Source organism: Equus przewalskii, chromosome 29 (genome assembly GCF_037783145.1).
Source record: "Equus przewalskii isolate Varuska chromosome 29, EquPr2, whole genome shotgun sequence".
Lineage (NCBI taxonomy): Eukaryota > Metazoa > Chordata > Mammalia > Perissodactyla > Equidae > Equus > Equus przewalskii.
In genome coordinates this window covers 40,080,114-40,323,203 of record NC_091859.1, presented here as the reverse complement: position 1 = coordinate 40,323,203, position 243,090 = coordinate 40,080,114, and the positions used below count along the sequence as shown (strand labels likewise).

The 243,090-nt window shown below is 55.3% G+C and overlaps 5 protein-coding genes and 1 long non-coding RNA gene across 15 annotated transcripts; 3 read left to right on the top strand and 3 right to left on the bottom strand.

Annotated features, from left to right (window-relative positions):
* The first annotated feature begins 814 nt into the window (after positions 1–814).
* Positions 815–136,430, top strand: SCUBE1 (signal peptide, CUB domain and EGF like domain containing 1). 7 transcript variants are annotated; one of them, XM_070600642.1, is made up of 23 exons: positions 829–1,034; positions 4,714–4,845; positions 22,054–22,182; positions 49,080–49,214; positions 76,051–76,176; positions 80,499–80,615; positions 83,204–83,293; positions 99,927–100,043; positions 106,852–106,974; positions 109,445–109,561; positions 111,069–111,191; positions 119,636–119,755; positions 120,101–120,205; positions 121,160–121,276; positions 122,079–122,216; positions 123,763–123,966; positions 125,852–126,013; positions 127,396–127,563; positions 129,532–129,693; positions 131,425–131,622; positions 133,245–133,397; positions 133,765–133,844; positions 135,551–136,430. In XM_070600642.1, exons 1-23 carry the CDS (start codon positions 947–949, stop codon positions 135,701–135,703), a joined length of 3,057 nt encoding a protein of 1,018 aa, XP_070456743.1. In that variant the 5' UTR covers positions 829–946; the 3' UTR covers positions 135,704–136,430. The 7 variants fall into 7 exon arrangements, with proteins under 7 accessions (XP_070456747.1, XP_070456743.1, XP_070456746.1 ...); XM_070600645.1 differs by lacking the exon at positions 135,551–136,430 and adding an exon at positions 134,622–135,365; XM_070600646.1 differs by lacking the exons at positions 83,204–83,293; positions 135,551–136,430 and adding an exon at positions 134,622–135,377 and having other exon boundaries at positions 815–1,034.
* On the bottom strand, positions 24,349–34,242 carry LOC139080372 (uncharacterized). Its single transcript, XR_011534844.1, has 3 exons — positions 33,908–34,242; positions 29,018–29,957; positions 24,349–26,299 (listed from the first exon to the last, which is right to left on the bottom strand). It is a non-coding gene; the product is annotated as an uncharacterized lncRNA (long non-coding RNA).
* A 17,194-nt stretch (positions 136,431–153,624) lies between the features above and the next one.
* TTLL12 (tubulin tyrosine ligase like 12) lies at positions 153,625–171,646 on the top strand. Its single transcript, XM_070600027.1, has 14 exons — positions 153,625–153,908; positions 157,493–157,668; positions 159,661–159,859; positions 160,715–160,874; positions 160,960–161,093; positions 163,382–163,458; positions 164,703–164,819; positions 164,904–165,098; positions 165,514–165,625; positions 166,452–166,603; positions 167,005–167,086; positions 168,821–168,889; positions 169,495–169,633; positions 170,212–171,646. Exons 1-14 carry the CDS (start codon positions 153,696–153,698, stop codon positions 170,361–170,363), a joined length of 1,977 nt encoding a protein of 658 aa, XP_070456128.1. The 5' UTR covers positions 153,625–153,695; the 3' UTR covers positions 170,364–171,646.
* Positions 171,647–175,558: 3,912 nt separating this feature from the next.
* On the bottom strand, positions 175,559–186,238 carry TSPO (translocator protein). Of its 4 annotated transcripts, none has more exons than XM_070600387.1 (5): positions 186,145–186,211; positions 182,344–182,470; positions 178,270–178,480; positions 176,468–176,606; positions 175,559–175,994 (listed from the first exon to the last, which is right to left on the bottom strand). In XM_070600387.1, exons 3-5 carry the CDS (start codon positions 178,449–178,451, stop codon positions 175,806–175,808), a joined length of 510 nt encoding a protein of 169 aa, XP_070456488.1. In that variant the 5' UTR covers positions 178,452–178,480; positions 182,344–182,470; positions 186,145–186,211; the 3' UTR covers positions 175,559–175,805. The 4 variants fall into 4 exon arrangements, with proteins under 4 accessions (XP_070456488.1, XP_070456489.1, XP_070456487.1 ...); XM_070600388.1 differs by lacking the exon at positions 186,145–186,211 and adding an exon at positions 182,710–182,842; XM_070600386.1 differs by lacking the exon at positions 182,344–182,470 and having other exon boundaries at positions 186,145–186,238.
* A 6,018-nt stretch (positions 186,239–192,256) lies between these two features.
* Positions 192,257–201,020, top strand: MCAT (malonyl-CoA-acyl carrier protein transacylase). The gene is made up of 4 exons (XM_008540546.2): positions 192,257–192,809; positions 193,894–193,981; positions 197,058–197,275; positions 200,394–201,020. The coding sequence occupies exons 1-4, from the start codon at positions 192,414–192,416 to the stop codon at positions 200,817–200,819; spliced, it is 1,128 nt and encodes a 375-aa protein (XP_008538768.1). The 5' UTR covers positions 192,257–192,413; the 3' UTR covers positions 200,820–201,020.
* A 7,086-nt stretch (positions 201,021–208,106) lies between these two features.
* On the bottom strand, positions 208,107–225,089 carry BIK (BCL2 interacting killer). The gene is made up of 5 exons (XM_070600384.1): positions 224,993–225,089; positions 211,989–212,114; positions 210,295–210,402; positions 209,346–209,463; positions 208,107–208,637 (listed from the first exon to the last, which is right to left on the bottom strand). Exons 2-5 carry the CDS (start codon positions 212,105–212,107, stop codon positions 208,548–208,550), a joined length of 435 nt encoding a protein of 144 aa, XP_070456485.1. The 5' UTR covers positions 212,108–212,114; positions 224,993–225,089; the 3' UTR covers positions 208,107–208,547.
* Positions 225,090–243,090: the final 18,001 nt, after the last annotated feature.

Genomic DNA, 243,090 nt, shown 5'->3' with positions numbered 1-243,090 from the left:
AGCCCACGCCCCGGCTGCGTCTGTCACTGGGGAGGCCCCAAGCTTCGCCTCCTGGGGACATCCGACTTCGCTGGCTGAGAGGTCAGCCCCGCAGCGGGCCGCGCCGGCGGGCCTGACAGCAGAGTGGGACTGCCCCACGAGGAGCCTCCCTGGCGCCCCCTCCAGACGCGGATTCTGCGGATGTCCTATGACAAGCACACTTAGGGGCCATTGTCCATTGGGGAGTGCTAAAAAGTTCATTTGTTTTGAACGTAAATTTTAAACCTATCTTTACGATTTTTTTCTCTGTCTGCCTTGTTCGCCGCCGCATTGCCAGCGCTTGGCACACAGTAGGTGCTCAATAAACAGTTCCCGAAGGCTGAATGTACGATGCCGCTTTGCGCATTTACGTTTCCTACCTTACCAATAGATGCCGCCGACCTGTCCCGACCTCGAGGGCCGGGTGGCAGGCCCCCCTTCCCCGGGTGTGTGTGTGCTGGGGGGTGGATGTTGCCCCCGGAGGGGGGCCACCCTAGACGACCGGGCCAGGGGGCCGGAGGGAGGGAGCAGCCTCCGAGCAAGCCCCAGCCTGGCCGAGACCGTGCACCCCGAGGCCGCGCGAGCTGGCCCGGCCCCCACCCCCCACCCCCCACCCCCCACCTGCCGCGGCCGGGAGAGGAGGGGGCGCCCCCGGACGCCCGCGCCCGCCTCTGCCCCTCCCCCCCGCCCCCCCGGACTGGCGGCTGGCGCCCATTGGCCGGCCGCACTCGGCGCCCCGCCCCCGGCGGCCGCGGGCCAATGAACGCGCGGCTGTCAGCTCGTCAGCCCCGCCGGCTCGGTGGCTGCGAGCCCGAGCGGTGGCCGCGGAGCCAGCAGCGAGGAGCGCTCGCCGAGCGGCCGGTCGGTGGGGTCCCCGCGCCCCGCACGCCCGCACGCCCGGCCCGGCCCGGCGCGGCCCGCAGCTAGCATGGGCGCGGCGGCCGTGCGCTGGCACTTGTGCGTGCTGCTCGCCCTGGGCGCGCGCGGGCGGCTGGCGGGGGGCAGCGGGCTCCCAGGTAAGCCCCGACCCGGTGGGCGGCGGGCGCGGGCGGCGGCGCCGGGGTCCTCGGCTGGCTCCCAGCACCGCGCCGTGGGGAGGGCTGCAGCCCGCGCGCCCCGCCTCGCTTCTTTGCAAAGTAACTTCTGGGGCCGGCGCGGGGCGCCCCCTCCCCGCAGCCCGGGCGGCCCGGGGCACCCCTCCCTGCAGCAGGGCGGGATGGGCTGAAGCCCCGGGGGAGGGGCGGTGAGGGCGGGAGGAAGAAAGAAAGCGCGACGGCCTGCCCAGGGGGCCCGGAGCGCCGCCCGAGGGCGGGAGGGAGTGGGGACCCGGGAGCCCGACGGGTGCTCCCCCAGGGAAGAAGGGAGCGCGGGCGGAAGGAGACCCAGAGGGGAGACCGGGAGGAGGTGAGCGGCGAAAAAGGACGGACAGAGAGAAAGGGGGGGAAGGTAGGAGATGGAGGGACAGACGTCCGGACAGAAAAGGAGGCACAGAGGGAACACACAAAAGGACGCAGGAAGAAACCCAGAGAAAGACAGACATGGAAGAGTAGCGAAGAGACCAGAAAGATCGAGGGGGAAAGGAGGAAACCCAAAGGAGGGAGAAGGAGGCAAATGAGCAGCAGGAAGGAAGAAGATGAAAAGAGGGAGACTTGAGGGACGACTAAGGGGTGGGAAGGAAGAGAGAGAGGAGCGATTGAGGCAGATGGACACCAGAGAAAGAGACGGGAGAACTGGGGGTGGGGGCGGGGAGGGAGGAGACAGAGGGAAAGAGAGGAGGATGGAGATGTCTGGGGGGCGGTGGACAGATAGACAGTCAGGCAGGAGGGAGAGGACAGACAGATAGACACAGATGGAAGGGAATGGATGAGAACCAAAGGGAAGGGAGACCAGACGTCGTTGAGGAGGTCCAGGAGGGGGAGGAAGGAGACGCCGGAGGAGGAAATGGGCTTCAGAGGGGGGATAGGGCATGGGGCATCAATGGGTTTGGGCAGGCAGTAGAGGCGAGGTGGGGATGCCCCATGGGTTTCACAGGACCCCTGGCATTCCTGTCCCTTCCCCTCCTGCTCTCTTGGTTGTCTAGAAGGGGCTCTCCCACAGAGCTCCTCCCATGTCCCTTGTCCCTCAGAGGAGCTTCCTCCCAGTCTCTCCTTGATGGGGACCGTGGGGGGAGGGTCCTGCCTGCCCCTTCTCCCCTCTCCTTGGCTTTCTCTGGGCACCCCTGGCTGCAGCGCTGGGCTCCCTGAGGTCTGGGTTGGTCATCAAAGGAGCCTGTTCCTGGGAGTCCACCCCTGAGTGAGGATGTCAGGTCATTTAAACCATTCCACAATTGGAGCCGAGCTGGTTTTCACGTGGCCCCCCCAGGAAGCTGGACTCTGCTGCCCACACCCCCACCTGACTGTGGGTGTCTCTCCCCGGCTTTAGGGTCCTTCACCCCTGCTTGGTTGTTCCTGTGCATGCCTCTCTCCAGCTCTCTGTCTCTTCTCTGTGTCGGTCTGCGTCTGTCTCCACCCCTCACCCCCACCCCATGGAAGCCTTGTGCTGAAATGAACTAAAGTCAAAGCAAGCAGCCTGGATGGGAGGGCTGGGCTGCCCTACGGAGGGAGTCCCAGCCCAGGCCGGGAGCCGTGGGGACACGTGGCCTGTGGCTCCTCTCCCTCTCTCCTCCAGCTCGCCTGCTCTCTCCCCAGCCACCACCCAAAGCCATGCTTAAAATGTGTTGGGAGGTGCCCTCACCACCCCTTGGCTAACATCCACCCATTTCCACGCCGCAAGGACACCTACCTAGGTAGAGGTTTGGGTTCAGGGGCACAAGGGGCTCCAGAGCCCTGGGCAGTTTCCCTCCCCTCATTCCTGTGCACTGACCCTTGGGAAGTGGAAAGAGCCGCATCCTTGGCCTGGTGCCCCTGCTGGTCCTGTCTCAGAAGTGTCCCCAGTCCTCGCCCGTGGAAGAATACAAGTGGCCCTCTCTGGCCCCTGGCTTCCTGCCCTTGAGGCTGTGGCAACCCTGCATGGGGGACCCTCTGTTGTCACCTCCCCAGAAGAGGATGTTCCGGTGGCCCGATGTTCCTACTGGCCCCTGGCCACCTGACGGCTGGTTCTGGTCTCTGACACTGACTGCCTCCAGGCCCCCAGTCCACCTTCCTTTGGGCACCTGTACAGGGCTGTGGATGGACTGCTGACCTGAGCAGATACAGCCACCCTGAAAAGTGACGCTACCTGCTGTGCGCGTGTGCGTGTGTGCATGTGTATGTCTGTGTGCAGGGAGGTGATTCTCTGTGCTTCTTTTTGATGCCTCTCTTCCTTTAGGGGCAGGCTGGACCTTTGGGGACTGGGGCAAAGGAGGAGGAGTCCTCGGGGAGGGTGATTCTCTTAGAGAGCCCCCCCCCCATGCAGATTCAGAGCCCACATGTCAGCCAGGGAGTCATTCAGAGTGGACATTCTTGAGGACCGGACAGTCTAGGGTGAGCCTGGAGGCTTGAAGAGAGGAGGACATTCCAGGACTTCCCCAGGCTGGCCCCTGGGTGACTGCCCTCAGGATGGCTGCTGAGAGTTCCTCGTGGTGCCCTTCTGGGTCCTTCTGTCTGTCTGTGCTCTGTATTTTATGCATAGCTGGCCGGAAGTAACCTGGCATGTAGAAGTGCCTGGACCTGCTTCTCGTATGTCTGAGACCAGTCTCTGCCCCTAATGAGCTCCTGAACTTCACCAAACCTCTCTCGGCCTTGGTTTCCTCAGCTGTAACCTGAGGAATTAACCTGAATTACAGCTAAGGATCTTCCGGCTGTGCTATCCTGTGCCCTGAGGGTCCCCTCCCTGTCTGAGCTGTGTGTGTGCATGTGTGTGTGTGTGTGAGAGAGAGAGAGAGAGGGAGAGAGAGAGTGTGTGTGCGGAGGTGTATGCACGGATATACGGAATCTGTGTTGCGTTGTTTGCCCGACGGCTGTCCAGACTGAAGGTGTGTATGTGTGTGTTGGGGCAGGAGGTGGGGAGTGCCGGGAGCCCTCACAACCTCGACTAAACTGGAGTCTGGAAGTTGGGATATGGGAACCAGGCTCGTACTGAGATTTCCAAGGTGGGGAGGAGAGAGGACAGGAGGTCAGAACCATCCATGAGCCAGGTTAGCCCAACTGAGGATCCCCCCAGTCTGGGGAGGCGAAGGCTAGCCGAAGAACCCTGTATCTCCACAGCACGGAAGCTGGGTGGGGTCCCATGTTCAGACCTGCTTGCTTAGCCTCTGCTCACTGTCCCATGCCAACCTGTGTCCCCATCTGTAATGCAAAGGGGATGGATTTAAATTCCTCCAAGGATGCTTCTGGCTCTAAATTCTAGAATAAAGAAAGTGGAGGAGGGTTGGAGCGATGCTTGTGGGGAGAGCAAGACACACAGAGAGGCTTTTCCTTGCTGTGCTTCTAAGCCTCAGTTTTCGTATTCTTTTAGTGGGAATAGTAGTTCTACTTAATGGGATGGTTGTGAAAATAAAGGAGAGCCAGCATCTTGGTAGCTTTGTACCTAGCACAGAGTAGCTGCCCCAAAGATGCTACCAGTCACTGCTTGTCACACCAGATTATCATGTGCCAGCTGTTACTGCTGATTACCCCAATGATCAGTGGAAAGACGGGAGGCAGAGGGACTCCCTGCCTGCACCGTCACTGCCTGCTGCCCGGGCCACTGCTCACCTGTTGTTCCCTCCCCATACAGGAGCAGTGGATGTGGATGAGTGCTCAGAGGGCACGGACGACTGCCACATCGATGCCATCTGCCAGAACACACCCAAGTCTTACAAATGCCTCTGCAAGCCAGGCTACAAGGGGGAAGGCAGGCAATGTGAAGGTGAGCCCGGCCCAGCCCTCCTGGCCAGACCCCGCAGCTGCCACGGCTGCCGTCGGTGGCCGCTGCCTGCCCCTTGTCATGCCAATGGGGGCTAAATCTCCAGGGCTCGCCCCCCATGACTGCCGCCAGCACAGGTCCCCCTCAGCCTTGGGCTGTGGGCTTCCTGGGAATGCAGGCTACTTCCCAGGGAAGTGGAATTTGGAGTCATGGGGTACCTAACTCTCCCCAGGTTTGGAACTTTTTGTTGTTTTAAAGAGATTGAAAGGAAGCATTGAATGATCTATTTGTCTATCCGTCCCTGACTGGATGTGGGAGGGGTCAAGGCCTTGAGTGATATCCCCCCAAGGTCCCTAACTTCAAATCTGAAACTGACCTGTGTGGCCTGCAGCTTCCCCGCAACGTGCTGCTCAGTAGCTGTCCACCGCTCTCGTGGGGCTGGCTCAGCTCCCTGTGTGGAGTAGGAGAGCTTGGGCAAAGCCTGGTGCATTTGTATCGTCGGCCTGCCTGTCCAGCCTTCCTTCCCTGTACCTGAGGTGCGGGTCTGAGCATCCGGCACTAGAAACTGCAGTGCCTGGCCAGCTCCCTGGCAGGCTGAGAGTCAGAGAGAGAAGAGCAGCCACAGCTGTCTTTGGAGCTAGGACTCTCCTGGCCAGATGGGACCTTTGGGAGCATTTGTCCAGGACGGTCTGATTGCAGGGGCTGGGGCAGGGCCTGGCATCCGGAGGCTGGAAACAGCTCTCTCCACGGCTGATGTGCAGCCCTGGGGAAGGAGCACTGATTCAGATCTTCACTATCTGTCCCCACTTTATAGATGAGGAACAGTGAGGCTCAGAGAGGAGAAGCATCTTCTACAAAGTCCAAAGTGTGGCATGGCCCATACTCAGACCCAGGTCTCTTCATTCCCTCTCCACAGGTCCCGAGCATCTCCTCGTCTTCTCCCTGAGCCCCACCCCAGCTTACTCTTTCAAAGTGTGAGATTTGTGTTAGGACAGTGACATGTGAGAACACAATGGCTGCCTGTTCCTTCGGTATCAGGGTTTACAGCAGCTGGAGTTTTGTAGGAGATGCTGTTGCGCCTCCCTGGGATGCTGACATTGTTTATCCATCTCATTTGTTGGGCATCTACTTAAGACTGAGTGCTGGGCAGGTGACATCGTCCTGGGTCATGTCTGGTTTGGCCACATCCCTGGCCTTGCTGGGGGCCCAGAATCCTGAGTGGGGGGAGCTGGCAGCTACCCACAGACCTCTGGAAGGAGGCCAGGCCGGAGGCAGGTAGACCATGTCGTGGGCAAGAAGCCTGGTGGCACAGGCTGGCCGGGATGCTGGCAGGGCCTGAAGGTTAGTGTGGTGGTTCCAAGTGACACGTGCGAACCTTTTCTGACTCCCTGCTCCCCCCGCCAGGACCAGTGCACTGGCCAATGAGGGCCAAGGGTGACTGCCCCTCTCTGCTGGTTTAAGCCACTGACTGGCCTGTCCTTCCTCCAGCCCAGCTCCTTCGGTCCTCTCCTGCTGTCCCTGCCCAGGAGGCCCATGCTGTGTCTCCCGCCTGTTTCTCTGAAGTCCTTCAGAGTCTGACATTGGCTGTCCACTCTGCCTGGGCCCAGGGTGGGAGTTACATCCCTGTCTCAGGGGGCCTGACATCCTCAGCGTGAGGATGAGAGAGGAGGAGTCTTGTGAATGTGCTTCAGGAACTGCCAGGGGCCTCCCTGTGTCTCCAGCCTGGCTCCAGCTCCTGCTCCTCACCTCCTGATACACTGAAGCACCTGTGTCCTGGCCACACACACACACACACACACCAGGCTGTTCCATGTTTCTGAGACCCAGCTCAGGATTTCCCCCTGCCTGGAGCTCCTTTCCCTCACTTTGCGTCTTGGCTAATTCCTAACCATGCTTTAGATTTTTCCTCCTCCAGGAAGCCTTCTGTGATACCTCCACTTCCACACAATTACATACACACACACACACACACACACACACACACACACATATAGCTGCATTAAGCACCTACTGCTCCCAGAATCCCCTGGCTTCCCTTCATCCCAGCACTTCTGACTCTGGCTTATAATTATGTGTCCTGCTCCCCCACTGAACTGTGAGCTCATTTGTCGAACGTCTGCCATGGGCTTGGTGTTGGGGCCACCACACTGAAGCTGTCAGACTTGGGCTCTGCCCCCAGGGACCTCACAGTGAGCTCCTGGACTGCAGAGAGCCTTTTCCTGTTTGTCCCTGTGTTCCCAGCTCCTGGGGCAAGGCCTGGCGCTGGCCAGGGTGTGTGGAAGATGTTTAGTCTGAGCTGGCCCTCTTTTGCCCAGACTGGAGTTCACATTAGGTGAGCAACCTGTAAGACGCCCCAAGACGGGAGAGGAGGACGGCATGGGAAATGTGGGGTGCTGGGTCCATGGAGGGCTTGTTTTCACCATGGTGTTGTTTTGACCCTGTCTAATGAGAGAGGAAAGCAGGGATGGGCCTGGCCTCTGCTTGGGAGCCCTGGGTTGCAGCCCACCTCAGTGTGAAAATTGGGTGGTCATTTGCCCTCCTGAGCCTCCCTTTCTCCTTTCATTACATGGGCCCAAAATAGCCCGCATCATGGATCATCCTGAAGCTTGAATGGAATGCAGTGTAGCGTACCTGGGGCCTGCCAGCCTCAGTGCTTGGTTCACCGGAGGCACTCAATATGCAGGATGTGCTCAATATACAGATGATGGCACCCACTGTCATCGTCGTCATCATCAGCATCTGTCCTCACTACCTCTCACAGTAGTTTCATGCTCAAATGACATCATAAATGGTGGAGACCTTTGAAAATCACTCAATGCCACATCCCTCAGAGGTGATAGTTATGGTGCAACCTGGTCTCTGCCCTCAAGGAGCTTACAGCCTAGCTGGGCTGCATGAGCTGAAAGGATCTATCAGTGGAAATTCTTACTGAACAGGTGAAGAGCATTCGGGTGGTAAATAAGGACCTGTTGAGTTGCCATATTAACAGTATGGAGAATATCTGTCAGAAACAGAGAGGAGGGTGCATTTGGCCACTTGCTCCCCAGACCCTCTGTGAGTGAGTGCTGGCATGGGTTCTGGGGACCTGAGTGGACACTGTCCCCCTTGCACTGAGGTTTTCTCATCCCTGGAGCCCCACCTGCAGCCATCAGTCAGAATTGATGGAGCCTGCTGGAGTGTTCACCCAAGGGCCACCAGAGCCCCACTGGCTTCCCCAGGAGGACCGTGCAGAGACTTCTGGAAGCTTTGCGATCTAAAGAGGCAGGCAGGCCATATGCAGTGGTGGCCTGATGGAGCTTGGGGATCATCCAGATGTTCACTTCTTGGTTTACAGATGGGGGAATGGAGGCCTGAGAAGGCAAGAGTCTTATCTAAGTTGGGCCTAGAGCCAAGGTTTTCTGGGCCCATTTCTCCGCACTGCATTTCTGCAAGTGGTCTTTGCTCTATGTTCCGAGAAGAGGGATGAACAGTCAGTGTTCCGTTGAGCGCAGTGGTTAAAACAGGGACTTTGGAGCCAGCCTCCTTGTGTTTAGATCCTGCCTGTGTAGCCTGGACAAGTCATTTGACCTCCTTTTGTTTATCTGTAAAATAAAGATAATAACTATCTTCACAGAGACAGTGTGAGAGTTAAATGAATTAATGTATATAAACCATTGGAACGTGGCCTGGCAAATAGGACACACTCTATAAGCATTAGCTGCTGTTACTCTGATGATAATGGTGATGATGATGGTAGTGACCGTGATGGTGATGGTGATGATGGTACTGACGGTGATGGTGATGGTGATGATGGTAGTGGCGGTGATGGTGATGGTGATGATGGTACTGATGGTGATGGTGATGATGGTACTGACGGTGATGGTGATGGTGATGATGGTACTGACGGTGATGGTGATGGTGATGATGGTAGTGACGGTGATGGTGATGATGGTAGTGACGGTGATGGTGATGGTGATGATGGTACTGACGGTGATGGTGATGGTGATGATGGTAGTGACAGTGATGGTGATGGTGATGATGGTACTGACGGTGATGGTGATGGTGATGATGGTACTGACGGTGATGGTGATGGTGATGATGGTAGTGGCGGTGATGGTGATGGTGATGATGGTACTGACGGTGATGGTGGTGGTGATGATGGTAGTGACGGTGATGGTGATGGTGATGATGGTACTGACGGTGATGGTGGTGGTGATGATGGTAGTGACGGTGATGGTGATGGTGATGATGGTACTGACGGTGATGGTGATGATGATGATGGTAGTGACGGTGATGGTGATGATGATGATGGTAGTGACGGTGATGGTGATGGTGATGATGGTAGTGACGGTGATGGTGGTGGTGATGATGGTACTGACGGTGATGGTGATGGTGATGATGGTACTCACGGCGATGGTGATGATGGTACTGACGGTGATGGTGATGGTGATGATGGTACTGACGGTGATGGTGATGGTGATGATGGTACTGACGGTGATAGTGATGTTGATAAAAATCATGATGATGGTGATAGTGATATTGATAAGAATGAGGATGTTGATGATGATCATCATCATGTTGATGTCAGTGATGTTGATGATCATGATAATGTTGATGATCATAATGTTGTTCAATATTTAAAAAGGGATGAAGCTTTGCTTTTTCCAACAATTCCCAAGATCTAAAATGGCTTGGAAATGGGGTATTCTGGCTCATTGATTACTCAGATAAACCATACACATATGACATAGAGACACACAGACATGTGTGCCATTCACAGATGACTTTACCAAGAATGTGCAATAAAAAATACAAGTGACAGAAGGCTTTCCTTTTTTTCCACTAAAACTACTCCAGGGATGGCAAATGTGCTGCCCCTTCTCCCGTAGCAGACGTCAATAATCAATCACTGCACCCTCTGGACAGCTATTTCCACTTTAGATGAAACTGCGCCCCTTTATCTGCAGGTCCTGAGCTGGTGCGGCGTTGTGCAGAGGCTGAGGTTGGCGTTTTGGGGGAAACGAGTCCCCTGTCCTAGAGGTCTGATAGCCTTTGCTGTTTCCCGTGATAAGCAGGGAGGAGAGATCCTCAGCAGAGCGTGCACAGAGAACGTGGCTTCCACAGTCTCCTTAGCGCTTCACGGGAAGCAGACCCAGGTTGTGGGAAGCCCTACGTGGGGCTGACTGAGCCTCTGACAGCCTTCACCATGTCACCTTGAAACTCCTGCTGGAAAACCCCTTTAGCAAACCCAGCACCAGAAGCCACCCCCGCACCCCCTTTCCGGGGACAGTTTCTTACCAGACCTTCAAGGCCATCTTGCCTGCCATGTGGCCAGTGCCCGTGTGCTGATGGCTGGCCTGCCACGTGTGCAGCCACTCTGTGTCCGGGGAGCAGCCTGGGCCCTTGTGGTCAGCTTAATGCCGGCGGGGGCTTGCTGTAGCCAGACTGAGGTGCCTCAGATCGTGGGGAAAGGCTCTGGGCAAGGCTGAGGAGACAGCAGTATTTTCTCGATGATTCACCTCTTGACAGAATCTGAAGTAACTCGAGGTAAACTCATGGGTGTGCAGAGTGTGACGGAACTTTAAAAGCATGAGGGCGGCCCCGTGTTTACAGGTGGCCCGTACGCACCTCCGTTTCGGCCCATGTCACATTGCATTTGTGTTTCCATGTCTCTTGGAATGTAGTGCTCCTCAAGGGCAGGGTCTGTGACCTGTTGAGCTCCAGCCCCTGGACCCCAAGGCCATTCCTGGCAGAGGGCTCAGGACACATCTGTTGGGTGAAGGGTGGATGGCTGGGTCCCAGCAGTCGCCTCCTCCAGGAAGGCTTCCCTGCTTCCCCAGACAGATGAGCTGTCACCTCTGACCATCCCTCCTACAGAGCTCCTGTCACACTGGGTTGCAATGACCTCTGTGACTTCACTCAGGCCTGGGCCCAGAGCTGGTGTCGGTGGACAGTGAGTGACCATTATCAATCTCGAGGATAGCAGGAAAGGCCTCCCAGAGCTTCCCAGACTCTGACGGTTTTGTAGATGAGGCAGCAGAAGCCTGTGAGGGGAAGGGACCAGTCTAAGGATATCTGATGTGGACAGTGGCAGAGTTAGGTTGAGGAAACTGGGCCCAGGGAGGTCTGCCTCTAGCCTGGTCACCCAGCTGAGAAGCAGCAGGGCCTGGATTCCAAGCCCGGTCAGCCATGGGGTCCCAGCAGTGGGCGAGGCCCCCAGCAGCCCGTACAAGTGCAGTGGGAGGAGTTCCTTAGCTTTGGAGTGTTAGAGGGGGCTGCAGAGACCCTTACCGCTCTATGCCCTCTCCCTTGCTGCTGCTAGCTTATCTGGGCCAGGCCCTGTGTGTGCAAGGGGCTCAAAGCACGTCACACACCCCCTTAACTGGGAGATACTCCTTAGCTAACCACTATGAGATGTGTCATTCTCTGTCCTTCCCTCCCTAACCACATCCCAGCATCACTGTCTTTTTTTAGTTCCTCGAACTTGCCAGTTCCTTCCTACCCCAGGACCTTTGCACATTCTGTTTCCCTCTCCATCTTCATTTAGCTAATCCTCTGCATCCCCAGCTTACCAGACCCCTTGTGCGTGGGCCTTTAGAGAACTGCCAAGGCCCGCCCTGTGCTGGCCTTCTGGTCTGAATTAGTTGGATCTGTCTGTGCTCGTTCTGCAGAGGGGGCAGGCTGGGGGTGAGGAGGGGGCATTTCATCCCCTTTAAATGCTTCAACTCATTTAACCTTAATTACTTTGTTTTCATAGACATTTGCTAAGGAAAAGGACCAAATTATAGCTTGAATTGGGTCTTACTAATCTTAATTAAAAGCTCTTGTTTATAATCAGGACCAGGCCCCAAATAAGGAGCAAACCACCCTCAAATGGCTTGTTTAAATAACTAAGACCCTCTTGATAATCACTGTTTAGTCTGAACCAGTGGTGCACATCACCCCTTCTTTGTGTACTTAATTTTTTAGACCATTTATTCAAGTGGTTTATTCCACTTGCAAGTTCCAACTCGGGCCTTTTCCAAAATGCTATAATTAAAACTCTTGGGGGAAATAAATTTTTGTTTTGGCCACAGTATATCAAATATATTACTATTTTCCCTTTTTTTGTGAAAAGGAAAAAAATGACAACCTTATGGGCATCAGAGATCACAAAATTAGCATGTATGTAGTGAATGTAAATAGTCACTTCCTGCATTTTATATCCCCGGGGTCCACTTGTCAGTCACCGAAGTTGGGTAGATTACAGGGCATGCTATTAAGTGTTTTAACAAAACTCCTAATAACACACCCGGTGATCCATTGAGTTTAACATTAGAAAAAAACAACTTAAAACCAATCGTCCTTCTTAGAGAATAATGTCTATGACCTTATTAAATCATTTTCATCATGATTATTGCACATTTTATTGAAACTCCAGATAAAATTCGGCTTTGGGGGAGGCCAGGAAATGCGGTAGGAGGTGGGCTGGGAGGGGGGAGGAGAGGAAATTCCTCCTGAAGTCTTAAAACGTGCAATTATGCATGCTAACGTGTGCCCTGCTGAAGATGAAAGCACTCGAGCCCGGCAGACCAGCGGGCGGGAAGAAATTGGATGTGACTTAAAATTCCGAGTTGCTGTCAGCTAGCAATTAGGCAGTGTGGCTTGCAACTGGCCGCAGCTCTGCTACAGAGTTTAGGCTTCTTGGGGCCCATGTCCGTTTTTAGAAGGAAAAATAAAAAGCTCATACTGTTGGCGTTTAAGCGTTGGAGGCAAGTTCGCCTCCCTGAGCCTCAGTTTGCCCATCTGTAAAATGTGTCAGCTGGACTAGATCCAATTTAGTATCGAGAATGTTCACTGGGCACCTAACTCCCAGCCAAGCTTGGTACAGGGGCCAAGACATGTTTTTCTGACCTCACTGGTTAGCGGGGGAGACAGACTGGGAAAGACGTGCGCGTAACAGGGTGTGGAAAGTGCAGCAGTGGAATGACAGACGAGGGTCAGTGGGGGTGAAGAGCAGGGAGTGTGCGCCTGCCTGCGGAGGGGAGCAGGTAGAGAGGGCTCCCCGGGGAGGCGTGTCTCGGCTGAGTCAGGAAGGCAGAGCCGCAGCGGGTCTCCAGCGTTCTCCCCGGCTCTGAGGGTCCGTGGACCGGCCTGGAGCAGGGATGCAGAGACCTCTGTGGTCTTTGCCAGCTCAGTACGTCCAGCCAGCGACTTTACTTTCCAGAGGCCTGCTCCGTATCCATTGAATGGGAGCCCGGCACCTGCCTCCAGAACCCAGAACGGGCGCCTGAGTGGACGTGGGAGGAGGGAAGCTGCCTCGCTGCCCGCTGGGTGCTGAGGGGGCACCGGCGCCTGTGCGTTGAGCTTTCTTTTTTCTCTAAAGCCCCATTTCTCCTAGGGTTAGAGGGTCTCTGCCCCCACCCCAGCCCCCGGATCTCCGAGCTCCCAGGCAGCAGGCCCCTCTCTGCCCCTTCCTCTGGGCTCTCTCGCCTCCTCTTGGCCGCTTCTTATTACAGTGGCTGTATTTGTTTTTCCATGGGAGGAATGCTAACCAGAAAAAACCATTATTTCTAAGAAAATAAACTGCTGGCCTGTTGGCCTTTGAATGCTACTGGAATGGATGACGGCCTTCCCCCAAGGCCTTGAGACAAAGAGGGCTGGAGGGCTCGTGTGTGCGGGCAAGGTCAGGGGGTCTCGGGGGCGCTCTGCACCGTCCTCCAGATGGGCCATGGCTGCAGCCCCTGGGAGGAGGTGGTTGAAAGCCCCAGCCAGCCTGCTTGGACTTCTGGCCCGGTTGATGACGGCTGCTGGTGCTGATCATTCCCCACTCCCTCCGCGGTCTCCAAGATGCTCTCCTGTCTCCACCAGCCTCCATGCCTTCTATCTGGGCCCCCTGCCCCTTGTGTCGAGGGGAGTAGAGCTGGGGGTAGGTCCATAGAGACCTGGGTGCCAGCTCTGTGTGACCTTGGGCTGGTCTGTGGACCTCTTGGGCCTTAGTGTGCTGACTGCAAAGTGCAGGGCTGGGGCCAGGAGATCCCAGGCCCGCTTGGACCCCTGCAGGAGGCACCTCCTCCCTCAGGGTGCTCTTCACCATGGTGGCACCCAGTGCTGGCTCAGCCTCTGGGGGTGGCAGGTGGGCTCCAGCTGGACCCTTAGCCGCCCGTCCCTTCCCACTGACAGCCTTGCAGGCAGACCTGGGCCTGGGCGGCGCGTTGGCATGCAAGGCTGCCCTCACAGGAGGTATGTTCACCTGTGTCTGGATCATTCTCCCCTGCAGGCTGGCAGCTCCGTGTGGCCAGGGTCTGGGCTGAGGGTGAGAGGCCAGGCTGGGATTGGTGTTGGTGTTGACAGGAGGCAAGAAGGCAGGGCTTTGGCGATCTTCAGCGAGGGCCCTGGGCCCTGGCTCCCCCAGTCACTGACATGTGGGGAATTCTCCAGATAACTGCGTCAAGGTTAGGACAGTGGGGGCTGGAACCAGCTGGCCTGGGTTCCAGTTTTGGCTTTGCCATATACTAGCTGGGTGATCTTGGGCAAGTCACTTAAGCTCTGCTAGCCTCAGTCTCTCTTTCTATGATGAGGGAAGTTAAGCCCTTCCTACCTGGCCTGTAGTAAGGGTTAAACCACCTGCCATTAGACGGGGCCTGGTGGGGAGTTGCCGCTTCTGCTGTTGTCATTACTGTTGGAGAGAAACTCCACCGGGATGTGGACAGAAAGAGAAGGAACTCAAGCTGCACCAGACCAGCTCAGACCCTGGCGCGGTCAAAGCCCAAGAGGTGGCCTGTGAAGCTGGGGGAAGAAGCCTGAGCTGGGATCTTGGGTTCAAGGTACTGTCAGCCTGTGACTTGCTGAGATTAGCTCCTCAGTTCCCTCTTTGGCTCAGTTAGCCCTTTAGAAAGCCCAGGGGGCCTCGGACGAGCCCTTGGATCCCGCTCACCCACTCCACGTGGCGGCTCCAGCTTTCAGTAACTCAGTGTTTCTGGTTATGCCCCTGCTGAGTCCACAGGTGGCTGGGCTGTGGAGCAGCCCCTCGGAGCCTGCAGCTTGGGGGTCTGGGGCTTCTCCCCTGCCTTTCACTAAGAGGACAGGAGCACAACCATGCCTGTAATTGGTGGGGGTGGCGGGGGCCTCGACACTGGGCTGGCAGGCCCCTGGGGCCCCTCCTCCCTTCCGTCTGGAGCACTCCAACTGGTCAGCTTTCCCCTGACCAAGTTGCTTTGGTGTCCAACGGGCCTGATGTTGGAGCCTGGGAACAGCCCCCAGCAAAGGGTTCAGGTGTTTTGGGGGGAGAAAAACAGAAAACTGGTCCTTTGGGTTTGGAAGCAAGTCCTGCCTAGTGCTTTGGAGACACCAGGAGCCCTCACTGGGCAGGTGGCCTTGGAGGTCAGTTCAGAGGGAGCATCCTTGGGGTTTCCTTGCAACCAGGCAGAGCCCAGAGCCCCAGGCAGCAAGCGGATGAGATCGCCGACAGCAGTAACTTTAAACATTTTAAACAGCTTTATTGAGATATAATTCACATACCATACAATTCACCCACTTGAAGTATACAATTCAATGCCTTTTAGTGTATTTACAGAGTTGTGCCTCCATCACCACAATCAATTTTAGAACCTTTCCATTACCCCATAATGCACCCCATAACCTGCACCCCTTAGCCATCACTCTCCACCCCACCCACCCAGCTCAAGAAAATCACCATCCTACTTTCTGTCTCAATGGATTTGACTTTTCTGGAGATTTCATATACATGGAATCCTACAATATGTGCTCCTTTGTGGCTGAGACATCATTAACTCTGAAGTCAGGTGGCCTGGCTCACTTCCTGGCTCCATTTGTGTTAGCTGTGTGATCTTGGGCAAGGCAGGTAACATCTCTGAGCCTCGGTTTCCCTTGCTGTAAAATAAAGATGTGGGTGCCCCCTTCTCAGTGTGGAACGTGAAGGCCCTGCATACTGCCCTACACATTGTAGGGCCCAGTCAACAGAGGCTACCATCGAGATGAGGAGTTCTTCGTTCAACGTTGAGCAGACTTTTATTGAACACACTCCCCTGCTTCTGAGGCTTATGCTGAACAGAACACAGTTCTTGCCCCATGGAATTTACAGCCTCAAAGGACTTATATAGCATGTGAGAGTAATGACAGTGTCTGTTCAGGGGGTCAGGGGGCCCAGAGGGCGGGGGAGTCATGTCTGCCAGGGCTTCAGCAAAAGCTTCAGGCAGGTGGTGATGCTGGGGCTCAGGCTGCAGCAGTGCATACTGTCCGTGAAGGGGAAGGAGCTCCAGGCAGAGGGAACAGCAAGAGCAGAAGTGCGGAGGCCTAAAGCCGCGAGGGCCACGGGGAGAGGTCAGCAAGCAGCTCACGCTCCATGGTTATCTCGGATCATGGGTTGGGCCTGGGGAGGACCTTCCCACCCTCTGGCTGAGCCATGGTCATTGTGTGCAGTTGGGAATGAAAAAGTATATAGATTTGTGTTGGTTTTGTGTGACCTTTGACCTTTCCCATAATTAACTGCTGGGCCCACTTCTGGCATTGTCTCAGCAGCAGGGAAACCTGATCGATGGATGCCAGGGGTCCGCGGAGAGCGGGTCTCATTACTCAGTCATTACAAACCCAGAGCTTAACCCTCTGCCACCGGAGACAGGGGACTTAATCCTTCCTGCTAGGCAGCCCCGAGAAACTACCTTCCCGCAAATGTAATTAGGCAACAAACCGGATTAAGATTTATTCACCAATAAGGACTCAACTTCCTAAGCCATACATCTCTCCCAGGACGGTGGCCTGATCTAAGGAGTGCATGGCTTTTCCTAAAGCCCCCAGACAAAGGGGAGGACGTGCTCGCGCCCACCAGGGAAGGGGTCTTTGTTAGAGCATTTGGTCTCCACTGTCTGCGAGGAATGTCGAGAAAAATGCCAATTTCAAGGGGAATCCAGAAGATATTTTCAGTAGTGACCTCTGAGAGTGGAGAGCGGCGTGCTTTAAGAATCCTCATGTTGACGACCTTTACAGTCAGTGCTAATTTTTAGGAAAATGCCCTAAAATAGTATTGAAATAAAAGGAGAAGGAGCTCTGACTCATTGCCATAGAATCTCGTAGAATCCAGACACCGCAGAATAAATATGTATTTTATGGGGCAGCAAGAATCAATTTTGAATTAAGCGAAAAAAACCCAAACTCGTCTCACTCGGGTTCCAAACCAGTGTTGCTGGCACAGGACCACAGCTGTGGGATCATGCGTGCGTGCTGACGTTTTAATGTAGGAAAAGTGGAACTGGGTGACCTTTTAAAAATCTTATAATGAGCAGCTCCCCGTGCTGTTTTTCTCTGCTCTAATGGGTGTTGGGAGCTGTCTTCTGTTGAGAATTGAGTTTTTATTAAAAATAAAAAATCCAAGCTGGAGAAGAAGCAGGGGTGTCTAGGTCGAGCTGTTGAACTTCTCATCCTCGACAACTGGGTCAGTCTGTTGTCCTGCCCACTTTCTCTACTTGTGTGAACCATCCCTGTCACCACCCCTCCAACTCAAGGGTAGGTACAGACCTTGGAAGTAAAAGTAATGATGCATGTGACATCTCCTCCCCTCCTTTCTCCTTAATAACTTTTTGGAGGATGAAGCCCTTTTAAAAAGTATTCACCTCATGCCCCCCAGGGATGTGGCTCCAGCAGGAATAGAGCCTGCATTTGAGCACAGCCCCTGGCTGGGGGCTGGAGACAGGGTCCTCAGCCATGCTGTACCTCAGCCTCCGCATCAGTAAAATGGGAGCAGCAGCCACCGCTGCTTCACGAGCACAGCTTCATGGCTCCGATCTCTGCGTCTGTGGTCACATGGCATCTTCCCTGTGCATCTGTGTTTTCACCTCTCATGCAAAGATCTTACTTCCAAATCAGGTCGCGTTCATAGGTACTGAGGGTTAGGACATCACTGCATCTTTTAGGGGCACACAATTCAACTCACAGCAGTTTTTTAAGAATAAACATCCAGGGGGCTTGGCTCTGCCTCCCTCTTCCTTCACCCTCTCCCCACGCCGCTGGCCTGTTCTTCCTTCTCTGGCTTTAACAGTCCTTAAAAAGTGGTCCGAGCCTGATGGGTGTCTTGGAGGCCTGTGGGACCTCCTCCAGGGCTGGTGGCTCTTGGATATGTTTCTTACAATAATAAATCTACTTGCTTTAGCAGAGATTTTTTTTTTAGTAGATTTATTGGTGTGTTTATCTCTTATGTATTAAAGGAAGAGGTTCACATGATTTTAAAAAACAAAAATGCAAGGCAAGACACAGAATCCGGGGAGGTCTGGTTTATGCAGACTTTCTCCATCCAGAATGCTGGCAGGTAAAAAGCAGGTTGGCCTCCGAAGCCTGTGGGAGCACTGAAGGCCTGGGGATTGGAGAGGACCTGGTTGTTCTAAGAGATGCTCAGATCTCGGGGAAATCTTTGGGGATGGATTAGGGGAAGAGATGCGAGCAGCAAACATTCCTGTACTCTTTAGCCCACTGGCACCTGCCTACGCTGTAGGGAGTCAAAGGAAGGAAAAGGCTAGAGTTGTTTTGTTGACAATTCGGTGATCTCTTCCTAATGTCTTACATGTATGGTAAACAGTTTACCATTCTGATAATGAAAAGGTTGCTGTTATTAATTACACCCAGACAACAGGCATAAACTGGAACTAAGCCAGGCAAATTGGGGCATATGATTATCCTAATCAGAAGTGACATTTTCCTCAGACCTTACTGCCATTTAAACAGCTGGTTTAACTGAATGTTAAGGATGCAGTGACTCTGTAACTGATTGTGTTTCCTTTATTGCTTTGGCATCTAGGAAGCTCAGAGCCATATTTGTGGGCTACGTTTTGTAATTGTGCTGGGATTACCAAATGTATTTCTGCATACGTTGTTCACCAGCTTTCTCTTATTCTTCAACCCTCATTCTTCATCTTAACATCTTATTCTTTTTGAAAATCGTGTTGTATGTATTTTTTAAGCTATCTGGATGGATAATGGTTGATGGAATTGTTGGGTAGATGAATAGAAGTTGAGACGGAAGGATGGATGAATGGCTGGATAGATGGATGAGTGGGTAGGTGTTTGGATGTGTGTGTGTGTGTGTTTGTGTGAGTTTGGATAGGTGGGTGTGTGTTTGGATCAATGAATAGATGGATGAGTGGTTAGGCATTTGGATGAATGAATGAGTGAATGGATGTTTGGATGGATGAATATTTAGATGAACAGATGTTTAGAGGAATGGAAGGATGGGTGTCTGGGTGAATATTTAGATGGATGGATGCATGTTTGGATGTATGGGTGGATGTTTGGCTGGATAAATGGATGGGTGAATAGGTGACTGGATGAATGGAAGGATGGTCAGCTGACTGGATATTTAGATGGATAGATTTTAGCATAATAGACAAGTGGAAGAATGGTTGAGTGAGTATTTGAATGGATGGCTTATGAAGTGACTAGACGGATGGATAAAAAGTGGCTAGGTGAGTGGATGAATGGATGCATGGCTGACTGGCTATTTGGGTAGATGGATAGGCATGGCTGTGAGTGTGTACGTGTGTGTGGATGTGGATGGATGTGGAGCAAGAGGAAGGATGAATGTGTGAATGGGTGTTTGGATGATTGGATAACACTTTCTCCGTACACAGCCTAAACATGCCGAGGGCTAAGGGTGAAATAACATAAATAAAGTACTTTGCCAATGCCCAGCATGCCATGGGCATTCTAACTTATTAGAAAAGACATGGGCTTTGTAGAACCTTTGTTCTCATCCTTGCCCTACCACTTACTATGTGACCTTGAGCAATTACCTCACCTCTGTGCACTTTAGTTTGCCCAACCGTAAAATGGAATTAAAATACCTGCTCCATAGCGTTGCTGTGAAATTAAGTGGGCTGGTGTATGCTTCAGGAGTAGATTCCTGCATACTTCCATCTGAGATACAACTTGAGAGAGAGAGAATTCTTTTACCCAAGCATGGAATAGAAGTCCTTCTCCTCAGTCTGACTGGGCAACCTAAGTCATATGCCCACGCTGAGACCTTCTCCTGAGTCACCTGCTTGAATGAAGGAAAGGAGGGAAGAACAGGTTGGGAACTGCTGGTTCAGATCAGATGAGAAATGATGCTCATGCTGAAGGTAGTGGAAATAGCTGACCAGTGGGCACACTATAACTGTATAAGCGTGTAGAAAACTACGCTTTTGTAGCTGATTTGATGTCCGTGGAGAGGTGGAAGGGTAATAGTCCTCACTGGGATGGGGAACCCCAGGAAGTGCAGGTTAATGAGTTAAAGTTGGGCCGTGTTGCCTCTGGAGTGTTTATGGAAGGTCCAGGGGGAGAGGTGGTTGGATTGATGTATCTGGGACTCTGGCAAAAGATCAGGGCTGTGGAGATTGGGAAATAATCAATATCTCAGTCTTTATAAACCATGCGCCCTTTCAAACATAAAATCTTATATCCTCTTCTAATGTCATTTAAAATTTCTAAGTGCATTAAATATAATGATTGGAAACAACTCAAATAACTTGCAGAATTGTGTCCGCTTCCCAGCGGATGCCGATGGCTACTGCAGCAGGTGAGGCGTAGCTTCCCTCTCTTGCACCTTTGGAGAGCCTGGCTACTTCGTTTTTCCCTCATAGTGGCGGGGTGGGTAGGCACCAGGAGTAGGCTACACAGGCCAGGCTCTGTATTCTGGTGCTTTCCTGCTGCTGTTTTCACTGAAGTTATCCCTCTGCTGGCAGCGTCCCTGGCAGTCAGGTGTCCCGACAGTGCTTGGTCACCTCCGGTGTCAAGGAGCGTATTACCTTTTGAGACAGGCTCTGTCTTCCAGATGGATATTCCTACCTGTGACCCTTAATGGGCCCCCATGGTTTTCCACTTGTGTGTGTAGCTCTGCCCTCCGGACAAGCATGGAGAGAGCATGGAGCTGGGTCTCTCCCTGTGCCAGCTCCCCAGGCATTTCAGGGAGCAGCCAGGCTTGCCTTTGGCCCCCGCTCTTCTTCTGGTTGACCCCATCCCGGCTTTCATAGCTGGAACCTGGCCTCAAAAATCCCTCTTCAACCAGGTAGGGGACGGATTGCTGTTTCCCGCGGAACCCTCTTGTGAGGCACTTCCGGTTCTGCTTAACCCGGGTACTTCCGGTTCCAGTGAGGGCAGCACTTCCGCTTTCGCTGTTGGGGGGACTTCCTAGTACCTCTTTCCTGATTCTCTGCGGAGCTGGTGGAGGTCGGCCTGGGTGTGGGTTGAGGCAGCGCCCTCAGGCTATGCTGACGGGTCTCCCGGAGCCAGAGCCGCCCCCTGCTCTCCTCTCCCGGACCACGCCCAGGGTTAGGCCCCCTTGGGCTCCCAAGCTGGGCTGCCCTGGTTCGAATCCCGCCTGTGCCGCATCCTCCGGGTGTGACCCTTGGCGAGGTTTCGGCCGCTCTGTGCCTCGGCTTCTTCGGTACCTTGTAAAATGGGAGTAGCGACGACAGTGCCTTCGTGGCTGGGTTAGCGTGGGGCTTGAAGACATCATGGCATGCAGCGTTCTGTCCCCAGCGGGACTCGGGTATAGAAGCAGCTCTTGAATCTTAACTAAGCTGTCCCTATTATTCCCCGAGGTCTCCCAAATCTCTCTGGAACTCCAGGACTGATAGCCCTTTGACCCCTGATGGGAAATGTTGAAAAAGACTTAAAACAGCAAAAGCGTGACCTTTACAAAGGCTGTTGGCCATTGTTTATGAGACAGAAGCCTTTGTTATAACAAGGCCGCTGGAGCAGTAGAAATTCAGGCTTCAGACGCTGACGTGGAAGGAAACTGTTTGGGAGAAGTGTGTGGACTTTTCCCTCGATCCAGAGGTTACGCTTTTTAGGATATGCAAAGTTCATTTTATTTGAGCCTTCCTGCTTCACAGTGAGCCCCCTGTCTCTGGGAGGCTTTCCAAGAGGCTGAAGAGAGCCAGTTTTGGGGGATTTTAGACAGGGTCCCCACGTGCTGCTGTTGTTGAGAAGCTCTCGAGGGAGGCAGAGCTGGGTGTGAATCATGCCTGCTTCACTGTGGTGGCGCTGGAAGGCACCCGGCCCTGCCCTGCAAGGTGGTGGCCAGCCTTGCTGCAGAACCAGGATCTTCATCCCTGAGATCTTTGGGTCCCCAGCCCCCATCAAGGACTTTAGTGAATACCTGTTGAGTCATCCCCTTACCACACAGGTCCTGGTGGCTTCAGTGGTGAGGGGAGAGGGGACCCCCAGGCACTTCCTCTGACACCTCTCGTGCCCCTCGTTTTGCAGACATCGACGAGTGTGAGAATGACTACTACAACGGGGGCTGTGTCCACGAATGCATCAATATCCCGGGGAACTACAGGTGCACCTGCTTTGATGGCTTCATGTTGGCACACGATGGACACAACTGCTTAGGTGAGTGAGGTCACCGTGCTCTGCCCGCTGGGCACACTCTGCTGGTTTCACAGCTCCAGCGTGCGGTGTTGGGGGTGTGGGAGCGCCTGCCCGCCTTTGGTTCCTTGTGTGAGTTTGCTAGGGCTGCCATAACAAAATAGTGCAGGTTGGGGGACTTAAACAACAGGAATTTATTTTCCCGTGCTTCTGGAGGCTAGAAGTCTAGGGCAAGGTGTAGGTGGGTTTGGTTTTTTCTGAGGCTTCTCTCCTTGGCTTGCAGGTGGCCACCTTCTTGAGTATGTTCACATGAGCCTCTCTCTGTGCGTGCCCGTATCTAAGGTCTCTTTTTCTCTGTGTCGTATCTCCTCTCTTACGAGGACACCAGTCATATTGGAGTAGGGCCCATCCTAACAACCCATTTTTAACTTCGTTCCCTCTTTAAAGGCCCTGTCTTGAATGCAGTCACATTCTGGAGTGCTAGGGGTTAGAGCTTCAGCATGTGAATTTGGGGGAACACAGTTCAGCCCATAACAAGGATTCTTATATACCTCCAGATTCTCATGGTTCAAAAATATGTTTTTAAACCAGTTTTATAAAATTTATAAAAGTAATGCAAGCTTGCTGGATAAAATTGGGAAAATGTCGAAGAGCAGGGAGAGCCAGTTGGACGGCATCTTAGTTATGCTGGTGTGTTTCCTTTCAGGCTTCTCTCTGCATCCAGCTGTGAGTTCACTGTAGTGTCAGGCAGTCAGCGTGGTGTTGGCCCTTGATTTTCCCTTTACCACCACGTGCACCTCAGGCGCTCTTTCCTGCCCCCTGTTACTGCCATCTTCCTAGTTGCCTCATGGTCTGATAAGTGACCAATAACCCAGGGTTGCTGTAACAAAGTAACAGACTGGGGGCTTAAACAGCAGAAATTATTCTCTCACAGTCTGGAGATGAGAAGTCCAAAATGAGGTGTCGGCAGGGTTGGCTCCTTCTGAGGGCTTCGAGGGAGAAGGTGTCCCACACCTCAGGCGTCCTCTGCTTGAGATCACCTTCTCGCTGTGGTTGCACGTTGTCCTTGCTCTGTGCATGTCTGTCTGTATGTCAGAATCCCCCCTTTTATAAGGACACAGTCATGTGTCTTTATATTAGCACTCACCCTACTGACGTCATCTTAACTTGATCCTCTGCAAATACCCCATCTCCAAAAAAGGTTACATTCGCAGGTCCTGGGGGTTAGGAATTAAGGACCTTGTAGGGGACGCAGGTTAACCTGAAACAGTGGGAAACGGGTTGTTTGCAGTCTGCAGTCTGTGGCGGGAGGAAGACCTCAGGGTAGAAAGCACATGGTCTCAAGGCAGCTGTGCCTGGCCCCCAAGCCTGCTTCTGCTAACAGCTGCCGAGTGACCTCGGGCACGCCGCCTGGAGCCTAGGGGCTAAGACCATGGACTTGGCAGGAGAGTGGCCATGGATGGATGCGTTATTAACATCTCTGAGCCTCCGGCCTCCGGCCTTGGGCCTCAGTCGCTTGTTGGTAAAGGGAGGGTGTGAAGGGCAGCTCCCTCCCAGGCTGCTGTGAGCAGTAACTGAGATAATGTCCAGACGGCTGAGAACTGCACCTGGCGCGGGCTCTCAATGCTAGTAGCTGCTATATCGTCCTGACCTCTGAGCTCCATCTTCCCCACTGTAACACAGGGATAATTGTGCCTCCCACTTCCCCAGCTTGTGTGTGAGGACAAGATGACACCATGAAGTGACAGGCACTTAGTAGATGTAAATAGTCAACAAACAGGCATTGGTTTTGCTCTAGGTGGCTCAGCCACCCTTTTGTGCTTGGGCATTTAGATTGTTTGCTTGTCTTGTTTGTTTGTTTTTTGCATCAGAATCCAGAGGTGATTCTGGGCACAAAACTTTCTTTTTCTTGTTTTCCCAATTGTCTTCTTCACAATTCTTCCCAGAAGTGGAACTACTGGGTCAGAGGATCATTGGGATTGTTTATGGCTTTTGAGGCAGTGCTTTCTGAAGGGGCTCAGCACACCTTCCACCGTGCCAGCTGGTGTGTTGGTACATGGCACAGGATGCTTCACATTCCAAGTACTTGAAACCTTTCCTCTTTGTGGTGTGTTAGCCTTAGATTTCCCTGCCTGTTTTTTTGTTTTGTTTTTTTAAGATTGGCACCTTAGCTAACATCTGTTACCAATCTTTTTTTTTTTTTACCTTCTTCTTGTTCTTCTCCCCAAAGCCCCCCCAGTACATAGTTGTATATTCTAGCTGTAGGTCCTTCTGGTTATGCTATGTGGGTCACCCGCTCAGCATCGGCTGACGAGTGGTGCCGTGTCTGTGCCCAGGACCAGAGCTGGTGGAACCCCGGGCCCCTGAAGCGGAGCACGCGAACTTAACCGCTCGGCCACGGGGCCCGCCCCTCCCTGCCCGTTTTTGTTTAATGCATATGGGATCTCAGATGAGCTTGTTATAGGAAACAGATCTGTGAACATGTAATTACACCAAAAATAAGTGCTGAAACGGAAGTCTGGATGGCATGCTGTTGAAGCCCAGAGGGGCCTGTGAAGAGTTACCCCTGCATGGGGTGAGGAGGCAGCATCGAATGGCATCTTCAGAGGTTGGGGAGCAGTTTGCTGGGGTGAGGGCACAGCCTGTGTAGGGAGCTCCTTGAGGCCGGGCTCAGGGGCGGGGAGGAACGGCAGGAGGTGGGCTGCGGAGGCGGGCAGAGCCTTTGATTAGATTGTAAAGACGTGGGGCTGCGCAGTGATTATGCCAGACGCCAAGTGAAGTCTCCTTCAAGTGTCATCTCATTGAATCCTCCCAAAGCGTCAGCGCTTAGCTCCATCGGTTGTTTACCCCTTTTTCAGATGACAGAGAGAGTACATTTCAGTAATTGATTAGTCCCTAAAGGCAGAGCTGACGGTCCCTATGGGACAACGGACGGTATCACCCAGTGGTGAAGAGGCCAGACCTTGGGAACTGCTAGTCTGGGCTCAAATCCTGGCTCTGCCTGTTATCAGCTGTAACCTTTGGCTCCTTCACCCCTATACCTCAGTTTCCCCACCTTTGAAACAGAATTCACAGTCTCTGTCTTGGCGGGTTCACGAGATCATGGCTGTAGAGCATCTGGCAGAGTGCCTGACACTGAGCGCTCAGAATGTAATGGGCATGGAGGTGGTCATCGGCTTTCAGACGAGATGCATTGAGGTGGCTAGTTTGATACCTCTGAGACTTCTTGGGGGCCAGAGCCTGCTGCCACCCTCCTTGGGCCATGTCTGACACGCGGGGCTCCCCTTGTAGTCACACTGCTCCCACCTGTGCAGAACCACCTGCTTGTGAACACCCTTGTTCTTGCTGTGGCAGGTACACCCGTGCCACCAGACTGGTGGTGGCATCTCTGGAGGTCTTTGTCTCAATGCAATTATTTTCACAATGGATTCTTTTTACACTGATTAATTTAAAGTACTGGGTAAGAGTTCCCCCACCCCCACCTCCGCACAGATTGCAGCTTCATACAGCTCAAACTCGCACATATGGTCACCAAGAAAAGGCTGTCTCTGTTGCTCCTCTGCTTTTAGCTGAGGGCAGACTTTTCCCAACAGACTTCTTTTTGTTTGGATTTTTTCCTTCCCAAGACAAAACTCCGGCTCTAGAGAAGTCAGACCTTGGTTCCAGCCGGCTCCAACCTAGAATGACCACGTGACCTCTCCGCCTCGAGTCCTCATCCATCAAGTGCTGGAAGAGTGTAAGTGCCCAGCACGGTGTCAGGACCCTGGAGACTTGATAACTGCTGGCGAACCACACAGTGCTGCAGGAGAAGCTGGGTTTGGAGTTGGAAGATGTAGCCACAGATTCTGCCACCACCACTTATGAGTTCTGTGGTTTGGAACCAGTTGCTCAAACCCTCCAAGCTTCAGTTCCCCTAACTGTCATGAATGGGTCACTGTCTCAGAGGGTCACTGTGATGATGAAATCGGAAAGCGGATATGGAGGGCTGTACGTGCTGATGTGAAGTTCTTCTCGGGTGCTCGATGTTGCCGTCGTATTGCTGCAGAGGCTTCAGGCTGGCAGCCCATGGTCCTCAGCCAGCCTGCTGACATGTTTGGTTTGTCCCCACAGTGTTGATGATGATGCTTGACTTATTTGTCAACTTTTAGAAATCAAAGAGCATCACATAAAAATCAGTATTTCCAGCATTGTTCCTGCCTAGCCATAGTCACCTACCTGGCCCCTGACATTTGTGGGACTTGGGCAGGAGTGCAAATGGAGGCCCATATTCTACTGCAAATATGTAAAAGCCATTACAAAGCCTCAAAACTGAAATATATTCAATCTATTCTACTTTGACAAATGTTCACTCCTAGTGACCTGGAAGGCTAGACTGGAATGTAGAATTCTGAGACTCCGTGGAGTTTTGTGCCAGAAAGTGGTAGTATGAGCAATGCCTGCTCCCTGCCCCCTCCTTCTTATCCTTGGCCCCATCCTACACCACAGGGAGCCTGAGGACACCCTAACCTGAATGTTCAGCCTCTGGCCATTGGCCCCCTACCCACCTTCCCTGTTGCTCCTGCTTGATCCTGTCATCTGTCCCTCTGAGAACAGATAGGCTTGGGGCCTCTTGGACAGGGAATTTTAGGGTCTCAAATACCCAGAATGTGGTCTAGAAGGGTGGGTATTTGTTCTAGGTACACATGATCTCCTGTGGACTCCTTACTCCATGGAGAGGGCTGCAGCCCCAGGAGAGGCAGAGCAAGGACCTCCAAAGTATGGGACTGAGAGCAGGGGCACCTCTTGCCCTTGTCTCAGTATGATGCCTATAGCAGCTGGCAGGGGCTGCGCTGCAGCTGCCCCCTTTGGAGGGAGTGCCCACTCTCCTGTTTGCCACAATCCCCACCCCTCCCCATTGCTCTCAGCCAGTTGGCTTTGGTCCTGTAACTACCTGCTGGGTATTATTAGGAATTGTGTTCATGCTGCTGATGAAGCTTCCAGCACAGGGCCTGCTCCCAGTGGCTGTTTGGTGGCTGTGAGAAGCTGACTGAGTTGTTGTCCTCGCTGCCTTGTGCAGTCCCGACCGTCTCTGGACAGTCACTCTGAGCCCCACCCCACAACCCATCACCCATCGGGGACAGCTAGGCCCCTTTGCCTCTCTTGTTGTTTGGTCTCCAGAAGTCGGGTCAAGAGTCTTGTCCAGTTGTTACATTCCTCTCTCAGCCACCACTGAATTCCTCAGGGATGATGGCTGGAATAAATCCTCATCAGCACAGTTTGAAAGGCATTCTGACTTAATTAGGAGAAATGAGGCTGATGGCTTAAGAGTCATTTTCTTGCCTGAGTTTTCGCAGTTGAACCTTTTCTTTTGAGCAAATGAGGTTATTTTCTTGTGGAGATGGCTTGCCTGGGACTGTGTCCTGGAGGGTGGCCAAATCTGTCCTCCAGGGAGCAAATCCTTTCTCTGTTTGACATCTTTATTGAGGAATTCCTCAAATATAACAGAAAATGACACTAGAGGGAATTGAAACCATGATGAGATCCTTGCTCAACTCCAAATGACTGCTTTTAGCATTGTAATTACTTGAAATAGCAGTAGTTCTGTTTGAAAAATATTATTCCAAACTCCATGCAATTGGACATAAGAGCAATATTTAGGCTAATAGAATAAGATTTTTTTCATCTTAAATTAAAACCAGCAGTAGACAACTTTTTCCCGTCTCCACAAAGTAAGGCTCCTTTTTCTCTAAAGCCATTAGTTCACTTAGCCAGATGTTTTCTTCGACCCCAATCGTTATCTTGACTCACTGAAAAATATGTTTCTCAAGTTGCGCACAATTTGAGTTTTGGACTTGCTTCTCAGCACTTTTCATACCTGATGAAGAGAAGTCATCTGTAGCCAGGTCCAGCAGAAAAGTTGTTTTATTAGCCAGATCACTACGTTCCCATTAACACTTACTGAGCACCTACCATACACCTGGCCTGTGCTAGGTAGACAGTTCCACTTAGGGGAGATGAGGGAACTTAGGTTGAGTCTCGGCCATGCTCCCAGAGTTGTCCACGATGTTATGCTCACCTTCTCTCATTTAGTCCTCACAGCATCCATGGGCAGAAGCCATTAGTGTCCCCTCTTTACAAATGTGGAAACCAAGGCTTAGAGAGGGGGAGTGACCTACATAAGGTCACAGAGCCAGTAAGTGAAGGAGCTGGGGCCAGAGCCCAGGTTTCTGCATTTGCCAGTTCAAGCCTGTAAGCATTGCCCAGCCCCTGGTCCATGCCACCTGGAACAGTGCCAGCTCTGGGAGGATGAGTGGGTTCAGGGAAGGGCTGAGAGTTTGGGAGTCACTGAGAAGTGCTGGCATCTGCCAAGCCAGGCTGGTGGGTGGCATCCTAAAGGGCGAGGGGGCACCCCTTTCTCCAGAGAGTTCACCTTATGGGGACCTCTTCCCCACTGCTTATGCTGCCTCCCCAGGCCAAGGCAGGAGCTTACCGTTTGTGCAGGAGCTGTGTAGAAGCCCTTGAGCTTCCTCTTGACATGGTCTTACCCCGTGTGACCACATAAAGCCCTGTTCTTCCAGAACCCTCTCTGGTGGCTCCCATTGCTTTCACAGTAGCACCCTCTTCATCTGCCCACTGGCTCACAAGTCCCCTCAGGCTGGGGCCCTGCCGGCTGCCCCTCCCCACCTCTCATCCTTGCCCACCTGTGCCCTCTGGCCCAGCCTTCCTTAAACCCTGAGAGTCCTTCTACACATTCCTGCTGTTTACAGCTGCTCCTTTGTGACCGCTGCCCCTGCGGGGACCTGGTGAGGTCCTGCTCGTCATTCAAGACCCAGCCCGCATCTCCCAGCTCCGAAGTCTTCTGTGACTGCGGAATACATACCTCTGCTGCAGCTCTGTGCTGGGATCCTCTCTTCTTCCCCCAAGAGCAGAAGCTGTCTTGTTTATCTCTCCATCTTCCGCCTTGGAATCTAGTGCAGTGTCTGGCATATCATAGGCGTATAATAAATATTTGTAGAATGAATGAATAAACGAATTTCTAAAAGTGTCTTGGAAGCTGGGCCCTCAATCTCAGCAAACCTCCGTGCTGGGCACATGGCAGAAACCAAGGCAAATTAGATGGGGTGCCTGTCACAGGACCCCCAGGTCCATGAGAAAGGCAGAAATGCTCATGCCTGAATGACAGGTAGAAAGTGCTGTGTTAGCAGTGACACTAAACCCTTCCACCTGGTAGTCATCCATTTGTTATTCCAAAAAATTGTTCTGAGCACCTCCTGTGTGCCAGACTCTGGTTTAAGTGCTAAAGACACAGTGAGTGGTGGATCAAAGCAACAAAGTCCCCTCACTTGGAACTTATATAGTCAGGGGGAGGACAAGACACCAGTAAACATGCGACTCAGTCAGGCAGGTCCAGTCAGGTCTATCCCAGTGAAAAACATAAAACAAAATAATGCGATAGAACGTGATGGGGGAAGAGTGGTGGTGTTGGATGAGGGGGGGTTCCAGTTACTATTGCTGCATCAAAACCACCTACCCCACTCTTAGTGGCATAAGACACCATTTTATTCTGCTTGTGGATTCTGCAGGTCAAGAATTCAGACAGGACACAACAGGGACAGCTCATCTCTGCTCCACAGTATCTAGGGCCTTAGCTAGGAAGACGTGAAAGCTGGGGATGACTTGATGGTGAGGGCTGGAATCATCTGGAGGCTTCTTTGCTGATGTCTAGTGGTTGATGTTGGCTGTCGGCCAGAACACTTATGGGCGGCCTCTCCATGTGGTCTTTCCACTGGGCTGGTGGGGACTTCCTCACAGCATGGTAGCTGGGTTCCAAGAGAACAAGACGCAAATGCATGGAAGTTTTATAGACTCGCCTCAGGAGTCACTTCCCCCAAACTCTGCCTGTCAAGGCAGTTACAAAGGTCCACCCACATTCAAGGGAAGGGGGCGCCAGGAGGAGGAAGCTGCCATCTAAAGATCTAGGGGAGGTCTTCCCTCCAGGCAGAAGCGGGAGGACAAGTACAGTGGCCTGAGATGGGGAGAAGCTGGGTGAGTTTGGGAAGAGGTCAGTGTAGCTAGAAGATGAGGAGTGAGGGACTAGAGATGAGACAGGAGGAAGGCAGAGCTGGGTCACGTGGGGCCTCATAGACTGGAGAAGGGAATTGTGATTCTATTCGAAATTAGCTGGGAAGCTATGGGACATTTTAACCAGGAATTGATGTAGTCTGATTGACATTTCAATTAAAAGGGATCTGCTTTCTGGCTGCTAGGTAGAGAATGTGTTACAGGGAATAAGAGGCAGAGACTGCTGTGGTAGTCTGGGCCAGAGGTGTTCATGGCTCAGTCCAGAGTGACATTGGTGAGGTGTTGGGAAGTGGCTGAATCCACTGTTTTGAAAACAGAGCCAACAGGAATTGCTGGTGGGTGAGATATAAGAGGTAAGGGAAAGAGGGATCAAGGCTGACTGCTGGGCTGTTGCCTGGAGTCTCTGTGTGGCTGTGCTGCTGGGGCTGAGGTGGGGAAGACAGGCGAGGACAAGTTTTGGAGTGGGAAGAGGGGTGGACTCAAGAGTCTGTTTGACCAAGTTCGGTTTGAGATAATCAACAGCCATCCAAGTGGAGATGGTGTACAAGTTCAGAAGTCGGTGAGGTAGTCAGGCCTGGGATTTGGGGGGATGTGAGAGTCTGGAGCTTCTAGATGGCATTGAAAGCCAGAGCTCTTAGCATGCATTCGTTTCATAAAGATGTCATGAGCACCTGCTCTGTGCCTTCCAGCACCTTCCTGGGCTGGAAGCTCACAGTGAGGAGATGGATGACATGTTCTCAGCCCTCCGGCAGCATAGGGAATCGACTTGCCTCGTTTTGAGTCCTAGATCCATCACTTACTTACTGTGTGACCTTGAGCAGTAACTTTTCTGGGCCTCTGTATTCTCATCTGTAGGGTGGGGCTAATAGCGGTGCTTATTTGACAGGGATGATGCAGAGACCAATGAGATAAGCTTTGTCAAGCATGTGCCACAGTGCCTGGCACATGACAAGGGCCGGTGTGGATTACCTAATTATCACTTGTTCCTAGTGTGCAAAGTCAGAATAATTTTAAAAGAAAATAGATGTATTTTCTGAGCTGGCCAAGATGCTGGGGACGCACCTGGGCCCTGGGCCATGTGTGAAGCTCTTTGGCTGGGGACTGCTCCTTGTATTCCACATGGTACTCCTGCAAATGAGCCACTGCTCACCACCCTCCTGGGGTCAGAAACCTCTCCCATCCTCTTGCATTGGTTTTTACTCTCCTTTGACAGAGGGTCAGGTGGCATCTAGACTTCCAATCCCAACTCTGCCACATACTCATTTTGTGATCTTGGACACATGTCACCTCATTTCTCAGCCTCAGTTTTGTTCTTTACAAAGTAGGCACCATCTCTGACCATTAGGGTCAGATGAGGAGGTGGATGTGCAGGTGACACCATAGGCTGCCAAGTGGAGGGAGAAGAGGAGAAGGAGAGGAGCTTGGGAGCCGCTGACAGGGCCCAGGAGCCCAGCTGCACATGTGGGAGGAAGTCACCGTGGACGCCCAGCTGCTCAGTGGCACAGCGGTCGCAGCTTCCCCTGCGCTGGGCTGGGCTGGTCCCCGGCAGGATGAAAGGGCCGCATAGCCTCGGACCTTTTGAAGGCGCCCCCTCTCATCCTGGAGGACAGCTGGAGACAATGTGTTGCTCCCTTGAACCCCGAATGAAGGCTCGAGTTGCCTCTGTTTATTTGTCTTTATACTTCAACAGCTCAACTGCATTTCTTGCTGGGAAAAAAATGCTGACCATTTTAATGTAAAACTAAACAGCTTCGGACAGTCCTATACTTACTCCGTAAACACCAATATTTTTTAAGGTAAACTCAAGAGGTTTCTTCCTGTTCTCTTTATTTATGCACCCTGCCGCCAAGTGTCCCCGCTCTTGGCCCACACTCAGGTGATCTAAACACGCTTGGTTGGAGGGATTTGCTGTCGAAGGACCAGTCGGATTCAGGCCCACTTCTCCTCTCAGCTTTTTACAACTGTTAATCTGATGGAAATTCTTTGGCCTGAGAAAAAGAAACACACTGGACGCCGTGTGCCTCTTTATAAACGGGATTCCTTCTTTTCCCCAAATCGCTGCAGAACCAGGGAGATCCTGCAGCGCAGGGCCGAGAGGAGGGTTATTCAAGACCTCGGTGTACTTCGGGGATGGAATGGACTTCTACAGCCTCATGCCCATGGCCAGCTCGGGATCAAGGCCAGGAGCGGGGGGCACAGAGCAGTGGGGCGCATCTTACGGATGCTTCTTACAGAAGGGGCCAGGCAGGTGCTGGGGTGAAAGGGCAGTGGGCCAAGAGTCAGGCTCTTTGGGCCATGGATTGCTGGGGGACCTTGGGGAACTCCCTGCCTCTCTGTGCCTCAGTTTTCCCATCACATGTGAAATAAAGGGATGGGATTTGACCAGTGGTTTTCAGATTTGTGGGGTTTTGTTTGTAGCAGCAGAACCCTTTATTTCAGGCAGTCATGTTGTGCTCTGGCTGAAATGGGAAGCAAGACTAGCAGGAGAGCCTGCACTCCAGGGAGCCTGCCTCCTCTCCTGCAAGGTCCCTGGGGAGCCAGGAGCACTGTGTGGAACCCCCTGGCATGTCAGAGCCCTTTTCCCTCCGGTGTCTTGTGACTCAGTGACTTGGAGCCATGGTCTAACCTCAGAGGCAGTAGCCAGGCTTTTTGCTGTGTACCTTTGGTCCCTGCCAGAGGCAATCCCCATCTCCCTCTCTCTCCTTGTTTCTCAGAACTTCCATCTCTAGCACATGGAAGAGCTTTCCTTTCCCTAAATGTGCTACCCTTTCCTGCTCTGGTGTGTCCTTGCACCTGCTGTTCCTTCTGCCCAAATCGCCCTTCCCCATGCTCTTCACTTTGACTGAGCCCTACTTGTCCCTCAGCACTTGGCTCAGGCATCAGCCCCTCCAGAAAGCCCTCCCTGAGTTGCACACCCTTTTCCTGGTCCCACGGCCCCCGGGCTTCCCTCTGACTCAGCACTGAGCTCCCGGGCTTGTCACTGGCCATCTGGGGGTGAGTCTCCCCTACTGCCTCCGGAGCTCCTGGAGGCCTGAGCTCCAGAGTCGCTTAACTCTTTGTCCCTGGGCCCAGCACAGGCTCATTTATGTGATGAAGGGATGGGCGGGTGGCTGGGGAAGAGGGCAGAAGGTTTGCTCCGGAGAAGTGTGATCTGACAGTGGTGAGTGCACAAGCCTGCCTCTGAGGCAGAGCGTGAGCGCTCTTGAAACTGTGGAGATGTGCTGGGGAAGTCTCCTACAGCCTGTGTGACTGCAGCCCCCTGCGGCCGGCCGAGGCTCAAGACTCGGTTGTCCTCTCTCCATGCCCAGCTCCTTCTGGTCTCTGTTCTACAAGAGGGGAGAGCAGGGCATGTGATTCAGACACATTGGGCTTTGGCTCCCAGCTCCCTTCCTAGCTGGTGGTTTGGGGCCAGCTCTCTGCTCTCACTTTTCGTCCCCAGGAAGGAGGCATGGTGATGTTCCTGGGAGGGGGCTCTAGGATTCTAGCAAGGAGGTCTGTGTGAAAGCGTGGGGGCACATGGCGGGCAACAGGAGCATTCGCTTCCTTCCCCCTTCCCACTCTCCTTTGGTTGTACGGTCAGTCAGGGACCACTTCACCGTATGAGGCTGCCCTCCCCATTCAGGACTGGGCTGCCTCATGTGGTGACGTGGTCCCTGATCTGTTGTCACCCCCCCTGTGCCAGCCTCACCTTTGAATAGGTCTGGATTTGGTGGCTTGGGGAAGAAGTCCTGCTCTGTCCCAGATGGAGAATGCCAAGTCCATAAACAGCAAAGAAAAACACCCAGCTGCAGAGGACAGGATAGATGAGCAGACACTTTCCTTCATCTTTCTTGTTTGCAGTCCATGTGCCAAGGGCTTGGTCAGAACTCTGAGAAATAAACAAAAAATAAGTGTCTTGTGAAGGCTCTTTAAAAATACTCTACCACCAAAACACATGCCCCAAACCAGGACTGAGCCTTGTGCCTAAAAAGGGGCACTATCAACAAATAAGGGTGTCCCAGAGCTCCAATACAGCACTTCCTCTGCCAAGAGTCTTGCTTATTTTGGAGCAGCTCGGCCCTGGGTGGCGTTTGGGGTCACCCTGGACGTTTGCTGGGCCTGGCTGTGTCTGGACACATGCCGCAGTGACCCTCCTCCCCCAGCACCAGCAGGACAGGCCCTGGCTGTTTACAGTGGCCATTAGCCAGCCCCGTGTATCGCCTGCCCCAGCACTCCTCCCTGTCACCCACCTCGTCCCAACCACATGCAGCTGGAAATAGATCGGCTGGCAGAGGCGCCTTGCGGCCGGCTGGCACTCCTTGTTTGTGGGAAGTGGGTAGCCATGGCAGCCGTCCAACTGCATGGTCTGGGGTCTTTAGTAACCTCCCAGGTGCTACCTTAATGGTAGGAGAGGATCCCACAGGCCGACTCCCCCTTCCCTGGCTCATCTGCTGGCCAAGGGGTCAGACAGCAGTGGAGTCATTTGGGACAAGCCTTGGTGGAGCCTCTCTGAGTGGGATGCTCCTGGGGCCGCTCTTGCCACGGGGGTAGTCTGGCGTCCTCAGCCTGGCAGCTGGCCCTCATGATCTGGGCTCTGCCTGTCACTCCGGCCTTGCCTTCTCTCTGTATGAGTGTTAAGCCTGTCCCCAGGCACCCCATGCCCTCCGAGCTTCCTCCTGCCTGGAGAACCGTCATCTCCCCTTGCCTGTCCCAGTGCTCTCCCCTTCGTCCTTCTGCACCTATTCCCTGGCCCTCCCAGCGTGAGGACTTGCTCCCCACTCTGCGGCAACTGACCAGAGTCACAGTGCTCGTCACGCAGAGTTGAAAAGGTCTGTTTACTTACCCATCTTCCACACGTGTAATAATTATACAGAAACACTCAGAGAAATCAATAGAAAAGACAGGAAATAATTCCCCCACCCCAACAGGTCAACAGCTTTCACATCCTGATGTTCTTGTCCTCTATTGCCTGTGTGGGACCTAACTTTATTTGGTTATGATCACGCGCTGAGGTTTGTATGCTGCTCCCCGCAGTGTTCCATCAGAACTTTTCCCACTATCGATGTGTAATCACGTAGCTGAGATGTGGGACTGGAATCAGAGCCCAGGATGTAGGGAGCCCTGCAGCCTGTGGGCTCTGAGAGCTGCTGCTGTGGCTGTCTGATTGGAACAGCAGACATGCCTGGGAAAAATAGTTTGTAACCTCTGGGTCAGCAAGGGCCCCAAGTGCACATATCTGCCAGGTCAGGGGATCCTGAGATCAGTCAGATGTGACTTCCACCTTCAGGCGGCTCTAGGCCCTATGCAGAAATACTCCCAACCTGTCATCCTTGGTGTAATTGATACTATACTGAATACTGGCTGGGGCAGGAGTTCTCACCCTGCTGAGAGTGAGTGAAGGATCACCAGGCAGGGGTGGAGATGGGGTGAGGGGAGGAGGGAACAGCATGTGCAAAGCCTAGAGGCAGGACAGGCTCGGCCAGGTAGGAGAGCAGGCTCAGGAGTAGATGGTGGTCTATATAAAGTTGGTCTCTGTCGGCAGAGCCAACAGTGTAAATGCTTTCTAGGAGTGTCGGGGGATCACCTTAGGCTGCACGTTGGGCACATCACAGACTCAAGCCTGCCTCCCAGGCCCTCATCAGCAGTCACCAGGGCCCCACATGCTGCTCCAGGCTCACCAGACACACACACATACATGCACTTACATGTGTGCACACACATGTGCCCTGCCCCCGTCCCACTACCAAGGTACCTTTCCCTGTACTGGTCCTCACGCGGCTCAGAGACAGGCTCCCCTCCCTCTTGGTTTGGCCTGCCAATCCCTCTCCACAGCACCCTCTGCCTGTCCTGCATAGCTCTGACCCCAGCAGCAGTTAATCTCTGTTGAGCTCACCACCTCTCTCCCCCTCGACTCGACGGGCTGCTCCCTCGAGGGCAGGCCTTGACCTCATGCTCACTGCTTAGTCTCTGCCCCAGGGTGGGTCCTTGTGCCTTCTTGAGTGCATGACTGAACAAACAAACCCGTGTGACTCATCACAGCTGTTCTCTGGGGGAAGGTGTGGGCATTGAAAGGTGACTTCACATGAGGCACCTGCTCATGCACACGCGCTCTGGGGGGAAAATCAGCAAATTGTGTGCAGATGCACAGGCGTACAGTGAGGAATGTTAAGAAAAAGCTCATAGTCTTTGACCTGGGAACCCCACTTCTGGGACTCCATCTGAAGGGAATAATCCCTAAAATGGAAAGAGCTCTAGCAGCGTAGATGTGTCCCTCACTGGGGAGTTTATTCATGGGGCGACATGGAGATGAGTGCACCGAGGGCAGGGTGGGGTCCCTTGCCAACTGGACAAGCAGCAGGAAAGAAGGGCAGGGTCAGGACTGAGTCCCGGCACGGAAGACGCTCTAACTCAACTCTCCGTGAAGAAGGGTGGGAAGGACATGTCCAGAGGGACTCGCTACCGCTAGGAGAAAATCAGCACGTGAAAAAGACAAAATAGATGCTCATGATTGTGGTGGTAGCTAGAGTGTAGCTTTGTTATCTTTTTTTTTTTTTAATGTTTTTCAAAATTCCTTGTAAATTCAAATTTTTAAATAAAAAACAGTTTTATTGGACAGGTGATAGGGAGCCATGCCAGGTTCTTGAAAGGAGGAATGCCATGCAAAGGAAGTGGCCACGAACTGGGCCTGGCAAGGGTGGGGCTGGCCATGGAGAGGCCTGGCGGTCTTTCCAGCGCTTCATCCAAGCTCAGTGCCCCATTCCTTTTCCGGCAGCCTCCACCTCTGCCTTTCTGCAGCCCTTCAGTCTGCTACTTCTTAAGTGTGTTGACTGTTGGCACAAAATCATTTTTCAGTCTTCTTGTGGCCACATGACACCCCCAGCAACGAGGGACTGCTGAGAGCAGGAAGGGACACGCCCCTCAGAGTGAGCCCAGTAAAGGAGCCATCGTAGGATGGGGGCAGGAGGCACAGGGCCCGGGGTGTGCTGGGGGGCTCTCACTCGGAGAGAACTCCCAGGTGGTGACTGGTGTCCGTGTGGAGGGCGCTGGCAGGAAGGAGTAAAAGAACGGGCCACCATGAAGTACCCACAGTACCCTAACAAGTGGAAGGATCTGGATTTTACGCTCAAAGCTTCGGAAGGTGGAGAAAAGTGCTGCGTTCAATCAAGAGGAATTGATTCCTGGAACCTCAGAATTCCAGGCAGTATTGAGGGTGGGAAGTTTATGCTGGGAATAAGTCCTTTGAGCTAGCTGGAGTCGGACGTGGTGGACTGGCTGGAGGACTGTGTCCCCAGGGCAGCGTGGGGCTCCTGGGCCCTGCCTGGTTCAGGGGAATTTTTCCCAAGGCAGCAGGACTGCACTGCCTGCCCGATCCACAGGTAATCACACCCAGTGGGGCCTGTTTTATTTCTGAGGATGTTCATTCAGGATCCTGTCAGAACATTTCCCCTCTCTTTTCTTAGAACTTCTCGCTTTGGGTCCATGATTTGTTTGTTTGGTTTTCCTCTCCTTCCCTCTTTCCGCTCCTCCATTCCTCTCCCCATCAAAAGAAATTTTTAAAAACTCCAGTGCCTCTCACAGATGTCCAGCCAGGATCACGTTCACAGCTGCGCTGTCAGAGGCCTGAAGTGGGGGACAAAAGTGTCCAGTACCCTTCCTGGCTCTGTCACTCATGCATTGGTGACAGAGCAGGCCACTCCCCACTCGGAGCTCCTGGCTATAAGACTGCTGCTGCCCTGGGGGAGACTGAATGAGACCCTGGAGCAAGGGTGCCTGGCACAGAGCAGGGGCCCAAGGACCGTGGTTTCCCTTCCGTCTCCTGCAGCCTCCCCTCCTGCCCACGCTTGAGAGATTAGAGGAAGGGCTGGTCTTGTCGTAAGTGGCATAGACAGAGGTCAACAAAATGTCATTCAGGAGGGCATCACACTGTCTCCAAACCCCTACCCTCTACCTGCGTCCTGAAGCAGTGTCCAGTTAGAATGGCTTTTCTTTAGCTGGACCTTGGTCCGCATCCCAGTGAAGGCACTGATGAAGCAGGAGGACACTTCAGCCTGTGCTCACTTACAGGAGCCCTGGGTAGGTCCGTTCGTTCATTGAGCCCCAAAGCTCACAGGCCGACAGGATTTGAGGGCATCTCCTCCTCCTCCATCCTGGCCTCTCCACAGGCTCCCCACAGGCAGGGCTGTGCTCCCCCTAGGATGGGGCTCACTCCCAGGCAAGGCTGATGCAGACAGATGGGCACGGCTCTTCCCTGACCAGCCCTCACTTAGCCTCCTGACAATCTGATGGCCTCTGTCCCCTGAAGACCCACTGGCCAGCACTCACTCCCATCACTCATCTAGGGCTGCCTTTTTTGACTGGCTCCTGGAGCTCCAGGACCTCACTGGGCAGACCCTCTGGGGCCACACAGCTCATCCCTGATGAGCCAGGGCCTCCAGGCCACAGCTGCCTCCCCCAACCATGTTTTGTAGTTCTCACTCAGTTACTTGGTCCACAAACATGGATTATTTGCCCCATGCACTGTTTAAAACCCTGGGATACAGTGATGCTCAAGACAGACGCACAGCCCCTGTTCTCAAGGACTCTGTAATCTCTGGGGAGACAGAGAGAAAAATACAAAGAAGATACCAGGTAGATGGAAGAATAAGGTAGACAGGAGTACTGGGGAAATGTGAGTACCAGGTAGACGAGAGTACTGGGTGGATGGGCGTACTGGCTAGATGGAAGTACTAGGTAGATGAAAGTACTAGGTAGATGGCAGGCGATGTGATGGGTGACTGCTGCTTTAGCTTGGTGGTCAGGGAGAGCATCTCTGAAGAGGTGACATGTGAGCTGAGGTCTGAATGAGGAGGAACCAGCCATGCCAAGATCAGGGAAACACATTCCAGGCAGAGGAACAGCAAGTGCGAAGGCCCAGAGATGGAAACAGGTAGCTGTGGTCAAGCGACAGCCAGGGCACAGTGTGCTGCCGTCGGATGAGCACGGAGGAGGCTGGGAGGAGGTGTGGGCAGAGCAGTTCACTTGGGCCTGGTCAGCAGGAAAGGGAGTTCGCGTTTTAGTCACAGTGAGCGAGGAAGCCTCTGGAGGCTTTCAAGGAGAGGACTAGCACAGCTGGTTGACACTTAGAGGTCACTGTGTGGGATGGCGGGGCAAGGGTGAAAGCAGGGAGGCCAGTGGGGAGGCCACCACAAGAATGCAGGCTGGAGAAGAGGAGAGTGGGCCCAGCGATCCCTGGGGTGGAGGTGAGATGTCATGGTACTTGGGTTTATTTACAGATGGAGCTGACAGTACCGGACCTAGTAGGAGATTAGATGTGGGGAGTGGGGAAGGGAGGTATCAAGGATGACCACTGGGGGTTCTGGCTGAAGCGACTGTGGATTGTGCTGCTTTTGGCTGAGATGGGGAAGGCTGAGGGCAGGACCAGGCTTGGCTTTATTCTCTTCTGTTTTCGTGGGAGGCGGAGTTAGGAGTTCAGCGTGGGCCTTGTTAAGTTTGTCCTGCCTATCAGACATCCAGATGCAGGCACCGGCTCAGCCACTGATGTCTAATCTGGAGAGTGGAGGAGCAGGCAGGCCTGGAGGTTTGAGTAGCATTGGCAAGTAGGTGGCTGGTAAAGCTGTGGGACAGGTGACATCTCCTGGGAACAGCGCCAAAGAGGAGCCCAGGCCTCACTGGCCTGGCCCCCACAGATGCACTGAGCTCCCAGGGTCTAGTGCTTCCCGGGGCTGTTCGAAAGGAGGTAGTGTCCACAGAATGGAAGAACGTGTTTGTCAAGCATGTATCTCGTAAGGGTCTAGTCTCTGGGGTCTATAAAGAACCCTTACAACTCAACAGTCAAAAGGCAAATAACCCCATTTTTAAATGCGGGTTTAAAAAAAGGACTTGAATAGACATTTCTCCAAAGAAGATATACAAATGGACGCTAAGCCATGAAAAGATGCTCGACATCATTAGGAGAGAAATACAAATCAAACCATAATGAGATACCACTTGACACCTGCTAGGATGGTTATAATTTTTTTAAAAAACAAACCATGGAAAATAACAAGTACTGGTGAGGATGTGGAGAAATTGGAACCCTTATATTTGGCTGGTGGGAATGTAAAATGGTAGGTAGCCACTAAGGAAAAACAGTTTGGCATTTCCTCAAAAAGCTAAAATAGAGTTACCATATGACCCAACAGTGCCACTCCTAGGTATATACCCAAGAGAATTAAAGCATGTTCACACAAAACTTGTACATAAATGTTCATAGCAGCATTATTCACGATAGCTGAAGAGTGGAAACAACCCAGATGTCCATAGCTGGTGAATGGATAAATGCAATGTGGTCTATCCACACAATGGAAGATTATTCAGGCATAAAAAGGAATGGAGTACTGACACATGCTACAACGTGGATGAACCCTGGAAACGTTAAGCTACGTGAAAGAAACCGGACACGAAAGGCTGCATATAGTATGATTCCAATTCTATGAAGTGTCCAGAATAGGCAAATCTGTAGAGACAGAAACTAGACTACCAGTGGTTGCCAGTGGCTGGGGGAGGGGAGAATTGGGATTGATAATGGGTCCTGGGGTCTTTTTGTGATGATGGAAACGGTCTGGAATTAGATCATGGTGATGTTCTGACAACATTGTAAATAGACTAAAAATCATTGACGTATACCCTTTAAGATGGTGAATTTTATGTAATGTGAATTATATCTCAACAAGAATACGTAGTTGGCGAAATGAAAGAGGTAGCACGGGCAGAGCATAAGAAGGTAGGTCTTGTCCCGCACTCCGAGCAGGCCACACGCAGGACCAATTCTGGGCCATGTCCAGTTATGGGCCAACATTAAGCGTCTCATAGGCTGGGCCCCCCGAGAAGGGTGACTCAAGTGGCCAGCAGGACAGAATGTACGTCAGGAGGAAGCAGTTCCAGGAGCTGAAGCTGCTCTGCTTGGAGATGGGAAGGCCGAGGCAGGACTGAGTGCTCCCTTCAGATGCGGTTTAGTGTCGCTTTTACAGTTTGAAAGGACTTTCCTGTCCCCCAGGCATGTTCACGTGGGTGAGTCCCTGGGCCCTTGCAGTGACTCTGTGCAATAGTGGCTAACATCCATTGGTGGCTTGTGTGCACCAGGCACTGTGCCGAGTGCTTCACTTCCCTCATGGTCTTTAATTCCCAAAACAATTCAGGTACTGTTATTCCTGTTTTATAGAGAAGGAAAACAAGGGCCAAGATGGTTAAGGGATCTGCCCAAGGTCACATAGCAAGTTACTCATTGAATCTTGCACTGTAGCTGGTGTGACTTGCAGGGCAAGAACCAGGACCCATAGGTAGTAGTCGCAGGGACACAGCATGTGGATTTTTATAAGGAGAAGCAGTCAGCAGTCAGAGCTAGACAGCAAACTCCTGGTCCTTAGAGATGTTCAGTGCTGCTCAGCCATCGCTGGGAGACCACAAGGCAGCGGCTGGGATTGAAGGTGGGGCCCAGATGAGCAATGCAGTGACCAGACCCTGAAAGCCAGCAGCTTCAACAGCGCTCTGGCCTGCCCTGGACTGGCCCCTTGGGTCTAGATGTGAGCAGTGGGCTTGCCCGTCTAGAAAGCTGACCCACCACTCATGTGCCTTACCTCCCAGCCCTGAGCTGGGACTCAGGCCCAGCCTGAGGGCCTCAGTGTCAGAGCAGAGCTGCACTGGGAGACCCTGTGTCTCCCACACACAGCCGACCTGCTGGGGAGTCAGGAGCCCCAGACAAGGCCCCAGCTGATGCCCAGACCAGGAAACAGACAGGTCCCGAGAGACCCCAGTCATACCTCCTGCCTGCCTGTGCCAGCACCTCTAACAGCTCAAGGAGTGTCCTGGATCTGGCAGAACTTAGGCCTCAAAGCTTTAAGACCCATGTGTATTTTACCAGAAATCTAATCCATCTGGTTCTCATTTATTTACACTTAACTCATCAAATGCAATTTTGCAAGAGTCGCTCGATAGCCAAGCGGCTTTTCTGCCTAAGCTTTCCTTCTGAAAGGAGCCAGGGAGAGCTGGGGCCTCCACCCTTGGGGACCAGGAGGGAGCTCTCAGGGCTGGAGGTTGAGTTTGGTTCCTGAGAGGGGCTGGTGCCTCTGCCTCTGTTCCTGGACCCTTGGTGGGAGCTGGAATGCGGGAGCCAGGCACAGGGCCTGACACACAGTAGGCTCTTGGCAGCCAGGAAAACATGGGTGGAGTCCAGGCAGAACACAGAGTCTCTGTTGCAAATCGTGAAACATTCGTGGGAAACACAAGGCAACCAAAGCTGGACCCAGAAGTAATTTTTAGTTATTATAAATAACTGCAAACCTGGATTCTTGGTCCAAAGTGGGACGAACAGCCAGCTATTAATAAAAACAAACACCAGCACTTTGGGCCAGAAAGCAAACCTCATGGGCAAACCTCAGTCCTGCCTGCAGAGGCCTTTCGGAAACAGATCAATCTACAGCCCTTTGATGTCGGCTCTGGAAACCCTTCTTGCTGGAAAATGACTGTGTCCATCACAGTGCATGGGCCCAGCCCAGACTCTTCGGTGGCTGGCGGGGGTGGGGGTGGCCTCTGCCTGTGAGTGGTGGGCACACCAAGCAGACCTGGGCAGAGTCACAGCTGAGGGCTGTCTCCCCACCCCCGCATGCAGACTGTGCTCGCACAGGGTGCTGCAGAGTGAGGTGGGAGCACCTGACCCCAGAGACCCTGTTTGGACTTGATCTTTGGTGCCAAGGTGCTGTGTCCTGCTCTAACTAGAGTCGTCACAGTGGCCGCTGGGACTGGTAGGGAGAGGCTGAAGGCTGGGAGATCCAGGAGGAGCATGTAGACTACACCCGTAGGGAGAGGCTGAGGCCCAAGCCAGGGCTGGGCTGTGGGAGTGGAGGCGAGACAGATGGGCAAGGTGTTGAGGAGTCAACAGCCTTCGTGACTGCTTGGGTGTGGGAGGGAAAGGGGGAGGGGCTTCTCAGCCCAGCCAGTTCTCAGGCAGGATGGCTGGGTGGGGGCAGGGCAGAGGTGGAGCGAGTCCCCTCTTTTGCCGCCTTTGATGCCCTTATCTACCTCCCTCCCTCCCATCTTCCGTCTTCCCTTGGCTGTTGGCTGAACAAATGAGTGCTCCCGGTGCACCAGGCACTGGGCCTCAGGCTGGGGAGCAGCATTCAAGGAGCAGAGGCCATATGTCTTTTATCTCAGACCGCACTGGAATGATCTCTTTCGGAGGGTGTCTCCAAGGCCTACCAACTGAGGGCCCCCTGAGCAGGGACCAGCCACAGTTCAGCTTCCCCTCCCTTCCCAGCACCCTTGCCTGCCACCCCACCCCTGGCCCAGAAGAGTTAGGGGCTCCATCAGCCCTGGTGGCACAGTCAAAGGTGCATCTGTGTGTTACTGGAAGGAGCACATTCACCTGGGGAGACTGCAGGCTGGTGCTTCCAGAGGGCGATCTGGCTAGTCTAGGCAGCCCATGATGAAGGCCCTTGCCCGACCCTCACAGACAGGGGGCCTTTGGGGTTCTTTATCCATGCTACGTCCTTCAGTTCTGTTGCCAATTAGAAGGGTTTCCTGAGAGGAGTCTCCTAGAGTCTGCCCCAGAACCCACGGGGCCTCCTCTCTGCTTTGTAGCTAAGTCTGTGTGCTGAGGAGCTCCCTGCCTTCTGGGAACATTCAGCTGTGGCCATAAATAAAGATGAAGGACCGCGAGCTGCCAGCAGGACTCAGAGGCGGAGCACTCCTCCATCCCACCCTGGGCCTGTTCAGGGATCAGGGATCGTGGATTGGAAACAGGCTTGCTCAGGGCCCACACTGCACACAGGCTCAGCTTCCACCGAGGCCTCAGTGGTTGGTGACACTCTGGCTTGTCAGGCTGCACAGACATCTTCCTCAAGGACTGTCCACTCTGCCAGCAGGACTGGTGGGAATGGGGGCCAGGGGCACCCAGACAGGGCCAGGGTTTGTGAGAGCCCTGGTGGGGTCTTCTTGAGTGTGGGTGTGCAGGCCACAAAGCTTCCAGAACTCCTCTCCTGCCCGAGTGGTCATAGGCCCTTCCCCATCTATGCCCCACCTTGCCCCTTCCACGAGAATTTCCAGAACACCTCCTCCTCCTCTTCCAGCCTCAGGTCACCAATCTCCCAGCTCTCCGAGGCCCAGCTCCCACATCACCCTCTCCACAAAGCCTCCCGCCTCTGTGCTCGGGTCCAACACACTGGCCGCCTGGTGAGCAGGGACTTAACCAGTGGTGTTCACTTTGTTGCCCTAGGACCTCAGAGCATGTGGCACTTGGTAGGTGCCCAGTGTTTGTGGAGGGAATGAATGACCAGAAACATTTCAGGTGGATTTGAAAGGCAAGAAGAACTTCTGTCTGGACAAGGAGGGAGAGAGTGTCCCAAAAGGAGGTGCACGTGTGCGCAGGAAGGCCAGTGTGCCTGAGAGGGTGTGTTCAGAGAGCAGCAGAATTCTGTAGGGGGCTACTAGAGAGGTGGGCAGGCTATGGGGAGCCTCAAATGAGCCCCCTTTGCATGCCTGGAGGGAGCCGGGACAGTGCTTTGCTCCAGTGGACGGGCCTTGTGTGGTAGTGAGCTCCCTGTCACTGGTGTGTTCAAGCACATGTGTGCTATTCAGTTTATCCTGCTGAAACTTGAGCACCCACTCGGCCTGACCCTCTGCAAGGATATAGAAGAGACTCAGGTCTGTCCTCGGCCCAGAGCAGAGACAGTTTGGCCAAGCCCAAGGTCCAGGGCAGGGGAAGGAAGTAGAGAGCAAAGGTTCACCTGGTCTGGGAGCCAGGGGCAAGCAAATTCTGCTGGGCACCAGGACTTCAGAGTGGAGGGGGCTTCTGCACCAGGTACTGGAGACATGAGCGTGTGGGGTCAGGGGGTTTATAAGCATAAATACCCAGGGAACTTACTCTCACTGCCATGATCGGGCCTGAAGTGGCCTCGTTCAGAGAAGCCAGATCACAGAAGAGCCGAGTAAGGGCTTTGGACCTGGACTCACGAGGCTTCAAATCCCCATTCCACGTGTTTTGTAGCCTTGTGCAAGTCTCTTCCCCTCTCTGGGCCTCAGTTTTCTCTTCTGAGACTTGGAATGATAAGGATAACATCTGCCATGTGGAGCTGTTGTGCAGATTTGCTTTTTCATTCTTTCTTTGTTTTGTTTTGTTTTGTTTTGCTGAGGAAGATTCACCCTGAGCTAACGTCTGTGCCGGTCTTGCTCTGTTTTTTAGTATGTGGGCTGCCAGCACAGCATGGCTGCTAACAGAGCAGTGTACGTCCATGACCAGGCACTGAACCCAGGTCACTGAAGCAGAACACGCCAAACTTAACCACTAGGCCGCCAGGGCTGGCCCCTTGTGCAGGTTTATTAAGATAGTGCCTGAGAGTGCCATGCCAGGGCCTGGGTGGCAGTGGTGCTGTTATTTATGATAATAAGGCTGCCAGCCCCACCAGCCAACCTTGATGCTCATCTCTTGGGGGACGTGGGGAGTGGGGTGAAATGCCTACACAGTGGCCCATCAGCACATGGAACAGTCAGTTCCGGGGAGAGAAGGAAGAGGACGGCGTGCACCTCGAGCACCCCAGGAGGGCTTCCTGGAGGACAGTCTACAGTCCCTCCTGGGGATGAGGCCTGGGTGCCTTCCATGGGCCACAGGTCATGGGCAGAACTCAGGTTGTCTGACTCAGGAGGTGTAGGCTTCCTCCTGGCCATAGGGCACCTGTCAGAACAGAATGTGCCAAGTCCTGGGGGACCAAAGAGCAGTGTGTGCTGGGCTTGCCCCGCTCAGGAGAGCCAAAGGGCAGAGTATTTCCCATAATGCTCTGCTGGGCCTGGTGAGGGCCTCCAGGTGAACCCAGTCTGTCCTAAGCCAGTGAATACCCATCTCACAGAACCAGCTGCTCCGGTTGGTCACTCTTCAGACCTCACTGTGGGTCCCGTTTGGAGGGCTGGGGACATGGGGGTGTGAGATGTATGAGATGGGGCCTCAGGCCCTTAATCCAGCTCCTAGAGAAGTTGATAACTGCCACAGGCTACCCAAAGGGATTCTGCGGCCACAATTTCCCACCCAACTTGGGAGCAGGGAGGCCTGTGTTTGGACCACAGTGGAAAAAGGGTACAGAGGGGGCAGCCTCCTCTTCCCTCCTGCTTAATCTCGGGGCTTTATCATTTGGGAGTGGGGACAAGAAATGTTTACATGGCCTTGCATTTGTTTCAAATTATTCATCAGCATTGGCGAGTCATTGTTCCCTGCTAGTGTAAACAGCCATGTCCCAAGGCCCAGCCACTCTGCCAGCTCATTCAGAGTTTGTAGATGTGTTACGTCAACTGCCCTCTGGTTCCTAGCTTCCAGTGAGGTGAAGAGGTGGGCCAGCCCAGACGGATGGCACCAGGGAGGGGGCTCAGTCATGGTGGGGTCGAAGTAGTGTTTCTACACCATGAATTCAGCAGTTGAGGGGTATATCTGGGTTTTTTTTGTTTTATCAATTGAACCTTTACTAGGGCTGGGGAAGCCAAGGTACAGAGCAAAGAATCTGAGAACCAGGGGGAGAACAGCAAAGAACGTGACTTTAAGGGGGTCTAGACTGAGTCCCAGGAGCAGCTACCCTTGTACAAATCTCACTGTTATGTGTGTGCCGGCAGGTGGGCGTCAGTGCCTCTCCAGGGTCTTATTGGGCCGGAGACAGGAGTAAGCCCAAGTATGCTGGCGTATTCCTTATGCTTCTCATGGCAGGCTGGCTCTGGTTTTGCATTTGCACCTGGGGTTCACAAGTGTATGTTCGAGGTGACACCCAGCTCAAGCTCGGGTTAAGAGTAGCTGGTTCTTCATAGCGTTAGTCTGAATGCGCTTGCTGGCGTGGCCAGCTTGGCTGGGGGGCCAAAGGCACGTGCTCAGGAGCTGGACAGTGGGTTTGAGTCCTGCCTCCGCTCTGAGCAGCTATGTGACTTTGCTCAAGTTACTTCAACTCTCTGTGCCTCTGTGTCCTCCCCTATAAAATGAGTCAGTAACACAACCTGTCGCCCAGGGTTACTGCAAGGATCGAGTGAGTTGGTGTTCTGGAGACCCCATGCTTGACACGTAATGAACACTTGGGGAGTGTTAGCCTTGTGTTCTTGTTGATAGGACGAACAGGACATGGTGCCTGGCGGAGGGCTGTTCATGGTCTAGTGCAGGCCAGGGACAAACCTCCCTGCCAGAGGCGGTGTGAAGGGTAGGTGCCCCAGGAAAGGTGATGCTGCCACTGGGCCTTTGGGGAGCCATCAGTAAGATTTTATTGAGTAGAGAAAGGTTTTCAGAATAATCCCTCTCTGTCCTTCCCAGCTTCCCCCAGGACCCGACTCTCAGGCTCCTCTCAGCAAGAGCCACCTTTACCGTTTTAGCTGTAACCGTTGGTGGCTTTTAGAGTTCAGTGCTCTGCCTCCCTCCTGGCTGCCATACGGCTGACATTTGAGCTTGCTGGAGAATAATGACCTGCCTCACTGTTGGCCTCAAAGGCAGTGACGGTGGGTGGTGAAGTGGTCTGCTGTCCCTGAGCCTAAGTAGGACCCGGCTGAAATCGTGCCAGAGCTGAGTCCTCTCCCGGTTCAGTGAGGTCGCTCTGCTGATTCTTCACCTATTCACATCCTTTTGGTCCCAGTAGTAAAAGATGGCTGTGTTAAAAAGCTCAAGGCCAAAGTGAACGTGTGTGTGTGTGTGTGTGTGTGTGTGTGTGTGTGTGTTGGGGTTGGGGGCTTGGCTAGAAGCAGCCAGTAGCTCACGTTGCCTTTGTGGTTTCATATATTTCCCTATTAAAATGACAATACAGACATGGCACATTAAGGTTTAAGAAGCCCTTCTTTCATTAAACAAACTGACAGTGTAGGGGGTTATGACTTTGGTAATTGAAACATGCTGTTCTGTTCAAGACCAGAGCTCCATAAAGACTCTTTTCAGCCAACAGCACCCTTTGTGCCAGCAGCCTCTGGCCAAAAATGAGTGTCGGCCCCGAGGTCTGCCTCTCCCGGAGAGAGGGAAAGACCACTTGGCAGCCCTCCGCAGCAGTCTCGGCAGCCAGAGGTCAGGGCTTTTTAAAAACCTCCCCGTTCTCTGGGCTTTTAAAATCAGTTTTCGAGGCAGAAAGCCTCCAGCGAGGGGGGTTTTAACAGGCTGCCTTGTCCTCCAGCCTCTCCTAAACTGCAAGGTCTTGTACTGCAGTTATAAATCTGAGGTGTGATTGAAGAAAGAGGGGACAGTGGAATTTGGTTGGCGGGGCTCTGTGTGTTGAGGGTAGATGGTGCAGGTTGCAAAATCTTCCTAGAGAGGGAGAGTCTGGCGGCATGAGTGAGAGCCCAGGTTTGGGAGTCAAACCACCAGATTTGAATCCTGCCTCTGGGGGACCTTGGACTTCGCCTCTCTGTACCTCAATTTCCCCATCTATAAAATGGGCTAATACCTGGATCTGACTTAAAGAGTTGCTGTGAGGATTAAAGAGGTTAAAGGATTAGAGAGGTAAGACGCTTAGAGCAATGCCAGGCACACAGGAAAATCAGGGTTGGGTAGCATTACGGCCATTCTAACTATCTACCTCTGTGGAGTAACTCTGTGAGATCCTGTTCGTGGAGTACTACCATAGAGAACTACCGTGGAGTCCCACCGTGGAGCGTCTCTGTGGAGTATCCCGCAGTATAGCACCATAGAGTTCCTCCGTAGAGTCTCGCTGTGGTGCAGGACCGTGCAGTCCCACTGGGGAGCATCTCTGTGGAGCAGCGCTGTGGTCTAGCTCTGTGGAGTGCCTCCCTGGAGCTGCTTCCGTGCAGTCTGGGGTAACTGATTGCTTCCATTTCCCACCAGCCAGTCACACCTCGCTTCCAGCTCCACATGTGATTTCTCTTCTCCTCTTTTCTTCCTCTTCTCACAGATGTGGATGAGTGTCAGGACAACAATGGTGGCTGCCAGCAGATCTGCGTCAATGCCATGGGCAGCTACGAGTGTCAGTGCCACCGTGGCTTTTTTCTCAGTGACAACCAGCACACCTGCATCCACCGCTCCAACGGTGAGTACTGCCCTTGCTGACTGAGCGGCGCTTCCAGCCCCACAGGAACAGGTGGCCCCTGGAAACCCCTTTCCCACACCTTGATTCCAGGGGCTGCAGGGTCCAGGCATGGAATTTGGGTGGTGGCCTGAAGGGCTATTTTGTGCTTTTGGTGTTGGTTCTGCGTGGGACTCCTCCCAGCTCCCTCCCTCCGCCCACTATGCCTCCGCTGTCTGCGTTCCTGGCGTTTTTGTGTGGAGGTGAGGTGAGGCCACAAATAGTCAGATGTAACCAGAAAAGCTGTTTTACTTTCTGGGCTGGGGGCTGGCTCTGGCCAGGAAGAGTGGGGCCCCATTCTCCATGGTTCCCTTCCCCAAGGGGGACTCAAGGCCTGCCCAGGCTGAGTGCCAATTTCTCAGTATTGAGTCTGGCAGCACCAGCAACTCTCTGCTGCACGTTCACTGGGTCATCAGCCAGTGGAGGGTCCTTGTGATCGGGCTCCTGCTGCCCTCTGGAGGCCAGGTAGGAGGGCAGGTCAGCCTGGGGCAGTATAGAGAGACCCAGGAACACTCCTGGCCAGCCCAAGTGCTGGGGTAGCCTGGGAACAGCCCAGACTGGGACAGAGACTGGCCTCCAGCCAAGCCCAGCAGGTGAAGGTTTTTGGTGTCAGAGCAGTGGTGATCAGAGTTTGGGTCCAAGGCAGCAGGGCTGTGAGGTAGGACAGCGGTCCAGAAGCCAGGACTCATGTACTTAGAAGAGAGGGGCTTCCAGGCAGAGGGAATGGCTTCTGCGAAGGCATAAAGGCATATCTTGCTTAAGGTAATGGCAAGGTCTGGAATCTCAAGGCGGGCTGTGTGCTGCAGCCGAGCAGGCTGAGGGCAGAGGTGAGGGCCAGCTCTCCTGGGGCCTGGCCATGCTTGTGGTCAAGGGAATAGATGTGGAAGGAGGACAGAACAGCCCCATGGCCGTGGTTCCAGCCTGAGCCCCTCCCCCTTCACGGACCTTGACAGGAGAAGTGCTGGAAGAGCGTGGAGGGGCCTCCCCTAAGGGCCACACCTCCAGTCCAGGGCACTAGCGGGAGGCTGGAGAATGGCTCGCAGTGAAAGGTAGAGAACGAAAAGAACTGGGCTCCAGACTGGCTGTGAGTCCAGCTCTGCCCCCTGGCTGGGAGCCCTTCCTCAGCAGCCCCGATACTCTGAACCTCAGCTTCTTCATCCACAAAGTGGGCTGTGGAGTTGACCTGGCAGGGGCTCTGGAGGATGGAAGGAGATCCTGGGTAAGAAGTGCCCAGCATACGCTAAAGCTAACGAAGGTGTGAGGTGAGACCTGGGGGTCCTGGGCATGATTTTATTTGAAAGCATTTCCTGAGAAATAAAAGAGAAAAACATTTAACAAGTACAAAACCCAGGATAATTAAGCAGAACTCCTTTACCAGACTCCTTAGAATTGTTAGTGTTCTTTTAGGCAGTTTCCTCCAAGACAAGCGGGCCTGATGGCCCCAGCACTGCCGTGTCCCCAGGGACATGAAGGCCACGCTCCAAGGTTCCTGGGGGCTTGCTCGAGTCACACCATCCAGACTTCCACAGCAGCCCACACAGGCAGCTCAGCTTGTGCCTTAGGAGACCTCCCAGCTGTGGGGCTGCGGGGTTGACTGCCCAAGATGAGGACCCTGGGCCCAAATCAAGTTTTATAAGAAGCTGATTTATGGGGAGGAGAGTGAGTGTTTGTGGTGGGAGGGCGGTCCTGCTTGCATCAAGGAGAGGAGGTTTTACAGGGCAGCTGCCCTGAGGAAGCCGTGGAGTCCTAAGGCCAGGGTGGCCTGAGCCTCTTTTTCAGCCAGCTTGCGTGTGCTCTGTTCTTTTGATAAATGGTATTCCCCCAACCAGGGCTCCAGGAGAAGTTGTGAGGCCCCTGGTTGAAAGGAGGCTGCACAGGAAGGGGAAGCCAGCACACTGCAAGATGGCAACTGTGTCCCTTTGTAATAGGCTCCTCGTTTGGCCTGGAAGCATTCACTGTACTAAGGATGTTACAGAGCAAATGTCTGCATCAGCCAAAGGAATGGGGTTGGGGAGATGATGACGTGGGAAGCGGTGACGGTGACTGCTGTGGGACTGTGCACTTACTCTGAGCCACACACGGGCCCTCACGGCAGCCTGGTGAGGTGGGGGTATTAGAACCCTTGCACGTTAGGGGACCTGCCCAAGGTCACACCATGGGGAAGTGACAGAGTCAGGATTCCAGCCCAGGGCACTAGCTGTAACATGATAAGACCGGTAAGGAAAGAAATAGGGTGGTGGAAAGGACAGGAATAGGCCTGAGCAGAAGGCCTCTTTAAGGAAGCCACACATGAGCTGAAACTGAACAAACAGCAAGAGTGGTTGTGGGAGGAGTTGGGGGCAGTGTTCCAGGCAGAGTATGTGCAAAGGCCCTGAGGTGGGAGTGGACCAGGCTCATGTGAAAAGCAGAATGAAGGATGAGGTGGTGGAGCACAGAGAGCCAAGGGGACAAGGAGCCCAGGTTGAGGGGAGCTTAGCAGAGGCAAGACCCCGTGAGGCTGGTGGACCCTGGGCAGGAGTTCAGATTTTGTGTGGAGGGCAGCCACGGGAAGCTGGTTAGGCAGAGGTTGAAAAGGATGCTGGAGGGGAGAGTGGAGGACTTCTAGGGGAACTCGGATACTTCAGGCGCTGGGCCTCAAGTTAATTGTGCAGTAGAGCCTTGAATTCATGAGCCTCACCCCACCCAAAGGCCCTGGGTGGCCAGATCCTAATTTTTAAGTGAAGCCAGGAATCCAGATTTAACCAGAATACAAATTTGAGGTCCTCACCCCCAATCTGTGTTAACCAGCACCTTGATTAAAGAAGTCCCGTCTCCCATTAGGATTTTTAAATCTGGGCAATGCATCGATCTAAAAAGCAGCAGATGACTTCTCGGACACCTTCTGAAGGATGAGGGGTAGCATTTCCAGGCTTTCCCAAGGCTGTGCGGAAGGACTGAAGAAGAGGCCAGCTGTCTGTTGATGCCCGTGGGTGGAGATGGGGGCCTGGGTGACTGGACAAGTGGCCCCCCTCTATGAGTCTCATTCAGTTGTTGCACAACTGCCCGCCACAATTGTGTGACAACCACAGTAATGATTGTTACAGCTCAAAATCAGAGCTTGTCTGGGGTTCTGAGACCCAGCCTATTTTATACCTGAGTAGCCTCTGATCCCCGTGGCTCCTGGAAGGGCTGATGGGTCCAGAGCCATTTGGCAGAACAGATTCCTGTGTCACTTGACTCTTCCTAATGCCTGTCAGCTCTTTGGAGCCTCCCCTGAGCAGGGAGACTAGCACACAGGCTGATTTCGGTTAGATGGGGCTAGATGCACGAGCAAGGTCAGCCCAGGTCAGTTCAGGCTCCTAGCTAAAAAACAAGGCCGTGGGGCTCAGCTTTTCTGAATGGCTCCGCTTCCCAGCTCCAGTGCAAACCCTGGCCCAAGGCATGTGGATCTGGCCAGGCCGCAGTGGGGAGTTGTAGATCCTCAGCCATTCTCCGTCTCCACCGGCCATGTGGCCTCTGCACAGTCACTCCTGCCTGTCTGGGTCTCTTCGTGTGCAAATGGGGACCAGTAATCCCTCCCAGGCCAGTGGGGGATCTGTTAGGGGAAATGCTTTGAAGCAGTTGAGTACATTGCCTACCCTAGGGTGGCAACTCACGTAGGCAGCTTCTTCAGGTCTTTAGACCTCAGGCGTGGTTTGGGGACACAGGCTGTTCCCCTGTCCCCACACTGGGAGCCAGAGTTGTTGGGATCTGTGGCCTGTCTCCCGCTACTCAGCATTTCCGGGCGCTGGTTCTGTCACTATGACAGTTCACACTCGCCTCCCTCTCAGCCTCTGGCCCAGCAAGCAAAAACAGTTGCTCCTCTGCCCCACGACCCCCGGGCAGACGCTCTAGACCAGTCACAGCCTCTGCTGCCCCGCATCATGGTCATGCCACCCGGGGTCCTCTCCAGTCCCAGAGTGGACGGGCTGCTGGGGAGCCAGCACCATCATGCTCCCTCCCTCTCCTGTGCTTGCTGTGTTTTCTTTACCTTATGTCCTGTCTCTGCTCCAGGAAGATGTTGCCTCCTGGAGGACCTTTTCCCCTTCTTCCCCAGGTAGAGTTCTTTCAGTCCAAGCAGAAGAGACTTAGGGAGGAGGAGGTGCTCTAAAAGGCGTAGACCTTACCAGCTATGTGATCATTCATTCATGTGCCAGGTCCCGGGCCAGTCCCTGGGATCCCAGTGTGAGCAAAGGCGGGCATGGTCCCCTGTGAAGCTTTCAGTCTAGAAAAGGGATCAGATGCTGAATAAGGGTCCTAGGAGTTACCATATTATAATAATGAGCTGAGAAAAAACCCTCTGGAGGGAAGGTCTGGGGCTCCTAGGGGCTCTCATGTCCTCATCTGAACAGCAGAGATGGAATGAGAGCAATCTCCTGACAACAGATTGCTGCTCTCGTGGGCACTGGTCCTGCACCACCACTGTTGCCCGTGGGGGTGGGTGTGAAGTGTCTGTGTCCCTCAACGCGGTCAGCTGTCCTGCGCAGCTGTGCTCTGAAGCCTCACCAAACGCCCACTCTGGGCTGAATGCAGCAGTGGTGGAAGGCACTGGAGTGAGAGGAAACATTTCGTTGTCCCCACAGGCTCACAAGAGGGCTTCGGGGCTGCATGTGTCAAAGCTGAGCTCTGGGGGCCTTTGACACCTCTGGTCTTCTTGTCGACTCTGGGTTACACCTTGATTAAGAGCACAGGTTCTGGGGCCCAGCTGCCTAGGCTGGAATTCAGCTCCACCCTCATTATCTGTGTGACCTTGAGTAAGTCAACCTCTCTGTGCCTGGCACTACTTCATAGGGTTGAAAGGTCATTCAGTAAAGGTGGGCTCTTATTGTTATTTATCACAGATGAGGAACCCGCAGGAGAAGGCAGAGCTCCCCCAGGGCCCCAGAGCAAGCCAGCAGCAAACCAGGCCTGGATGCACACTGAGCAAGGCTCTGCTGACGCGTGCTGGGTGCTGGCTGCAACCTGAGCTTCCACTGAGGGGGGAGGGGAGCTCAGGAGTCAGGCCTCATCCCCAAGGAACTCGCTTCCAAGAGGAGAGCTGGTGGCCCTTGCACCTGGGCTTATTCATGCGCAGGGTGGCACATGCCGACACGTGGGGCTCGTCCAGATGACTGGCCTCACTTGTTCATCCCACACAAGCTCATTAGCACCCCCGACCTGTCCTGCCTGGGCTGCAGAGGTCACACAGGGCCCTGCTCTCCAGGAGGGCCCCTCCCCTATCCTCCCTGCAGAGGTTCAAGCCGTGTGCCAGCCCTCTATCTGCTCACACTGCTCCCCAGATCTGAGGTGCCCCACCCCACCCTGTCTACTGACAGGGCCCCCCTCAGCCCTCAGTGAGAGCGCCCAGTGTGGCGCAGCCTGTCCTGAGCTACCCCAGGGAGACTTGTCAGGCTCTGGTGGCCACCTCTGTCCCCGCCGCCTGTTGTTGCTGTTTTCTTCCTGGTGCCTGTGTCCTTGCAGCTTGGGAACTCCCCGGGGGCCGAGACTACTTCGCTGTGTGCGTCTTGTGCTGACGTGGGGCCCTTCGGAAAGGACCAAGGGAGAAAGGAGAACTATGCTCAGCTCTCAGTGGCTCCCTGGGCCTGGGCACTCTGCATCCTTGGGTTGTGCAGGCAGATTCCTGGTCAGCATGTGCTAGTGGATGGTGTGGTGTGGACCAGGCGCTGGCCGAGTGACAGGGAGCCAGAGGCTCTGTGGAGCCGCCTGGCAGAGACCAGGCTGCTGCATGGTTGATGGCACACTGAAGCCCCGCTGTGCTGCCTCCTTGCCCATGTTTCATTCTCTAGAGCAGGCCACAGGGCAGCTGAGCATCTGCCCTGCAAAGCTGAGGCCTGTGCAGAGCAGATGCCAGGCTGGCAGTCTCTCAGCAGAGGCACCGTGGGTTTACCTGAGTGCATTTAACCTTCCGTTTAATGTCCTTCTGAGCCTGTTTAAGTGCACATGTAAAACATGCTAGGAAACCACATTGCCCTCCCACCACTGCATTCCATGTCGTACTCGGGGCCGCGTTCACAAAGCTCAAGACTTGGCGTCAAGGATGACACTGGTTCCAGCCAAAATCAGAGGAGGGGGCCAGGAATAGAAAAGCTTGGCTTCCTTTGCATTAAATAATAATGATAATGATAGCGAGAGCTGCATCATGCACTTACTGCATGCCAGGCACTGTTACTGAGCACTTTTCATGCATTACCACGTTGCATCCTTACAGTGATTCCATTTTACAGATTAAGAAACCAAGACACACAGAGATTAGGGAACTTGCCCAAAGTTGTGCAGCCAGTGGCATGGTGGAACCCATGCTCTGGTGGTCTGGCCCTGGAGCCTGAGCAAACTACGTGGAGGCTTCCGACATGGCTTGGACCCCCTCTGCATAGCCAGCCAGGTGGGGTGAGATCCGAGAGAGGCCCTGAGGGACAGCAGAGATGCCTCCTCGACTGGCAACCCCTGTGGTTCCACACTGTCAGAGTTCCAGATAGCAAGTGTGCCTCTTTAAGCACCAGGAGTTCAAAAGACATTTTGTGGTGGGAATTTTCTGAAATGCCTCACTCACTTCCCTTCTCTCTTCAGGGGAACAGCCTGCGCCAGCCTGGCCTCTTTTCCCTACAATTCCCGATTTTTGGTACAAACTCAGTTATCAAGACAGCCACTCCTTTAGGGCCAGAGAACACTTGTTAATGTTTGTGCCATGCTGAATGTCCCCAGACCTTTGCCAAAAGTAACTCTTCTCTTCTGATATTGCTGCTGTTGGCAGTTCTCTGCCACTGTCTCACGGACACGGTTCCACGTGCACACGCGGGTCAGGGACTGAGGGCTCCTGGCCAGTTGGTAAAATACTTGACCTTTGCAACAGCTGTTTGCCCCCTGGGAGCTGTTTTCACTTATTTCCGAGTTTATAGGTATACTCTGCATGATTGGATTGTGCAAAGATGATCTCTGGGTAAATTAGAATTAATTATTTTGTTTATTACATGAATGCTGCATGAAGTATTTTTAGGATTTCTTCATTTTGTTTGTGTTTGTAAGCGTAAATACTCAAGTGTAACTGGAGACAAAACAATAGGATTTTTTTAACTTCTTATTTTGAAATAATTAGAGATCCGTAAGAAAATGCAGAGTAAAGAGCGGTCCCGCGTACCCTTCACCCGGTCTCCCCCAGCAGTCGCGCCTTACATCACCAGAGAACAGCACTGACAGCAGGAAGCTGACGTTGGTGCGGTGTGTGCGTGTGGTTCTGTGCCCTTCTTTGCTGTGGAGTCACAGAACCGCCTCTGCGGTCAAGAACTAGTATTTCAGTAATGATGGACTCACTGAACACTCTGCCAGGCTCAGGACGAGCACTTTACCTGTCTTAACTAGAGGGACCGTATAAGTTAATGTCCAAACCAGAACATTTTTGAGAGTGAAGGAGGCACTGTTAATTGTGCCAGGGCGGCAGGTATAAACTGGGACTATCCCAGACAAACGGAGACATATGGTCACCGTAATATTACCGCGTTTAATCCCTTGACCCGTACGAGGTAGATACTAGCTACTCCCCTGTGCAGATGGCAAATAACAGAGGCAGATAACGTGCCCAGGGTCACCTGGCCCATAGGGGCAGTGCTGGGGCTGGGCCCCAGTTTGTCTGGGTTGAAATCATGACCACCTCCTGTGGCTGCCTCTCAGAGTTTAAAGGAACCACAGCCATCCCATGGTCCACCCCTTCTTTGGTCAGGCATGGAAACCGAGTTCTAAAGAGAGGAGAGGCTTCCTCGCCCAGTGTGCCGGTCAACCTGGGTTGGGGTTGCAGTGCCACAGTCTGGGCCCTGGACATGGCATGGCGTGGTGTAGCCTCCTGGGCAGTCAGCGTGGGCCCTGAGCAGCAGGGGCTCGGCCGGCGGCCTGTTCAGGTCAGAGGGAACTTAGCTCTGCCTGGGGGCTGGGAGCCTGGGTGGGTGGGGAGGGGTCCGAGAAGCCCCTGAGAGCAGGTGGCCTCTGAGGTGGCCAACGAGTGGCGAGTCGATGGGCAGTCAGCAGGCAGAGGGGCCAGCGTGGCGTGGAGCTTTGGGGGCATTGGGGCGGAGATTGGCTGGCAGCAGGGGCTGTGGTGGGAAGGAGAGGGCAGGAGGCTGGCGGGGTCATCTGGGCTCCAACCTTGGTGGAAAGTAGTGGATTGGAGGCCGCTGACCTTGAGGAGCAGCTGGAGTGGGGCTGTGAAGACAGAGGGCAGAAACTCTAGACGGAGGCGCCGTGGCACGAACAAATGCAGAGCCCTCGGCCGAGCTGGGGGAAGGCGTCTGAGTGGGGGGCCCTCAGACGCCACCGCCCTGCAGCGCCGCCCGATGCGGGGCCGCGGAGCCCGGCGGGCGGGCGCGGTGCTTGCCCGACCTCAGGCGTGCCTGTCCAGGCGCGGAGGCGGAGGGGCACGCGGGTTTGAGCCCTCCCCGCTGACGCTTTCCTGTGCGGCTGCTTTTGATTTTACTGCCAGCCTGGCCCAGCCCCTGGGCCTCTGCCCCAGCTCCCTTCTCTTCCTTCCACCCTGAGGTCATCCAGCGGCTTCACTGCCTGCGCCCTCCGGCCGGCCTGGCCTCTCGCCTCTGGCGTCTAAGAGTCCGGCTTTGTTCCGCTTGGAAAGAGTCTGTGTCCCAGCGGCCTCTGTCTGTTGGAGAGAGTGGGTCCTGGAGGCTGAAACCAGGCCCTAAGCTGGCGGAACTGAGAGGGTCGGGAAACTGGTTAGCAGGAGTTTGGACTGTGCTGTGAACGACAGGACACCTTGTCGTTCCTGAGGATGGGGGCCATCCATGTTTTGGGAAGATCTCCACCCACCTTGGGTTGGACAGGGTGATGAAGCAGTTTGCTGGGAGGTGGCACTGACAGCCATTGGGGTCTGGAACTCACCAGGGGGCATGTGGGTGGAGAGGAGCATGGCTGAGGGGGAAGGTGACAGGAGGATGAGGGAAAGGTGACAGGAGGATGACTGAGGGGAAGGTGACAGGATGGCTGAGGGGAAGGTGACAGGAGATGGCTGATGAGAAGGTGTCAGGAGGATAAGGGGAAGGTGACAGGAGGATGGCTGAAGGAGAAGGTGATAGGAGTTTGACGGGAAAGCTGACAGGAGATGGCTGAGGGGAAGGTGACAGGAGATGGCTGAGGGGAAAGTGACAGGAAATGACTGAGGGGAAGATGACAGGAGCATGAGGAGAAGGTGACAGGAGTATGAGGGGAAGGTGACAGGATGGCTGAGGGGAAGGTGACAGGAGATGGCTGAGGAGAAGGTGACAGGAGGATGGCTGAGGGGAAAGTGACAGGAAATGACTGAGGGGAAGATGACAGGAGCATGAGGAGAAGGTGACAGGAGTATGAGGGGAAGGTGACAGGAGGATGGCTGAGGGGAAGGTGACAGGAGGATGAGGGGAAGGTGACAGGAGGATAAGGGGAAGGTGACAGGAGCATGGCTGAGGGGAAGGTGACAGGATGGCTGAGGAGAAGGTGACAGGAGGATGGCTGGGGGAAGGTGACAGGAGTATGAGGGGAATGTGACAGGATGGCTGAGGGGAAGGTGGCAGGAGGATAAGGGGAAGGTGATGGGAGGATGGCTGAGAGGAAAATGACAGGAGGATGGCTGAGGGGAAGGTGACAGGATGGTGGAGGGGAAGGTGACAGGAGGATAAGGGGAAGGTGACAGGAGGATGGCTGAGAGGAAAATGACAGGAGGATGGCTGAGGGGAAGGTGACAGGAGCATGGCTGAGGGCAAGGTGACAGGATGGTGGAGGGGAAGGTGACAGGAGGATAAGGGGAAGGTGACAGGAGGATGGCTGAGAGGAAAATGACAGGAGGATGGCTGAGGGGAAGGTGACAGGAGCATGGCTGAGGGCAAGGTGACAGGATGGCTGAGGGCAAGGTGACAGGATGGCTGAGGGGAAGGTGACAGGATGGCTGAGGAGAAGGTGACAGGATAGCTGAGGGGAAGGTGACAGGAGGATAAGGGGAAGGTGACAGGAGGATGGCTGAGAGGAAAATGACAGGAGGATGGCTGAGAGGAAAATGACAGGAGGATGGCGGAGGGGAAGGTGACAGGAGGATGGCGGAGGGGAAGGTGACAGGAGGATGGCTGGGGGAAGGTGAGAGGTGGGGCCGGCAGGACTTTCTGCAGGGCCCTGTCTGCCTCTGGTTTACGCTTTGGAGGGGCCTGTCGCCGGCATCACGTAGGGGTGGACTGTTTCAGTGCCGATTGGCTCTGGACAAGGCGGGGCCTTGTTCTTTTCAGAATCAGGAGCCCTGCAGTGGAGGCTGGAGGCTCAAAGCAGGCCCAGCCAGTCTCTGCTTTTCATGAGGCTGAAAGTACAGGTCTTGCTCGGCGCCGGCACCCAGTGCCGTGACAGGTGTCCGGGAGCAGCTGTGCGCAGTGCAGGTGCCCACCCTCTCTCGCCTGGTCAGCTGGCCCAGGCCTGAACCCCCCTGGGGCCTGAGTAAACCACTGAGAGTTGACCGGCATGAAGAAAAGCTCAGAAATCTGGGGCTTGGTCAGGGGCTTGGGACACTTGAGTGGAGTTTCTGGTCTCCCTGCATGTGTCCCCAGGGCTTGGGGACAGCAGCACTCTGCCATCCATGCTGCGCTCAAGGACCATGTGACCAGGCTGGGCTCCTCCATCCCACTCGGTGGGCAGCCCTCTGAAGCCCACCTCTGTGCCAGGTCAGGTCCTCCCAGAACCCGCAGACCGCCGGAAGACAGGTGCTGCCTGGACAGTGTGTGGAAGGCGCCGGCAGAGGGGTCCCGGGACCGTGGGAGGTGGGAGGTGCTGCCTCGCTCCCTCAGCAAAGACTGTGTGCCTGCTGAGTGGGGGGCTTCCTTCCAACCAGACTCCTGAGTGGGTGGAGCAGGGCCCCACAGGCCACACCCACTCGAGCCAGCTGTGCCAGAGCCTTAAAGGAGGCCACGCACGCCATGCCCTCGGGACCTGAGCCCTCTGCTCAAAGCCCACGCCACCTCAGGACCAGCTGGGGCCCCGTGGCAAAGGGCACTGGGGAGTGTTCCGGTGCAGACCCCTGGACTTGCGTCAGGGCAGAGGGCCAGAGGGTCTCCCTGCAGGAGCAGCCTCCGGGGGCAGCAGCCCTCTGCCCCGTCCCAGCCTTGGCCCTGGGCCTTCCCCACGCTCCTCCAGGCTGGTCCTTGACCTCCTCAGGTCTTTGTCTCACATCCTGTTGCTCCTGGTCTCACTTGCCCTTGGCCTGCAGGCAAACTGGACACTGCCCTTCACCCCGCACCCCTGCCCTCCCCCTCTCAGCCAGCAGGTGTCCTCACCAGACCCATCCCCATTCAGGATCACTGTGACAATCTCCACTACCCTGGGAAGTACTGCGGGTGAGCACTGCCATCCCCATCACAGGAGGGGAACTAAGCCGGGCCTCGCTGGGGGGCAGTGCTCGGCATTGGGGGGCAGATTTCTGATGCCAAAGCTAGTTCCACCCTCCTCCAGACTCAGATAAACGAGCCTGTGGACAGAGCCACAGTCCCTCCCGAGCAGCCACAGAGGGCTCAGGATCCTATCAGTGCTCCTGGCGGGCGTCCTCCTGACAGCCCCCAGGTCTGATTCCCACATCGTGGGATCTGGGCCCGGCCTTGACCTGAGGGACTTTCTGTCATTGGCTGGGTGCTAGACCCTGTGGGTGCATGTGGCTGGGAACTTGTTGTTTTAAATGAGGAGAGATGGTATGGCCACACCTGAGAATCCCACCCCAGCCTCAGGGCTGCCCCCTGTGTTCGGCTGCTCTCTGGGGCAGACCAGCCAAGCTGGAGTGCAGGGGCGGGACTCGTGGTGTGCAGGTTCTCCTCGTTGCCCGCCTGCTGCACGCCAGGTGGGCAGGAGAATAAACAGCTCTCTCATTTAGTGGGAAGATTTATGGTGCTGCTGGAGAAGGCCTGTCCCGGCCCTGTGCAGTCTGGAACGGCCCTCATGGCGGGGACAATAAATCCAGCCCATTATTTTTTATGAGCCTCCCACCCCATAAACAACTCCCTTGGCTGGTGAGCCCAGCTTCACGCCCTTCCCCTGGCCTGGCCTCCAGCCAGGCAGCCCTGCCCAGGACCCCTGGTCCTTACTGCAGGCATTTCCCCTATGCCACAGAAGCCTTGGTCCTCCCAGAGTGGACACTGCAGGGCAGAAAGTGAGCACCAGACCAAGAGGTAGCTGGCTCCCTTCTAGGCTACAAGTCCTGGAGTCTCTTACCTGTCAAATGGGGAAAATGTTAATATCTTTCATTATAGAATTGTCCATGAGGATTAAAATGAGAGAATATATACACACCATGGCCCTAGTGGAGTACCTGGCCCTGGGGTCAGTAAAACTCTCAGCTGTCACTGGACATCACCATGTGCCAAGCACTGTGCCCAGATTTTGACACTAGTAATCAGGTCCTGAGAACAATCTGTTATGTAGCTACTGTTATCCCCATTTTGCAGGTGAGAAAATGAAGGCTGAGAATCAAAGAGATTTGTCCATAGTGAGTAAGTAGCATAGTCAAGATTTGAACCCAGGTCTAACCAACTCCTAGGACCAAAGATACTGAAGGAACAAACGGATGGAGGAGGCAGGAGCAGGGTTTGCGTTGCAGCCTGGAGCCCCCTGTGGCCCAGCGGCCCTGCTCTCCACCTCCGCCTGGGGCCAGGCTGCTGCCCTTTTGCTGAGTTAGTGCAGCAGCTGCCTCCCGGGTCTCGCTGTCCCAGCTGGCCTGCTGACGGCAGCCAGCCACTGTCCTACCCAGCCCTCTCGCCCTGTCCTTCCCCACTCAGGACCTTCCCCGGGCTCCTCTCCATGCTGTCTGCACGTGTCGTGAGCAGCCACACAAACTCTGTCTCTCTTGCACCAGAACCTCTGCCTTCACTGCCTCCCAATGCCTCCCACAGTGCAGCACCTCCCCACCTGCCATCTGTGCTCCCTGGGACCAGGGAGCCCTGTGACATGTGCCTTCACCCACTGTGGCCCTTGGCGTGTGCTATTTCCTCCGCCTCGAATGCGAGTCCCCATTCCCCTCACTCCCTGAAGAACTCTTCATCGTCTTTCAAAACCCAGCTCGCTTTCCCCTGCTCTGTGAAGCCATCTCTGACTCTTAGGCAGGCACATCTCCCTCTGCATAGTGCACTGCGTGGCTCCTGGTGGCTCAGCTCTCTCTTAGGGGCCTGGATCCAACATGGGGCAGGGTGCAGAGGAGACGTGCTGAATGGATGCAAAGGGGATTGGCCTCCTCGCCAAGGGAGATGATGCCAAGACTGTGGTGGTGAAACCCCGTGCCGGTGCTGAGCAGCTTGCACAGCGTCAGGAGGCCTTCCCTGGGTGCTGTGGTTTGGCTGGTGCCGCTGCCACTGGTGGCACCGGGGCTGCTCCCGCAGCTGCATCCAGCCTGCAGGTCTGCCGAGGCCTCTCCGGCAGGATAGCCCAAGTTGGTGAGAAGTCCCAAGACCCCGCCTCGGACTCATGCCCCCGTGCCTCTGCGTGAGCTGACTCCTCAGCTGGAATGCCTTTCTTCCCTGCTGCCTCGAACCCTGACCCCATGTTCCCCAGGGCCTGTCGCAGTAGCTGACGCGGTGTGTGCCCTCAAGCTTGCTTACGAATGAAGTGATGACTCAGCAGCCTGTTGGAGTTAGAATAAACAGTGGGGATCAGCATAAGTTCCCAGAGGTGGTTGTACCTGCCGCTGACATGAGCTCTCCGGAAAGGGAAAGGTACTCAACATTTATTGAGTTCCTACTGTGTACCAAGCCCTTGGTCCCCTTTAATCGTCACAGGACCCTGGGAAGTAACAGCTGCCAGTCTGTTGTGCAAAGGAGAGAACGAGGGGCAGGGAGGGCAGCAGCACAGCTGGTTTGGGCCGGAGCCAGGTCAGAGCCCAGGGCATTGCAGGTCGAGAGCCCGTGCTCTTTCCCACGGCGCCTGGTGGACAGAGGGGAGAGGCACCGGTGTGGCGCCAGGGAGCTGTTTGTGTCCTCGGAGAATCTTTTGCTCGTGTGTTCTCAGTTCTTGTTAGCTTCTCCTTCCGGATCCCCGAGGGCTGCTGTGCGAACACTCATGAGGCAGACACGTCGGCCCCTGCTGCACCTGGGCTCCCTCTGTCTGATCACCCATAAGACGGGAGAAACAGACTTGTTCCCTGGTCACAGCCAGACCGTGGCCTGGAGCCTGTGTGAGTTGTCTGCCCCCCATGGCTTCCTTTAGGGTCCCTGTGGAGGGAGGGATAGGGTAGCTGGATAAAATACAGGACACTCATTTAAGTTTGGATTTCAGATAAGTGACGAATTTTTTTTAAAATACAAGTGTGACCCATGCAACTTTTGGGACATACTTATACTCAGGAAGCACCTGTTGTTTATCTGAAACCCAGATCTGACAGCCCTGGGGAGGGACGGACGCCTCCAGCCCCCCGGGCCTCAGCGGAGTTTAAATTTGGGCCTCCCCAGGCCTCTGGCCCCAGCAGCCTGCGCCTCACAGAGGCCTCACGTGCTTGTGGTGACGCCTAGTGATCATCTGGGGAACTTCAGGAGGCAGGGAGAGGAGGGAGGGTCAGCCCTGAGAGGGAGCGGAGGAGGCAGGGCCAGGTCAGGAGCGGCTCTGAAGGGACCAGCACTGCTGAGCCAGCCAGTGGGGGCGGGGGCACAGGCCAGCCTGTGCTGAGCACCGTCTGCGTCTGTGTCCTGAGCCTGAGCTGGAGCCATCACCCCTTTACTGCCCTTTAATGATCTTACAAAAGAGCATTTTAGTCTCCTGCTTCACAGAGGATGAAACTGAGCAAGTCCCAGGGCCACACACCTTAGAACTGGCAGGACTGGATGTGTGAAGCCGATGTGGTGAAACCAGGCCTGCCCCACCTCAGCCATGCTGACCCTCCCTCAGGAGGAGGACTGGCAGTCCGCAGCTCTGCAAATGTTTGTCCATGCGTGTCTGCACAGACTGCCGCATGGTCCTCACAGCTGTCAGACAGGCTCCCTCCCATCCCAAAGAGGCAGCTTTCCAGGGGCTCCCAGTGCCAGGATGCGTCCAGGCCCCAGGGGTGGGGGCCTGAAGAGAGGCTGATGTCCATCCCTGCTTTCCAAGAAGGCAGGCCCAGCCCACCCCCTCTGCTCTTATCTGGGGTGCCAGGAGCCAGCCACAGCCTCAGCTCTCCGTCCACCCATCCTTCTGTCCGTGTACACCGTGCCTGCCCACCAGTGCACAGCCATGGCAATGGACTTGGTCTCAGCTGAGAATCCACCTGTGAGGGGTGGGTGCCCCAGCTGCCCTGCTCGCAGCCTCAGCGCAGGGCCTGCACACAAGTGGTACTTAGCAAAGGTTTATAGAATGAGTGTGAGTGCTTGAATGGGTGAGCTTAATGGCCAGTTGACAGCCTCCGAACAAGGGCAGCAGTGCCTTGTGTGCCGCCTCCTGATGTGACAGAAAGAACGCTGAGCTCGAGAGCCGGGGCGTTGGGAGTCAAAAGGTTATGTTTGGACCTGTGCTGACTGCTGCATGACTCAGGGTAATCGCTGTCCTGTGAGCTTCAGCCTCCTCAGTGGAGAAGGAGAGGCTCGTCTAGATGCTCTCCAAGGTCCTTTCCAATTCCAGCTTTCCAGAAAACCAGACCATCCTGGCTGCTTGCCTGCATGTAAACTCAAAGCAGGGCAGCTTCTTTCAGAGCCATGCCCTGTGTTCATACCCAGCGTGCTGTTGACCAGCCACCCTGTGAGAGCAGAGCAGCAACAGAGGCACAGGCGAGGAGCGGGCTGGTCCTGTGGAAAGGCCTGTTGTACAGGAGACCCACCTAAATATTCATGGAGAGAATCGACAAGTGTGAGCAAATGAATGAGGAAGGCATTGGGATTCAGATCACACGAGGTTTGGACTTTCGTGGCTAGACCAGCTGGGAGGCACATGCTGAGAGACGGCAGGGATCACACTCAGAAGGGCCAGTCCTCCTGGGGCCCTGCAGGGGGCCAAGAGCCTGAAGGAAGGGTGGGGGTGGTCGGACGGCCTAGGAGTGGGGTGTTGGGGTCGGTGAGGAGAAGTTCAGGCTGACAGGGCAGTGAGACACTGGCAAGAACAGGGAGTGGGGCAAAGTTCCCTTGAGGGCCACCAAGGCAGCTGGGTAGGCACCAGGGCAGGCGGGGTATGAGATGAGCCTTTGGCCAAGGGGCTGGGACCCCTTCGGGCCTGCTGTTGGAGTGGCCACTAGGGGGTCGGGTCCCTGCTCCTCCACACAGGTCGGGAGACCTCTCTCTGAGCCTGAGCATCCACACCTCTCAGGTGGGCCTGCTGATGCTACCTGGCACTCAGAGTTGTGGCAATGTTCGATTAGGGACTCGTGCAGAGAGCCCAGCATGGGGCCTGGCACTGAGCAGCTCTGGATAAGTGGAAGCCCACAGTCTTAATCACTCCCATTTCCCAGGTGGGGCTGCCCCTAGTGATATAGCCGGGGATGGGCTCAGCTTCTGATCAGGTAGGGGTCTAATCTGGGGCAGCAGACTGCTGGTGCTCTGGCCAGGCCTGGAATTCCCCAGGAGGATGTAATTTTGGGGATGCAGGATGGAAGGCAGAGCCCTGTGTTTCTGCTAAGGCCCAGGCCTCATAATGAGAGGCTCTTGGAGCACCATCCAGTCATAGATGCTGTTAGAGTGTAATTAGGGGCTCGACGTGGAGCCGGACAGGCGGGCAGGCAGCAGCCAGGCCTGGGCCTGCAGACAGACACACTCCTGTTGCCTGAGTGCTGGCCCCTGTTCTGATGCAGAGTCCAAAGCCCAAAGTGGCTGAGCCCAGGCCCCTCACTGCACGGTTGGGTTCAGTGAACATGTCTTGGCCCTTCTCTCAGGGCTAGGCGCTATACAGGGCATGGAGGTGACCAGGGCAAAGAGGTGACTCAAGCTTGGGCCATGTCCCCTCGAGGAGCTGTCTCGTGGGGGAGACAGTGCAGACTCAGTAGTTACAGTTAGTGTGGTGGTGCTCTGAGAGGGGGCAGTACAGGGGGCCATGGAGGCCCAGGCCAGGCTCCTAATCCAGTTTAGGGATTTAGGGGGTGGGTGGAAACAAGGAGGGCTTCCTAAAAGAGGTGACATCCAAACAGAATCTCAAATGACTCGTCAGAAGTCACCATTCAAAGGAGGGAGGGAGGGAGTGTGTCCCTGGCAGAAGGAACTACATTCCCAAAGGTGCTAAGGTGAGAAGGGAGGGTAGGCTGTGCAGGTGACAGCAGAGAGTCTCTGTTACATAGGGCCACTGCAGGCCTTGAGGCCCATCTGTTAGACGGGGATAATACCAGCCAGAACAGCCCTGCCAGGTTTGTGGGGAGAACTAGTGAGAAAACGTATCTAAAGCTCATGGTGCAGCTCGACACACAGGCAGCTCTAGGGAGAGGAGCATGGCTGTTGTCACCGTCACCTCTCCCACAGGCCCCTCCTGCTGCTGTTCCTGCGCCTTCCCTGAGGCAGGACCTTTCTGGTGTTTCTTAAGCCCCTGTCCAAACATTGGGAGCCCATATTTGTCTTTCCTTGCCTGGAGTCTGGGTTGGGGAAGGCAGCGGCCTTGTCCCATCATCCCGCAGGTTCCAGCCTTGTTCTGGGCTCCATAGTTTCTATTGATGAGGTAGAAGGGGAGGGAATGCCTTCCTCCCCAATGCGGGGAGGGCAGAGAAAGGTAATTGTTCTTTTCTCCCTGCTCTGCAGTTCCCAGCTTGCCTTCCCTTCCGTGTGTTTAAGGGACATGGATTTGAAAATGATGTTATTGATGGAGTCACCATAGCAACGACCCTTGGGAGGCACACATTCTGGCTTTGTTATCCCTGGCCGGGGTTACACCTAAGTAGAACAGATTGGGCCCACCTCCTGCTGCCCTGCTTTAGGTGCGTCCATGAACTTTGCTTTGCAGAAGATGAGATGTGCACACTGGTTTGAGGCAGGCAGATTCTGCCATCGTTTACCTCTGTGCATGCTCTAGTGGAGTATCCAGAAATGAGAGAAGGCCTTGGGAAAAATAGGCCCGGGGTGGGAAGGACTGCCGGGGCCCGCCACAGGGCCTAGAGAAGGCAAGGATCTGGGGAGGGGGCCCATTGAGAGGAAGCACTGGGCACCTGAGAGAGGACGATGTGGCCCAAGGCCCTATCCCTGCGTGAGCACACAGTGTTGCCCTGGCACGTCTTCCCCCTTGACCCTAATCCGTGTGCTTGCTTGTGAAGTAGGCAACACCTACTTCTCAGACTTATGGTGCAGGTTAAAGTAAATGAGAGGGTGGTCAGAGCCCAAGTCCCTACATCATGTCTTCTGGGAAATTCAGAGAAAAGGGCTCTTAAATGCATCCCAAATCTAGGCTCCTTCGTCCCTCTCAGGGTGATAGCAACAGCCTCCAGCTTCTGGCCTGCAGTCTTGGCCCTGCAGGCCGCCTTCCATGCAGCATCCAGAGTTCTGTCTAACATACGAGTGCATCACTGCCCTCTTTACAGCCTTTCCATGGCTCCCCTGCCCAGGACGAAGTCCTGCGAGTCCTTACCTGCACCCTTAGCCAGCCTCACTGGCTGGGGGAGGGGAGTGCACATTGAGTGAGCACCTAGGAGGCAGGGCCTACAACGGCTCTCTTTTTACACAGGTGGAAACAGGCTTAGAGAGGTGAAGCGATTGCCCAAGTTCACACAGCAAGTGCCAGAGTCCAAATTTGGACCTGATGATGTGGCAGCAAAGCGTCTGTCTCCTCATTGCTCCCCGCCCCATCCTGGGCACCAAGGAGACAATGGATTCGGGTTTGTAGAATGTAATTGGATTTGAATGGGTTGGATCGAATTTAGATTCAACCTGGCTGGCAGCGTGGCCTGACTGGCACTGGGCCCCTGAAGACCAGGATTTCTGGGAACAACTCTGAAATTACATCCCATTTCCCCTCAAGGAGGGGAGATGAACAGGGCTTTCTGCTGAACTCTGCACTGTGGTTGCTCCCCAGTATCAGGACACGCAGCTAGGCTGAAGGAGAGGCAGCGCCTGGCCCAGGGGCAGCTCTCTTGTTGTGTGGCTCCCAAGGGCAGACTTGGTTTTAAAGCAGGAGGCCACAGGAGGACAGAGTTCGAGCCAGGGCCCTTCAGTTCCACCAGCTCACAGAAGCCTTCCCTGTGCCTGCTCTGGGCTCAGCCTGCTCTGGAGGAGCCTGTGGGCCGGCAGCAGTAGAGACAGTCTGCAGTCGGAGCTGAGCAGAGTGGGCCTTGCTGCCTCAGAGGAGCTGGGGTGGGGCCAGGGGTACTCCCCAGGCTTGGGGGGAGGAGTGGCAGACCCTTAAGTCCTTTCCAGTGTGGAGCCCAGGACCATTCTCCTGGAGCAGAAGCGCACACTGAGCACCTTGCATACCCTAGGATTCACCTTTCACCTTCAAACCTTCATGTGGCCCTGCGGCCCTTGGCCGTGGCTGTCCCAGTAATACTACCTGCTAGCTCACTACCCTCAGGACAGCCCCCCTGGGAGAGGGCAGAGAGAGAGTGCCATCCCCTCTACCTCTGAGGCTCTGAGGCACAGAGGAAGCCACACCAAGCTCCAGGTGGTAGAGCGGGTACCGTCACTTGCCCTGGCCTCCGCCACCCCAGTGCCTGAGCCACTGTGACCTCATCTGTAAGGTGAGGAGCTGGAGTAGGCCATCCTGAAGCTCATAACCCAGAGCCACCCAGAGGGCTTAGAGCAAGGCTCCCCTTTGTGTTAAGTGAGAAGGCAGGGGACTGTCGCACAAGTGACTGCAGGACTTCTCAGAGCCTTTGGAGTGTGCTGTGAAGTCCCTCCATCAGGCTTCTTGAGGCACTGTGTTTCACAGAACACACAACAGGGAATGCCACAGTAGCGCTTTCAGCATTCTCTCTCTCTCTTGCCTTGCCCCCTCACGGGTTTAATCGGTTCTGAGGTGGGAGAGCCTTCATTTCTCTCTTTTCTTCTACCTCCCTCTTTCTCTCCTTCCATCCTTCCCTCTCTTCCTCGCTCTCGTTCTTCTCTTTCTTTCTTTCAGCCACTGTTTGCTGCTTCCTAACCCTGTGCCAGGCCCTGTGCTGGTTACTTAGGATACAGAAAAGAATAAAGCTCAGGTCTCCCCTCAGGTTCCCCATGGTTAGCGGGGGAGAATGGCTTAGCGTTTAACACAAGGCAGAATAAGGTGGGAGCGGAGTGGAAAGTTTTAATAACTGGGCTTTCTTAGGAATCTGCTCTGTGCCACACACATTACATAGTTATCTCATTTGAGCTTCACAGCAAGCCTCAGAGACAAAGATTCTGACACCCCATTTCCCAGCTGAGAAAACAGACCCAGAGAAGGCATCCAACCAGAGGCTTGGGTATGGCAAAGGAGGGTTCCGGCCCCAGCCCCTCTTGTGAGTGGCAGTCTTCCTCAGGGTGCCTTGGTGATGGTGTGCACACGGCCCGGCCATCCTATGGGCCTGGGAGCTGGCCTCTTCATCTGGTGGCTTTGCGTTCACTCCCTCGGTAGGATGTACTGAGCATCTGCTGTGTGCAGCCAGGGTTCGGGGCACCAGGACACAGCAGGGAACAAGACATGTTCCCTGCCTCAAGGAGCTCCCGCTGGTAGACATGCACGGGAGGGAACAGAGAGACCCCCTGTCTCCTACCACAGCACACTTTGCCAACTGGAGGGAAGAGCACAGAGAGCCAGGAGGCTTGGTCTGTGGTCAGAGCTTGAGCTGTGCAGCAAGGATAAAGGCATCAGTCAGCCAGAGGAGGGGGAGCTTTCAGACTGAGCCCAGAGAAAGTGAGTTTGCAAAGGAGGCTCCGCTCCGTGCTCACCTGAGCTGTCGGCCTCTAGGCTGGCCCTTTCGCTCTCCCCTTGCTTGAGAGGCAGCCAGAGCAACCTTGCTCAGCTGAGGGCTGCAACCTTTCACAGAGCAGCTGCCATGGCCTTGGGCCTCCCCAGGGCCTCCAGCCTGGCTGAGAGCCAGCAGTGGCCGCAAAGGGATAGCAAAGACTCGGAGGACAAGCGCGTGAGCAGGTCGGAGACCCAGGCAGTCATAAATCATGGCTGCTCAGGAACCTCACGCTGTTTGGAAAGGCTAGAGGGTGTGTGGGCAGAGTCAAGGCCATGTGCCAACTTGATGTTTCTGCAGGTGAGCTGAGGCTCTGTCCTCATGCTCAAGGCCTTCCAGTGACAGCTGGTGGAAGGTCAGAGAGGAGCCAGGGGTTGTGTGCTTTGTTGATGGGCTACCCAAAGAGCTTCACAGAGGAGGTGGCATCTGAATTAGCCTTGAATTTTAATAGGCTTTTAATTCTGAGGACCGATAATCGTACAGGCACCGTTTATTGCACTAACTCTGTGCTGGGTTCCTAGTTCGGTTCACCCCAGGAAATGCTTGCTGCCAGTCAGTGTAGCACAGTGACCCTAGGGTAGGAGAGCCATGGCTAAGAAGCCCAGCAGCCTGGGTTCCAGTCGTGCCATGTGATCTGGGACAGGTACTCCTGTCTCAGGACCTCATTTTCCCTGCCTGTAAGATGGATGGACAAGAGGGACTATAGGCTCCATCCAGCCCTGACCGTCCGTGGTTCTGCCAGCCGTGAAGCTGCAGAAGCCAGTGCTGCCCCAGGTGCAGGGGCCGGTGTTGCAGTTCCCATGTCTGCCGCTGACGAGGAGCTGAGTCATCAGCACAGGGGAAACTGCACTTCCACCAGCCCAAGCCTGGGCAGTGGTGGTCATCTTTGGGGCTGGGGTCATTTTAAAATGTGATGGCGATGCGATGCTCTGATGAGCACCCATCTCAGGGAGAAGGTGCCTCTGGATGCGCTCAGAACTCTAGTCTCACTCCAGCCTTGGCTACACAGGGGTGAGCATGGCTCACATGAGTCTGGCTGCTGGTGGCTACTTTTCTCAGCTGCCAGTTCCACATCAGCCTGTCTCCCAGGACAGTGGCTGCTCAGGTATGAGACCCAGACCTCTGCTCCAGACCCTCATGGGAGGAGGGGCAAGGTTATTCCACTTTCCCTCCCTTCACTACAGAGACACAAAATGTCCCCTCCCAGGCAGGACCTGTATTAGACAATGAGGCCACTGAGAAGGCTCAGAGCTCAGCCTGAATCACATGGAGAGCAGAGAGGAGCAACATAGCCACCCTATCAGTGCTGGGGGCAAGGGGAGCACAGGCGTGCAGAGGCCCTTGGGGCATGGGGGTCAAGGAGGGCTTCCTGGAGGAGGCACACAGTGGCATTCAGCCTTTTACAGAGCGAGGCACACCCACTGGAGCATCACCACCAGTCCACCACCCCCCGTAGCATCCGGTCTGCAGCAGGCACAGCCAACAGAAACACCCCTCATCCTGGTGGAGGCAAAAGGTGACAAGTGCCTGGAGAATCAGGGGCCGTGACTTCAGGTCCAGCTGCACACCCACGGGTTCAAACCATATACACAAGAATCTGTTAGGACTGGCCTGGTGGCGTAGTGGTTAAGTCACACATTCCACTTCAGCAGCCCAGGGTTCACCAGTTCCGATCCTGGGCGTGGATTTGCGCACCGCTTGTCAAGCAATGCTGTGGCAGGGGTCCCACATATAAAGTAGAGGAAGTTGGGCACGAATGTTAACTCAGGGCCAGTCTTCCTCAAAAAAAGAGAATCCATACCCACCCACCCCCCCCCCCCATTTGCCTCTGCAAGGGCTCTTCTCTCAGCTGACTCGCCCCTTCTTTTGGAAAATGTAGTTTTTAATAAAAAATATATTAATGTTGACATGTAATAAGTTTTTAATTTCTATTTTTAAATGAATTAATATAAATTTCCCTGCTTGTAAATATTAATAGCTATAGCACATAAACAGAAGCTTTTGGGGCTCCTCTGTAATGTAGGAATGTAAAGAGGCCCTGAAGCTTACCTGCCAGTGACCCCACCCTACCTTCCCTCCACTGGAGAGAGAAAGGGGTCTCTGGGGGCCGCTGGGTGAGGGACCAAGTGTTCAGAGCCTATGTGGATCTTGAGTGAGGAGCGCGAACATGACCTGGGCTCAGGTCTTTAGGTGGAGGCTGGAGGCCTCGCCCTCCTCTCCCACACTTGTTGCAGGGACTGAAGTAAAGACCATTGAAACGGGCTAATCACAGGTGGGGACTTGGGTCCACCTTCCCAGCTCCGGGTTTCACTGCTTAGTACCGTTCAACTTTGAACTAGAATGCTAGATTACTCCCCCAAGTGATCCTTTGCCCGCAAACAACAAGGACAACTTGGCTCGTTATTAAAGTCTAGATTCTCAGAAATAAAGATCACCTGATGGAAATCCATCATATTGGAGAAAACAGTGATTTCTAAAGCTTAGTACTCTATCTAGTGTCCAAGGTTCAGGGCCGCATCAGTTCCCCAGTGACAAATTTATGGTTGGTGATGATTAGCAGGGCTTCTTGTAAATTGTGATTCTTTGGCTGGGAATGGAAATTCAATCTCCCTTTCTTAATCATGTATAAGCCTGAGCTTAATCAGGGGCCCTTGGGTTCTTCCTAGCTTAGGAAGAAAGCACAGATCTGCTTTATTCAGCATCAATGTCCTGTGCCAGCCACAGGACAACCCTGGGAAATTAACATGGCATGGTGGCATAGGGGAGACATGGGGACTATAACCCAAGAATCAGGAAGCTTTGTAGAAGTGGTGGAGTTTAAGAGAGGCCTAGGATTTTGTTTGTAGAAGACGGGAGAAGCAAGGGGTGGATGGGGCACTTCTGGGGGATGCTCAGCAGGCATTGTGGGATTGCAGGCCAACGGAGTATAGGAGGTGGTGAGAGACGAAGCTGGGAAGAAGCTGGAACACCAGCCTTTTGTGCATTTGTGGGCAGCAGGGAGCCGCAAAACCAAATGAGCAAGGAGTGGCGGGAGGGGGGGGGGAGTGACCCTGGACTCAGCCCACCATTGACAGTAGCCATTGATGAGGTCAGAGAGGCTGCTTGGTGGCCACAACTCAGTGGCCAAATCCTCGCCAGGCAAGAGTCTCTCAGACCTGATGAGAGATTGAATATGTCTTAGTGACCTGAGAGCGTGCCTCTGTCTGGCCTAGCTAGGGCCCCATGAGGAGCCACACTTTCTCCAGATCTGCAAGAGAAGGCACCGGCCTTCAGAAGTCAGTGCCCACATAGAAAGATTTGGTCTCAGTGATTGAATACCTACCGTATATGGCACTTCCCTCTCTGAGAAGATTCATGCCCACGTCTGCCTGACTTTACAGTGACCTTTCTAAGAAAGCCACGTGCTGGGGCTGGCTTGTGCACATTCTTCCCAGCTCCACCTTCAGTGTTGTCTCCCTGGCAGCTTGAAATCAGACGCGGTTGGAGTATTCACCCCACAGAAATTGGGAAATGTTGCAAATCAGTCCCCACCCCAACCACCCCCCCCCCCGCCCCCGCCACTTGTTAAACATCTCTCAGCATGCCCTCTCTTTCTCCCACCCGACTTTGCAGACACGCACACATGGCGTCTTGGATTTTAGTGAGAGGGAAGCGCAGCCCTCTCCAGATGAACTTGTAGCTTCCGGTGAGGAGCCATGGCATTGAGCGCTTTGCTTATTCAGCTGTCGGTTAGTTGGTCATACTCAACGTCAGTGTAGCAGTTTGGTTAGAATGAGTAAGAAAATCAAGGTGAAGGAGTAATGAGACTAGTAAAGTCAGATGGAACCAGGGGTGAGGCTGCTGAGCAAAGTGCAGGCTTCAGACTTTTTCGTATCTTTATTGAAGCTGCCAGGTGTTTGTCTTTTTAAAAATATGTCAATTAGGAGAAGGCATTTTAGAGCACAAGCTCTCCTCCCACATTCCTTGATCAGTGAATAAAGTTTCTGCTCTGCTGTTCTGAACCCAGTCTTGTAAAAATAAATAAATAAATAACGTCAATTCTCAGTTGCCCCCTGCCCCTGCTTAAAGGGGACAAGGTCAAGATTGAGCTAGTCCTCACCTTGAACAGGAGGCCAGTGAGCCACCTGGAGAAGGAGGCCGCCTGTGAGTCCCCGTCTGCGGGTTCCTTCCCTCTGTCCAAGGCCGGCCCTTCTCGGGTGGGACACGGAAGTCAGGTCTCAGGGCTGATGTGGGCAGCCTGCAGCTCTTCCTTTCATCTGCCGTTAGCCTCTTGATGGACTTGTGGCCTACAACCTCTCACTTGACCCCTGACCTCATAAATTCTGGAAACTCCTCACAAATCACCAGGAAGATAAACATCAACTGGGGTCAACTGAAGGAGGTCCAAACCACTCCAGGCAGTCAGGGAGGAGAGGTCAAGTCTTCGTTGGGGGGAGAGTGATGTCCTGGGAACTGTGGCTGACTGAGGACAGGGGCCAAGTGGCCCACCCCAGGGGACCCTTGTTCTCCCCAATCATACCAGTGCCCTCAGACGTGTTTCAACCTAATTCTCGGCGTTCACTGACTGGGCAGGGTGTGGAGGCCAGGCCTCCAGAGACCCGAGGCAAATGGTCCGTAGTCCCTGCCCTTGAAACCCATGGGCAGCTCAGCTCTGCACTCAGCAAGGCCCCCCGGGGGTTTATAGTCCGAGGCTCTGGTTCAAGTCCTCGTGGTGTCTCTCAGCGCACCATGGGCCCCTGGGCAGATGTCTCTGAAGGGGGTACTGGCCTTCATAGGGGACAAGGGACCCCAGAACGTGCAGGGGGTCTTGTGGCTGTCCGGGGTTGGAAGCCACAGTGGAGACTCTGGGAGGAGAGGAGACAGGGCATCGACTGGCCTTGAGAAGGACAGGGCTTCCAAGCCCAGCGGGAGGACAAGCTGGAAGGGCCTGCCAGGAAAGGCCAACATGGGCAAGGCTCCCGATGGAAGAGCCTTGCTGCAGCTGCAGCTGGAGGCACTGCGGCAGGCAGTGGGCTGGCCCAGCCCTGGCACCCTGTAGCCATCTCCCCTTCCTGAAATCTCCCAACCAGCAGAGAGGTCAGTCACTGACTGCCCTTTTCAGATGAGGCCTCAGAGAAAAAGGTACCTGAGGTTTGCAAACATTTTTGCTTTAAAAAGTAGCATCTGCCAACCAGCAGGAATCTCCAGCTAAGATTAGGAGCCAAGTGATGCATGTGCTCTCTGAGAACTGAGGGGCGTGCGGATGGAGCTGGAGGCTGATGCCAGGTCATGCAAGGCTCTGCGCATAGGGACAAGGGTTGTGTGGGTTCTGGGGAGCACTACCATGAGCAGATACATCCTGAGACCCCCTCTGGCGGCTGGGAGGTCATGTGCTGTTTAGGGGGTGGCCCTGGGGCTGGCAAGGACGAGCCTCTGCTGCCCTGACTTCCAGCTCTGACAGAGATGGCTAGGTGGGACTGACCGTGCCTCCAGATATGACAACTGGAGGTGGGCCAGGGCATGTGAGCTCAGGGCTGCAGCCCACCCGCTCAGCACCCTGACCCATCAGCACTTCCTTCTGGGCCCAGCCAGCAACAAAAGTCTCTGCCTGCCTCACGGGGCACGCAGCATCCCTATGCAAACTGAAAATTGTTTCAGTGCCACCCACACCTGCTTTAGTGGGAAACTGTCTGGAGCCTTGGCCTAAAAGCATTTCCATAGACCAGACCCCATAATCTGACAGGACAAGAGTGTTTCCTCTGTAAGTCCCAGGGGTCATTTACAGTGCAGCTCTCAGAGCAAGGCCTGGCTCTAGTCCTGGGCACCATGTCCTCGGGCTCTCCCATAGGGGAACTCCATCTGGATGGCAAGGCGCACACCCATGTGTGTGTGTGGTATCTGTGCTAACAGCAGCCCAAGAACACACCATTGGATTGTGACGTGTCATTTGCTATCTCTTTTCATCCTGAAATTTTCTCTCTCCCTCTCTCCCTGGCCCCCAACCTCTCTCTTGTCTGTCTCTCTTCCCAGAGGGTATGAACTGCATGAACAAAGACCATGGCTGTGCCCACATCTGCCGAGAGACGCCCAAAGGTGGGGTGGCCTGCGACTGCAGGCCCGGCTTTGACCTTGCCCCAAACCAGAAGGACTGCACACGTAGGTAGATGGAGGCAAATGGGTCAGACATCCCCACGCGTCTCCTACCATTGCTTTGTGGGGGGGGTTGTCCAGTGTACTGGACATCAGCCAGGGAGGGCTCAGCCTCTCGAGGTGGAAAGAAGGGCAGGGCCCCTGAAGGAGGCTGGGGAGGCACAAGGGATGGGGCCTGTGAACCCCAGGCTTGGGGTTTTCCCCACCCAGCATAACACCACCAACCACCACGGCCCCAGAGCTGGGCTGTATCTTATGTAGGGTCCCATGTGATAGCCCCGCCAGTGCTTATTGGAACCCCTTCCTTCCCCCAACCCCAGAGACTCATTGGCCCTGAGCTTAAGCTCTCTAGTGGGAATGCAGGGACTATGGGTTTCTTGATGGTCCAGGGCAGCCCTTGGTAACAGGATGGTATAAAGAAGAAAAGGAGCTTGGTTCTGCTGTGTCCCAGTCTGGGCTGTGCTGACTTTATTTCCAGGATCAAAGGTCAGAACTGTCAGTCTACCCCTGCAGGGCTCACTGTAAATGGTGATATCCTGGAAGATCTATGTTCAATGAGGCCTCTGGCCGAAGATACCACTTCAGGACCTGCTTGGAGGTCAGCCTGCGGGACTCGAGTGAAATGCACCTCTTCGCGTGGTCACCCAGCTCCCCAGGAGGAATGGGAGTCAGCAAACCAAGTAGGACAGGAGCCAAACACACTCAGCTAGTCCTCAGAAGCTTCAGACCCAGCGCAGCCTCCCAACAGCTGTGTAGGGAGATGAGGGATGTGGCCTCTGCCCAGTGCAGCCGGGATACGCAGATTGATGTAATGTTTGCCCTGTGTCTGCAAGGAGCTGAGGGAGGCTGGTGTGGGCACTGCCCATCTCTATCAGAGAAAGTGCTTCATGCCAGGCCCACTTTCTGATGCAGGAAATGGTTTGGAGGAGTCCAGTTCAACTCTCAATAGAGAAAATGGTCCCAACCCAGCTATTGAAACGGAAGACTGAGGCTGACCAGCTCTCATAAAGAAAATGGCCTTTCTTTCCATCCTTCATTCGCTGGAGACAGCTGGCCCTTGTTGGTCCACCTTCCTTAGTCATTGTGATTCAGTTGTCATCAGCTCTTCTTGGGGTAACTCGCCACACCTTTCCCAACTCATGACTCCTCAAACTGTCTCCAAGACCTTGAGGGCTCACGTGTATCAGACGCAGTCCCTGTCTCCCAGGAGCTCCTGCTGCAGCCCCACTCATGATTTGTCCATTCCCCACAATGAAGACACTTCCTTCTGCCCGGGTATGGTCCAAGATGTAAACCAGCCTTCGTCTTTGCTCCTGGTCTTTCCTCTGGGATAGCAAAGAGAAACATGTATGCTGTCACCAAGGGCAGGACCAAACAGGGACAGTGCTGACCAAGAAATGCCCAGCCCCAGCCCCAGGACTCCAGCCAGGCCTCCTCTCCTCTATACCAGGAGGATTCCTTTAGCTCCAGAGAAACCTTCTGCCACCTGGCAACTTTCAGAACAGAAAATGATTAATTCCAGCTTTCCCAGTCCTCCCTGTTGGGAAGCTTCCTCAGGACAAAGGCCAAGGACAAGCATATGTGAAGTGGGCAGGCTCATTGACAGGCTCGGCCAGAAGGAAGATGCTTCCCTTTAGTCAGACTAGCTGATACCCGCTTTGGCCAAGCCCTGAGCTGGGTGCTGGGAAGAGGGCTTCAAGCCGTGCCATGGAACGTGGCTGGACTGACTGACTCGCCACCTGCTTCTTTAATTCTGTCTGGGACAAGTGCTACAAGGGGACAGTTTGTTCAGAGAGCATCTCCTGAGGGGCCAACACGGTCTGAGAGGTCAGCAACAGGCGGCGCTCCGTGAGTGGTAAGACACCCGGACAAAGAAGAGCTAAGCCTGGACGTTTGCTGGAGTGAGAAACAGCAGCCCCACCCTCCTCGCTAGGCGCTGGGTACTGCCAAGGCGTGCGGAGAGTCTGCTGCCAATCTTGGCCCCGCAGTGCTCCTGTGAAGGGCTTGCACAGATAACTGTCCGGCCAGTCAGCTCCGGTTCCTTCTGTGTGGTCAGTGTGCCGGGCTTAGTAGAACATTAGCCCTGAGACTTTCATTCTAACCTTTACGGGCACTGGAGGTGCAGGAAGTTCTGCATCTGGACTTGGGCTGGGAGCTGAGGCCTGGCCCTGCCAGCCGCCCTGGACCAGCGGGACCACAGGACTCTGCCCTAAAGTCTCTCATCCCTCCAGAGCCCAGGGCTAGTCCAGGGCCAGAGGAGGTTTCTCCATCCTTCTCTTGATCCTCCCAGAGCTTGGGGCTCAGATGTTTATTTCTGTTTCCACAGAGCCTACAAGCTGCAGGCTTTCCAGGTGCTGGCGTGCTCCGCCCTCGGGGGGCCGTGAGAGCACAAACACCTATGTGGAGGGAGTGAGGGACCCTGAGCATGGCCCTCCCTTGAGTTGCGTCAGACAGGTGTGTCCTCAGAGTCGCTTACAGGTGCAGCCAATCTCCTGGAACCCAGAGCTTTGGAAGAACTGTCTGGAACATTCTCACTACCTCCTCACCGGCTCCACCCCTGCCCACTCTGAAATGGGGCTTTTCTCAGTCTGGAAAGGCACGTGGCGGCCAGCCCAAGGCAGGGGTCTGCCTGGGTCTCTCCCCTCACCTGAGATCCATGCTAAGTGGCAGCCCCTGGAACCCTTGGCTTCCCTGGGGCCCTTCCCATTTCAGAGATGAGTGTGAACTCCCATCTGCCAGGCTCCCAGGAATGCTAAGAAAAGAGATGCTTCTGTGGAGAAGGGGCCGAGGGCTTTGTGCTCAAAGCCCCATTTGTGTTTCTTGAAGGAGTTCTGCAGGTCCTTGAAATTTCACCCTGGATGTTCAGGCCCTCCTTCGGACAGTCGTTAGCTCCCTGTGAAAGAGGCAGCCCGTTAGAGCCTCTGTCTGCCGAGGACGGCATCTGGGACACTGAGCAGGAACCATTCTCTTTATGTCCTTGCTCCTCAGCTGGCAGGGAGACTGCATGTATCCAGGCTGACAGGGCCACCGTCACTCCGCACAGTGCCCCTGGAGGCTCCGTGCTGCTCTCTGGGTGAAAGGAGACATTCCTGGGAAATGCAGCTGCGGAACTCAGTTCTGAAATGCTTGGAATCATTCACCAGGGAGTTGCCACCAAATGACTTCCCTCTGGTACAAGCCCTGCTCATGGGTCAACCTGCTAGAACATCATTAATTCAGACTCTGCCAATTTGGAATTCTCAGCCCCTCTGACTGTGGTTGCTCTGAGATTTATTTTTGCATATTGGATTGTTATTAAAGTTTTGCCAGGAAATCAAGAGAGTAGATAGAATTCTGGACAAAGGCTGTTATCCAAGAGGACGCCCTGTCCGCGAGGCCCTGGTGCGCCATTTGCATACAGATGACAGGCTCTCTGTTGTCTTACGGAGTAGAGCAGGGCCTGCGGTAACCCCTCCTGCAGAGATCGGGCATCTCCCTTAGGGATAGCCCTTGCCTGGAAAGTGATGACAGTGTCTTTCCTTTTAAATAAACTTGAACTTATCATTTTTCCTACTTCAGACTGGCTTCTTTTTGTTCAGCCCTATTTCAGCCGACCCAGGTTGCTGATGCTGCGAAACATCTTAAGATTCTGGGCTGACCGGCACCAGCTCCTCCAGGCCATAGGCATCACAAACTATGTAACATGCTGAAATAAAAGGTCATTTTCAAAACTGCTCCTCAGATGACATGAATTTGCATAAGTTCTGTCTGTTTGGACATGGCCTAGGGAGGATTAGGGCTTTGAAGGGATAGAGTTTGAGATGGCAGCTGGGACTTGGAGAGAATGGACATCCGTGGGGATGTCCTTCCTCACACCACAGGACGTCAGCAGAGGAAAGAAAGCTCTGCAAGAACTGAGGAAACGAGGGTCCCCTCTCACCACGGGCCCCCGCCCTCCCCTTACCTTACTGACTATACTGGGTATTAACAGACATTTGCTGCATCGAGACAGGCTATTTTAAAGTGTCTTTTGCAATCTAGGAAGGTTAAAATTGTCCAACTTATCCCTTTCTTCAACTAACGCCATCTGAGTCATCAGCTGTCTGCTTGAAGCCCAGATGACTCAAAGTCCATTCTCTTTCCCACCCCAGTTCACCTCTAGGGAGGGAGCAGTTCCACCCAAGACCTCGAGGGGCTGAAGTCTCGGGAGATGTGTGTCTAGTCACTGACTATCTTGTGCCCTCACTTCCCTCCCCCATCCCTTACAAGACACAACCAACACCAATAAGCTAATTGTTTTTGTTATCGTTCTGTTTATACACACGTATGTACACTTTGGGCCTAACTAGTAACCTGTAACTATGGAAACGGAGGCTGCCAGCACAGCTGTGAGGACACGGACACAGGCCCCATGTGTGGCTGCCACCAGAAGTACGCCCTCCACTCGGACGGCCGGACATGCATTGGTAAGTTGGCGCCCTTGCCGTGCACGAGCGCTCTTGTGCCACCCAGCCCACCGTGGGGTGTACCATGTGGCCTTGACATCAGCCAGCACCCCGCCGTGTCCCCGTTTCCAAGAAGGAAGCTTAAGGGAAACAGAATAGGAACGCCTTGCAGTACTAAAGGGGCTGGCAGGCATTCCCAAGGGAAACTTTCTGTGGAGACTTAGTCAGGGTCGCTCAGCCACCAGGACCAAGGGCCTCTGCTTTGTGTCACTGCAGGTTTGCTGTGGGTCTTGGTCCTTGGCGTCGGGGGTGGTTGCAGGCACGTGGTCCACAGCGGGGAGGAAGGTGTGTGTGCCTAAGGAGGGCTGCTTCTGTTCCTGAAGCACAGGTGTTTCCTCCCCTAATACGGAAACACAGTCAGATGCATTTAACCTGCCTAACGGCCCCATTCCTGACATGCGCTGCCCGCAGCAATCTGGAAAACCAGGAGCTTTCCTCAGAAAACTGCCTTCGGTCTTCGTTGTCTAGAACACCAGGGGACGTGGGCTGGTGTGGGTCCTGGGGGGCTCTGGGTTGTTAACTGCTTTCCATTCCTGAGCTAACGGGGTTCTCACCAGACTTCCTCTCCCTCCTGGAGTTCATTCTGCTCAGCGATGCCCTCTCCCGTCACCTCACCTGTTACATGGAGTCTCGATACCTCCTTCCTCCTGGTCCTTATTTCCAAGGGGAAGCTTGAATATTTGTGATTATCTCATGCTATACTCACGAGTAGGTTTTTTGCCCACTCAAAAATATAGGCAAATTTTTTAACTGAGAAAAAGAGGAATTTCAAAGTTGGTGCCCAGAGTTCATCCTCTTCTTTCTCTTTAATGCTGGAAAACTTTAGAAATCCACAGGTCAGTTATCATATTTATTAAAAAGAAAACAAAAGGCCCCATTTCTTATTATCAACTCAGAAGATATTTCTTGAGGGATTTTCAAGTAACAGAAAAGGGGTTGGCAAGCGAGCAAAGCCATGAGGCCCAGAGTTTGCTGCTGCGTCCTGTCCCCTGTGACTCTGCTCCCTCGTGTCCTGGGAGGTGGGCAGAGGCGCCTGGCGGGGCCCCAGCGGTCCCCTCCTGGTCCAGGGCTGTCATCCCAGCTGCTGCCTGCCTGGTTCTCCCTTCCTCTGTGTGGTCTCTCCTCTCAGACAGCCGTTTTTGGTTTCATTTTATCTCATTCCTCCTGCTTTTCTGGTGATGGTCCCTGATTGCCTGTCTTGTCTGATAACTGACGTTCATTAATTATTTTCAGAGCCAAAAGCCAAACCAAACCAAACAACCGAAAAAAAAATTCAAAGCAAAACCCGATCTCAGACCAGTGTCTCTATTGCAGCCTGATCCCATCTAGAACCTCCTGTCCCGCCTCTCTGCCTGTCTCCGCTGTCCTGATGGGGGCTCTCCCAGGCCCACCAGCCCCTTCCTGTCTTGTCTGCTGGGGTCCCCCTCAGTGTTTGCCTCTGCAGCCTCTGCCGGCCATGGGCCAGCGCAAACAGCTGCTGGGCCAGACCACCCCCCCCAGCCTCGTCTAACACATCTTGTCTTTGTCCACCTGACTCATCCTTCCTTGTTTTTTATCTTTTAGTGTCTGCTGCATGTGAAGGTCCCTGCTTGGCTCTACTTTCTAATGTAACTTCCCTCCCACCCCCCTGAGAATCCTTTCCCAGACCAGACCAGCTCCTGAGCTGTTGCTCCCTGCTGGCCAGGAGACCCTTCATCTGACTTTGCTCACTCCTCCTGAGGTTCCACACACCTCCCACGGAGCAAGATACACAACCAGCTAACCTCACGCACTCCTCCTCAAGAAGCTTCTTGGCGTGGCTTCGTGCCGAGCGGCCAGAACGCTCCCCAGCCTGCCTGGCCGTCTCCCTCTGCACGCTCCTCAACAGACTGACCCCTCTTTGCAACCCCTCGTTGAGCACTTGAATGTCTAGCTCTAGTCCTCTATAGACAAGCAGGCAACCAGCGCTGCCCAAATCGATCCCTGGTTTTTCTGTGTCTGTCTGATGGGTTCCACTGTTGTGTGTGTGCTTTTGTTCCTTCGTATGTTTGTTCTTAATTTGCATGAGTGTTTGACACACTGTCACGCCCTTGAGACAGGGCATTTGCCGTCCAGGCGCATCCATCACCGGACCTCGCAGCCCTGTCCCCTTGTCCTGTGCCTTGTCCTGTGCCTGCCTCTCCAGCTTGAGCCGGGGGTGTCTATAATGGCTTATGTCTTCCTGAGCACCAAGGTGGGGCTGTCTGCTTCTGTGGCCCTCTGCAGATGGTCCACTCTGACCTCAGCCGCCTCCTCTATTTGCTTGCAGATGGGCCCTGTGTCCCATCTGTGTCTTTTTGTGGTCATGCCCTTTTCTGCATCCCCCTCCCACCCTGCTGCCTCTTTGCTCTGCCCTGAACACGCCCACCTTGGAGGTTCCTGGGATTAGCCCCTTGGCGAGGACACCGCGCTGGCCCAGCATGCTGTGTTGGCTTTGTGTGCGCCACGCCGAGAGGCTGACTGTCTTGGGCCGCGGGAAGTGGGCTCTCATTAACCACCGGCTCCGTGTTTGTCCCTTACTTGTGTTTTAGAGAAGGATGAGGCTGCAATTGAGCGCTCTCAGTTCAATGCCACGTCAGTAGCTGATGTGGACAAGCGGGTGAAACGGCGGCTACTCATGGGTAACACTTTTCTTCCACTTCCTTTGTTGTTCTTGCACCTTTGTTCGTGTGTGTGTCTGTGTCTGTGTCTGTGTGTGTGTGTGTGGTGTGTCCTGGTTGTGGGACATCTGAGTTTGTATGTGCTGGTGTATCGGGCTGTGAGTGTGTGTGCTGGCATGTAGGGTGTGTGTCTGTATGTCCCTGTGTGTGCGGTCACACATGCCATGTGTGAGTGTGGGGGGCTGCACTCCAGATGTGAACTCACTTTTTCCTTTTTAAAGTTTTTACCCTTCATCAAACACATGTATTTCTTTGTGTATTTGTAGCAGAGAACCCAGAGCCATGTCAGGTGGCCTCTGCATGTGGCTGTAAACCTCCTCTGCTTGCGGGAACACCCACACTGGCAGTTAGGATCGCAGGATCAGCCCAGCAGCACTGAGACACAGAAGCAAAGGAGGGCCTCAGTGTAGAACAGGAATTCAGGTGGCACGTGCCTTGTCCGTCTCCACACCTAGGAGAAAAGCCACATCCAGGGGAAAAAAGCCACTTCTAGGTTGGGGCGTGGGGGTCTCAGGGACGTCCAATCCGCCCTGCTCACTTTATAGTTGGGAAGTCTGCTACCCAGAGTGGGGAAGCCTAGTTAAGGTCATCTCACGGGCCCAGGTGAAAGCAGGACTCACTCAGCCCCTTGTGGCCCCAAGGCTTCCCAACTCCATGAATGACCCTGGCCTGAGCTTGCTGGGCTGCAGCCTTGGCCCACTTTTCCATGGTCCCTCCTTGGGCACCCGCTTGCTTTGGGTGGGTCTGTGTGAGGTTGGCTATGCTCTGAGCACTATCCCTGGGCTGGATCTAGACTCTAGGAAGGTACGCCCAGAAACACCTGGTGCCACTCAGGGTGCCTCAGGAGGCCTGCTGGCATGGCTGAGCCTGGGCAGTGTGCAGAAAAAGGAAGGAGGAGGAGAAAATGTCTGCTCTGCACCTGCACTCAGGCTACAGAACAGAAAAGTAGGTCTGCTCCCTCACTCATTCATTCTTCTCTCCCTCAGTCGGCCCACAGTTCTGGGGTTGCTGGCCAAGGGTGGCGGCAACTGCCCAGGCCTCTGGAGTACCTCTGGAGTAGGGATGCCTGGGATTGTCACAGCCTTCTTTGTGGCATTCTAATAAGCTCGCACTTGGGAAGTGAGGGGCCAGGCAGTGCCTTTCCCCTGTCTCAGAGGAGGAAACTGAGGTTCATTGGGGTGCCCTGGCTTGCCCAAGGTTATACAATACCCTGTATAGCTGAGCTTAGCCCAGAGGTCGTGGCTGTGTGTACCGTCTTAACTGTCGGGGTCACAAGACCATGGAAGTCAGAGCCTGAACATCCCAGATAGGTCACCTAGCTTCGTGGTCCTCATATGGACCTCAAAGGAGCCCAGGCGTGGCCCCCTGCGTTCCCACCTTTCTGATTATAGAAATCCCCACCACACCCCCTTAGAGCCTGTCCTGGCCTACAGACAGAAGAGACCTCTCCTCCTCTGGTCTCCCTACAATACTTAGAACAGGGGACAAGAGCCAATAGCCAAGGCTCCACACCCAGAACTTGGTAACCATCCTCAGAGGCTTCTGTGAAAGGCACTATCTAGAGCACAGGTGAGCCCTCCCTCAGGAGCTCATAATTCTTAGTACCTGTCTCCTCTGAGAGCAGCCCGTGTGATACAGACTTAGGCCTTCAAGCCCTAACTAGTAGCCCCAGTGAGGCCTGGCTGCTCCCAGGCTGTATTAATATAGGCAAGGAATGGAGAACAAGGGAGATAACGATATCCGTCCTGTGCTGTGCTGGTCAGATCACACCTGGGGCGTTGCACTCAGAGCCCAGCCCCTGCATGGAGAGAGCAGCCTGGATGGTGAAGGGAATCAGAGTTGGGTCAGTGTCATTGGCCTGTGGGAGGGAGCACAGGCAGTTTATCCCACTGGATCCTGGGACCGATGGGCCGCTTGAGCCCTGTTTTAGGTCCTGGGAGGGGACGGGGGCAGATCAGGCAGAGGGGGAAGGGCCTCGTTCTTTGGCCCAGTAGCAGAAGAGGAAGGTGAGATGCTGGAGTTTCCCAGCAAGGTCAGACCCTGGGCCGCCCGGCTCCAGAGTCTGTGCCCTTGACTCCTGCGCTGGCCAGCTCCTCCTGAGAGAACCAGGACGAGCGACTGTTGTGAGAGAAGTCTGGGGTACCGGCATGCCCGGAATGATCTGATGAGAGCAGTGCCGTGTAGTCACGGGCAGGGTTCCGCCAGAGCAGGGGACACGTGCTACAGTCCCCTGGTGGCTGAGATGGCCTGGCCCATGTCTGTCAGCCGTGGGACGCCAGTTATCCCCTGTGTTGATGGGGCTTGTCAGGGTGGGCAGGAAAGGCCTGAGAGAGCGCCCCCTCTCCTCTCCAGAGGTGAGTGGCTGCAGGGCAGCCCTTCCAGCCCCGTGGAGTTCCATGAGCCGTGCGCATTGCCACTCTCCATGATGACCACACGTCGGCAATAGGCTGGCCCTAGGCTCGGGGTGAGACCCCTTCTCTTTCTCAGGGAGGGTAAGTGGCTTCGTGCTCCAGTTTACCTTCCCCCAAATGGAGGAGTAGTTAGGTGCCTTGTGCTATTATAGGCCATTTGACTCAGAATTATTTCAGAAATAGTTTGTGCCCAGACCACAAAGGGCACAGGTCCCTTAGACATCTGCCAGCAGCCTCACCTCTTAACACGGCCGCGAGCCAGGAACCAAGATGTATGAACTGAAACCTGGGCCCTCTTCCTCATTTGAGCCTCTCTGCTCCTCTCTTAGAACCTGCCTGCTCCTTGTTTACCCAAGAGCTGGTGTTTGGTTCCCGAGTTTGGAACCACGAGCACAAGCACTGACTGAAATCCTGCAGTGTCGCCCCCACTAATTATGGCACTGGCTGCTTTCCTGGGGCCCTGGGAGGCTCCAGCCCGGTTGGCACGGGGAGGTAGAGAAGGCTGTCTCTGTAAAGCACAGGGAGGACATGGGGCTCCGAGGGGTAAAGTGGTCACTCAGGCGCTCAAGGCCTGCAGTGGCTCAGGAGGCTGCAGTCGGGATTCTGGCTCCACAGAAGGGGACAGGGCCGCAGGGGTCAGGAGCGGAGCGCTGCAGGTGGTAGACACAGTTGTTGTCAGTCTAGAGTGTGGGTGGAATAACACCCTCCAGAGAGCTGGGGGGCTGGGTGCTCCGGAGCGCCTCAGCCTGGGGCCATTCGGGGCCAAGTGGCCCTGCCCCACCCTTGGGGTCTCAGTTGCAGCCAGTCATTGCTGTTTCTAATCACTGCAAGTCCCTGAGCACAAGGTGAGAACAGGCAGTTATGTTTCCTTTAAAGAAGCCTCAAAATATGTCATCAATTTTAGATCCCCATTAAAATCAGTTAAAATGTTTGGATTTAAGGGTTGGAGTGATCAGTTTCATTATCTGGCTGACATTCTTGTGTGAAACATCTGAGTACTAGGCTGAGTTTACCACAGGCCCCCCGGGCCCCCACTCGCAGCGCAACTGGAGAGACGCTGCGAGGCACCTGGCCCACCCCAGGTCTGAAGTCAGTTCCTCTCCCACAGGTATGCTTAGGGTAGATGCCATCTTCGTTTCCTGCTGCTGCTGTTAACAAGTCACCACAGTATTGGTGCCTTAAAACAACATAAATGTATTATATTCTGTAGGTCAGAAATTTGACTTGAGATTCACTGGGCTAAAATCAAGGTGTCGGCAAAGGTTGCATTTTTTTCAGAGGCTCTAGGGGTGAATCCATTTCCTTGCCTTTTCCAGCTTCTAGAGGCGCCCACATTCCTCGGCTCGTGGCCCTTCATCCATCTTCAAAGCCAACAGCATATGTCTCTCTGTCCCTGCTTCTGTCACCACGTCTCTTTCTCTGACCCCCTTCTTCCACTTTTAAGGACCCTTCTGACCACACTGGACCCACCCAGATAATCCAGGATGCTCTCTCATCTCACAATCCTTAATTTGTCACATCTGCAAAGTTCCTTTTGCCACATAGGGTCACAGGGGATTAAGACCTGGACATTTTAGGGAGTTAGTCTGCTGAACACAGATGATTCAAACCTGGGCTGTGAGGAACCTCCCGGGTCATCCGGTTGCTGTGAACCCTACTGAGGCAGAGCCCACCTCTGCCCTCTTCACTGGCTTATCCCCTGGGCCACCAGTGTCATAGCACAGGGCAGAGGCTAGAAGTGTGGGATGTGCTGGACCCTGGACCAGACGGCACAGGAAGCCCCACTCCTGCCCTGCCTCCTTCAGGGGGGCTTCCAGCCTCTGCCGTCCCCTTAAGTCCCCCCAGCCGTGATCATCCCCTGCTTCCTCAGGGTCTCAGTGCACTGAGGCCACTCCCGCTGGCAGCCTGTTGCTCCTCACCATAAGTGACACCACTTTACAGTTTGCAGGGTGCTTTCCAGTCAGCCCTGTGCAGTGAGTCCTCCCACCGCCCTATCAGGCAGCTCTCCCCACTTACAGAGGAAGAAGTGAGGCCCTGAGAAGAGCAGAGGCGCACCCCAGGCCATGCAATCATGAGCCAAGTCCGGGCCACAGGCAGAGACCTGCGAAGCCCCAGTCCAGGGCCCTGAGGCAGGAGCAGGGCAGGCCTGAGGTCGGCACAGGGCTCAGATATGTAGCTCAGCAGCCATTCCAGGTGGACTCTTCCCTCCTGAAGGTGCTGGACAGCAGACTTGCAGCCAGCCCGTTCCAGGGGCCCCTGAGTTCAACAGAGCAGAGCTCCAGGCCCAGTGAGCACAGCAAGGGTTAACCCTTAGCCCCGGCTTCCTCTGGGCCTTGCACTGCTCCCCGCCTTCACTCACATCACAGCCACCCTGAGAGTGGCACTGAAGTGATTCCCATTTTACAGAGAGGAAACTGAGGCACAGAAGGATAGCTAGGAAGTTCTCTCCCTGCACTCCCACAGCTGGCACCTGCCCATCTCCCTGACCTCTCCTCCTCTGAGCCCAGGTTTCCCTTCGGGGAATGGGCATGCTCCCTTCTCCTGGCCAGGCTCAGAGGAGGTGGACGTGAGGGAAAGGAGGACGTGCTGTGATGTATGTGCCTGGGGCCTGGCACACAGGACAGGGCTCAGTAAGGGGAGCCGTTGGAGTTCTTGGAAGGGAGAAAGAGGGGCTGGGACCTGGAAGACCAGGAAGAACAGGGAGAATGGGGCGATTATAGTAATCGCTGACGTTTGGTGGCGCAGACTGAGCCCCATGCTGCCCCAGCCTCATTTAACCGCACAGCCATGCTGAGAGGCCCAGCCAGTGTCACGTCTCCTCTCACCACACACACTCCTTCTCCCCCAGCCCCCAGTTTCTCTGGCCACCCAGGGGCTGCCCACCTGCCGCCTCTTCTCTGCAGCCACCATCTCCAGGGGCCCTGGATCTCCCCTGATTTCACCAACCTGTGTCCCAGGCCACCTTCCCCCACCCCTAATTCCAGACTCACACATTCAGTCACCTCCTGGAAGCCACCCTCTGCCTGTCCCAGGCTTCCTGCCTCAGTGGGTCATGCCACCCACCACTCTTTACCCAGGTGCCATCTTGGACAGTTCTACCTGGCAAAGACTCATCCAGACCTAGCTGGACCTTCCTTGACACCCGCGGCCCACTGCTCTTCCCTGTTCCACCAGCACTCCATTTTGTCACAAGCCTGGGACCCCCTGACTGGGAGCAGAGACCAAGTCTTTGCCGCCTCTGATGGCCTCTTGGGGCACAGCTCAGGGCCTTGCCCAGAGCAAGAGAACAGGGAAGGCTGGTTGGCTCAGCATGAATCAGAGCTTCCTGGAGGAGATGCCTAGGGATGGGTGGGCCTCACTGCTTACTCTTCACGCAGGCAGGTATCCAGGTGTCCAGCTGGAAGAGAACGGGCAGGCCCTGGAGCCCAAATGAGCCTGGCAGTGGGAAGGGGCTCAGATAGATCTGAGGCGAGGGAGGTGTGACACGGGGCAGTTGTCCAGGCCCGGCGCTCAGCAGGAGGCCCGGCCAGAGGGAGAGGGTAGATGGACCTTGGGGCCTGGGCAGACACAGGCCTCCCTGCCCACAGGGCTGAGCTCCAGGCACTGGGCTCTCGTTCAGGAAGAACCAGCATGTTTAGGTTTTACCCTGTCTCTGAAATGGTCCCAACTGTGACTGGGCTCTGGTCTGCTGGGGCCCCTGGCTAAGGCCCTGAGCTCCTGCCCTCAGTCAGTCACACACACACACACATAGCAGGCTGGTAGAAGGAGGTGGGTCATGCTGACTCAGCTGTGTTGTGGGGTAGAGTATGGGTGGAGGCAGGGTGCCAGGCAGACCTTATTAGAGAAAAGTAGAGGGCCAGGACATTGGCTGGCCCCAGATTGAGAAACTGAGGCTTAGAGAGGCTATGACCCACCCACAGCCACCCTATGCTTTGGGCAGAACCAGGGTTCCTGATGCCTGGGCCCTCACACTTTTGGGGACCAAGCCTGGCTGGAGAGAGTAGTCTAGCACCTGCCCTGAGAGGGCCCAGAACACTCACCTGTAAGTCGCTTGACTTCCTTTGGAGCCTGAGGCCTGTAGCTTTCCCCTCTCTCTGGGCCTTGGGTGAAATTTGAGCCTGATTTCAGCCAGTCTGTAGGCCTGTCTCATAAAGTGTAAATGCCATGGGAGACTTCACCTCCATGGGCACAGCTCACAAAGGGCATGCTTCTGAATGCCACTTTCTTAGCCTCCAGAAGTGAGGGTAGGGGCGAGGACAGGGTACTGGGAACTGGGGACGTGCTCTGCTCCCTTAGAGACCTGTCAGCGTGGGCACGCCCTCCCCAGGCTCTGAGGGTGGGTTCTGTGACGTAGGACTACCGATGGGGAGGAGGTTCCTGCTAATGTGAGCAGTGGGGTCAGAGAGACCTACCAGGAAGTACGGGCTGAAGCCCAGCTGTTGGGTTTAGAGAACTTGCAGTGGACCACGGTTTAGGAGGGTGCATCCAGCAGAGCCCAGTGGGCTGAAGCTGGGGCAGCACGGATAGGAGGGTGACAATGCAGCTGCAGGCCAGAGGGCTGGGGGAGCACAGAACGGTGTTACAGAGAGGTGATGTGGCCAGACAGGCCTGTGGGGATGACCCCTACGACCTGGAGGGAGACAGTGCCCTCGTGGTCTCCTGGTAGAGCTGGCCCGGCCAGGGAGGTGAGGGGAATAGCTAGAGTTGCGCGGCTCTTCAGAGGCAGGTGTTTGGGGCTTCCCTGGGTCGGGGGGAGGGTATCCACATTTGGACCAAGGGGCTGGGCATGGGGGTCAGTGAATGGCACATTGGGACCTGGCCTCCCCTGCCATTTGCCCCTGGATGGCCTTGGTAAACCCCTTCCCCTCTCAGGGCTGTAAAGTAGAAAAGCAATTCCTAGTCCATCAGCCTCTGGGGTCTGTGAGAAGGACCTGCTGGGATGGTGACACCTGGGCAAGTGCTTCATCAGAGTGACTTGTAGAAGCATCAAAGGGTGATTCCCAGGGGTTTGCCCAGTTCTCAGGTTTTGTGTAGAATGCCACCTGGTTTGTGGCAGGGCCCTCCCAAGTCTCCCCGTGACTCAACATCCCCAAACCTGCACCAACTTCCAGGGCCCGGGCAACTCCCACATGGTCAGCCCCTACCCTGCAGCAAAGCAGAAGCTTCCCCCGTGCTACGGCAGCTTTTCCACCTAGATGGGGCATACTCAGGGGGGATGGGGGGAATGAGCCCCACAGATAGAAGGTGGCCCTGCCCCACTGCTCCTCACACTCTGCCCCGTCCTGCTGGGGGCTGGGCACCCTTGACCCAGACATGCTCGTTCTGGGCCCCTACCTCATCTAAGGGACCATGTTCCCCAGCCCCTCCCTGCCCCCAGCCCCTTCCCTGCCTCCAGCCCCTCCCTGCCCCCAGCCCCTCCCTGCCCCCAGCCCCTCCCTGTCCTGCCTCAACGTTTTCCTAGTTTTCTTGGCCTGTCAAGATTTGGTCCTAGTGGGTCCCAAAGCCCTTCAGAATGTGACCTCATTGCCCCCTGCCTCCTAATCACCCCTCTCGTATGCCCACTTTCTGATGTGCTTGCTGGTCCTGGCTGGCCCTGGAGTGATAACACTGATTGTCTGCTGTAGCCACAAATGTAAGGCACCCCAAAGAGCCCAGCGCATCTTTTTTTCACCATACTGGCTTTTTTTCAACTGTTCTCTTTGGAAGAGCCCCAGTGTATAGAAACAGATGAAACTGGCGCTTTTCGGTCACCCTGCCCACTGGTTCCCTCTCCCCTCACCCACCTGGGAGGCCATGGCCCACTCCTCCTTGCTGCCCATGCCTTGAGGCCATCCTCGCCTCCCTCAGGGCTTCTGTCTACCTGGCTCCAACCCAGGGCAGGCCAGGTGGTGGCTACAGACCCAGTGCGAGCAGCTGAGTGTGATCGCAGAGGAGCCAGAGCTCAGGGCCTCCTGCAGTGAGATGTCCTGGTCTGTCCCAAGGAAGCCAGGCCGCTTCTACGTTGCTCTGCTGGGCTGGGTCTTGGGATCCAGGATCTTTATTCTTAGAGCAGGGGCACTTGGGTGGAATTTTAACAGTGACTTCTCTTTCCGGTTTTGGTAACGGTTCTCTTTCCTGCCTCTCCAGCTCTGGGTTCCATTCCTCTGTCATCTCACCAGAGTCACCTCACATCTCTGAGCCTCAGTTTTCTGTTTTGCAAAAAGGGCATTGTAGCCTATACTCTGAAGCAGCTTAGATGCGGTGCTTGACGTGCGGCCCCTGGCCATGTGTATGCAGGAGGCAAGGGCTCCATGATATTCCATTCCTTCCATCTTCTCCTTCCCCTGGCGCTAGCCTTTTACCAGGGCACTCAGAATACCAGTGAGGAATACCGCCTTGATGGCAAGTCCCAGGCAGTGAGGCGAGAAGCCAGGGGCCTGCCTGACCTTGGTCAGGTCGTAGGTGGGCTGATGCTGTAAGAGAGAGAACCAGCAGGGTAAAGCAGCACCTTTCAGAGGCTGGCCAGGTACTGCAATCTGGACTCCTCCAGGAGGCCCGACCAGCTCACAGGCCAGAGAGAGACAGGGCAGTCACGATTTTAGCCACCCCAGCCCTGGCCCCGGCTCCAGGAAGCCACGGAGGGGTGCACCAGTGCTGAGGGTCCCCACTGAAGCGCAGAGGTCTGTGCACAGGCGGTAAGCCCTGCCTCCCTCAGCCCGAGGCTGTCATCCAACCTGTCCTTCACTGACTCCCCAGGGCAGCCATCAGGAATCTGCAACAAGGCTGCCCCTCTGTTGAACAGCCTCTGGGCTAAGTCTTTGTGTCCCTAGACATATTTAGTATTGCCAGCGACCTGCAAGGGTGCCGTTCAGTGTTACAGATGAGGAAACTGAGGCTCAGAGAGGTAGTGGCTGGCCCACCATCACACCATCCTGCTCTTGCCACTGCACCACACCACACTCCCTCCTGGGGAATGTGGGCAGGTGACGGTCCTGGCCTGTGAGTGTTTGGAGAGCGTTATCTGCTGTTGATGGGTGTTCTGGGGAGAAGGATCTGACCCCTAAACCTTCCTGGTTGCACATGGCTAGAGGGGCAGCATAGTGCCAGGGAAGGGTCACCAGCCCACCGAGCAGGCCTCCTGAGCCTTCTGTAGAACAGGCATAATGATCTTGCCCTCTCCTCCTGAGGACTGCCTCAGACGAGAGGCTGCGTGCAAGCTCCCTTTGGCTGCCCTCAGCCCCCTCCACTTCACAGGCAGAGTAAAGGCAGGAGTCAGAGGCCACCGTCGCTGCTCCTGACACCTGCTTTCATGTAAAACTTCAGTTGTCCGTCTGGGTAGACAGGCCGTTCAAGATCCCTCAAACCAAACAAGGAAACCTGCCCAAGGGCTGCTCCTCTTACTCCTGGGGGGGGCCTCTTCTCTGCCCTCGACCCCTGCCCCCCGTGGCTGCAAACTGCAGGGCACCTGCCCTTAGGTCCAGGAGGGTTCTGCTCTGGGCCCTGCTGTGAAAATCCCGCCCACCAGACAGGCCTGTGAGAGGCTGTGGCCCTGAGATCCTAAACCTGCCTGGCACCTCTGGAAGACAGTCCCCTGAGGAAAACTTAGCTCACAGCAAACTCCCCGGAGCACGGCCGAGTTTCTGGGCGGAGGGAGCCTGCACGATCATCTGGCACTGCAGGCCTGTTCCTTCCACACGGCTGGGCCGGAGTCAGCTGAGGGTCCAAGCGGGCCTCACAGTCGCCCAGCTGTGTGCTATAAAGGCAGAGGCCAGGATCCACTGAGGCTGCCGCAAGGCCGAGCTGGCCCTTTGAGGAACTTGGGCGGAAGGGGTCCACTGGCCTCAGACATGCCTGAGAGCAGTGCTGGCTGCCAAGCGGGGCCTTCCAAGGTCTCCTTTCCCACTTGCCCTCTGACCCAGGCTTGGGGCTGCAGCCCTGGACTCTTCAACCACTCTGCCCCCAGCTGCACTGACTCCCTTCCCCCACAGTCCCTCCACACCCACTGTCACCATCACATCAGCCACCAGCAGGTCCACTCAGAGGACCGGGCACCCCTGGGGCACGTTCATCCAGCACCCCACCCTAGTGGCGCGTCTCTACCTGCAAGTAAGAGCCACCCTCCACAGGCTGCTCTCAGGAGTGGACATCTGCCCAGCCAAGGCAGAGCAGGGGGTTCTGGGCAGAGGTGGAGAGGCAGGGACTCAGAGGAAGTGTGGGAGGGAACAAGGCAATGACTTCAGCCAGCGGGGATGAGCCCCAACTCCCCACTCCCTGCTGAGTGGCTGGGGAAGCCGCTTCTCCTGTCTCGGCCTGACTCTCCTCGCTTGCCAAAGGGACTTCGTGAAGAAGACCAACCTCACTGTGCCATGCCAGGCCATGAGGCACACGGGCCTGCTGACAGTGCTCATGATGGGCCACAGGGTGACCCAGAGGTCGTTGGGGCCAGCACATGGAGAAAGGGCAGTGAGGAAGACTAGGACCACTGTGTAAGGGCTTTGCCAGGGAGCATGGCTCTTATCCCGAAGTGATGGGAGCCATGGGAGGCTCAGGAATCAGCTGAGGGAAGAGGATCGGAGGTCAGAGATTCCACAGCTGGGCCAGGCGAACCGGTGGCTAACCGCTGTTCACAGCTGGCTTCAGGTGATCCTAGTGGCAGGTAGACAGGTTGACCAGCCCTGACTGAGGCCTAGACAACTGGCTGAAAGGGCTTTGGGCTGCCCCCACTACCAGGGTGAGGACTTCATGGGACAGGGCAGATGTCTGGGTTGGCAGGGTCTCTGTGGGTCACTGGGCCTCTAGGGGTGGGACCATTCACCTGTACTATTGACAAGCCTCAGTGATTCCCGGGCACACCACAGGTGTGAGAGGAAAAACCACAGCCCAGAGAGGGGAGGATCCTTTGCCCAGAGTCCCACAGCACTTTGGGAGCTGTGTGTGGCACTCAGGCCTCTGGACCCACGTGCAGGTGTCATCAGAGGTGCTACCGTGGCCCCACTCCGTTGTACAGCATGCAGTGCTGCTCACTGACACTCTCCCCAGCCCCAGATGCCCTCCTGCCCTCTCAGCCAGGTGAAGCCCACTCGCGCTTCAGTCCAGCCCACCTCAGTTCCCACCTCGCCCTCCCAGTGCCCGTGACTCTGGCTGTTGCTGGTAGATTCAGAGGTCCTCTGTACTGCCAGGTTCGTCTCAGGAGTCCTCCCCCTACCAGGCTTGGCTGGGGGCCGGGGCTCAGTCACTCCACTTTATCTCCTTCCTCACGGGGCCTCCAGAGTCTTGTTCTTTCATCCAGTCATTCCACAGAAATTGGGCCCCTCCACTGTGCCAGTCCTGTGCTGGGCACTGGACTCCTGACAGCAGGCACCCAGGATCACCCTGAGACAGCTCTGCCTGGAAAGTAAGTGGTCATTTGGAGAGACCACCAGACAAATGAAAGCCCAGGGCCTGAGAGAGGCAACAGGGCTGAGGGGAGTTCCCAACTCAGACATCCTGAGTCATGAGGGACGCATGAGGCTGGGCCGCAGGAACCAGCCTGTGGACCCTGTGGAGCCCACGCCTAGGTGTGATGGGACAAGGGGTGGGAGGCAGGCCCAGATCCCTGTGAGAAGGGCAAGGCCAGGCCCTGTTCTGTCTCCGGTAAACCATTAACCCCTGAGGCCTGGGTCAGCGTCAGCTTTGTCTCTAACTCCTCTCGCATGGCCACCCAGCACCAAGGAGTCGTTCCAAACTGTTGGTTGGACAGAGGAGCGAACCCATCTGCTGCCCCGCTAGGCTGAGGCCTCCACAAGAGCAGACGCTGTCCAAGGCAGGTCTGCCCAGCGCAGAGCAGGAGCTCAGAAAACAATTGTCACATGAATCCACACCTGACTTTGGGTGCTAAGACTCCACCTTCAGAGGTTCTAAGATATGGCACCAAGAGTGAGCGTGGGGTCACAGTTATGACAGTTTACAAAGCACTGTCATGTCCACGTTTTGTCTGGGCCTTGCAAGAACTACGTGGTAAATATTACCATGTCCACATTGAACATGAGGAAACTCAGACTCCGAGAAGTGAAGGGACTTGCCTGAGCTCACAGGGCCAGCGGATGGAGCCATTTTCTGACTCTGTAGCTCATGTTGTGTCCACTGCTGTGACTGAGACGGTCCTTCATGGGCCTCGCCAGACTCTGCCCCAGACCCAGGGTGGTGCAAGCAGGCAGCACCAGCTCAAAGGGCCTACTGCCATCCGAGCCCTGTCTCTCTGTCCAAGCCCTAGCCGGGCTGCACAGCAGGTCCAGTGGAATGGCTGGCCTCCCCTGCTCAGCTTCTGCTCCGCCTCTGTGTGGCCAGTGCCTCTCACAGGGCCTGGCCCAAGGCAGGAATCCCAGAGGGAAAGACCAAAGACTGGCCCTTTAACACATCTAGGGTTTTCCCACCCGCTGAAAGGCGTTCACTCCTGGCCCCTTCTACTTTAGAGCCCCCAGCCTGAGGGGTAAGAGTTCTCCGCACTCCCTGAGTGAGGAGGCTGGGCACAGTGGGCGCACACCTCTGCTTCCTCAGGCCACCAGCTCTGCTGCCCCACTGAAACCGCCCCTGTGGCTCCCTTTTGAAGGCCTGGCTCTCTGGCCTGGTCTGGCTCACTCATCAGCCTGGAGTCTCATAGTCTTGGGTTCAAATACTGGCTCTTCCCAACAGCTGTGTGACCCAAGACATAGGGCCAGCTTCACAGGTGCGTGGTCAAGGAAGAGGAGACGGCTGTCTGGTTTCTGAATCTGAGACAGTGGTGGCCTAATACCAGGCCTGGGTGGCCTTTGGTCTTGGGGCACAGAGAGGTGAGGCTGCTCTTTGAGGCACTCGGAGACAGGGCCAGGGCCGGTGACCCAGGTTGACTACCATCCAAGGCCAGGAGCCCCCTCAGCAGCACCCAGTAGCCTTTGCTTGGAAACTCCCAGGGACAAAGCTCCCAGTCCCCCCAGGCCAGCTTGTCCTGTAATTGTAGACTTCAGTCCCTAACCCCAGCGTAGCCCAGAGGACTGAGTAGACTTCATTGTCTCCCTTTCCATGTGTATCACACTGTACTGTGCACCTCTGCTAATGTCACAACCATGCGCCCAAGGTGGGTGTGGCAGAAACAACCAAGCTGTGCTGTAGCAGGGGTGCTGCAGGCCCAGGCAGGCACAAGGCCCCTGCCCAAGGCCTCCAGTGAGGACAGGCTGATTGCTGGTTGCTCACTCCAGCATAGGGCCTGGAAGAGAAGGCCCTCAGTGAATGTTGGCTCTCAGCATTATCACGAGCCTGGAGGCACTGGCTACCCAGAGTGAGGCAGTGGTCTGGAGGAGAGGGACCTTTGGGAGGCTGCGAAGGTCACATAGGAGGACACTGGAGGCCTGACACAGAAAGGCAGCAGTAAGAACAGGGCCTGAATCAGATGTTAATGAGGTAGCAGGACCAGGCCCTGAGCCACAGGGGAGGTGGGGCAGGGGGCCCCCTAGGATGCTGCCCTAGCGTTCACAGCATCAGGGAGGGGTGGAAGAGGAGCCATGGGAGGAGCTAGAGAGTTGAGTGAGTGCTTGGCTGTAGGGCCTGGGGCTGGGGCTGCCTGGACATGGAGATTTGATGTGGGTGCCACCAGCTCTGCCACTTACCAGCCGCACGGCGCTGGGCAGATTCCAAGCACTTGCATCAGTTGCTCGTCAGGGAGGTGGAGGGTGCAGGAGCTGTCTCACAGAGCTGCTGTGAGTGTGGGAGGCATGAGGCTTGGATGGCTGAGTGGGGCCTGGCACAAGTGACCTGCTGCAACAAGGAGCTGGAGTGGTCAGCACCCAAGAACAGCCCACAGGCCCCTTCCCAGGGGCCCAGAGCCCCTCACTCAAAACCTGAAGTTTAGGCAGCAAACACTGTCTGGGGCGACACGGGAGACTGAAAGTGTGCACAGCGCAGGGGAGAGGACTGCACTGAAGGTCCAGAGAGCGAGTGGCTGTCCAGGCTTGACCCCAGTGGGCAAGAGGAGCCCACCAGGGCCTCCAGAGACAGGAAGGGCCTACAAGACCCTTGGAGCCTGCCTGGCCAGGACCATTTCTCAGGGACACAGCCCCCAGGGCCCAAGCCACACCCCCACCACAGGAAGGCCCAGTGGTCATCCTGCTGTCACCAAGTAATGCCACCCAGCTGTGCCCAAGCTGAGCTCTCAGTGCCTGCTGCTGCCCCCTCCTCCCGAGTGTCCCCCTCCTGCCTCTCCAAGGCCTGAGCCTAATTACCTGCACCTGGGAAGCAGGCGCACTCTCTGCCCCGCTCTCCAGAGAGGGGCTCTCCCGCATGAAAGGGTGCAGAGGCGCTTGGGGGTGTACATTGACTCTTTGATTTAGGGGTGGGAGGCAGGATTTCCCTCTCTGACTGTAACCTCAGAAGAGGAAACGAACATTGGCTGAGCAACTACGTATGCCAGGCCCCGGGCCAGGCGCTATTGAATGGGGCATGCGCTTGATCCTCCCCTGCACCCCGGGAGGGAGGGCTTGTCATCCTCATCCACCAGGTGCAGGTGCTGAGGTCAAGCCCCAAGGGGTGGCCTGCCTGGGTCACTCGTGGGTGACAGAGCCAGCATTCACACGCTGGCCAGCCCACTTCCACTGCCCCAGTAGACGGTCCTGTGGGGAGACGAGCAAGCATGAGCAGGCCATGTGCCAGTCAGAGTGTGGCTGGTGCTAACAGAGAGGCCACCTGCGTGAGTACAGGGCAGGGCAGGGGCCTTCTTTCCCATCTGGGGCTGGGGAGGCTCCTTGTGGAGGTGGTCTTTGAGCTGGGCCTTGAACCATGAGCAGGCAGGAGACCTCAAAGCCACTGGACCAGCACACAGAAAGTCAGGGGCCTCCCAGAAGTTGCCCACACCCAGCTGGGGGCTAACATTCATGGAGACGCACTGAAAGGCAGGCGGGAAGAGTAGGGGGCCAGGAGACTCGTCTAGCAGCGGTAGTTACGGCTCCGCCCGTCATGGTGCAGACATCAGCCTTGAGGAGAAGGGCCGGTCAGGACACCCACCACGGCTGCCCCACAGAATCGCAGATGCGCACTCACACACACCCCTACAAGTTGAAGTTCAAGGGAAAGGCATCGTGACTTTGGTCTAATTAGCAGCAAGGACACCTGGCAAGTGGGGGTATGTGTTCATTTAGTCATCACTCCTACGTCATCCCCATGCTCTTCCCAGAGAGAACCAAAGACAGCTTGCAGGAAAGCAGACACCACAGAGGACAGAGTGAATAAACCTGTTAGGGAGAACCTTCACAGGAAAGGCCCACCAGGGCCAGGCACCAGGGGAAGCCAGGCAGGCAGGCAGGGGTTTCAGGTTATAAAATATGGGGCCCTTGGCTCTTGGCTTCCTAGCAGCAAAGACAAGAGGGAATTCCACTCAGGCACTGTTCCCACAAGATCAAAGCACGCCAGATGCTCAGGAAGAAAGCGGGGGTGAAAGGCTCAGGGCCCGAGAACTGGCTCCTCCGTGTGCGGGCCACCTGCGCCCTGGTGACCCGGCTCTGCCATCCCCTTCTCCAGGCCTGGGAAGGCTCACTCTCACCACACGACGGGGTCGGCGACCTCGGTTAGGCCCAGCCACTCCAGCCCCTTTGAATTTGCAAAAGCAAAAAAAAGCAGCAGACAAGCTTCAAGTGGACAAAAGCCAGCCGCCTTTGGCTTCTCGTTCGGTGAGAACAGATGTCAGGCTGAGAGCCTCATCAAGGTGATGGATGGTGTGCGGGCTTGGGAGCCTCTCCCGCCACTCCACGGCCAGGGCCAGCAGCCAGTCCATGCTGAGATGAGTTTGCGAGTCCCAGTAACCACAAGTCTGGGTTTGGAGTCTGAGTCCAGGCAGGACATGGGTTTAGGAATCTCCCTGGGCAGTTAAATACCAGCCAGGCCGATCTCAGCCCTGGCCCCAAATAGTGGTGTTGACCCTGTTGCTGGTAACTGTCACACAAGAATAGCCCTTGTAGTTTGCAAACAGTTTTCCCATCCATCATCATCACAGTGGATCCTCAACAGCAACCCCACAGGAATGGTGTCCACCCATTTTACAGATGGGGAGCCTGAGGCTCAGAGAAGCCCCCCCAGCTAGAGGGTATCAGATCCAGAACTCAAACTCAGGTCTCCTGTCTCAGGAGATCCCCCCATGGATGGGGAAAGGTGGTGGCTTCTGTCCAAGGACACTGAGCATCTTTGTCTCTTTCCCTCCTCAGAGACGTGTGCGGTAAATAACGGAGGCTGCGACCGGACATGCAAGGACACAGCCACGGGCGTGCGATGCAGCTGCCCGGTTGGATTCACACTGCAGCCTGATGGGAAGACATGCAAAGGTCAGCGCGGAGCCTTGTGGGCTCGTGCCCACCTCCACTGGCTTGGCCCAAGGCGGGGCGGGCAGGAGCAGAGACTGCGTGATTGGGCCAAGGGAGACCACAGGGGTCCAGATGGTTGGCAGTCACCAGCATTTCTGTTGGGAGGCCAAGAAGAGGGAGAGTCAGCACCAGTGCCTCCGAGCCAGGTTCAAGAGACCACAGGCTCCACCATATATGGATAGGTTCCTGGGCGAAAAATGGAGTTCAGATAGCAAAGGATTTGGTTGCACGCTGGGTTAAACAACTGGGGGACTCACCATGGGACTGTCTAGGCCTCCGTGAGCCACCACGGCTCCCCAAGGGGGGGTGGCCCGTCTCCTCACCGTCACCCTGGTTGTCACGTCAGGCCAGCTGGGGCCACAGCATGGCACAGGGCAGCTTGGGAATGCTGGTCTGCTGGTACCAGGATACGACTGTCTTCTGGTCACTGGTAGAAAAATAAGGACCCTATGTGTCTTTGTCACTTGTCACTGGAGGAGTGAAGTTAGGGGGATCTAAGGAGGCAGAAGAACCTCTGTTTGCAACTAGAAAATGAGGAACTGGGGGGACCTGAGGGTCCTTGCACTTGAGGGAGATGCAGGAACAGCCAGTCTGCCTGCTGCCGGAAGTGACAGAAGGTGGAGCGTTCTCCTCCTGCTTGCTCCCTGACTCTCCCACAGAGCCTCCCAGTGCCTCTTGGGGTGCTCGGCAGCGTTGGGGATCCCTCAGGAAAGAAGCAGCAAGGGGGGCTAGAGTTGAGAGCTGGCAGAGCACTGGAGTCTGGAGAGGCCTGTGGTGTTCCGGAACCTTCGGCAGCCGTGGCCCTTGGGCAGGAAGTCAGGCCCAAACCTCAAAGATCCCCTGCGAAGGAGTGAGGGGCAGCCTCCAGACCGGCCCTCCATAGCCTTGCTGCCATGGCCGGCCTCCTTCCACGCCCATCCCGTGCTGGGCAGCGGGGCGGGGCTGGAAGGCGGCATGGGAGGGGGAGGAGCCGGAACCTCCCAAGTCCAGGGAGTATTGACGGTAGAGGCTTAGGGTGATTTTAAATAGTCCGCGGTGGGCTTTTTTTCAGCCTGTAAAAATAGATAGCATATGACTTCTCCTCCCTGGCCGCTTTGCTGGGAAGAGCCCAGGGATTCTTGACAGAAATAACAGTTCTTCCGCTTGTTTATTTGAAAATAAGGCCCTTCTGTAGCCCCCGCTCGGCCCACTCAGAGCCAAGATGCGTTCTAGGCAGGCGGGTGGTATCTGAGGCCTCGCCACGTGGACCCCATGCCAGGAGGAGCAGCCAAGGGTCCACCGCAGTCCCGGCTGTCCTCAGCCCAGCAGTGTCACAGCAGGCCTGGCCACTTGCCCTTGGATGCAAGACAGAAGAGGGTAGAATCAGGCCACTCTCCTCCCCTCCGAGGCACAGCACTGACCCAGGACCAAGGGCAGGGCATGGTCTAAATCCTGAGGTGAGGCCAGGAGCTTGCCACTGGGAGCTGACCTGTCTGGGTCAGAAAGGGGCCTTGGCAGTCACATGACCCAAGAGGAGCACCTTAGAGGTCTCTGACTGCCGTCCCCCTGCCCATCCCTTCGTGGCGTGGGCCAGGGGGTTGCAGTGGAGGTGGAGAAAAGCAGTCTGGATGTTGCCATAGATGTTAGAATGTAAGGATCATAGGACTAGTCTAGAACTGCGTAATATGAACGTCATAATGTCGTTTCTGGGGGAGGGGGAAGTGTTAGGGGCGCTGTCCACATGGCCCCGAGCCCATGGGTCAGAGCCCTCGCACCGTGTTTCTCTTGAAGCAGTCAGGCCCTTGACCAGGCCTGCCCCTTGCCTTTGGCCAGACCTCCTCACCCTACTGCCCAGCAGTCACGACGGCGTCATGTTCACTCAGGGACCAGCTGGGTTTTCTGGGCTTCTCCTCTGGGCAGGTGCTGGGGAGATGGAATGAGACAGACACTCCCTGTCCCTGGGGATCTTCCATCAAGTGCAGAAGACAGATTTTCATGTTTTAAAATCACTGAGATAAATGTACCACAAGCTCCTTGGTGCCAGATAGCAGTACAGGTGACAGGAGCGTGAGGACCAGGGCCTGGCTGGGCTGGGTTGGGGGGCTCAGGCAGGGCAGAGGTAGAGGGCTTAATCAGGGCAGCATGGTCAGCAGCACATGGCTGCTGTGCAGAGGCCTGGGCTTCAAGGACCCACAGGCAGCCAGTGTGCCCAGGTCTAGGGAGACACAGGGGAGGCCAGACCAGAATGTACAGGGCCTGTGGGCCTGGGGAGGAGTAGGCCCTTCATCTTTCAAGCCTTGGTGAGACCCCCAATGCTATTGGGCTGGGGCAGCACAGGCCCAGCTTTTCATTTTGAGAAGATACCTGGCTGTTGCTTGGACAGGGTTCTCTGGGAAGGGTCTGGAAGAGCAATGAGGTGGCTGCTGCCATCACCCTGGCTCCAGATGACAGTGGCGTGGGCCAGGGGGTTGCAGTGGAGGTGGAGAAAAGCAGTCTGGATGTTGCCATAGATGTTAGAATGTAAGGATCATAGGACTAGTCTAGAACTGCATAATATGAACGTCATAATGTCGTCAAATCAGGAAACCCTGCAGGCCAGTGACCTCTAGACCCCAGGTTTGGTGTCTTAGAGCCTTGGACTCACAGCCGGAGTTCCCTGGGGCCTGGCTGGAGAGACGCAGGTCAGGGCAAGCCCCACTGGGGATTCCCAGTGAACTTGAGGCCCTGGCCCTGGCATTTCAGCTTCTCAGTCGTTGTGCATGCCCTGGTCTTGGCAAGGGCCCAGAAGAGGATATCAAAGGAGTGATTTCAAAGGTTTAGTGTTTTCTAGAAGCCAAAATGTCTATGTCAAGCAAGACCAGTGTCTGGAGGGTAGAGGTAACAGAGGTCTCAAAAAATCCAGAGCCGAAAACCCTGGGCAGACACGGATAGCGTGGGCAGGTGGAGGCAGGCATGGGAAAGTGGAGATGCTTTACCTAAAACACTAAGTCTGGGTGGGGGGGTCCAGAGGATTGTCTGAAGCCCCTACTTTGTTTCAAGTGTGAACGGTGCAGGGGTCCAGTCTCAAGGTCCCCTGTTTGATGCTGCATTGGCTTGATACTGGGAAGTGGGCACCTTGCTAATGGCCCTTCTCAGAGGGGAGGTCTGAGGCCTCAACTCCCTGAGCCGGAGCCTGGATTTCCTCAGAGACACCAGCCCCTCCTCCCAACACCTTCCAGAACAGTCTGGGAGAACCCCCCCCCACCAGCTGTTTGCTCTCCTCCCTCACCTGCCCTCTGCCCAGCCAGCCCAGCCCAGCAGCTTGCCCCCCAACTAGGCTGCTCCAGGATGATGCCAGCCCACTTCCCCATCCCTCCTTCTGCTCCCACCCAAAAGCCCTCACCCACATGGCCCCTGGGCTGCCAGGCTGTGCCCCCTCAGTGGGGTGGGCAGGGTAGCAGAAACAATTGTCCCGCTCTGCATGCCTGTAGCCCACCCCGCACCCTTCCCCCATACACACACTGATGCTCGAACACTAGCTGATGCCTCTGAATGTTCCACTCATGGCCCAGGACCCTCCCCTTCTCTCAGCCACACCAACTCATTCATTCACTCATTCATTCATCCATTCAGTGAACACTCCTGGGCAGTCACTCTGTGCAGGCCTCACATTGGGCCCTGGGGCTCCAAGCAGGAGCCAGATTTCTGTCTCTGTCCTGGAGGCCCTCTCATCCCCCGAGGGCAGGTCCTGTGACAAGGGATAAGCTAACTCTGGAGGGACGGCAGCGAAGGCTTCCCAGAGAGGCATTGCTCCCAGGGGCAGGGTGGGGTAGGGGCTGCACCAGGTGGGGCAACCAGAGCCAGGGCTGCCAAGGCAGGAGGCAAACTTGCAGAAAGAGGAGGGCAGGGCAGCCAGGCCAGGCCAGGCTGTGAAAGAAAGGGCCACCAGCCTCTGCAGAAGGGGCTGGGCCTCTATCCTGGGACCACAGGAGGCTGCAGAAGCCTTATAAACGGTAGGGGGCTGCTGGCTGCCTGTAGTGGGGCGTGCAGTGGGAAAGGAGGAGGGTCTTTGAGGGACAGGAAGTGGGGAGGGGCAGAGGCTGCACACCCGAAGCTCATCAGAATGAAGGTCGAGGGTCTGTGGGAGCCCAGTGCCCCCGCACTAGATCCTGGGCTAGAGCTGGGGAGTGCTTCCACCACTCTGACCCCCAGGGCAGCCCACTGCCCCAGCCAGGTCACCAGCAAACATGCCTCCCACCCTGTCTGGTTGCTATGGCAGCCCCTTAGCTGACAGGCCCCAATGGGGAGGGGATGGGACGGGGGGCCTCCGGTGTTCCTGAGGAGGCCAGCGTCGTCTGCGCTTTCAGTCTTACCAGTGATGCTTGATGGGTACCCCTCAGCAGCCCTGTCTGCAGATGGGCAACCCGAGGCCCAGAGAGGTGCCTGTCCCTGCCCAGGATCACACAGCTCTCTGGGGCAGAGCTGACCAGGCCTCTGAGCTCCTGCCAGAGGCTTCTAGCTAGAAAGTCCCCTGTCTTCCTGTAATCCCTGGGGAGGGGACAATGGAGATGCCCAAGCCTCTGCCCTGGACAGGCCCTCACTGGACTTTACGTCTGCTTTCTCTGGAGGCCATGGAGCCAGCGCAGCACACTAGAGAAGGGCTGTCTTTGGAGACAGCTGGGACTGGAGCTCAAACCCAGCTCCTGCACGTGGCTATGACCTCCTCTGTAAAGTGGGAGATCTGCTCCCCCCGCCGTTTTGCAGATCTCATGAGACCTTGCCCGAAAGTGCTTGGCGTGGTTGCCAACACGAGGCGGTGCCCAGTAGGTACAGTGATCACCAGAGTGTCCTCCTACTCACTCTGGGGCACAGGATCACCCTCAGGCAGCTTTGTTCCTGAAACACGGGCTTCAGAAGGCGTGCAGGGTTCCCAGTGCTGAGAAGCCGTGGTTTTCAGGAATCGTTTCAGTGTGCTTGCAGGGAGCACCTCCTGTGCAGAGAGGCGAAGTCCCCCGGCCAGGGAGCAGCAGAGCCAGGGGCCACAGCCAAGGCTGGTGAACTGCATGCACCCCAGCTGCCTCCATTATGGGGACACCTCAGATTCCCTCCCTTCCCACCTCCCTGGTGCCAGAGTCGCCACAGTGTGCAAACAGCATGGGTCTTTGGGGGTGGAGGTGACTGGGGGAGGCTCACCAAGGGCAAAAGATGCAAGGACACACCCAGAGCCCAGCCCCCTGGGGGCCTCCACAGCAGAGTAGCTCGGGCGTCCTCCCCTGCCAGACTCCCCATGTCCCCTTCCCCTCCCAAAGTTTCCGAGAATTGCCTGGGGGGGATCTCAGCCTCTCTCTCCTTGCCTCTTCTCCTAATTTCCTTGACCACAGACCCGGTTTCTGTCTTATTGTTGGAGATTGTTCTGTAGGAACTCCAGCGGAGGACTTTTCAGCAGCTGTCAAGTCCACTTGGTTTGAAAGAAGTGACAGCAGGTAGAGAGAGGCTCGGCCCGTAGTTAGAGTGGCCGGGTTAGGGCCACATCACCCCCCCCACCCCTGGACTCAGTACATTGGGGCAGATTGACATTGTTCCCAGGGCAGTGCCAATTACAGGGGCTAGGGCATCCAGGCCCTCAGGCTCAGGACTGGTTCAGCAGGTGCTGGCATCTGAGTTGGCAGCTGTGCTGAGATGCGGCTGGTGGCCAACATGGAGAAGTCCTTTCTGTGTTCCCTGTTGGGAAGACCTCTTCCATTGCTTCTTTTTCGCCCCCTCCAAATCAGGGTGAGAACACCATCCTGAAAGCCATCTCTTACTTCTGTTACTAGTTGCTGGGTCATCTCCGGAGCGGGGTGACCAGCATGGGGTCCTGGGGGTCGGGGCCCAAGAGGAACTTGGGAGGAAGAGGAGGCACCTCAGGGACAGGGTCTCCAATGACACAGTCTGCCAGGCTGGCCTGGGGCCCAGAGAGCAGAGTCCAGGTGAGCAGGGCAGTGGAGAGGGGACTCACAGGGGTCAGGGAGAAGTTTACGATGTGTCAGCCAACAGGCCGTGCTGCGAGGGAGAAGGCTCCCATCACTGGAGGTGTGCAAGCAGAGGCCAGCTGGCAGCGATGCTCGGAGGAGGTCATTTATTGCATGGGGTCGGGCCAGGGGACCTTCTGGGTGCACTCATTAAATGCTGAGGGAAGAGGTGGCGCAAACCAGCAGGCAGAAATTGGGGGGAGGGCAGACAGCAAGAAGAACCAGACTGGAAGCCTGTCAGACCCAGGTACACCCCAGCTTCCCGCGACCAGCTGCGGCATCTCCAACCTGCTACTTGACTTTCCAAGCCGCAGTCTGCCCATCAGTAAAACAGGGGCAATAAACCTACTTTTTAAAAAGACTTGACTGAGCACCGAGCACCAGCTCCTCTGGAATGTTATCAATCCTCACAGTGTTCTTCCACGTAGGTGCCCTTCTGATCCTGGTCTTCCAGACGGGAGCCAAGGCTCCAGGGGCCAGGAGCCTGTGAGGATGAAAGGACATGGGGGACGTCCTCACTCCTGTTGTCTTGCCCGGCACGCCAGACATCAGTTCCCCTCCCTTCTACACCATGAGTGCCAGGCTTGCCGAGTCTCAGGGGAAAGCCATGTAACCCACCCTCCTTACCCCCACCGCTGTGAGCCAGGCCCCCCACCCCTGTGCTCAGCTGGGAGACCTGGGGCCAGCCCCGGGCAGTGGGTGGCAGGCAAGTCAGGGCAGGGCAGGTGCTGGACCAGCATCCCCACCTTGTGGCCCGAGCCCATTCTCCTTGCTTCGCCCTGCTCACTTGGCTCCTGCAGACATCAACGAGTGCCTGGTCAACAACGGGGGCTGTGACCACTTCTGCCGCAACACCGTGGGCAGCTTCGAGTGCGGCTGCCGGAAGGGCTACAAGCTGCTGACTGACGAGCGGACGTGCCAAGGTGAGCCTGCTGCGTGCCCTGGGCAGCTCTCGGGCCGGGGACATCCCCGTCCTCATCAGGGCCCTTCCCCTCCTTGGCTTGTACAGCTCCTAAGCGAGGAGGCGAGCGTGGGTCTGGGCCTGAGGGAATGGAGGTTGTTTCTCGGTCCTTAGCTCCTGCCCTCCCTGTCTTCCCTGTCCTTTCTGACTCTGGGAGCCCTCAGAAGCCATCCAGTCCAACCTGTCCCTTTTATAGATGGGACACTGAGGCCCAGGGAGGGATGAGCATGGCTCCCAGGCGGCAGAGGTCATCAGTTCCGTCCCACCCTTCCCCTCCCAGTGGTCCCCAGGCCTCCTTCAGTGGCTTCAGAGATGGCGTGCTGCCACCTGGTGGGAGGCATGGCACACTGCAGGCGCCCTCTGACAGTCCTTTCTTAGGGTCCCTGGGTGCTTGCGAGGAGCAGGGGTAATGGGAGGAGAGGTCACAGCCCAGGACAAGTCCAGCAGATGGCCAGGATGCAGCGAGAGCCCAAAGGATGAGCAGTGGAGAGAGTGGTCAAGGAAGGCTTCCTGGGGGAGGGGACATTGATGAAATGCTTGAAGGATGAATAGGCGTTTTCCAGGAGGAGCCAGGGAGGCAAACCCACCCAGGAAGTGTTGAGCTGAGGGAGTTTGGGGACCACAAGGAGCCCCGTGGGGCCAGATGAGGGCATTGAGAAGGAGACAGGGGTGCACTGTGGGGCCAGCTTTGGGAGAGAGTGCAGAGGAAGGGCCAGGTATCCTGTGTGGCAGGGAGGGGCTCAGGCTCGTCACTGATGACTCGTGACTGGTGACCCTGGAGGTCTGGTAGCTGCAGGCCCCGCATGGGGGGGTCTGGCTATGGGACTTGCAGCCTCTGCCGGCTGCTGCAGCTCCAAGGCTGGCCCTGGGGCAGCGTGCAGCCCTGAGGGGCAAGGGACACGCTCCCCCAAGGGCCCTGAGAAAGGCCAGGGCAGGAGGCTGATGAAGGACGGAGCCAGTCCATCCTGGGGCTCATCGTGTGACTTGGGCCAGTCACTTGCCTCCTTGGCTCAGCCTCTTCATCCCTGGATGGGTGTCCCTGACGTCCGCTCAGGGCTTGAGGGCCCTTTGGGAGCAGGGCCTCTGTCCAGGCCCCCATCAAGTCTCCTCTGCAGTTGGACTCTGTTTCTCGTCTGCCTTGCCGCGCCCTGTGGAAGGCCGAGAGAGGGCCCTTGACTCTGCCTCCCCAACTGAACTGTGGGAGAGGCAGGCAGCTGCCAAAAAGGAGGAGGTGACCTGTCTGCTTTTGGGCTCATCTCTCTGAGGCCTTCGGGCTCTGGCCATGCCCTGCCCTTGCTCCAGCATCACACTGGGCTCCCCAGCTCTAACAGGGAGGGGTCTAACCTCCTTTGCTGGTGCTCAGGGCCCTTGGAATGGGGACCCAGACACTTCCCCAGCAGCCTGAGCTCCACACAACCCCCTGGGCTCCCTGTGCTGCCACTTCCCAGTTTGCCTGGACTGCGTGTGCCCCACTCTCGTTCCTTCATTCCATTCTAGCCCCATCCTGCTAGCTCTAGCCCGGGAGATCTTCCCACATTCCCCCCAGGAGGGATCACATCCTCCTTTGAGCATCCACAGTGCGAGTCCTTCCCTGTGCTCATGTTATTACAAACACACATGTGTTATGACTAGGTGTACAGTCACATGAGCTAACATATTCAAAGAATGAACTCCAACTACAGTGCCCATGGAGAGGCAGGCCAGTGTATGCTTGCCCTCTGGAGCCCCCATCAACTCTCATGGGAGCCATTTTCCTCAGAATTTATGGCCAGGACAGACTTGTCTCCTGTGAGTATGGGGTCCATCTCCTCCTTTCCAGTGACAAGCACTCTGTGACCTTCCCCCTTTCCCTTTTTACCTTGGCTGCCCAGAAGCTCAGAATCAAATTTCACATACTATCAAGGCTACTTTCTTATCCCTTATGGGTTGCTTACTCCCTCCTTCCTCCCTTTCTGTTTGTGCTGTTTTCCTTATTTTTTCAAGAGACATCTTGGGGTGATAGGAAAATACGTTTTGGTCAGCATCCAAGCAGCCTGGTTTCATGTCCCAGTTCAGCTGCTTCCTCAGGCAAGCCTGTCAGTTTCCTGCAGGTGTGGATTAGATGCCTCTCCTGATCACAGCTGATTGTGAGATATTCAAATGGCAGAGTCATAGTAATGCCTTCTATTCAGAATATTTCTGTCTTGCCCACCTTCAGAAGAGATGTGAGGTGACTTCTAACCCAGAAACGTGAGGTTAATGGAGACCAAATGGAAAATGGGGCAGCGGCCAGAAGTCTAACACGGAATGTGGATCACCCGTGCACTGAGCCTAGGGGACTGGGGGCTGTCCATGCACAGATGTACACTGAGTGACTGAGTGAGTGGCAGGCCCTGCCCAGCTGCCTCACCCTGAAACTCCTCTCCCCACTTTGTCTCCCTGTGGCCACACAGACATTGACGAGTGCTCCTTCGAGCGGACCTGCGACCACATCTGTATCAACTCTCCGGGCAGCTTCCAGTGCCTGTGTCACCGCGGCTACATACTCTATGGAACAACCCACTGCGGAGGTCTGCAGCCCGCCCGCCAGGGCCACCTCCCCCCCGAGGCACGCGCCTGGCCGCAAGGCCACCTACACTGCACCCCACACCCCGACCCTGACCTTGACTTGGGTGGGGCTGGGAGGGACCTAAGCAAGGCTGGGGACTGGTGGGCAGAGGGGCTCAGCCAAGAGAAAGGCAAGAGGACAGGGGAGAGGGGCAGCAAGGATCCATTGGGCCCAGGCCTCAGCCAGGTTATGGGCACAGGCCTGGTAACAGCAGTGACAGGGGAACGTGTCCAGAAGAGGTATGGCTACACAGAGAATCCCACAGACTATTAATTCCAGTGGGAGGGTGACAACAGAGAAGGGCAGATTATGGAGACAATGGGGGGAACCTAAAGGGGGAGTGTTTGGGTCAAGATGAGGGGAAATACGCCAGAGGGATCAGCGTGTGCAAAGGCACTGAGGCAGAGGGAGCACAGAGGGACCAAGATGCAGCCATGTGGTGAGAGCCATGAGAGAAGGGGAGCATGGAGGGACATGCCAACAAGGAGGACGCAGGGCTTCCTGAGCCCCGGGGGGAGCTTGGGGGTTATTCCGAATGCAGTGAGAAACCACCAGAGGACTTAAGGGTATGATATGGTCAAGTTCATGTAACGAGATTGCTCTGGCTGCCACCTGTTCAGGAGAGGACCCCTAGGCACCAGTGGGGAGACAGCTCCAGGCATGGGGGTGAGAGCCAGGGGAGCTCAGGCAGGGTCGGGAGGGATGTGGAGAAGGGAGAAGGTTCTAGATGTATTTAGGAGCCACAGACAATAGGACCTGGAGATGTAGGGCATGGCAAGTGAAGGTGGGGGAGCCGAGAATGGCCCCAAGGTCCTGGGTGTCTCTTCCTTTCCTGTGACCTGAGGCCACATTCCCTCTGCTGGGCGTCTGTGAAGGTTGGATGGGCTCAGGCAGTGAAGTGATCATTCTTGCTGGTGCTGGGGGGTGGCCCCTGGGGTGGGCTGCAGATTCTTCTAGAGGGACTCCCAAAAACCTGGGCACTGGCTCCCCTGGGCCTGCTGCTCCCGGCATGCGCACGGCCCGGACGCTCCCAGACATGTGCCCCAGCATGAATGCCGTCCTGCAGGAGGGGAATCAGACTGAGAAGGGGCTTGTCCAAAGTCCCACAGTGAGATAAGCCTCACAATCCCACCCCACAGGACCTGATTGGAACTTTTATGCCACTTCTCTGCCCTCCCCCCAGTTCGGGTGCAGCTGCTCCAGTGCAGCAAACCACGGGGTTTCCTCGGGGAGGGATGTGTGCAGGTGTCTGTAGGAGCCATGTGTGCGCGCTCACGTCTGTGTGCATGTGCTTGTGTGTGTGACTTGTGCGGCACGTGTCTGCATCCAGTGACAGTGTCAGGCTGGGATTGGGTCAGGGGTTCTTGGCTCTCTCGTCCTGGGTGGGCCCTGCCCTGCCAGCTCCGCAGGTGTGGCCTGGGCTGGCCAGTCCAGCCCCCTCCTGCCCTTACTCCCGCCTGTGCTTCCAGATGTGGACGAGTGCAGCATGAACAACGGGAGCTGCGACCAGGGCTGCGTCAACACCAAGGGCAGCTACGAATGTGTCTGCCCCCCAGGGAGGCGGCTCCACTGGAACCAGAAGGATTGTGTGGGTGAGTGCCCTGGGGTGGCCATCGCTGGGACCCCTGGAAGGAGGGCCTGGTCACTGGCTCCGCCCCTTCCACCTGGTGCCTGGATGGCAAGGCACTGATTTCTCTGGGTGGGGTGAGCAAGGTGGGCCCGCCCTCTTCCTGTGGGCCTCAGGGTTACTCCGCAGGTGCTCCGCTGCTGGGATATGGCTAATGGGGACGAGGGCTTACAGCAGAGGGGACACAGGTGGGCGAGTGCACTTGGTGTCAGCCAGAGGCGCAGAAACGGACCTTCGGGGGCAGGAGGGCGCAGAGATGGGTGGAGATGAGGGTCAGTGTGCCGGAGCTGTGGGCTCAGGAAGAGCCGGAGGCTCAGAGGGAGCGGGGTGTGGGGCCTCCGCGTCCCAGCTCCCCCTTGTCCTGCCAAGAAAGATGGAGGGAGTGGAGAGGGTGCTTACACAGGGTGCAGCAGCATCCGAGCCTCAGCAGGGAGCACCTGGGTCTTTGCAAACCTACCCTCTGCCAAGGCCACCAGCCCCACAGCGTCCACAGGGGCAGGGCTCTTGGAGAGCGCAAGGTTCACACGCCCTCTGCTGGTGTGCCCTGGGTACCCAGGGCCCCTCTAGGCTGAGTTCTGGACAGTCCCCCAGCTTCACTGGTTCACCAACACATACCGACTACCTGCTAGTCAGCTGTAGGTGCTGGGGCTATCCATGAAATGGCTCAGGGCCTTGCCCTGCATGCTCTCCCATCCCCCGCGCAGCCAGAGGGAGCCTTTTAAATCTAAGTCAGAACATGTCCCTCTCTGCTCGGAACCCTCCAGTGACCCCTCTTTACGTGGAAGCAAAGCCAGAGCCCTCAGAACCCACAGACTACTACACCCTGGCCTGATCGCCCTCACGCTCATTCGCCCGCACCAGCCTCGCTGACCTCACGGGTGCCGCCCCTCACCTCAACACAGCCCTGCGTGTGCTCCTCTCGGACTGGAGGGCTCTGCACTCCCTGTAGGTCTGCCCCCTGAGGCCTCCCTGACCACCAGCCCAGGGCAGCAACGCCCCCCGGCTCTGCGCTCCGCCCGCCCCCTCTGCGCTCCCGCTTTCTTTTCCTCCCGTGACACCTTGCACCCCCAGATGTGAGGTATATGTTTACGTACTCCTGTTACTCCTGTTTGGTTTTGTCTGTCTGTCATCGCTAGCATACACGCTCTCCACAGCTGAACAGGTGTTTCTTGCCTGTCTTGTTCAGTGCTCTATCGCCAGCATCTAGAACAGAGCCTGGCAATCGTAGACACTCAGTAAATATTTGTTGACTAAGTGAATGAAAGTATCGAAGAATGGATACCATCACTTAATATCTGAAGTCAGAGAGCTGAAGTGATTGCTTCCTTAAGTGAGGATTGCTGTGCTGTTCCAGCAAAGTCTCGTTGAGCAGAGCAATCCACTGGTCTTGTCGAGAGTTGTTTGGGGAAGAGCTTGTTTGGGGCTGTGTTGGTTAGAGGGAGGATGAGGTGACGCCAGTCTTAGGAGCATGGCTTTGCTGGGTGCTGAGGAAGAAGGGTTGACACCAGCCTTAGAAGCCTGATCACTGAGTGAATCTGCCACCAGTTGGCTGACTTTCCAAGCCTGGAGCTGTCGTCAGTTGACTGGCCTTGGGAGGCGTGTCCACTGATTCCTTAGGGTCATGCTAGGTCTGGCATTTACTTGTTAACCAGAGCCCGTGGGGCCAGCAGGCTTTCCTCAGGGCTGTGGGGAGGTGTGTTTTCTTATTCTCAGTCCCCCTTTTTGGTCGTCCCTCCCTCAGTCAGAGCTGCAGGAGGGGCCATCAGGGCTTGTCCAGATCTTCTCCGCTGCCACCGACCCTCCAGGAAGAGTCATTGGTGGAGGTCTGAGCATCAGGTCACTGTCAGTCAGTGTGACTGTATCCCATTTTTGTCTCTAAGTCATCCGCTGGGACCGTGACTACATAAAAGCAATTAATATTCCAGACAACAGACATGGAATGACTGAGACAAACCATTATAACCGAAAATATTATTAGAAGGTGCTGGAAGGCCCTCTTGAACCATGATCTTTGCATTCCTAGGGCTGACCAAGAAAACCGGTCCCACCAACTCCCTCAGTCTATCTTCAGTATTCAGGCTGCTTTCCCTCATACCCGCAAGGTAGATAGTTGCACCTTACCCCCACTATGAATCCAGGTTCAAAAGGAAGTGCTGGCAGTGGCACAGACTGCCCCTGGTTGGCCGAAGGAAAATCCAAGGCCACACTGTCATCCATGACCACTTGCACTAAGAGGTCGGCTGGTTTGTCATGCCGCCCACACCACGCTCTAGGCTGCAGTATTTACTATAGCACCCAAGTGAGCGGTGAAGTTTTGATGACCACTTGGAGCCGTCCAGTTCCTGTGGATGGGACCGACGGCCTCCGCTGCCAGCTTCACCAGGCACTAGTTATGTCCCTCAGAAGGGTGTTATCCTTCAGAAGCCTTGCAAGAAGGCATCACTCACCGAGGTTATTGGGGGTCCTTCACTTGAAATAGTCTGTTAGCCCCACAGAACAGTTAGCCGTGGTCCTGGGCTGGCGCTGATGAGCCAAGTTGCCATATCGGAGAAGGGATCAACCTCCGTGGAGCTATAGGGACATTGTCTGAGGGTGTTGCTGTGATAAACAGTCAGATACCATTCAAGACAACTGAAGCCACCTCTCCCAGCACAAGGGTACTGTCCTTCTTCTTTAAGTATTGTCTACAGGACATCCTAATTCATAAGCTTTGTGTAACCTACTTTATATCATTTTTCAATGTTGGCTTCCCTAGCAACAGCGTGGGAGAACCAGTCTGAAGAATAGGATGGTGGCTATCCCTAGTAAGGCCTAGATCCAGGTGGGTGTTATTTGTAAGGGAAGCACGGTAGGGTGAATGGGAAGTGTGTAACCTTACAGGAATAAGGTGGGAAAACGTGACCAAAGAACAAAGAACAGAAGTGTGCAAAGGAGCGTGTGGGAGTCAGGGGTTGCAGACAGCTAGGATTTCTGCCATTGGTCCGCGGCCAAGCTGTCTGCTTATGTGGTCGTCTGCCTGTTCAGAGAGGCTCGGGTAACAGTCAATTTCTGCACTCTGTCTGCTTCTGGAGGTCTCTCAAGAACCTCGGTTGAAGACCTCTAAATGGTGACTTTACAGTAAGTTCTGAAAAGTTCATTTCTATTTTTCCAAAAGATTAGGGGTATTAAAGAAGTTGAATTCCTGAGTAGCTTATGAATAACTCTCACAGTAAAGTGTTCTACATATTACTAAATAAATCAGTTGGAATATCCCAAATAAGGAATACAAAACTCTAATGATATTTTAGCTCCCATGAGTGCTGTCATTTTTTTCGACAGGAGCCTGCTTCAGTTCATCCAGGAAGTAAGCATACTGTTACTAGTGCATATTTATAACCCATAAAATCCATTTGGAGGTGTGCAAAGCGTCCCATAGGGTCTGGTTCCAGTTCCTGTCCCCTCTGACGCTTTACCCAGGGTTCCCTTGGTTACAGATGAGCCATGAACTGGTTGTTTCCTCGGCTACCCTGGAAAAGTTTCTCACTGACGCCTCATATCACAGCCAGTTTGTCCCTCCCGGATGAGCTGTCTTGGGGAAGATGTTAGCAACGTCCACGTGAGGTGGTCTGGTGGTTCCAGGTGGTCATCCAGGCTTCACCAGAGATCGTCCTTCTGGATCTTACAACTTGACTGCTCCCCTGACTCCTTTGCAAAATAGGAAGCCAAACATGGCGTGTCTGTGATAGAACCCTTGGGCCTCGCCCTGGATTTGTCCTCCATGCTAGGGGAAGTCCTTGCCGGAGGGCTTAGTCAGAGCGGCCTGTTCAACGTGGCAATGTGGGAGACGGTTCCCCTGACTTCCAGCTCGTCTACCGTGGGCCTCTGGCTTTCGGTTATGGGCAGGCAACCGCTTTGTTTCCAAAGCATTCCAGGGTCAGATGCTACAGTGCTCCGTGTACATACTGACCCTTTTATCTTCAGCAATTGAACATGCCGTACAGAAGGCCACTAGTTTGGCCACTAGAGCCAATCTGAGTCCCTCGGGGCTTGATTCCAGCCTGGATAATTTTTGCATACCCAGCCTAGTAATGTCTCTCTTCCTTTTGTTTTTTGTTTTTTTTGCTTTTATTAACAGATTTATATATTTATTGAAATGTAATTCACATGCCATATAATTTACCCATTTAGTGTACAATTCAGTGGTTTTTCATATAATCACAGAGTTGTGCTGCAAAAATCAATTCTAGAGCATTTTCTTTACTCCAAAAAGAAACCCTGTGCCCACAGCAGTCACTCCCCATTTCTGCTCAAGCCCCCAGCCCTTGGCAACCATACTTTGCTTTTGTGTCTATGGATTCACCTATCCTGGACATTTCATGTAAGTGGAATCATACAATCTGTGGCCTTTTGTGACTGGCTTATTTTATTTAGCGTAAGTTTCAAGGTTCACCCAAGTTGTAGCGTGTGTCAGTGCTTCATTCCTTTTTACTGCCAAATTATATTCCACTGTATATCCCATTGTGCTTGTCCATTCATCAATTGATGGACATTTGGGTTGTTTCCAGTTTGGAGCTATTATGAATAATGCTGCTGTAAACATTCATGTACAAGTTTCTGTGTGAACATACGTTTTCAGTTTTCCTGCATAGTCACCTACGGGTAGAATTGCTGGGTGATACGGTAACTGCATTTAACTTTCGAGAAACTGCCAGACTATTCTCCAAAGCGGCTGCATCATTTTACATTCCCATCAGCAGTGTGTGAGTTCCAATTTCTCCACTTCCTCACCAACACTTGTTTTATCTGACTTTTTGAGTATAGTCATCTTAGTGGGTGTGAAGTGGTATCTTATTGTGGTTTTGGTTTGTATTTCCCTGATGGCTCATGACGTTGAGCATCTTTTCATATGCTTATTGTCCATTTGTATATCTTCTTTGGGAAATACTCAGATCCTTTGCCAATTTTTTTTTTTAAAGATTTTATTTTTTCCTTTTTCTCCCCAAAGCCCCCTGGTACATAGTTATATATTCTTCGTTGTGGGTCCTTCTAGTTGTGGCATGTGGGACGCTGCCTCGGCGTGGTTTGATGAGCAGTGCCATGTCCACGCCCAGGATTCGAACCAACGAAACACTGGGCCGCCTGCAGCAGAGCACACGAACTTAACCACTCGGCCACGGGGCCAGCCCCTCCTTTGCGAATTTTTTAATTGGGTTATTTGTCTTTATTATTCGGTTGTAAGAGTTCTTTATATATTCTAGATACTTATTGGATATAGGATTTGCACAGATTTTCTCCCATTCTGTGAGTTCTCTTTTCACTTTCTCGATGGTGTCTTTTGAAGCACAAAAGTTTTTCATTTCCATAAAGTCGAATTCATCTGGCGGTTTCTTTCGTTGCTTGTGTTTTGGGTGTCATTTCTAAGAAACCATTGCCTAAAGCAAGCTCCCAAAGATTTACACCTATTTTCTTCTAGGAGCTTTATAGTCTTGGCTCTTACATTTAGGTCTTTGATCCATTTTGGATTGATTTTTTATGTGCTGTGAGATAGGAGTGCAACTTCATTCTTTTGTGTATGGCGATCCACTTGTAATAGCATCATTTGTTGAAAAGACCATTCTTTTCCCCCATTGAATTATCTTGGCATCCTCTTGAAATCAATTGGCTGTAAATGTGAGGGTTTATTTCTGGACTCTCAGTTCTATTCCATTGGTGTATTTGTCTGTCCTTATGCCTATACCTCACTGTCTTGATTACTGTAGCTTTATAGTAAATTTTTAAATCATGCAGTGCGAATCTTCCAACTTTGTTTTTCATGTTCAAGATTTATCTGGCTATTCTTGAACTTCCCTTAAATTTCCACATGAATTTTAAGATATCTTTTATTTTTAAGATAAGTCCCATCAACAAACAATATTAAGTCTAAAAGATCTATTCTGAATATGAACACTTTTGAAATACAGACACACAAAGATGACTTTCTCCCTCAGGAAGGGGTAGGAGAGTTACTCATCCGTAATGAGAAGCAGAAAGGAACCAGACACCATAATTAGTTCATTGACAAGCAGAAAAAGTACTGGGTGTTTTCAGTTCGCAATAGGGATCATACTGCATATGGTACCCTCAGAGTTAAAGGTGATTCTAGAACAAGATCTGAAGATGCTTCAACTGCTTTATCCATGGCTACAGTTGCTCTGGGGCAGGGAGGACAAGCCTTGGTCATGGTGCTTGCCATGTGGTTGAGTTTGTACCCTGAGAGCATGGCCTAACCTTGGCACGATCATTCCAAAAAAAAAGAAAAGTTCATGGCAACCTGGGAAGACTCAACCTCGACTCTTCCTGGCTCTGTTGCAGCTGTTCTGCTGGTGTGGAAGCTTCAGCCCAGGGATTCTGATTGTGCATCATACAGAATGTAGATATGTTAAGGCTCCTCAGCTGTAATTGAATCTGTGTAGGAGAATTTTCTGGGGCTTCTAAAAAGAACATCTTAGGTATATTTTAACTGGCAGTTCCATTTGCAGAGTAGACCCCTCCCCACCACACGTGTAGGGCTCTGACCCGGAGAAGGAAGGGTTGTCTCTGAAACAGTCCCAAAGGAGCAGATACAGGTTGGAACTTGGGAAAGAACTGCGGCCTGTTAGAAAGTCCCACCACTTGAGTGGTTTTAGTAGACTGAAGCCGATCAAGTCCTGTCCCCTCAAGCCTCCTACAACTTCGTGTCCATTTTCAAATTTGCCTCTTACTATCTTCATTCACATTCTTCCACAGCTAGATATTTTTGCTTTAAGGCAAACATATGTTTTTTCCTTTTTTTCACTTACAATCAGTCAATTTGCCTTCCCTCTTGCTTCTCGGGCACCTTTGAACTTTTCTTTGAGGGCTCCGATGTTCTGCAGTGGTGGAATTAATGGTATATGTGGTGGGGTCAGGTTTCCCTGCTGTCCAAGCTGAGTAGGCGTGCCTGAGCTGTTCCCTGGGTGCAGCAGCAGTCCTGAGACGCCTGCATCAGAGACCGGGGACTTAGTGCGACAGCACAGCAAGCAGCAGAGCGGCACGCTTGCGCCTGTGCCTCTCACCGGCCCCAATCCCATCCATCCCGGCGGGTGCTGTGCAGGCAGGGGGTTTGCATCAGAGCCGAGGAACACCCGGCTCGGAACACTCGCCGCTTTAGAGTGGACGGAAGCCAGCCTGCTCTTTGTCTGGAGGGAGGGTTCCCTCATCCCCTAGAAGCTGCTCACTGCAAGCACTGCCCTGAGCGGTGGCCCGGGGAAAGAGCCAGCAGGGCACCCTCAGTGTCCCCAGCAAGGACGGGCGGGGCTGCTCAGGGTCGGCAGTTCACCTCTCCCAATGAGTGACCCCCATGCGAACAAGAAAGCTGCGTTGTTGTCCATCTAGTTATCGACAGTTCCCTTTAGGAATTCAGAAAAATTCAGGGAACCCTTGGGGGCTGCTGTCCCCCTTGGAAATTGGTGGATGGTTGTCCTCTTTCTTAACAGTGCGAACGCTGGGTCTCCCCGTGGCCCTCATGGCTTGCATTGTCTGCGAGTGTTTTATTCGTGTTTCTTGATTCTTTGGGAACAGAGGACTTTTGGTCTTGTATTTATTTGGGGGGATCAGATGTTTTATTTGGAGAGCCATAAGTTTGCTTTTATTTCTAGATTATTTACTTTCTAAAGACTCCTTGAAAATGTTCAGCCACATCTTGAAGATCATCCAAACTGGCAATTTCCCACTCCAACTTATTTTTTCAACTAAGTCCCCTATTTCAGTGCGTTCACTGGAGTAACTCCACCCTTGATGACAGACTCATTGCAATGCTTCCAGAGGCGTGTTCTTTTAAGCCAGTTGTCATTGACCAGTTAGACATCCATGAAACCAGCTCTGAAGATTACCAATGCTGTACACCTGTCAGGCTCTTCCTAGGAGTCTGGGAAATTTTTTAATCCTCAAAACATAAGTACACACAGGAGAAACTCTGACGAGCTCAATGTGGGACATCTTCAGGCACCTGGCGGATGTGTCGGAGGCTGCCCCACAGAGGTGTATCTAGTGACCCTGCCATGCGTAGAGGTCGGTCACTGCCCAGAAGCCCATGTCCATTTCAGCCATTCCTTTCCCCAGATGGGTGTTGACACCTGCTCTGGAGAACTCAGCCCTGCCCTCGGGTCTGGGCGTGGGGTGTGCACCTTCTCACAGACAGCCTGGACTAGTGTCAGGGGAGGAGGGAGCAAGCCAGCTCCCTGGGCCCCACATCCCCACATGTCCAAATGGATGTGGACCCAGCCATCTCCCAGCCCCTTCCACCAAGACGGTCTGGCCCCAGGACAGAGGTGTGGTGGGAGTCCCTGCTGGTCTGTGCTCAGGGGCCTTGCCAGCTCCAGAAGGCCTCCGCCCTGGCCTCCTCAAGCCCTCTCGTGTCTTCCTTCTCCTCAGAGACAGGCAAGTGCTTTTCTCGAGCCAAGGCCTCACCCCAGGCCCAGCTGTCCTGCAGCAAGGTGGGCAGTGTGGAGAGCTGCTTCCTTTCCTGCCCGGCCCACACACTCTTCATGCCAGGTAACCTGAGGCTGTCCCGAGTTGGCCTGGTGGGCGGGGGGCTTCCTTCCCTGGGGTCCAACCCCTGCTCCCTACTGTTCTCCAGGAGAGAGCCCCACCCAGGGGTGATCACTGAGTGATCCTGGGCAGCTGTCAGGTTCTCTGTGGACTGCAGTGTCCCTCTCCACAAGTGCAGTGGCTCATTCCTGCCCAGCCACTTACTCCATAGCCGTGTGGCAGAAATGAACTGACACAAGGGTCAGTCCTGACCTTCATCTAATTCATGACCCCTCTGAGGCCCCTAGCCTCTGGGGGTGCTGGAAGGGAGGGGCACCCAGGCCCACTTCATCACTGGCCTCTCTGCAGACTCGGAAAACAGCTATAGCCTGAGCTGCGGTGTCCCAAGTCTCCAGGGCAAGACGCTACAGAAACGCAACAGCACCAGCTCCGGCGCCGGGCCCAGCTGCTCAGGTAGCCCCTGGCCTGTCCATGCCGCACGCACCTGGACAACCCTTGACTTTGCATCCAGCACCATGCTCGGGGGAGAGAGAGGGGTATGCCCAGGGAAAAGCTTCCTGCCTGGGGCCTGTGCAGCATGGCCCATTGTGCTGGGGAGAGAAGAGCAGGGCTGGGACCTAGAAGCAAGCAGGTTGCAGGCTGAGTCCAAGCTCAGGGGCAGTGGACCGTGGAAGGGCCCTTCTGGCTCTGAGGCTCGGGGCCACGGTTCCAGACGATTCAGTGACCTTAAAGCGCTATGAGTCTATGAGTCTCAGACTCAGTTTCAGTGGAGTGAGCCATATCTGCTGCAGCCGTGAGGTTCTAAAAGCTCCCAGAGTCAGAGCTATCCTGGAAGACCCTGCCCCAGAAGTACCGGAGCATGGTCCCATGGGGACCGACTGGCCAGGTCCCGGTCAGCACCGAGCAGCCAGTTCTCCAGCCGGCAGGAGCAAGAGGCTGTGTCATCAGCGGCTTTTCCTGTTCGGGGTGCTGGATCCGGTGGTAGGGCTGCCTTGTGTATCACATGCGCGCATGTGTGCATGATGAGCAGGCACAACATGATTCTGAGCATCTGTGATCGTAGGGGTCTTTAGTTCAGGGGACTGTGATTTGCTTTCAAAGGAATTAGTGGTTCTGGACATCCGTATTGTTTCAAAGCCCCTCCCCTTCCTTGCTTCCCTTTCTCTTCTGTTCTGCCCCCTTTCCCGAAAGCTCGAGCTGTGTGATCTGCCTTTGGTGATGGGTAGGAGGTGGAGGCCTTGCAGGGGGAGAAATGAGGCAGCGGAGGTTCCCCCACCCCCAGCTTCTGGGGGACTTGTCCCCCAAGAGTCCCCTTATACTCAGGAACTCCCTCTGCAGCCCCTGGCCACCACCACCTCCCTGCCTACAGGAGAGGCCACCACTTGGGGGAATTTTGGCTTTCCCCAGGTGCCCCCGACACTCCCATCAGGCAGAAGGCCCGCTTCAAGATCCGAGATGCCAAATGCCACCTCCAGGCCCGCAGCCGGGAGCCAGCAAAGGAGGCCCTGAGGCAGCTGCTGCTGGGTGAGTGGGCTGCCCTGGTGCCAACCGACATGGGGAGGGGGGTCCCCGTGCCTGGGGACCAGGGTCCAGTGGGGCTGAGTTTCCAAGGGTAGGGCCTTTCTTTGTCCTCACCACCATGGTTCCTTAGCCCCACTCCTGGTTCACTGTAGACAGTGGTATTGTCCCTTGGGAAGAAGGCTAGGGATTGGGTGGAAAATTTGGGTCCCCCAGCATCCCTGGGGTCCATCATCCCTGCATTGATGGGGGTTAAGTGAGCTCCTCCAGAGCAAGGGCTTTCTGCGTAGCCTGCTTGTGTCCAAATGGAGGGAACACAGGGCTCACTCAGCAGCTCTTTCTTAAATGAGGGTGGCCAAGAAGGATGTTCTGGGCTGGGGGAACAGTACCACGAAAGCGTGCTGAGAAGGGCCCACAGGAAAGCATCCCAGCTCGGTCTCCGTGAAGATTCGTGAGCACCTTAGGGTTCTGGTGCAAAGCTGACAAACCTCAGCACTCAGCAAGCCTAACCTGGGCCAAGTTGCCCTGAGCTGGGCTGCACAGCTTCCCTAAGGAATATGCACAAGGGGCCTCCATATGCAGCAGTGCGATGGTCTCAGAAGGGCTGGGTGCAGGGCCTGGCTCAGCCACCAACCCCTCATGAGATCTCAAGCCAGCCCTAGCCTTCTCCAGCCTCAGTTTCCTCATCTGCACCGTGGACCATTAGGCAAGGTGGGACCCTTGTTGACGGCAGTCTGTGATAGGGCTAGGTAGGACCCTGCTCCCTACCCTATGCCACCTTTGCCACAGTGGTCCCTTCCTTGTCCAGAAAACTGCCACGTGACCTTTGTGACCCTCAAGTGTGACTCCTCCAAGAAGAGGCGCCGTGGCCGAAAGTCCCCATCCAAGGAGGTGACTCACATCACAGCAGAGTTTGAGGTTGAGACAAAGATGGAAGAGGCTTCAGGTGGGTGAGGGGTTCCTTCATGGGCTGCTCAGGGCCTCAGGGAGGCCAGCAGACTGGGAAGGCTGGCGAGGGTCTGCCGGGCATGAAGCTGGGCTCCTACCCGAGCCCTGGCTACTGGAAGTAGAGTCTGGCCAGGCAAGTGGGCCAACTGGCAGGGATCAGTGTAGGTCCATAACACCACTGCCCATAGCCCAGGATGGAGCGGAGGCCCAGGGCAATGAGAGGAGCAGGGCTGGGGCCCCCCAGTGACAGGCACACAGCCTCACCCACCCCCCATGCCCTCGTTGGGGCCTGGAAGCGCTGACGCCTGCAGGTCCCCAGAACAGTCAAGCCAAGGACCTGTCTCTCCCAGGTTCCAGAGCAGGGCGTGTAATGCGGCATGTGTTTCATACCGGTGCTTTCCTCTTGGCTGTAAATGAGTGTTGAGTTGTGACCGGAGTTGAGATCTGTCAGCAAATGTGTGCTGTATGTGCCCAGCCCTGGGCACTGTGGAAAGAGGGGATCAGACCATGGTCCCTGCACTAGTGACACTCCCAGCACTGGAAGGGCAGACATGCACACAAAGTACCCAGTGCCAAGGGGGACTCTGGATGGTGGGGGCATGAGAACAAACAGGGCACAGAGCTAAGGTCTCTCCCCAAGAGAGACACCCAGGAAGTCTTCCCAAAGGAGGTGCCATTTGAATCAGGACTTGAAATCAAAGTTCACCAAGTAGAAGAGGTTGCAGTGAGTGGCATTCTGGCAGAAGGAATAGAATAGGCAAAAACAGGGGCCGGCCCCGAGGCCGAGTGGTTAAGTTCTCGCACTCTGCTTTGGCGGCCCAGGGTTTTGCCGCTTCGGATCCTGGGCGCAGACATGGCAGTGCTCATCAGGCCACACTAAGGTGATGTCCCACATAGCACAACCAGAAGGACCTACAACTATAGTATACAACTATGCACTGGGGGGCTTTGGGGAGGAGAAGAAGAAGAAGAAGAAAAGGTTGGCAGCAGATGTTAGTTCAGGTGCCAATCTTACAAAAACAAACAAACAAAAAAGAATAGACAAAAGCACAGAGGTCAGAGAGAGCAGGTTGTGTTCAGGAAGCAGTGAGGAGGGCAGCATGGCTAGAAAGAGTTCACAGTGAGGGTCACAGTGCTGGGGGTTAGCGCTGGCGAAGCAGGCAGGGCCCAGACCACAAGGGGCCTTGGATTCAAGGCCAGCGAGCTGGACATTATCCTAAGGACAGTGGCAGCCTCGAAGGGGTCTGAGTGGAGGGAGGAGCACCCATCAGCGAGTCGTGCCCTGGGGAGGTGATGTGTTGGCAGCAGCAGAGGCCAGGTCTCTACTCAGATCTGCTGCAGGGCCTTGAGCAGGTCTTACCTCTCGGAACCTCAGTCTCCTCATCTGTCAGATGGACACAACAATGGTGCCTCGCCACAGGGCTGCTGCAAGAATGCGCTCCAGGCAGAGACTTGGCCCACCTCAGTGCCTGGCAGAGGGGAAGGCTCTGGGAAAAGGCCGCTCCCAGGGGGGTTTCCAGTTATGGTGTCTCCCACCCCTGCAGAGACCTGCCAAGCGGACTGCCTGCGGAAGCGAGCCGAGCAGAGCTTGCAGGCTGCCATCAAGACTCTGCGGAAGTCCATTAGCCGGCAGCATTTCTCCGTCCAGCTCGCCGGCACTGAGTACGAGGTGGCCCAGCGGCCAAGCAAGGCCCTGGAGGGCCAGGGGGCATGCGTCACAGGCCAGGTGCTACAGGATGGCAAATGCGGTGAGTCCCTGTCCACAGCCACTCAGATGTCTACTGCAAACTTACTGTGTCCTTTCCACCCGCAGCCTGGGGAAACAGCACGTGAGGGAGACAGACCAGGAGGGGACAAAGAGGCATCGTATACTCATCATAGCGGCTGTCACTCAAAGAGCGCTCCCCTGGCGCCTGGCCCTGGGCAGGGCTCTCACTGGGTCAGCGTCTATACGTGTGACCCTGCCCACAGTCCTGAAGAGGGATGGGATAGGGAGAGCAGACCAGCAGGGCCACAGTGGAGGGGTGTGAGGAGCACGGGGACCAGTCCATGTGGTTAGAGGAGGCCTCCCGGAGGAGGAGCAGAGCGAAGATACACGTGAGGCTGAGGGCCACCAGGGGTGCGGCGGCGCTGCAGGGACGCAGTGAGGCCAGGGCCACAGCGGGGGCTCAGGCAGGGCGGCCAGGCGGCATCCCAGCGAAGGCAGCTGGTCAGTGCCCGCTCTTCAGCGCCCCCATCAGCAGGCACAGGATTTTGACCCAGCCGGCCACCCGTTCCTCCACCTTATTCACCATTTTTCCTCTGCAACTGATTAGGATTTTCTGGGGTTGTATTCTGAGTTTACACCAACATCCTGCTCCTCATCAAACTTCACCCACCAGCCGTCGCGCTCACTGACAAGGGCTGCGCTAACTAGTTTATTAGTCCGCATGTAGGAAAGCTCTCCCTTCCCCCTCACCTATGTGTGTATGTGTGCATGTACGTGTGTATCTGTGTATCTGTGTATTTATATCAGTGTGGACTCATAGATTTCTCTTTTACTCATTGAATTGTGATTCATTCCTAACACTATTCCGTTCAGTGCTCAGACTGTCCCCAATTAGGCAGTGTGCACCCCATCAGGCTGGCTTCTGTGTCCTTTGATGTGTCCCCTCACTTGTTGAGCATTCTCTTATTGTCTGGCACTAAAGATGTTTCAGACTCAACTTGTGCTTTCCCAGCCTCTGCCCCGGAATCAGCCACATCTCCAAGGAGCCCTGGTTCCTTTTAGAGGAGGGTGACACGTAGAAACCAAAAGCTGGGGTGCACACTGCCACTGGAGTATCATTGCGGCTGGGCCCTCCCATTGGACAGAACTAGAAAGTATAGATCCGCACACATATACCCACATATGCACCTGTATTGTTTCTGTAGCTGCCTCATGGTTCTTTCTAACCTTCCCTCTCTCCATGTTTCTAAATAGCTTCTCCACTGAGACATTTGGCTCCATTTCTCCTTAACTCACTTTCTCAGTCAGTTTCCCTGTTTACTCATCACCTTGCTTATTTGCTCAGTGCAGCCAGCCACACTGACTTGCTCTTCAGCCCAGCGTCTCTGCACCATCCTCAGCAGCCAGGCCTTCCTGCCCATGCCTCTGTCACTCCCCCAACCCCACTGCACAGCCCTAGCTCATAAGGTGCCAACTCCACCACTTGGGGAAGGAATGGGGAGGGCGAGTGAGCTTGGTTTGGATGAAATGACTGTGGGATGTCCAGAGGCAGTTGATACATAGGCCGAGGGGTCAGGGCTGGAGAGCAGGATGGGGGGTGGAGAGAGAACAAAGGCTCCGATGGAGCCCTGGGACACAGACATTTATGAGAGGGCTGAGGGGGAGGGGTCTGTAGAGGACCCTGAGCAAGAGCAGCCAGGAAGGGGCACAAGACCAAGGTCAGGCCTCCAGGGTCCTCACCGATGGCTGCCACATGGCTCCTACCCCTGGCTCTTCTGGGATGAATCTGGGCCCCTCTGCTCCCTTTGAGCCACAGGGACGAGGGCTGTGCCCTATCTAGTAGGACAGAGCCTGGGCTTGAGGTGGACTGCCTGGCACAGCTCCCCACCTCTGCCACCAGCAATCTCTCCACTTTGCCCCGACAGTGGCCTGTGGGCCTGGGACCTACTTCAGCGGAGAGCCCGGCCAGTGTGTGCCATGCACAGCAGGGACCTACCAGGATGGGGACGGCCAGCTCAGCTGCACACCGTGCCCCAGCAATGACGGGCTTGGCCTGGCTGGTGCCCGCAACGTATCTGAATGTGGAGGCGAGTTTGGGCTCACCCTGGAAGGAGAGGCCGGGGCGGGGACGGGGTCGCCTCCTGTCTCCACTGAGGCTCCCAGAGCAAAGGCCCGGGTGCTTCGTGACACTTCATGAGGCTCTTTCTGTCCCCAGAGCCTGTCATGACTTCTATGCAGCTACACTTGCAAATGTGTTGCAGACCCACGGTACCCACGTGTCAGAGGGCACGGCAGTTAGCAAGCACTGGGCTGCACTCTGTACTTTAAAATTGCATCACGCAGTTTGGAAAAGACTTTACAGTTACAAACACTGATCATTTACAGGTCAGCTTTGGTTTATAATGGAGGTACGTGGTGCTCTGTCAAGTCCATTAGATTTTATGGAGCACTCCATCACCATCAGAATGCTCTATGGAGTGTGCCATGTGCTTGGCCAGGACCATGCTCTACACAAAGAACTTTACACTTGCCCTATACCGGGTTTGGAAAGCCCTTGTTCAATTTACCAAGCTCAATTTGGTTTGCAAAGAGCTTTTTCAGTTACTACCCGACTTAACCTCATCTGTGAGATGGGCTCAAACCCCACCCCCCATCAGCCTCCATTGGCGGGCCACTGTGGGGATCACCCAAGAGAATGGGTGGGAATGGTGTGCCTGCAGGGTGGGTGCATCAGATCCTTAGGGTGATGAAGACAGCTAGCCTTTTCTGGGGGACAGGAGACATCAGAGCCCAGCCCTGAGTCTCTGCAGGCTGGCCGGCAGCCCTCTGACCCAATACCCCCTCCAGGAGTGTGGTCTCTGCCCCTAGGGGGGATGGTGACTGTTAGGGAGCCCAGAGTGGCCGCTGGTGGGAGCAGAGGATTCTAGGATCAGAGCTGAGGGCACTCACTCAGCACCAGAACACCCTCTGCATCCTGACTTTCTGCTAGAATGTGTGGTCCCCTCCCTCTGTCCCAGCTGTGCCCTTGGGGACCTCACAAACCCCCTCCTCTGCTCTGGCCCAGCCCTGCAGATGGACAAGGCAGCATCAGCCTAGGGCTCAACGGCCCCAGTTCCTCATGTGCAGACTCAGTGTGCCTGCCCCCCAGGGAGAGCCCCTCTGAAATAAATGACCTCCCACCTCCACCTGTAGGGTCCACACTTCCCCAAAGAGCAACTTCTGTGTTCTTCAACCTGCAGCCCTACTTGTTGGTGGGAGAAGTAAGGCCAGGCCTGGCCAATGCCACACAGCCCGTGAGCCTCTAGCAGCATCCAGACTGGGGGCCAGGCCTCGGGCAGCCCAGGCCTCCTCCTCCAGGTCCCCCCTACCCCCAGCCTCGGTGCCTTGGTGCCTTTCCCGAGGGCTGAGAGCGGAGCATGGACCGAGGCAACCCCTCTGGCCAGCCTGAGCCATGACCTCTGACTTCCAGGCCAGTGCTCTGCAGGCTTTTTCTCCACCGACGGCTTCAGGCCCTGCCAGGCCTGCCCCGTGGGCACATACCAGCCGGAACCTGGGCGCACCGGCTGCTTCCCCTGCGGAGGGGGGTTGCTCACCAAGCACGAGGGCACTGCCTCCTTCGAAGACTGTGAGGCCAAAGGTGAGGACCCCTCCACTCACCCCATGGGGCGGGGCGGGGCTGCTCAGGGACCTTTTCCCTCAATCCTCTCATGCCCTGCCCTGGCAAACCTCCAGAGTCGAGGAGCCTGGAGCCTTCAGGTGGTGGACACTGGTGACCAGCACTGTTCCACACACTGGGACAGGGACAACACGGAGTCCAACACAAGCTGGCCCAAGGCTTCCAGATGAGAGGGCCAGGCGGGCGCAGTAGTTACAGTCTGGAGCTTTGAGCCCCAGAAGCAATAAGGGGAGCCGCCAGCTCCTCTGAGCACTGGGGCGGGCTTTGAGCTGACCCTAGAAGGAAGGTTGGCACGGGGAGGGGGGGTTTGTGAAGAAGTCGCGAGGCAGCAGGGGCAGTGGGGTGAGGTAGAGGCCTCACCTTAACTGAGACCCTCCCTTCAGCGCCTGCAGTCCAGCCATTGCGTCCACTCTGCCCCAGGCCGCACTCTCCTCTGATGACCCTGCTTCCCCTTCCACAAGCTGCCTCTCAGCCATCAGCCTTTGGGGCAGCTCTCCCCACCTGCTGAACAGGCAGACTGCTCTGAATCCTCTGGTCTGAAAATGAAGACCCTAACTCTTGAGTCCCCCCTCCCCTCCAGCTCCCCTTTCCTGTTAACCTTGTAGAAAGAGTATCTGGGTTCCACTCTCTCCTGAATCCCACTAGCCAGTCAGACTGTCACCCCTACTGCTCCCAGCAGTTGCTTCCATCACAGCCACCTGTAGGATCCCTGCATTGCTGGAGCCCTAGTCACTTCTCAGTCCGCATCTCCCATGACGGTGGCCCCTTCAGCACCTGTCCTGGGCCCCCGCTCAGCATCCCCCACTGAGCCTCCCCCACTCCCTCACCCCACTAGGATGTCCCAGGCTGGATGCACTCGCTCTTGAGTCTGGATAAACATCTGCTCAGTTTAAATAGTCTCTGTCTCCAGTCCAGCCTCTCCCCCGAACTCCACTTTGCACCCTCTCACCAGGTGACAGCTCCATGTTGTGTCTCACAAGCACCTCCAACCCCACATGTCCAGAGTCCCCTCATCCTCTCCCCACAGTCTCCCCGCTCCGGTCCTCGGCAGCTCCATCCTGCCAGGTGCTCACAGGAACCTTGGAGTCACCCTGAGTCCTCATTCCCTCCCCCCTCACATCCAGTCTGTCCACGGCCACTGCCAGCTCCATTTTCTAAGCAGACCCAGACTGTAGGGACTTCTTGCTACCCCACTGCTGCCCCTCTGATCCAGGCCACCACCACCACTCCCAGGATCACCCTGACCTGTCCTGCCTGTCCACCTGTCCACCTCTGCCCCCCATCCCCAAAGCCCACTCCCAGGGAAGCAGCCTGGAACACGCAGCAGCTCCGGGTGGCCCTCCTCACTCAGAGGAAAGCCTAGTCCTCACTGTGGCCCCCAGGACCCCGTGAGCTCACCCACATGACCCCTGACCCCTCTCCGGCCAGCACCGCCTCGATCCCTCTACTCCGGCCACGCCTGGCACGTACACACACCCCACCTGAGGGCCTGTGCTTTACACTCCCTCCCCCGGATAGCCTCACAGCTAGCCCTGCACTGCTCAGTCTCCACTCAGAATCCCCTCAGTGCCACCCTCCCTGGCCTCCCTCTCGAGAACTCCACACCTGGCCTTAGAACATTTCACTCCCCAGGCATCCCACCGAGCACACGAACTACGCCGCTTGGGGTGTAGTGTGAGTAGGAGGTCAGCCACAGGGGCAGGGACTTGTCCGGTTCGCACACTGCTCGGTCCCCTGTGGTCCACAGCACACTGTGCGCAGTTATGGATGGGATCAGGGCACAGAGGGGTCTGCCTGTTCAGGGGCTAGGTGAGAGGTCACTGGGTGGCGGGGAAGGCCTTGAACTCTGTGCTGAGACAGACCTCAAGGTCTGGGAGGCCCCGGGGAGAATGCCCGTCGCCCTTTCCCACCAACACCACACCCCCACAGTGCACTGCTCCCCGGGCCACCATTACAACACCACCACCCACCGGTGCATCCGCTGTCCCGTCGGCACCTACCAGCCCGAGTTTGGCCAGAACCACTGTATCACCTGTCCAGGCAACACCAGCACGGACTTCGATGGCTCCACCAACGTTACACACTGCAAGAGTAGGTGCTGCTCCTCCCACAGCCGGGGGACTGGGAACGCTGGGAGGCACTTGGGGGCAGGTTGGGGGTGCAGGGTGAGCCCTGACCTCACATGGTGTCTGAGGGGAGACTGTGACTCCTCTCTGCTCCCTCATACCGATGCATCCCTCAGTGGGATGCCCACGGGAATCCTGCATCCATCCAGAGCCCTGTGGCACCAAGGGTGCAGCCTGGCCTGTCCCGCTCCTCAGAGCGACATGATTGCACCCATCCTGTGTGCCAGGCCAGGCCCTGCTCGAGCTCTGGGTCTCTGGAGGGAAAAGCCAGGCCCTGTGCCAGGGAGGGTGCAGAAGGCTTGTGGGGCAGCTGCCAAGGGCCAGGCCCTGCAGCTCTGAAGGCCACACCATCTAGACTGCCAACTGGGCACAAACTGACACCCTGAGCTGCGGGAAGCAGGATGCTAAGTGTGTACAAGGTGTGGAAGTGCAAGAAGAGGATCAGATGGGCTTCTCATGTGTACAAGCTCAGTTTAGCTAAAACAAAAGTGGACAGCATAAGACAGTTTGGGTAATAGATAATATCCAACTCCTTACTTAGCAAGACCTTTGGGGATAACAAGGAGGATGCTCTCTTTATTTCAGGTATTTTTAATTCATTTTTCAGAGTCCTTTGGGGCATATTTTCTGGTATTTTGCCCTTTTCCTAATCAGTGTCCAGCCAGTTATCCCTTTCCTGGGTTGCCGGTCATGTCTGGAACAGCCTAAAGGCGCAGAAAGGGATTTAATCCTGGAGGTGGACGCCATCCCCTCTGCCCAGGGCTGCCTCCCACCTGGGCTCGTGGCCTCCGGGGGCAGGAGAGCAGGTGCACTGGTGGAGCTCGGTAGAGACACGGTTTTACACGTCCTAATGAGTAAAAGCAGGGAAACCAAATGGGAGGGAAGTTTCTGGAATAATAAGGTGAACATGAAACGTTTCCCAGAAATTTTGACTTGAGAAGATCTTTAAATGAAATGTATGAAAAAATTAAGTTGATTTAACATTTATCTTCAGTTCTATTTGCAGAACTCAGGTTAAGGCTAGGAACTGTTTAGCTCATAAAAAGGTCACTTTTGGCCTCTTCAGGACACACAGTTTAGCTAAGAAGGAGAAGAAAGGGAGACACGTCTGTTTCCTCAGTGTGTTGCCTGCTTGTCCTCAGCCTTCCTGTTCCGTGGGGAGGGCGACCATGCTGGGCGCCTGGCAGGCACCCAGGGAAGGGGGCGGTGAAGGAATGGACAGAGAGTGAGTGGAGAGAAAGGGGAAGTTGGGGTTCCTGGGCTTTCACACCTGCAGCTTGGCTGCGACACGAGGAGGAGAGCAGGGGCCGGCGGGCAGAGCTGACACCTGCGGGGCCGCTGAGCGGGCCTTCCAGAGGGACGAGCGGCTGCAGGCGGGAGGCGGAGACCAGGCCCAGGTGCAGGGTCAGGCGAGGCAGCCGAGGGTGCCCTGTAAGGGGACGCCCAGGCTGGGCCTCAGAGAGCCAGCACGGGAATGGGGCCCTGCCCTCCCGCTGAGGAGCAACCCAAGCAGGGTCCCCAAGAGAAGATGCTCAGGACCTGGCCAGCAGGCAGGGAGGGCCGGGTGGAGGTGAGCCAAGCTGGGGACGGAACACCTGCCAGCCCCGCCCTGGGCCTCCAAGGCTGTGGAGGGCCCACCGGCCAGGGCACCCCTCCAGCCAGGCCTGAGCAGGCCCACGGGCCACGGTGCCCACAGACCAGCACTGCGGCGGCGAGCTTGGAGACTATACGGGCTACATCGAGTCCCCCAACTACCCTGGCGACTACCCCGCCAATGCCGAGTGCGTGTGGCACATCTCGCCGCCCCCCAAGCGCAGGATCCTCATCGTGGTCCCCGAGATCTTCCTGCCCATTGAGGATGAGTGTGGCGATGTCCTGGTCATGAGGAAGAGCGGTACGTGCCAGTGGAAGCGGGGCAGCGGGACCAGAGACAGCCTCAGCCATGTTGCCACGCCCCTCATGCCCTCGGCACAGCTCCGCGGGCCAGGGAGCAGGTTGCCAGGGTGTGTCTGTGAGGCAGGGTCTAAGTCCACTTCTGTCTGACTCCAGGAGCTGGGCTTTACAGAGCTCTGTGGAAGGGTCCGAGAGCTGAGGGTGCGCCCTCAGCATGGGAATCAGGACCTGGTCAGGTCTGATCACAACACTGACCACAAGCCAGTCTCTCATCCCAGTTGTCCCACTGTGTCCTGTCACACAGCCCAGAATGAAACCTCAGGAGCGACCCCCTACTCTGCAGGGCCTCCTCCCCGCTCTGAGTCTTGGGGGCGCTAAGAGCCAGCCTGTGCAGCACCCAAGATGCCCCAGGGTCAGAAGCGCTGTCCCTTCCCCTCCGTGAGCCCCAGCCTCCTGGCTCGTCACCCTGTCAGGGACTCATGGTGAGACTTCAGGCGATGGGCAGCACTGGCCCCTCAGCAGCAGGTGAGGACAAGTGTGCTCAGATGCCACAGCAGCAAGCAAGGCAGGAAAGCCCCATGTCCCCCCAAGGACCAGCTTAAATCCCTTACGGTGTGTGCCTAGGCTGGGCAACTCACTGCTATTGTAGGGCCCACATGGAGCAAGCTCCCGGTCAGAATGTTTGGGAAGAAGGAGGAGGACACAGGCAGACACAAAAGCGTGCCTGCCCACCTGGGCCTAGAGTGTCTCTGATACGCAGAGACTGGCCAGAGAAGCGGCAGGTGGGGGGGCTTCCATCCACTCTGTGCCCCTTTGCTCTGCTTAGGCTTCATTACCATGTGCAGTCATCACCCACTTAGTGTCGCTGAAGAGCCGGGAAGCCCCATTGTGTGAATGGGAGGACTGGGGCCAGAAAGGGCAAGGCACCTGCCCGGGATCCCACAGCCAGTCAGGCCCAGCCAGGGACCATCCCCCGCCCCTTCTGGCACCAGCCTCCTTAGTGTCCCACATCCTCTCCACCATCTGCCCACAGGGCTGAGCTCTAGGGGACCCAGCCTCCCCCATCTCAAGGGGACCTCACGGAGGCTCTCCAGGGAGCAGTGAGGAGGTGGGGCACCCTTTGGCAAGCCCCAGGCACCCCAGGGATCAGCAGGCTCACCCTTGTTCATCTGCTCACAGAGGGAGGGGACTTCCCAAATCTGACCCCCCACCCCAGCCCTTGCCCTGTGCTGGGTACAGGCATGAGCCCTGTCCTTGAGGAGCAATTGGCTGGAGGGAGACAGTGACAACCCTACAGAGAGGGGCTATAATAAAGGGTTCGCCAGAGCACAGCAGGAACATAGTAGGGTGGAGATGGAGCAGTCGGGGAGGCTTCCTGGAGGAGGGTGCACAGAAACTGGTCTCAGAAGGATGAGTAGGAATTAGGGTTGAGGGTAGAGAAGGGCTTTTGAAGCAGAGGGAACAAGTATGGACTGGAGAGCTGGAATATTTGGGGGACGGGGCGTTGTGCGTGCTGGGTGGCTGACTGGGTGACGAGGGAGCCACCTGAGGCAGGAGGACGGGGCCGGGTGAGGAGCTGCGGCTCTGCGCAGCTCAGCAATGGCTGCCCCTGCCCCACCCCAGCCTCACCCACGTCCATCACCACCTATGAGACCTGCCAGACCTACGAGAGGCCCATCGCCTTCACCTCCCGCTCCCGGAAGCTCTGGATCCAGTTCAAATCCAACGAAGGCAACAGCGGCAAAGGGTTCCAGGTGCCCTATGTCACCTATGACGGTGAGTGTAGCCACACTGCGCCCAGCCCAGGCTGGCCCTGGGGACACAGAAAAATCACACATCCTGGCTTCAGGGAGCTCCAGCCTGGTGGGGGCGAGGGTTGGCACAGATGCAGACAGGGGTACGGGTGGTGCAGATGAGAGAGCGGTTAGTGTGTCTGTGGGCTTCAGCAGGAGGCACTGCCCAAGCAGGGTTTTGAAGGTTAAGTAGGGGTTTTCCAGCTAGCCAAACCTCAAGGAGAACAGTTTGGGTGGAGGGTACAAAGGCACGGAGGCTGGAGCAGGGGCGGGCAAAGGCTGACGGTGAGAGGGAAGCAGACGTGTCTGGAGCCCTTCACCTTCCCCCTCCCCTGCTGGGGGATTCGCAGAGGACTACCAGCAATTAATAGAAGATATCGTGCGCGATGGGCGGCTCTATGCCTCGGAGAACCACCAGGAAATTTTGAAGGTGAGTGAGCTGCTTCATGGGAAGGGATCCATGCAGCCTGCGATGCTCCAGGGCCATCCTTGCCCTGGCCCCAACCCCTACCCCCCCCCCCAGAGAAGTGAGGGGAGGAGGATGGTGACAGGAGAGGAGAAGGTGACAGAGGGCCGGGAGGCTGAGTCCAGTGTATCTGTCCTTCTAGACCAGGAGATCTAAGACAAGCTGTCTGGTGGGGTCTGGCCCAGACCCGGTGACGTGTCCTTGACAGGTTCCTCACCAGCTCTCAGCCCCTCTCCTCATCTGAGAAGTAGGGGTAGTTTGACAGGGTGGTATCGTGAAGTCAGTGGGCTCCACCGCTGCCTTTGGGACTGACTCCCTCCGCATCCTGCTCCTGGCCCTGAGAAGGAGAGCCACCTCACCTTGTCATCGAGGTGGCCTGGGGCCATCACACCGCAGGCACTGGCCAGATTAGGGCCCTGGGTTCTCACCATGAGAGGCTGGATCCAGAGCTTTGCTTGGGCCCTGGGGCTCTGGCCATGGCTCAGGCTCTGGGCAGACAGCACCCCAGCCTGGGAGCCAAGGGTGGGGTAGAGGGCTAGAGCGGGGCTAGGCCAGTCAGCCGGCTGACTCCTGCTCCAGCCAGGTGGCCCTGGGCGAGCCCTCTGAGCTGCGCCTCTGCGTCTGAGAAACAGGGACCGCTCGCAGAGTTGGGGGCTTCCAGCCCCAGGCCTGGTGCACTCCTGCTGCGCTCAGGCTGACCTGAAAGTCCCAGAGCGAGAAGTTTCTCACTTTCCTCCTCAGGTGCAGACCTGTTTACCGGGAACAAGAGGGTCGTCCCAGTGAGGATAGCGGGACAGTGAGGATATGCGACAGTGAGCAGGGCTCTGCTGGGGCTCCAGGAGGCCTCAGCCAGGCCTCAGCCCTGCTCCTCAGGTCCTCCTCCAGGGGGCCTCAGCCTTGCTCCTCAGGTCCTCCTCCAGGAGGCCTCAGCCCTGCTCCTCAGGTCCTCCTCCAGGAGGCCTCAGCCCTCCTCCTCAGGTCCTCCTCCAGGAGGCCTCAGCCAGGCCTCAGCCCTGCTCCTCAGGTCCTCCTCCAGGGGAGCCTTGCCCCACTTTACAGATGATGACCCTGGACTCAGAGAGGAGCCCCAGCCAGTAAGTGACAGAGTATAGATGGCGTCTGCCCCTCCAGATGTCGTTCTGTGAGCCCAGCCTCTGGCCGCCTGTGCTGCTCACACCCTCCCAGCTCACCTGGATGGGGCACCCCTGCGGCCCAGAATGCCTGCTCTCATTCGTGCAGCCCTAAGAGGAGGGTGGTTGCCCCTCGCACAGATGAAAACTGAACTTCAGAGCAGCGGAGCCGCTTCCCTAGGCCAAGGTGTAGGCGCCTCCAGAACCTGTGCTCCCTGCTCTGGTTCTCTGGTTTTCAACAAGTGGTTTTGTTTTATTTTTGAAGCATAACCCTTTTTAAATAAAATATTGGAACCCCAAGTGTTAAAACCAATAGATTATTTAAAAACCAATTAAACTATTAAAATGAAAAAAACTGTTCATGGCAGAGAGTTTGTGGAGTCCTGAAACCCACCAGCCAGCCCTCCTCTCCCCCTCCCCCATCCTGAGACACCCGCAGGCCCCTGCAGGCCCCGGGCCGGCCTAGCCCCAGGCCTGCTTCCCCTGACCTCGCCCCCAGCCCCACCCTTGGTCTCAGCCCGGCCTCAACGTATCTTGCAGGACAAGAAGTTGATCAAGGCCCTCTTCGACGTGTTGGCCCACCCCCAAAACTACTTCAAGTACACAGCCCAGGAGTCCAAGGAGATGTTCCCGCGGTCCTTCATCAAACTGCTGCGGTCCAAAGTGTCCCGGTTCCTGCGGCCCTACAAATAACGCTGGCGGAGCTGCGCTGCCGGGGTGGCGGTGTCCTGGGGAGGGCTGGGAGCTCCTGCCCTCCACAGTAGGAGCTGAAAGGCGGCTCCGCGCGCCTCCACGTTGCCTTGGGAAATCACCACAGCGTCTGCCCTTCAGGAAACCCTGAGCAGCTCACGGAGGGCGAGACCATGCCCAGGCAGAGACCCCGGTCCGGCTGCACTCCTCTGATGTCCGCCCCACTGGGAAAACATTGCTTAAGGCAGCCTTTCTCCCTCTCTCTCCCTTGGCCTGTTCATTTCCAGGACACCAAGTGCCCTCTCCGGAGCCGGCACTGGTGGATGCTGCCTGGGCCAGGATGCTCCATGTCACCACAAGGGTGGTCTGGGCAGAGTGCACATTTGGAAAGTGCATGCGACTCCACCTGAGGCTTCAGGAGAGAGGAGAGTGGCTGCCGCTGTCGCTGTCTCAGGGGAGGCTCTCGGAGGCAAGCCCAGCCATGCAAGGAGAGTGTGTGAAGGATGGTCTGGTGGGCTTGATAAGCTGGTGCCGATGGCTGCAGGGCGTCCACACCCGCCAACACCCCTGGCCACAGGCCCAGGACACTGGCACCGTGTCGTTGGGCTCTAAGGATTCTGTGATGGGGCAGAAGAGAGCTGCTAGGGGAGGAACCTGTAGATTTGTGCTTTCCCTTGATAGAGCATCTAATTAAGTACTATATATATATATAAATATAAAGATAAATATATATATACTTCTATTTGTGGGTACTTTAGGGAAATTCTCTCTAGTAACTGTAAATGTTAATTGCAGCCCCACCTCTTCTCCCACGAGCCAGTGTGAGCCCAGCTATTGCCAGCTCCCTGACTGATTAAACTACTCTCCAGACACTTGCTACCTCTGTTTACGTGAGGCCGCAAGCCCACAGGCCTGGGGAGAAGGCAGGCTGGCCCTGGACACACTTTGGATGCAAAATCTTTGGGAACTGGGCTCCAATGCTTTGCTGGAGTGTTGCCCTCAGATGGAACTTGATGGAAGGCAGCTTCTCCTTGGACCCCTTCCTGGGAGTGCAGGGGCCAGTGGTAAACTTTGGAAAGGTCCTATGTCTGACCTGGAGGCCATGACCTTGGGGTCCATGCTGTGCCTGCATGCCACCAGCAGGCCAGGCCTTTCCCATGCGAGCACAGGCTGTGTGACCACGAGGGGCCTCAGAGAGCATCAGCCACTCCTTTAGTTGACCGGTGAGGAAACGGGCCCAGGGAGGGCTGGTGGCTGCTCCCAGGCAGAGGCGGCCAGCTGTCAGGAGGACTGGCTCCCAGTGCACTCTTCTTTCTGCTGCGCCATGTTGCCTCCCTCTCAGTGTCTCTCTTTAAAAAAGAAAAGTCTGGAGTTTGACCAGGTTGCATGGTGTTCCTCTCATTCAGGAAGCCAGCGCCTGGGCTAGCTCTCGCGAAGACCTCTGACGTGCTGAGGTGTTGCCTGCCACCAGACCGCTGACTGCCAGCTGTAGCACATGCGTAGGAAGTGATCTGTGTTTTTAGGGTCAACAAATATTCAAAACTCCAAGGAACATGGGAGAATCTTAAGATGAACTCCAATCCCCCCTTCTAGGTGGCTGCCTCTAGGCGGTTTCCTCTCCTCACCCCAGACCCAGGCTGACCCAGTTGGAGATGAGCACAGTTTGAGAAGCGCCTCTGGCACGTGGAGATTGAGGGCAGACGAGACTCAGGGTTTGGTGACAAGGCAGGTCATAACAAATTTTACAATCCAGAAAAGGGCATGGAACTCAGGAATCATTCACAGCCATTACCTGCATCAGCACTGGCAAGTCCCCAGGCCGGCTGGTGCTGCCATCTGCACCTCCTCTGCCAAAATCCAACCCAATTTGGAAGGGGCTGCATGGTGGGTAGGTCAGTGTCAGCTGATGAACCCTGTCAGGGCCACACTGCCCCTGCCCTGATCACGGGCCTTGAAGGCCAGCCTAACTTTCCAGAAAGGGGCCTATCTTCCCTTGTCAAGCCATTGGTCATCCCCATAAATTAGATGAGCTCTCCAGAATGAGCCCCAGCAACGGCTACCCAGGGGAGGGGCCAGGGAGGGTTTTTAATTCCCTCAAAATCCCCACAGATGACCAGAAAGAGCCCTCACCTCTCCTGAACTCTTCCTGCTGCTCCTTTGAGTAGCTTCTGGCAGTTGCCACCCACATACCCAGTAATCCACTGTTTCAGTGGGAGTCAACCCACGTTCTGCAGCTCTCACCACCACTGTGGTCAGACCCTGCCCAGTGTCCCTTGGGCAGAGCAGGACAAGGGCGGACTCAGATGTGTGGCCCCTTGCCCTTCAAGTGTACCAGGTAGCCTGCAGCCCAAATTCACCAGCTGCCCACGCAGTCACCATCCAGCCCTCCTTCCCCAGTAAAACCACCTCCCACACCAGCAGGGGGACTCCAAGTGCAGGGGTGCAGTCTGTCACCAATTTCCATGTCAGCTTCCAGCCCCACAGTGGGGAGCTTGGGGGTCCCACCTGTTAATCCCAGAGCTGTTCCTATTCCTCGGGGCCTGTGGTCCTGGGAGATCTACCCAGCGACAAAGCACATTTCTCCATGTTTCCATGTTGTGGAAGCTGATGGTAAATTGGCTGACACGAGGGGGCCTTTTCACCTGGTTCCAGGTGGAGGTGGAGAGAAAGGGAATGCTGACAAGCACTGGGCCCAGGTAGGGTGGATCCCCAAGATGAATCCCGAAGAGGATGGAAGCTGAGGACAGTGGTGCAGGAGTCCTGTGCTGCCCAAGGGACAAGCAAGACAGAGAGAGACTGAGCCAAAAGGAGCATGTCACACCCCTGGACCAGACACTGGCCGTGAGCTGCCATAGACCCACCCTGACCTTGGCCCACATGGACCCTCGGTGGCTGGCCAGTCAATAAACTCCAAGGAAAGGAGCAAAGTAATAAGCTTCTGGAGGCAAAAGCCTGTCCCATTGGCCAGGACTAAAAGCAGGTGCCAAGGCCTGGAGGTTCTGATGAGCTCGGTTCTGCTTCTAGTGGAGCATGGCACTGGGGCAACTGAGAAGCTCTGAAGACGGCAGTGGAGGACCGCGGTGCCCCCGCACCGATCGCCGGGGCACCCAGAAGTGGTGGGCCTGGAAGGAGCCCATCTGCGTGCGTCCCTGGCATCTCCTGGCATTCGCTGCTTCCATGGAAACATGCCAAGGAAAGGGAAAGACTCTGCCTTGAGGTTTAGTGGCCAGCCACGCCCTCAGTGAGTGCGTGTTGAGGTGGCCTCCTCTGCTTCCCCAAACAGGCTTGTTTTCCCCACATTCCTCTCCTGCCTGAGCCAGAGCCTTGCAGCCATAGCCCTGTGCTGGCCTCTCTCGTTGCCCGGGGCTCTCCGTCTAATCTCACAAACAGTGGACTCAGCCTCTGCACCCTCACCCCCCAGCTCGCATCTGCCAGTGACCTCCTTCCTCCCAGATCTGGCTCCCCAGGGGGTGGCCTTCCCCAGCTCCCCCCACCTCTGTGGTCACAGACTCAAGGAGGCATGGGGCCCGCAGTGGCGGCCTCGGGAAGCGTTCCTTCCTGCTCTCTGGTAGTGGGGCCACACAGAGAAAGCAGAACTAAAACCTGGGCCAAAAAGTGCCCAGAAAGCAACGGCCCCAGAGGCCGGCTTTGAAAGAGAGAGCCTCTTTCCCCAACCTCTTAAAACCCCTGTCCTGCCTGAACCCTCATTCTCCCAGACACACAGCCAGGTCACCCATTTTCCACGACAAGAGACCCCCGGCCTGCAGGAGCTGTAGTGGGTGCCTACGTGACATCCTGGGACTTGAGTAATTATTCTAGCACCTCCACCCACCCCCAGCAGCAAAGTAGGATACTAAACTAACTTAGGTCATTTAGCAGGCATTTGCTGAGCAACTACTGTGTGCTCGCCTCCTAGAAAGGCAGAGACCACAGCCAGGGGCTCTGGGGATCACCTGGAAGACCCTCTTGTCACAGAGATAAAGGTGATCAGGCTGTCCTGGGGGTGAGCAGAGCCCAACACTCTCATCAGGAGAAGGCAGTCCTTCCCTCCAGCGCCTCCTGGGACCCTGAGTGGGGAGGGAGGGCGTCTGCAGAGGGGGCAGAGCAGAGCCAGGGTCACCGACCTCCATTTCGATGTCCGGAAGGAGAAGCTGCAGCCAGCCCAGCGTCACAATGCGGCCGCCCTTCTCCACCAGCAGAGAGAGATGCACAGAGGCCAAGACTGCCGAACTTGGGACCCTCGCCAGCAGGCCCAGGACAGCGGTCTCTGCCCCATGCATTGCCCACTGCCTGCACCTGGCACAGCCGGTGCTCCAGAAAGGAGGTTCCTTCCTTGTCACCCAGGGACCCCAGCTGTTTTTACCTCCTTTACTCCATACTTGGAAGTTTAGTCAACCTAGTAAACTGCATCTTATATCAAGGACCCTTTTCTTCACCAAAGATACCCATGGTGGCAGCTCAGCCCTTCTGACCAGATGACAGCACCAAGCTGACATCATTCAGGCCAAAGGCAGATGAACTTGATGGTTGAGACACACTGTCTGTCCCACACATGAAGATAGAGCAGATAGCTCCTATTCTCCTTCAACTGCCTCTGCCCCTGCAGCACCTACAGATCGACAGCCCCTCTAGGAGTAAGTCCTGAGCACCTACTGTGTGCCAGGCACAGGGCTGGCATGGAGCTGGAGTCTGCTTTATCCAGCCTGCCTTTCTTCTTGGAGAGGGCACCAGGAGGGGGTGAGTCCTCCCCGGGCACAGACGACTCAGGCACAGCCACACGCTCCCTCCCAGCACCCTGCAAGATGGCCCCCAAAGAACAGGACCCTTTGTTTCCCTAAGGCCTCCCCAGCCCCGGGATGACCCTCTAAAGTGAGGCTCTGAAATTCCAGCTCTCAGCAGGAAGCAATGAAGGGCCATCGTCCGCCTGCTTGCCAGGCGCAGGGCTCAACCTTTAACGTATGCACAAACCATCCTCCAGGCCCTGTGAGGTGGGTGGGGCTAAACTTGTTCTTCACTTGTGGAGACTGAGGCTCTGGGAGGCCAAGTGACATGCCCAAGGCAAATAGTAATTCATGGAATTGAGAGTCAAACCCAAAGCCATCTAATCCCAAAGTAGGAAATGTCTCTGTGAAATGTTCGTAACTGAATCTTACAAACTGGGAAACTCGGAGATCAGCTCAGGCAGTGGAGCTTCGGGGGCGGGCAGATGAAGGCCAGAGAGAGGGGAGGACTAGGAGGGTTGTGGGTGGCGGGGCTTCGTGACGTTCCCTCCCTCCAGAACAAGCACTGAAAACTCATTCAGAGAAAGGGTTTCTGCCTCCTCCCTGGGTGGACAGGTCTCTTCCATTCAACTCGGAGCCCACGCAGTAGGCTAGTCCGGCTCCCCACTCACGCTGAGTGGTTCCCACCGCTTTCAGCCGAGGCCCTGTGCAACCCTGGATACATGCTGGGGCCTATCCCCCATTTGCCCCTATTTCAGCCTCGAGCACACGCACATCAGAGTTGTGGGTGTCCCTCAGCAGACAGTGCGGTGGGAAGTAGGGCGAGAAAGAGAAAGCTGACAGATGCCAAGTATTTTGTTTTTCAGTCCAGGAGCCACACAGATCTGTGGAGAAACATCGTATCCCTCTGAGATCAGAACCTTAAACAGTCTGAGCAGACCCCGTCCATATTGTTCTTGGAACAGGGTATCTGCAGACCACTGGTGGGGGGTGATGGCAGTGAGGGACCAGAGAGCTGAGCCCTTGTGCCTGCGCCTTCATTCTGGGTGCCCGTGAAGGCACCGGACTGTCCAGGCGCTTTGGCCATCACTCTGCCCACAAGAGTGACAGATATCAGTGTAACCATGTTTTTCTTTTAGTTGCCTCGAATATTCAAAGTCTTGTTTTCTCCATCGTGTTCATACATATGCATGTAATTAAACATTTGTGAAAATCACTTTAATAATAAACAGGAAATGAACTTAAATACTGCTCTTTCATTCATCAGAAGTCATGATATAAAGGAAAAAGATACCTGGAATCAGAAAAGAAACTAATTTTTTTCCGACATTCCCTGGCTGTGCTGAGGGCTGAAAATAAAGGAGCCACGGTAGCTTCCAGAAGGCAGAGCAGTGAGCTTGTGATCTGCATGTGGAGGGCACCCGAAGTTAGGGAACAGACGTGTTCTTCAGTGAGCTGGCAGAAAGTAAAATTTGTGTGTTTCAAATTCCATTTCTCCTCCTGACTGGCCTGATGAAGCGGGAGATGGTCCTCCACACCAGGCCTTCCATCTGGGAGCCAGTCGCTGAGCCCCAGGGATCTGGGACCCCTCGAAACTGGATGCACAACCAATACTGTGTGTGTGCACACATGCGTCCATTTCTCTGGGAACACGATCCATGGCTTTCATCAGATTCTCAAAGAAATCTAGAACCCCAAAAAGGCTAATAACCACTACGCTCCTCAATAATGTGGAGAACCCTCTGGCATCAGGCACTCAACAGGAGAAAAAAAAAATTTATCAATGATATTAACTGATATTAATGATATAAATGATATTAATTAAATGATACTAATTAATATTCCAAATAAGTGATGATAAAGACCAGGTTTTTTCTTGGTTTAACACAGCGATTTAAAAGTCTAAGGAAACCTCTGGGAATATACTCAAAAGAATTGAAAGGAGCGTCTTGAAGAGCTGTTTGTTCCCACGTTCATATCAGCAGCACTCTATTAGCCAAAAGGTGGAAGCACCCCAGGTGTCCATCAGTGACTGATTGGACAAACAAAACATGGTCTATCCAGGCAACGGAACATAACTCGGCCTTAAAAAGGAATGAAGTTCCGACACGTGCCACAACGGGGGTGAACCTTACAGACATCACGCTAAGTGAAACAAGCCAGTCACAAACGACCAACATTATATGATTCCACTTATATGAGGTACCTAAAATAGTCAAATTCATAGAGACAGAAAGTAAGACGGTGGTTGCCAGGGGCTGGGGTGAGGAGGGGTGGAGTTGTTTCGTCGGCACAGAGTTTCAGTTGGGGAAGATGAAAAAGTTCTGGAGGTGGATGGCGGTGATGGTTGCACAACAACGTGAATGGACTTAATGCCATTTAACTGTGGGTTTTCTAATGGTTAAAATAGTAAATGTTATGTATACTTTACCACAATCTTTAGAAGGTCTAAGGAGGAGACAACAGTGACGTCCTGTGAGAACACAACAGGCTTGATATTTCTACCGAATTTCTACCAAAGCTCCCACGAAGACAGGATCAAAAGATTAGGCCTCTTTGGACAGGAAAATGAGCTGAGGAGCAGCGTAGCCCAGCTCACAGATGGGAGGGAAATGTGGAGGGGTGTGTGGACTGACTGACTGCCCAGATTCCAAAGTCCAAGATGAATTCCCGATTCCTCGCAGAGCAGAAGGCCCACGTTGCAGCTTGTTCCAGCCTCGCTCTGAACGGCGGAGATTCAGGAGGAGGCCACCTCTGGGCCCGCCTGGGGCTCACCTGTTCCACGTTGCAGGATTCCAGGACTCTCTCTGAATTCTGACAGCAGCAATCAAATTCAGGCATCTTGGTGTATAAAGTGTGGATGTCATCTGTTGCTTTTTCTTTCCATTTTAAGATCAAGAGATTAAATATATATTTGCACAAATGAAATTCACATTTTAAAGCAGTTGTTCTTAACAAGCAAGCTTCTGGAGGATGAGCATGAATAATATTTTGCCAATAGATTGAAAATTTAGATGGCATCGACAAATGCCGTAAAAAATCCCCTAATTTACCAAATGACACAGAAGAAATAGAAAATTAGAGTAATCTTATGACTCATGACTGAATCTATAATGTAAAACTTTCCTATAAGAATATATGGAAAAGCAAGTAGTTCAAAAGGGCCAAGACCCTTTTGCAGAAGAAGGATAATTTGAAAGAATTAACCCAAGCAGGTATCTAGTGCTGCTAAAATCTAGAGAAATGAAAACTGGATGGAATCTGTGCAGAGATGAGCAACTGAGCGGCTGAACACAACTGAGCCTAGAGAGAGATCTGCACATATTTGGAATGACGGCATGGCATTGCGTGTCAGTGGGGAACAATTAACTTTTCAATAAGTTGTGATGGGAAAATTGCTTATCCATGTCAGAAAAGTGGAATTGGGTCCCTATCCCATACCTTACACAGAAAATCAATCTCAGATGTGTTAAGAATTAAATATGGAAAGAAAACTTAAAAACTTTTAGAAGAAGATCTAGGAAAATATATTTCTGACTTTAAGCTAGGAAAGATTTCTTAAACAAGACATGAGAAGTACCAACAATGAAAGAAAAGATAAATAAACTTTACTACATTAAAATTTAAAAATTCTATTCTTGAGAAGGTATTATACTGAGAAAAGATGAGGCTAACTGGCAGAAGACACCTGCAACGAGTATAGTTGACAACGGATAAGTATAAGAATAGATAAAGAATAGATAAAGAAGATAAAGAACTCCTACAAACAAGAAAAAAGCCAAATGCCTCAATAATAATAATTTTTTTAAAAACCAAAGTCATGTATAGGCATTTTACAAAGGAAGAAACAGGACGGCCAATTAACATTTGAAAAGTTGCTCAGCCTCATTAATAAAAATAGAAATACAAATGAAGACAACAAAGAGACACCATTGTGGCATTAGGTTGGCAAAAATTAGCTCTGATTATAATAAGAGTCAGAGAGGATCTGGATCAATTCTACAAAGTATAAATGGAGAAGCTCTTACACATATGCGCCAGGTGTCGATACAAATCATCTATAATCAATTTATAAATCAAAATTGGGGTGAATTTATTATGAGCCAAGTCTGAGGACTATAGCCCGGGGCCTTCTTTCTCCAAGGAAGGAAGGGCACCAAAGAAATGGGGAGTACAGAGTGGTTATATACTGTCTTGGAGCAAAGAGCATCCATCACATATGATAGGAATGTCCCTTTTACAAAAGTCACGAGATCGCTTTGCTGGCACCGCAGTTCAGTGAACACAGCAGCTCGGTGGTCACAAGGTGCGCACAGCAGGTGGGTAATTAATCCTTAGTTTCTAGGAAGAGATGCTTATCCTTAAGGGAATGCCAATACAGGGGGAAGCTGCATCCCTATCTTTAAGGGCATCATTCTTGTCTTTGGGACATCGTGAATGTTTAAAGCAGATGTACGAGGCATGCCCAACAGGCCACGTCAGGCCCTTCTGCAGAAACAAGGTCAGGCCAGATTAGTTTTAAACCAAGTGGCTTCCTCATATACTCGGATATATCCTATTGCTTTTCGTTTATTTATCACGGGAAACATACAACAATATTAGTAGCTTCATGTTTATGAGAGCAAAAAACTGCAGGTAACCCAAATGTCTATCAGTGGAAGGTTGTGGTGTAGTCACACAATTAAATATATAGCAGGGAAAATTCACTAACTATTGCTTCATGCAACAACAGAGATATGTCTTAGAATGTGCAGGAACAAGACCAGGATGTCTGGTCCCATAATTGCACTGGAGTCCTACCCAGGACAATTAAGCAAGAAAAAGAAATCAAAGACGTCCGGGTTGGAAAGGAAGTAAAACTTTCTTTGTATGCAGATGGCCTGATCTTGTTTCTAGAAAATCCTAAGGAATGCACCAAAAAAGCTATTAGAGATAATATATGAAATCAGCAAGGTTACAGGGTATGAGATTGATGTGCAAAAATCAATTATATTTCTATGTACCAACAGTGAATAACCTGAAAATGAAATTAAGAAAAAATTCCGTTCACAATAGCATCAAAAAGAATAAAATACTTAGGAATAAACTTAACAAAAGAAGTGTAAAACTTGTACAAAAACGGGCTGGCAGTTCCTCAAATAGAGTTAGTATATGACCCAGCAATTCCAACCCTAGATATACATCCAAGAAAGTTGAAAATGTGTTAACACAAAAATTTGTACATGAATAGTCATAGCAGCTTTATTCATAATGGCCAAAAAGTGGAACAGCCCGTACGTCCATCAACTTAACAACACACAAAAAAATGTCTGCCCACACAACGGAATATTATTCAGCCATATGAATGAATGAGGTACTGATAGTTGCTAACTACAAATGACCCTTGAAAACATTATGCTAAGTGACAGAAGTCACAAAAGCTGTATAGTGCATGTTTCCATTTTTATGAACATCCAGAATAGGCAAATCCATAGAGATGGAAAGTGGATTAGTGGTTGCCAAGGGCTGGGGTTTTGGGGGAGGAAATGTTGAGTGACTGCCAGTGAGTATAGGGTTTCCTTTTGGTGTGATGGAAATGTTCTGGAATTAGATGGTGGTGGTGGTTGCACACCATGTAACCTTATGAATATATTAGAAACCACTGAATCGTATACTTTAAAAGGGCAAATGTCATGGTATATGAATTATTCTCTGTGATACAATAAGAAATATGTATTTGGTCTTTGTCTCAGTTCCTGGAACACAGCTCCTAAAACCCTTGGAGTCTCCACGTGGTGTGTCTTTGTGTGCTCCTGAATGACTGACTATGACTGGCGGCCCCTAGGCAGCTTCAGGGTGGGCTGGTCACCAGAAATACGAAGGCACGATTGGAGCGGTGGAACTTTCAATTCCACCCGTGCCCTATGGCCAATGACTTAATCAATCATGCCTAAGCAATGGAGTCTCCCTAAAAACCCCAAAACAAAGAGGGCCCGAGAGCTTCACCACGGTGAGGTGCTGGGAGGGCGGTGCCCTCAAAAGGGCACAGAAGCCCCGCGCCTTCCCCGTACCCTGCCCTGTGCGTCTCTCCATCTGGCTGTTCCCGAGTTGTATCCTTTATAATAACCAGTAATAGCAAGTAAAGCATTTCCCTGAGTTCTGTGAGCTGTTCGAGCGAGTTATCAAAGCCAAGAGGAGGCCATGGGAACCCCCTGAATTTACAGCAGCTTGGGCAGAAGCAGGGCGACAACCCGGGACGCGTGAGTGACATCTGCAGTGGGGGCCGTCTTGGGGACTGGGCCCTTAGTGGGGTCTGCGCTAACTCCAGGTAGAGAGTGTCAGGGCTGAACTGAATTATAGATAGTCGGAAGATTGGTGTGGGGGAAAAAACCCAAACATTTGGTGTCAAAAACAGTTCAGATCCAAACAAAACAAAACACCATAATGTGGAGCAAAGAAAAAAAGTCCCATACGATCATCGTGCCGTATCTTTAATCTCAAAAACAAGCAAAACGAAACACTATATTGTTTAATTAAAAATACATTCACGTGTGATGAAAGACTTTTTTTAAGCATGGAAATAATAAACATGCAATCCCGTCCAAGGCTGAGATGGAGGTACAGGAGGCGAAGATGAAAGGGAGGAAAGTACCACTGCTTGGCTTAACTCCTTACACACAACTTCACCTGTAACTCTGGATGAGTTCAATATTTTAAAGGCTAACAAGGGGGGAAGCAGGGTCTTAACATATTTCCTTAGGAAGACGCCATGTTGGAGACCAGCCTCCGGTCTCTCGGTCAGACAACCCCCCAGCTTTCTCCCCCAGCGAGGAAGCAGGTCGCCATCTCTGGCTGAGGGACAGGTGAAGTCATCGTCTTGGGTTCAGGCTCCACGGTGTATGAAAAACACATTTGCCACGAGCACCCTCAGCACAGCTCCCGGCAGGAGAAGCTTTCAGAGACCAAAGGTCCCCCTGGGCTTGCGATTCCAATTTTTGGAACGGAAAGGTCCTTTTTTAATTCTTCTTCCCCCCCCCCCCATTCTGTTTCTCTCTCCTCTTTTCCCTGGGGGGGGAGGGGGGGCCGGGGAGCAGAGATGTAATCTTATATTGATTAAGTTGCACAATCACTGGCTCCTTAAGGAGGTAACATTTCAGCTGAGACCTGGAGAATGCGTTGGAATTAAGGAGGAGGGAGGAGGGTGAGGGAAGGCAGAAGGAACAGCACGTGCGAGACCCCTGAGACAGTGATGGGATGCCCTCCAAGAGCTGAAGAAGGCCAGCGAGGCAGGGCTCAAAGAAGGAGGGGAGGCGTGTGGTGAAAGGAGGCTGGAGAGGTCAGCAGGCTGGACCACGCCCGGCCTTGGAGGGCACGTGAAGGGCTGGGTTTTTAATGCCTGGGCACTGGGTAACCTCAAAAGTAGGGATCTGATCCAAGTGGATTTGCATTTGGAGAGGAGAATGCTCAACAGGTCGGCCCTGTCAGAGGGATGGGTCAGGGATGTATGTTCACATGACCGAACCAGTGCCTGAGAGCACCACTGAGACTCAGACTCCCTTCCCCAGTGGGAGCGGATCCCTGGGAGGATGTAGGCTGGGGCTGTTCCAACTATTTTATCACTACAAGGGGATAGCCTATGGGAGAATGAAGCCAATAGAGAGAAGAGCAGAGCTGAGAGACAAGACAGAAAAACTGGATCCTGGTGATGTTGTTTGTGCCCCTTGATCAAGCTGGACCTGAAACCCACATGAACTCCTTTGTGATGTGCTATGTGGGAGTTCTGGCTGCCATAACAAACTTCCATAGACTCGGTAGCTTAAACAGCTGAAATTTATTTTCTGGAGGCTGGGAAGTCTAATATCAAGGTGCCGGCCCATTCAGTTCCTGCTGAGAGTTCTCTTCCTGACTTACAGACAACCACCTTCTCACTGTGTCCTCATTTGGTGGAAAGAGAGTGCTCTGGCATCTATTCCTCTCCTTGTAAGGGCACCAGCCCTATCGGATTAGGACCCCACCCTTTGACCTCATCTAACTTTTATCACCTCCTCACAGCCTCTCTCTCCAAATACAAGTCACACTGGGGTTTAGGGTCCCAACATATGAATTTGGAGGGAACACAAATATCCAGTCCCTAACATTGTGTGAGCCAATAAATACCTTTTTTCCTTAAGCCAGTTTGACTCGGATTTACTGTCCCTTGGAGCAGCTACACTCCAGACTGATAGACAGGAGGAGGGAGATGGGAGTGTCAAAGATGACAGATAGGTTTTCAGCTAGTGCATCATATGGTGGCTCATACTAAAATAATTTTATAAAAATGATACATACTATTAGGCATAAGACTATAAGGCATAATAAATAATATAACATTATTCATGATGATCGGGTCTGTGAAGTAGATAATAATTCTGACCTAATTACCATATAACATCTTTATGTACCGAATACTCACAGCGAGGTCCTGCTGCCCCTGGCTGCCTGCCACCTGAGGGGCTCCTGATCTGTGGCTACAAATTGCATGGGGCTTTGAGGAGGTCACAGGGTAGGTGTGCGTGAGACACGGGTGGGGGATGCAGGCTGCATGGTCCTGCTGCAGAGCACATAGAGAAGTCTGGACACTCGGGGCAGCGGTTACGTCCCCTCTTGGATGGTATAAATCCACCGTTTTGTATTTTTATTTTGCCTAGTAGTTTTTCTTATTGTGCAATAAACCTTCCCAGGAGCAATAAACGTAAAAAAAGAAGCCCACATTTAACTTAAAATTAGGTTCTGAATTTCCATTTCTCAAAGTTGATTATGAAACTGAAACTTCCACAGAATGTTTGTCAACTTTTACCTCCCACCACCGGGGCCAAAGAGGTGTCCCTAACTGCAAACCAAACCAGGTGACACAGCTCTGACACAGAGGCATCACATCTACTTCAAAAGTTAGTCCTTATTTTAAGAAGACTGTGTCAGGAAATGAATTCACATGTGCGGTGCAGAAGTGAGTTGCCATATCACTGTGTAAATCATGATTTCATTTAGATCAAATGACTTTTTCTACATTAATTTCACTCATTTTTCTAAGTCCAAGTTCTCTTGTGTTCCTATTGACAAATAAAAATGGCAAGCAATAGCATATATTGGAGAATATGAGGAAGCCATTTGGTGTAAACCTAATTCGGCCTGACCTTGTCTTTCCAAAAGGGCCGGACCATGGCCGTTGAGCATGCATTGTATATCTGCTTTAGATATTCCCTATGGCAAGAGCAAAGGCCCTTGAGATAAAGGTGCAACTTCCCCCCACCCCCCCCCCCCAACGTTGGCGTCTCCTTAAGGATTAAGCATCTTTCCTTAGGCTAGGAACTGATTGCTGTGCTCACCTGTGACCGCCCAGCTCCAGACAATAGACTTGCCTCCTGCTACGCCCACCGAGACAGCAGACCCACTACCTGCTGTGTCCATCAAGAGCTGACAGGGCAATCTTGTGACTATTGTGGGAGGGACATTTCAATCATATGTGAAATGTCCTGTTTGGGGGTCTATAACCACTCTGTACACCTCACTTCCTTGGTGCCCTTTCTTCCTTTGGGAAGAAAGGGCCCAGGCCATGGTCCTCAGATTTCAGCTCAGAATAAACTCTCCCAAGTTTTCATTTATAGACTGGTTATGGATTATTTTCATCGACACTATGAAAAGCAAAGCCATCACTGTTAGTGTGTTGGCCCCGCTGGCTGAGGAATTATTCCACGGTGGATGACAATTTGCATCAAACTCGTCAGACGGTTCCATTTTTTTCATCCAATCCATGGAATCAAAATTAAGCTTTTGGAAGTTCATTCTGTCCAGAGTGGAAAACTAACATTATCACGAATGTGTGGGGACCTGGAATTGGCCACCCCAAGATATGTCTCTTTGGCATTAGGATTATTTGAGGCTGATTGCTTTTGATAAACTGGGACAGGGAAGGAGGCTCTGAGGAATGGAACTTGCCCTTTGTTAGCACACATTTACGTTTGTAAGGTAAATCTCTATCTGTAAAGATGCCTCCCTCTCTGTACCAGGAAGAAGAAAGGAGATGACCTTCTCTCTAAAAACTCTTAATCAATGCCAAAGGCAAGGACTTAAAATCTGCATTTTATTGTGCTTCTCTGCTAACCTCCTGTAACTGACTTCCCTCCCCCTCCCAACATTGGCATCTCCTTAAAGATTAAGCATCTTTCTTTAGGCTGGGAACCGATTGCAGCGCTCATCTGTGACCCCCCAGCCCGAGGCAACACACCTGCCACCTTGGGGCACTCACTGGGACAGCAGACCTATCTGCCTCCATCAAGCGCTGTGCTGACAGAGCGGCCTCATGACTGTTGTAAAAGGGACATTTCAATCACATGTGAAACACGCTGTTTGGGGGTATATAACAACTGTGTGCACCCCACTTCTTCGGTGCCCTTTCTTCCTTCGGGAAGAAAGGCCCCGGGCCATGGTTCCTCATAAAGCTTTGTTTAATTTTCTCTTGCTATTCTGTCTCATGTGAATTTAATTCGTTCTCCAGCCAGACGAACCCCCATTTGGGGAGAGGAAATGTCCTCCTCCCCTACAAATGCTACTCAGCTGAATTCAGTTTAAAAGTTGACACTGAATGCATTTTTTCTTTGTGACGATAATACTCATAAAGTTCAATGGGTACAGCACAAAGGGACTAACGTTCCTACTAAATTAAGAGCCCACGGAGCAGAAATGCCCTTGGAAGTGGATGTGGTTAATTTTATCTAAACAAGCTGTAAAATTACACCAACTGACTTAGGAATCATAATCATCAAAAATTTACAAATATTTTTTCATAATTATAGTAACTGTGATGAGGATTTTAGGCTGGTTACTTTTAAAACTACAGATGAAAAGCAGGCTCCGAGGACTGGAATTTTGCTTGCCCTATTGAGAGACATTTGCATTTGTGAAGGAAGGGGGGATGACCTTGTAGGGACCTGCAATTGGCCACCCCAAGGTATGACTCTTTGGCATCAGGATTGTTTGGGGCTGATTGCTTTTGATAAACTGGGACAGGGAAGGAGGCTCTGGGGAATGGAACTTGCCCTTGTTGGGACACATTTACATTTGTAAGGTAAATCTCTATCTGTAAAAGGTGCCTCCCCCTCTGTACCAGGAAGAAGAAGAGAGATGACCTTATCCCTAGAAACTCTTAATGGAGAAGGCAAGAACTTAAGTTGGTTGCTGTCTGGCAATCTCATGTAACTGATTTAGGGTGCTGGCTTCTGACCTTTACTTAATCCGATTTGATTCTTATCTAAAAGTCATGGGATCACCCAACGACCAGACCCCACCTGCACTGATACCATTTTAACTTTTTTTCATGTTCTTTCCTTTGTCTTCGTAAAGAGATGACTCACATACCTATGCCTTAAATTTAGCCCTAACCCTCAACTCGGGGCAGCAGCAGGAGCTCTGCCTGCCCATGGGCCCTGTCCCCATGCCAGCGGGGGCAGCAGAAGCGGCGGCAGCAGAAGCTCTGACTGCCCATGGGTCCTGTCCCCATGCTACGCTATTCTCTAAATAAAAGAGCACTACTGCCAGATGTTAAGAGTCTAAGAAATCTTTCTTTCGACTCCTCGGCTCACCGACCCTGCATCAACTGAACCACAAAACTTTTGTGACAAAGCTGATGTTAGGTACAAAAAAGGTACTTCAGCCTCCCTCACAACCTGGGTTTGGAAGTTTGAGCCTTTGTCTGCCAACTTAAATGTCCTCGGGACATTGAACAAGTCCTCTAAACTAGTGCATTCTGTTCAAATTCAGTTTAAAATTTTTAATCAAAATCTTCAGCAACTGAAGCACCAAAAAACTTTAGCCTTTGAGCTTTTTGGCAAATTACAATCATTGCAAAGTTGCAAAACGGGAAGACAGTGTGGGGACCTGAAATTGGCCACCCCAAGATACGTCTCTTTGGCATCAGGATTATCTGAGGCTGATTGCTTTTGATAAACTGGGACAGGGAAGGAGGCTCTGAGGAATGGAACTTGCCCTTTGTTAGCACACATTTACGTTTGTAAGGTAAATCTCTATCTGTAAAGGTGCCTCCCTCTCTGTACCAGGAAGAAGAAAGGAGATGACCTTCTCTCTAGAAACTCTTAATCAATGCCAAAGGCAAGGACTTAAATCTGCATTTGTTTATTGTACTTGTCTGGAACCTCCTGTAACTGACTTCCCTCCGCCTCCCAACAGTGGCATTTCTTTAAGGATTAAGCATCTTTCCTTAGGCTAGGAACTGATTGCTGCGCTCACCTGTGACGTCCAGCTCAAGACAATAGACTTGCCTCCTGCTGCATCCATCAAGCGCTGTGCCGACAGGGCAATCTTGTGACTACTGTGGGAGGGACATTTCAATCATATGTGAAACACCCTGTTTGGGGGTATATAACCACTCTGTGCACCCCACTTCTTTGGTGCCCTTTCTTCCTGCGGGAAGAAAGGCCCCGGGTCATGGTCCTCATAAAGCTTTGTTTAATTTTCTCCTGTTATTCTGTCTCATGTGAATTTAATTCGTTCTCCGGCCAGATGAACCCACTTTGGATAGAGGAAGTCTTCCTTCCCTACAACAGTGAATCACATCCATGAGAAGCAAAAGAAGAACTTAAAAAATTCTGTTAATTGCATTCCGAAATACCTTTGCAATACCTCAACTTGTAAGAAAAACCTCCCAGTTTTAACTGAATAACTTTACATTCCAAATCCAAATGTAAGAAAAGCGAGAAGGGCCACTACTTTGCAACATCTGAATTTGGCGATGCCTTCAAAAGAATCAGAGATCCTCTCCCACCCCTAGGGGTCCGCAAGGCATCAAAGTGTGGTCCATGTCAGGGAAACAGCTCCGCCACACTCTTGTCTCTAGGCCTCAGTTTCCCGTCCTGGACATGCTCTGGAGCCTCCCCTTGTTGCGACCACGTGGACGGTGTAAGGCCTCACTCCCGGCATCCCCCGGGGCAGCCCGGGGTGGGGGCGTGGCGGAGAGTGAGCGAGAACCCCGCCCCACCGGGTGCGCATGCGCACAAGCCCGCAGCGCCCGGCCACGAGCGCGCCCAGCGCCGGCGCGGGCCCACGCACTCACGCACGCGCCCTCGCTCCCGCCCCCGCGCGTGGCCCGCCTCGGGCTCCCGGGGACCCGCTCCGAGCGTCGCGCCCGCGGCGAGGCGGCCCGGCGGGGTCGGGGGCGGGGCGGACGGCGGAGGGCGGGGCCGGGAGGGCCGGCTGCGGGCTGCGGCGGCGCGGGGGTGGGCGCCGGCGCGGGTGCAGGCGCCATGGAGGCCGACGCGGGCTTGGAGCGCCGGCCCGCGGAGCTCGGCAGCCCTGGCCCCACGCCGGAGGCGGCGCCGAGCCCGGCGCAGGGCCCGGACCCGGAGGACGGCGCGCGGGCCTGGGCCGAGTTCGCGGCCCTGCATGGCACGGCGCTGCGCGCTTCGGGGGTCCCCGAGCGGTACTGGGGCCGCCTCCTGCACAAGCTGGAGCACGAGGTGCGCGCGGGCGCCGGGGAGGGCGGGCCCGGGCACCCCAGGCTGCCCACCTCCATCCCCCGTTCCCGCGGGCCCTGAGGCGCCGGGGGCGGACGGCTCTGGACCCTTCCACCGGGAAGGGTGTGGTCTCGCGGCGGGCTCTTAGCCGAGAGCCGCTGGGGTGGGGCGGCAGGGAGGCCTCCTGAGGGACACGGGCGGATGAGGTCAGGAGGGTGTCGGGGGTGTTGGCGACGTGGAGAAGTAAAGAAAGGGCGCTCCAGGGCGGCAGAAGCCTGTGCCCAGGTGGGCAGGCCTCGGGGACACGCGCAACGGTGTGTGTCCCTCTGGGACGTGGGGGATGGCGTGCATGGAGAAGCGGATAGAGCTTTAATGCTGAGGGCCACGGATGTCATGATGTCTGACTTGGACTTCGCCTCCTTGGCACTTTTGGGGCCGTCTAGGTTTGGAGCCTGAGTGGCAGCCAGAGCCCTGTGGCTGTGGCCCGGATCCTCCCAGCACCTGGGCTGGGCTAGGTCTGCGGTGGGAACTGCAACCAAAATGAACTTTGGCTCCTGTTGTGTGCCAGGCCCCGTGCTGAGTTCTCCGCAGGCCTGGGCCCCAGAGCAGTCCCATTATACAGCCAAGGCAACTGAGGTTTAGGAAGACGAAGTGACTCGACTCTGTCAGCCTTCAGAACTGGGAGCTCTCAGCCTCTGCCTCCCTCAGGGAGAAGAGATGTCCCGTGAATTTGTGTGCCTTTTAAATGTCCGGGTCAGAGAATTCTGTCATGTTTCTGGGTTTGGTGTGAGCGGCGGGTCACCCACATTTTGCAGATGAAAGAAAACTGAGGCTGTGATAGGTGGAGAAGGAAGCTAAAGAAAAGTGAAAAGCGCTTCGATGCTTCTAAATTCTCTCCCTTTTCATGGGGACATCTCCATCCTGCTCAAGGGCCTGGGCCTCCAAGGGTCTCCCTGTGGGTCCTGCCTGAGGGGTGGGCCCTGGTTTTGGTAGTTTGCCCGGGTGCTGAAGCTGAAGCACGTACATGGCCAGGTAGTGGGGTCCGCTCCTGTCTGGGAACCGCCTCCTAGAGCGGAAACAGACAGCGGTGCAGGTGAGGAGGTCCAAGCCCTGAACCTGGCTGCTGGACCAACCCTGCCCTCTGCCAGTTTCTCTCTCTGTAAAATGGGTTTGGACCAGGTACCATAAAACACATAGTTGCCGTAAGAAAAATAGAATGTCAGTGGCACAGATACATGCCTCCCTCTTGTAACACAGTGAATTTCCTTCCGGGTATGACTTGCCCTCTGTTCTGCCAGCATTTCCTGAACACGTGCCCTGGTCCCCAGCCTGTGCTGGGGCGGGAGGGGACCCCAGCAGTTTGTCCTCGTGTGCTGGGTGGAAGGAGCACGATGTGGGAACGCCCAGGTCCAGCCTGCCAGCTTCCATGGGCAGTAAACCCAAGTCGCCCGCCTGTCTGAGCCCAAGTCGCCACCTGGAAAGCAGGAGGGGAAACAGCCCTGGCTCTCGAGGCGCCTGTGGGGATTGGGTGGGGTGGCATGAGATGAGCTTCAGCCAGTGCCCCCGCACATCCCCTTTGCCCTGGCCGCTGTTGCTGTGCGAGGGGCAGCCGGTGTTTTTCCATGACCCTCCCTTGCCGTTACGGGTTACCGGCAGACCTGTGAGTCACCGCTTTGCCAGACCCAAACTTGCAGCCAATGTTCTGAGTGAGACCTGCCACAGCTCCTGGGGGCCCAGGTGTGGGGGAGGGCACCCACCTGCAGAGCAGGCACCTGCCAGCCGAGAACTGGGCCCCTCGACCGCCCCGCCCCCCGCAAAGCCAATGCCCCTGCTACCTGGCCTCAGAAGAAATAAGTTCCCTTGGAGAGGACCGGGAGTGTTTTCAAAGAAATTTCGGCCTTGTTCTCTCTGAGCTAACTTCTCAGTTGTAGGACCACTCCCCTTTGTTACCTCACTACGGGCTTCTCCAGCCCCGCCATGAAGGGATGTGGTGTCCCCCCCCCCGCCCCATTTTGCAGCTGGGAGAAGCCAGGCATGTGCAGGCATCTGTGCCCAGGCCCTACGTAGCCCCCATGCCCCCTCTCTCCGTCAGCTTTGGGGGTGGAGGGCTGGGGATTTGGCATCCTGGGTTGAAGTCTAGGGTGTGTTTCCAGCCCTCCAAGTTGCTCTCTCCTGATCTCTAAACTGTGGGGAAGGTGGGGGCCTCCCCCGGGCTCTTTGAGGGTTACAGGGAGCCCAGCCTGAGGCTCCGTCCCGGGGAGAGCCTGGGCTGCCCCCACTGCCCCGCAGCCCTCCGGCCTGGCACGCTTTCACCACCCCATGGCCGCGTGTTTAAATCCCCCATCCCTTCAACACTCACCTCTGATTGTGGCGCCTCCATAGAGCCTGCCCGGCCCTCCAGGCCCCAGTGCCATCACCTGGCCCCTTGATGGCCCGGCCTCACTGGGCTCTGCCACTTGGCTCTCAGCTCCCTGGGCAAGATCCTGAGCGATCCATTCTCACCTCCAAGGTGCCCCCCTGCCCGGCACCCACAGCTGCTTGCACCTGAATAGACAGCTGGTTTCCAGCTGCTGAGCTGGATTTTTTTTCTGTTTTTAACAGAGCTGTGAGAAGTAGGTTTTAGGGGGAACTGGCCTTTGCCGAGTCCCTGCTGTGTGCGCTATTTCATTGATTTAACGCCTGCAGCTCTCCTGGAAGGCGGGTGACCCCTTCCCAGGTGAGGCTAGTCCGGAGCGTAGTGCTGGTAGCAGGTGCTCACGGAGCACGTGCCGAGCTCAGGTTCTTCTGAGCTCTGAATGTATATGACTCGTTTAGTCCTCCCGACAGCACTCTGAGGTACATCCTAATATTCCCATTGTCTGGATGGAGAAACTGAGGCACAGAGGGGTTCAGTGACTTGTTCAGAGTCACATGGCCTGGCTCCAGAATCTTCCCCTTGCCGACTTGTGGCAGACACACTGTGCATGAGGATGGCCGAAGTGGGGACCGGTCTGGCTCCAGAGCGCACAAACGGCTGCTGACTCTGTTTCACCAGCTGCACGTGGCTGGCAGTTGTCCTTTGCCAGGGAAACTCGAGGACCAAGGCCCTTATCTTCCTGGCCTGAGACCTCGGGAGATGAGGGCCAGGGCTGGCGCGGTGGCTGCAGGAGGCTCTTGGGCACCTGTTCCCTCTGGGGCACCTCAGCTGCCCTGGTGTTGGATTGGTTCTTCCGGGGAGAGTGACATTGGGGCCAGGTCTCTGGTCACCAAGGTCTTGACTCCCGTTCACTCCCAGCGTGCCCAGAGCCACCTCTCTGCCTTTGGAGACTCATCTTCCTGTGAAGGGAGGGACCAGACTAGATATAATTGGACCCACACACGCAGTCCCACTTCCAAGTATGGGTCCCGTGGGGCTAGGGTCCCTGGATCATCGATCATGCCAGTTCTTGACTGATTTCTCTAGGAGCCTCAGTTTCCCCACCTGTAAAATGGGTAGTTGGGCAATAAATAGGTCCTGCTTCTAAGGGGTTCAGTTTGACCTTGAGTCCAGGCTGTGGGGAACGGGGTGGGGTGGGTGTCCTGCCAGCTCCCATTCCTGTGGCCCCCAGGTTTTCGACGCTGGGGAGATGTTTGGGATAATGCAAGTGGAAGAAGTGGAGGAGGAGGAGAGTGAGGACGAGGCGGCACGGGAAGTGCGGAGGAAGAAGCCGAACCCGGGCGGTGAGCTCTGCTACAAGGTCATTGTGACCAACGAGAACGGGCTCCGGGCGGCCGACCCCAACAGGTAGGAGCGCAGCCGGGTGTCTGTCTGCCATGCTCAGGGCCGGGCTTCCTCTTAGAGAGAGTTCCCCGGGGCCAGCCCTGTGGGCGAAAAGCCGTGATTGCAAACACTTGTGCTTCCTGTGTGCCCAGCACTGGTCCCTTAGCCAGCCTGGTGACATGTACTTGAGGCCATGGTGTTTCCAGCTGGGCTCCAGGGTCATGTCGGCCCGCTGCTGATGGCACCCCCATGTTAGTCGCGTTTCGTGCCGTCCTGAGAGCAGCCTCCCCGTGTGTCACTTAACCACAGTGGGGTGTGACGAGTTCCGATTGTGCCGATGAGGAAACAGAGGGGAAGGACCTGCCTGAGGTCACACAGCTGGTTAGGGTGTGGGTATTGGGCCCAGGGCATCTTACTCCTGAGCCCGGGCTTTTCCGAGCACCCCTGGGCCTCTTCCCGGACCCCGAGTCTGGGTGGAGCCTGGGAAACCGTATCTAGCAGGTTCTTCCTGGGCTTTATGCCATGGAAGCAAGGAGTGTGGTCAGGCTGTGTCCTCAGATGAGAACGCTGAGGCCCGGAGCAGCCCTAGGGTAGACCGGGCAGAGCCAAGACTGGACCCAGGCCGAGAGGGGCTGCCCTCAGCCAGGACGGGCCTGCAGGGCCCTCTGCCCAACTTTGCTGGAACTTGAGGAAGAAACTTGCTGGCTTGCGGGTCACCCGGCCCTGTGTCCCTAGCTCTTCAGGGAAGGGTCCAGCCTCCTTCCCCAGCCTGTGACAGGGAGGGAGTGGCCACACAGGGAATGAGGGCAGCGCAGCACCTCCACCCGCATGCCCTGACCCAGAACTCACGGGCCCCCTTCACGTGTGTCTGTGGTGCTCCCGCCAGGGCTGCCCCGGGGCACAGGCCCAGTGGCCACCCCAAGGAGCTCAGGCCTCTGCACGCTTCACCACACACCACCCCCAGTCAGTGTGGGGAGGGGTCTGTGGGAGTCCTGGCGTTGGTTTCGGCTCCACAGCCAGCCTTCTCCTCCAGGCCTTCATGAGGCTGCCCGGATTGCAGGCCCAGCCTCCTCCCCTCCCATGCACCTGCCGAGTCCAGCCCGCCTGGGGTGCTGTCGCCCAGGGTCGCCCCGGGTGCGCCGCCTTGAAGGCCTTGCTCCGTGCACTGCAGCACGCCCTCGCAGATGTAAGCGCGAGGCAGGAGTAAATCTGTATTCATTTTAGGACATACAAACAAAAAGTCATCTAAGCACAATAAAGTAAGCACTGCTGAACTTGCCACCAACGTGAGGACCAGAGCGTCTGCTGTTCCTCTCAGGTTGGGGACGCAGCCAGGGCCCCTCTGCCTGTGCGTTTGGGGCCTCCGAGTCCGGCCTGGCTCTGGACGGTATCCGGGCAGCCCTGACCTGTGCTGGGAGAGCAGGCCTGGCCCCAGGCTGCAGTGGGACCGCCTCATCCTCCACCACAGCCCCAGCGGGGTTGTGCAAGAGCTGGGCCGCTGGCCCCCTGGGCTCCTCCGGGAACCGGACCCTGTGGGTGCATGAGCTCTGCCTGGCAGCTCCTTTGCACATGTGCCCGGCACTGGCCTCCCGGTGTGAGCAGCCTTGGCTTTTGCTGAGTGTGGGCCTGTCCTCCAGTAGTGAGAAATCCCGTTGAGGACACCTCCCGTTATGGTGGTTGCTGTACAGTCACTGGCTACACGAGTGCTGGGCGTATAGTCCGCACGTTGTATATTTTGTCTCATTTGCTGCTCGTGTCGGCCCGGTCATAGGTGGTAGGTTGCCGTTTTAGAAACTGGAAGAGGGAGAGGACTGTGCCCAGGGCCACACAGTGAGTGGTCGGCAGAGCCGGGATCCTCACCCACGCCCACTGGTGCTGGGGAAACTGAGGCTCCCTTGGGGGCCCCAGGCCTCGTCCGCTGCCTCAGGCAGGTTTCCCCTGCTGCCCTCTTCCCGCTCTTCCCTTCTGGCCGGGCCCGCATGGCAGCCTCACGCCCGCTGTGGCCTCTACCTGCAGCATCTTCCTCATCGACCACGCCTGGACGTGCCGCGTGGAGCACGCCCGCCAGCAGCTGCAGCAGGTGCCCGGGCTGCTGCACCGCATGGCCAACCTGATGGGTGTCGAGTTCCACGGCGAGCTGCCCAGCCCCGAGGCCGTGGACCTGGTGCTGGAGGAGATGTGGAAGTTCAACCAGACCTACCAGCTGGCCCATGGGGTGAGTGGGCAGCTGGGCCCCAGGGGAGGCGGAGGACAGACACGGACATAGGCCTTCACCAGCCTGTGCCATCAGGGCCGGTGGGGGCGTGGTCCAGGAGAGCCCCAACCAGCTTGGGGAGCTTTACCCCACAAAGGAGCAAACTCATCTCCCATGGCCCCTGGAAACCCCACGTGTTCCATGTGGCTTTATTGTGGGTCTATTATTCTTCACCTTGGCGCAGTCAGCGCCGGGACCCAGGTGTCCGAGTGGCTTTGAGCTCAGAGGACACAACCCTCTCTCAGACCCTTAGACTTGGGCCCAGTGGCTCAGCTGCCTCTTTCCTGACAACTTCTGGTGCTGTCACCCTCTTAAAAGCCCTCTGTGGTTCCTCGCTGCCTTCAGGAGAAGAGTCGTGTCCCTTTAGCACGTGTCCCAGGCTGTCCTCAGCTCCCGCCTCCCCAGACCAACCTTGCGGTCCAGCCCCTCGCCACTTTTAATTTGGGAAAATACAAAAGTTTCTCCTGATCTCAGCTTAGACATCACCTCCTCCAGGGAACCTTCCCTGAACTCAAAGTCTCCGCCTCCTCCCTGTGCCATATACACAAACCACACACATCTGTGTCACTCCTGGGCTGCCGACCTTGTTTCCGTGTGCCTCTCCCACACAGGCGGTCACACTGCAGTCTGCTGGCCTGTGTCCTGGTCTGCAGGGCAGGGCCGCTGTCCCCGAGGCCCTGGGTTAAGGGGACTGGGGGTGCATGTGAGAGATGCCCCAGGCTCAGGGAGTTGGGTATAGACGGGTGGAAGGTGCATGGATGGAAGAGACAGCGAGGGGGACCAGTGGTCACAGGTGGCTGTGTGCTCTGTCCACAGACGGCCGAAGAGAAGGTGCCGGTGTGGTACGTCATGGACGAGTTCGGCTCGCGCATCCAGCACGCAGACGTGCCCAGCTTTGCCACCGCCCCTTTCTTCTACATGCCCCAGCAGCTGGCCTACACGCTACTGTGGCCCCTGAGGGACCTGGACACGGGCGGTAAGTCAGACACCCACCCACCCCAAGGAGGGGCCCGGCCCCGGCTTCCGGCCGCCCCCTGACGGGCACGCGTGTCTTGGTGCAGAGGAGGTGACCCGGGACTTTGCCTATGGAGAGGCAGACCCTCTGATCCGGAAGTGCATGCTGCTGCCCTGGGCCCCCGCCGACATGCTGGACCTCAGCTCCTCCACGCCCGAGCCGCCCGATGAGCACTACCAGGTGTGACCCTCCACCTCCGGCCCAGGTGGCTTCTGGAATGTTCTCTAGCCAATCACCACATGTTACTGAATGCCAGCCATCTACTGTGGGAGGTAGAGAAGAGTTTGAGAGCATCTGAGAGACAAGGGGCTCAGAGCCCAGGGAGTGAACGTGAGCTGCCTGTGGCCACACATCTTGGGTGCCGGCCCCCAGCCCAGACCCCAGCTGCTGGATGCTGGGGACCGTTCTTTCAGAGGCCGGGTGGAGCTGGGGTGCTGGCCGTCACTGTACTCTTCCTCATGATCGGGGACTCCTTGCCAGGACTGGGGGACAGTGGGCCACACTGCGTGGCCGTGAATCCCAGCTCAGTCCCGTTTCTTTACCTCCTGACACCTTCCTCACTGGGGACCTCGTGTCACTGTGTTCAGACACTGTATGGTACTTCTTCCAGCGCACAGTAGGCCCTCAACAAGTGGTTGTCATTAGTGTTACATTGTTATAGACGACAAAGGTGCTTTCAGTCCGTGGGCAGCCTTTCAGTCGGCCCCGCAGAACCCACTTGGCCCACCCACAGGTGCCCAGCTGGTGGTGGGAGTTGGGGTTAGTGAGGCCAGGGGCAGGGGGGAAGTGGAGCCTGTAGTTAGGGCTGGGCAGGGAGTAACACCACGGCCTCTGTCTCCTCCCTCTCCTGCCCTCTGATCTCCTGCCTCCACTTCCCGTTGGCTGGTACCAGTGGGAAACCCGTCGATGAGAGCCTGTGCTTAGCACTTTATGGGCACACTCTGCTGTAATCCTTACAATGTTAGGACTTACGGTCCTATGTTTGCCTTTATTTTATTGAGGTTGAGGAAACAGGCACAGAGAGGTTAAGTAATGTGCCAAAGGTCACACAGCTGGTGGGAGAGCTGAGTCCAACACCAGGGGGACCTGATAGTTTGTGGGCAGAGGCTATATGCTTTGCTGCACTGTGTTGAGGCTCCCTGCCCCCACTGGCACATCTGACGCTCATTGAATGCCTCAGAGGGCTGTGGAAGGAGCAAATGAGTTAGCTCGAGTTGGAGTGGGGAGCGCAAAGCAGTGTTAGCTGGTGCTGCTGACGGGAGAGGCTGGGCTGTGGCCGTGGTCCTGTTGGCACTTTTTCCCGTGAATTCCATCTAAGCCAGTGGTGACTGAACTAGCCATGCCGAAAACTCGGTGGTCAGCCTTCTTGACTCAGACTGTGTGTCGGAGCCCCGGAGTCAGGTGCCCGCACCCAGGGGACATTTGAACGTGAGCAGGTGCAGAGGGGCGAGGCTTGGGGACAAGGACTTCCTGATCTTGGGGCGGTTCCTTAAAGGCACAGGATTAAAATTAGTCTTTTTCCTTGGGACGCCCTCTACTGGGCAGGAAGAGGAGCTGAGAGGACAAACTCGGCTTATCTGAAACGTTGGGTTGTCCATCAGGATCGGCCTGGGCCGTGGGGTTGCCTGTATCAGTCAGCTATTACCAGGTAACAGGTGGAGTACCAAACCTAGCAGCTCAGAACAGCAAGCGTGTATTGTCTTACACACTTTCCGTGGAACAGGAGTCGGGTGGGGCTCAGCTGGAGCTTCTGGCTCGCAGCCTCTCCCGAGGCACAGTCAGGCTGCCTGCCAGGGCCGCGGCTTTAGAGGCCCCCTAGGGCCGAGGACCTGCCTCCACGTGGTGCACTCCCACGCCTGCAAGGTGGCGCTGGCTGTTGGCGGGAGGCCTCGGTTCCTCACGTGGGCCGCTCCACACAGCTGTTGAGTGGCTCACGACGTGGCAGCTGACTTCTGGGAGAGCGAGCGGACGAGAAAGCCAGGAGGGAGCACAGGGCCTCTGAGGAAGGAGCAGTGTCGCTGCACTTGCTCTGTCTGTTGGAAGCAGCTGCTTCGGTCCAGCCCACACTCCAGGGGAAATGAGTTAACTTCTTCTTCCGCAGGAAGTGTCAGAGTCTGGGCACGACCAGTCCCTTGGGGCTCCCCTAGAACCCGGCAGCCGCCTCCCAGGACGGGCTAGGCACCTTCTCAGCCTCCTGTGATCGGAGGTAGCACTGAGAAGATTTAGAACGATGTTTACATTCTTCTTTTGACGCAAAACGAGCTGCTCAGCCCCTGAGGGGCCTCGAGCCCCAGAATCCCGGGGTGGGGTGGTCAGAAGGCTCTGGGCGCTGCGAAAGGCTCGCCTGCGGTCTAGGTCTGGGGGAGCCCCTGAGATCCTCAAGCCCTGACATGCCTGGATGGGGGGGGCGTGTGTTCACTTGCTCCGTTTCTCAGAGGTCTGTTTCACCCCCGGTGTTTTCCTTCTAGGCCATTTTGGAGGAAAACAAGGAGAAGCTGCCACTTGCCATCAGTCCAGTGGCGCATCCCCAGGACCACGTCTTCAAGTGCGTAGCCCCTCTGAGCTCTGATGACTCTCCTCACACCCCCCCGGCTCCCACAGCTCCTGGCTCAGGGTGGCACTCCGTGAGTCCGCTGTCTCCTGGCGGCCTGGAGTGATACAAATGCCCAGGGAGAGCCTTATGATTGCAGAGAGAACGCTGTGACAAGTGAGGGCACGAGCCGGGGGTGTGTCCATCTGGTCCTGGAGTGAAAACACAGTCGGGCCTGTGCACACTGACCTGTCCCAAAAGCAGGAGCCTGTGCTGACAGCGGCCTGCTGGGCACCTAGGACGGGCCCCGGGCTGCCAGGATGGGCTGTTCCCAGGCTTCGGCAGGTGTGGGCTGGCGGGTTACGTAAGGCCAGGCGGGCAAGCCCAGGCTGGACCCCGGGTGGAAGCAGATGCTCCATTTTACGGTGAGCAAGTGGAGTAGAGCAGATGTGGAGCAGGCTCAGAGGTGCATCCCAGCCTGGCCAGGGCAGCCTGACCTCTGCTCCAGTGGGAGCCCCGCCCTCTGGCTGCCCAAACCTGGTCCAGCTAGAAACAGGCAACATGCTCCCCTCTGCCCCTTCGGCCAGGTCCTGGGCTTTCCCCGCCACGGGCCCTCCTCTCGGCCTTCCTCCCCTTCCTGAGGCCACCACCCCAGCCCAGCAGCTTTTCCTGAGGCCGCTGCCCTGCATCCCTGCTCCTCGGGGTCCGATGCCTCAACGAGGCCTGCTTAGCCCTGCCCTCCTGCCCCACCTGAGCAGACCAGCGCCTCCCCTCTCTCCCTCCCCTGAAACACTGTCCCGGGTTGGGCCACCCTCCTGCCCTCATAGTCAGCTCCATGGCTTTAAAAGTGTGGCAGTCTCTGCCACCCCAGCGCACAGGCTCCCAGGCCCTGTCCTCGCCTCTGCCCAGGACTACTGTGGGCCAGGCAAGGCGAGCACCAGCAGGGAGTGAGGCCTTGTCCAGGGCACTTGCCTTGGCCACGCGCTCCCTGCCGGCCCCTGTGGCTCTCCGAGGGACCAGCATTCTTAGTGTGTCCCTGGGAGATGGTGGTGCCAACCATTCCCTGTTTCTGTGTGGGAGGAAGGAGACCATGGTTGTTAAACATACAGGTTATCCCGTTGCATCCTAACGAGTGTGAGGTGGGTCCTGTGGTCCCATCTTACGGAGTCGTAGGGTCCAAGTGGCCCCCTCACTCACAGACAAGCAGAAGGCTGGCATCTGAGCCTGGTGTCTGACTCCAGGCCGGCCTCTCCCGGCAGGGTCTACACGGACATCCAGCAGGTGCTCAGCCACCTCACTCACCCCCGCTTCACCTTCACTCAGAACGAGGCAGACGCTGACATCCTCTACAACTTCTCGCACTTCAAGGATTACAGGTGAGCCGTCTCCCAGCCTGGGCTCGGTGACCGGCCACAGAGCCCCTTGCCACTCCCTGACCCATCGTGCTGCTCGGCCCACAGGAGGCTCAGCCAGGAGAGGCCCAACGTGCTGCTGAACCAGTTCCCCTGCGAGAACCTACTGACAGTCAAGGACTGCCTGGCCTCCGTCGCACGCCGGGCAGGAGGCCCTGAGGGCCCGGCCTGGCTGCCCCGCACCTTCAACCTGCTCACCGAGCTGCCCCAGTTCGTCAGCTACTTCCAGCAGCGGGAGAGGCGGTGAGTACCTCCCCTGCCCCCCGCCGCCACCCTAGCCCCCTGGGGAGCCGTGCGGGCTGAGGCTCCTGCATCCATCACACTCCTGTGGCTGCCACCCCACCTACACCTGTCCTCACATGCCCAGCTTGCTCCTTAGCTGAGCACCTACTGTGTGCAGGCCGCTGTGCTGGGATCCATGGGCACCAAGCCTGGCAGCCAGCTGTGGCGATCATCCCTGTCTCTCCTTGGTCGGTCCTTCTGCCTGGAGCATGGCTCCCTTGGCTCCGGCAGACTCCTCCTTATTCCTCCAGCCCCGCCTCTGACATCTCTGTGACCTCCCTCAGTTTTCTGGGTTCCCCTTTGTTGCCACAGTCCTGGGGAGACATTGCCTGGGTGAGTGGCCTGAGCACAGCCTAGCGGTCCTCTCTGCCCCCAGGGGTGATGACAACCACTGGATCTGCAAGCCCTGGAACCTGGCCCGCAGCCTGGACACCCACATCACCAAGAGCCTCCACAGTGTCATCCGGCACCGAGAGAGCTCCCCCAAGGTGGGCTCGCATGCCAGGGCAGCTCAGCGCACCAGCCGCCACGAAGAGGCGGGGCAAGGGGACTCTGGGGTCAAGGACCTGTGTGGGCAGGTTCAGGGTCAGCAGTGACTCGAGGTCACTCAGCTCACGGGACTCTGCAGCCCCCACCCCCGCTCCTTCCGTGTGCTCGCCAGTGGGGAGTCCCATGTGACAGTCCCGGTGAGAGGCGGGAACCCTCAATCAGACCCGTCCTGGGTCTGTCTGACCCCAGAGCCCCCACACAGGCTGCACCTTGCATGACTGCCCAGCAGGAGGGAGGTGGCCAGGCCGGGGAGCCCCTTGGGGCCTGGACGAAAGTGCCGTGGTGCACGGGGCCGGTCAGAGGCTGTGTCCGGGGGAGTTGCAGGATGCGAGATGGTGCGTCTAGGCAGGGGCCGAGGGAAGTGTGCCCGGGGCCCACCACTGGGGGGTTTCCAGCAGTGGTGTGGGCGGTCAGTGGGTCCACGGCTGAGAGTTTGTGTTCAGTTTTCAAGAGCTGAGAACTGGTGGGCTCTTTGCTGCAGCTAAGGTGAAGGTCTGAAGATAAAGAGCTTGTCAGAGCCTAGAGCAGGGTGTGAGAAGGCAGAGGAGGAAGCAGAGCTCGGGCTGTGGGTCCCTCTGTGGACAGCAAGACGGGAGCGGACCCTCGGGCGGGAGGGCGGGCAGCGGGAACCACCTGGCTCCCCGGGTTGTGACCCCATCTGGACGTCCCACAGCCCGTGAGGACGGGCGAGCTCGGTGCCTCCGGGGGCTCTGTCCTGGCCCGGGGGAGGTGAGAGCCGCCCTGAGCCTGCGTCTGTGTCCTCAGGTCGTGTCCAAGTACATTGAAAGCCCTGTCCTGTTCCTTCGAGAAGACGTGGGGAGAGTCAAGTTTGACATCCGCTACATTGCGCTTCTGCGGTCGGTGAAGCCCCTGAGGCTGTATGTCTATGACGTGTTCTGGCTGCGGTTCTCCAACCGGTAACTGAGGACCCCGGCCAGGCCTGGGGGGCTGTGGGGGTGCCCTCTCTCATTCAGGATAGAGCTGGAGACGCTTCCCCACCAGGCACCCAGCGGGTGCCCCTGCCGAGCCGGGTCCTGTTAGATGCAGGAATTCTCGCCCTGCCCTGTCGCGCCGCACAAGGGGCATGAGCGGTCCTTGTAAAACAGGCACCAATGCCTGCGAGTCGCGACAACATGTGTGGACCTACAGGGAGTCCTCACAGTGAGCGTCACTCACCGACTCAAACCTGGGGGCCTGGGGCCACCCTACTCGCACCAGCAGGGAAGCCGGTTCCCGGCCGGGCAGCCCCCATCACCTCTCCCGCTCGGACGTGGTCATGCCGAGGACCCACTTGGGTGTCTGTCTGCTCGTCCTGCAGGCCCTTCGCACTCGACGACCTGGACGACTACGAGAAGCATTTCACTGTCATGAACTACAACCCGGGAGTGGTGCTGAAGCAGGTGGGTGCCTGGCGGGGCCTGGGCAGCAGTCCCTGTGGAAGCCGGCGCAGACCCGGACCCCCCGCCACCGGCTTGTCTCCTGGGCAGGCTGCGTAGATGGTCAGAGGAGCTGCCTGCTGCTACCCGTGTTATCTGAGACAGCGCCCCCACAGCTCTGAGGAGCACACGCTCTGAGATAACCGGGGACCCCAGGCTTCCCCAGGGCCCACAGCAAGTCGGAACAGAGTGGGGTCTCAGCCGGGAAGCTCAGACTGCCTTCTGGTCAGCACTCGCTGAGCATGAGTGCAGGTGGGGGTGGGGAGGCGCAGAGGTGCATGTCACATGGTCCCCATGGTAGGCTGCTGCTGCTAGCCTGTGACCCCGCCTGGATCAAGCATCCTCTGTCTTCCCCACACCATCTGGGCACCTCAAGCCAAGGGGCATTAAGACAGAACTTTCTAGGTGAAGGTGTCAAACCCCAACTGGCCAGCACTGCCCCGGGACACGTCGGCACAGCCTGGGCAGAGGCAGAGGCAGGCTCTGGGTGGAGAAAGGAGGAATGGAGAGACAGGCCACCTGAGGCATTGTCCCAAAAGTCCTCTTCCCTGCTGGTGGGTTAATGGCTGTTTCAGGCAACCAGTAAGTGGGCGCACCCCCTCTGCCCCCCTGCTGGACACTGGCCCACAGGTGGCCTTCTCTCCCCTCCCTTCCTCCAGGTAGTGGCTCTCTGAACATGGTGATTGTCCTTACCAGGTGTCTCCTGAGTCTTTTCAGCTTGAGGATGTCCCGAAACAATTCAAAACGATTGTTTTGCATAATTAAGCTCTTGTGTAAACAGGATCCTATTGAACAAATTCTTCTGTGGCTTTGTTTTTTTTGCTGCACGTCATGTTTTCAGATTCGTCATTGTTGCTAAGTGTAGCTGCAGGTCATTTCTGTCGCTCTCTCGGGAATGGACGTTAGGTCATCTCTGGTTTTTCTCTCTTAGTGAGCGGCTGCACTGGACGCTGTGCCCAGTGTGAGGCGTCCTCTGGGGCGGGGGCTCCGTGGCTGTGCTCGTGTGCACCCCACAGGGGCGCTGCTGCTTGTCGTGTTCCCAACCTGGACTGTGTTGAAGGCCCGTCCCTAGGACACCGAGTCCTCTCCAGGACCCCAGGGAACCCTCTGTGAAACGAGTGTGCGAGTCACGTTTCCTCTGAAGCCCCCGCACTTGGGGGCACATCCCGCAGGGCATGAACCTGGGGCTTCCGTAGGGAGCCCAGCCGGTCATTTCTGGGAGAAGCCGGAGCTGACTGCCCGCTCGCTCAGGTGTGTTTGGCCTGAGAAGCTCGTCCATCCTGAGGCACTTTGAGCGGGTGCCAGCCCTGCCTCCAGGGCACGTTCTGAGACAGGTGTGGTGACACGTAGACCTGGGCCTCACAGCCTGCCGAGACCTCAGCATTGGGTGCCTGACTTGAGTGTCACAGCAGCCCTGCAAAGTAAGTTTGCTGGGCAGGGAGCGTTGTCCCATTTTACAGATGAAGGCACTGAGGCTCTAAGAAATGAACCTGCTTGTCCAGAGTCACACAGAGATCCAGAGCTCAGACTCAGTCTCCTGCATCCTGTTTGTGCCCTGAGGGGTGGGGCCGGATAGGCTGCTGGCGCTGACCTGTGGCCCCAGCGGGTGTCAGGCTCCACGTCAAGGCAGGGCAGGCTTCCCCACTCCCTGCCCAGAGGAGGCCCCAGGCGGCATGTGATGGGCCTTGTCTGCTGCAGGTGCACTGTGACGAGTTCATCCCTGAGTTTGAGAAGCAGTACCCAGAATTTCCATGGAAGATCGTCCAGGTGAGTCCTGAGCAAGGCTGGAGGGGCCGGGGCTTCCCCCGTGGGCAGACGTGGTTGGGGGGATCCTGCCTCCTCTGGGTGTCCTGCTCCTCCTTCGGGGGCTGCGGAAGCAGACGGTTGGGCTGAGATCCCCCTCCTCCCACCCTGCTCCCCGCTCCTGTGTGGGGTATTGTGGGAGGGCTCCTCAGGGGTGACCTGCAGGGCATTCAGGGCACCTTGGGACAGCCAGACGGCAACACCTTGCCCGTCTCAGGAATTGCAAACCTGAGGGGATGGCAGGGACACAACTGGAGATGCAGGCTGGCCTCCGTGTCCTGAGCGAGCATCTCAGGTGCCGCTCTGCGCCCCTCGGTGCGGAGGGGAGCTGTGGGGGCTCCCGGGCGGGACACACAGCAACTTCTCAGTAGGCGAAGGCAGACTGAGAGGGCAGGTGTCAGACAGAGGTGGCTGTGGCCAGGGCTGGAGACATGGAGGATGGAGAAGGAGGGGGCCGAGGCCCGGGAAGGGGCAGTGAGCTCTGTGTTGGGCAGCTGCTCTGGGGAGCGGGTCCCAGCGTCAGAGCCAGGCAGCCCCTGACCCTGCCCCACCATGTCCCCGGCCCCCAGGCCGAAATCTTCCAGGCCTTCACGGAGCTGTTCCAAGTGGCATGTGCCAAGCCACCACCCCTGGGCCTCTGCGACTATCCCTCGTCCAGGGCTGTGTATGCCATCGACCTCATGCTGAAGTGGGACAACCGTCCAGATGGTGAGGGGGCTCCCCTGCCCCATAATCCAAGCTGCCCCCCCCCCCCCACTCAAAGCCGATCATCCAGCTCGCCGCACACCAGCGCCCGCAGGGGACAGAGGGGGGCGTCACTGCCTCCTTGCCCAGTCAGCACTGCCCGGGTGGCCCTTTGCCTCGAATTAGCCGGGAGACCGGGGTCTGGGGAGGCCCACTGTGAAGGGGCCTGCAGGGCAGGGACAAGCAGGACGCGGGTGGTGTGAGGAGAGAACTCACGAGGAAAGGAGCCGCGTGTGAAAGTTGGAGGGGGTGGGCAGCCCTGGCCGGGCCACCCTCGCTTCCAGAGTGTCGGGGCGTCGAGCCCACTCCCTGCCGGCCCTGCACCTCTGCCGCCTCTTTCCAGCCAAACTGGACGTCTGAGCTGGATGTGGTGGCCCACGGTACTCCTGGGCGGGAGGCAGCTGCAGTCTTTCCCCTCGAGGAGAGGCTTCGGGCCAGGTCCCCCAAGAAGCCAGGAGACCTGAGTTCGAGGCCCTCCCTGGCCCTCACGGTCCCCAGCCCACCCTCCCGGGAGTGAGATGCCCTGTGCTTTCGTGTCTCAGGGAAGCGGGTGATGCAGCCGCAGATTCTGGAGGTGAACTTCAACCCAGACTGTGAGCGAGCCTGCAGGTACCACCCGACCTTCTTCAACGACGTCTTCAGCACCTTGTACCTGGACGAGCCCAGCAACTGCCACGTCACCCGCCTCGTCTAGTCGCTCGCCAGCCCTGCTGCTGTGCTTTGTGGCTGGATTCCGGCCTCAGTTCTCTGAGCTGCTTCTGCACCGTCCCCATCCCCTTCCCTCCATGGGCAGCCTCGCCCGCCTGAGCCATCATCCCAGCTTCAGACCCTGGAGGCTCAGGGTCCTCCTCCCCACCAGGTCAGGAGCAGGGCCAGTCACAGTGTCCGCGGGGCTGAGTGCCAGGGATCGGTCCACCTCCCTTCACCACCGTCTCTGGGGTGATTGCTTCATCTCAGCCAAGGGCTTTATTCCAGAGAGCGTGGTTCCTGGGCTGCCATGTTTCCCAGGGAGTCAGCAGAAGAGGGGCACCGGGGAGCATGACGAGGCCTCCTCAGAAACGAGGTTCCGGGAGCGAGGTATCCTCAGAACCAAGCCCGAACCTTAACGGGGCAGGCCAGCTTCCCCAGAGTGTCTGCTGGTGCACTGTGGCTCCCCCGGAGCCGGGGTCAGGGTCCCAGAACGCCCTGGGGAGCCTGCTTGCCAGACCCAGCCTTCTCCCCTCCAAGCTCGGCCAGAACCTTCACCAGCAAACCTGAGAGGTTCCGGGGCAGGAAGGCCACCGCCTTCTGTTGCTGGTGCCTTTCCCTTTGGCGAAGGCGGGCCGTCCTCTTGGTCCCTGTGGTCCCAGTGGCCTCCCTGCTCGCTGGGCACTGCAGTGGTTCCCGCCCTCATCCGAGGTTGGCTGGGACACTTTGGCAAGGAGGGCGAGGGGACACATGGGCGGCAGAGCACCTGGCGGTGGACACCACGGAAGACGACGATTCCAGGGAGAACTTTATGTTCGAGTCAGATGCCCTCTTCCCCCAGAGTCTAGAGTCAAAATGTTGGACTTTGTTACTTTTTCGTTTATGGGAGGAAAATAGAAAATTCTCATTCTTAATTTTGTTCCTGAAATTTGGAGTCAGATGCCAGCATGTTCCATGTCACCACGGCACGCCTGGGCCAGCTAACGGGCAGCGGGCGGGCCTGACTCCCGGGGGGGCTGCCTGTGGAGCCTCCTGTGTGTCGAGGGGTGGGGGGGTTGTTTGTTTCATTGTGAAGCCAAGAGTGATCCTTGTGACAAAACTGGATGGAGTGTGCCTCCCATCTCTGTGTCTGTTTGGTGTGTCTGTCCCTCCGCACTGGTTAGCAGAGCCTCAGCCAGGTGGAGGTGTAGAGGGCGGGACCCCTCGTCTCTGGTTTCCTCCCTGGAGAGCTGCTGGCCTCCCGTCCCCTCCTCTGGTCCACTTGTGCCGCAATAAAGTCTACCTTCTGGACGTGCGCCTCCCTCTCCCTCGGGGGCCCTGGAGCCACAGGCCTGGCGCGGTGTGCCGGCTGCTTTCCCTGCTGGTTGTCAGACAAACCCAAAATATCAAGATGTGTGCTTTGATAAAAGGGAGAATAAGAAGATGTCCGGGCCTCTGGGTCCCCATCTTAGTCCGTTTGGGCTGCTGTAAGAAAATACCATAAACTGGGTGGCTTCCACTGTGCGAATTTCTTTGTCATGGTCTGGGGGCTGGGGGTCCCAAGATCAAGGGGCCAGCAGACTTGGTGTCTGGTGAGGGTGATAAGGGTCCTCTTCCTGGTTCGTAGTCAGCCGTCTTCTCGCTGTGTCCTCACGTGATGCGAGGGAGCTCTCTGGGGTCTCTCTTGGGAGGGCGCTGATCCCATTGGTGAGGCCTGTTCACGTCCCACAGGCCCCGCCTCCTGAAGCCATCTCATTGGGGTCAGGATGTCAGCATGTGAACTTGGGGACAAACAGGCCATAGCAGTTCCCCAGCCCAGAGTTTGATTTCCCAGTGCTGGTTCCATTTCAGAGCGGGACGCAGAGAGGACAGGCGTGGAGCTGAGGCCATCTCATCGTCACAGCCAGTGCCCGGGAGGCTGGGTCCTCGTGTGAGCCCTGAATCCCGGTCCGGCACTGACGTCTGGGGGCCTCGGGGATGGATTCTCTCCGGGCCTGTCTCCTCATCCTGGGGATGGGGACGGTAGGAGACCCTGACTGCTCACGGGGCAGCCGGAGGGTCCAGCCAGCTGATGATACGCATGGATGCTGTTGGCCAGCACAGTGACACCCCTGGTGGTTTTGGAGGTTTAAAGGTGAGGAAGGCAGAGGGCCCCCCACACCAAGGCAGGGGCAGAGAGAGCATCCCGACAGGCAGCTGCTTCTAGGAGCTGCCCCACAAGGGGCCTTCCTGTGCTCCTCGGGACGGTGCTCCCGCCAGCTGTGCATCCAGACTCCTACTGGGGACGGTGCTTCTGCTTGTTCCTGGGTCCCTTAAAACCCCATTGCATAGGATCCTCCGAGTGGGCACAGCCAGCCACTAGGGTCAGAGGGCCACACAATTAGCCTTTCCTTAATTATAAACAGCTTTTCCCCACTTCCAGATGTCCTTGCGCCTCTGATCAGCAAAAATCAGACAACCTCCCAAGGAAGGCCATCAAACGGGGCCTCCACCATCCCGGAGGACCAGACCGCTCACCGCAGTGGCGACAGTTATTATCCCTCCAAATGCTTCCTGGCACTCATCTTCACCTGGTCACTTCATATGTTACAAATTCATCAAAAGCCAGAATTTGTAAGTGTCGGACATTTGGAGTTGACTGGAGGGTCCCAGTAGTGCAATTAATTGTGCCAAAGTTCTACAGGGCCACCAAAAAAATCCAAAAAGGTGGAGCTTGAGATGCTGATGGTGAGATTGAGAAACTGCTCTCAATGATGATCATGGCCACGTGACACCCACACGGCCGCTCCTTCACACAGAGGCACCCACACAGCAGAATCTCACTGCAGGATGTGCAGGTGTCCCCTCACTGAGTCCGGAGTCCCCAACCACGACATAAAAGTGCTCAGCAAACTCCCAAGTCACTGCTGCCTCTGTGCTGACGAGCCACCGGCCCGGCCCTCCTGGGCTGTGTGAACGGCCTTGTCTTGCATCCTTTATGGCCAGTCGGCCGGAGAGGGAGGTAAGTGCATGGATTTAAGACGACCTCCACCGCGTGAGGCAGCCCCAGGCGAGAGTGCAGACCAGGAGGACTCGATAAATCTGTGAGGTGTGGATTTTCCTAAACCAAGGTAGAAACTGTCAGAACCCTAAGGTCCCTGGTGGATGGTGACAGCTTAGAAAAGGAGAGAAGCCCGTCCTGTTATGAAGAACAGGGGAAAGCATCGCAAGGAAGCCAGAAAACGAAACAGCAAAATGCCTCCTCTTGCCCATGCATTCTTGTGGCCATGCATGTTGCAGGATGTATGTGGGAGACTGCTGGACACAACCAAACCCATGGTGTATGGGACGGACAAACAATAGCCTGCAGGCACCACTGAAAAGACTCCTCGGGTACACCTAAGCGCCCCGTACGGTGTCTGCCTGCATCACTTCAAGGCACCCGACCGTCTTGGAGAACTTTAGAAATAAGTTGATAAAAAGGATGCGCGGAGTCCCCCATCTGACTCCTCTGCTCTGATGAGCCTCAGAACCGCGAGGAGCTGGCCGGGGGCTCAGCTAAGTGCTCACGGCTGCTGTGAAGCTGCTAGATTCCTGCAGAGCCTAAATTCCATCAGGCATCAAATTCCAGCGTGCTGAGTGCAGGCAGGGGAGGTGACAGGCCCTGAGAGAGCCGCCCCTTCTCTCTGAAGGTCACAGTCAGCCGTCTTTGCTCATCTTCTCCCTGAGCTCTGTAACGTTGGGTCACCTCCGAATGTGAGGACAGGAGGACAAAGGAGGCCGACTGAGAGGGGACGAAGCCGAGAACTAAGGGTTAAAAAATGTTCTACAGAGCAAAACCTTGGCACAGCTTTCTAACTGCCGCTGTGCACGCTCAGCATAATCAACTGTTGTTTAAAACTAAGCGGGTCGTTCTGTCCCTCCTTAGTATGGGAGTGAGCGTCATCCCAGGAGGTCAAGGTCCGGATGTCAAGATTCAGCCTCACAAGGCCAAAAGCGGGCTAAAGATGCAAACTAGCCGGAAAAGTCCAGACAGTCAAGGGAAAAGCAATTCAGTCTTCAAGGCCAAACGCAGGCTGGTGGGAAGGCACCAACCCGCAGGGCCACACAGCCCCCACCCCTACCTAAAACCCCGGCACGTGCCCCCTGCCCCTACCGAAAACTCCAGATAAAAACCCCTACCTTTTCCCTCCCAGGAGGTGACCTGAGTTCTAATTCCCACCTCCTCATCTGGCTGCTTTTCCTTGCCCCAGGCCTGGCATTTCCAGTTTGAGGCCCTCCCGTGTGGCAGGTACGCCAACCTGTGTTTGTGTTCGGCAACAGAGAGAGGCAGCAAATTCACGGCCTGCCGGAAAGCTGTGAGATCCCTAAATGTGAAAATTTTGCTAATTCAAATTAACTTATTCAACGACCAAAAACAAAATAAACAGGCAACGAGAAAGCCAGTGGGTTGGACCAGCCCTGGTCCCAGGAGGCTGCGCTGCAGAGCGCGGCCCAGGATGGGGGGCTAACAGCAGGAGAGGCGGTTGTCACTCCAGCCAGAGCCTCATGCAAGACCTCTGCCAGCCTCACTTCCTCCAAACAGCCGTCTGGAGAGGTTGTAAGTCACTTAATTCAAAGCTGGGGGTGACACCTCCAAATCTGGATGGGCCCAGACCAGGGAGGAGCTGCTGTCTCCTGGGTGGGGGCGCGGGCCCTATTGCCTCTGACATCCCCTCCCACCGACTGGGTGTTTGTGGGGCTGGCCCGGCAGGGTGAGGCTGGTGTGAGTGCTGGCAGGTCAGTCTGTGTCCCCAGCTCTGGGCGCAGCACCATCCTGCCCTCGGCCAGCTGCGGGCCCTGCCTGGGGCCCGGGCAGAGCCAGGCATGTTGGCCCAGTCAGACTGTGGGCCCGTGCCCTTGAGCAGCCTGGGCTAAGCTTCCTGGAGGCGTGGGCGTGGGCAGGCCCTCCTCGCTCAGCTGCAGCCTGGGCCCCAGCCTGGTCTGTGCCGGCCGGGCAGCAGCACAGCCGCGTAGGCTCCGGGTCAAGCCTGGCCGCTCCTCGCTCGCTCACCAGTTTCCCCCTGCTCCACCCTGGGCTGGCCACCTCCCCTCCTGCGGGGTCTTGGGAGAGTCCCGAGGGGTAGGGAAGCCCTGGTGGGCCCAGCCTCGTCTGGATGACGCAGCCCAGACAGATCCAGCAGTAGGATGAGACCCATACCCTCCCCACACCCAGGAGTCCCACCCAAGTAAAAAGGCCACTGCCAAGAGGTTAGAAACTTTATTTGGCTTATAAGATCCCACGTTCGAGAGCGAGCTCGGAGCAGTGCAGAAAGCAGAGGACGCCGTTCCCCGGCTGGGCTCAGCCTGGACCCCTGCTGCAGCCACAGGTGTTCCCCTGGGCTGAGACCCAGACAGACCAGCCGACCTGGTGGCCATGAAAGCATGAAGGCCACCACCACTGACAATGCCTGACTGGCGGTGGCCGCAGTCCTCAGAGGGCAGGACACCTTCATTCCGCGAGCCGTCGGCTACTGCGCTGGCCCTGGTTGTCCCGCCACACGCGGTAGTTGAGCGTGGCCGCAAAAGCCAGCCAGACCAGGTAGGGGTAGAGCAGGCGGGCAGCTGGCGGGCTCACGTCCTGCCAGGCCACGGCCGTGGCTGCTGCCATGCCCCCCGTCAGCAGGAGGTCCACCAGGGCCTGTGGAGACACGGAGGCCTGGGGCTCAGTGCGCCCATGGGGGTGTGTCCCAGCTGCCCTCCATCTGCCCCTAAGTGACCCAGCCGAGCCCCTCCCCTGCTCTTGGCCTCAGTTTCCTCCCTGTAAAATGGGAGCATCACGCTGCCTGACCCATGCCGTGGGTGGGAGCGCACACCAGGTGTCATGTGGGTCTGCCTCTACAGGGGCCCCTAAACCCAAGCCGGTGACCCCATCCAGCCTCACTCAGAGCCCACACGGCTGCCTTCACTGGAGGGAAACCGCTGTGGGGGGCGCCCAGGGGGCACAGGTCCCCCAAGAGCCCCTGAAGACACACTGACGTGAGCTGTGTGCCTCCCTCGCCCCTACCCTTAGACCCTGACCCGTGTAGGATGTGATGCCCCATGTCCCCAAGGGAAGGCCACCCCTCCACGGGCCGTCTCCAGGGACCAGGGAGAGAGGCCAAGGCCACTTACCCAACCCATTTGTCGGGCGCCAAAGAAGATAGGTGGCCATGCCCAGTTCAGAGCCAGCTGCCCAATGTAGAGGCCCAGGGGAACCAGGGCCTCCTCTGAGAAGCCCCCCAGCTCTTTCCAGATCATGTAGGAGCCGTACCTGAAACAAAGGCCACGGGTCAGGGCATCAGTGAGGAAGAGGCCAGGAGCCTCCCTGAAGGGCAGGGAGCCACGCTTACCTCTGGGACAACACAGTGATGGCTCAAGCATGCCCTGCCATGGACTACCATGTGACCTCAGGGAAGTTGCTTGACTTCTCTGGGCCTTCATTTCTCACAGGGTCTCTCTGGGGATTCGAGCTAACACATCAGCAGTGCTTAAGCCGGTGCCTGGCACATGGGACACTCCATAACTATTTTCCATTATTATCATCATCAGTGCTGTGAAGGGGGGACTGAGTGAAGAGGAGGATGCTAACCCAGCCAGGGGCACTGCAAAGAGGACGGGACATTTGGGCTGGGCCTTAGAAGATGAGTAGGAGTTTGCCAGGGGGCAGAAACAAAGATATGCCAAAACTTAGAGGCAGGTGTGGGACCCTGAGTCAGCCTGTGTGACTGCAGGGAGGTGAGGCCGCAGAAGAAGATGCGGCCTGGTCATGGGGGCTCTTAGGACCACAAGGGCAACAATAACACCATCAGTAATAATAGCTGACACCCTCCAGCACTGACATGCCAGGCCCTGCTCTAGCTCTTTCCATGCATTGACTCATTTCATGCTCATGGTAACACTGAGGTGGGCAGCAGCATCACCTCCATTTCACAGGTGAGGAAACTGAGGCACAGAGAGGCGCAGCGACTGGCTAAGATCTCCTAGTAGGTAAAGTCAGGATTGGAACCCAGGGGGCCAGGGCCGGATCCAGGCTCTTTACTCTGTGGGGGTCTGACTTCCTCGGGGCCGCAGGAAGCCTCCTCGGGGTTCCAGCAAGAGAGGCTGTGGTCGCACCTCTGCTTTCTCAGGGTCTCAGCCAGGGGGAGAAAGCAGGACACAGGAAGCGCTGGGGGCCTGACTGGGGCTGGCAGGGGGCGGGGCCCGGGCCACACTCGGGTTTGGAGGACTGTCTGGTTCCCATCAGGACCCTGGGGCCCCCGGCCTGGCCTCTGCTGCCTGCCCCCTGGGTGCCTGGCACCTGCGGCCCACCCTGCACCGTGCGGGCGCAGAACCAGCAGACCGGGAACATTCCAGGGGGGTGGGAGCTGTTCCCAGTGGCGCCACCAGAGGGTGCCCTCCCCGTGTGGTACCACCTTTCTTGCACGGCAATTCCCGGGACTGGCTCAGGGACTCTGGCAGCGGCCCTACTCGGCAGGCAGCCCTGTGTCCGTGGGAGGTCCCTTGTCACATGGAGGGTCGTGAAGATTAACCGAGACAACGCCTGGCCCTGGGCGGGTGCTCAGCAAATGGTAGCTACTATTATTGCAGTTGTTGTCACCGCTATTGATCTTGGAAGCATCCATGCTGCCCACGTCTGAACTTTGCACACTGAGCCAGCCTCACCCTGGAGTTGTGAAAACAGCCAGGATGCCAGGGCGGGGTTAAGCCATCTGGCCGGCCCCCCCTCCACCCCCACCCCCAGGAGGCCCCAGAGGAAGAAGCTGAGTTGTGCAGCCAGCAGGTCCCACAGCTTCCTCCACCCTCACTTGCCAAACGAGGCCGGGAAGCCGTGGGCGCTGCCCAAGGAGTTAAAACTCTGGAGGAGAAGCTCTGTCCTCAGGCCGCGCCCCCCGGAGAAGGGGGAGGGTGGCCCTGCCCTGCCCAGACTCACATACCCCATGGCCGAGTACAGCGTGCCCCAGATGGGGCCCAGCGTCCAGTGGGGCGGGTGCCACCAGGGCTTCTGCAGGCTGGCATACCAGCGGAGGCCCTCTCCTAGGGCATAGCGGGAGCTCAGGAAGCCCCCCAGGCTGGGCGCCAGCGTGAAGGCCACAGCGGGCACCCAGGGCAGGACCATCGCTGCTGCGGCTGCTGTTCCAAGAAGTTCTGAAAGAGAAGACAGGGCTGGAATGAGAGGTGGGGGTGCTCCAGAGCTGGGGGGAGGCCTCCCTGAGCATTTCCTGGGGCCCTACTGTGCGCAGACCCAGGGTCAAGTCTATCCTCTCCTTCAGCGTCACTGCACGTCCTGGGGAGGGTCTGTTGCCAGCCTCATCACTCACTGATCCGTCAATCAATTGAGGTGCTGCAAAGATGCACAAGGCAGGGGGGCTGGGTTCACATCAGCGGCCCCGCCATTGCAGCCCAAGGGTCCAGTGGACACAATTCCACCCAAACCCCTGCCCCCTACCCCCCCAGGAGGCTGCCCGAGCTGGCAGGAGCCTCTCAGGTGACCCCGTCCCCACAGTCGGCTCCACCTGAGCTCCTCCCCCAGCTGCCAGGGTCCTGTGCCCTCTCACCTTTGACCGTGGGTCTCCTGGCAAGTGACCCCTTCTCTCTGCCCCCTCATTCAAGGCCAGTTTGGGTCTCCTCCTCCAAGCCCCTCCTCCCCAGGCTGACGACCAGCCGGAGGCTCTGCGAGGCCTGCGCCCACACCCTGCACTTTATGTTCTAGTACTTCCCATTCATTCGTTCATCATTCATTCATTCATTCAACAACTGGTATCAGACAGAGCTTGGCTTAAACCCCGGCTCCCCACTGACTCACTGTGACTTCAGGAAAATCACTTCAACTCTCTGGGCCTGCCTCAGTTTCCCCCTCTGTAGAATGGGATATTAACATTGCCTGCCTAGGCCCAGCCCAGTGGCCCACAGGCCTACTCTAAAATCTCTCTGTGCCAGAGAGGGAGAGCAGCCTGCCTGGGATCACACAGCACTCTGGAGTCAGGCTTTGCCCGGGTCAAAAAGCTGCTCCCACCCTGATGTTCAGGGCCGCTGAGGTGGTAGGTGGGAAGGGACAGGAGTCAGCAAGAGTTCAAGGCTAGTGAGGCCCCTTCAGCAGCCCTGAGGGGCTGGCAGGGCTCGGGGCAAGGAAAGCCCCAGTCTCAGGCCTGGGTGATACCACTCCCAGGGCTGGGGACCCAGTCATCAGGTTCCCCGTCATGCTCGTCGGCCATGTGCCCTGCCCAGCAGCCCCAAGATCTGCCCTGAGACCCACCGGGCGCCCAGAAGGCGAGGCTCCCAGAAAGCTGAGTTGCTCATTGGGGCTCAGAGTCCAGAGAGAGGGCAAGGCGGATCCTAGGCTGGACATCTGGGACCAGCTCTGCCCAGACCTGCTGTAGGACCCTAAGCCTGTCAGCACCCCTGACCGGGCCTCAGTTTCACCATCATAAAACGAGGGGGCTGAGCTCCCTCTGACATGCTCGGATCCTAGGTGGAGAATCTGGGGTGTCCTCTGCCGAGATAAGATACCACACAAGTGATTCAGTTCAGCAAACCTGCAGCATGGCCTGCTGGGGTGGGGGCGGGGGACCCCAGGTGGGCGGAGCGGGAGAGGCCCCGAGAGGGACACAGCCCTGAGAAAGGGCCCCCTGACCCAGAATCAGGGAGAAGACGGTGCTGCAAGGACAGTGAGCACTTTCTCCACAGGGACAGGAGGGGAAAGCAGTCAGGGTGGAGAGAATGACAAGGCAGGTGAGTGTGGCTGTGGGCTGGAGGGGAGGTGGCTGGGGGCGCAGACGCAAGGAAGAGGCTGTGCTCCCTCTGGCGGCTGTGGGAGCCACCAGGGCCTCAAGCAAAGGTCGAAGGCCGCCCGGGGGAGGGGCTGCCACGGGCCTGGGGCTCCTCAAAGCTCCATGAAATGCAGAAGCAACCTCAGTGCCCAACAGCTGGGGACAATTAAAGGCTGGGCAGCCCCCAAATCCAGCTTCTGAGGACTCTGATAATGTGAAAAGTGTTGTCAACACAATGTTAAGTGAAGAAAGCTGAATATAAAATTGACTACAGAATGATCCCAATTTTAAAGAAAAAGAGATAACAGATATGCACTTTAACAACTGTAACAAATTCACGAAGATGTTAGCAGCCGTCCTAATGGTAAACCGAACATTGCCTGGGGAACAGCTGTAGGCCCGGCGCAGGCAGAGCCTGAACCTGAACATCGTCGAGGGAACACCACCATCGCATCCCACCTGCCATGACGAGCCGAGGCACAGAGCAGGCGGGCGTTCGCCCAGGGCCCCTTGCAAGCGGGTAGCTGGGGATTCAGAGGCCCGCATGCGGCAGCGGGATTTATGATGCTCTGTTCATTACAGCATTATTGTTTTCCAAAATGTCTAGAATGAACATAATTTTAAATGGAACAGAGTCTCAGGCATCCCGCAGACTCCAGCTCTGCCATTTAGGGACTGTGATCCCCCCCTCCCTGGGCCTGTCTCCTCGCCTGTTGAATGGGGACAGTTACCCACCCCCAAGGTCTCTGCAAGGATGAACTGTGATGATGAACGCTGCCGAGGGCTGGGCATGTGACACGGGCCCAGGCTGTCTCTCCCTCCCCCTTGCTCCTGCCCAGCCCTCTGGCTTCCAGGGTGCACGTAACTGTTCCTGGGCTGGGGGTGACGGTCACAATATGAAGGGCCACCTCCCCCGGGGCTGGGAGAGCACTGGCCCCGTGCTGCTGTCAGGTAGGTGTGGAGCTCTGGCCCCAGAGCCTTGGGACCTGGCCACCAGCCGGGTTCATCACTGTGTCACCTTGAGCAAGCCCAGGCCAGCTCAGTCCTCTTTCTCACCTACGCAATGGGGACATAACATGTTGACTCCACAGCAAGGGGACAGTATTTAGGCAATCTTAGTGAGCTGTGTTCAATGCGTTAGGCCCACCCTGGAACGTGACAAGGGCTGGGCAGGTGAGAGGCCTTCACACCATACTGACCCTCACATACAGATAGGGAAACTGAGGCCCAGGGCCGGGGGGTCAGGCACTGAACTGGCAGGACCTCAGGTCTCCTCAGGGTGACCATATGTGCCTTTTTCCAGGACAGTCCCACTTTATGCCCACTTTGTCCTAAACTAATGGCGCCCCTCCACTCTCAGAAGTGTCCCTTTCACAGGACATCAAGGTTAACGCCACCAGCATCAGACACGTGGGCATCATGAACCCCTGACAGGAGCACAGAGTGGACAGCCTGCTATGCTCTTCTTGCCCAAAAGGCAAATCCCCAGTGTAACGACGAGAAAACCTCAGACGGTGCCAGATGGAGGAACATCCTACAAGACACCTGACAGTACTCTAGTGCTCTCCAAAAGTGTCAAGGTCAGGAAAGACCAGGAAAGACAGAGAAAATGTCACCGACCGCAGGAGACTAAGGAGAAATAACACAGAACACAATGAGGGCCCCAGATGGAGTCAGGGGCCGAGCGAACACACCACTGGGAAGCCTGAAGGGGCTGGAGCGGGGTCCGCGGTTGCCAGCACAGGGTTAAAGGGAAGCCAGGTGAAGGGACTGCGGAAACTCTGGACCACTTTTGTAACTTTTCCGTAAGTCTAAAATTAGCTCAAAATAAAGTGTTAGGAAAGAAGCATCCTGGCTTGGACAGTAAGTTGCACAGTCCCTACTTACGTGCAATATGTGTCACCGCATCCGTCCCTGACACCAGGCCCAGACCCCGCTCCACCCCAGGCCCCTCGCAGCCACCACTTCCACCATATCACCCCCGCCCAAGACCCTCAGCAGCTCCTGTCTAGTTGTTTTCTGTTTCTTTAATTGAGGTGAAATCTGTACGACGTAAAATTCACCATTCGAAGTACACAATCCAGGGGCGCTCAGTGCGCCCCAACGTCGTGCCACCACCATCCGCATCAAGTTCTAAAACATGTCCATCTCCTGAAAGAACCGTCGTACCCATTAGCACTGCCTCCTCATTCCTCCCTCCCCCTGCTAGCCCCCAGTCCACGTTCTGTCCCTATGATTTACCTTTTCTGGACGTTTCCTGTGAACAGAATCATACCATGCATGGCCTTCTGGGTCTGGCTTCTTTCTCTGAGCATCGTGTGTCCCAGGTTTACCCACACTGAAGCGTGTCCATACTTCTTCCCAAAGGCTGTGGGCAGGGCGCTCGTGTCACCTGCCACAGCACCCAGCTGGTGGCCAGGAAGTCCCCACACAGGACTCGCCCACTGTGCCAGCTGACCGGGCCCTGCAGCCCACCATCCAAGGCCCCCACTGTGCAGAACAAAGCGAGGCCCACAAGGAGGTGGCGGCTCCCCACAAGGCGTCAGTGGAGCCCCGAGCTCCTGCCCCCGCCCCACGCTGCCCCTTCACGGGCCTGGCTGTGCTTACACTCCACGGGGCCTGCGGAATTGGAGGGTCTGCCCAGCCCGAGGGCCAGGAAACAGGGAGGCCAGATGCCCACGTGGAGAGCGCCTGGCAGGCAGCTTCCTGGGGCCTCTTGGGGACTGCCTGGCTCTGAATCATCCGACTGGGGGACCCACCAAGCTGAGTCACGCCGGGCTGGGCTGGGCTGGGCTGGGCTGGGCAGCTGGCCCAGGCAGGGCTGAGAGAGATTCCCTCTGAGATGGGGCCCCAGGGAGGGCCAAGGAGGGCCAAGGAGCCCCCAGGGCGGGAAGGGGCTCGGGACTCAGGCAGAAGGGCAAGGCCACCCATCTGCCCTTTACTTCTATCTCCGTCAGAAAGGGACTCAGAACCTAGACCTTGGCTTGTCTCCAATCTGTTTGGGGACGCCAGGCAAAGCTCCTCCCTGGGCCTCAGTTTCCCTTATGTCAGGTGGGTATAACCTGCCCTGCCTGCTTCATGGGGTCGTGGGGAGACCCAAGAGAGGACCAGGTGAGTGAGGGGCTGCGAGTATCAGTGTTCGGGGCCACTCACCCCCTTTTCTCTGGGGGAAGAGCAGCCCCATGCGCAGACCCAAGGCTGAGCCGGCGTCAGGCAGGCGGCCTCTGGACCCTCAGGGGTGAAACTGTCTCTCAGGAGGCACCCCCACGTGGCCTGGGCCTCTCACAGGGGAGCACCTCCAGAACAGAGGCTCAGGACCTGGGGTCAGCAGAAGGTTCTAGGCTTCTGGGGAATGAGCAGTGGGGGTGGTTCTTGGTGGAGCGTGTGCTGGAGGCCAGGCCGGCCTCCTCCTGACGGTCATTACTTCACTTATTCTTCACAGCGGCCGCAGGGGAGGGGACCAGCTGCTTCCCTTCTCAGGCCCCCGAGCCACACGGCCCCCTCAGCCTCCACAGTGGACTCATTACTATTCCCACTGTCCAGATGAGGAAACTGAGGCACAAGGAGTCACAGGACTTCCCACGTCTGTGTGACTCTGAAACCCACAACATCCCCACTCCTCAGCTGGGAGTCTGGGGGCCTCAGCTCTGGGCCACACAGCCATTCACGATGGCCTCCCCCTCTCAGCCTCCTGTCTCATCCCCAGAGGCCTTCAGGGCTGAGGGCGGGCTCAGGCCCACAGGCTGCTCCCACCCCACCTCAGCATTCCACCCTCTGCCCAGGGCCAGAAGGTTCTGTCAGGGCCAACAGCCTCACTCTTTCCAGCCCCAGAGCCAATGTCCCAGCCCCCACAGGGTAACAGACCCCAGCTCAGCCCACTGGAGGCAGTTAGAGGATCTCAACCCTCCTGGCCCCCAGGATGGGACCCAGGATCTCCCATCCTTGAGATGCTTCACTCCTGCCACTAGGGTCTCACCTCCCCTGTCTCCGTGTCCCCATCTGTGAAGTGGGGCTGAGCCAGTGGCTCTCTGGGGGATCCTGTTCTCTGAGACCACCCTATAGAAGGTGACGGAAACTGCTGCCCAGAAACAGAATGAAGAGTTTTGCCATCTCTCTCGCCCCCTCCCTCTCCGGCTGTAGCCAGCCCTCCAGGTCCCCTCTCTCCCGCAGCCATCACTGTCCTAGGGACTTGTTTTAAGGCTCCTGTTTTTTGTTTTTTTTTTTCATGACTCACAGGTAATCTTCCTCATTATAAACTTTTGAATCTTTTTCATGATGAAAGTATGCAATGGAACAGACAACGGTCTGGAAGGATCCACATCCCCCTGGTGACTGGGGAGGTCTGGTAGAGGGCGGGGCTGGGGATGACAAGGGGGAATTTGCTTTACGGAGGACTACCTTTTTAAACACAGAGAGCATCTTCAGGCATTGCTTGCACAATCAGAATGAAGCAAAAGAAAACACAAATAAAAGAAACACAGAAGTAAAAATAAAATAATGGAAAAGCAGAAGTGTACGCAGTAAAAAGTGGGTTCCCACCTTCTGAGCCCAGACTCCTGGCCCCACCCCTGAGTGACCCACCGGCAACGGTTTCTGGCACATCAGCCGGATATGGTTCAGTCATGGCCTGGCACAAATGTGTACACACACACACACACACACACACACCCCAGGCAGAGAAAGTGGGCTCCGGGCCATGGGGAAGGAAGCAACGCTTTCGAAACAGACCACACTGGTTCAAAGCCTGGCTCCACCGCTGTGGCTCTGGGACCCTGGACAAAGCTTCCCGGGTGAGCCTCAGTTTCCCCCAGTTCCAAGGGCTCCCTTGGGGATGCAGGGTTCCCTCTGAGCCTCCCTCTGGGGTGCCGAGCAGCCCTCCGGAGACTGAGAAGAAGACACCCTGTATCCCTTCTCCACACAGAAGCTTGCTGCCTCCCTCCCGTGCTCCTCAGCTTGTCTCACGGCCAGTGGGCCAGCGCTGTTGCTTGCCGAGAATGGACACCTGCTCCCGCTGCCCTGCGGGGCTCCCCGCTCCACCCCACAGAGGCACCGGGGGCTCTCAGCCCACAGCCCGGTGGCTCATCCTTCTGGTCCATGTCTGCTGTGTGCCAGCACCCTGGGCGCGTGCTTCGTGGACACAGCCTCCTCTGCCTTCCTCTCCTTGCCCATGACCCTTTTGGACCCTTTTGGCTTAGTCCATGACAACCTCAGTCACTTGTCCCTCCGGCTGTCAAGCCAAGGGCACCTGGCTGGTACCAGCTACCATTGTGCCCTAGCAGGTGACCCAGAGAGGCACCCAGCTCAGGCCAGGCCACCGGCATCTGCGAGGCGACTCAAGCACTCAGCAGTGTGTTTGCAGGTGGAAGCCCCACGCCCCTCCCACCCGAGGGGCTCCGAGCTCCTTTGCAGGAGGGGCAGGGGAGGCACGTCCTAGAGGATGCTCTGCGCACAGCACCTGAGCACTGGACTGGGAATCTAGGCACCCGGTTCTAAGGCCTGGCCGGACCCTAACTATCTGGGTAAATAACCTCCGCGATTAGGCCTGGGTTTCCTCCCGTAGACATGAGGGGTCTCAAGTGGATCAGGAGCCCGAGGTCTCCCAGGCATTTTGTGACCCCCATGGTACCCGGCTCAACCCCTCCCGCGCTCCCCGGCCACGGTTTATTCATCTGCGGAATGAGCGGGAGAGGGGTGTCCGGCCACCCGCGGGGCACGAGCGACCCTGCGAGCGAGGGCGGGGCGGGGTGGGCGGGGTGGCGCAAGTTCCCCTCGGGTCTCCCCCTCTCCGGCCGGAATCAGGCGGCACAGGACCCCGACCGCGGAAGCCAGGGCCCGGGCCACCCACCGCCCCGCCAGCTGACCCGGTAGCCGAGCCCCAGGGCTGCCCCCGGGGGAGGGTCCCCTCCCCGCGGCTCCCGCCTACCAGTTCCCGCCTGCCTCAGTTTCCCCTCGGGCCCCGCGCCGGCGAGCGGGCGCTGTCGGGGGTCGCACCTGCGCGGGGCCCCCTTGCCGCCGCCCCCTCGGCTCCCCGTCCCCACTCACCAGCGACGAGAACCCGTCCGGGGAAAGGCACTGCGCGGCCGGGAATGGTGGCCGCGGTCCCTGGCCTGCCCCGCCCCGCCCCGGGCCTCGCCCCGGCACCGCCCCCGGCCCCTCCCCGCTTGGCTGGAAGCCCGGGGCCGCCGGAGCCGGAGCTCGCTGGTCCCCGCCGCCCAGCCAGCGGGACGCGCCTCTGCCCCCCCGCGCCGCGCTCTTTCCCACGGTGACCGCCGCGCGCGGGGCAGACTGTCGGCAGGAAGGTCGCTTCTCTTCCGAGCGTCACTTTTCCCATGTGTAAAATGGGCACCAGAGACCCTCCTCGGGGATGGCAATTACGGCAGACAGCAAAGCCGTGAGCATCCTCCCACACAATAGCCCTGACCCCCCATCTCGGGAGGAGCACCCCAGTTCCTTCAGCCGTTGCCCAGGACGCGGAGGCAGCGCTGCACTCTTAGTCCTGGCTCAGCCGCTTTGTTGAGGCTGGTTCTCTCCGCCTCCATCTCCTCATCTGTAAAATGGGCACAGCCTCGTGGGGATGAGGAGGAGGAGGATGCCACGCGGTAACGCAGGCAGGGCGCCTCGCAGACGCTTGGCGCTCAGTGAGTGGAGGCTGCGGTCATCACAGCCTGGTGGCCTCCAGTTTGCCAGGGCCACCCTGATGGGACCCGCGTGCCCAGCTCCAGGCCATGGCCACCTCACTTCCTCATCTTGCTCAGCTTTATTTCTGCAGCCCAGGGCCTGTCCCCGCCACGGTGGGCTAACTTGGCATGGCAGGGCCCCTCAGCCCACAGGAGCCACATTGCCCAAACCGGTCCTCCAGGGCCCAAGGTGAACTGCGGCTACCTCTCCCCCTGGCACAGCGGCCTCGGGGGCCACAATCTGACTTTCCTAGGCCCTGGCATCTTGGTCATGGTGGGCCCCTTCCTCCTTCGACTGCACTGGTATAAAGACAGGTATGATCCAGGTTGGATTCTGTTCATCTTTTTCTTGTGATATTTAAAAATAATTAAGACATTTTCCTGGGTCCCTCAGAGTATGGTGGCCCCAGGCACTGTGGCTGCTGTTCTAACGGAGTCCATCTGGATGCGCCCCATCCCCCGGCACCCCATCCCCCGGCACCCCATCCCCCGGCACCCCCCCTCCCCCAGCCGCCAGCCCTCATCCTCTTCCTGGAAGGAGGTGCCCGTGGCTTTGCAATGTGGCAAACTCTCCTCCCCCGGAAGACCTGTGGGGAGGAGGCCGTGTGGCTTCCCTCTGCCTCCAACTCTGCTGTACTGGCCCTAGGCCCTCCGGGAGGCAGAGATGTCTGTCCCTAAGAATCTGCCGCATGCCTGGGCCAAAGGGGGGGGCTGCAAACAAACTCACAAGGCCCTGCCCTCGTGCAGTTCACGCCCTTTTCACAGACGAGACCCTGCGAGTCAGACGGGCCGGCTGCTGCCTGGGGGTTGGCACTGCAGGTCTGGATACAGATGTGGACGCCCCATCCTGTCGGGCTGGGAGCCGCCCATTACTTGTGCCTCCCTTCTCTCTAGCACCACTGACCCCACCTGAGCCTGGGCAGCAGCCACAGCCCCTAGCTGGCCCCCAGCTCCCCTCTTGTCCCCTCCATGCCCCTCCTCTGCTGGGGACCCTCCACGGCTCTCACTGCCTCAGGATCCAGCCTGAGCCTTTTCCCTGCTACTCGAGGCCCTGCCTGGCTGGGATCAGGGCCCAACTGCCCTACCCTTTCCCACCCCACGCCTTTGCACAGACTTCCCCCCTGCCTGCAGACCCTTCACCTCCACCCTGGGCATCTCCATGTGTCCAAGTCGGACTGCTCTCCAGCATCACCCCAGGAAGCTCTTCCAGAACCCCAACTCTGCCACCCCAACTCTAAGACAGCAGTGACCTCTGAACTCCACAGCACTGAGCACAGGAGCCTCTCTTGGGCGTTTGGCACATGGCAACCTCAAGAAACACATATAATGAGCACCTCGGGGTGCCCAGCTCTGGGCTGGACCCCAGAGGATACAACACAAGCAAACCCAGCCCCTGGCCTCAGTCCATCCGAGGAGGAGGCATGGAAAACAACCCCCCCAATCCCCAGAGGATTGAGCCCACCTCCTGTGCTCAGAGAGGTGAAGGGACATCCCTGAGGTCACACAGCTGATCGGTGATGGAGTCAAGATTCACACCCAGGCAGTCCAGGGCCTGCACTCCTACCTATCCTGTCATTCGGCTCTGAATTCCAATGTGACTCAAGTACCGTACCTCCTTATATTTCATGTGTTTACTTTATTACATGAGTAATTCATATTTATGGTAAAATCGGAAAATACAGACAAAAAAGAAAAAATGAAGTCACCCACTCTCCCATCACCCAGAGCAAAGCACTGCCGCCACCTTCCTGAGCTTTTCCCTGCCTTACTCTAAGCATGTGCACACGTGCCTTTACAAGAATGTCTTCATGCTGTAAATGTTTTTGCTATTTGTAAATGGTCTTACAATAAATCAGAAACCTCTTTCTACATTAACAAACATTTGTCTACATTGTTTTTTGTTTTTGTTTTTGTTTTTGTTTTGGTGAGGAAGATTGGCCCTGAGCTAACATCTGTGGCCAATCTTCCTCTTTTTTTTTTCTCCCCAAAGCCCCAGTTCATAATTGTATATCTTGTTGTGAGCCATTCTAGTTCTTCCACATGGGGCGCCACCACAGCATGGCTTGATAAGCTGTGTGTCTGTCCCCACCCAGGATCCGAACTCGCGAAACCTGGGCCACTGAAGTGAAGCACGCAAACTTAATCACTATGCCACCAGGCCAGCGCCCTACATTGTTTTTCTTAATTGTGAGATGTTCCATATAAACGGAAATGTGTATCAAACACTTGTGTGCCCTTTAAAATAATAATAAAAAGACACCCGTGTGTCTGCCCCCTGGGTTAATGAAGAGAAGATTCCTGGTCCCCTGGGGCCTCCTGGTGCCCTCTCCAGGGATTCCTCCCCACCATCCCGGAGTCACCTCATCTTGACTTGTGGGTTGGAAACGGCCTTGCTTCCCTTTAGAGTTTTATTAACACCACCTAGGATGTTTCCCCGAGCGCTATATTGAACAGCTGATGGCCAGACCAGAGGACGACCCCCAGGAGGGCAAACTGAACTGAGCCTCTGGGGCACAGACTGGCCTCAGCCTCCCCGAGCAATTACATGGCCCCTTCTGGGGCAGTCGGAGGGCAAGGTTGGGGAGGCTCCCCTGTCCGCATGGCTGGCAGGGCCATGGCATGGGCATTCAGCAGGAAATGGCCAGAGCTGTGGGCTCTTCCGTCTGCTTGCTTCTGAGCTCACTGTATCTGTGCTCCGATCTCAAGAGGAGGGGCGGACACTGCTGTGAGGGAGAACCAGTGTCCTCAGCTGAGACAGGCAGCAGGGCATGGAGGAGAGAACAGGGTCTCATGAGCCTGTGATCAAGACCTGTCAAATTCAGCCAAGATTCTGGGCCGGGCTCCTTAGGGATTCTGTTCTTAAACAGGCAGTACAGTGGCAGCTGGCATCTTGGTGACAACAACCCTCAGTACATCCTTGGAGTCACACTTCTCCCAACTGGACTGGCCACTCACAGGCCTGGTGCACATGTCATCCTGGGGTCTCTCTTCATCACCACCCTAGGGATGCCCTTGACCCCTCTGCTTGCCGGCTCCTCATTTCCTGCATGGCACATCCTCGCCTTTCTTGGTTCCCTGCGTTCGTGATGAGCCCATCCTCCAGGAGTTCTTGAGAAAGACTGCTTAGGAGGCGTCACGTTTGAAATCCTGCACTCTATCCATGGTTGACTGATGCTTGGCTAAGAATTCGAAGTTGGAGATCCTTGCCCTTGAGCATCATGCAGACTTGCCGGCCTCCAGCTGCACGGTACCGATGAGCAGGGTGGACTCAGTCCATGTTTTGAGCCTTTGTATGTAACCTGTTTTGTTCTTCCTGGAAGATTTTAAGATTTTTGTCCCCAGAGTTCTGAAATCTCACACCGGTATTCCTCTATGTGGGTCTAATTTCACCCCTTGTGCCAGTGCTCAGGGGACCCTTTCATACGGGAAACATAGCCTTTATTTTTCGGAAATTGAACCATCTTTTGGATGATTTCCTTCCCTCTGTTTCCTCACTTCTCTTTCCGGAGCCCCTATTACTCAGAACCCTAGCCTGCTCTTCTAACTTCCTTTTCCCTCCTACTTCTCACGTTCTGCTTTTTTGCTTTACCTTCTGTGTGGTTTCCTCAGCTTTCTCTTCCTGGCCTTCTACTGAGCTTTTCAATTCTGCGATCCTGTTTTTAATTTCTAAGGGGTTATTTTTTGTTTTCCGAGTGTTCTTTTTTTTTTTTTATAACTTCCTGTTCATTTTTCATGGATGCAGTGTCTTCTCGTACCTCTCAACTATCAATGACAGTTTTCTTACAACAGTTATTTTCTTCTCGCATCATAGTCTCTGAATCTCATGCATTGGCTCCCCCACCCCCATTTGTAAGAGGCTTTCCTCAGATGCTTGGGCATCTTTGGTTGGCTGCTCGTGATTAAAAGAAAGGAGGGAAATAAGTCTGCGGATGGTATTTGTTGGCTTAGCTTTACTGTAAAGTTAAACTTGGTGGGTCATTTGTCTAGGAACTTCCTGGAGTGTCAACATCTTTAGGATTTCCTTCTTGGACTGGGCAGATTCCCTAAGGTCCTCAGTCCCTTGCCTGGAGGGTAGCGGTCTGGCCCGAGGTTTCTGGGGCTCAGCTGGGGGGAAGCACTGGAGGTAGTCTCCGCTTTCTCAGTCAGTCTACACCTGTTTCAGCAGAGTACCCACATTCACCGCTGTCCCTGGTGTGTCCAGCCCTTTGCAGAGGTAAACCCTCGATGTTCGCCAGAATGAGAGAGGAGCATCAGCCAGTGACTGGAGAGAGGGAGGGGATCTAAAGATCTCAGTGTTCTTCAAACACACCTTCCAATAGTCCTCTTTATTTCCGCCTTCTTCCACCCTCAGATCAAGCGGCAGCTGGTGCTGTCAGTTCCTGAGCTTTCGAGGATTCTGTTGCATGAATAAGGGTTGCTTCTCAGCTTTCCCCAGTTTCAGGAGGAATTTGGCTGTCTGGAGTGGGCTAAGTCCAGTAATACTGGTCTTCCTGCTTCCCAGCTTCCAGAGAGCCTGCTGCTAGGCCCTCCTTTTCTGCTGTCCCTGTCCTTGTGGATTTGTCTTCAAAAGATTCCTGCAGTGTGGGTTTACGGGCTTTTGGAGGCTGTGTGCGCTCTATTCATGTCTCAGCCTGAAACTCTCCTCCACGTCTTGGATGACCACGGCGTTGAGTAGATTTGCCATCATCCGTTGAGCTCATCTCCTCTAGTTAGATATGCAGCTTATTTCCATTTTTCCTCATCAAAAGCAAGGCTGCCAGGGATGTCCTGAGAGTGAGATCTCCGTTCATTTGATTCTTTTCTTAGCAGAAACTCACTGAAGGAGATTTGCTGACATGATTCCACCTAGATCTCTCTCATTACGAGGTGTGTAGTGCGTGTGCACGTGCGAGGCCCCTGGGCTCCTTAGAAGAGGCTGGCAGGAACCGAGAGAGGAGCAGGGGAAGGGGGTGTAGTCATGGGTGAGGTCAGAGTTGGATTCTTTCTGACCCAGTCTCACACCACCGCTCAGAAGCCGCATAACCCCAGTTTCCAATCCCCTTCTGTCACTAACCACCTGTCACTCAATCTTCCAGCCTTTGTCTACTCATCTGTAAACTGAGGATAATAGCACCTATCCACCACAGTGTTGCTGTGAGGAATTAAGCTAATGTCTGAAAAATATCCCGGGTTTTGTTCAACGGGTCACCTATTTACTAGATGCTTCTGTGCCGGGCACCGCGTCCGGTTTGCAGGAAGCATTATAAGAGAAGCGTTATCTTGCCCACTGCACAGTGTTGGTGGGAGAATCACAGACGAGAAAGAACGTGGAAGCGTCTCAAGCACGTTTCACACGCCAGGTGGAAAGAGTGAACACTACATTGCGTCGCGCCGTTTATTCAATAGATATTTCCCGGGGCTCATTGTGGTGCCGGACCTCGCCGTCTGCCCTCCCGTGGAGGTTTACGTAAGCGCATGCGCCCCCAGCACGCAGGGCAGCCGGGTCTAGGGCCCAGGGCAGAACCAGAAACTGCGGAACCTTTCCTTCCGCCCTCGGGTGCCCTGACCCGCCCGGCAGGAAATGAGCCACGGACCGCGCCGCCGCAGTCGGGCCCCGGTCGCCGCGGTAACGCGCGGGGTTCGCGTGTCCTCGCCATGAACGTCCGGGTGGCGCGGGCTGCGTGGGCCCGGGGCTGCGGCGCCTCGAGCTTCCCGCGGCCCCCGCCGGGCGCGGTGGACGTGGCGGAGCTGCTGCGCGATGCGGCGGTGGAGGAACCGCGGGCGGCGGCGGCGCGGCGGCTGCCGGGCCAGTGCTCCGTGCTGCTCTTCCCGGGCCAGGGCAGCCAGGTGGTGGGCATGGGCCGCGGGCTGCTGCGCTACCCGCGCGTCCGCGAGCTCTACGCCGCCGCCCGCCGCGTGCTGGGCTACGACCTGCTGGAGCTGAGCCTGCGCGGGCCGCAGGAGGCCCTGGACCGCACCGCGCACTGCCAGCCCGCCGTCTTCGTGGCCTCGCTGGCCGCCGTCGAGAAGCTGCATCACCTGCAGCCCGCGGTGAGGCCCGAGGCCCCGGGGCCGGCCGGAGTGTCCCCGCGGCTGACTCCTGGCCGATTCTCACGAGTACCCGCTTTGGGCCAGGCCCTGTTCTAGGCGCTGGGGCTACAGGCGGAGCTTGCATCTTCGGGGCAGGAGACATCATAAATATACGATGTAAAGAACATAGCGTGTTAGAGGTGGAAAGTGTTATAGAAAGGAAAACAGAACAGAGAAGGAGGCTGGGGAGTCGAGGGCCGGGCTGTGATTTTAAATGATCCTTAATCATCTAATTAGTTGCTAAATGATTTTAGGGGGATTCAGCTTCATCCCTAAATGATCATTGAGAAGATGATATCTGAGACGGTCACTTCACTTGAAGGTGTGAATTGATTGCTGTTGATACTTCATAATATCAAAATAGTAAATATTAAGCTAGTTCTTTAAACCCTTTTCCCCATTTCGCCCTGTAACAGCCTCGTGAGGTAAATACTGCTATTTTGTGGATGGGGAAAGGAGACTTGGTGATATTAAAGGGTTAGTTATGTGGTCCTGTTGAGTCGTGAATAACATTGAGTGCTTGCCCTGGGCCAGGTCTGTGCTAAGCACTTTAGAGACATTATCTTCATGTGATTCTCTCAGCAGCCCTGTGATGTAGGTCCTGCTCTTTCTCCATTTCACAGATGAGACAGCTGAGGCTTCAGGTTGATTAGGGAACTTTCCCAAGCTGAGAACTGAATCCGGCTCTTTGTGACTCTGAAAGTCATGCTCTTGACTTCGGTGCTGAGCTCCCTCCTGCTCCATCGGTCTGAGAGGCAGCCCCAGGGCAGAGGCGATGGAATCCAGAGCCCTGGGTTGGAGTCTCACCTCCCACTCAGAGTCAGCGAGCTGGGTTTAACTCACCTTGCCAGGGAAGTTCCTCATCAGTAAAGGGGCCGCATCAGTGAGTGTCAAAGCCACTTCTCTGTCTCCTCATCTAGCTGGAGCACCAGGCCAGTGGGACCTGGCTCACTGAGCCACTGAGCACCTTGCCAGCTCTCAAGTGCAGAGCCCTGGATGGAGCTCTCTGAGAACTTGGCCTCACGTTCTGCATCTGTCACCACAGGTTATTGAGAACTGTGTTGCTGCTGCTGGATTCAGTGTGGGAGAATTTGCAGCCCTAGTGTTTGCCGGAGCCATGGAATTTTCTGAAGGTACACAGAAAGGGGTTTGGTTTTGTGCAGGGGTGTTGTCTTCCTGGGCTCACTGGGGCCAAGGGACATTGCCATAAATGATTGTGGACCCATTCTGGGGTGATAAAGAAGGGAGCACGTGGATGGGGATGACATTGGAACCCGAGGATCAGACTTCACCTAGATTCCCTTTTAAGCCTGAAGGGTTCATCTGGGATTTCCTTTCTTTTGGTAATCTCATGAAATCTGCTTGCTTGACTGTCTCTCCCTTATCCCCTGTGTTCTTAGTCTGTTCACATGCTTCCAGTGCCTATTGCTTGGTAGAAGCTCAGTAAATATGCATTAAATGAAAAAGTAATTGAATGTTTGATCTTGAGCCATATCAGTTTCATTTCTTAAGATTTTTGTTTATGGTTAAAACAGATCAACATTTTTGCTTATAGATAAATATGGGCAAAGGACTTGAATAGACATTTGTCCAAGAAAGATATCCAAATGACCAATAAGCACATGAAAAGATATGCAACATCACTGATCATTAGGGAAATGCAAATCAAAACCATAATGACGGGGGCTGGCCCCGTGGCCGAGTGGTTAAGTTCGTGCGCTCTGCTGTAAGCGGCCCAGGGTTTCGTTGGTTCGACTCCTGGGCGCGAACATGGCACTGCTCATCAAACCACGCTGAGGCAGCGTCCCACATGCCACAACTAGAAGGGCCCACAACTAAGAATATACAACTACGTACTGGGGGGCTTTGGGGAGAAAAAGGAAAAAAAATAAAAATCTAAATTGTCTCTTCAAAAAAAAAAAAATGCCATTAAAAAAAACAAAATCCACAATGACGTACCACTTCATACCCACTAGGATGGCTTTAATTTAAAAAGACGGAACAAAAAGCAGAAAATAATAAGTGTTGGCGAGGCTGTGGAAAAACAGGAACCTCACACATGGCTGGTGAGACCGTAAACCAGTGCAGCCGTTGAGGGAAACAGTTTGGTGGTTCCTCCAACAGTTAAACATAAGTTACTGTACGACTCACTAGTTCCACCTGTAGGTGTATCACCAAGAAATGAAAACATGTCCACGCAGAAAACTTGTACACAGATGTTTGTAACAGCGTTCTTCATAACAGCCTAAAGATGGAAACAGTCCACATGTCCATCCTCAGATGAGTGGATAAACAAATTGTGGTCTATCTGTACAATGGAATACTATTCAGCCATAAAAAGAAGCGAAGTACTGACACCTGCTCCAATGTGGATGAACCTCAGAAACATCCTGAGTGAAAGGAGCCAGGCACAAAAGGTCACGTAGTGTGTCATCTCTCTCATATGAAATGTCCAGAATACACAAATCCATAGAGACAGCAGATTAGAGGTTCCTGGGTGGAGGGAAGGAGAAATGGGGAGTGGTTACTTAGAGGATACAGGTGTTTTATGTTTTATAATTTGATATTGTATATTTATATTTTACCTCAGTGTTTTTTTAAAAAGCATTATAGGAAATGAAAATAGTTTCATAGTTCCACATCCTAATAAAACTATTTTACACATAGTTTTATGTGTACATAATTTGCAGAATTAGAGCCTGTGTACATTCTGTGTTGAGTTTTTTCACTCGGCATCTTGCATACTTATTTAATGGCTGCACGGGAGGATTTCCACACGCTTTCTCCACATTCCTCTATGTTGTCTTACTTCCTGCCACAGGCTCTTAACACATTTGCTCCACAGCTCCACTTGCGTAAGGAGGCTGAAAGTCCAGTACAGCTGTGCGTGATTGCCGAGTGAATGGAGATGTGTTAGAGAGAAAGGGGACAGGAGTGCCCCACAGACCCTCCCCGTTGTCCCATCAAACCTGCGCTGCCCCTTCACCTCCCTTGGTCTGCTCATGCCCTTCCCCCCGAGGGAGCAGACCCAGGACCAGGACAATGGGTGTCCAGTCATCACAGGCCATTCTTACGTGGCGGTCATTGGAGCTGCCTGCCTGGGCACAGCCCTGTCCTCTCACCTTGCGCTGGAGCCACGCTGACCCAGGAGCCCGCGTTTCGGGTGGCCTGCCTTGGCAGCGTCAGGTTCTCCAGCTCTTAGTGAGGGCAGCACTGCTTGATTTATGGTAATTGTGAGACTGCGAGTCAGGGACCAGTTTGTAGTTTGTGCATCATTCCAAGTATCTTGATGCCTCTTGATTGTTTTTCCTCTTCAACACGATTTCTCTTAAGTAATAACCAAATTGATAATTCCCAGGGCCAGCCCAGTGGTGTAGTGGTTAAGTTTACATGCTCTACTCAGCAGCCGGGGTTCACTGGTTCGGATCCCAGGCATGGACCTATGCACCGCTCATCAGCCATGCTGTGGTGGTGTCCCACATGCAAAATACAGGAAGACTGGCACAGATGTTAGCTCAGGGCCAATCTTCCTCAAGCAAAAAAGGAAGATTGGCAACGGATGTTAGCTCAGGGTGAATCTTCCTCACCAAAAGGAAGAAAGAAAGAAATCCCAGTTTTCACAACAAGCCAGGCAGATTAGATATTATTATCCCCATTTTACTATCTAAAACTCTCGCTTGGAGGGAGGTCATGACTTGCCCGAAGCAATGTAGCTCAAAGTCTGTTCCTTCTCACCCTACAGCAGGATTTCTCAGAAGCAGCACTGCGGGTGTTTTGGACCAGATAATTCATTGTTGTAGGGGCGCTGTGCATTGTAGGACGTGGAGCAGCATCCCTGGCTTCTACCCACCAGATGCCAGTAGCACAGACCCCCTTCCCCGTTGTAACAATCAAAAATGGGGTCCAGACACTGCCCTGGGGGCACAGTCACCCCTGGTTAAGCAGCCCGTCCTGCGCCGAGCCGCTGTGAGGCAGGAAGCCATGGGTTAATTCGTTAGTGCCAGGGACGGCACCTGCTTTTCCATGGTGGTGGCGGCGTCTCTGTCTGTGCAGCAGATACAGATACAACTGTGGCCTTGTGGGCTGGCGGCGGACACCAGTGTGAGTGTCTCCCGCACGCAGTGTGGACCTTAGCCTTGTCTTTCAGGTCTGGGCTTCCCTCCTTCATTACGTGCCCTGATTTCTCCAAATGCCCTTCTCTCTGGATAGGTCTGTATGCAGTGAAAGTCCGAGCCGAGGCCATGCAGGAAGCCTCGGAAGCTGCCCCCAGTGGGATGCTGTCTGTCCTCGGTCGGCCTCAGTCCAAGTTCTCCTTCGCCTGCTTGGAAGCCCGGGAGCACTGCAAGGCTGCGGGCATAGAGAGCCCCGTGTGCGAGGTGGCCAACTACCTCTTTCCCGACTGCAGGGTGATTTCAGGACACCTGGAGGTGGGTGTTGACGGGCACAGTCCTCACAGACCCCAGTCCGCTGCAGAAGGTGGGAGCCGTTCCACGCCTGTGAGCCCACAGTAGTGCGCTGGGTTCTCGGCTGAGCCGAGATCTTGGGAAGTATTTGAGGGCCTGGGGAGTGTGTGGTGGAGCGAGCACTGCACAGGGAGCAGGAGGCTGGGATACTGTCCCCCTCACCTCATACAGACCGGGACCTCAGGCAACTTGCCCAGCCCCCTATGGAAAGTGAAGGGGCTGGACCAGGTGGTCTCCAGGCCCTCGCCTGGTGCACTCGGGGCTTCTCACGGCCGCTGACCCAGTTGCTTCCTCAGAGAGGAGAAGCCCTTCCTACAGGGTTGCTCCTACCTGCTCTTTCTCCCGGGTCTGTGTTGGCACCCAAGTTAATTTCCTTTCCTCTGCCCTTCCTTCCCTTCTCTCTTCCCCACAATCATTGCTCGGGCAGCTCCTGTGCAGCAAGCACTGAGGACATAGACTGGTCAGCCAGAGCTCCTGCCCTCCCAGGAAGGCCGGCTGTGAACGGATGACTCCAGGTTGCAGGGTCAGGCTGACAGCAGGGGCCTGAGGAGGTGGCCCCAGGAGTGGGGCCTGGAGGATGAGTTTGCCAAGAGGAAGGGCATCCCACACAGAGAAGGAGGGTGCGCCCGATGGAAAGGGCAGATCCTGAGGGCCGAGCTTGGGAATGCTGGCGGAGTGCGGGTGGGGACCTGTGCGGGGCTGCGGCGCAGGGCCAGTGCTTACACCTCTCCAGGCCCCAGCGGCAGTCCTGTGCTCGCGGAGGGGGGTCTCAGTCCCATCTTAGATGTGAGGAAGCTGAGGGAGAGGCAAGTGCTTGGAGATGGTGGAAGGAGACCTGGAACTCGTCTGTCTCACGCTGGCGTCTGTGTCTCCTCCACTCACCTTTTCCGTTCATCCTCCCCTTCAAGGCCTGGCCCTTGTGCCAGGTGACCTCGTGTGTCTCCTCTGAATCAGTGAGTGGTCCCTCTTGTGACAGTTCTGAGATGGTGGGAAGATGAGTTACAGTGGCCCCAAGTTACTCACGGAGGCAGTTGCTCTCTCCCATTAGAAAGTAACCCAGAAGGGAGCCAGGAGGGGCCCCCAGCCAGGGCAGGAATCTCCCCCCAGCCAGGGCAGGCTCCCAGCCAGGTGGGCATCCGGTCCAGATGACGACTCCTGGGACTCCCAGGTTTGGCCTCTTGGTGCTGTTGGAAGTGCCACCGCAAAGAGCTGAGCTGAGGACAGGGCTTCCCCTGAGCAGCAGAGCCCAAATCCAACAACTGATCGAAGAAGGCTCGGTCTCTGCTAGACCAGTGCCTTGGCCGAGGGCCAGCCGCATAGGAGCCTGCTGGACCTGAGGCCATGGCCTTGACTCCTGCGGTCTTCCCTCGAGTTGGATGAGTGCAGAGACCTTACAGGGAAAGCACTTTGAGGCGGCTGAAATGACACAGGAGGTGCCACAGAGTGTCACCCACACGGATGCCGGTGGTCAGAGCAGCCCAGGCATGCTGGGAAGGGCATGGGCTGGGGACTGCAAGAGGCCTTGGTTCAGAGATGCTCCTGGGGCTTGTCCCTCAGTGTGACGGGACAGACTGGAGGTGACAGTGGACATGAAGCACCTGGTCAGTCAGGACAGGGTAGACTGCTGCAGGGACAGACAGTGCAAACCTCCACGGTTCCCGCAGGTGTGGTGCACATGTGGTGCGGTTCACTGTGCTGGGCTCTGCTCCACTTCCCTCCCCGCCCTGAGCGGCTCTGGAGTCCTGACAGACAGGAGGCAGAGGAGGCTGGATGGGATGAGCCACAGGCTGCAGCTGGCCGGGCCTGGGTGGGCAGGATATGCTCCTCCTGCAGGGAGGGGTCCATGGAGATGGACAGACGAGCACCATCCAGCCAAAACTCCTGGTGCCTCCTACCCTCTGGGGACACAAAGAGCTGCCTCGTTATGTTTTTTCCAGTAGACATGGATGGGCTTGGTATACAAGATGATAATGATTGCTAACCCTTATACAGCACATGTGCCTAAGCAGCGTTCGATCCATGCCCCCATGAGACAACTACTGTTGTCATCCCCGTTTTATAGATGAGGAAACTGAGGCACAGAGAGGTAAAGTGCCACTGCCTGAGGTCGTGCAGCTGCTGTGACCACAAGGCTTACCTTCAGTCTTCCAGGGAGCAGCTGGCCCAGCCTCTCATCAGGCTGTGCGTGGCTGCTGTCGGGTTGAAGGGACACAGCAGAGGGTTTAGTGCACAGGGAGCCCTTGAGATCCCAGTGGAGGGATGAAGGGCCTCCAGTGTCGGCGTGGCAGGCCGTGGGCTGTGTCTCTTAGGAATATACTATTTTAAAGATATTTGCAAATTACGCTGTTTGCCAACACTTCCAAATTTGGGCCTGTTAGCCCCAGAGGCCCCTTCTGGGCCGAGGCCCCTCCTGGGGAAGGTTTTTGGTTTCAGGGAGAGAGAGAGTTCTTCTCTAGAGAAACCGCGGAGGAGAGTTCTCATGGGAAAGACCCTGCGGGGTGAAATGAGGCTTCGAGTCTCCTTCTGAACTTTTTTCTTGAAGATTATGGAGTGATAAGAAAACAGGTTTATTAAACATTATGAAGGGTAGCAGAACTATAATTGAAGATGAACACTTACTGTTAGTTTATAGATGCTTGCACACCTCCTGCCAGTCACTTCCCAGCACCTTGTGAAGTAGACGAAACTCTGCTCACTTTATGGGTGAAAAAAAATGCCAAGGCGTTGAGTGATATTTCTGGGCCCCGAGCTAGTGAATGACAGGAGCTGGGACAGGACTCGTGTTTCCCAACCTCGGATCTCTTTCAGCCACGCAGTAGTCACCTACCCAGGTGGGGCATGTGAATGGTCAGATCCCCGGAGGAGGACTTGTGGGACACTGAATATGCAGCTGATTTTAACGGAATAAAGAGGTGGATTGAGTCTGTCACTCTAGGTCATTTGCAGCCTGAACTACGTGTGCAGATGTGAAGAGAGAAGCATATTCTGTACACAGGACTATGACAGTGCCAGTGGTGACTGCCTCTCGGAGTTTCTTCCTCTAAGATCTGCCTGGCTTAAACCTCCTTTCTTTTTTCTCCAGGCTCTGCAGTTTCTCCAGAAGAATTCCTCTAAGTATCACTTCAGACGCACCAAGATGTTGCCGGTGAGCGGTGCCTTCCATACCCGCCTCATGGAGCCAGCCGTGGAGCCCCTGGCGCAAGTTTTAAAGGCAATTGATGTCAAGAAGCCTCTGGTTTCCGTCCACTCAAACGTCAATGGGAACAAATACATGCATCCGAAACACATCCAGAAATTGCTGGTCCAGCAGGTGGTCTCCCCGGTGAAGTGGGAGCAGACGATGCATGCCATATACGAGAGGAGGAAAGGCACCGAGTTCCCCAGGACGTTTGAGGTGGGACCTGGGAAGCAGCTGGGAACCATCCTGAAGAACTGTAACCTGCAGGCCTGGAAGGCCTACAGCCCCGTGGAAGCGATGGAGGCTGAGGACACGGACCAGGACCTGTAGGCGCCCCCTGGTGGCCACGGGGTGGGGGTGGCTCAAGTGGAGGCTCCGGTGGGCGGAGCACGGCCTGTCCTCCCCCAGGAGGTGGCTCTGCCCTGTGCCTTCTCTGCCTTCCTGTCTAGCCGCCTCTGAGTGATTGGGAGGGACTGTTTGCAAAGTGCTTGGAATGCCACATAAAAAGCACTAAATATGAGTATTTCTTCACATGACACTGTCCATTTTTCCCCCTTGAAACGCGTTTGAATTCTGGGGATAAGGATGCAGCGGTGCCGGGCTGGTGATGTGGAGAGCCTGAGTTCCTGCTCCGCCACGTGGGCAGAGCAGAGCACCTGCCAGCTCAGGTGGCGCCTCTAAGATGGGCCGAACCAGCCGCCTGGTGGGTACGTGCTGAGGCCCTTGGGGGCTTGGCCTGTTGCCATGATGCCCTTTCGTGTGGGTGCTGTGGGCATACTGGCGTGGCCACAAGGCAGGCCAGTACCAGAGGCTCCTCCGCTGCTCCGGGAGCCTCTGGCCACCACACCAGAATCTTAGCTCCTTTGTCACGAAATCCAAAGGGCTTTAGGACCCAGTTGGCCTTGGCAGCCATTCTCGTGCGTGCACACACACCCCCCAACACACTCAGCTGTTGGGAGACCCAGCCCCACATTGGTTTACTTACCCAGGAGTATTGAGTGCCTGCTGTGTGCCAGGGAGTGAGTGACCTCTGCCCTGGTGGGGAAGAGTGTCCTTTATTTAGCAAGCTGGATGGGACATGGGAAGGGCGGCTGAGGGCCCTGCTTCCTCCCACACCCCCAAGTCACCCCTCAGACAGTGACTACTGAGTGCCTGCTTTGTGCCCACAACCTGGTCTGGCCAGGCCCACCCTCATGGAGCCATCTCTGCCGCTCCACCCCAGGAGCACACGCAGGCTCTCTACAAATGCAACTCTTTGCATTAATATTAAATGGGAGGAATGCTAAGCCTCTTTGGGTGTTCTTTTCATTATTCAGTGATAGTGGGAAAACCTCACTGGGAATGAAAGCTCTGAGTTCATCTTTAAATGTTGCTGTTGTGTAGACCTGTGTCCAATCCTGGATAGAGTTTCTCATGTTCAATTCTACGCTCATTCTCAGCAGGGGAGGGGCCCTGCTGGCCTTTGGGCAGGACTGGGCATCATTGTGTGGGACCGTCCTGTACTTCTGGGCAGCCGTCCTGGCTCCTCCACTACATGCCAGTAGCACTTCCAGGCGTGTGACCCCCAGGCATGTTTCCACGGCCCCAGGTGAGAACCCGATTTTCACCACGGACTGAGTCTGAAAGTTCCTTGGGGCACAATGAAGAACTCTCTCTTAAAATTTTGTTTCAGAAGTTTTCAGGGGCCGGCCCTGTGGCTGAGTGGTTAAGTCTGCATGCTCTGCTTCAGTGGCCCATGGTTCACTGGTTCGGATCCTGGGCGCGGACCTACACTCTACTCGTCTAGCCATGCTGTGGTAGCATCCCACAAAGAAGAACTAGAATGACTCACAACTGGGATATACAACTACATACTGGGGATTTCGGGAGGAAAAAAAAAAGGAAGGTTGGCAACAGATGTTAGCTCAGAGCCAATCTTCCTCACCAAAAACAGTGTATCTTTAAAAAAAGCTTTCAGCCATCAAACCACAAGGGAAGAGAGCAAGAGAAGAAGAAAGGAACAAAGAACTACTAAAACACCCAGAAAAAAAGTAACAAAATGGCAATAAGTACATATTTATCAATAGCTACTTTAAATGTCAATGGACTAAATGCTCCAGTTAAAAGGCATAGGGTTGCTGACCGGATAAAAAACAAGACCCATATATATGCTGCATACGAGAGAGACACTTCAGACCTAAAGGCACACAAACCGAAAGTGAAGGGATGGAAAAAGATATTCCATGCAAATGGCAAATAAAAGAAAGCTGGAGTAGCAATACTTTGACAAAATAGACTTTAAAACAAAAATTGTAATGAGACAAAGAAGGGCACTACATAATGATGAAGGGAATAATCCAACAAGAGGATATGACATAGGAGCAGCTAAATATATAAAAGAATTATTAACAGACATGAAAGGAGAAATAGTAACACAATAATAGTAGGGGACTTTAACATTCCACTTAGACAGATGGACAGATCATCCAAACAGAAGGTCAATAAGGAAACACTGGCCTTAAACAATACATTAGACCAGATGGACTTAGTAGATATATATAGAACATTCCATCCAATGACTGCAGAATACACCTTCTTTTCAAATGCACATGGAACATTCTCCAGGACTGACCACATATTAGGGTACAAAACAGGTCTCAGTAAATTTAAGAAGATTGAAATAATACCAAGCATCTTTTCTGACCACAAAGGTCTGAAACTAGAAATTAGTTACAGGAAGAAAATCAGAAAAGTCACAAATATGTAGAGATTAAACAAAATGCTACTGAACAAAGATTGGGTCAACGAAGAAATCAAAAATTTCCAGAAGACAAATGAAAATGAAAATACAACATGCCGAAGTCAATGGGATACAGCAAAAGCTGTTCTAAGAGGGAAGTATATGGCGGTATAGGCCTACTTCAACAAACAAGAAAAATCCCAAATAAACCATCTAACAGGTCACCTAAAGAAACTGGAGAAAGAAAAACAAACAGAGCCCCAAATCAGGAGAAGGAAGGAAATAATAAAGATCAGAGCAGAAATAAATGAAGTAGAGACTAAAAAGCAGTAGGAAAAAAATCAATGAAACCAAGAGCTGGTTCTTTGAAAAGATACACAAAATTGAGAAACCTTTAGCTAGATTCATCAAGAGAAAGAGAGAGAAGGCTCAAATAAAATCAGATGAAAGAGAAGAAATTACAAGACACCTCAGAAATACAAAAGATTATAAGAGAATACTATGAAAAGCTATATGCCAACAAATTTGATAATCTAGAAGAGTGGACAAATTCTTAGAATCATACAACCTTCCAAAACTGAATCAAGAAGAAATAGAGAATCTGAATAGACCAATCACCAGTAAGGAGATCAAAATAGTAATAAAAAACCTCCCAAAAAATAAAAGTCCAGGGCCAGATGGCGTCCCTTGTGAATTCTACCAAACATTCAAAGAAGATTTAATACCTCTCCTTCTCAAACTCTTCCAAAAAATTGAAGAGAAGGGGAAGCTTCCTAACTCATTCTACGAAGCCAACATTACCCTGATACCAAAACCAGACAAGGAAAACACAAAGAAGGAAAATTACAGGCCAATATCACTGATGAACACCGATACAAAAACCCTCAACAAAATACTAGCAAATCAAACACAACAATACATGAAGAAGATCACACACCATGATCAAGTGCGATTTATTCCAGGATGCAGGGATGGTTCAACATCCACAAATGAATGTGATACACATTAACAAAATGAAGAATAAAAATCACACGATTATCTCAATAGATGCAGAGAAAGCATTTGACAAAATACAGCATCCGTTAATGATAAAAACTCTGAATAAAATGGGTATAGAAGGAAAGTACCTCAACATAATAAAAGCCATATATGACAAACCCACAGCTAATATCATTCTCAATGGAGAAAAACTGAAAGCTACCCTTCTAAGAACAGGAACCAGACAAGCATGCCCACTTTCACCACTCTTATGTAACATAGTATTGGAAGTCTTAGCCAGAGCAATCAGGCAAGAAAAAGAAATAAGAGGGATCCAAACTGGAAGGGAAGAAGTGAAACTGTCAGCATTCGCAGGTGACATGATTTTATATGTAGAAAACCCTAAAGAATCTATTTAAAAACTTATAGAAATAATAAATGGTCAAGTTCCAGGATACAAAATCAACATACAAAAATCAGTTGTATTTTTATACACTAATAATGAAGTAGCAGAAAGAGAAATCAAGAATACAATCCCATTTACAATCGCAACAAAAAGAATAAAACACCTGAGAATAAACTTAACCAAAGAAGTGAAAGAGCTGTACACTGAAAACCATAAAACATTGTTGAAAGAAACTGAAGACACAAAGAAATGGAAAGAGTCTGTGCTCTTGGATTGGAAGAATTAACATAATTAAAATATCCCTACTTCCCAAAGCAATCTACAGATTCAATGCAATCCTTATCTAAGTTCCAACATTTTTCATGGAAATAGGACAAAGAATCCTAAAATTTGTATGGAACAAAAGACCCCAAATAACTAAAGGACTCCTGAGAAAAAACAACAAAGCTGGAGGTATCACACTCTCTGATTTCAAAATCTACTACAAAGCCATAGTAACCAAAACAGAATGGTACTGGCACAAAAACAGAGGCAAAGATCAATGGAACAGAACCGAGCACCCAGAAATAAACTCACACATCTATGGACAGCTAATTTTCAACAAGGGAGCTAAGAACATACAAAGGAGAAAGGAAAGTCTCTTCAATAAATGGTGTTGGAAAAACTGGACAGCCACATACAAAAGAACGAAAGTAGACCATTCCATCACACCATACACAAAAATTAACTGAAAATGGATTATAGACTTGAATGTAAGACCTGTAACCATTGAACTTCTAGAAGAAAACATAGGCAGTACGCTCTTCGGCATTGGTCTCACCAGCATATTTTCAGGTATCATGTCTGACTGCGCAAGGGAAACAACAGAAAAAAATAAATAAATGGGACCACATCAAACTACAAAGCTTCTGCACAGCAAGGGAAACCATCAACAAAATGAAAAGACAACCTGACAACTGGGAGAAGGTATTTGCAAACCATACATCTGATAAGGGGTTAATATCCAAAATATACAAAGAACTCATACATCTCAACAGCAAAGAACTAACAACCCAATTCAAAAATGGGCAAAAGATCTGCATAGACATTTCTTCAAAGAAGATACACAGATGGCCAACAGGCACATGAAAAGATGGTCAACATCACTAACTATCAGCGAAATGCAAATCAAAACTACAGGGAGATATCACCTCACTCCAGTCAGAATGGCTATAATTAAAAAGACAGGAAGGGCCGGCCGGTGGCATAGTGGTTAAGTGCACACGTGCTCCTTCGGTGGTCCGGGGTTCACTGGTTTGGAGCCTGGGTGTGGACATGGCACCACTTGGCACGCCATGCTATGTTAGACATCCCACATATAAAGTAAAGGAAGATGGGCACAGATGTTAGCTCAGGGCCAGTCTTTCTCAGCAAAAAGAGGAGGATTGGCAGCAGATGTTAGCTCAGGGCTAATCTTCCTCAAACAAAAAAAAACAAGACAGGAAACAAGTGTGGGAGAGGATGTGGAGAGAAGGGAACCCTCGTACACTGTGGATGGAAGTGTGAACTCATGCAGCCACTATGGAAAACAGTATGGAGAGTCCTCAAAAATTAACAATAGATCTACCATATGATCCAGCTATTCCACTGCTGGGTATTTATCCAAAGAACATGAAAACATGAATACTTAAAGATACATGCACCCCACGTTCATCACAGCCTTATTCACAATAGCCAAAGCTTGGAAGTAAGCTAGGTGCCCATCAAGGGACGAATGGATAAAGATGTGGTGTATACACAATGGAATACTACTCAGCCATAAGAAATGATGAAATCCGGCCATTTGGAACTTGAGGGTATTATGCCACGTGAAATAAGTCAGGGAGAAAGTCAAATACCATATGATCTCACTCCTAAGTAGAAGATAAAAACAATCACACACACATAGAGACAGAGATTGGATTGGTGGTTACCAGAGCGGAAAGGGGAGGGAAACAGGAGAAAGGGGTGATTAGGCTTAGGTGTGCCGTGATGACCTGTAATTAGTCTTTGGGTGGTAAACACGATGTACTCTACACAGAAATCGAAATATAACCAGGTACACCTGAAATTTAAATAATGTTATAAATCAATGTTACCGCAATAAAAAAAAAAAGGTTTGCAAACATTTACAAAGACTTTTGTTATTGCTTTTGAATGACTCCAAGTCTGTTTGCACCCCCTCCGCTGAATGCTGTGAGCGATGGGCACCCGTGGGAGACCGAGCTCCCCTCCATCCGGACTTCGGGTCTCTGGCCGCGCTGCAGGCAGGAGGGTACCAGTTACATTCAGCTCTGAGGGGCACAGACCCCTAGAAGGGAGCTGGAGGCGCAGCGGAAGGAGGCAGTCCTGCGTGGCAGGCCTCACTGCTCCTGTGGGCGCGGCCCGTGTCCTCAGGGTCTGGGGGAGCGTTCTCACGTCCATCCTACTGCCAGCCGCAGGAGGGGGACAGAACAGCAAGCAGAGCGCGCATGGGGCCACCTGAGGGAAGATCTCGGAAAGCTGGCAACACCTCTGCCTGCAGTGCAGAGGCTGCCCCGTAGGAGGGGACCCAAAGGTGCAGGCAGAGCGCCGCCTCCACTGTGGGAGCCCTGAGTTGGGGGTAGCTGGGCCCTTGCCCTGCCCCTGCTCCTGCAGATGGAAGTCAGGCCTCAAAGCTGTGAAGGACCAGACCTCGGGGAGCTGACGCATAAGGAGGCCTGCTGCGAGGCGGCAGGAGGGGGGAGGGTGTCCCTTTAGTCATGAGAGGTAGAAGGTGCAACTGGGAGTGAGCAGGATGCAGGGGGCAGGGTCTGCCCAGCCTGGCTGGCGGGCGGGGAGCAGCTGCATTTGCTGGATCAGCTCTGAGGTTGCGTGGAGGGCGGGGAAGGCTCTCTAACTCGGGACCCTGGAGGGGGCGGGGGGATGAGGCTGCAGAAGATGCTGGGGCGGGGAAGCTGGACGGAGGTGGCTCACCCCAGCCCAGGGTGGGTATTTGAGGTAGGGGACTGGGGGGTGGGGGAGACACGCAGCACAAGTTCTGGGAGGAGGGCTTGGAGGGGTCTAGAAATATCACTGGTCCTGGTCTGGGGCAGGCTGAGCCCACACGATGGGAGGCCTGGCCCCTCCTACTCCTAGTATCCCTTCCCAGCTCCTTGTCCCCACCACACATAAGTGAGCAGCCCCACTGGCTCCACTGCTCCAGCAGGGAGTGCTGGAGGAGCAAACATAGGGAGGCCCCAATTGTGAGAGGCACTAACACCCCAAAGGAAATAATCCCTAATGGGAGACTTTAGAAACCAAGGCATAACAGAGACAGAGTAAACCAGCTTGTGTTGGGCGAAACTGCATGACAGCATTTGCAGGTGCTGGGACGAGCCAGGAGGCTGTGTGATCCACGCAGCCACACTGGTGTCTGGGAGCACACCCCACCCCTCGTTCCCCACTGCCTGAATCCCCCTCCAGGGGGCAGGATGGAGCCCACGCTGCAAACCCCCAGAGAGAACCAGAGACCAGCTGGAAACCAACATTTTATTGAGCTCTCCCCACCCCTCAGAAATCTATTCCAGCAGATTTTCTCTTTGCCACGGGCATCACAGACACGGGGGCATGACCAGCACTCCCCCCGCCCCCCACATGACCCACCACGAGAGGAAGGCTCCTTCCCGGACAGGCCGCTGCGGAGTGGGCTGGGGCCCGGGGAGCAGGCCCAGCCCGGCCTTGGCATGGGCAGTTAACCAGTAACGACCCCAGAGGTATAATGAATTCATTTCTCTTACAAAAAACAAGAAAAAACTAGTATGAAACCTCAGTAAGTGTCCCAGCACTCAGAGTTTAAATATAAAAAAGGGATCATCAGAAAACAGTTAAAAAGACAACTAAACAAACAAGGCCACCTCCAGGGTGGCGGTCAGGGGGAGGGGACCAGCCCCGCCCCCGCGCTGCCCCACAGCGGCCGTCACTGGAGGAGGTGGAGCCCCCAGCCCAGCAGCAGCACCAGCAGCAGCAGCACGGACAGCGCCAGCTCGCGCCCCCGACTGGGGGACACCTGTGGGATGAAGGGGAGAGAAGTGAGGACCCCCAGCCTGGAAGAGGCTTGCTCATTCCACAGCTCGCCGTCCTGTGCGCGCTCTGTGGACATGGGATGAGCACATGTGGGTGACAGTGGGCCGGCAAAGAGCGAGTCTGGTAAAGGAAGGGAACGCAGAAGCGCCTCACTCAGAACTGGAGGGGTCTAGAACAAGGTGCCCTGAAAGATGAGCACAGGACGGGGAGGAGAGGAGAGTGGCCCTTGGGACACACAGAGGAGAGGAGGCCAGCCCACCCGGGCTGCTCGTCTGCCGGGAACTGGCACAATACGGTGGAGAGGTGTGAGGGACCATCCGCGGTGCTGGGGGGGAGGATCAGCAGTGGTCAGGGAAGCAGCTCAGGAGAAGAGGCCTCTGCCCTGGGCAGATAACCAGTCACGTCTGCCAGGTGGAGGCAGTCCTGGTACAGGCGGGAGCACGGGCACAGCTGTGGAAGCTAGCGCACGCAAGGACTCGTGCATCCTCTCTCAGTAAGCCAGCCATCTCAAACCCAAAGGCCCAGGGAACAGGCAGGAGGAGGAATGGGTGAAGCAGGCAAAAGAAGACAATAGGGATTGGTGGGGACTGTGGCAACCAGCGAGGCTGTGCCCTACGGGGCAGCTGCTCCACGGCTCCAGAGGGCTACACATGCAGGAAGGTGAGTCAAGGTCATGAAATCTCAGGCTTACCCTGTCCCTGCGGGTCAGGAAGCTCCAGAACCTTATGTTCTCCCTGAGGTTAGTGAGACCATCCATGAAACTTCTAAAAACACCCCTCAGGCCTGTCTGGTTGTAGGTGAAGGCCAAGCTATAAGACAGATGGGAGGGGGAGCAGGGCCGTTACTGCAGGAACAGGGGCAAGGACGGCCTTTGTTTTAGGTGACAACTGTGTGAGCAGAGGGCCTGTCCCCTCCCCTGGGTGGCTCCACCAATGAGGGCCTCTCTCCCCGGCCATTTCTGGTCCTAAATTCATCTGATTTCCTGTTTCCTCCCCAGCCTGCCGGCCAACCCGCTGGGGGTTCGGCCTTGCGTTCTGGAGCTGGCCACGTGGAAAACGCTCCACTGCCCACAGGCCCAAAGAGGCAGGTCCAGGGGGGCGGGTGCTCACTCCAGAGCAGCTTTGTTCCAATTGTGGTCCGGGCTCCCCAAAGGAAGGCTGCCTCCCTGGGGACCAAGAGACCCCATAAACCTTCATCCTGGTCTCAAAGAGTAAGGTTTCTATGTCCCCACCCTGAGCAATTCTGTGAGGTACTGAGAACCTGCAGGGACGCTGGAAAATCATGGAAGCTGAATGTCATCAGGAGAGAGGCCTCTATGCAGATGGCCCCGCTGACGACACAGACAGCTCCGTCTGAGCTCACTCGGCATCTCCCGTCTTTTTAAGTCAGGACCATTTTGGAAAGATCCTGACTGGGCTTGCTGAGGGAAGAGCGAAAGGGGCTTGGGTTCTGCTGTGTCTGCTGCCTAGTCCAGGAAGAACGGGATGGCAGCAGGCCAGCTCCAGGGGCTGGGGCCTCCTGGGGGTGAGGGACATAAAGGTCTCAGGGCTGCCTGGAGCGGACGGAGCCATTTCCTCCCAGGGGCCCCTGTGGGCCAGGCCCGCACTATGGAAGCCCTGGGCTGGGCAAGGGCTGGTCACCTGTACACGGCCACCCCAGGCAGCTCAGCGATGTGGGGCAGCATCCATCTCACTTCCATCTCGTCCCCGATGAAGGCCAGCCGCATGGCCACAGAGTCACGGTTGTCACTGTGGAAAGGGCACAGGGAATGAGGAGTGTGGTTGTGCTGGTGACCCCACGCCCAGACCCACCTGGCCAATTGGGCCACAGGTTTGTGGGGTCCACGGGCGGCGCAGAGTGAGGCGAGGGGCAGGGAGCCTTCGCACACCCCTCCACTGGTTCCCACTTTGCTTCAGCAAAAGCCAGCGAGGTCCCGCCCACAGGTGGACTCCCTGAAGTGTGGGCCCCAGATGCCAGGGAGGGGCTGCCCAGTGCAGCCGGGGTCAGTCCTTCTTGCGGAGGGGGTGCTTCTCAGTTTGGTCTGAGCCCCCATGGGGGTGGGAGCGCCCGTGTGCACAGCGGCTCAGCCTCCCCCTGCAGCCCTGCTCCCCCTCCAAGGTAGGCGGATGCCCTGGAGGCCACCTGGGTGGCACGGTGGGCTTGGTGGCAAGGGTGGGCAACAGGCTGGGTAGGTTGGGGGCTCTGAGGCCCCTCAGATCACTCAGGCTGGCTTCTCACAGGGGTCTCAACTTACCCCTCTCCTTGTGGGGAGGGGCTCTGGGAACTGTTCCCTGGTCCCCGATCCTGAAACCACCTCTGCTGTCATCACCCCTGTGAGAACGGAGGGGCCTGGGCCCCCCCTCGCACTGAACGCATGCTGGCTGGAAATGGAGGCTCACACGCTCCCAGCCAACCTCCAGGTCCCACACTCGCCCTCCCCTCCGGGCGTCTGAGCGGCTTCGGCCCTGCCTGCTCGCAGGGGTTTGCCCACACATTCCATCTCAGTGACCTGGCAGCTCTTCTGGAAATTCCCAGGCAGACAGGCCTCCCGGGGGCCAAGGACTCAGGGCCCCTCCCAGCCCTGCCCCGGCTACCTGCCCAGTCTCCCCAGGGTCTGTGCTCTCTCTATTCCAGGGGCACTGGGGGGACAGGATGGCGGGGTGGGAAGGGTTGACTGGCAATCAGGGTGGTGGGCTGAGGTCCCATCTCTACCCTGACACCCTTGGGACCTCAGGAAAACACTGCCTCAGGCTGAACATTCCCTGTTGTCATCTACAAATGGAGCAGGGAGTGGGGAAGAGGCAGATCTTGGGGTCCCTCCAGCCCTAAAATCTCAACCAACCCCAAACCCCACATCCAGGACCTAATGACTAAGAGAATCCTCAGGCTGAAGCAGGAGAGAAGCGTCTCGAACCCTGGAGTGGATGCTGGGAAGACCCCCTCTTCACTGCCCTGCCAGCCAGGGCCAGGAACCGCATCTGAAGCAGCTGCTCAGGCTACTTCCGGTTTTCTAAAACTGGATCCATCTTGAGAGGCCTTGAGGAGGTAGGTGATCGTGGACACGAGGGCCAGGAGGCACCCTGTCCTACGGCCACAAGCTTGAGCCATTTTGACGGCCAGCACCCAAGGTCCATCCTGGGACTGTGAACATGCCGGATGCCCCAAGGGGCCCCCCGTGAGCTGGTATCAGAGCAAAGCGGCCCAGCCCAGGTCACCTGCCCCCATGACCATGCCTGGGGAACCCAGAGGGCCTCTCTCCTAACCACCTGGTAAAGGTCACTGACCAGGAACGGGCATGGGCGTGGGCGGGGCCGTGAGGGCTGCTGGGACCTACCTGTCGGGGGAGGACTCTGTGAGCTCGGTCATGCCAGGAACCTCCAGGGCTTCCGGGCTGCGCTCGTGCAGGAAGGCGTCCAGAAAGAGGTCCCTGGAGACGGGTCCTACTTGAGACATTTCTTCTCTGGGGGAAAACGACACATGCTGACCGGATGCCCAGAACTATGCAACCTGGGTTTCACTCATGTGTCCCCTTCACCTCTGCCCCCAGCCCACTCTCTCTCTGCCAATGCCATCGTCAGCCTCCTCCTACCCCAGCTTCCCCAAGCACGACCCCTGCCCAGCGCTCACTGTGTGGCTCTGGGCAAGACACCAAGCCTCTCTGTTCTCTGTCATACGTCTCTAAGTCAGGGATTTAGAGATGATTCATAAGGGCCCTTGCCTAGAGAATAAATATAAGGAAGCTCTAATACTGGCCTTTAGGAGGCCAGTAATCAAACTAAAAAACCCAAACGTCTGGTGTCAAAATAGTGGATGAAGGCCAGGTTCCACCAGGAGAGCAAGTTCCCTGGGTCTGCCCGGCCACAGAGCCTTCTTTCGACGTCTGCCATCTCCCTTGGGCAGAAACAGCAAATAAGCCAAACGAGGAAAAGTCAGCCACCATCCCAGTCCCCAGAGGGACCACGCTAACCTTCCAGTCTTTTTTCTAGACACACACATGCATCACACACGCATTTTCAAAGATGGGAGCACTCCTTACATAGAGTTTTATAAGCCCCTTTCTTCACCCGACTGTCTTGGCAAGGCTGTTATTTACCTTATTTACCCCGGGGCTCCTTGCTAATAGAACTAATTTTCTTTGAGGTGGCCTTGAATCCTTGTTCTTCTATGCCAATCGTGACCCTCCTGTTCCTCACTTGCCCAGCCTGCCATGCAGCTAGTGGTGGGCATATAACCCAGTCCTGGTCAGTGAGGCCTCAGAATTCTGCTGTGGGGACTGAAAGGGAGCAGACACAGCCTGGGCGGCTCTTCTCCCTCCTTGCTGCCTTCAACACAGGAGTGAAGGCTGGAACTACAGCAGCCATTTTATGACACCGAGGTGTTTAGCACAAGGATAACCAACACGCTAAGACTACAGAGCAGAGAGGCAGAGAGCTTGGCTCTCTGATGGCATTGTTGAACAACCAAAAAAATACAAGCCACTGCCTGCCTAACTGCGTAACAAAAATAAAACCCGACTTGTTCAAATCACCATCCAGGTCCTCCTAACGATTATAACTGGGAATCTCACATCAGTCAATGTTCCCATCACCACTTGTGAAAGCTGGTGGGATTCTGTGACCTTGTTCACTGTAATTTACCCCACACTGGACCAAACAGCCTTAGGTACAGAATACGATGATGAAGAACGCGGCTCTGAAACCAGAGGGCCTGAGTTCGAATCCCAGGTCTGCCGCTTAGCAGCTGCATGACGCCGCCGCTTTCTCATCTTTCGGGTATCAGCAGTCCCGACTTGGCTGTTGGGGATGAAATGCAGGGATCTCCTTCAAGTACTCTGAGCGGAGCCTGGAACTCTGAGGAGCAGGCACTGACTGTTACGACCTTTGCACTTCAACGTCTAATTCTTACAACGACATCTCAGGTTTTCAAAAATTTCTAATTCCTCACATCTGCCTGCAGTGAACCAAGAAGGGCCAGAGCCGCTGGTCCCCGGGGTGCCCAGGCCAGGGTGGACCAACGTTTATCCCTGAAGGGGGCCGACTGCAGGCAGGACGCACACGGGTGCGCTGTGGGGACACAAGGCTGGACAGGAGTGTGCTCACCACCTGTTTTCAGCATTAAAGGGTGACGGCGGGCACACGAGGACCAGGCAAGGGCTCATGGGAACACAGAGGTAAATGCTGGATCCTCCCGGTGTCTCGGGGCAAGTCTGGACCGGTTATTCTCAACAATGCATCCAAAACGCAGGCAGAGCGATGGACGCGCCGTGACGTCATCGAGGGCCAGACAGGTATGTGAGGGTCTGGGCACTGCGGCCTTTGCGACAAGAACCCATATAAGGACAGTATTGTTCCAGAGAGAACAAATGCCCAGAATTTGCCTCAAAGAGAGAGGGCTGTTTCGGTTTCCTAAGCGGGAAAGAGAAGAGTTTTACATCTGTTCCAGATGAAAGCCCGACGTGAAAGGCAGCTCCAGCAGGAGCCGGGGCTGGAGGAGCAGCCGTGTAAACACAGCCACAATGGCCACAAAAGCCACAGCTGACATATGCCACCCGCACCTGTCAGGAGCACCTTCCCCCATGGGCTGAAAGGAGCTGTCAGGTCAGACCCGGTGGGTGGGGGGAGGGTGGCCCCCGGCCCCCAGGGGGGTGCTGTCACCTGCCGAGGGCACCTGCAGGCAAAGTGTAAGAAGCACGCAGGCCGGAGACCCAGCGACTCCCCTCATGAGGCCAGCGCAGGCCCCGGCTGGGCGCACACATCTTCACGCCTTTGTTCCAGGGGACGCCCAGTAGCAGGTAAAAGCTATGAGGGGAATCCAGAGCCACCGGTGATGCAGCTGTTCGACAAGACTTTAGAAGAAGGCAGATCACAAAACTAGTGTGGTTTGAAGCCACTTTCGTAGCCAGAGTTGAGTTTCACCCGTTTGCCTTTAAATCGAATGTTGTTGAAAGGGGCAAACATGGGTCCTGGGGCCCCGACCTCGAGCCTGAGGCCCCTCGGCACTCACACCATCAGCAGAGTCTGACTTCCTCAATTGTGCTTGTTTTAAACAGACAAAGGAGAAGGGGGGTGGGGGGGCTGGACGACAGGGGGTCTAACACAAAAGGCAAGAGGACTTCAATGGACTTGACTTAGACATAAATGGAGAAAAATATAAACGAGTCTTAGCAAGTTAGAGGAAACCTCTAAACGAGTAAGACATGGACAACATTCCAACCAGCAGAAAAGGATCTGATCATTTCAATAAAAGACAGAAAAGGGAAGATTTCAGCAGATAGGAACATCGAAGTGGAAAACCAAGGGAATCGCCTTCTGGAGCTCCCAGATACAAGACCGGCGTACAAAAATCAACAGCCTCCCTACAAGGCAACCAGGAAATATAGTAGAAACTAAATACACATTAAGGTTTTGGGTTAGGAATGAATCTAATAAAGGATGCTTAAAATCTTTAGGAAGAAAAATTTAAACGTCCATTAAAGGACATAAAAGAGCTATCTGGCAACAACTTTCACGGATGAGATGGTTTAACAGTGCACAGACGGTAAACAGTGTGTGTGTGTGTGTGTGTGTGTGTGTGTGTGTGTGTCCGTGTGTCTGTGGTGGCGCCTAAGGGACTGTGATGAGGAGCTGAGCTGCCCCAGGCTCTAGGCCCCAGGGGCTCAGTGTCTATGCAAATGGCCATTTCCCAGGGAGAGCAACGCCAGCCCTCATTTGCGTCTGCCTCTCCTGCTCCCCCTTCCCATCCAGCCTGACCCCCTCCCGCAGGGGGCTATTCTCTCCCCAGAGGCTGCTGTGTGCTCCTGTGGAAGCCCCTGCTTCCCCCACAGGCAAGGGGCCACAAAGGGACTTTGCTGGGCACATGGCCTCTAAGCATCACCACTGTCCCAACAAATCGGCCCCCAGCAGACACTCTCAGAACCCTTGGGCACCAAATGGGATGAGGGGCCCCTGAGTCCTATGCGGGCAGGTGCCTGACCAGGGACAGTGACCACCGGCAGCTTGGCCAGGCTAGGGTAGAGGCCGGAGTGCATCTGACCAGCTCCAGGGGTGGGTGAGCCGTGCCGTGAGGTGGTACCAGACTCAACTGCTGGGAGCAGGGCCCACGTCGGCACCTTCCCGTGGGTCCCAGCCCCTGCTGGACCTCCCTGTCTGCGCCGGCCTGGGACAGACACCAGCGTCTCCTGCATCTCCAGGTTCACGGTCGCTCGTCTGAGCCAGGTTTCCAGCACTGACACTCCATCAGGGCAGGGGAGTCTCGGGTTAACATCCCACCCAACCACTCACTTGTGGCACAACCCTGGGCAAGGTACTGTTGCCTCATCTGTTAGATGGTGATGATGCGCCTGCACTCACGGGGTTCCTTTTCTACGCAAGAACCAGCATTAACGGCCTGTTACAATCCTGGCCGCTGTTCGAGCATCCACTGTGGTCAGGCACTGATTTAAGCCCTGTATACGGATTCTCACTCAACGCTCACAGCCAGGCCTGCACTGGCCTTGGGGCTCTAGATCTAAATGGGAGCACTCAGAGCGTGGCTGGGAAGCTGGGGTTGGTGTCCCTGCAGCCGCCTCCCAGCTCGGGTCCCTCCCAGCTGCCCCACCACCCTATGGAGGCCCAGCGCTGGTCCCCTCCTGCCCAGCCCCGCTCCAGCTGCCTTGCTGTCTCTGGTCTCCAGCTGGGCTTTCTCCCATCTGATATCCACGTGGCAGCCTCAGATCGGACCCGTCACCACTCCACTAGGCTCCCCCAGCCCCTCGGGAGTCCTGCCACACCACTATCAGGGCCCTTCTCCCTCCGGCCACCTCACCAGCCTCAGCCCCGAAACCCTAATCTCACACCCTGTTCCTGCCACACTAAAGAACGCGCACTTCTGTAGCCACGCCCCGACATGTCAAGCCCCCAAGCCTTTGCATGGGCAGTGCCCGCTGGCTGGCCAGCCTCAGTCTCCTCTGCCTGGCTCATTCCTACTGGGCCCTAAATAACTTGTGTCTAGCATCACCTTCCCAGATCCTCCGAGTCAGGCTGGGGGCCTCCTGCAGCCCCCGTCTCTGCTTCTTTCTGTATCCAACCACACGGGCCGGCGCTGCTTCTCCGTCCACGGTGGCTTACAGCGTGAACGCTGGAGCCAGGCTGTTGGGTGTCCTCCAGTACGTTAAGCTCTCTGCTCCTCAGGTTTCCTCACTTCTAAAAGAGGATACCAGACACACCTACTTCCCAGGGCTGTGGTGAGGACAGACGGACAGGATCTGTGTTAAGGTGAGCGCTAGCAGCACAGGCGCGGCCATTCCCGGCTCCCGGCACCCAGCGCAGAGCAGACGCCCAGTTCTGAGGTCGCCGCAGCTGCACATCCAGGAGCCCACACTGGTTTTAACATCTATTTTTTCCAGCAGATTTGCAAACCAGTAGCTTAAAAGCCTTCTTTGGTGAAAGGAAGGCACACCTCGCCATGTGTCCCCACCCAGGCGGCGGCCCACACACTCACCCTCCCACACGCTCAGTGGAAAAACGAGGCCGGAACCCTCTGTTCCCCACAGAGGCCTGCATGCAAATCGCACCTCTGTGTAGACACAGCCGCCCCACCGCCACAAGGACGCCTGCGGGTCTTGGGAGAGCGGGAGGGCGGGCTCTACACGGACAGCCTGCTTTCGGGGAACAGCTCTGCCCTCAGCTGTGTGAGCACCAGCTCCTGGCCGAAACTCGGTTTCCTTATCTGGGAAAGGGGGAAATGCCATCTCCCTCCCAGGGTTGCATCACAGCCTGAATGAACAGAGATGTGTCCAGGACAGCACAGCACAGGAGATGTTCAGCAAAAGACAACATGGCCAAGGCTGTAGGAACTGGCGGGGAGGGGGCAGCAGGCAACCTCCTGGTGAGGGACCCTCAGACCAAGGCGGGACTCTAACAAGTTCTATTTCACAGACGGGCAAACAGGTGCAGAGGGCGGAGGGACCAGACGGGTCACTGGGAGGCTCAGCTGAGAAAGATGATGCTCCTTCCAAGGGGCCAGTTTCACAGGACGTGCCCCTCCCACACACACACTGGGATGGAAACAGCTGGCCCCTCCTTGGAGGAGGGACCCTTAGTCTCCCCAAGCCCAGCCCTGCCCGCTCCCTTTCCTGCTCCCAGCCTTGCCACATGTCCCTACATGCCCTGCAGCAAATCAGGAGCATGTGATGACACCTTTGGGACTCCAACAAAGCCAAGAGGTCACTGGAGTCCCAGGTGCCAGGCCAGTGGCTGCTGGGCAGACCCAACTGGGAAACCCTAGTCCCTAATCTTTTTTTTTTTTTCTGAAGAAGATTGGCCCTGAGCTAACATCTATTGCCAATCTTTCTCTTTATTTTCCCTCCCCAAAGCCCCAGTACGTAGTTGTTTATCCTAGTTGTAGCTCATTCTAGCTCTTCTATATGGGACGCTGCCACAGCATGGCTTGACGAGCAGCGTGTAGGTCTGCGCCTGGGATCAGAACCACCAAACCCTGGGCCACGGAAGTGGAGCACACAAAATTAACCACTCGGCCACGGGACCCACCCCCCAGTCTTTCTCCATCAGGGCTTCCCACCCACACCCCTCCCAGTCACCAGCTCTTCCCCACCCATGACGGGGTGATACCCTGGTTTACAGAGCACCCAGTGCTCAAAGCATCGGGCGCACACACAAGCTCTAACTCTGTGGGACAGACCTGGGTTCCAGTCCCCGCTCTGCCACTGCTTTGTGACCTGGACCAATCACCTAACCTCTAGCTCAGAGCAGCCTCCCGCGTGGTAGGAGCACAACCTCCAGGGCTGGGAAGATAAAAAGATACAACTGTTGCCCTTCTCCCAGCAGGTAGCAGGGGCTCCCAAGCTGGTTAACCAGTCAACAGACCAGAGGGGAGGGGGGCACAGCTGGGGTATCTACCAAAGTCACTAATACACACAACCTCTGATTTCTAGCCATGTGTCCTGCAGACACCCCTGCACGTCCCTGGCAGCCCCGAAGAAGGGAAGCAGCGGGTCTGTAGGCGCCGCACACCAGACTCCACCAACACGGCAGGAGGAACGGTCTCTAACTGTGCTGCCCCGCGTGTACAAATAAACGACACAAACACTTCTATCCCGCAGAGATCATCTCCTGCAGGAGAAAGAGGGGAAGGGGGGGCTCCGGGACAGAGGTGGGAGGGAGACAATTTTTACTATATACACACTTCTGTGCTCTTGAACTTTCATTACCAGGCATGTGCTGAGATCACTGATACAAAGAATAATTGTTTCAAGTTACTAGCTTGAATGTGTCCACATGGAGATGTTTACCTTAAAGGTCTATTTCAGGAATCAAGTCCCCAACCCCGCTGAGCCCCCAACCCCAGCAGCCACCTCCTCCCACTCCCTCCCCAGCGCCCAGGGGTGGGGGAAGTCCAGACCCCCACCTGCCATTGTGAACCTGCAGATGCCCGAAACAGCTTGCCTTGCCGGAGGTGGGCCGGGCTCACTTCCCTTAAGTGATGGAGAAATAACTGGGGGGAAAAAAGACAAGGAGGGAGAGAAAGGAGGGAGAGAAAAGTGAGGAGAAAGGTATTTCAAGCAAAAGGCAAGTTGGAAATTCACCCGTGGGAGTAGGTGGGAGTTGTTCAGTAATTTTGAAAGTGGCAGCTTGGAATGGACCCCCTGAGTGAGGGCCATCCAGACTTGGGACTCCACCTGCACCGTGGCCCTCCCCTTTGACCCCGGCACAGGTGCTGGCCTGATCCACCCTGAACTCAGGTGCCAAAAAGCCATCCACCGGGGTGGGGTGGGTGGGGGTAAGCAGTCCAGTCTCGGCTGGGCTTCCGGCTGCTGTGGCCTCAGGCAAGGGCCGCCCTCTCCACCCACTGCTTAATGCTCTTGGCGGCCCCACATCCTTTTTATTTGCATCCACTGAGCCCCTCCCTCCCTCAGAAGGAGGGGACTGTTTGCCCCATTTCACAGATGCGGGACCTGGGAGGGTTGAGAATGGAAATTCAGAGCCCCTTCCCCATACCATCACGCTACCCACCTCCAGACTCTAAAAACGTACACACCCACCTAGCAACGCAGGTGGACAGACGCGGAAAAAATAAGGCAGGCAGCCTTGACAATTCCCAAAGGTCTCTTTCTGGGACTAGAAATGCCAAATGGTTTTCACTGAACTCAACAGGACGGCACATGCTGGGGCCCTGCATGCGGGGCACAGCAAGGGCTCGACCATCAGGCACGGTCCATGTTTGCACGGCGCCCTCTGAGCGCAGGAGCCGAGAGGCAGCTGTGGGTGTGGGTGGACGCATCAGGCACGTCACCCCACGGGAGGGCGGAACATCCTCCCCGATTTACAGATGAGGAAACTGAGGTTAAAGACAGTGAAGGGCTTGTCACACACCCAAGGGGAGGCACTACGGTAAGCTGGGCCTCCCACTCTGGGGACAGACTTTCTTGGCCACCACAGCTTAGGGCAAAGTTTGGCAGGAACTGCTCAGGCCTGACTCGGCTCCAGGGCCCCTTTTCCTCCCAAATCCACACTTGGGCAGGCTGGCCACGGCAAAAAAGGAAGGAGGTGGGTCTGTGTGTAGCGACAGGGGAAGCCGCCACAGTTGGCAGCTGAGTGACAGACAGGAGCACGATGATATGACGTGATCTATGCAAACGTTTCCATTTCAGTGGCTACAGACACTAAACATGAATGGAAACGCTGCGCTCAGGGCACTCGGCTGGTGGCAGGCCTGGGTTCCAGGTCGGCTCGGCCGGGTGACTTTTGAGAAAGTCCTCAGCCCCTCTGGACCCCTAATTCCTTGTTTGTAAAAGCAGCGTTGGGAGATTTTCTTTTATGTCCTTTCCTGCTCCAATATCTACGAAAACACTCCACACGGGAGAGGAAGTGAAACAGACTAAGAACTCTCTTGACCACTGACTTTAAAATTGGCTTTAAAGCGGTTTGCTGTAGTCTGAATGTGTGTGTCCCCCAAATTCATATGTTGGAAACCGACTGCCCTGGGGTGATGGTACCAGGAGGCGGGGCCTGAGGAGGCGGTCAGATCCCACGGCTCTGCTAAAAGGATCAGTGCTTGCCTAAGGGGCCCAGGAGAGCTCCCTGCCCGTCCCCCATGCCCGTCCCCCACTCGAGGACACAGGGAGCCTGTGGCACCCTGACCTTGGACTTCCGGTGTCCAGAACTGTGAGGAATAAAAAACTTCCGTGCTGTGAGCCGCCCAGTGTGTGGTATTCTGTTCTGCTACACGGTTCAACGACGCGAACGGAAAACAGGTGGGGACACGGGACAAGGAAAACCTGGAAGGGCACATCCTGCGAGTCGTAGGGAATCATCACCCAAATCTTTGCTGACACCCAAAAGGGGACCCAAGGGGACCCCTGTGCTTTCCCATCACCATCGGAAAGAACAGGGCGCCAAGGCACCACCCGGGTCTGCAGTTTTTAAGTCTAAAAAGCATGTATTTAAAATAAGCTCTTAATAAGTATTTGAAGTAAGTGAAGGACCGTGACTTGTGGGGCGCAAACACTGAGCGGACCAGAGAGACACGTGGCCCTTGGGGCCCCCTTCCTTCCAGACAGTTTTGGGTCTCCCCTCAGTGCTCTCAGAGGGGTCTCACTCACTCACCGGCCCGACACGCCCTCCGGGCAACAGCCTTAGGAGCTCCCATTTCCTCCATGTGACAAAGTCCTCAGGCCCCCACTGTGCCAACACTGAACCCTGACTTTACACTATCCCTCTGCCTCGCCCAGGCTGGCCCAGGGGACCTGCTTCTTCCTTTCAAGCCCAGCCCAGAACCCACTCCTCCCGATCTCCCCGGGACAGAATTAACGGCTCCTCATCTGCACTGTCCCGGCACCTCAGGTAAACAGACCTGGACTGGGCACTGAGCCCATCACAGTCTCATTAAATGTTTACCTGTCTGTCTGCCCCAGCTCAGAGCAGGAGCCCAGTGAATGGGGACAGCCCAGGGGGAAGCAGCCAGGACACTGTAAAACAGAAGGCAGGGCTGGGCTCACAGTGACAGGCAGTTCCCGGCTGGAGGACCCTGGACTGGATGCACCCTCTCCTGATGAGAGCCCAGTCGGGAGGGTAGTCCTGAGAGCGCTCGCTAAGAGGAAGCGATCATGCCGTGAACCTGAGCTCAGGAGCGGTCACACCCACGCTGACCACCTCGTGTCCCAGCTGGGATTTTCCTGATGCGTCAGTGTGCACGGGAAACCGGGCATATCTCCTTGGCCTGGCCTTAAAATAGACCCTCTTCGGAGCTCCAACCCACTGACACACAAATGTCATCTTTTGGGAAAAAAAATCACCAAGAACTCTCAATCTGTTGTTGTGGTGGTGGAGAAGGGTTCACCCTGAGCTAACATCCGTGCCAGGCTTCCTCTATTTTGTATGTGGGACACCGCCACAGCATGGCTGCTGAGCAGAGTAGGTCAGCACCCAGGATCCGAACCTGCGAACCCAGGCCGCTGAAGCAGAGCACGCACAACTTTAGCTTAAACTCTCAGTCTTAAATATCCTTTCCACAGTGACTCACCCCAAGGAGCCAGGTGGGCTTCTCCCTCCCCGGTGAAGCTGCACTTCCTCTCAGAGTCTAGGTGACCCGGTGTCTTCTCCCGCCTCCAGAAAAACAGGTTTATACCACGCGGCGCCCAGAAAGGCCCAGCGAGTGTTTTGTGTTGTCACACCCTAATATTGACACTAGGAAAATCAGCTGCCCACTCTGAGCCAGTGCCTGTGCCCTGGCCACCAGCCTGCCCCTCTCCTGCCCACCTCGGAGCCAACAAGGAACTCAGGCCGGAGGACTTATTTGCTTACATTCTGTATTTCTCCCAGGGCCCGGGCCCAACCAACCAATGGCAGGACAAAGAGATGAGGGAGCGGCCGCCCGTGTCCACGCCAGACCCACCGCAGGCTTCCTGGTGGCCGCCAACAACAAAACCCGAGCGTGCCAGGAACTTCCTTGAAACCTCTTAGAATTGTTTTGAGCAGAGAGAAAAACAGCCAGACTCTCGTGGGATCCACTCTGTCCCCGGCAGGGGAAGCAAGAAACCATTAATTGTCTACAAATTTAATAGGTTCACTAAAAACAGGATGCTTTCCAGGGAGAGGGGAAAAGGCCTCCGAGGTCAGCGTCAAGCCCTGCGGGTGGATGGAGCCCCTCCCCAACGCACCCCACTTCCACTTCTTAGAGAGACGACCAGGAGCGAAGAAAAGGGCAGACACTGCGCTCAGGTTTCTCTGCGGCTCAGGGAGTCCAGCTTCTAACCCTACTAACCACCTAAAACTTACAATAACCCACGTGCTTTCAGCTCTCTATCCCGCTGCTTCTCAGCACGTCCAGGCTGTGACAGGCCCCGGGGCTACACTCCAGTTCTCCGGGAGCTGCAGGCTACTGTAAGTCACACTAAGTGAGCACAAGTGGGTAATTTCACACTCTCTTCAGTGTCCCAAAGACAGTAAAGCAAGGTCCTAGGACAGAGGAACTGGTGGGAGGAGGGGGGGCGGCTGCAGCTTTAGATGGAGTAGTCAGGGAAGACTGCTCAGAGGAGGTGGCAACTGAGCCGAGACAGCAAAGAAGGAAGATGAATGCGACACCCACAGGCATTGTGCAAGGATATCACTCCACTTGTTTCAGACCTCATGCCATCCCACGGAAGCCCTCACGGTATCCCTGGTTCCTGGAGAAATAGGCCTGCTAAGACAGTTCCACCAAAAAAAGATCAGCTGGCAACCATCTTAGGCTGGTTCAATATGCACTCAGCCCTGGTGGACACTGGCTCACAGCCGGCACCCTGGAAGCCACTCTCCCCAAATGCTTTAGATATCTTAAACCAAAAACGAGCAAAAATAAGCTTGTACAACCTAAGGCTGGGAAGGCTGGAAACGCCACAGCTAACTCAATCGCCAACAGCCCTGTGACCTTGAGGTTCAGAAGATGGTGGGAAATCCCCAAATCCTGGAGTGAGAGGGAGGAGCCCGGTGGAGAAGAGGTGATGCAAAGGGAAGTGCGGCAGCTGGGTGCTGACAGCAGCATCCAGGCCCAGCTATCCCCTCAGCCAGACCCTTTAAGGAACAAGTGCAAAACACACTAAAAATGTGCCACTCCTGGGGACTTCTTCCAAAGGCAGGCCCCAAATAAGCAGAAATGAAGTTAAGTGTTAACTCCAGGGAAGGCACGAACAGTCACCCAAATCACCAACACTTGGGCGGTGTCGTCCACACCTGGTGGGAAACCTCGTGGACCCATTTTAAAGAAAGGGCAGACCGAGGCTCAGGCTGGAGGTGCCCAACACAGCTGGGAAGTGGCTGCGGGGAGTTGTGGCCTGGCTTCCAGAAAAAGGCTCTGGGCTTTTAGCTGCACAGCACTCACAATGCTTTCTGGAACTGAGGTCTGAGTTTCTCCATCTGTAAAATGAGGACCCCTCCCACCCCCCAGCTTTGGAGGCAGGCCAGCACAGAGCTCAATGGTCTGTCCCCTTCCTAAGGCGGGAAGGACAAGCTGAGAACCCTCCTTCCCGGGGGGCTGGGGAGAGGCTCACAGCGAAGCTGCGATCCAGGGCGCGCCACAGCAGGTGCTCCAAAAATGTTACAACAGCAGCAGCAGCAACAACAACGTCCCGCCGCCCGGGGGGCTCATTCTAACGAAAATTAGAGTAACAATGAACGGTTTACAAAGCGGTTCGCCCCCGGGAGGCCGGAGTCTACCGCGCCCCAGGCCCCTGGGCTGGCGGTGGCCGAGGAGGCCGGCGGGACCCTCGCGGTCACGGGCTGGCACGCGCCCCGCGGCCCCTCCAGCGCCGAGCCCAGCCCGCGCAAGTTCCTGTCCCCACTGCTCTCGCGTCCCAGAATCCGTCCTTTCTCCGGCCCCTCGCAGGTGCGCGGCGACTCGGGGCGCCCCGGGTCCCGGCGGGGACCAGGGCCCGACGCCATCTTCCCTTTTTCCGCGGACGCGCGGGCTGTGCCGTCGCGGCCCGGTGCGCACGGCCGCCGAGGACCGGGGAGCCCGGCCCCGGGCGGCGCAGGAGGGCATGGCGGGGCGACAGGCCATCCGGCCTCCGGGCGGGGCGCAGAGGGACCGCCCCATTGCACAGAAGTGGAGACTGAGGCCCGCGGGGGGCGCGACTGGCACCATCGCCGGCGGGGACCCGGAGACCCCGCCCGAGAGGGGGCTTTTCGGAGCCCGGAGCCCGAGACATCGCCCGCAAAGGACACACCCAGTAGCTGCCCGGGAAGAAAAAACCTGGATCCCCCACCTTCCAGCCCCTGGGCGCCCACCTGCTGGGCTCGGGCTGGGCGGAGGGGCGGAGGGCGCCGGGGCTAGGGTCACGGCACGGGCGGTAGAGCTCGGACTCACCTCGCGGCGGTGGCGGCGCTGGCGACGGTAGCAGGGTCCACAGCGCTCCAGCTGGGAGGCGTATTGCGTGCGGCGGGCGGCCCGCGCGCCCATATAAACCGGCGGGCCCCGCCCCGCCCCGCCCCGCCCCCGGCCGCCTCGGCCGCCTCGCCCTCCCCGCGGCGCCGAGTCCAGGACCCAGGGCCGAATGGCAACAGATAATGCTACAGATGTGATCTGTTTACTCGCTTACTGTCTCTCTGCCTCCTGGCATTTGCAAGCTTGTTTTGTCGCGTGCGCTCCTTCCCAGCACGGCCGTGCACACAGTAGGCTCCGAGGCACATCTGTGGACGAATCCACTGGCCGAATTTGGGTGTATAATCCAGAATTTTTACATGGATCGCCTCACTTCGTCCTCCGAGCAGTCCTAAGGGCTCAGTGCTTTTTTTTTATGCCCATTTTACCGATGAGGAAACTGAGGCCCTGGAAGACGAAATGACTTGCTAAATAGCGTGAATTCAGCGCTCAAATATTCGTGCTCTGTGTGCTGGCAGCTTCGGGGTTATGATTTGTTTCTTTTTTTTCATTTTTTTTATTGTAGTAAAATACACATCACATAAAACTTACCATCTTTATGTTTTTAAATGTATGTTCAGTGGTATCAAATATATTCACAATGTTTTGCAACCATCACCACCACCCATCTCCATAACTTTCCACCTTGTAAAACAAACTGTGTACCCATTAAACAATAATGCTCCATTCCCCCCTCTCCCCAGGCCCTGGCGACGTCCTGGAGTTAGATATTTTTAAGGCCATTTCACAAATGTGAAAGCTGAGGCTCGTGCTTTCGTAGAAATAGCATCAACAGCATCCTACCTAAGCCTGGGGTGTCTGGCCCCACTCCTACCCAACCCCCCTCCTTCCAGCAGCACAATCCACGGGGGGCAGCCCTCCCTGCCTGGCGCCCCTGGGCCTGGGAAGAGATGGGGGGCAGAGCCGGACCCCAAAGCCCCCAGGAAGGAGGAGAAATCAGGAAGGTTCCAGGCCTGGGGTGGGTTAGGGAGAGGTAGGGTCTCAGTCCCCAAGCCCAGACGCTGGGGTGTTGAAGGTGGAGAAGAGCAGAGCTGTGAGGTGGGATTACAAAGTAACCATTGTCTGGGAACACAAGGCTTGTTTACCAGTCCTGCCTCTCTGAGGGCAGAGCGGCAGGGTCCAGGGGGCCTCCCTCGCGCTAGGTCTGCCATTTGCTACCTGTTGGTCCTGGTTACCGCTTCTTCCCGCCTCTGGAGTGACAACGGTGATACCCATGTTTCTTTCAGTGTTCCCATCTGTGAAATGGGCTGACAGCGGAGACCCCCCCCCCTGCAGGGCATGGGCCAACCAGAGGAGATAAACATGAGATGTTGAGTAGACTCCCGCAGAGCTTAAACCGCAGGGCCCCTCTGTCCCTTGGGGTTCTTCTGGCCTCTTCTGATTCTGCAATCCTTTCCTTGAGGGCCCCCCAAATCACATCAACTCCAAGCCTGGCAAAGGCTGGATGGCCCTGATGGCTGCTGGAAGCCACAGGGTGCCGTGCAGGCAGGAGCGCTGCACCACAGGGGCCTGCCTCTAAATGCACTCTGTGGATGCGAGACAGACTTGGAGGGGAAAGCCGGGACACGGGCTCTCACGGGCAAAAAAGATGTGACGTGTGTGAGAATGCTTCCAGGGGGCCCTCGGGGCTGAAGACTCAGTGCCAGCCACACAGTAGGTGTGCAGTAAACGATAGTGGAGGACAGTTGGGGACAGATTGGGGATGGAAGTAACCAGGGAAGTGGTGGGGGAGGATATTTTTGCCTTGCAAGTTCCCAAGATTATACACAATCAAACTGACACCAGGAGGCAAAAACCTTTTGAATAAGAATGGGGCCTGTGGAAGGCCTTGGCTTCCTGTCAGTCCAAAAAAGGCCCTGAGTATTTATGCAAGGAACTTCAAATCAAGAATTCACAGAGATTATGCACCCCTATGTTCATCAAAGCATTATTCACAATAGCCAAGACGTGGGAGCAACCCAAGTGCCCAGCAACTGATGATTGGATAAAGAAGATGTGGTATATCTATACAATAGAATACTACTCAGCCATAAAAAAAAAATAAAATCGTCCCATTTGCAACAGCATGGGTAGACCTTGAGGGTATTATGTTAAGTGAAATAAGCCAGACAGAGAAGGCAGAGGTTGCATGATTTCACTCACATGTGGAAGATAAACAAACACATGGACAAAGAGAACAGATTAGTAGTTACCAGAGGAGAAGAGAGTGGGTGGGTATAAAGGGATAAACAGGCACATGTGTATGACGATGGATAAAAACTAGACTATTGGTGGTGAGCGCGATGCAGTCTATACAGAAACTGATAAACAATGATGTACATCTGAAAAAAAAGGCCCTGGGTGAGACAGCAAATGATAATAGCAATAACCATAATAATGGCAACTGCCACCACGTGTTCAGGTCCCCCAAACTCAGGCTGCACACTTTCTATTATCGCCTGCAATCCTGCAGCTGCCCCATGGTGCAGGAACGGCCATCCCCGTGTGACAGACACCAAAGACCCACAGAGGGTCTGACACAGGTGGGAGAGAACCTGTGGCCCCATTTTACAGGCCAGGAAACTGAGGCTCAGAAAAAGGAGGCCACTTGCCGGACAGCAGAGGCGGATCCAAGCACAGGTGGTCCTACTCCTCCCGCAGTGCCCTCTCCACCCCTCTGCACCTGCCTCCAAGCCTCCTGGCCTCAGGTTCCCCTTCTCCATAGAGATTTTCTGGCCTGTCCCAAGGCCTCTGGGCTGTGGATCGGGGTCTCTAAGAGGATGCCATGACCCAGTGGGGCAGCCTCTTCCTTCCCTGGGGGCCTCCAGCCCAAGGAGCTGCTTCCCAGGGGTCTCTAGATGCTCTGGCCCCAGCCCAGCCCCTCCCGCTGAGCCCATGACCACTTCTCTCTGTGGGTTAGGGATCCACTGCCCAGCAGACCCTCCGGCAGCAACTTAGGGTGAGTTTTGTTCTTGATGTCACTAGTTTTGATCATTCATTTAACAAATATTGATTGACACCTACCACATGCCAGGCAGGGTGGTAGATGGTGGGGTCTGGAGACGACACATTCCAGTGGGGGGCCCACATCCGAGAGGGGAGACAGTGGAGGAGAGACTGGCTGACAGGAAAACAGCCCTGGGTGGCTGGGCATACAGCAAGCGCTCAAGGAGGGAGGGTAAAGCCTGTCGTGTGTGGGGAGTCGGGGGAGGGGAGGGTCTTTTAGCCAGGTGGTCGCCAGAAGCCTCCGTGAGGATGTGACCTTCCTGCAAAGACTCCAGAGAAGTGAGGACTTGAGCTTTCCGAAGGCGAGTACACTCCCACGCCCAAGGCGGGGAGGGGAGGGCAGGGGTGGTGAGGGCGGGAGGGCTGGCCATCATGTTTGCCAAGTGCTGGCCTCAGCATCCAGGACTCACCTGGGCGAACCAGGTGCCAGTACAGGGTTTTAAATGGCCCTGTCTTTCCATTTGCTATCCCCAACTTTTGTCCCCAGCCTTGGGAAACCTTTTCTGGAAAATCCTCCGGCTTTGAGAGAGGCTTTGTAATGTCAGGAGGGACCCATCAAAGGGCTTTGCTCTTCTGAATCGGGCCTGTGCTCCTGGCGGCGAGCTAGAAGCCAGCTCCTCACAGGGGCAGTTCACCTGCCCCTGCCAGCTGGACGCCTCTCGGGGGCACCTTTGCAGGGCAAAGGCCATCGAGAGCCAGTGGGCTGGGTGAGTTGCCTGGAGGATTTCATGTACTCCTTATGGCCCCCTGCAGGGTAGGTCTCCCCATTGCACAGATGAGGAAACAGCCTCAGAGAGGGGTGCTAACAGGTCCGAGGCCACACAGCCAAGAGACTGAAGGGCTGGGGCTTGAACCCAGGCCGCTCTGTCCCTTCTGACTTGGGGGTCCGTTGCTAGGCTTCAGAAAGTCTGTGAACCCCCTAAAATAAAGCAAAAGTGTGTGGTTAGGGTATAAGCCTTTTCTGGGGGGGGGACCCCACAATCTGGTGGCTGAGGACTGGGACTCCAGGGGTCACTCAGTTCTGAGTTGAATCCTGACTCTGCCCCCATAACTTGTGTGACCTTGAGCAAGTGCTGGGCCTCTCTGAGCCTCAGTCCCATCCTCTGTGAAATTCCCTGCCTCCCAGGGCTGTCTAAGGATGAAAGCATACAAAATCCTCAGCATGGTGCCTGGCACACAGTAGGTGGTCAATAAACCCAGAGGTTCTTATTGAAGGAGTTGGTCAAGAACTGGTGATGAGTAACATTTTCACGAAAGAAACTGTATCTTGGAGATCCATCATCTATCAAATGAAATAACATACTTAACAAATCAGTGTGTCCAGTACAATTTCACATTTTATTTATTTTTTATTTTTTATTAATTTTTTTTTGAGGAAGATCAGCCCTGAGCTAACATCTGCTGTCAATCCTCCTCTTTTTGCTAAGGAAGACTGGCCCTGAGCTAACATCCATGCCCGTCTTCCTCTGCTTTATATGTGGGACGCCTGCCACAGCATGGCTTGCCAAGCGTGCCATATCCACACCCGGGATCCAAACCGGCGAACCCCGGGCCACCGAAGTGGAATGTGCAAACTTAACAGATGTGCCACAGGGCCAGCCCCACATTTTATTTTATTTTATTTTTGGTGAGGAAGATTGGCCCTGAGCTAACATGTATGCCAATCTTCCTCTATTTTGTATGTGGGATGCTGCCATAGCATGGCTTGATGAGCAGTGTACAGGTCCTTGCCTGAGACCTGAACCTGTGAACCCTGGGCTGCTGAAGCGGACCACATGAACTTAACCACTACGCCACCAGGCCAGCCCCCAATTTCACATTTAAAAAAATCCATATTGAACAATCTGGAAGGAAATATAGCACAGCAAAATGGGGCTAGCAGTCATCTCTGTGCATAAAGTGGTTTAGTTTTCTGCCTTGTGTTCTTCTGTATTTTCCTGAATTTCTGTATAAACGTATTAATTTGGTAATCAGAAAAACATCATTTTTTTTTAAAGAAGAAGAAGAAAACCATGTCTGCTCTTGTCCCAAACCAGAGCTGAGCCAGAGACAATGGCAGATGCTTAGCTCCAAGTGGGAGATGAAATCCGGACAGAGTACATACCGGGTCTCAGATAGCAAGCACTGGGCCTCAGGAGAGGGAAAGATGGAAAATTAAGAGCCAGGCTGGAGAGAAGCTGCGAACACATCAGGAAAGGCTTCCTGGAGGCGGAGGGACTGGAGAGCTTGGAGAAGGGGCTGGCTTTTGATGGGAACAGAAAGGTGGGTTTGGCCCTATTGTCCTGTGGGTACTGGGAACCATGGAAAGTCTTTGAGCAGCAGAGGGACTCGATCTTCAGGACCTGGAATGTGGCAGCCACGTGGATGGGTATTGGAGGGGAAGTGATGCCCAGAGTCTCTGAGAGCACCCAGGCTCCTGACGGGGCATCCCCGCCTCGTCCACTGGTGGAAGCGCCCAGGCCGCCCCCTCCCTGCTCCCGGCAGCCCCTCCTTCGCTTTGTGTTCTGCGCATCTGGCCCCTACTGCACTGGACTCCCCGGGTAGCCAGGCCTTCTGCGGACAGAACTCTTGTGAAGCCCCTGGAACCTTATTACATTCCCATTTCACAGACAGGGAGACTGAGGCTCCGAGAGGCTGGCTGAGCTGCAGGGTGGAGAGGCGAGGACGCTGGGCGCTGAGGGGCGGGGGCTTCCCTTCCCAGGCCTGTGCGCTCGCTCGAGCACGGCCTAATGCATCCGCGCCTCAGTGTCCCCCCTTTCTGGGAAACGGGGTTGGTGACGCCCATCCTCCTGTGAGGATGGCAGACAGTGCAGGCCGATGGTCACTACTGACCATCATTACCCGCTGAGGTCTCTCTTCAGCCGGGGGGGCCTTCTGCACTGTCTCCCTCCAGGGCACCTGCTGCTCTTTGGTGTTTATTTACCTGTTTACTCTCTATGGTCTGACTCCCCGCCCCCGTTAAGACTAAGCCTGACTTGGCTTGTTCACTGATGGATAGTTGGTGCTCAGTCCATACCTGCTGAGCGCGCGCCTCAGGCTGAGTACCTTGGGGACGCGCAACTCTCTGTTTTCCGTCATTTCCTCCCTCTTGTGCCTCCTCCTTTCTCCAATACCCACACGGTTCTCCCCTTGAATGACCTTTTGAAGTGGCTTCGTGGCAGCTTAGCGCTTCCTTTTCTTCTGTAAGTGAGGAGCAGCAGGGGGCAGGGGTGCAGCCAGACAACCTGCGGGGCGGCGTGCATATTCACTGTTGTCCCCAAGCTGTGGGGGAGGGGTATTCACAGGAAAGCTATGGGGTTGGGCCCCCTTGGTGTCTGATGACATACATGGTGGTCAGGATGGGGGAACTGAGCCTTTGTGCTCAGTTTGTGCGGAGTTTCTGCTGGGAACGGGGTTCAGAGACCCAGATGAGGCCAGCCCTGCCTGGAATTGCTGCCAGGCAGGTGGCGGCTGCCTCTACCCAGGGCTGTGTGACCCATGCAGCATGGGGGTCCCAGGGCACAGGGCCTGCAGTCTAGGCTGTGTGACAGCTGAGGGCAGTTGGCCTCTCTGAGAACTCCCAGGGAGCTGTGAAGATGACTGAGAGCAAGGCCAATGGCCGGAGCCTGGAGTCTGGCGGGTCTTCAGCCTGGAGCAGTGGGGATGGAGGCGAAGTCGGAGGTGGGGTGGGGTCCCTGCATAATTTGTTATGCCGTGATAGAAAACCGATATACCCCATGTCTGATTTGCCAGCAAATCCTGTTGGCCCTATCTTTAAAATATATCCAGAATCTGGCCACTTCCAGGTCATCCTCACGTGGATTATTGCAAGTCTCCTCACGGGTCTTCCTGCTTCCTCTCCTGCCCTTCTCCAGTCTGTACTCAACACAACGGCCCCAGTGATGGAATTAAAATGAAACCCCGATTGTGTTCCTCCATTGCTGAAATCCTCCGGGGCTCTCTATCTTACACAGAGCATAGCCGAGGTCCTCAAGGCCCTTCCTAATCCAGCCCAATTTTACCTTTTTTAGCCTCATTTTCTACTATTCTCCTTATTGCTCATTCCATTCCAGCCACACTGGCCACCTTGCTGTTCCTCAAACAAAGGTTCATGGCTGCCGCAGGCCCTTTGCACCTGCTGTTTCCTCTGCCTGGATTGCTCTTCCATCAGATATCTGCACCTTTGTCCTCTCATCTCCGTAAGTCTTGGCTTAGATGTCACCTTCCCAGAAAGGCCCTCCTGACAGACCCAGTTAAGACTTCAATCCTTGGCTCCCTGGAGTTCTTTATGACCCTCCCTCGCATTCATTACCTCTATTTGTGCTACAGTTTACTTCTGAATTTTGTTCATTCTCTATCTCCCCCAACTGGCACATAAGCTCCACAAGGGCAGGAATCTTTGTCCCCCATTTTTCACTGCGGTATCCCCAGAGCCTAGAATCATGCTTGACATGTAGTAGACATTTAAAAAAATGTGTTGAGGGGCCCACCTGGTGGCATAGCAGGTAAGTTTGCACGTTCTGCTTTGGCGTCCCGGGGTTCGCTGGTTCAGATCCTGGGGGTGGACCTGTGCACCACTTATCAAGCTGTGCTGTGGAGGCGTCCCACATATAAAGTGAAGGAAGACGGGCATGGATGTTAGCTCAGGGCTAATCTTCCTCAAAAAAAAAAAGTGTTGAAAGTAAATAAAATATGGCTGGAAAATGGATAAAATTATCTTCAACTTCAGGGTTAATTACAGAAAAGCAATTGAAAGCATTGATGAGATATCCCTTTTCACCCAACAGGGAACATTTCAAGAGCTCACTGTTAACTGAGGAAGGGCGCACAGTGGGGAAGTGACCCCAGTGTGTGCATGTGTGGGCATGGCGTATGCATGTGTGGGCGTGTACATGCGTGGGCCAGTACAGTGGGCTCCAGAGGACAGAGAGGCTCCCTTCACCACTGTATCCCCAGCACCTGGGACAGTGCCTGTCACTGGGTGGGTGTTCAGTAAAAATTGGTAGAATTGGGGCCGGCCTGGTGGTGCAGCAGTTAAGTATGCACGTTCCACTTCGGCGGCCCGGGATTCACCAGTTTGGATCCCAGGTGCGGACATGCCACCACTTGGCAAGCCATGCTATGGTAGGCATCCCACATATAAAGTGGAGGAAGATGGGCATGGATATTAGCTCAGGGCCCGTCTTCCTCAGCAAAAATAGAGGAGGATTGGCAGCAGATGTTAGCTCAGGGCTAATCTTCCTCAAAAAAAAAAAAAAATTGGTAGAATGAACACAGGAATTAATGAGTCTTTCTGGAAGGTAATTTGGCAATTTATAACAAAAAACTTAAGAATGTGCATTCCTTTTGGGCCAGTAATCCCAGTTTGGGGAATCTTCTTGCACGTATAATTAAACTAATTTGCACAGGTGCGTGGACAAGAATGTCCATTGCAACATGTCCGCATGCTCAGCCAAGCCCCCACTGAGTGCTCAGGAGATGGCAACAGGAGGACAGACATGCTGTCTGCTCTTAGGAAGCACGTTGTCAAGAGGGTGAGAGACGGATGAACAAGAGGAAATCAATGACGACGCAACCCGAACGTCCATCAGCAGGGGACGGCCAACGCTATGTGACGCAGCCATTGGATGCCTGAGGCAGATGTTCACGTGCTAACATGTTAACTGAGTAAAAGGACTGTAGAATAAGCATAACGTGAGTTGACTTAAGTTGAAAAATATTACTTCTTTGCCTTGAAGGGTCTGTAAGGAAGGAACACACCAGAAGGTCAAGAGTGGTTAACAGATGTGGATATTGTTAAGCGGTCTTTTCTTTCTCTTGTACATTATTTGCAATTTTTGCATGAACATGTATTGTGTTTCTCGTCATAAAACAATAACGTTTTATAGACATCATGGCGAGTGAAAGAAGCCAGGCACGACAAAGAACACACTGTGTGCTTCCATTTATATGAAGTTCAAGAACAGGCAAAACTGATCTGTGGTGACAGAGGTGAGACTTGTGGCCACGTCTCAAGGTGGGGGTGGGTATTGGCTGGGAAGGGGCGCGAGGGAACATTCTGGGGTGCTGTGGATGGTGGTCACAGGGGTATGTACATATGTAAACATGCTTTGAGCTGAACGCTTAAGATTTGTGCACTTTTTGGTATGTAAATTAAAACCCGATACTACAAAATAAAATTAAAGCACAATGGATCAGACTGGAAATAGCCAGGAGAGAGGATTTTAATTCAGACCCAGATTTATGGCTGCCAGGGGTACTTGACAGGCCTAGCCGGTGGTGGAACCGGAGAGGCCAGCTTGGCTGGTGACAGGACAATATCACAATTGAAAACAGGACCAGCGCATTTCAGAGCAGATCATGGGGGCTTAACCAGCCAGGCCACTCAGCTCAGTGCCACAACAATTTAATAGACACATGTTCGGGCCAAGAAACCAAACGGCCCGTGTGACCGAAATAACCTAATCTCATGCAACCTGTCAGGGGGATGCAGAGCAGGCCGCCACTCCATCAGACAATTCCAGGAATCCGGGGTCAGAGAGGAGGTGATATACGCTCCTGAAGCATTGTGGAGGCCTTGGGCAGCAGGCCACGGACATCCTGCAGCAGTGGCCAGCACTGTCCCCTGCCAGGAGCAGGTTCAAGGCCCCAGGTTATCGCTCAAGTCAGGTCTGGGCGGGAGGGACCAGGCCCACGTGGGTGCGGGCAGGAAGGAGCCCCAGTCCTGCAGAATCTCCTTTCACCCAGAAATAACATCCCTTCTGACGGCTGAGTTTATCAGTGTGATAGCAGATTTTTTCAAAACAATAACAGCAGTCCTGACAGCTCTCCAGGCCCACCCTCAACCAGGATGGGCTGGCTGTGGTGTCAGCAGCCGCCACTGTCCGCACCTCTGCTCTGGGGGAGGGGACACCCCGGGAAGGACGTCTCCTGGCCTGGCTTCCCCTGGTCTGTAAGCCCCAAGATGGCAAGGCCAGTGTAAGCTTTCATTCCCCTGCACCCCACACGGTGGACCCTCAACAGATGCGCTGCACAGATGAGTGAATTTCCCCTTCACTATCCCTTTTCGTCCTCGCAACAACCTTATGAGATAAGTACGTGCTTCCCACTTTGCAGGAGAGGAAGCTGAGGCCAGGCAGGTGAAGTGGGGCACCCGAGGCAGGGCCAGGTTTCTCCCCCCCGGGCCCCTGCGTTTCTCTGTCTCAAGACTGCCAATGGGGCTGGCCCGTGGTTGAGTGGTTAAGTTCGCACGCTCCGCTGCAGGCGGCCCAGTGTTCCGTTGGTTCGATTCCTGGGCACGGACACGGCACTGCTCATCAAACCACGCTGAGGCAGCGTCCCACGTGCCACAACTAGAAGGACCCACAACGAAGAATATACAACTATGTACTGGGGGACTTTGGGGAGAAAAAGGAAAAAAATAAAATCTTTAAAAAAAAAAAAAAAAGACTGCCAAGCACAACCATCTCAAACTCCCCTTCGCCCGCCTCGGAGAGTGAGGAGGACAGGGGACACCGTGCCGTTTTTGGATTTTGTTCTTTCCTAGCAAATAATTTCTTTTTATTTGCAGTTCTGCAGTCCTGTCCTTTTTTCCAAGGAAGTTTATATGTTACTATGTCCCCAAGAATAATGACAGAAATGCAAATCAAAGCAACAGTGATGCCGCCCAACAATGAAGGCGTTGCTGACACACAGTGCTGGCAAAGTCATAGGGAGCCCCGTCTTCCTCCCTGTGCTGGGAACACACCCGGATGCAGGCTTTTCGGAGGGCAGCCCGGCGAGCATCTCACAACAGGCCAAACGTGCGTGTACTTGACCAGATGCTTCACTTAAGGACAGTTTGCTGCAAGGAACAGAGTGAGCAAAGTGCAGGCAATGGGAAGTCAAAGTGTGACAGAAAAAGCATCCTGGCCCTTTGCCTCGGAAAGAAGGGAGCCGCTGGCCAAGCCAGGCTTCAGGACACGCCTGTCCTCACCAGGGACTGGGCTGAGCCCTCAGTGAGCCGAGTGCACGAGCCATCAGGAAGGAGGATTCCGGAGAGGAGGCCTGGACACGGAACCCAGTGGGGGTTGGGAGCAGATGCTCAAACGTCTGCCTATGTTGGTGCCCACAGGCTGGGGAGAACTGGCAGCGTCTGTTTTATTTCTCCTTCTCTGTAATCGAGTGAGGCATGCATTATGAGCCCATTTCACAGATGAGGAAGCTGACTTCAGAGAGGTTCAGCAACACGCTCAGAGTCACACCGCAAAACCCCAATTTGAACTCAAGTGTGTTGGACTCCCAATTTCAAGGTCAATCATCTGTTCGTTCCTGAACTGCCCCCCATGGCATCTCCCCGGCGCCGTGTGACTCTAGGAACAACACTGGGCATCTACAGCCCCTGTTCTCAGGGAACTCAACCTCCAGAGGGGCGGTTGGAAATGGGAAAAATGTATCCAGCAAATGGCACAGAGACCAGAGTCCTCTGATAGCCAGGTCTTCTTTGCGGATCGGGGTCGGAGATTCTGAGGGAAGAAACCAAACCCAGGGCAGCCGGTTCAGGAGCACCTGCCTGGGCCCGGCTCCCTGCCAGCCCCTCTATCCTGCAGTGGTCCTAGCCAGGCAATATCGAGGAGGCTGGGACCAGAGTGTGTGCAGGGCTCCATTCCTGAGTCCCACTGGGCACTGGGGGCTGGGCGTGCAGGACCCCTACTCTTGGGGAGATCGGCCCATCTCCCTCGCTGGCCTCTGCGTCTGAGCTGGGGGCCTTTCACAGCGGGAGGGAAGGAAAAGCAGGTTCCCGTGAATCTGAGATCCGCCTGGTAGAGACGGTCTGAACTCTACAGGCTCCCCTTCCAGCCCCTCCTCCCACCCCCACCAGACCTCACACACACAGACACACACACAGACACACACACTCCACGTGTGGTCCTCATCTGAGTACTTCTCTCTCATTAATAATGAATCATAATAACAACAATAATGATAGAAACGGCCCTCTGTGCCTGCCTCCTTGCTGGACTCTCCCCTGCATCGCTGCATTTGATGTTCACACCCCCTGAAGCTGGTTCTATTATTAACGCTGCTTTAAAGAGGAGGAGCCGGGCACAGAGAGGTTAAGTATTCAAAGCCACAGCTTGTGGGCAGCTGCGGGACAGAAGTGGGTCCTTTTGTTATTGTCTTTTCTCCGCCACCCACTGACTGAACACCTACTCAGCTTTACCTGGTGGAGGTCTGAACACCTGGGCCCCCGGGGCTGGGGGACAGTGGGGAGGGAGCCCAGCATGAGGGCGAAGGGGTGGGGTACCCGTGGGCGCAGAAATGGATGAGGGGGGAGGGGGGATGGAAAGCCGGGCGCCCACAGACACAGCCCACCTGCAGGCCGTTCTTTGAGGAACCACAGTTCCTCCCACCAGCCCTGGGTGTTGAAGATTCTTTCCAGACCGTCACACCGGAGTCGTTCACCGGCACAGCTCTGTGCGGTGACAAGCGTTCTCACATCTGAAACGCCCTCTTGGCCTCACATCTCTGGTGGATCATCTGTCTCCACCCTCTGATGGGTCCCTGAGCCACCCGGGCACGTAGCTGAAGTGGCAATGTGACCCCAAACCTGGGCTTTCACATTGATTCCTCATTCTGCCACCTCGTGCCAGCCCCGCCTTGGGGACAGGAGGAGGAGGCCAGCCCGGCTCCCAGCAGCCCAGGCCCCTGGACAGGATGACCTGGCCTTCCAGGCCCCTGTGGCTACACCGGCCAGGTTCCCTCCTGTGGGCCAGGCCTGGGACGGGGCTCATGAGATGGGAAAGCAGGGCGCTGAGGGGCTGCGATTCCTCCCAGGTCACACAGCCCGCAAGCAGGTGGCAGCACTGGGGTTTGAGCCTTATTGGGAGGCTGTGGGACTCCTGATCCAGTGCCTTTTCTGCTCCACCATGTTGAAAGTGGGGAGGACTCGGGGAGGAGGTGAAGGTTTGGGGGACAGCATGGAGGAGGTGACAGGGGGGACAGGATGGGTCTGCGAGGGGCTTGGCCCGAGAAGGCACACAACGATTCTGAAGAAAAGGGAGGAAGGAGAGCGGGTGTGAGAGATGAAACTGGTAGAGAAAGGAGTGAAACGAAGGAAGCCAGTCGCTGGCGGGAGGCGGGAGCTGGCGGCCCCGCGGGCTGTGTGTCTTGTTGTGGACGACACAGGGCGAAGGTGTCTGTTCCTTTGCTCGCTGCAGTCCCTTTCTCCTCGGGAATGTGTTGTTCCCACTGGAGCCAGCCTGGGGTAGCAGTATCGCTCCATAATTATTTGTGAATGAACTGTTCTTTTATTAAATGCGGATCTCAACCCTCTAAACAGAGTTCACAGTGCACCACGGGGTCGTCTCCCTCCCTGGGGAAACACGGTGTCAAGAAAGACCCTGCTCCTGAGGGGCTCTTCCCCTGGGTGTGGTCCGGCTTCACTTGCCTCTCCACCCTCTGTCCTCACCCATTTCTGAGCCCACAGGGACTCCACTCCTTTGGCCCGAGCCAGGCAGCCTGTCCTCTGGGCCTCAGCCCGCGGGCCAGAAATGGCCGTGACAAAGCCAGAGCTGGGTCCCAGTGTCCAGTGCCTTCCCGATCCTCAGCCTGGATCCTGGTTCCCTCACCACCTGCATGGCCTCCATGCACAAGGGGTAGGGGTGGGGTGCAGAGACCCTGGTAAGTCAGGGCCTGGGGGTGGGGCAGCGCCTGGGTGGAGCACAGGGAGGGTGGACCCTGCAGGGCAGGCCTGCTGGTTGGCAAGAGCAGCTGGGGCTGGGCTGGGCACTGGCTTCCGCAGTAGCATGGGGTGCCCCAGGGGGTTGGTGACGGCCTCAGGGAGCACGGGCTGGGGCTCTGGGAAAACCTCGAGTGTGCTTTTGCTGGCAGCTTGATGATGGCTGGCGGGCCTCCTCCGTGGCCGCAGGAGTCGGGTGGGGCATTTGGTGCCACATCACAGCTGAATTGATGATATTAATGGGCTTTGCGGCCTTGGGAAAGTTATTTACTGCCTTCAAGCTTCAGTTTCCACATTTAAAAAGTGGGGATATCATATCCATTAGGATGGCTGCTAAGAAAAAAAAAACAAAACCAAAAAACAAAGAATAACATGTATTGGTGAGGATGTGGAGAAATTGGAACCTTCGTGCCCTGTTGTGGGAACGTAAAATGCTGCAGCCACTGTAGAAAACAGCATAGCATTTCCTCAACAAATTAAACACAGATTTTTTGTATGATCCAGCAATCCCACTTCTGGGTATGCATCCAAAAGAAGGGAAAGTGGGATCTTGAACAGGTACTTGCACACCCACGTTCATAGCAGCAGTATTCACAACAGCCAAAAGGGGAAACAGTCCAAACGTCCATGGACTGGTGAATGGATAAACAAAATGGTACATCCACACAATGGAATATTAGTCAGCCCTAAAAAGGAAGAAAGTTCCGACGCATTCCACAATAGAGATGAGCCTTGAGGACGCAATGCTAAGTGAAATAAGCCCGTCACAAAAGGATGAACACGGTAGGATTCACCTGTAGGAGGTCCCCGGAGCAGTCAGAAAGGACGGTGGATGCGGGGGAGGGGTGGGAGTGGGGAGCTGGTATTTGACGGGCAGAGTTTCAGTTTTGCATAGTTCCGGAGATGGTCACACAACAACGTGAATATACTCAACACTACTGAATTGTACACTTAAAAATGGTCAATATAGTAAATTTTATGTTATGCGTATTTTACTACTGTTGTTTTAAAATGTGAGGTAAAACCGCCCAGCAGGCAGGCTTCTTCTGCGGGTCCAACGAGGGGAGCTGCAGCCCGGCTCTTAGGGAGGCGTCCTGCACGCAGGAGGGCCGGCTTCGGGGGCTGAAACCCGGGCAGCCATCCAGGGCCCCTGTGCTCACACCGACCCCACAGTTGGTTTAATGCTGCCGTAGCTGTGTTGAAATTCTTAATTTTTCAACAAGGGTACCCGCATTTTCCTTTTGCACTGAGCCCCACAAATATGTATCCAGTTCTGGCCCTCAGCCAATGAGAGGCTGGTTCTCAGTAAAAAAGACACCTGGACAGACTTAGTCACCAGTTTTGTGCAGAGGGAGCTCGGTGAAGGGATGTGGGGGTGGAGAAGGGCATTAGGGCCAAAGGATGACAACACCCCCTCTAGGGGCTGAGGAGCTGCAGGGCCACCTGCCGAGGGAGGAAAGGGCCACACGCCCCAGAGGCTGGGGAGGGTGGGGGGCGGCTGCGGCCAGATCGTCCCACGATGGGGCCCTGACCATGCCCGTTGTTGGTAATTCATCTCCCTCGGCAGAACCTGGGCGCAAGGAACCAGCCTCGGAAACCAGCCATTGCAGGTGAGTCTCATCCGGCGGACGATGTCTACTGACCACTTGCTGTGAGCCAGCGGTGCCAGCCCCGTAAGCGCATCGTCTGGGTGACTGGCGGCAGCGGGGTGTGGACTCGGCCGGTCCGGCTCCAGGTTAGCGCCGGCTCCACTAGATGGCGGTAGAGGTACATGATGATGGACGCAAGGAGCTCCCCGGCCCGGAGCGGGCTGCGGGGCGGCCTCGGGCGTCGCGGTCAGGGTACCGCGTACACTGTGCGCCAGTCTCTGCAGAAGGCGGCCCTTTATTTTCCAGGGAGGCAGGAGTAGTGTGACAGTCAGGTTTCCTGGGTTAAAATCCAGGCTCTGCCGCGTACAAGTTCCACAAATTTCCATAACTTTTGTATTGGCCAAATTAAAAATATAATCATAGAGGCCGTCCGGTGGCGCAGCGGTTAAGTATGCACGTTTTGCTTTGGCTGCCTGGGGTTCGCCGGTTCGGATCCCGGGTGTGGACATGGCACCGCTTGGCAAGCCATGCTGTGGTAGGCGTCCCACATATAAAGTGGAGGAAGATGGGCATGGATGTTAGCTCAGGGCCAGTCTTCCTCAGCAAAAAGAGGAGGATTGGCAGCAGTTAGCTCAGGGCTAATCTTCCTTAAAAAAAATATATATATATATATATATATATATATACTCATAATTGAGTATATATATATATATATAGTAATATAGGTCTAATGAGAAGAATAGAATTCTCTTTGGGAGAAGAGAGTGGTAAATTTCACTTCACTGGAGTTCAAAGTTGTGGTGTTTTCCTATCATCAAATCGATTGCAAATGGTCATGTGTGAAAACCATTCTTAGCTTTCTCCGGCTGTTAAAAACAGGTGGTGGACTGGATTTGGCCCTGGTTTGCTGACTTGTGTCTGATCAAGTGTCTTAATTGTATTGACTGTTTCATTGGCGTTCGGCTCCCCTTTTGCTGAAATTTGTGCCTTTGTTGTAGGTCTTCTTTACTGGTTTTGTTTCAGTGTCTGAGCTTTTCTCTTGCAGGAACTATTCTCATGGTGCAATGGACTAAATGTTTGTGTCCCCCCCAAATTCATGTGCTGAAATTCTAATCTCCAGTGTGATGGTATCAGGATGGGGGGGCGGTGAGGGGAAGACCTTTGGGAGGTGATCGGATCACCAGGCTGGAGCCCTCATGACTGGGATTCGTGCCCTTATAAATGAGACCCCAGGGAGCTCCCTCACTCCTTCTGCCCTGTGAGGACACAGCAAGAAGATGGCCACCTGTGAACCAGGAAGTGGGTTCTCACCAGACACCAAATCTGCTGGCCACTTGATCTTGGACTTCTCATCCTCTCGTACTGTGGGAAATAAACTTGTTTGTGTTGTTTAGAAGGCACTCAGTCTCCGTTTGTTCTAGCAGCGTGAATGGATTAAGACCCATGGCCTCAGCCTAAATGTCAGAGGACTGTCTGGACCAACCAGCTATCCCTCAATTAATTTTCTGGCCAACTGGCCATGTGTGTATCTTCTCACAGTCCTTCCTTCTTATCTCAGGGTAATGAAGGGTTTTGTTCAGAAAATTCACTCTTTTTTTTTTTGAGCTTCTCTCCTTTGCTCAGTGGGGAGTATTTGTCCTCATTTTTATTGAGGTTGCCCCATTCATCTGTTCTCATTTCATTTCCAGGAATTCCTCACTGTTTTTTCTGTTGGGAGGATCTCTCCTAGTTTTCCAACGATGTCAGAGATTTATAGCAGATAGTCCCTTGGCAGAAAACCAAATCTGGAAACCGATCTGTTCTGGATTAAGACTATTTCTGTAGTTTAAATATCATAACACCAAAAGAGAGTAATGCCCTTGAAAAGAACTTAACAACCAACATATATATTTTCACAACCGTAATTCAGTACTTTATATAATTGTTATCCTTCAGAACATGTCCCTGGGATCTGCCATAACTCGTGCGCTGTCACTACCGCGTGGTATCTTCCACTACGCCCTGAGTCACTACCCACAGGGACTGCTCCACGTGGGCAGCTGATCTTGCCCTGCCTGATGGATCTCCCAGGACCAACGATGACTCGACAGAGTAAACCAGTCCTCAGAGACCGCAAAGGAATGGTTTAGAAATGGATGCTCTTAAAGCAAAATCTTTTCAAGCATTTCCTTTATTTGGATGGTTCAGGTGGTGAGGGTCAAAGCTGCCCCAGGGAGAGAAGCCCAAGGCGTTCCGGCCTACAGGCCGATCTACACCGCCCTTTGGGAAGCATAGAGCCTCCCGACCCTGGTTTGACGGGACTCGTATTGTATCCAAAGTTATACAACAACCCGATAACCAGACCCCACCTGCACTGATACCATTTTTTTTTTTTAAAGATTGGCACCTGAGCTAACAACTGTTGCCAATCTTTTTTTTTTCTGCTTTTTCGCCCCAAATACCCCCAGTACCTAGTTGTATGTTTTAATTGTGGGTCCCTCTCGTCGTGGCATGTGGGATGCTGCCTCAACATGGCCTGACGAGTGTGCCATGTCTACGCCCAGGATCCGAACCAGCGAAACCCTGGGCCGCAGAGCCAAGCGCGCAAACTTAACCGCTCGGCCACAGGGCCGGCCCCGGCCTATACCATTTTAACAACTTTTTTACATATTTCCTTTGTCTTGTAAAGAAATAACTCACATACCTAGGCCTTATAAATTTAACCCTACCCTCAACTCATTGCAGCTCTTCGCTGTCCATGGGTCCTGTCC

Excerpts from the sequence above, each read along its gene's own strand:
- SCUBE1 (XM_070600642.1), top strand. The coding sequence starts at position 947 with ATGGGCGCGGCGGCCGTGCGCTGGCACTTGTGCGTGCTGCTCGCCCTG. Across the intron at positions 133,398-133,764 it reads GCCCTATGTCACCTATGACG|AGGACTACCAGCAATTAATA; the intron begins GTGAGTGTAGCC and ends GGGGATTCGCAG. Across the intron at positions 133,845-135,550 it reads ACCACCAGGAAATTTTGAAG|GACAAGAAGTTGATCAAGGC; the intron begins GTGAGTGAGCTG and ends CGTATCTTGCAG.
- TTLL12 (XM_070600027.1), top strand. The coding sequence starts at position 153,696 with ATGGAGGCCGACGCGGGCTTGGAGCGCCGGCCCGCGGAGCTCGGCAGC. Across the intron at positions 157,669-159,660 it reads CGGGCGGCCGACCCCAACAG|CATCTTCCTCATCGACCACG; the intron begins GTAGGAGCGCAG and ends CTCTACCTGCAG. Across the intron at positions 165,626-166,451 it reads ACCGAGAGAGCTCCCCCAAG|GTCGTGTCCAAGTACATTGA; the intron begins GTGGGCTCGCAT and ends CTGTGTCCTCAG.
- TSPO (XM_070600386.1), bottom strand. The coding sequence starts at position 178,451 with ATGGTCCTGCCCTGGGTGCCCGCTGTGGCCTTCACGCTGGCGCCCAGC. Across the intron at positions 176,607-178,269 it reads ACGCTGTACTCGGCCATGGG|GTACGGCTCCTACATGATCT; the intron begins GTATGTGAGTCT and ends CCTTTGTTTCAG. Across the intron at positions 175,995-176,467 it reads GCGCCCGACAAATGGGTTGG|GCCCTGGTGGACCTCCTGCT; the intron begins GTAAGTGGCCTT and ends GTGTCTCCACAG.
- MCAT (XM_008540546.2), top strand. The coding sequence starts at position 192,414 with ATGAACGTCCGGGTGGCGCGGGCTGCGTGGGCCCGGGGCTGCGGCGCC. Across the intron at positions 192,810-193,893 it reads TGCATCACCTGCAGCCCGCG|GTTATTGAGAACTGTGTTGC; the intron begins GTGAGGCCCGAG and ends CTGTCACCACAG. Across the intron at positions 193,982-197,057 it reads AGCCATGGAATTTTCTGAAG|GTCTGTATGCAGTGAAAGTC; the intron begins GTACACAGAAAG and ends CTCTCTGGATAG.
- BIK (XM_070600384.1), bottom strand. The coding sequence starts at position 212,107 with ATGTCTCAAGTAGGACCCGTCTCCAGGGACCTCTTTCTGGACGCCTTC. Across the intron at positions 210,403-211,988 it reads ACAGAGTCCTCCCCCGACAG|TGACAACCGTGACTCTGTGG; the intron begins GTAGGTCCCAGC and ends CCCTTTCCACAG. Across the intron at positions 209,464-210,294 it reads CCTGGGGTGGCCGTGTACAG|CTTGGCCTTCACCTACAACC; the intron begins GTGACCAGCCCT and ends TCTGTCTTATAG.